Raw genomic sequence first — 277,347 nt, forward strand, 5'->3', positions numbered from 1 at the left:
GGGCAGCTAGATGGGTCTGCGCATGCGCATCTGCAAAACTCTGGATCTGGAAAGTGCTCTCAAAAGTGCCTGTCAGCTTTTCTCGTGGCAAACACAACTCATTTCTATACGTGCATGAGGCAAGGAGCTTCTCTGCAGTGGCAGAGGGGGCTTGGAGAAATGGTCGGGAAAAAAGCTCTGCCTCGTGTGTGGGAAGTAAGAGTCACTGAGGGCTTCATCAAAACCATTTAACTCAGGGTTTCCTTTTTTATCTTCCCTTCGGGTACCCCAGTGGTAACTCTCAGGGGTGCAGGCAGTGTGTGACCTTCAAAACAGCCACCTCACCCCTTGCTAACCAGCTCTGCTGCACTGATGGCCTAACCAAGGCAGTGCAGTGGCGTGGCGGGTGCGTACAGAGGCAGGAGGAGGTGTCTGCGCTACCTGTTGATCACCGCATCCGCTGGTGGCCCAGCACCTCCTCAGGTGCACATTGGTAGGGATGGGCACGTAAGACAGGCTTGAAGCCACATGCTGTCACGTCCTGGCAGTGTCCCCGTGCGGATTTAGTGTCCAGAGCTGACTCAAAGGCCTGAGGAACAAAGCAGATGGCACCGTGTGGCTTTAGTGGCCCCGTGCTGCAGCAGCAAGCAGCAGTGCCAGGAGCTGGGGGCCCTGGGCACTGGCGGGGCAGCATCTGAATGCCGCTCTCGTTTGAATCTCTGGGTTCTGTGCAGGAAAGCAAAAGCTCTGCTCTCAGCTGGACCTTGCGAGCCCTGTGCTTCTCTGGGAGGTGTGCTCGGCGCACTGCTGACCGCCTGCCCAGCGCACGGGGTGGGAGGCTGCAGAAGGATGCTCCCGTGCTCAGCAATGTGACAATGCTTATCTCCTGGACGTTGCTTCACTGAGGTGGACCTCCAGCTGTGTGACCCAGCAGGACACAGCCTGGTTTTGGGCATACAGAGAGGAAGGTGAGGTGGCTTGGCAGCAGAGCAGTGGCACCAGTAGGAATCTGACTTCCCTCCACCATGCACGCATCTTGTTAATACGGTTTTGGCACAGGGAGTGGAAGAAGACTAATTAGTTCTCAACACGTGAAAGCTTAGCAGGTAGCAGAGCCAAGCATTGGTGGACAGCTCTGTCGGAGGCAGGGGTTTTGCGTGCCACCTTCATCGCATCCTTTCTGACCTGCTGAGTGGTATGTGCAAGAGCGTGTGCTCTGCAGTGAAACGCGTAACGAGACCCAACGCCAGGCTGTCATGCATGGAGCAGCAGGGAGGCTTGTCACGAGGGCCAGCCTGCGATGACAGCCTGCCTGCCCTAACCGGGAGGAAGGGCTGGCACTCTCCCCTCTGCCAGCAGCGGCTGCAACTCAAGGTTTCCCAGAGCCGCCACACTGTTGTCTGTTGCAAATTCCAGGACAAGCAAAATAAACGGGGCTGTTGCAGATCAGATCTGCACAGGTTATAACAGATCCACAGAGCAAAGTATTGCTCTGGTTTTAGCCTCTGCTCATCCACTTTCCACCCTTTTCATCTAAAAAATACAAAAGCCAGCCAGGGCTTTAATAGGCTGATTAGGAAATGTCAGGCATGATGGGCTACCCGTGAATTTGATTCTCTTGGCCCAAAAGGGAAGTATACAGGGGTTTTCATCGTGGGGTTTCTTGCCGCTGTTTCATCCATTAAAATCCTGCATTGGTCTCTTGAATGTGGACAAAGACAGGTAATGAACGAGCTTATTCCCATCCCTGCCTTTGCAGACTTAATATTTATCTCAGTAGGATCCTTGCTTCCAGTTGGATGCAACCAGTTTTAGATGTACATCAGCAGCGTCCATCCCCTCACTCCTGTAATGGGCCAGGAGCTGCCGATGCCTTTGGGGATCTCCCTGCTTTAATGGGATTTGCTGCCAGCTGCCAAATTGGTGTCTAGTGAGCAAGCAGGAGAGAGGGGCGAGAACTGCTCCCCTCCTCGCCGATTAATAAATCAGCACCGCGGGGAAGAGTTTTTTGCCAGGAGCTGAGCCTCACCAGCGCATGCTGCTAAGGGAGGGGGTGTTTAGCTGGGGGCACCTGCCCTGCAGGGAGCAGGGCTGGGAGCAAAGGGGTTTGGCCCAAAGCAGCAGAAACACGGTCCATCCAGGAGGGCTCTCTCGTCACTGAGCTGGGGTCCCGCAAGCAGCTCTGCTGGAGCGGCTGGTGCTGCCCTTCATACTGAAAGGCTCTGCTCCGCCGAAGCTTTAAAAAAATAATTGGAGAAAGAAGCAGGAGCTGCGTGCCAGCCAGCTAGTTATTTCGGTGTCTAAAAATCCTTCCTCCTCCTGAAGGGAGCATGTCCAGGACCGCAGCCCACCCAAACAAATGGGCCCCAACAAGCGAAGGCAGCTCCCGCTCAGGCTTGGATTGCGTTCTGCACCCCCTGGCTCTGCAGAGCCCAGCCTGTTGCGGGGACCTCAGCGTCCCATTTGGGGACAGGCCAAAGGGGTCCGGTGTCCCCCTCACAGCCACCTCCTGCACAGGGCTTGTTACCGTGGCTGTTGTTCTCATTGAAGGCTTGGGGTTGCTTTGCTCTTGGAACAAATTCATCTTCATTGCTAGGTGAAGAGGAGATACTTTCTTCAGCTGCCAAGGAGGAGAAAGCCTGGGAGATGTCCAGAAGGAAGGTCTCATAAAACCTCCTCTTCAAATACATACAAACAACGGGTCAGCTCAGGATGATTTCCTACATGGTTCCTTGGCTTGCCACCGTGTTCAGAGCCCAGCGTGCTCAGGCTCATTGCTGTGGGCGGTGTCTGCACCCATGGGAGGACACGGGTGCTTCTGGGGTATGGTTAGTCAGATGGTTCGTGCTCCAGTAGTGCCCGTCCCTCCATTGATAAAACAGGGTTTGAGCTGGCTTAGATATCTGCGTGGACCATCCAGCACCAGGTGAGATGATTCCTGCCCTGCAACAGCTTTCTTGATACGCCAGACCATGCTGACCATGGTTTTATTGTTGGCCGTGTCTTACTCCTGTAAAGTTCCCCTGGGGGACACTGGATATGTCCTGGCTGAGGTGAAGGACCAGCCCTGAGGAACGAAGGTGGCACAGGAGCGTGTGACCACTGGGGCAGCATGCCTTGTGTCCGTGTACAGGGCTCCTTGAGCAGCCTGAGAAGCTTTTGGACCTTCCAGGGAGGCACGGGCAGGTAGGGCAGGGTGGCTGTAGGGCAGCAAGGAGGGCTTGTCCTGGACTGAGTTGAAGGTGCCACCACAGACTGTGGGCTGGCGTGCTGTAGATGCGCCTGGGAGGGCGGGTCTGCTGCCCGGTCCCCCAAAAAGGGGGGTGTCTGTCATCTTTGCCCCCAAGGAGGAAGATGCTGGCTGGACTTTTAGAAACGAGTCCAGCTAGTGGGGAGGTGACTCAGGGAGTGGGGAACCTGCCTGGGAGGTCTCTTGCTGTCAACAGAAGAAAGACAACCTTGTGGTGACAGCCTTGATCAAGCCTTCGGGGCAGTGGAGTCATTTTTTGGCTCTGCGCTGGTTTTCTGCGGCCCAAGGACAAAGAGTGTGACGGGAGGAAGCGTAGCAGGGTCTTACCCAGGCAAGCAGAGCAGGACTCATCCCACAGGCATCCCAAAGGCATCCACCACTGACCTGTCCTCTCCCCACTGCCACCAGAAACCCCATTGCACCTGCGCATCCCCAGCTGGAGCTCCGCACCATCGTGCTAACGTTAAGGGAGGAACTGGGATCATTTTTTAAGCGGGGAGAGGGGAGAAGGCCTTGGAATGGGATCTCCCACATGGCACAGAGCAAACCAGAAAAATTAAGCGTCGGCTTCCAGGGGAGAGAGTTGCACTATCATTTGTAAATGTCAAACCTGTGCCTGAGGAAGGGGCTGCGCACGCAACCAGGCAAGGTGCTGCTGCAGCTGAATTTGAAGAGCAAGCGGAACATCGTGAGATGGACACTAGAGGGAAGAAGAGAGTCTCACAAGTGGAACTTTTGAATAAAAGTAAAAAGACTCAGACCAAAAAAGACCCAAAGGGAGGCGTTGTGCACACAGTTGGCTCAACATTTTCTTTTTCACCTTCTCCAGCACCCGGTGTGCTGGCCTCGTGTGATGCCCAAACGCGCTGCGCTGGTAGTGGTTTGCTGTATCACTTCCTAATTTATTTGTTTGGAAATGTTTCCTCGGGAAACCTGCAGCGCCCACAAAATGTGATGGAGAACATCTCCAGCCCCTGCCTCGGCACTGGAAAGCCGTGGTGCCGTAGGGCATCCGATGATGCTACCTGCAATCCCAGCATGTCTTAAGGAGGTGATCTCTGTCACCGGCTATAGCTGCAGCCTGCAGACAGGTCCTAGAGCACGCATGGCTCCAGTGCCAGCTTCCCCGCACTGCTTGACCAGGGATGTCTTGTCTCCAGAGCCCAGCAGGCAGAGCTTCGCTGGGGCTGTGCGCCTCTGTGCTGCCGGGCCAGTCTGGAACTGGTCCTCTCCCAGCCCGGCTGCGTGACAGCTCTCTGCCGCTTCTTTCCCCTTTATCCCCCCCCTTCACCTCTTCCCTCCTTCTTCCCCTGCCCTGCTCCCTGCTCTCACCCAGCTCAGCCCACTGCCTGCGAGCCCTTTCTGGCATCCTGGGCAGGACCTCGCTGGAAGAGCGGTGCAAGCTGGGCAGGGTTTGCATTTATTGCTGCTCTTCTCTCTTCCATGGCTTTCCACCCGCAGGGATCTCGGCCCTCCTGCTGGGAGACCCTGGCAGGTTGCAAGGGGCTTCACAGCAGCAGCCGTGAGGGCTGATCCTGAAGGCTCTGCCACCACCCAGCCCACATCTCTTCTGCCCCAGCCCTTTCCTCATGTGGAGCTTGGCAAAATCAATACCCAAATTCTTACTGCTGCCCCGTGGGCAGGATCAGACCCTTCTTCTCCAACAGTGAGCACCAGCCGAATCCCTTCCTCATCCCTGGGCCACCTTGCTGCTGCAGGCTGCTGTCACCAGCATCATCCACACCCCAGGGGGCATCTAGAGCTGTGACAGGGGCCTGAAGGTGGGTACCACCGTGCCTACTCTCTCCCGAGCAGCCAAAACACATCAGGCCCAGCCATGCTGCCTGTGGGGATGGTCCTGAGCACGTGCTGTCTCCTGGTCACGCCCTGGGCTGATCAAGCCTGCACAGACCAGGGCTGTGCCAGGGCACGGGCAAACCGAGGGCATGGGTGATCGCGGCTGCACCACCTGCCACGTAAAGGAGCTACATCGTTGTCAGGTTCAGGGAGAGACAAAGCAAAGGTGGAACTGCCATGGGACAAGAGATGGAAACCTTTGGGAGATCTGCACCAAGAGGAAGGCGCTCGGCGAGAAGAGGAAGAAGTGTACCCAGTGGGCAGCACGGGGGAGACGGGCGCGCTGACGGCAGCAGGCAGGGTGGGAAGGGGCTTATCCAGACAAGAGCTGGGTGCTCCGACGCAGCAGGAGCAGGTGGCTGTCAGATCGCCAGCTCAGCAGCCAGCCCGCCCGTCTCAGCTCCCAGGCGCCGGTGCACGATGCTCCGGGAACACTCGGCTGTGCCAGGCCGTGCTGTGCAGTGCCCCCTCCGAGGGCAATGTGTCCGTGAGTCCAGGCTCTGGAGCACGGGCTGCGTGGGATGCCTGCGTGGGAATGCTGCCAGCCCCGGGCGGGAGGGGGCTGCACCCACCGCACCGACGAGCAGCGATGGAAAGGGGCTGTGGTGTCAGGCCCCAAGTGCAAGAGGGGCTCTGTGCGTGCGCGTGTGTGTGTGTGACCACAAGCGTGCGTGTGCCTGCGCCCTGCCAGGCCCTGAGCCCTGATGGGGACAGCTCTGGCATCACTGCCACCCTGCCCTGAGCCAAGGGCGGAGGGCATGGGACATGGGAGATCAAACCAGGGCTGCAGGGGGCTTGGCCAGCGAGACCCTGATCGCTCCGACTCAGCCACTGCCAATCCGGAGCCAACGAGGAACAGAAAGGAGCTGCCAGCGCGCTCCTCCATTTGCAGCTCCTGGCAGGATTTCTGTCTCCCGCTGGATGTTTGAGCCGGCAGTCCCCCGGGGGCTCTGGCAGAAAGGCGGTGGGAATCCTTCCCTTCAAGACGCCCCGAGCTGTGTCCTACCCCGGGGCACAGCCCCCCTCTGCCCTGCCGCAGCCCTTCCCTGCCCACCACGCACGGAGGAGGCTCTGCAAACCTCAGCCTTGCTGCGTCCCTCTCTTCTGAGGTGTCGGAGCAGCGGGGGCACCTCCAGGGCCGGCCGTGCCACCGGGCCACCCCACCGGCAGCGGTCAGCAGCATTGCAGCCTTGCGGGATGGCAGCAGCCGGGTCCTTCGCTCCCCAAGCCCTGTGCCTGTCTCGGCAAGGATCCCGGCATGCTGGCAGGATTTGGCTGCTTTATTTAATGGGCACTGGGGCTGTTGCCTGCGATTTATTCCTGTTCTGGATCATGGAGCTTGAACCGTCTTTCCTATTGCCAGCCCTTCTGCCATGGCTTCGTTTGCAGCGTCGTTGCTGTTCAGCAGCTGCCTGTGCTGTATGTAGAAGCGGGGTACCAGAGCTGAAGGGCATCTCCCAGGCCCCTGTGGGACTGGCAGGTGCTCAGCACCCATCTACATCCGTAGATGCCACCTCTGGGAGGCATTGCTCAACTCCTGGCTTCTGTCTGGGGACGGTGTGCTTTGGTCCTGGCACATTGACCCAGCGGGTCCATGGTTCCCCATCTCCTGCCCAGGCAGACGTTGGTGCTTTTCACCAGAGCCACTGGCTTTTTGTGGCAGGATGAGGTTGGCTTGGGATGGGAGCCCCAGGGAACACACCGATGTGTGGATCTGGGAGACCAGGCAGGTGCCAACGCACCTGCTCTGAGAATATTCATGATACTCATGTCAGGGAGGAGGCAGCAGCAGACAGAAAAATAAATACAGCTCAAAAGCAGGAGAGAGGTGACTGTAAGGGAGCATAAGAATATCTCTGCAGCATAAATCCTAACCTGCTAACCCCAGCCCCCTAAACCCTCACCCCTGGTCCTGCATCATCTCCAACTGTAGCCAGTAGCAGATGCCCACAGAAAAGCCACCAGAGCATAGGAACAGGACAGGTAACGTCTCCTCCTCACCCTGCCCCATCCCTGCAGCTACATGCCTGTGGCACAGGACAAGCAAACATCCAAAGGGGCCCGAAACGCACCCCCAGCCTCCAGCAATCTGTAGCTCAGTGGCTGTGAGTTTAATCAGTGAATTTAAATCTTTGTGTGTAATAGATGGCAGATATGGTTGATTTTTCTCCATCAGGTCTCCCAGGCTTTTTTTTCGCAGGGGGAGCATCCATTGGCCGCTCCTTGTCCCCACGCCGCAGCCCAGTGGGATGCAGCTGGGGCGACTTCCAATGGCCCCACGTTTCCAAAGACTTGTTGTCATATTTTCTCTTTTTTTTAAAAAAATAACAAAAGCCCAAAATAATAACAGTCACGACGGGATACAATGTTTGTTTTCTAAGTGGTGCGGAAACGAAGAGAAGCTGTCATTGTTCCTCACTTGCAGACTGTTCATCACCTCCCAATTCCCATTCTCCCCGCGCTGCCACACGCGCAGCCCCTCTCCTGGCTTCGTGGCTTCCCCGGCGCAGCCTGGCCCAGGCCTGGCCCATGCCCGAGGCTCCCCCCTTCAGCTCCGCTTTGCTGTGCCGGGGCTCCTTGGTGCATCCTGAAGCCAAGGGCAGGTGTTTGCTCCGGCTCTGCAGTCTCCTGCCGTGTCACAGCGATGCCTTGTGCTGCCGGTCCCGTCCCCCTGTGCAGCATCCCTAGGTGAGGGATATGGGTGGTCTCCCTCCAAACCGTGGCATGCCAGCGCTTTGTGCTCCAGCGTTATCACCTGCTGCCCGTGGCCCTGCTGCCTCGCTCATCTGCAGTAGCTGACGGCTCCTGACAAATTGCAGAGCGAGCAGCAGAATCGGGCATGGGAGACGGGAGCGGGGAGAGCGCGCCAGGCTCCGTCCCTCTGTAACATGCTGGCCAGTGTCACCCCCTCCCCGGCACACCCCTGTCCCCAAGCAGGCGGCAGGCACCGTACGGACGGGTGAGCACCTCGTGCTGCGGGTGCAAACACACGCACCCGAACCCCGGCCGGGGCTGCGGAGGGGAAGAGCCGTCCCAGCCGTGTCCCGCCGTGCCCTTGCCACCTGGTGGGGACCTGCCACGATGCCGAGTGCTGCTCTTCCCCACGGCTCAGCCCTGCAGCAGCCCGCCTTTTCCTTGTTTGTTTTGCTCCCCTTGAGAGCTATTCTTTCCCTCCCATATGCTGTAATAATTACAAGCGATAACTTAACAGCTGCTCTGCTATTCCAGGCTCAGCAGAGCCACGCGCCTCCACCTTCCCTCCCTCCCACGGCTCCAGGTCAGCGTCTTGGCTCCGGCAATCAGGGATTCCTGCAATTTCTGCCACTCGGGAGGATCTGGACTCTTTTCCCCTCTGTTGCCATCTGTCTCCCGCCCGCCTGCCCCAGCATCACCGAGGGGGATGGGACTGCGACATCCATCTGTTACCATGGAGAGAGCTGAGCCAGCGAAGGGACGCGCCCGCATCCTGGGTGAAGGCCACCGGAGAAGGGGCAAAAGGGATTTTCTCATATATTTGTTTTAGGACCATGTGTCCAGTGTCACTCGTGGGGTCTGCTGCAGGTGACAACCACCACCCTTGCTCACAACGGCCAGCACCTCCCAAGCCCTCTCACTGGAAGAGATGCTGGCCTTAGACCTGGTGTGGCAGGTGCCACCATCACAGCTGGTGGACCACGTACACATCCCTCAGACAAATGCAACGCTGTCCATCCTCCCGTGCAATGGTGGCACTGCAAAAACGATCACATTAAAAAAAACCTTCTTGGGTTCCTCAGCTTTGGTAGCAGCCCAACACTACAGGCTGAGCTAAAAATGGTGCAGAGCTAGAGAGCGGAGCAGAGCCAAGAGGGCCAAATGTGTCTCTTTGGTGGTGAGCAACAGTAATTGCAAAACTGGACTCACTAATTAAAGGTTGCATCTGGTGTTGGCCTGGGCTGACCCCGGAGAGGCCTTTGCTAAAGATAAGGGAAGAGCAAGGAGGGTGCCGGTGGCCTGGAGGTCTTCACCGTCCTGTGTTGACGCTGCTCCAGCGGTGTTGCCACATGCACACACAGACCATAGCCCCCCAGGCATGTTGTGCCACCCCCGGTGCTGCACCTCACCACATCCCCCCTTGGCAGGCTCCCGAGGAGGTGGTAGCCCCCTGCACAGCATCCCTTGGAGCCAGGGTAGCACCCAGCCCTCCTGCTTTGGGAGTGAAAGGGGTTTTTTCTCTCTTTACAAGAGATTTTTGCCTACAGTTTATCCGATTGCTGAAAGCCCAGCATGAATATACGGTGGGGTGAGGGGTTTCTGCCGGCTCCCCCCTGAGGGACACACTGTGTCCCCGAGCATCCCAGTTTGTCCCCAGCCGGCGAGGCTGCTGAGGCCAGGAGCATGTCTCCAGCACAGATGAAGCCTCCCAGAAATGTGTCGAGACGGCCCGACCCGCAGCGATGGTAGCGAGACGTGAGCGTCTGCTCCATGCTGGCTCATCCAGCCCACGAACGGCTGCGCTTCCCAGGCAAACCCACCTGCGGGCTCCCCTGTGGTCCCATCCTGGCCACTTCCCATCTCCCAAAGGCAGCATTCCCAGCACCGCTGGCTGCAGAGGGCTCGGGAAGGTGACAAACCCCCCCAGCACACCAAGGCAAGCGGCTGTGGCATGGCCAGCACCTGCCCTCCGTTTCGGCAGGCTGGGGTGCACCCAGGCTGCTGCTCTGCCTCCGTCGTGCATGCTTGGCTTTACCGGGGGCGCAAAATGCTGGGGGTGAAGGCAGGGTTTTACCTATGGGATTTGCCAGAGTCACCAGCCCGCAGTGGTCCTTGTCCCCACATGCAGATGTGTACCACAGCAGGTGACACCTTCCCCTGCCACCAGCCAGCCTGTCCCGGCAGGCAGCGGATCCCGTGGGATGCCTGGAGCGGGTCTCCCTCCGCAACAGGGGCGGATGCTCTTTCTCGTGATCCTCCCAAAGTTGTAATTGGGAATCAAAAGGGGGAGCGTGCAAGGAGGAGGGTCTTCCCAGGAATTTTGCTTCCCAGGCTGGGAATGCTGCTGCTGGCACCACTTCAGCGCAGCAGCGGGCAAGGTCAGGGGCTTTTGTGCACACGCTGTGGGCTTCCCATGTCGCAGGGTGACCACAGAAATCCCATTCCTCGGCTTTGGGCTGGCAGCCGCGATGCTCTGCCTCGAGTTACTCTCCACCCAGAGGGCATTTGGAAGAGGTAACACGGTGCTTATCTGAGCTGGCTTTGATGCTGGGTAGCTCTGCAGGACCACCAAACTCAGGCTTTGCTGGTGGCACTGGGACACGCTGGAGGACCGCTCGCTGGGGGAAGCAACACGTGCCTCGCTTACACCTCCCACGCGGGAGTAGGCAGCCCCAGGAAGAGGCGGCTTGAAAAGCCTGTGCCATCTCCACAGGCGAGCTGGCAGCTCCATCTGGCTCCGCTTCGGCGAAGCTCTCCGAGGAGCTGCCGAGGGCGGCCGATGGGGCCTGTGGGTGGTGTGCTGGGAGCGGGCGAGGAGGAGGAGGAGGAGCGGGTGCAATCCATGTGCCCCGCACCGCCAAGTTTCTCTTGAAGGGTGCTAAACCTTCAGGAAAGCAGGCGCTTTGTCCCATGAGAGGGATGGTGGGTGTAGGGGCCATGGAGGGTGTAGGATGGTGCACTGCTGGTGCTCAGCTGGAGGGGAAGGTGCTGAGGGGCTGCAGCGGCCGCACGCAGTGACCCGGGGACGTGCTGGGCTTCGTGCCCAGCAGCTCCAGCCCACAAGTGCTCCGAGCCACCACGCGCGCTTGCCATACGGCAAAGTCTCTTTGCGGCTCTGCTCATTTTCACAGGTCTCGCACTTTTACTCTCCCCAAAGGTGCTGAGATGCTTTTCATCGAAGCTATCAATGTGATAGCAGAGTCCTCGTTGAAACTAGGCAGCTGGGGCATTCGTTAGGATAAAACCACATGGGGTTAGCACTGTATCCCTCTCCTCTCCCAGCTCAGGCTAATTCACAGCAAAATTACAGTCCTTATCTCCACCCGAGTTTTGTAGCAGCGTAACTGCAGCCATTTAGTTATTGGCTTCTTCATTTCAATCTCTTTGATCATGTGCCACAATTAATCTGATCTCTACGAGGTGGGATGAGTAGGAGTCAGAAGCAAAATTGTAATCGTCTGTGCCTTTGGCGTGCAGGAATGGAATAATTTTGTAGTCTCATCTCCGGGCTGGTAGCTCTAGGAAAAGCCTCCATCACTTTAACAGCCAACAACGCCGTGCAGGGCTGAGGGACACTGAGCTAAATGGAAATGCCTGGATCCAGGCACCATCCCTGCTCCTTGCTCGCTTGTGTTTGCAGCATCTCCAGGCTACAAGCCACTGTGGCCAATGCCTGCAAACTGGTGGGCATCAGTGACCTCTGGGCACGAAGGCAAGTCCGCGATAAGCTCCCTGCAACCTCGTCGGTGTGTGCTCTCACCCGCCACACCGTGACACTGGGCAGCTGGTCCCCAACGCTGTTCTGTTGTCTGGGTGAAAGGAAACAAGCTTGTATTGGGCTGGGAGAAAGGGGCGAGCAGAAGGGGCATGGGAAGGTGACACCCTGCTGCCCATGGGGAGGTGACACCCTGCTGCCCAGCCCTGCCCTGGCTCTGCTGGCACATTTTCCTTGCCAGATCCCCCCTGTGCAGCATTGGCACTGGTTTTTGCTATCCTGACAGCTGACACAGGGATGTCTCCCCTCCGTCTAGCCCAGACCACCCTCGCCCCCACCCGCAGAGCGTTGCTTCTCGTTCCACCTGCACACACCCGTGTCCCTTCACAGCCGCTTCTGCATCTAAAACATCTCACCAGCCTTCCCTTCCTTAGACGGAACGATCCTCTATTTGCCCAACTGACCATCCAGTCTCCCCTCACCCCCACTTCTGTTGAATTATGGGGTTTTTTTCCCCAGATTCTCTGATTTCTCCAGACTATGTTGCATGGTGATCCCTGTCTCGGGTGTGCTGGCAATTCCTCCTCTTTGCTGCTGCCTCCAAACAGAACACCTGAATGGGTTAACACTTCAGGGCCCTCCCTGGGCAACCAGTAAACATGCTCTGTGCACTCCCTCTGTGGGGTTTTTCATCTCTCCAATCATTCCCCAGACTCACCTATGAGAATGTTTCATCCATAACAATGCCCAAAGTCTTACTTACACCAAAATATGTTGCCTCCTGCTTTTCCCCCTCTCCCAAAGCCAGTGCCTCCACTGCAGGAGGCGGATGGATGGGTTTGACACAGCTCACCCTCAACAGATCCCAGCTGGTGATGGCAGGGGATCGTTTACACTGGAGCAAAAGCGAGAAGGAGGTGGGAGATGGAAGCGATGGGGGCTGCTCTCCGGCCAGTGTTTCACTGGATGGTCCTGCTTGCTTTGGAGGGAAGCCTAGTGTGCCACTCCTGGTCTGACTGGCCTTGTTAATGGCGCGTGACAATAAGGAGATGTGCTGCGGGTTGCATCTCCCTGCAGTCTCCTGTGCGCTCCCCCGCAACACCAGCACCCCCCCGCCAGGCAGAACTGGTATATGATCTCAAAAATAAGCTTATCCCAGGGGAAGAGTTAAGGCCAAGGCTGTGCTCTGTCTGGCTGCTCTCTGGATTTGTCCCCCAGTTGTGGGGTCCTCCGTGCGGTGCCTCTTGCCAGATGCCAGCCGTCACCGCTGGTCACCCGCGAGCCTGGCATCCCCCCTGCCCCCGGAGGCTGGCTCTGGCAGGGAAAACCCAGCATGTTTAATCCTGCGATGGTTTCCAGGTGCTCAGCCTTAGTCGTCAGCCTCCTCAGAGTTTCCCACCTAGAGCAGACCTGCTTTGCAACAGGGTGTTAGAAGGAAGCCCAGTGAAAAGCATTTTGGGCTGGGAAGCCTAAACGAGGTCTCGTTAAAATGCCCTCGGTGAAGGACTCCAGCACCACCCCGACCCTCAGCTGGGACTCCCATCTGGCACCAGAAGAAGAAGAGATGAGGAGATAAGGAGGTGACTGTGAGCACAGGTTTATGAGCAGAGGAGTGGTTCACACATCCTGGCAGCCCCCTCTGTGGCCCAGGGGGGGCTCAGCCCCTCTCCTGGCTGTCCCCAGCCTGCCCAAGGGCTTGTGTGAGGAGCTGGGGCTGCTGCTGGCTGCTCTGGTGCCCACCCTGCAGCAGAACCACGCTTCCCCCTCTCCAGCACGGTGGGACGTGGGTGCTGGTTGCCCTGTGCTGGTTCTGGCTGGGCTGGGGTGCCCAGACACCCCAAAGAGATGCCAGCTTTGGGAAAGAAGCTTTATTGCCTTATGAGTGATGACGGACGACTAGCTGGTGCTTGGCACAGCACGATTTTGGGGTCCGTATCTTCTGTGTGCAGGGTGAACTACAGCGCTGAGCACCTGCACAGGCTTAATACGTGACTACGCATTTCTGAACGGGCTTTGGCATCTGACCCCTGTGGGTCTGGGTCCCCATGGGGGTGCAGGGTGGGCTCCACACCTGCACACCCTTAGGAAGGGAGTGATTCCCTCCCCAAGCCCCATCAGAGGACAGCAGGAACCAGGGAGGTGGGAAGATGTTGAGACTGGAGAGTCGAGAGCCCCAAGGGGCCATTTCTCTGCTCGAGCAGTCGTGCGTCTGGTCGCAGCACCGGGGCTGAAGAAAAGGCTTGACACGTTATCGTCATCCCCATGTCCCCCCTGCCGTTCTCCAGCTGGCCAGGGAAACTCCCAGCTGGTTCTGGTCTGGTGTAAATATGACAAGCAGCATAAAATCAGCTGAGACCTGTATTGACAGCCTCATTTGGAACATAACGGACTAAGGGTCCCTTCGGTTTAATTAAGGATTTTATTGATGAGTTATAAATTAACCTGAATTTAGAGTGTTTATTTCAAATGAGCATGTATACAAAAAAGCTTCATGTGGTTCCACTACTCTAAATTTGCAGTCTTCATAATTTTGGATTCATTTTTTCAAGTGCACACACGACGTTTTTATTGGTGTAAATATCAGTCAGACGTGTGGCAGGTTTTGAAAGTGAAATATTTTTGTCTTTTAAGGGGTGCAACACTTGATATAAACACGTCTTAAGCATCGTCGGTACCTCCTTCCCTGGCAAAAATAGACTATGCCAAAGAAAAGGATGCCATTTTAATTTTACGGTGATATATATATTCCTGTAAATATATATACATATTTGTGTGGGGGGCAAAAAAAAAAAAACAACAAAACAAAAAAATCTGGGAAAGTTACTCTGCTTTAATTACTCCAATAGCCTTAAATCAATGAACTTGTGAGTGCTAACTAGGTGTGAAGCAGTGGCCAGAAGGTGACAGCAGGAGTATCTGTGGTGGTTTATGATCTGGTTTTTCGTCCCCTCCCCTCTCCCTCCTCTCCAAGATGCTCGCTACTGTCTGGCTGCTTGGGGTTGATGCACCCACACCAGCGGTGGTGGGAAGGGCTGGGGAACCTGTTCTCGTCCTCATAGCGCTCAGCTGGGTGTAGCTGAGGTCCCCCTCCGACGTCGCCCTGCTGCCCAGCTGGGTCCCCCACGAGTCCCCTTTCTGCGCAGGGGAAGCTGCCCCAGAGCCCCCCGTCCAGGGTAGCTGCTGGGTGGCTGCTTCAGAAGGCAGCAATTGTATCCATCAAACCCTGCACTGCAAAAATAATCTTTAAGGTGCCACGCTTTGCTCTGCTGTCCCTAAGGGTGCTGATGAGGCCGGGTGGTTTGGGCACGGGCCATGGCAGCCTGCAGCCCTCTGCGCCGCAGGACCGGGGCAGCAGCCCACCCGTGGTGTTGGAGCTGTGGTACCACCCAGGTTATCAACCAGAACCCACCGGGGATGTCACCGCCCCAGCCCAGGCCACCAGGGCCACGAGAGGAGCGGCAACGACCTCTGCTTTGGAGGAGAGACACCAGAGCGCAGACGTCGGTTACACTCCTGCAGGGGAAGGAAACCTCAGGATGGCTGAGTCAGTCTGTGAGCAGCGCGCCCGGCATCACCCAAGGAATCGGCTGCGGAGTCAGGAGCTGAAGCTGTTCTGTGATGGCTCGGGTACGTGCAGGTGCTTGCAGGTGTGGAGGAGTGAGCTCGTCCTGGGAAAGAGAGACCGGTGGGCTTTAGCTGGGAGAAGAGCAACGGCTCGCCATCGCTCCGCCGTCCCGCAGCTCAGGCGCCCGAGCTGGCCTGCAAACCCGAGGCAGCTCCTCCGCGGGGGAGGGCAAGAGGCCGGGAGGAAAGGAGAGTGCCTTTTACAAATGTCTGCTCTAGGTGACCCTCCCACCTCGGGGTCTCGAGGCTGAAAGGCAGAGAAAAAGGCCTTGTTGACCCGGCGTTAACCCCCAGCTGTCAGCCATTCAGCTCCCTGCTCCTCACATGCCGCTGCTTAATCCGGGAGGAAAAAAAGCCCAAAGCTGCCCAGAGCCTGTGCCGTCTCATTAACATTTGGCTTAAGTGAGGTTTTTACCCTGCGCCGTGAGGCTGCCGCAGTGCTTCCCTCCATCGCCACTGTCCCAGCAGCGCCGGGGCTTGTCACAGCCCCTGCAGCACCCCGCTGGGGGGCTGGGACCCTGCGCCCATCACCGCCGGCCAAAGGGGAGCCAGGCAGAGCCACTGGCATTTTTTGACTTCGTGAGAACTTTGAAAGACCTTTCCGTGAGACTGCGAGGTCCTCCTGGCCAGGTCAAGGTGGTTCCCAGCAGACACAAGGCAGAGACCAAACGGGTCTGGCTGGTGCCTGGCACCTCTTGTTGGTGCTGGCAATCCCACGAGGCCGTAAAAGCCACCCCACGGTGTCTGGCTTGCCACCACGTCGCTCACCGTGGGACCTTCCATCACATCTTCCTTCCAGAGGAAGGGAAGGTCAGAGGGATGGTGGAGGAAGACATGGCATGGGAGGGACAACAAGGACCACATGGTCATCTTGAGCTCCAGCCAGCCCTCGCCTGCCCCCGTGCCTGTGCAGATTCACTTCATTAAACATTAAAGCTCCGCGGCTGCCTGAGCAGCTAGCATTACGTGTGGTTCATCAGACACGAAGTTGTCAGGGGCACCTGCTGCCCTGGGGGCTGGCGTGGGGCTGGCACAGGTTCCCTGCTCCCAGCCGGGAGCCGGAGCTGGCGAGAGCCCGTCCCCGTCCACCGGGCAGGTTGGAGGCGGGAGGTGGGTGGCTTTGTGTTGTCTAACGTGGGCGCGGTGGGTTTGGTAGTGGAGCAACACGGCCGTGGGCTGAATGGGGCCGCGTGGGCTTGAAGACGGAGCTTCAACCCTATAAGAGATGAACGATGCTCTGTGGGCTTGGTGGGGTCCTGCCATGGAAGGACTTCTGTTTCTGCTGGAGCATAATAAAGTGGTAAGTCACCTGAGGCTGCAGCTTGGCTTCTTTGACACAGGCTAGCGGTTGTAGGACACATACTACGGGGAGAAATCACTCGCTGCCAGGCTCTCCTGGTGATAAGCTGTAGGACAGCTCTGATCCTGGGAGACCTGATGGGACGAGACAGGGATCCACGTGGCTGCTTAGCCACGAGTAAGGAGAAACTCCTGTACGAGGTCAGGGTCGGAGTCGCCCAGTGCCCTGGGAGCCATCAGGGAGCAGTAGGTGCTCCCAAGGGCATGTCACTTAGCACTCCCTCCTTCCCCACCCCTTGTCCTCTCCTCCAGGAGTGAGGTCCACCCCGGCGGAGTGTGGCCCCTCACCATTCCCTACTAACACAAGCCAAAAGCCCAGCCCCACAGGCTTCCTCAGCAGCGTGTGTCTGTATTTATTAACCCAGGTGATATTTTTTTTTTTTCCCCCACCCATTTGTCCGGTCCTGTCTTGGACCCGTGTCAGTGCTCACGGCTGACAGCCCCCTCGGGCAAGTTCCCCAGGTCTGTCTCCCACCGCACAAGGACTGTGTGCTTTGAACTCGGCCCGTTTCTGCGCTGGGAAGAAGCAGCGAGGCCGGTCCCTTTCAGCCAGCCTCCTCTGGGCCACGCACCAGCCCGTAGCCCTCAACCACAACCTTCCCAGTCACGTCTTCTCCAGACTGAGGAGCCCTGGCATGCACAAGTCTTTGCTTGCAGGGAAGCTCCTCCAGACCTTTGATCCTCCTTCATGCCCTTCCCTCTGCTGCCCCATCACACCTGGGGCTGGAGGCTGCAGCCAGCGCCTGCTGGGGCACAGGTCAGTGCGGTGGCTTGGCCAGCGCGCCCACCCCGCAGCTCTCGCTCCCTCCAGATGCTGCTGTCTCTTGGCTGCAGGCTGTGCCGGCTCCTCTGATCCCCATTGCTTAAGTAATTGGCACCGCATACCATAGCTAACCAGCTGCTTATTATATTTCTATTTTTTTTTATCCAGGACTCTTTCTCCTCTGAAGAGAAGAGATGACATCTGGGTGTTTCTGTGGGTGCTGGGCCACCTCCTGATGGCAAAGCTGTCCTCCCCGTGTCAAATCCCTGGGGTTTTCCTGCAGAGACCCCACGGTGCATAAGGGACCCTAGGCGAGAGCCTGGTGTTGCCCAAGAGCAGAAAGGAACACGTTTAGTGCTGTACCAGCGCCTTCCCTGGGCTTTTATCCCAGGTAAAACATATTTACAACAGCGTGGAGCAATGCAAGCAAACAAACCTCACTGTGGTCAGTTCTCTCCTGGCTGATTTCATGCCAGTAAGTCAGCGATCGACTCAAACTGGAACTTCAAACTTCTCTGAAGGCATTCAGCCTGTTGCAAAAGCAAGAGCCAGATGCACAGTTTGGGTCCTGAGATGAACTTTGCTGCAGGTGAGGCTGTAATGTGACTCTGCCTGGAGGGCTAATAAGTCTTTTTTTTTTTTTTTTTTTTTTTTTGTCTCCTATTGTTTTCTTGCTACAATTTTTCCTTCCTCTTGGCCCCACCACAACTCTGCTCTCACCACTCAGCCCTAATCTTTTCTTTGGCAGCTAAAACTATTATCTTTATTGTTTCAGGGCTTGGCTTCCTCCTGTTAGATCTCCTGATTGGATTTTTTACTCTCCAATCCATTTAGTCTCTTCTTTGCGTTTAGTAAAACCCTTTAACCCTTCAGCACCCCTCCACCTTGCTAAGCCTTGAAGGTGCTCCCTCCTCACACCGTTCCGATTTGTCTCCTTTCCCCGATTTGGATGGGCACAGCTTTTCGTCGATAGGCAGTGTGCTCCATCCCCATCCCCTTTGCTCTTCACAGGCTGCAAGGACTTGTTGGGCTTTAACCACGAACAGGCAAAACAACCTGCATCACCCTGCAAGAGGAGGTCTGAGGTCACTCCAGGGCCAAAATCATCCAGAAATGGTGGCGGTTTAGCTGCGGGTAGCAAAAGGCTGCTGCTTCATCCAGCTTCGCCTCCCGGCTCGGAGGAGACGCCGGTCCCACCAGGCATGGCGGCACCCGGCTGTGTCTGCTTCTGGCTCTGCCACGGGTGTCTGGGCCAACCATGGACAGGTCGCTCGAGCCTCTACAGGCTCTCTGGAAAATGCAGAGGGTGAAATGTGCTTTCTTCCACCTCCCATCAATCTCGCCCCTTTGGCTTGCAGGCTCTGCAGGCCGGTGCAGTGCCTCACGTAACCAGGTCAGGGTCCGAGCTGGGGGCTCCCAGATTGCCTCGCAGGTGCTTTCTGGACAGCCACGATGAACCCTGTCTTCCATACCAGCAGCGATCTCTGTCCTCTCCATGAGTAAATCGGTGCAAGCCCAGAAAAATCCTGCTTTGATTTAGCCAGCCGGCAGGTGCGCCCGAAGCTGTGCCGTGAGCGCGGGTGAGATGCCATGGGGTCTGGCACGGAGGGGAGGTGGGTGCCCCACGCCCAAAGCAGGGGCTGTTGGGTTCCACAGCCTAAGCCTGCAGCTCAGCCCTCTGGATGGAGGAGGATGGAGCCGAGGTGATGGCAGCGCACCACTGCTCCGGCTTTCCCGTCAGGCCCCGTGGTGATGCGGTGCTGGGATTCCCAGGCAGCCGGGCTCTTCGCTTGTAACGTGTCTGTGCTACAACTTGGGGCACGGCAAAGCGAGCTGTGCTCCAGCTCAGCCAGGCCCAGTGGCAGCAGAGGTGGTGGAAGAAGACATCTGCTTAGCAAGATGCTGAAGACGTCCACTTAGCAAGATGCCGAGATGTAAGTACAAAGGGAGGGAAAAGGGGTGGCAGGGGTACCAACATCCCTACCAGCCCGCTGCCCAACCCGGGTCCAGGTGCCTAGATCTTGGCAGGCCTTGATGGACCTGGTCCCTCTCCTCCTTTCATGCTGTTTTCCAGCCTTCTTTCAACCTCGGTGCCTTTGTGCCTGGAGTGCTGGAGTGCGTTGCCATGGTTAAAGCTGTTATTCACAGCAGGGTTTGTATCTTACCTGTGAGACAGATCGAGATGGAGACGGAGATGCGCATGAATACATGTGTTTACCCTCATTCCAGTTGCCACCAGGCACGTGGAAAACCAAATCTGATGGGGAAGGAAAACCCTTCAGGGGGAATGGGAAGCTCAGGGAAGTGCCACCTTGGAGGAGTTTGTCCAGGCTACAAGTATGGGGAAGAAGAGATGATCACCTAAGAGCAGGTGATGTGGGGAGGGCAGAGGTGGGCGTAGGTTTGTTGGAGGTATTATCAAACCGAGAAAATGCACAACTTCAGGCCAAGGCTGTTCTAAGGGGGCAGTGCCCGTGTGGAAAAGTGGGGATCTCACAGTTCCCTCCCTATGCACTGCTCCTGCGCTGGTGGTGCCAACACAACTTACCTCCTCACCACTGGCATTTTCCTGAGATCTGGTTGCTCCAAGTGCTAAAGGGGTTTGCAGATTTATTTATTTTCTTCTTTTTTAAGATGTGCTTATCAAATATATATATATATATATATGCTTAATTTTACTTTATTCTTTTTCTTTTCTAATATTTTTTATTTGAGGTAAGAGGGAGATGGGGAACTGGGCCTTTGGCTAGTTCCCGTAGGGTATTCTTGTCCAGGGAATAGTGACAGCAAAAACTTTGGCTTTTAGACTTCTAGGGGTTTTGGCTTTGGTGTATCAAGTCAAGATAATTTTATTGTTGTTACTTAGAGACCAAGTCAGAATAATGGATCTGCTAGGAAAGATGGACCAAGTTCCCAAGTTTTGTGGCTAATGTTATTACACAAATACAAATTGATGGGACAGTTCTGAATTGCTTCACCCAAACATGCATTGAATGAAGAAATGAATCAATAACTGTTGGGCCCTCTTTGAGCCCCTCCAGAAACAGCTGATTTCTCTCCTCCTCCCAGCCCACCAGCCCTGGTGGTGCCCAGCTGTGGATTTGGGGCAGCTCCCAAAGGAGCTTGAAGGGAAATGATGCTGTGCTGCTGCATCCAGATACAGCGTAATCCCATCGTGCCACTGCATCGGTGCCTGTGATGTGGCGTGGCTGAGGCTGGGACATCTGCACCGGTAACAGGCAGAGCAGGGTCTTGCTTGGAGAAGCAAGAAGAAGTAAAACTGAGTCACTGGACCCTGGAAGAGGCTACCTACTCGCTGCCTTGGATGGTTAACCTTTTGAGTCCACTCTGCCCCATCACTGAGTTTAGCATGTTGCATTGTTATCTTTTAGCCTTGGTGGCATGATGACACTCATGGTGATGTGGTGGAGGTTTCTGCTGGGACCCTCTTCCAGTATAACCTTTTCAAAGGATCTGTGGTCAGATATCCCATCTGGATGGATGGATGTCCATTGCCCAGCGACCCAACAGCTTTGCTGACAGCTCTGCCACAGGAGAGCTGTACAAAAGGGGATTTTGTGCTCCCTCCACATGCAGGTAGCGGCAGCATCTTCAGCTCTGGAAGGAGCTGGTGAGTCCTGGAGGAGGGAGTCGAGCTCCCTCTCCCAATCCACCGGTGCTGTCCATGCTTGGACACCACCTTAGCAGTGGCCCCTGGCTAAGGAGTGAGGCCCAGGTCCTCTGGAGTATTCTGATATCTCACATCCTTTGATTTTGCCTGGAGGCAGGACTCGTCTCCCATCCAACGTGAGGCACTTGACTGTGCCTGGTTATACCTGGCTCCTGCCAACGCAGAGGAGGGAGACGGCACCTCCGGGGGTGAGTCAGCCACCTAAGAGAGAAGTCACTCTTAAGTGTGGGTTTTTTCCATTGACTGAAAATTTCCAGAGGAGACTGGGACCCAAGATTAGCTGCCCACGCTAAAACTGAGATAAGCAGACGGTGATTCGGGGGACTGGAAGCTGACTCCTGCCTCAGCTGGGGGGGAGATGAGTACAGGATAAAGTGGAACGCTGCTAGATCATGTGCCAAAGTGCAGACATCGCTCTCCCAACCAAAGAACTGCTGGTACAGCCCCAGCTTGGTGTCTCTGACAGACTCCCCACCCCCCAGCCCCACCACTGGCCATTTGCCTTTTGCAGGGGTGCGACACTGCAGCCCACTGCTCTGTGTGGCTGTGCCATGGCGATGCCCAGCCGGCCGGCTCTTGCTGCTCTGCCAGGTTCTCCAGCCCCTGCAACCTCGCAACCCCCACTAACAGCAGTGGTGGGGATGCGCTTCCACATCCACCTGGCTCCATGCTGACATGCACCACGTTGTCTGTCCCCTTTGGGAAGGCTCCCAGAAATGGTGTCGCTCTCACCCTCCTGTGCTGCATGTGCTGCTGGGGCTGCAGCCCTCCCTGACAGCTGCCACCCTCACCAAGCTTTGTAACTGCGATGATGGAGCTAATGAGGAGGTGAAATCCATCCCATTGCTTTCTCTGACTGCCGCTCCCCTTCTCCTCCTGCATTGAGTCAATGGAGAAACCTGGTATTTGAGCCAAATGAGGGACATCTGGAACCGTGGTCCTACCAGAGCTGCTGGAGGTTGATGCCAAGGATAAGCAGAGCAACCTCAGAGCCATAGGGATGCTTTCCTGTGTGTTTGTCTACTCCATAAGGTCACCACAAATTAACTGTGGTGTTAATGAGTAAGTTAAAATCCCATTACAGCCTCACACGGGCCATCTTCTGCAGAAGCGGTGTCCTTGATTCCGTCATACCTCACTCCTAAGGTGCTGCATGGAGCCTGAAGGTGAGGAAGACAGCCTGGGTCCTGGTGCTGGACAATCAGTGTGTGGGTCCACCAGGAAAAGGCTGCTACAGCGCATCCGTGTCCGCCCACGAAGCGGAGCAGGGTGAGGAACCAGCCTGGGTTCAGTAATTCTCACCAGCACCAGGTGGCAAGCAAGCCAGCCCGAGCGCCGGCCGCAGGAATGGATTGCACCCCAGCAGCGTTGCTAATTAATGGAGTGAAGCGACCGTTTGGGAGGTGGTATAATGGAGAGGTGAGTCAGGCATGGCACCACACGTAGCTGATGCTATGGTTCCTCCCTCCAGCGTGCTCAGATCACTCTTCAGGTCTTCTCTTGGGAGCTGGCAATACCTCAGTTGTCTTCTGGGGAGGGTAAATGGCAGGCAGGAGGGTTAGCAGAAACCGGGTATACTTATCCTAGAGGCTCAGCACCTGCTCTGGGTGTGCAGGATGTTATCCTGTCACTGCGTCCCGTGAGCAGGAAGGAGATCCACGTAGATGCCTGGTTAGAGGCTCTAAGGAGCTCAAGGGGAGAAGTTCTACCATGATACCCATACCCGAGTCCCTGTTGTCCATCCACCTCCCACTGCCACCAAGGTGACATGGAGATCTCTCTTCAGTATCTACCCAGGCACCTGGACCTACCCACCTTGGGAAGGTGTGTGGTGGGTCTAACCCTCCCCAGAAATCCAAACACACCGGTTCCCACCGCTGGCACCGGAGGAGCACGGGGGGAGCAGCACAGGAACACTTCTCTCACTCTGGTGGGCACCCTGGTAGCAGCCGCATGTGTGTGAGCAGGGACCCCCACCAGGGATGGTTTGTCTGCACCGAGCATCCCAGCCCCTGTGCTCACGAGGGGCTCGGGGGGTCCCATTCCAGGCTTTGTAGAAAACATCTTGCGGGGCCTGGCTGGGAGGGAATGTGCCCTTGCGACAGCACCTGAGGCAGAGCATCCCTGGAGCGGTGAGCCTCGGGGGTCCGTGCCCGCACGGCGTGGCCTGGGGCAGAGCTGGGCAGGCGGGGGGCACAAGGGGCACGCTGCCTGGGCTCTGGGCTGGAGCTGGGAGGCAGAGCGAGGACACACGGAGAAGCCCAGGCTTTCAAACTGGGTTTTGGCGGTCAGCGAGAAGAGCTCCTTTCCCTCCCCTTCTCCCACGGCTCTTTTGTTTTCCGCAGCCCAACAGAAGAGGTTCCCAGTAGGCGGCCGTGGTGGGGGCAGAGCCCACCGGCACAAAGGCAGCTCCCCACGGGCTCTGTGACTGCTGTCACGCTTTTTCACTCAAATAAGCGCCAGCGGCAGATGACGTGGGGCTGGTGCTCCCCAGCCCTGGGGCTGATTGGTCCCAGCTCAGGTTTGAACGCCAAGGTGTCCTGGCAACGAGGAGCAGAGGAGCCAGACTTCCCCATCCTGCTCCGCTCCGGGAGCACAGCGGGTGCTGGGGCACGGCGGGCGCTGCGGAGCCAGGAGCGGCACGATGAGCCACCAACCCTCCTCCAGGTACCACCGGCGCGACCCCGGTCTGTATCCCGGGTCTGGAGTTGGATTGAGTTTGGCTCGGCGTGGGCGGCGGGTTGCTGCCGTCGGCGTTGACTTTGCACCTTGCTTGGCCGGCACCGGCGCCCCCGCACAGGCATGGCTGCGGGGGAGCCTGGGCCGAGGGGGAGGCGGGCAGGGGAAATCACTGGGGGGTCTGGGGGTCTCGGAAGGGACCGTTCGGAGGGGTTTGCGGGAGGGATGCTCAGCAAGAAGCTGTGAAGGGAGAGGGGAGTCAAGGGGCTTTCAGAGCCGTGTGGCCAGTTGCCCCGCGAGGATGAAGCAAGTGATTTCGGGTGGGCTTGGGTTTGCCTGGTTAATCAAACTCATGAAAGACCCCCAGGGCACCCAGGGATAGGAGCCGTGTTGAAGACGGTGGCTTTAAATTGAAAAGAAAGAGATCTCATGCTGGCAGCTGCTCTGCTTTTGCCTCAGTGTGACCCCCCACCTGCATGACTGTCCCCCTGGAGCGGGGCGGGGGGGAGCAGGGAAGGGTCCCCAGGGCTCAGCTGTGTGCAGGGAAGCGAGGGGCACTGGGGGTGGAGGGGGGGTGCTGTAAAGAAGGGGCTTTTTCCTCCAGCTGTGAGGTGGGAGCAGGGCTGCAAGGAGCTGGCAGGGGGAGGGCGCCTGCCTGCACGGGGAGGCAGCGCTGGGCACAGCGCATCCTGCACCCCTCAAAGCTGGCAGAGCCGCGCATGCGAAGCCACATGCCAGCCGTTGGTGACGGGGCACATCTGAGCTGCACAAGATGAGGAACCCCCTCGACAGCGTGGCATCCACCCCAGAGGAGCCTCCTGGCTCCGTGGCAGGTCGCAAGCTGGCACAAGGGCTGGCGTCCTGCACGGACGCAGCAGCGTGTGCTGAAAAGCAGCGGCATGACTTGGAAAAGTGCCGCAAGTGGGGGACGGAGCGGGCTGGCAATGCCCAGACCTTTAGACTCACGGCTATAATATATTTATTTAATAATATACTCGAATATGATACATTTGTCAAGGCACAGGGCTGGGGGCTGCCCATAGACCTTTCCCATAGACCTGAAGGCAGAAGGAGACTCGGAGATCCCTCCTAGGATCGTGCTTGTAGCAGTTCCTCAGCATCCTGGTGGCAGGGAGAGGCAGAGGGACTCGACAAAATATACAGAAAGGGTTTTGCTGACAGCACGTCAAGCAGAGCTGGAGCAGGAGCGAGGATCCTCGGGCCAAGAGGGCGTGTTTGATTTGCTCCATCCTTGAAACAGCAACTAAAGTCTTTGTCCAGAGATCCCTTGGGAGCACACCTGGCAGAGGGCACGTGCTTTGGCAAAGTGACTGCAGCCATACAGCTGTTTCCCTCCACCCCCACCCAGATCACAGCTGGATCTGTGCCTGGAGCAGGGTGATGGGGCATAGGAGCCCTCGCAGACCATTTTCCGTACAGAGTCACGGGGACTTTGGGAGCAGGACGCAACAAGGGCTCCCCTGCCAGAGGTGTCTCCAGGCCAGTGGTGCCACCACGAAGCAGCCCCGTGATGGGAAGCGATACCCAGGTATTGCTGACCTGGATTTGCACCGGTGACCTGGAGGTGTGAGATTAGCACAGCCAGCCCGTCCCAGGGCTGCGGGAGGATCAGAGAGAGGGAAAGGGTCGTGCCTGTTCCATTGATCATTTTTCGCTGTTAAAATGGGAATATGTAGCACCTGTTGTCATTGGGGGGGGGGGGGGGAGTCCTGCATCATGCGCTGTGGCCGAAGTTTATCATTTTAGTGGGGAGCCTTACAGCAGCCTAGATCAGCCGGGTACGGGAGAACCAGTGATGCTTTTTGTATCTAAATAAAAGGTCAGGAAAAACCTCTGTCCCATGTAGTTAGAGGAGATTTGACCCAGATGAACCTGGAAATTCAGAATCCTAAAGGTGAACGAAATGAATTGGGTATTTTAACGATTGTTTTCAACAATCATGTTTTTAGAGCTGATTTTTAAAGTTCAGCAGCTCGGGACTGGGTGATGGTGCTCCTGCTTGGACCAGCCGCTCTCCCTGCTCCAGTTTGCACGAATGAGCCTGGTGTCTCGGAAGGGTTAAGCCAAGTACATTCTTCAGGCTTTATTAAACCCATGAACAGTAATGTCAGTCTGAAACCCAAGAGAGAGGAAAACATACCCACGCCTTGCAGGCCATAAACAGGAATAAATCCAGTGCTCTCCCTGTCTCCCCAGCGGTTCTGTTGAGGCAGTCTATGACCTGGGAGCGCTAGCCCCAGCGAAGCAGGACTTTCCCAGATAGTCATTAAATAACTTGTCGTTCCTGGTGTTTTATGGAACAAACACTGCCTGTTGCTGGCTAATAGCATCTGCTTTTATTTGAGTGGAATCATATTTTATAACAATCCTTCTGCTCGGTTTGCACGTTTGCAATGACCCCAGCAAGTAATCGCTCCGTGGCTGGTAGTAAATTCGCCCCCAGATGTTTACTGATGATATTTACTGTTGACTGTAGGAGCTACCAGTTTTAGAGCTGTAGTGATGATGCAGTGATTAGGGTGGGTTGATGGGACACAAGGCAGCTGGGTAATTGCTAGCGATGAGCTAATGAGCTCCCAGGTAATTGCACCTTACCTGGAGAGCTGGGCTGTCATGAGCGGTGTTTTAAAGGCAAAGCTGTGAGGTGTAGAAAGGACAGTCATTGACTCCATGTGACAGCGCTGAGTCATGACCAGGAAATTATCTCTTCTCTTTAGCAAGAAAAATAACGCTTGATCTCTTTTCTTTCCTCTTGCTTTCTTAAAGGAGAGACACTCACGGTAAGACTTGTGCACCTGTCAGTCTGTCCCCTTCCTTCTCTTCGTACCCTCTAAACACTGTTGAGAGAGATGCTCTGCTTCAGGGCACATACAAGTGTCCTGAAAATGGGTCTCAAAGGGACGAAGGAGAATGACAGGCTCATGCTGCCCCACAAAGGCTGGGCATAGAGCCAACCCCTGTTAGACACCAGGGAGCCCTCGTAGCAGAGGGACCCTGCCAGAGTTCCCTCACCAAGAGGCTTCAGCAGAAGCCCGGATCTTCCCCATAGACACGAGCCCCAAGTGATCCTGGTTCCTCGGAGAGCAGGCATCATTAATGAGGCTATTAAAGGGAGACATTAATTTTACTTTTAATGAATGTGGGATCTGCAGGAGTTCGCGCGGTCACTCGCTAGAGCCCCATTGGCCCTTGGGCAAGATTTCCCAAGTCCCAGCCATCTCCGCGCGTGTTTGGGCTCCTCGGGATATTACTCAGCCTGAGTGCACGCGGAGATGACAGTCCTGGCCTAGCCCGACCGTCGGGCTGTCTCCAGCTCTGCACCACCCCAGCACCTGCGGTTTCCAGCCTTGGCACTTCGGGTTTGTTCGCTCCGCGTAGCCGTCAGTGGAGAAGCCACAATTGCTTTGCCCTCCCTGCTCATGGAGGAGAAGGCTGGAGGATCGATCCCTGTAATTGCCACCCTCTCCTCCCCTGGGAAGGAGCAATCCCCGAAGCAGCGGTGACACTAGCGTCCTCCAGCGCTTCTGGAGTCTTCATCAGCAGGTCCTGGAGGGTTTGGGGAAGGACGCCGGCTGCATTACGGCTGTTTTACAGCCGGGAGGATGGAGGCAAAGCAGGAAGCGGGGGCAGAGCCCTGACGTGCGCTGCCAGAGCGGGGCAAATGGCAGGCTTAGGTCGGGGCTCTCCCAGCGGAGCCGAGGGGCTGATGGTGGTGCTCACCTCGCCCAGGGAGCAGCTGCTCAGGTGGGTCTGGGACTGGGAACGCTCTGCTCCAGTGGCTCCTTATCTGCTAGAGCCTTTTCGTTTTGCCTTGTGATTAAGAGACAAAGACGGGGAGTGTGTCTCTCCTCTCTGTTTCAACGAGTTTTCCTTTGCCTCCGTAGTACGAGAGAGAAACTGCAGCAAAACCAGCAAAACAATCTTCAGGGCAAGATTGTTCCAGTGATGGGGAGGAAATAAGTAGTTTGTGGGCCCAGGACCACCCAGGAGAGGGGCTGCTCTTGATTCAATCTTCTTGATGCTCTTGGCCCCACAATGAGTGAAGAGGTTTAGCAATGGCACACCGACAGTGACGCTGCGGCACAGTTATCAATTTCTTATAAATCTGGGGCAACCAGAGCAGATATTTCCAGGTACAGGCTGATCCAAGCAGCAGCACTGGCCCAGGTGGCAGCAGCTCCATCGGCGTGGCTGGAGCTGCTCTGCTGCTACAGTTAGCGACGGGCAAGGTGGTTCAAGCCGTTCTCATCTCCCAGCTTGATCCAAGCACTCGCTCCTACACCTTCTGTGGCACAAGCATCCTCCACCTTTGTTGGCACAAGTGTCTCCCTGACTAACTGATGCAGGGGAGAAAAAAATAACCAGCTTCTCCCCTGGGATGTTCCTACAGCTAGACTAGTTCTCGATGCAGTTCTCTGCACTGGGAGGGGTGCTGGGGATGCTGCCCAGGCGGTCGGGCCATCAGCACCCACTTTAACCAGTCCAAAGGATCAGCTGAGATGGGAAGCCATGGACGGATCCTTTCCCTTCTCTTTCCTGTCGTGCTGTTAAGGGAAGCACGAGCTGATCATGGTTTTATAAGCAGCTGCCAGCTGTTTGAAGTTATTGAATCATTGGTCTGGAACCACTCGGTCTGGTGGCTGCGACCACAGGAATGCTGAGCTGGACCAAGTCCTTGGAATCTGCTTTCTGGTACCGAGGTGAGCACCAGGCTTCACACCACCAGCTTTGAAGCAGAAGGCGACGAGGTACAGTCAAAGGTCAGAGCACGAGATTTGAAGGCAGGAGCTGCTAAGTCTTGATCCTGGCTCTGCTACTGACTCTTTTTGTCCTGGGGCAAATTATTTAGCTTTCCTTCACCCTGTTCCACTTCCCTCCCCTTTCCAAAAACCTTTGTCACATGTGGGTGAGGGAGAAGCTTGCCAAACGCCTGCTGAAGCGCTTTGAAGACGGAAAGCAGCATGCACAAATGATAAGTTACGGGATAAATAAACAAACCTGGCTCTGCATCTCCCAGGCTAAACAAGGAAGGAGGAGGGTTCGCTGGTGGGTGGCACCCACCTCCTAATTACAAGGCTTGTCTCCGGATCCCTTCAGTGTGAAGCATCCTCTTGGCTGAAAAACGGCTGACACGGTCACACCTGAGCAGAGGTAGGGGAGGAAAAACTTGTCACACGAGTCAACCGGAGCGGCCAGAAATTTCCTTTGGGGGGAAGGGGGTGAGCGGTGGGGGCCGGCAGTGGGGTGGAGGTGGTCTCCTGGGCCACCTCCAGACCTGCCAGTTCTGCTGTTTCTGCTCTTCTTGTTTGCAGAGTTTTTTCAAGTGATCGTTATATGGTCTGGAGGGTCCTATAGGACCCGGGACAGTCGTTGCTGTAGTCACTGTTAGACTCCATTCATCCTCTTTGATGCCCGATTTTTGAGGGGGGGAACCTCTGGCATTGTAGTGCTCTGCTGGTCCCACACTCGTTTGTCAACTCAAAAAGCAGCACAGCCCTGAAGTGTAAGACTGAAGGAGTAAATGATGGCCATGCTTTGCTTTCTGAACCTTGGCGGCGTTTCTGGGTCACACCTCTAACCCGTCTTCACGACAGCAGCAGTTAAAACCTGACAGTGCATGTGTCCGTGCTAGGAAAAGTGAGATATCCGTGTAATCAGCTCCCGTCAGGGTGACAAGAAACACAGCAGATGTTGTGAGGGCTGATGGCTCTTCGGCGAGCAGCCCCAGCCAGGTGCCTTGGTCCTCTTCCACAGCCCGCGGCTCTGCCCTTGCTGACGCTTCTTGCATTTCACGCGCTGACATCCTTGCCCTGTATCTGGGCTGTTCTTGCAGGGGCAGCACCCTCCGAAGAGCACCTGGGGCAGGTTTGCAAGTCTGGCCCAGGGTTTGGCCGGGTACGGCAGCAGTTTCCTGGGAAGCGCAGGCGTAGCAGCCCGGGACCAGGGAAGCGGTGGTGCTGGGTGCCTCTGCTTGGGATGATTCATGGTGTGGGCAAAAATCAGCCGGGACCAGCTGCATGAAGGCACGTAAGTACTTAAAAATGCAGGTTGATCTCTGCGTGCTGTTTATTTGGCTTTTAAGCTGGATCTGACAATTTTGTTCCTCGTTTGGGAAACAGGAACGAGCATCTTTCCTTTCTCCTTTTATTAGTCTTCTCCAGCCTGAAAGCTTCTGGGGTAGGAGACGTCGCCGTATGTGTGCAAGTGTGTGTTGCAGGCCCTGGTCTCAGCTGGAGACTTGCACTGATGCCCACAAAACCGGCTCTGGAGCCGAGCAGCCCAAGATGCTCTATTCAGCCTTGCAGAGCCGCATGTAGTGGAGGGTATATTCTCCCCGCTGAGCACCCAGTTCCCGCAGCGCTGTGGGGAGAAGGGGGTACCTGCACTCCCTGGGTGTTCCCCCATCGCTCACGGGGGGTCGGCAGCACCCTTTTCTGATGGGTGCTTGCCCTGGGAAGCCCCTGAAGGGTGCCAAATCTACCTGCCCGCCTGGATTCTCTCTTAGTCTGCAGGCAACAGCCTGGGAGATCACTGCCCCCACCCTTCCCGCTGCCAGACAGACGATAGAGCCAGTGACGGATCTATCTGTTTTCAGGTTAAAAAGCTGTTTAAAATGCAGCCGCAGCCAGCTGTGGCCCTCTGCCCCGTGAGCTTCCAAGAGCTCCCTTGTAGAAATCCTCTTTTTTTAACTCAGCCCTACCCTTTCCTAATAGTCTTCTCCTGCTGTTTTCTGCCTGGCAAAGCCCCAGCAGCAGCCCCCGAGCAACACGGCACATGTAGTGGAAACGACTTTGGCTGACTGGGATGCTTTTGCAGGCAGCCCAGGTGCCGTACACAGTACAGTGGGGAGGAGAAGACGCCTCCGGATGGAAGTTAGAGATCTCTTCCTCCTCCCTTTTTTCTCCTGGCTCCAGCAATTCAGCGGTTGTGTCAGCATAACTCGGCAGCGTGAGGATAGGGAGGAGCTGGAGCCTCCGTAGCATCATGCAAAAGCCTCACTTTGCTCTCAGTTGCCTGTTGCAGGCACCTATTTATATCTCCTGGTTATAGAGGGGGAAAAGGAGCTGGACGGGGAGGACACCATAGGCCAAGGCCTCCAGGGGCAGGGTGGACACTTTCTCCTCTGCGCTGGACATTTGTACACCAGCTTGCCCTGCCCTGATGTCTCTGCATGGGCAAGCTCTCCCTTGGCAGGGATTTTCCTGCCTTTCCCCAGGGACCCTGAGAGCTAGTCATCCCCGGGCTGTCTTCCCAGGGCTCCTCGTCCTGCCAGCATGGAACAGCATGGGCTGTGGTGCAGGGCTCCTTCCTTCCCCGCATCAGCAGCAGCGAGGATGTGCTGGGCTGGGAGGCTGGAAATTTTCAGATTACAAAGCTGTTTAAAATGCCTCCAAGCCAGCTGTGGCCCTCTGCCCTGTTAGCTTTGGTAGGTTGAAAAGTCCAAGAGCACCAGTGCTAAAAAAAATATACCTCCTCCCTTGGTAGGAGAGCTGGGTGGGAAATTCCGGCTGGGGGCTGATGTGCTGGGACAGGGATGTTGGGATGGCAGTGTTACTGGGAGATGGCTGTGCCTGCCTTACTGGTGATGGTGGAGGGGAAATCCCTCACCCGGAAAAGGAACAAATAAATTATATGTGTTCAATAGATAGATAAAGCATTGCTTCTACCAGCACTGGAAATCAAGCCATTTCTCCCCACCTACTCCCAGATTTTACTAGCATAAACTGGAATTTTCTGTGCAGTTTTTTTCCCCCCCCCTACTCAGACTTGAAGGAACTCTATCTTCAAGCAGCCGGTGACTTCTTTTTTCTAAAAAGACATTTCTCAATTTTCCCCTGAACTCCGGCTGAGATCACCTGTCTCTCTCGGAAAACCAGGCCCCTTTAAGATGTCTCAGGCTGCTTTGAATCACTAATTGCTTCTGAATAGGCAGGCCAAATGTTTTATCACTTCAAACTCCCATAGCAATGCAAATCTATACAGCTGAGAAGCCTCTTTCCAGGCATGGGGGTGATGGGTATAGATAAGGATTAAAAATGGAAACCAATTCAGCCCGGGGGGTCCTCTTTGTTCCTCCCTGCCCTCGGCGGGGTTGCCAGGGCTACATTTGTTCCCCTACATCTTTCTTTTTGGATGGGATCCAGCTCCCCTTGAATGGGAAGGCGAGAGGTACAGTGGCTGGAGAGGGCTGGATGAGATCCTAGGTACATACATATTTCATTGCCCATGCCAGGCTCTGCATTGTCTTCCCTCCCTGCTTTCACAAAGGTGGTGTTTGCTAAAACTCCCCCTTGTAGAGGGGGATGCAATCCGGGCTTCATCCTGTCTAAAGTTTCTGGCTGTTGGGTTGTTTTCCACTTGCTCTGAATGCCAGACAGGCACGTTTCCCATGCCTGGTGGGAAAGGGGGGCTGGGATGCTCGGTAGGAAAAGCAGGATGGGCCGGAGAGCTCTTTGGAGGTGGCAGCATGTGCCGTGGCGTGTCCTGTGTGGGGCTGCTGCATGCGCTTCAGGGCTGTGCTGCTCGGAGGGTGCGGGGGCTGAGCACCCTGTGCTGAGCCTCATGGGTGCTGGGTCACCCCTGACTTCTATAACTCACCCACAGCCTGAAGGCAAGTCTTGACTTTTCAAAGGTGGAAAATCTCGGCGAGCAAGGGCAGTCAAAATCCTTCGTTTTGCTTAGATCGCCTGTTATTAGAGCTGCCTGCCGGGTGCTGAGCACGGCTGCACTCAGAAACTGCCAAGAGCTCAGCATTAGGGAAGCGAAAGCCAATTTACTGACTTTCCAATCGAAAGGAAGATACACGCTGAATGTGCATCTGTTGGATGATAATTCTATTTCAGGCGTGCTGCTAACATACAAATGGAAAGCAACTTTCTTCGCATCATTGATGTAGTTACTAGAAAACCCCGGGTTAAGAATACAGCGATACTTTGTAGGCACGGTGTACTATTTATTCTTAGCATAGCAGGTAATAAAATCTATTTTCCTCTTTGGCTTTCCAAGTGAATTCCAGTTGACCGAGATACATTACCTAACCTACTCAAGTTTTTTTGGACGTGGAGAGCAAATAAAGGATCCTGACAAATAAGATGTCCATGTAAAATCAATAGCTAGGAAGAAATCGGTCCCTGGAAAATAATAACGATTTACCTTTAAAATTAAAAGAAAAACTGCAAAATTTTGTCAGACAGGAGAGAAAAAAAAATCTCTGCCCTTCTTTATTTAGGTATTATTCTTTCTGTGTTTGAGGTGCACTTAGGACTTGAAACAGCTAAGGATGGCTATTGTTGTCTTCATTGTACAAGAGAGGGCTGCTCGGGTGCTTTCCCACCAGTCTGGGATTTCCAGGGAGGAACAGACAAACTGAGAGTTTGTGCCTCCCCCCTCCCCCTACCTGGGCTGATTTTAGGCCTCGGTTGGTCCCTGTTCACCAAAGAGCTTTGCCTCAACGGGACCGAAACCCAGGCTCAAATCCTGCAGGGGTTTAAGTCTTCAGCGATGGGTTCCAGCTCAGGTGTAATTATCTTGCTGAACTGGGGTCTCCATACATAACCCTGGGCTTCCTAGCTGAGGGGGTGGAGAGGAAAAAAAAAAAAAAAAAAAAAGGAGTGGTTTTGAGTGTGAAAAGGATTTAGGACAATTAGAAACTAGACAACTTGCCTGTCCTTTGCAGGTTTGTTTATAGAGTTGGTCTTGGATGTCCAAGTCGGTACCCAAAGCAAATTGGGCTTGGGACCCTCCGTGTTCCTGCTGAGGTCCCCACTTGGATCCCACCAGGGTACAAAGCTGGGGGGGGGAAAGCTGTGCTCTGGTGCTTGGTACCAGCCCCCGCAGCAGGATGATGCTGTGGGTGAGGACCTGGGGGGTTGGGAGACCTGTGAGGCTGGGGGTGCAGGGTTCCTGCATGTCATGCGCGGGGGTTCCCAGAGCACAGGCTGGCAGGTGGCTTCTGAGGCATGGTGTTGGAAAAGCAATTTGGGACCAACAGGAATGGCACGAGTAGAGAGCAGGAAAAGGTGTCCCGAAGGGTGGAAGCTGTGCTCCTCCCCAGGCTCAGGCGCCCTCCCAGTGTGAAACTGGGAGCCCAGGCAGGGAAGGAAGGGGAAAGGCTGCAGCGAGAACCAGAAAAACCTGCTCGCGCCAGCCGGGGATTCACATTACTCACACTGGTTTAAAACAGGTCAGGTTCGCTTTGGTTTCAAGGCAGAGATGGCCAAACCGCCTGAAGACTCTTAGCCCAGCTCAGAGCAGGTCCAGGCTCCCACGTACCCCTTTGCTGCGCCACTGCCCACCACGCTCTCCTAACCCGCCGCCAGCGCGAGGTCGCACCGGGGATTTACGCCTTCCCAAGCAAAGGCTGGGCTAGGGGCGAGCACACCGGCACGTTCCCAGCCCACCTGAGGGGTGCCAACCACCAGCAGCGAGGTGGCCCCCGGGGGCTCACACCCCCTGACCACGCTGCAGGCTCTGAGGAGGCTCACCCAGCCAGTTTGCTGGCTGAAGCTGGGCGGGAGGCAGCTCCTGGGCTGCTCCCCGGAGCAAAGGGAGAGTGGTCTGCATCCCCCCGATGCTCTCACCGGTGAGAAGCTCACGGCAGCAGTGCAAGCTGCCCACACCACGCTTCTGCCCACCAGGAGACGGGCCAGGTGGCTCAGCCCCATATGACTTACCGGGTCGACTGGGTGTGAGTAGCGGGGGCAAAACCGCTCTTTCGTTGGGAAGAAGGAGGGAAAAAGAAGCTAACAGAGTCAGGAATCAGATCGTCCAAGGCTGATGGCTGTCTCTGCTGATTAGGCAGCAATAACAATAATTTACCTTTGAATCGCAATAGTTCATCACAATGCTTTGTGCCTCCCTCATGAATACTTGCCGCTTATCTTACCTCTCTTGTTCAGGGAATCTGAAAGCACTTCATAAACATTAATTATTCCTCCACACCTCTGCAAGCAAACATTATCCCCATTTTGCAGCTAGAGAAGCTGGCCTCACCTAAGGAGACAGTAACCGAGCAGGGATGCAGGAGCCCAGAGAGCAGGTCCCGACCCCAGCTTCGGCCACAAGCACCTTGCTGCAGGGAGCTCTGCAGCGCGGGCACTGGGGGCATAACCCAGGGTAACTCAGACCCTCACCCACGCACATTTCTGTGTTTGCCACCATTTTCAGGTGGCAGGAAAGGTGCAAAAAAAAGGGTGAGGGCTGCTCCCGCCTTGGAGAGGTCTGCAACGTGGAGCTCATCGCTACCTCACCGCCTTCAAGCCTCCACCATGGGGACCAGGCACCTGCCAGCGTGAAGCACCTGTCATTATTCACAGCAGGACTCTCCCTTTTTTAATGAGGACGTTAATGACCCTAATCTGTTGGTGTGAGTGTGGTTAATCCCACAGCTCTAAGGCCTGGCAGTTCAGAAACTTTTCCTCTCCTGCCTCCTCATGCCTCACTTTGCATCCCAACCAAAGGCCTCGGCACTGGGATGAGTTGGTGGGACTTGTGCAAAGCAGAAGGCAGCGACCCCTGTCCCAGCTTGAAAATTGGGCTGCTGTGCGTAAATCTCCAGGACACAACAGTAAGGAAGCAGGCCATTCATCTCCCACCTCCCACCAGCCAGGGCCGGGTGACATGCCTAGTGCCATGCCGGAGCAAGATGCTTGATGTTAAACCTGTGCTCAAGTGCTTTGATGGATCTTGGTCCTTGCGGGAGTCCGGCACTGTGGATGTGGTGTGTGACAAAGATGTAAATTAAGGGGAGGATGTCCTCTGAAGATAATGAGCAGAGGAGGGGAGGACGAGAGACCGAAGATCCATGTAAGGCCGGTGGTAGCCTGTTGGGAGAGGGTGTATATATGTATATATGTTGTTTCTTTCAGACATCCAAGAGTCGACTTCTGGAAGCCAAATAGATGCCAGCATCAGAGCGGGAGGAGGGTTGTGTTTCATAGACTAGTCATGGTGGATTAAATGTAAATGAATCTGCAGCTTGATGGACAAATGGGATCAGTGCCGGGAACCCCAGCTCCTGGTGGGAGATGGATTAGTAACGGGTACCGGTGCATTGGCACGCAGGGAGGGAATGAATGGCAAAGCAGGGAGGTTTCCAGCGCTGCCCGGCCTGTAGCACCGCAAGAAAGAGACATCTCCAAGCTGAAAGAAGAGAGGTCAAGCCTAGATAAACACCAGCTTGGTCCCCCATCGGAGAATCACTGAGGCATGAAGAAAAACTTTAACAGCTGCAATGCTGCTTTTGAACCTCCCAGTAAAAGGGGGGGTCAGGAGGTCAAAACTTTCAATGCCTCTGGGAAGGAGAGGACTTTTCCCGGCAAGCCTTTGAAAAACCCGAACTAAATTAGCATGACCACACTGCTAAACGCTTGGGAAACCCGGACGGCTCGGGTCACAGGCTCCCCCAGCAGCAGCACGGCAAAGAGCTGTTGCGTTCCCATACTCAACAGCCATAATTAATGGGGCTATTTCCTAGGCGAGAGGCAGATCTTGAGAACCCTTCCCAGCACCTGGATGGGAAATAAAAGCTTGTGGGATGTGCCCTGGACATCCTTTCTCCTCCTGACACTGTTGCCCTTTCCCCTTTCTCTCTCTCCTGCCCGTTTTCTCCCTTCACTTGTACCCAGCGTTGTTTCGGCTGGTTCTCCCTCCCCTGCCCCGGGTGCGCGCGGCTCAGCTCGCTGCCGAAGCGGGGAACAGCGATGAAGCCGCAGTGACCCAGCTGTACTTTTCCCTGCAGATGCTGGACGGGAGCGCAGGAGCTGCAACAGAACCACATCCTTTTTTTTCCTACTTTTTCTTGCAAAAGGGGTGAGAGCCCTGCTCCGCATTTTGAGTTATTCGCTTCCACTTTGAAGGTGGATGTTGCTGGTTTGGACCTTTTGCAGGAGGCGTTCTAGCAAAGAGCAGGCGGCGCAGGTTTCTGGAGGATGTAGGGACCCGAGATTTCTGGCTCTGACCCCATCGTGGGTTTGGGTTTTCACAGTGCTGCCTTCCCATTTGGCTCCCGTCCCCCTGCAACATGAGCCTCCTGGGCACTGCTTCTCTCCAGCCACTTTGCAGGTCACCTTCCCCCGCAGCTCCCACCGCCGGAGGTGTGGGGGGCAGATATGCACACGCAGGCATTGCACTGCTGGTAGCATTGTCAGAAGAGTCCTGTGTGCCCTGCGAGGTGCAATCCGAAGACATCAGAAGACCAATATTGCCGAGAAGTTGGCCGCCTAGGGCTGCCCTGCCGCAGGCTGCTGTCGTGCCCCCCGTTCCTATCGCAGCCGCGGGACACAAGCGCTCCGCAACTTTGGCGGGCTTCCTGGGGAAGCAGGATGGACACTTCATGGAATAAAGCGGGAGGACAGGAAGCACATGGCGTTTCAGAGGCCAGAAGGCCTGCCCTTGGAGGGGAATGGATCGCCTTCCCACCGGACCAAGGTGTCTCCTCCCCGCGAGCCCCAACCCGGGCTGGGGGGGGGGGGAACAGTGGGGCGCTGGCTCTGCGGTGCTGAGCCCCGATTCAGCTTTCCTGTGATGCTGCGGCATCTTTTCTTGCTCGTGTCTCTTGTTGTCCTAGAAACAGAGGAAAAAAATTCTTCCAGACAGGCCCTTTTGTTACATTTGAGGCAGCATCTTCGGTCTCTTAGCAAAACAGTGCATGGTTGCATAATACAGCCCTTGCCGGAAAAAACAACGGTGGGTTCAAAACCTTCCAACGCAACCTGGAAAAACTTCGCACCCTCCAAACTTTCCCAAAGTCCTACGAGTCCTGAAAGGGTCGATAGGCATTTCCCAACCCTGCTACCAGTATGTGCTGAGCAACAGGAGGCTGTGCTCCTGTATACATATTTTACATACATATACAAATATATATATATATAGATTTATATTTGTGGTAATATATATGACACATCATTTATATGTAGGTCCTCACTTCTGGCTTTGAACTACAGCTCTTGTGGTAGGGAGAATTCTGCTGGAAGAGAAAGTCAGCTTGCCGTATGGTACTAGCCACTTACCCCTCCCGGTGCCAGGGCTCCCCTGGAAGTGCTGGGATTTTGGGGGTGGTTGCCTTTATTTGAGAGGGAAGCTCGTTTTCTGGGGGAAATGTGCCCTTCTGTGTGCTGAGCGAGGCAGGGATGCGCTGGGGAATTCCTCTGTGACACATGAGTGTCGTGGCTGTGCCAGGAAAGGATGGTGACTGTTAAATTTCCTGAGGCTCTTGGGGTCCGGAGGCACATTCCCAAGGTCTTGGGATGTCCGCAGCCAGGGGAGAAGGAGGGGAAAACACCATGGGGACCATGCAGCCCTTGTTCGCCCAGAGGGAGGGGGCTGCAGCTCCTGCTTCCAACAGTGCCTGGTAATTGATGCTGGAATATCAGAGGACCTTCAGGCAGGCAAGAAGGCTCCGGAGCCGTGATGCTGACAGCTTCCAGCTCCTGTGGAGACCAGCGGCTGTGGGGCATCTCTGTAAATCTGACTTCTCGCTCTTTCCCTTTGGCGATGGGCCTGAAGAAGAAACTTTCCTCTGCCCTGCCCTCCCAACAACGGTCAGAGGGGTTTGGCCTTCAGCACAGAGCCCCAGCCCAGCCGTCCTGCAGGTCCTGGTGCCTCACACACCAATTTTTGCCTTGTCCCCCAGTCTGATGCGGTGCCACATGGTAGCACAGGCTAACACTGGCGTGCTGGGGCCACCTCAGATGGCCAGCCCCGTGGAGATGCGTGCTGTTAAGAGACGCTATCTGTGATGACCTGCTATGGGCACACGGTACATTTGCGCTCATGAGGGTGGTGGTTTTTTGCCTTTTTTTTTTTTTTTTTTTTTTTGGCAAACATATTCTGTATCTTAAGAAGCCTCAGAACAAAGAGCCTTCTTGTTGTGCTCCTGAGCGCATCAGCCAGCCAGCATCATCTCTGGGGAAGCTCAGATAGGGTTACTGTCTGGCCCGCAATGGGGAGGGTGCTGGAGGGACCAAAAGGGACCAAAGGACCTGCTTGGTTAAAATTCAGCTGCTAAAGATGCTGAGGTCGCTCGGCTCTCCTCCCAAAAGCAGCTTGCCTGCTCAGCTCCAATGAGCGTGTGACTCTTTCAACTTTTAAGCCCCACCTGTAGAGCACCCGGCGAGGAGCCTCTCGGAGCACAGACCCCCGAGATCAGCTCAGTCACTGTTGCTGGGTCAGGCCCTGGAGATGGCCTCGGGGCCACGGGGGCTTGGGGAATAAAACCAGAGGTGGGCTGGGACACTGCAAGGCTTGGAGGAAGTGGTCTGTGAGCAGCCGGGCTGGAAGAAGTCACCAGGATGAAACTGTCCCCTGGATGAAACTGTCCCCTGGACACTTCCATCCCTCTCAGCTGATGGAAGGCACAGACAACTCTGTAGGGCAGTGGACCAAGGGATCACGCAGGCTTGCGAGTGCAGGGTTGGGAGTTTATTTATTTCCCACGGTAATGGCTTGGCTTGGACAAGGGAAAAGAGATTTCCAATCTTTTCTAAAGCTGCTAAAGGTAGAAAGATTTAAAACTCAAAACCTTTTTTTTAAAAGACAGCCGTCCTCGGTAATGGCAAACAAACCTCTGCTCGGTTTGTGTCCGATTAGGATCTCAGCAGAGTATCCAAGCTAATAAATAAGATATGTATCTCCTGAGAACAGCTTTTGTTTTTTTCTTGCATAGATCTTTGTTCCTCCTGCGCCGTAAGGTCTCCGGGGCATGGCCCGTGTTACGGAGTGCCAGGTGTATTATCCAATTTTAGGAGATCATAATTATGAGGAATATGTCAGAACAACAGAAAACTTCATTTAAAAACCCAATTAAAACTGCCGAGTGACAGCTACATACTCGTGTGTTGCATCACCTCCTAGTCCCAGCAGCTCGGATGCGGGGAAGCGGGTAGTTAAGGACGTTGTAAACCTGACGAGGTCGATGTGAGATGGGGATTTGTAAAAACTAACGCCCGTTTCGTGACAGAGCAGCAGCCCTGCCATCAGTTTCAGGGCGCCCACCTGGGTCGCCAAGGTCTGATGGATGGGCTGTCCTTTCTCATGAGCGGGATGATGTTGCACAAGAGTTGCTGGAAAAAGAAATAGCCAGGCAGCGCTGTGCCTGCCCCGCCAGCACGGCCATGGCTGGAGCATCCTCATGATGGGGACCACCAGGCTTGGGATGCTGAGGCTGGTGCCACCGCAGCCGTCCTCATCAGAAGGGTATGGGCGTGTGAGGCGGGGGGAGCTTTCAGAGGGGGCTTTTTTGGGAGCTGGGCTGGGAAAAGCAAGTGAAGGGAGGAGGTGAGGAGTTTCCAAAGCCTCCGGCATGACAGCAAGCACCTGCTTCTTCCCAAACCGGATGAACCTGTCTCCCTCCCGTCGCCTCTCTGCGGTTTTAGGGTGTTCGAAGCCCCCGGCCAGCTGAATGGTGGTGGTGGTGGGGGGTGCTGCCCCCCCCCCAGCACCAGGCCAGGCTCTGTCCCTGCGAGGGGGGGCCGTGCCCCTGTCCCACCATTGACCTGCCACACCAGGCAGCTGGGGGGCTTTCTAAAAAAAGGAGAATATGAGACTTCTCTTAAAAAACATGATAATGATTTAAGGCTTTTTCTTTTTTGGAAGAAAAAGAGAGTTTCAGGCCTTTTTCAAAAATAAAAGGAGAAGTAATACTTTTCAATAGAGTTTTTTTATTTAGAAGGAGATTTTAGGACTTTGGGAGGGGAAAGGAGATTTTAAGAGTTCTGAGTTTTTAAAAAATCAAACGGGAGGATTTAAGACTTTTTTAAAAGGAGAATTCTAAACTTCTTTCTTTAAAAAAGGAGGATTTAAGACTTTTTTTTGAAGGAGAAATCTAAACCTCTTTTTTCAAAAAAGGAGAATTTAAGACTTTTTCTTACAGGAAAATGCTGAACCTCTTGGTTAAAAAGGAGGATTTAAGAATTATTTTTTTTAAAAAAAAAAAGAGAATTTGAGACTTCTAAAAAACCCAAGGGCACCGTGAGCCTTCGGGGCGGGGCTCACCTGCCGGGGAGGCGTGGCCAGAAGGGGGCGTGGCCGGGCGGGGGGGCGTGGTCGGACGGGGGCGGGGCTGCAGGGCTCCGCGGCTCCGCGCTGCGGAGCGGAGCGGCGGGAGCGGAGCGGAGCGGCCGGCGCTGCCGGGGAGCCGGGGCCGGGGCCGGGCCGGCGGCAGGTGAGCGCGCAGCGGGGCCGGGCAGGGCCGGCCCTCCCGCCGAGGGGCAGCCGCCGCCGCCGCCGCTTTGCAGCACCGCGGCGCGGCCCGGCCCGGCCCGGCCCGGCCCTGCCCGGGGAGGGAGGCGGGGACGGAGGCAGGCGGGGAGGGGGCGGCGGCGGCGGCGGCGTGCCCGGGGTGAGCCGTGCCCGGGGTGAGCCGTGCCCGGGGTGAGCCGTGCCCGGGGTGAGCCGTGCCCGGCGCAGCCAGCACCCAGCCCGCTTGCGGGGCCCCCGGCACCGGGGGTAGCCCCGCTGTTTGGAGGTGCGGAGCGGGACAGGTGCCTGCAGGACCCCCAGGGCCCGTACCGAGAGCTGGCAGCGGCTTTCGGCACCCGCAAGCCCCCTGAGCCCAAGCCGTACCGGCCGTGTCCCGCTTGCTCAAGCGCTGGGTGGCTTGGCCCCCCCGCCGGGCCGGGGCACCGGGGGCTGGCACCGGCACCCCCAGCGGCTCCCAGCGCTGGAAGGGGCAGCATCGTGCTCCCACTTGTCCCCCAGGACACCAGCCGGAGCCCCGGGCTCTGCGCTGGCTGCATCCATGGGGCCAAGCTGCCCGTCCTTCCCCCCCTTCGGAGACACCCCAGTTCCCCAAGGAGAGGGGTTAAATTCCTCGAGGCGAGCCTGGCTCCCTGCTGCATACTTCTGATGCCTTCTGTGAACTCTGCCGGCAGGTTGTTTCGTAACTCCACTTCTCGCCCGACTCCGCTTCTGGCCCGATGAGGGTGGGAGAGCAAACTCCTCTCCCTGGTTTTTCCCTGCCCTGCAATAGCACTTTGAAATTGCACGGTTTAAAAAGGGCCAGTTGCGCGGTTAAAAAGGGCCAGTTGCGCGGTTAAAAAGGGCCAGTTGCGCGGTACAAAGCCGAGCGCAGGTTCGGCGATGGCGTTGCACGGGGAAGGGGTCGCGGCCATGCGGCTGCACTCAGGCAGAGCGGCTGCATCCAGCGCAGCCCGTGGCGCTCCCCTCGGGATGGCAGATTTCAGGAGGAATGAGGAAGAGGCAGGTGGAAACGGGTGAGAAATGCTCTGGAGAGGCAAGACGGGAGCTTGGGCCACCGCTGGCGGTAAGGCAGGCCGGCTCCCAGGGATGCCGGTGCTAACGGCGTGCTGGCGGGCCCTGGCTCGGTGCTGTGCCGAGACTTGCCGGGCAGGCGCTGGGCCCGGCAGCGTGTGGCAGCACGAACGGCGGAGCAGGGCTGTCAGATGGCGGGGTGCGGGATCCCGCCAGGCTCCGGCAGCGGCGCCGTGTGCCCACCTTGCCCGCTGCCCGCGCCGGGTGGCCGGGGGTCGCGCTCCCACCGCCGCAGGGATGGCAGCTCTGGGGGAGTGGGAGCGGGAGCCCGCGGGCACATGCTGCGTCCGCAGCGGTTGTGTGCGGGCAGCGTGTGCGAACGCCGCTTGCCTGCCTTGCTGGGCACTGCCAGCCCTGTCTGCTGGGGAAGGGGCTGCGGGGAAGGGAGGATGCTCTTGCCTTCTGCTGGTGCCGCTGGAATGCCAGGAATCCTCCTGCATCCCGGTTATCTGCCTAGAGAGCCTGAGCACGGCGCCTGGCCTCCCTCTCGGCATAGCTCCGCTGCCTTCCCCACACTCTCTTGAAAGGAATAGCATGGAAATTGGGAAGCCCCCCCCATCCAAGTACACGCATCTTCCCAAAGCCTTTCGGCAGTGCCGGCAGGTGCCCGGTGCCCCACAGTGGTGAGCACTGTGGGGCTGGGGGTCCTGCGCTCTGAAATTCCCTTGTGAGGGGATGCCGGTTGCTCTAAAAAATAAAACTCTTTGCAAACGAGTGTGGGAGAGATGATAGTTAGCTCTACCCAGGGCTTGAAGGGGGGTGGCGGCGGTGGACCTGACCAGCAGTCTGACCCTGAGATAATAAAACAAGAACTGAGGATGATTTTTTAATTTATTTTTTTTTTAACTTATGCTTAAGAAAAGTGAGTTACAGCTGCACACAGATGCTCAGTAGCTTGGGGTACCCTCAGGCCCTAGGGAGCATGCTGGGGAGCTTGCCAGGCTTCACTAAACCTTTTGGCAGCCAGGTGGTAGGCAGCCAGAGCGGCGTGGTGATGTCCAGGCTGGATCACCCTGGGGGTGCTCCCTGCCCTGCTCTTTGAAATACAACTTGACCAAAAAAAGGTGGCGGGGGGTAATTACTGGAGATCCAGGGAGTTACTGTGCCTGGGCAAACAGGGGAGCCTCTGTGCCAAAGTGTTTTTGGGGACTGGCTGTGAAATGGGGCTGGGTGGGAGCTGGTGTGCTGCCCACCTCCATCGCGGGGACGTGTGTCACGGTTGCCACCACGTGCTGCAGGGGGACGTTACCCAAGTGCACCTGCCGCTGTCCCCTCTGGTTCTTCTCATCCATGTTTTCCAATGTGTCTCTGTCCTGTCCCATTTGTGTCTTCTGCTATGGGGAAAAACCTCCGGTGGTGGCTTGGAAGTGACCCAAGCCCATGTTCTGTTGTCCCTCAGTGTGCCAGGGAGCAGGATGCTTTGGGACCATGTCCAGGCAAGGGGTTGGTCCTCCCTGGCTGGGAGGCCATCGCGTGCGTGCCAGGGCTTCGGAGCAGAGCGGTTCTTTGAGTGCCACGATGTCAGGCGCGGTGGCGGCCAGGGAGAGGTCCAGGACCTGCCTGACGGTAGGTTGCTCTGTGCCCGGGTTTAACTAAAGGCGTGAGGGACATTTTAAGTATTAGCTCCGTGTCTACGCATTGTTTTCAAGAGCATCTTTTTATGGGATGTTCCTCAATCTGCCCCAACTTGTCTGTGCCCTTGTAAACCGGCGTAGTCAAATTAAGGCATAAGCGTGTCTCCATGGAAGGTTTTTAACAAAATCCTATTATTGCAAATGATTGCTAACAATTTTATGTCCTTCCATTTTTCGGATGCCAAGTTCATGAGCTTCTAAAAGCAGCTGATTATCTGGCTTTTTGTGGACTGGTGTCAGCACTTTCTTGAGGGCTGGGGTGCTTCCAGCTGCCCCGGGCAAGTCATCTACAGTAACTCATTGCTTAAAGAAAGGAAGGAACAAGAAAGGGAACAAAAAACCCCAAAACCCACAACACTTCTTACCTGAAGACATGGGTGGATCAGCCCTGAGCTGGAAACTTTGGGGCAGTTGAGCACTGCCTGAATTTGGGAAGGCTTCCCCTGCTGCTTCGTAGCCCTGCTGCAGCTCATGCTTTGAGGAGCCGCATGCTCAACCCTCCACGTGTGCCCCCAGATGCCTCCAGCGTAACTGGGAGGACTGGTGATGGGATGCTACGGTGCTCTAGACAGAGGTACCCCAAGTGGTTAGACCTAGCACCACGCTCCCGAGCCTGGGGACTTTGGAGGCACCTATAGCATCCTATAGGATGGCAGCTGGGTCAGCAGAAAAGCCGGGCGAGCGGCAGCATCCCTTTGCTCCCTGCTTTTCCTGCCAGCCCGGGGAAGCCGCTGGCTGGTACTGTGAAGCTGCCTGGCTGAGGGATCACGGGAAGAGCATTATTTTTAGGGTTTGTGCTGGTTTAATAATTCCTGCCGGGAATATCACTTTCCCCAGGAGGTGCAGGTGTGTAGCAGGGAGCTGATCTCCACCTCCGGGTGCTCGCCTGAGGCGCCGGTGGTGTGCCGGGGGTCGGATGAACGCCGCAGGCTTCTCTGGACAAGAATAAAGATGGTCGGGCTGGGGTTTTTGGCTGCTTTGCGGTTGCTGTTTTCACTCACTGATTTTTATTTATTTATTTTTTTTCCAAGTTCTAGCAACATTTGGAGGTGGCAGCGCTTCTCTCTGCAAAGCACCAGCACAAAGCGGGGGGGGGGGGGGGGGGGCAGGCGGTGGGCTTCTACCTCTCCGCGTGTCATGATTGGTGCTGGGGGGTTCCTGCAACACAATGCCCAACCAGCTTCTCTGACGGACAGCCTGAGCTTAATTAGTTGGCAGGAAGCAGCTCGTGGTCTCCTTGATCTCTTGACCAGTATGCCCAGGTCTTTGCTTAATGGTTTGTGCTTGTAGGAAGTCAGGTGTTCCCTGGGCTTGCTCCGAGGACGTCTCTCTCTCCTTCCTTCCCTCCCTGCTCACGTTCCTTTGGGATGTGGATTTCTCAGGGCAGCTTGTCAAGTCCTGGGGGTCCCATCCCAAAAGGGTGGGTGGCTCTGCCAGGCTTTCCCAGGGCTAACCCAGCCTGGGCACCAGGTTGTACCACGTCATGCCTGGTCTGAGGTATTCCCACCTGCCCCACCATCGATGAGGGGAAAAACTGTGTGTGCGCAGGGATTTGTGCCACGGAAAGGACTCCTGTAGGCTTTTTTTTTTTTTTTTTTTTTTTTAAAAAAAAAAAAAAGTCCTTTTCTATTGCTCTTTCTAGTCTTTTAAAAATCCTACAAACTCAGCGTCTTACGTTGCGAAAGGACATTTGCTCTCCCGCTCTGGCAGGGAAACGTCCCTGGGACCCAGGAGTGGATGCGCTAGAAACAACATTGCTTTGCAGCTTTGAGATGCTGCACGCCAAGGACTAGCTGTCCCCCAAATCTTCTTTGCCTCAGGTAATTTTTGGAGTGTTTTAACGTGGTTTGAGGATTGCCCAGGCTGTGTTGTTGGGCTTGGTGCTGTCCTCTTTGAATTCGCTTGGCTTTTTCGTGACCTGCTGGGAGTATAAAGAAGTTGAGGCAGGAGGTTCAAAAGGCTGAGCTTCCCCAAAGTGACCCCAGGTGAGCATGAGTTGCATGAGGATTAAGCTCCTAAATGCTTCTGGGGAACAAAAAAAAAAAAAAGATATTTTTATTGCAGGTCCTTCCCTGTGCAGGCAGGGGGGCCGGCACAGACCCTGGCACTGGTTCCCATCCCCTTTTGGTCTTTTGGGTATCACCAAGTGCTGGCAGAGCCCTTGACCTTAGCATGGAGACCTGTGGAGCCCTTTGCCAGCATAGAAACTACTTCAGCCAGAGGTTCCCTGCCTCCTGACAAGGTGGCTTTGGGGATCAGAGTTGGTCACGCAGCCCTGGTCTCCATCGCTCGTTGGAGGACGTGACTGGTACCCACCATGGATGGGAGTTTTAGTGCCAGGGAGGGGACTGAGCTGCCCCTCCAAAGAAGTGTCTCGATTTCAGTGCTTTAAAGAGCTGATTATCTCAGGGTGGGTTCTGGCGGAGATGGGTAGCACCTCCACCTAATTAATCATGTGCCAGGTAGCGTGAAAGCGGAGACTTCTAAAATACCCAAGTGTCTTATCAAAGCTTTCAGCCTGGATTAATTCTAGGTCTCTTGTTTATTTGTCTCTGCATCTATGTATATGTGAGAGAAAGAAAGGAACAAATTCAGCTCTCGGCAAATGGTCATTAAAGGCCTTTTTAATCCTACAAAGTTATAAATAAATATCTGTGGCAGCATGCACCTGCATATTCATCAGTGCGTCCTCTCCTCTGGAGCCCCAGCAGCGCGTCCTTGGTAGCAGGGTAGGAAACTGTGAGTTATTCTGGAAATGGAAAATAAAATCTGGAAGGTTTATCCCTGGTTTTGCATTTGCTAATTTGTTAATTACCCTCTCCCCTAGGATGAGAATTGGAGTGGAAAGAGGGTTGCTGGTGGCTGACGCCAGCTCTTCTGAAGGAGGCTGGAAGGCAGGTTGCGGGGAGAATATTTGTAGGTCATTTGGCTTTTTCATGTCCCTGGTCCTATTTGGAGGAGAGGTGCAGAGCCTGAATTTTCCTGTCATCCTGTGGAAATGAAATCCTTGATCACTTTGAGATGAGCCGGGGAGACATCCCTGCGGGTGGCCAGGGTGCATCTCGTCCTCTGGGCTGGATCACAAGGAAGCTGCACTTTGAGGGTCTTTTCTGGCTCTTCTAGAGACACTGGGAGAAACTGCTCCTTGGTTGGGTTTTCTCCATTTTGGTCTTGCCTTGAGGGAGAGAAAATGGAAATTTGGAGGAAATGGTAACACTTCTCCTCTTTGGCTGGGGAGGAGAAAGCAGGTACTTTGGGTACTTCAGAGTGTTTTCCAGGGCTTGAACAGGCTCTTGCATCTCCAGATTCGCAGCATTCCTCCTGCATCCCACGTGATGAAAAGTGTAAGCTGTTTTCTGACTTGGGGAATGGGCTGTGTAATAACGAGGGAATATTCACAAACTGCAGCATGCATTTGCCAATAGTGGCTGCGGAAGACGAACGTGGCAGAGATGCTGGACCTGCAGCATCGTGCCGGTGTTTGCATGCAGATGGTCTGGCAAATACCCTTCAGAGCTTGGCTTTTTAAGGGCTGGATTGTGAGTTATCCATGAAGGAACGGACATTTGGGCATCCCGGAGCTGCTGCACTGGGGCTCGCAGCTGGGCAGCAACTGCAGGTACAGCGGTGCCTTGACAGCTGAAGAGCGAGCGCCAGATTTTTGGTGTTAAAAAATGAAGGCAGCAGTTCTAGGGAAAAATTGAGGGGCAGACTCGACCCTGAAAGTTTTTCAAGTACAGCCCCTCATCCTTAAGGCTGATCTAGCTCAGCCCGGGGCCCAAAGGCACCCAGACCCAGCCGTGCCCAGAGCTGAACACCGAAATGGCTCCCCAGCTCCTCCTGGGCTCGGCATCCAGGCGGGCTCAATCCCGCATGGAAAAAGGAGCACGGCAGCACAAAGGCTTTCCCTCTTTCCCCTCTGATCTGCCTGTGGCTAATTTTGCTTCGCCTCCTTGAGAAGAAACTATGCATTTACTCTCAGGTGCTTTGTGAAGTGGCTCTTGGCTGGGCTGGGTGGCAGCGGTTACAGCGGGTCCGTGCCCACGGCAGGCTTTGCTAGCCAGCCTTGCCAGCCCTCCTCCCGCCGTGGCCAGTAACCATGGGTGCTGCAAGGGAGAAACACGATGCATGAAGGCGAGGAAGACGATCCTTCCCCTTCCAGGCTGAAACGCTGATACCTGTGCGTGCAGTAGGTGGACGGAGGGGTTTTTTGCTGCTTTTAATTTATAATGAGCTTTCAGGTGGTTGCTCAGCGGCTAGTAAACATCCCCGAAATGTCGTCGCTGCCCACAATCTTTGGTGTTTCAACACGTGGCTTGACGCTGGCCTGCCATGGCCACAAACCTGGGCTTCTGAGGAGGGGGAAAAGAAGTTCTCCAGCTCCTTCCCAGTGCTGTTTCTAAAGCCTTTGTGTGGGTCCGATTCCACAGCAGACCCAAAAGCTTGGGTGAAAAAACCAGTGAGAGAAATCCCTGCAGGTGTGGCTGGGACGGGGTGAGCATCCCCCGCATCCGCCAAGGGGTGAGCCTCCCTCCCTTAAATCCTCGCTGAAGGCCATCACCCCGAGGCCTGTCCCCATCCTGCGTCGCAGCCCTGGGCAGGATTTGTCCCAGGCTCTTCCCACCCTGCTCGGCATCGGCCAGCCTTGCTGGCACACCCCAGGCATGTTAGCGTGGGGCTGTAATTTTGGGGAGGAAGTGGAGCCTCTATTTTGTTCTTAATGGGGTTTGCTGGGGTGGTGTTTATGGCTCTCCAGGAATCCGTCTCTTTGGGCAGTTCCTGCAAGGTCCTAACGTGTGGGACGCGTGCCCCGTGGGGTGCTGGGGGGCTTCAGCGGTGGTCTGTGACTTCAGGCTCAGGTGATGCTTCAGCACTTGAGTGACATAAGTGCCACAGGGCTTAGTTCTCCAGGTCTTGGCCTTTCAATCTGCTTTGGGTGCAAAAAGCCCTTGACATATGGGTGTCCCTTCTGTGGGTGCTGAGTGTGCGTTACACACCGCGAGATGCCCCCACGGAAGCCGCTCGCTCTAGAAGTGCGGCGGAGCCCGGGGACATGTGTGGGCTGGCATCCGTCCATCCATCCGTCCATCCATCCATCCATCTGCACGTCCCAGCAAAGCTGCACCTTCGGGGTGTGTTTGCGGTGTCCCTGTCCCCACCTGGGGCTTCTCCAGCTGGAAGAGGAGAGAAAAGCAGAGCCTGCAAAACCCTCGTGTGGTTTTGAAATTACTAATTTTGGTCGTTTGCTGATTTTTAGGGCTTGCTGTCAGGCATGCTGTGTGGAGCAGGGAGCTGGATGGAGCGCGGTGGGTGGACCAAGGATGTGGGGACTATTATGGCCACCCCTAAATAAGCTGCTTGGGTTTGAATTAGAGCCCTGTGCCTGCTGCTTCCTTGCTCCTGGGTGCTTGTGGCCACCTTGTGTAAGAGCTGGTGGCTTCGATAGGTCTCGGCGGTGAGTAACACTTGCACACCCTCCTTGTGATGGTGGAGGGGTGAAGAGCTGCCTCTCTGGGCTGCCACCACGCTGGTAGGACTTGTTTGTCACCTCTTGAGCTCATTTGACCCTTGTCAGCTCTTTGTGCCAGGATGAATTAACCCATTTGCTGCCTCAGGCTGGAGCCCTGTGCCTGTGTCCTGGTGGCCCTCATGCTGCAGCAGGGGACGATGACCTCTTTGGTAGGTGGCTCTCTTGGCTGCTTTGTACCAGGCCAGGAGATGGTGTCCCTTCAGGATCCCAGGCCAGCATCCTCAGGAGGAGCGTGGCACCGTGGAACTGTCCTGCACCGCATGGCTACAGGCAGGGCTTTGCCTGGCGCTCCCTGCTTGCGGTGGCAGCGACCATCATCGGTGGTCACCAGCCAGGCTCTGCTTTGTGGACAGCTCAATGAGAGCTTTGGTTGATCGTCTCCACCTAGCGTGGGACCTGCCAACTCAGGAGGAGCTGCAGCTCTACCATGGCTGATCATCTGCATCCAGCCCAGGAAGTGCCACAGCACCAGCCCCTGCCGTGGCTGATCTCCCCCGCAGTGTTGGACCTGCTGGTGACATCAACAGCCCTCACCTTTGACCATGGCATCACCTTCTGGCCTGGGATGGACACAGCATGGAAGGGTCAGCAAAGCTCCTCTACCCCTGCAACAGCCCAGCTGAGGGCAGGTGATGCTGCTCCAAAAGAGGGACCCAAGGCAGGAGGACACTACATGGGCTGGAGGGGAGCCTGGACCATGGCCCATCCCCTCCCGCCTGCTGCAGGATGGGCACCATCAGGAGGCTTTGATTCCCCATGGATCTTCTCCACGTTGAGTCATTTCTCGCCCGAGTAACGGGCAGGCTTTAGTCCCACCAGAGGGTTTCAGCACACGGGCAAGCACCACCTCTTCTGTTTGGTGCCCAGGAGCTGGGCCCGGTGCTTGGGGCAGGGAGGGACCTCAGGAAGCATTAAGCATTAAATAGCTGCTGGATGCGTCAGCGTGGCAGCTGATGGGGCGGTGAGTCACGGCCAGCCTGCCAGCGCTCCGGCACGCAGCGTGGTGGCACCCGGCCGCTCCTCCCCGCTCCTCCTCGCCTCTTGCTGTTTACTCCTGTATTGGGTTTATTTTTTTTTTTATTCATGTGTCTGCATGCAGCTGGGATGAGCATCCCTCCTGGCATCAGACAGGAGAGGAATGAAAGGGTCAGGTTCAGAGCAGGAATAAAATGACCAAGAATACCCCAGCACCTGCCCGGAGCACATCCAAAGGGATGCAGAGCCGCTGGTCCCCATGGACACCTTGGTCCTCTTTGGATGGTGGGCTCATCACAGCCTGCTCAAGTACAAATACATCTTTATTTATTAATTATGAGACTTTATAACCCTACCCCAGCTCAAACCCTAGCCCCAAAAGCTCGCCTTCTGGCTTTTGGCAATTTTAATCAGGCTTGCTGGGAAGCTCCCCCCGCGCCGCCGCTCTCCTGCCTGCCCAGCCCCATACCCAGCGCTCTGCTGGGGGTGGGCATAGCTGGGGAGGAGAGTGAGCCCCCAGAAACGGGGCAGACCTTGGCACTGGCGGGATGCTCGGCTCAAAACCTTCATGCTGGTCCCAGACGGTGCTTGTGTGGAGCTCTGGAAGAGGCGTTTGGGATGCTCTGGGATTCTTGTTGCAGCTGATGACCTTGCTGTTGGCTGCAAAATTGGTGGCATTTCCCTAAACAGATATTTTTTTTTTTTTTTCTTGTGTGTGGCAAAATGTTGGAGAGAGGCACTTGCAAAGTGTTTGCAATCCTTGGCTGGAAGGTGCTGTCCCAGCTTCTGAGAGTCCCTGTGGGGGACATGGGGGGAGTCCCTGCAAATGGGGGGCTGTCCTCGCTCCTGGAAGGAGGGCGACTGGCCACTTTTCTTGGCTGGCTGTGTATCATTTCAGGTCCAGGGAGATCACCAAACCCTTGTGAGTCCCAGCAGCCATCAAGATGGTGGTTTGCAGGAGCTGCACAAAACGTGCATCCTCCAGCACGTGCAGAAATGCTCCTTCAGCTCCTCTTCCTTCAGCCCAGCAGCTCTGGGGAGGCTGGGAGACAGCAGCGCCAGGAAACAACATAAAGCTGCAAGAGACGAGATTGTTACTTTTTTAAAAAAATATTATTTTTTTTTCATAGTGTCAGCATTTGAAATTCTAACTCCCAGTTAGGAGATTTGTTGAAGTGGTGGCATGAATCATCCCTACCTTCAATTTTAAGACCTATCTCATGGGGAAAGGAGCAGTAACTTAGTCACTTTGTTAGTTTCCTTCCGATAAAAATGATTTAGAAATCAGTGGAGCAGGGAGGGTGGATAGGAATAGAATGCAGTTCTCCCCCCCAGAAAAAGCCCTTTTTGCTCCCTGTCGCTGTAACGAAGGCACCCACTGATTAAACAGGGGGTTGGCAGCAAAACTGGGGGTGGGGGGTGGGTGTTTATATTTGCAATTGGAGCCCCCCCCCCCCGCTGGTTTTTTAGGAGTGATGGTAAAGAGCTGGGGGGGGGGGGGGGAGGGGCAGCGGAGGTGGTGCTGGGGGTGAGGGGGAGAGTTGGGCGTTTATTGCCCGGTGGGTTTCTTTGAGCCGGGGTGATGCTGGCGTGGTGGGGATGAGGCGCTGCTTGCGGGCTCTGGTGTGTCCCCCCCTCCCCGAGCAGTGACTGGGGGTGCGAGGAGCATCGCTGGTCCCCCCAGATGAGGATGAGCCTTCATCCCATCTGTGAGCCCGGGGCTCTGGGGGGAGAGGGGCAGCCAGGCTGGCTTTGGGTGGGCTGGGGGAGCTGATCCTGCCCTGGGAAGGGGCGAGGAGGGAGCAGCCCCCAGACCTATTTACCCCTGCCTTGCAAGGGGGCAGGTAACATCCTGGTACCAACAGCCAGCCTGGGCCAGTGACCCCCAAAATCCCCGGGGCTCACGGCGAGCGCTTGGCTAACCGGGGCCTCCCCCGTGCTAACCAGGATTAAAGGATAACAATAAATAATAATACACCCAATGGGATTTTGGGGTGCTGGGGGTTGCGGCAGGGCGAAACGCAGCGGAGACGGGTGCACCAGCTGCTTTCTGAGGGGGTTTCCCCCATACTGGGGGTGGGGGGGGAAGGTGGCAACCACCGCTCCCAGCTTTTTGGCAGCAGCACAGGAGCTGCTGGTAAATGATTAAAAAAAAAAAAACCAACACCGGGGCGGCCGGTGGGGCACAGCTGGAGGCGGGTGCCCAGTGTGAGCCCCGAGAGGTGCCCGGGACCGGTGTGCCAGTGGTCATCCTGCCCCTGCGCCCAGCAACCCCCAGCAACTGGGATTTTGGGGCAAGGTGAGGCTGCGCCGCGCGATTCAACCCGCCGCGTTATTTTTCCTTATTTATTTTTAAGTTCCTGGCACTCCCTGTGGGGTCTGGGATAGGGGAAGCTGGGTTCGCTGCCAGCCGGGTCTCCGGCCAGGGTGGGGGGGATGCTCCCTGGGGTGTGTTGTTGCCCCAAATGGGGCGTTAGGGAGCCGTGGCAGGGGGGACGGTGGCTTTGGGGGAGCTGGGTGGTGCTGTGGTGGCCCCTGGACTTTGCTCCGCATGCCGGGGGCCGGTTGCAGCTTCGAACGCGCAGGTAGGGGAGCGGGGCCAAAATCCAGCTTCGAAACGAAATTGGACTAAACCTTGCAAATTTTAGTGGGTTTGGGCTGGCGGGGAGGTCGGCCGAGCCCAAGGTGCACTTTCCCCCCTGCCGGATTTCCCTGGCCACCCAGCCAAGGCAAACATGAGCTCAGTGAAGAGGCATCCGCAGCGGCCGCCCCGTGCCACGTCTCGGCGGTGGGCAGGGGGGTGGCACCCACGGGACCCGGCACCCACGGGGAACGGCCTCGCCGAGCCGTACCTTCCCCGGTTTCTCCTTGCCTTTCTGGAGCCATGGCTAAAATCTCTCGTTGCCGGAGGCGGGACCCTTCAAAGCCTCCCTTTGATTGCTCAAGCAGGCAATAAAAAATAAGGAAGAAGTGGTGTTTCACCTGATCAAGCCTTCTTGCAGCCCGGCTGCGTGCTCGGGAGAGCTGGAACAGAGGGATGGCGAGGCCACGACCAGCCGGGTTAGGTTGGGAAAGTGGTTTGGGACCAACCCCTGGACAAAGGACCTGGAAATTTCCTATATAGGTCCCACCACCCAGGGCTTTCAGGCAAGTCTGATGCTCGAAAAAACAGCGTTATTGGGGGGGGAAGATATCTCTTTGCATGTGTTTGGGAACACTAAGCTCTGATATTTGAATTCTTTACAGTTCGCATTTTTGTTTTATTTTATTTATCATTTTTTTGTAAGTCACTTGCGGTCGTTGAGCTGCTGGAAGAGGCAGGAGTGCAGTGCGCCCGGGCTAACAGATGTTATTTTAACGCAGGAGTAACTGCCGGGTGGGAGTGGGGCTGGGCACTGGTGCTGGGCAGAGCATCCCCCGGGAGCCTGGGTTTCACTGTGGGCGCTCGTCCTGCCCCCCCCTCCCAAACCCCACCTTTGGTCACGTTTTTACGCAGGAAGAGGCTTTATTTTAATTTCTTAATCCCTCTCTGATAAATTGAGATGGCGGTAAGGAGATTAAAATGTGCATTATCTGCATCTTCTCTCGGTATGCTGCTGCAAGGCTGGGCGCCCAGCGGATTCTCTGCCTTTTCCAGTATTGTTTGGAAAATCCACTGGTGCCGTGGTGCCAAATTGTCAGGGGAATCACAGTGAAAGTCCAGCAAACCCATAAAAAGTTGGTGCTCGCAGCAGAAATGACCTGGGCATCTCCCTCTGGGCCCCACGCAGGCACACGAACCCCGTCGTTTCCCACTACAGGAGGGTTTGGACCGGCTGCTCAAGTCCTTTTATTTTTTATTTTATTATTTATTTCTATAGTTATTATAAATAGAATATATTTATTTATTGTTTATTTTAACAATATCAACAAAAAAATGCCACCGGTGCAGGGGGCGAGCCACGGCGGTGGGTGGAGGGGGCAGCGAGCAGCCGCTTGGTCTAGGATGTGCCTTTCGGGGGGCTGGCGTTGAAGGTGATTTAATGACTCCGCTCTCAGTGCCTCGTATTCCTCGTTAGCGGCTTGGGCTGGAAACCTGCTTTCTTTTCTCCGTGCAGGCAGCCCATCCTGTGATGAGCCAGCGCGCCTGAGCCCCGGCAGCCGTGGGGATGGAGCTGAAGGTCTGGGTGGACGGGATCCAGAGGGTCGTCTGCGGTGTCTCGGAGCAAACCACCTGCCAAGAAGTGGTCATCGCCTTGGCACGGGCCATCGGTGAGCCATCTCCGTCTGCCGGGGGGCGCGCCTTCGGGGGTGGAGGCATCTGCCCCGCGGATGCCCCATCTGCCGGTGCTTCTTGGGAAGAGACTTTGGGTGGGTGGGGGTCACGCGTTGGGTGGCAGAGATGTCCCCCACCTCGGCACGCCATTGCTGGCCTTGGCTTTCCCCATCTGACGCGCTTGCTCCTCCCGGCAGGTCAGACGGGCCGCTACGTGCTGGTGCAGAAGCTGCGGGAGAAGGAGCGGCAGCTGCTGCCGCTGGAATGCCCTCTGGAGTCGCTGGCCAAGTGCGGGCAGTATGCCAACGACGTGCAGTTCGTCCTGCGGCGGACGGGCCCCAGCGTGGCCGAGCGGCCCTCCTCGGAGGGTGCTCCCCAAGCCCCCGAGAGGACGTTCATCCGGGCCAGCTTGCCCATCAAACCCAGGCCCGCCGGCACGGATGCACCCCGTTCCCGGGAGCCAAAAAAATCTATGACCTTCAACTTGGGTCCTACAGGCTCGGGAGACCCGTTTGCCATGAGCCGTTGGAGGCACCAAGCGCGGGAGGGGATGGACTTGGAGGGCGGTGGGGTGGTCCAGCCCTCCAAGGAGGAGCTGTTTAGGAGGGTGCTGCGGCAGCAGGAGCAGCTGCATTCCTTGGAGGCCCACGGGGACACCCTGGAGACGGACCTACGGCTCTGGGAGCGCGGCCGGCTCACCGGCCAGGAGGATGAGATCCTCTACCTGGAGCACCTGGTGCGGAGGAACGAGACAGAGCTGTGCGAGGAGGAGTTTTGGCAGAGCGAGCTCCGGCTGGAGAAGGAGTGTGAACGGGAGCGGCAGGAGCGGGTTAGGAGCTTGCGGGCCAGCCTGGAGGAGTACACCCAGAGGATCTACGAGCTGAGCGCCCGGACCGAAGCCCTGCAGGAGGAGATCCAGTGGGAGATGGCCGAGAGGGCCAAGAGGGGGAAGGAGACCCCTGCGCCCAGCCCCACAGAGCTGGAGGACATGGCTGCCAAGATGAAAAGGGACCTGGAGACCAAGGTCAAGCAAGGCACCCAGCTGGAAAGCAACCTGGCCAGCGTGGAGAAGGCCCTGGAGGAAGCCGAACGGAACCTGCAGGTAGATAGGGCCGGCCTGGGCAGCCCCCCGGCGTGGTAGGACCTGCAGCAGGGCACGGGACCGGCTTTCCAGCGGCGTGGGGCTGATGGGTTGGGTGGGGTTGGTCTTGCCCCACGTGGCTGATGCATGTGGGGCTGGGTGCGCAGAGGGGGGCTCAGCAGCGGTGACCGCTGTTGGCGGGGGACACCACCACTGGTACCCAGCCAGCGCGGGGTCCCACACCCGTCACTCTCTGGGCTGGGGCTCCGGCCGGCCGGCATGTGGGGGGTGCAGCATCACCCCGCTCCGGCACGGGTGCGGGTGCTGGTCCATGTGCGGGGTCGGCGGTGCAGGTGCAAGGGTCGGTGTCATCTTGGATAAGGGGGTCGTGCAGGGGGGCAGCATAGGTCCCCGTGGTGCAGCTACACGAAGCCTTTTGACCGCACAAGCTGTGCTGGGGCTCAGGCTCACCCCGGGGGGCTGCACAGCATGGAGGTGGCAGCTGTGGAGCTGAGGGACCCCCCCGGCTCCCCTGGCCGGCACCCCCAGCATCAGGGGGTGCAGGCGCTGCGTGGCACCCCCCCTCCGCGCACCCAGTCCGTTTCGGTGGAGCAAAAGGAAGAAGTTGTGCGCAGCCAGGCGGTGGTAGGCCCCGTCCCCAGGCAGCCATGCTTCCAGCATCTCACGCGTCTGACAGCTGCTCGCACCCTCTTGTGGAGATGCGGCAAAGCAGGACCATTCCCAAAACATGGCCTTCCTCATCCCTAGCTGATCTTTAAGGTCCCTTCCAAAAAGCATTCTGTGACTCTGGGCACCTCCTGGTCCCGTGGGCCCCCGGAGAGGGGCGGCCAAGCCGCGGTACCCCCGAGGTCCCCTCTGCCAGCTCCGGCAGGGTGAGCCCCAGCGGGGGGGTGTGCTAGCTGGCTTTGGGGCATGGGGGGGATGTGGGGCTCACCCTGTCCCTCCCCTTGGTGTATGTTTTGCAGGCCCAGACCCAAGAGCTGGAGGAGTTAAATAAGGAGCTGAGGCAGTGTAATTTGCAGCAGTTTATTCAGCAGACGGGGGCCACGGTGACCGTCCTGCAGGCCAGGTCCGAGGAGGATGCCCAGCCGGAGCCGAGCCCGCACGAGCTGCCAGCCTACCAGAGAAACGGAGGTCAGCATGCCACCGCCGGCTCGGCCACGGGGGCTGCTCCGTGGGACCCCTGCCTGCTCCCTGCCTCCCCTCCGAGGGGGTCAGCACCCCCTCCGAGGGGGTCAGCCCCAAAGCTGCCCGGTTCTGCCCTGGGCACTGAGGTTAGGCAGCAGGAATGGGGGTTTGGCACTGGCACGGCGGTTGCTCACCACCCCGGGGGGGCTCTGAGGTTTGCCAGCCCTGGGGCTCCTTCCTCCTCCCCACTGAGGCCTCGGGGCTGCTTGTAGCCATGCTCAGGGGTCGGATCCTGCACTGCCGCTCTTGGGGCCGGGGTGGCCGCAGGGAGCTTTCCTTTGCAGCGTTGCTGGGTGCAGCGGCAGCAGAAAGCTGGTGGCCGAGGGCCAGCATCAGCCCCCAGGGGCCAGGGGCTGGTGGGGACGGGCTCCGGCTGCTGATGACCTCTTTGTGTTTGGCAAGGGAAGGGTGAGCGTGGTGGCTGGAGCCCCGTCCGTGTCCTTGCAGGGATGAGAGGAGGTGGTGGTGGGCTCTCGTGGAAGGGGATGGGGGGGAACAAGGGACCTGGTTGTGTCTCCTCCAGAGAGGGGGACATGGCTGCCCCACAGCCCTGCAGCGGCCATGGGAGGCACGATCCCTGCTGAGCCAAGCGTTTTTCCCCATCCCTTAGGTTTTCCTCCCAGCACCAGCACTGACTCCCCTCCCCGGACCAGCACCAAGCAGTTCCTCGGCCACCCCAGGACCCTGCCGGAGCCCCTAGTGTCCAGCCTGAGCCCCGAGGGTACGTAACGTACGTTCTGGGGCGAACCCAGGAGGACGTGTGGGAAGGAGGGAGAGGCTTTTGCTGCCCAAAACGGGCTGCAGAGAGCGAGCACGTGCTGGGAGCGGGCGGCTGGAGATATATAAAGATGCCATTAGGAAGAGCAAAGCTTGCATCCTGGCAGCCTCCGCGCGGCTGCCGGGCAATCCGGCACTCTGCCTGGTCAGGAGCTGGGGGGATGCTCCTCACCCCCTCTCCTGCCACCCCGCATCCCCCAGGACTAAGACTTTGCTGGGGTTAAGATGGGAAGGATTTGGCTCCCATCTTTTACAAGAGTAATGATCTGCTCGATGGTGGGGACCAGTTCCCCCCAAAACCCCTTTCACCTCCCGTGACCCTTCCTGCACCGTCTTTTTGGGTGCAGCGAAAGCAAGCTGCGACATCCCTGCCTGCCGTGGCGATGCCACCTGCATCCCAACATCCCATTCCCCACATCACCATCCTCTCCATAAAACCGTACCGCCACTGTCTTCACGGTACAGAACACCCATCCCTATCTCAGTCTGGGTGTCGTGGCGTGCGCACGTCCATCTCCCAGTGTGGGAGTTTCCCATCCCCCTGCTCGCGAGGGCTCGCCTCCCGTGATGGGGTCACTCAGGTTGGTTTCGTCTTGTCTTGCAGTTGTATCAGCCAGGCAGAGCATCTGGAGGTAGAAGGGCCCCGGCCGGCGGAGGATGGATTGCCTTGCAAGTGTAACTGTATAAATAAACCATATTATATATATTTATACATATATATATCTTTTTTTTTTTCTTTTTACTGCTTTATATCGTGAATGGATGTGGACGGCCAGACTATTTTTACAGACTGTAAAATAAAACCAGAGACCGACGAGACAAAGCAACCCTTTTCCCCTGCGGATGGAAGTAACCCACTTTCTTCTATTTTTTTAAAGTGCTTTCTATATTCAACAGAAAATAGCGGCACTCCCACCCCACACAGCCTCCTCAAATGGCCCATGGTGTGTTTGGAAAGGTCCCCGCTCTGCAGAGGAGAGTGAAGCGGGGATGGAGACGTACCTGGAGGTCGCTGGTGTGGAGCACGGGCAAAGGTCTGGCAGGAGCAGCCTGTCCCCCGGCTGCACGGGAGGTGCCGGAGCAGCTCTCCAACACGTTTCTGGCCCCCCTCGGGGTTTTTTTTAATATTGTTTTATTATTATAAGAAACCTGAAGTAGGAACCCCCTTTCCACGGTGCTGCGGACCAGGCTTCGAGGGAGCAGGGAACACACAGTGGGGGCTTGTTTTTCTGAAATCCACCTCATTTTTCAACTTTTTTTTTTTTTTTTTTTAATTAAAAAAATCAGAATGAGCTCTTCCCCAGTGGTGGCATGGGTAGGGAGCAGGACCAAAACACTCTTGGTGACATTTCACTGATTATTTTTTTTTTTTCTTTACTTGATGGCCAGTAGTTGCTCTTGGGTTTTGTTCCTCTGTCTCAGTGGGTCGCCTTGTATTTTAATTGCAAAACCAAAGCGGTGTGGGGTGGGGATGATTTATCCAGGAGGTCCCCAAGCCTGTTTTCAACGCGTCGTATGCAAAAAAAAATGTAACTTGGGCACCGCATTCGCCATAAAAACCCTGCTTTCCCCGTACGAATGTAATCCTGTGTGCTGCGGTTTCAATTTTCAATAAATCTTTGGGAAAGGATTTGAGCAAAGCGAGCGTGAGCGTGCTGTTGTGGCCCAGGGCGAGCCGTCCCCGCCAGCTCCTGGGCCGGTGCCCGACAGGCACGTCCGAGCAGTTTGCACACCCCGCGGCCGCCTCTTTTTGTTTCCGAGCCATCTCTTTCCATTTGCCGAATTAAAGCTGTAAGTATTTTATGACCAAATGCATCTTACAGACACGCTGCATATTTCCTGCCCCCCCCCCCCCCCAAAAAAAAAAAAAAAAAAAAAATCATCACAAAGCGCTTTACAACCCATGGATGAAGCTCGTCTCCGGTGAGAGGGCGTCTGTCTGGGATGAAACATGGCAGCGTTTTTAATAATGCACAGCAGCACCTTGGAGCATTTTAGGACAGCAGGAGAAGGGGACGGCGCTGGGCTGCAGATGGGAGCAGGTAAGGGGGAACCTCACGCTCACCTTCGAGCCCCTCCGTCTGCGCTGGGGTGACCGCAAGCGAGATGGTCGGCTCTTGCTCTCCATCAGCATCTCCCCTGGGCTCTGGTCCCTGGGGACGTGCCCCTCAAAGCTGGTTTTCAGAGGGTGCCACTGCAGCTCAGCGGATTGGTCAAGTGATACCGAACGATTAAAGTTTGCTTCGCTGGAGAGCGGCTGCATCGCCGGTGACGGCTGGAGGGAGCGCGGCTGCCGCGGGGAGAGGCGATTTCTGAGTTGGCTTTTGACTCGGGGGCTTGTGGGGTTCTTTGGTTTGGTGGTTTTGGTTTGGTGTTTTGTTTGTTTGTTTTTTTTTTGTGGGAGGTGTTTTTGGTTTGCTTTGGTTTATTTCCTCCCCTGCCTAAATCCTGGATCTTAGAGAAAATGAGTCAAAATGACGTTTGCTCCATGCAGCTGCATCAAGGCGTTTTTCCCGTTTGCTTGCTTTTAGGGCTCCGTGTGCTTATTTTTTGGACTCTCTTGCTTTTAAAATGAGACTCCCACCTTGCTAAGAAGAGAAGCAGAGGGGGGTGGAGGTTGTAAAGAGTATTGTGGTGCTGCTTGGGGGGAAAACCACCTGAAAAGCGGGTTCAGAAGACCCACCTGCCTTGGACCATAGCCTAATTTTGGGATGTTACATGAAGTCCTCCTCGTGCCCCGAAAAACTGACCTGCGCAGGTTAAAAACGGCACCTTCCTTTTTGGGGGCTACGTTTGTAGCTTTGCCTTCTACAAAATAAATGGGAATGAAGAGAAAAGGGTCATCACTTACAGCATCTCCCGCTGGGAAAAACAGGGCAGAAAATTAATTTGAATCTTTGATTTTGCATGGGATTTTTGCCCTGCGCTTCTGCTTTTTTTTTTTTTTTTTTTTTTTTTTTTTTTTTTTTGTGAGTTACTTCTGTTCAGCCTTGATCTGACAGGCCAAGCCAGCACCAGTCTTTCTTGGAGGGAGGAAAAAAATCAGTTTAAAAATTATGTATCACAGCAGAATTTGGCCCTGTAGGTGACGCCCCTTGGCTGGGATGCAGGATTTGGAACCGCTGCACGGGATGGGCGACAGCATAACTCGGCTGTGTCCCCCCCTGAGGTCTGAGAATCAGGCACAGGGTTAAGGAGAGCATCGTGGCTGGGGCTTTGGGGGGGGCTGTTTTTTCAGCTCAAGGCTGGGGCATTTTGCAGGTTTTCAATTTTTTTTTTTTTTTTTTTCGTTTTGTGCCCTCTAAGCCATCACCCAGCCGCTGCAAAGGCTGCAAGGCGGTGTTTCACAAGGTAATAAATTACTTTGATTAACGCCTCTCCCCCTGCCCTAGTGCTCACCACAGCAGGGGGAGAGGCGTTAATCAAACTCATTTATTACCTTAGGAAACTCCCCACCCACGGGTGACCTATATTGCTGCTGGCACGGGGGGTGTGCAATGGCAGGGCGAGCGTGCAGGTCCCCGCGCCTTATTTAACAGAGTGAGGTTTGATACTGGCTCTGGCTCCCCCGCCTTTCCGCTTTTATCTGCTCTAAAGGCTGTGTCAATAATACATTTCTGCCATTGAATATTTTATTGATGGTTTGACTTTTTTGCTGCTCGCAATTCCCATTTCAAGGCTGCGTGATTGTTCCTAATTAAAATTTTATGCCCTGGGAGAAGCCTTCTTGCTACAGTGGAGATGATGCTGTCCTTTTCTAGGCCACTACAGAGTGGTAGGAAGGAATTACTCATTGTTATGAGATTAAAACAAAGCAAATAAATAAATAGGTTTTTTCCCTTAAAAAACGAACCAAAAGCCCAGCATACGACGCGTACTGGAGAGGGAACAACTGGCTCACGGGCAAGGCAGGGATCCAAGCGTACCGGGTGGCTCGAGGATGCTGTGGCTGGGCGAGCGGGGAGCCGCATCCCTGTGTCCCACTGGCGCCGTGGGGCAGCTGCTTCCTCCCCTGTGGTGGGCAGGAATGGGCTTCACAGCTTCTCCCTCCTCAGATGCTTCTCACCACCAGCTCCAGTGCCACCCAAAAATCATAGAGCAAAGGATATACCCATTTTTCACTGGTGAGCAGTCCCACCATTTTGGGTGTTTCTTGGTGGTGTTTTTTTTTTTAATAAAATAAATCTGCAAGTTACCTGCCAGGCTTTGTCAGCACCAGGCACCATTCAGGAGAGTAATTCAGCACCTCCAGCCTCCCTAGGGCTCTTCTCTCTGCACTACCCGATTCTTTTATTTATTTTTTTTTAATATTGCATCAGAAAAATGGCTCCCAGCTTCTCACCCACCCACCCACCCTGGACTGTGTCAGCTTGTTAGGCCAGGCACCCTCTGCAGATGGTGATCAGTGCATGGACCAGGCCCCAGGCCAGTACAATTTCTCAAGGGCAGCACAGCTGCAGACACTTGAAACATCCCCAATTCACAGTCATGGATCCATACGAGTTCCTCAGTGTTTGGGTTTCTTCCCCCCCTACGTTTCATCTAGAGAGCGAGAAGCATTTGTGCTGCCTTGCAGCCCCTGGATTTGGCAAAGAGCTTTGAAAGCGCAGGCTACAGCACCATTACATAAGGAAAGGTGTGAATGACTAGAGGAGAAAATGCCTGCGGGTTTTGCTCCCCAAGTGGTGTACAGATGCTCTACTGCTTGCTCCTGGGCCCACAGCTCCTGCGAGGGTACTTCGCTGCAGGTGGAGAAGAGAAACTATCTGAACTGGCGTGTGTGTCCGTGCAGGGAGCGGTGTCTGCTCTCCCTGCGATGATTTTCCTTTCTCTGTCTAAGGGTAAAGACCGAGTGTGTTCTACCTTGCCCTGGAAGCAAAAATAATCATAAAGCACTAGAGGAGGCCGGGAAATTTTCTTGTTTATGGATGAGCAAGTTTCTCTCCCAATGGAACCTCCTGCCAGCAGAAATCTTTTTTTTTATAGGATGTATTATATAAGTCCCTGCTTGCATTTAACTAACTGACTTCCTCTTAAACAATTTATGTACTCCTGTTCCTCACAGGCCAGCTTGCTCCTTCGGTGAGGCTCACCACGTAGGACCTGCCACTGGCACGCGTTATAGACAGAACACGACAGGCGCTTCCTAGCGCGGTGCTTGAAGCGTTAGGCCTGCTCACTTCCCTCTGTGAAGCGCTGGAACAAGAGAACAAAATCTTTGAGGAGCACAGAGAGTCCCTTCAGCTTAACGGGCCCAACTTTCAGCCTCTTCCCCTCCTGTAAGGCACACCCCTGTCTCCTCCCAGAAATCTTACAGCATCAGTTCTGAGCGAGGGCTTTTAGTACCTGACTACTCATTACCCGGCTAAGTATCACCTTACAAATCTGTCCATTAACTACTGAAAAGCATGAAGTTAAGGGGTGTCTTCACCCTGGTGTATTTTCTCATTGCTCAGGAGCATGCTGAGGCTTTGGGGCTAGGGCAGGGGCAAAGGCACTGATGCTGGGCTTTCTGCTTCAGGGACAACCAGGTCACAGCATTCCACTCTCCTTTCAAGATACCTTCACTGGCTACAGAGGCAAAATAAGAGATGGGAGGCATGAGGCATGCAACGCGCATCTGACATCGCTGAGAAGGCACAGCCCTCCTCTTCAGATGGTCTGATGCTCTGGATTACAGTAATAAGCACCCAAACGCTGGTTTTGCACTATTTATTGAATACTTCAGGTGACAGCACAGCAGGTTAGTTTTGAATCATGCCACAAGAATGTTAAAAACAGGAATTGAGCTGTATGCTCCCACCCCGCTTACTGGAGAGAGACACAAAAAAAAAAGGCAAAAACAAACAAACTTCACTTCAACCCCTTGCCTTTGCTTACTGGAGCTGGACAGGATGGTTCCATAGGTAGCGGGAAGTCGGAAGCATTCATACCATGGTGCTGCTCATGGGAACTGGGACAAGTCTCGCCGGGTGACCTGCAGAGCTGCTTCTGCCAGTGGCATCTCCAGCGGTTAGTCATCGGGCAGCACAGTCCCAAAGGCAGGGCTACTTCTTCAAAGAAAAACAGAACGCCTTCATTTTCAGGAACAGGTTTGTTACACTAGCGGTCACCTACAAAAGGGGGTGATGGGGGACTGCGGGGCTTCACTTTCAGCACACAGACACATTCACACACAGGTGTATTTTACACCAGGTTTCCCTCTCTCCCCTCTCTTCATGCAGCTACGCCAAGTGCCTGCTTGGGACCAGCAGTGGGAAGATGCTGTAGGTGCAGCTAGGGAGGAGGAAAGCCTTCTAGGGCTAAGAAAGTGCAAACTTGTGTCCCCCTCCAACCCCCACCACCAAAAAAAGGCCCATTTGGTTTCTGAACAAGCATGAAAGCAGCTTTGGTACATTCAGGCATTTCCCCTCTCTTTCCAGCGTGTTTGAGCACCCTGGACTCATCCTGTTGGCGCGGGACACAGGGGAAGGCAACTTTGTGGAAGAGCAGATGCTCCTCCAGGACCCAGAGGGAGAAATGACGTGTGAGAGCAGGCAGAAGAGACAGGGACAGGCAAAAGGACCGGCAGAATTTCTCGGTGAGAGACTTTATCCTGCAGAGGACATTGCTCTGCCTTCCGTGCAATTAACTACTTACTGACCAGAGCACTGCCGATTCATTCGGGTCAAGCCTTTGCAATTGTCTAAGGCTCCACATGGGCAGCCCAAGCAAGAGGGAAAATACCCGAGCCCTTTCAGGGAACCTCAGCAAGCTGCTAGTGGGTTATTATCAGCTTAAGCTGCTGATAAAGCCACACTGCACTTCAAAACCGACGCTTTTCAACTAGACAGCTTCTTGCCCAGCCCCAAAATCACAAGAGAGAACTTTGCAGGAGAAGCAATCTGCTTTGTTACTTCCTCCGTTTCTAGTGACAGCCACCCTGGGCAGCTGGAGCAGTCCCTGCCCGGCTCGCCCTCCTGCTCCTCAAGGCCATGAAGCCGAGTCCCCTGTGTGCCACCATGGCATGACTGCGGGGCAGCTCCACCAGCACCCAGCCAGTGTGGCACCAGCCTGGTGCCAGAAGCAGAAAGCGGTGGGCAAAGGTGAGGGGTGGGATGGGAAACAAAATGGCAATGAAAAAGGAAAGCGAGGCTCATTTCTGCTTTTCATTTAACAGACTAGAGAGTCTTGAAAGGTGACTCATCCAGGGCAATACCAGGCACGGTTTCTTCTGTTAACACACCCTTGGCAATAGCATTCAGTTAGTCACTGACTGGGTATCAAGACGTCACCGGCTGGGATGAAGCGTCTCTTTAACTTGGTACGGAGTCCACTAGCACTTATTCCCTTTGGAGAAGAGCAGGGGAGGCGAGATGGGGGCACGGCATCCCTCCCCTGCAAGTTTACCCCTGGCTCTTGGCGCCGCAGCCCCTTCCCCTCACCTCCACTCCCCCGGGCTGGCTGCGAGCTGCCTCAACTCCTGTCAGGCTCCGCCGGGAAGGCCCCAGGAGCAGAGGAGCGGCGTGTGGGACGGCGGGCTGGCTCCACTGGCTCCTCCGCAGGCCGGAGCCTCTCACCTGGCAGGCGGGGAGGGCACGCGTCGTGGCGGCGAGGCGCGGGTCCCCGGAGGCGAGGCGGCCGCCCAGCGATGTCCGAGGAGCAGGTTAGCCGCTGTCACACGCACAGTGGAGTCGCCGAGAGCACAATGTGCGTTAGTCAGTGGCTCACCTGCTCCTGGAGGGTGACGGGGGGGCGGCGGGGCCCACCTGCAGCACAGGAGACACCGGGCAGCGTGAGGGATGGAGGGGGGGGGGTCGCGCCGTACCCGCGTTCCGCGGCGCGCCCCGGCACGGAGCGCTGCAGCTCGGCGGCACCCACCCCCGGGACAGGCCCCCCCCGCCCCTCCCCGTGCCGCTGCCAGCCGGGGGGGGGGGGTCCCCCGCCGCCGCTCACCTGCGCTCCCGCCGCTCCGCGCTCCCCCCGCCGCCGCCGCCGCCGCCAACTTCTCGCTCTGCCCCGGCCCGGCCCACGCCGCGCGCCGCGGCCCCTCGCCCCGCCCACTCCTCCGCGCCCGCCAATACCAACGCCGCCCGCCCGCCCGCCGGCCCCGCCCCTGCACGGCAGCATCCAATGGCGGCTCCGTCCCCGGCCGGGCGGGCCGGGCGGGGCGGGCCCCCCCCGGCAGTGACAGCGGCGGGCGCGGCGCGTTCGCTTCTGCACGTCGCTGCTGCGGGGAGGAACCATTTGTACCTGTTGAACCGCCGCCCGCCTCCCGCTCACCCCGCCCTGCCGACCCCCTCCTCTCCCCGCCCTCCCCGCTTCGCCTCACACCGGCAGCCGCCAGCAGCACCCCTTTAGCCCGCCGCCACCCGCGGGACCCCCACACGCACCCTACAGAGCCCCGTTGCTCCCCCCCATACACACACGCTTCCCCTCGCCTTTCCCCCCACCCCCCCCGCCCCGCGGCCGCCCCCGCCGCAGCTCGGCCCATGGTACGGTCCGCCGGGGCCGTGCCATCAGGGCAGTGTCGGGGCGCACGTAGGCCGCGCGCGCCGCCCAACCGCCGCCGCGCGCGCCGCGGGCGGGAACGGCGCGTGCCACCGGCCGTGCTCCCTTCCCCCCCAACACCCTCCCTTCCCTCCCTGTGTTCCCCTGCACCCTGCTGCGTTAGGGGCTTTGGGGGGGGCGGTTATCGTTGTTCCCGCCGGGCTGGCCGTGTGGAAAAGCCCTGTGCTCCTCACAGTGCCTTCGGCCATCGCAGGTGGGTCCTCACGGTGAAGAGATCCCCTCACACTAAAGGGGGTCCCTCACAGCAAAGGGGGTCCCCTCATGCTAAACAGGGTCCCTCACAGCGAAGGGGGTCCCCTCAAACCAAATGGGGTCTCTCACACCGAAGGGGGTCCCCTTACGCTAAAGGGGGTCCCTCATGCCAAAATGGGACCCTCACACCAAAGGGGTCCCTCAGCCTGGAAGGCCCCAGCTGTGCCCCAGGGCAGCGGTGCTGGCTTCTGGGTGGGGTGAGGGCCCAGGCACCCCGAGAGTCTTCTTCCAGTAACACCTCTTCCCTCCACAAACAGGCAGCTGAGGGCCTCCTGGATGTTCTCAGGGTAACATACTGGCTCGCTGATGTCCATCTAACTACAAGCCGGCAGCCAAGCGAGTGGTTGAAAAGCTGAAAATTTTAGGGTGCCTGAAGGAGGATTTGCCAAGCACCAAAGACGGTGCTCTGTGGGTGGGCACGGGGCTGTCCCGTGGGGAGGGGAAGAGCCTTGTTTGGGGACACACACAGTCAGGCATCCCATCTGCCCGAAGCCACGCACCTTCCACAAACAGACCAGAAACCAGGGTGCACCAGGGGAGCGGGCACGTTTGGTGGGGAGCCCCGCTTCATCATCTGCTGATGTTCAAGAAAAAACATTTTGGGTGTGAATGTGGCCATGGACCAGAGCAGCCAGACACTGCATCCCTGCAGAACTGACAATGCATGCCATCTAGCAAGACACAAGCTCTGCATCCCTTGTGGAAGCTTCCTTGGCACCAGCTGTCATGGCTCCGACGGGTGTGTTGCAATCTGGTGCTCTTCCTGCAAGGTGTGGTGCAAGACTTAGAAGCAAAACCCAGCGTGGGCTCCGTGAGAGCTGGTGGCAATTCCCCACCAAAAGGATTTCCCTACGTGTTTTGCTGGAGCGCCTATCTATGGCTCTGCTCTCCCACTGCCAGGGGGGAGGGGGGGACAGCCCCTGTTCTGTGTGACAGCCTGCACAATGACAGCCTCTGTTGTCGTTTGTGTGTGTGCTGTGTGTGGTTTTTTGTTTTCACCCAGCAGCCGTAGGGAAAAAGTCACGTATTTTACGTCTTCCCCAGCACAGGGCTCGCACTCAGATTGGAGCAGTCAGCTGCAGTGCACACTGGCCCCTGCGCCCTCCAGGTTGAGCAACACAAAGAGCAAGGCACAGCCATGGAAAATACTCGCTTTGCTTCAAAATAGGTATTTGGTGCAAAGTAACACGGCCAGGTACTGCCCTGACACCTCCGGGCCGGCCCTGCTGCTTCTGCCGGGCTGCTGCACGGGGCACAGGGCACGCGTGCCGTTGGCTGCTGTGCTCCGCCAAGTCCCTTCTCTCTTCTTCCAGGCGGTGCCTTACATTTTGAGCTTTATTTAGAAAACAGGTAAATAAATAAAATCCTTCTTCTCCTGCCTGTAAGTGCACAGGGAAGCAGTGTGTTTGGGAGCGGTGCTTGCACAGCTGGCTGCCTGCACAGCTGAGCCCTGCACGTTGCTGGGACCTCCCTGGGCACCGCATTAAACCGGCCAGCACGGAGCAGGGCTGGAGGGCGGCCAGCTGGGCAGCGGTGGGCCCAGCCCCAGCACGGGGGCTGACGGGCTCTGGGGGTTCCATCTTTGGTGTCTTTAAATGAAGGCTGAGCCCCCTGCCTTGGCTCAGGGAATGCTCTGCCATCGCCCCGGCGAGGCGCCGGGCCGGGGGCTTGGCTGCAGCGCTGGTGGGTGCTGTCTGCCCTCAGCCCCCGCTCCCCCGCCAGCTCCCACCCAGCCCGTGGCTCAGCCCTTAATCTCCAGGATGAAATGTCCTGCTGACACGGCCGGTGCTGCCCCGGGGAGAGCCCCCGCTCACCCCAGCCCCACAGCTCTTCCCTTTGTTCCCAGCCAGCTCCAGGCCTGGCGCTGCCAGAGCCGGGAGAGCCGGGAGAGCGGGGTGCCAGGGGCTGCCCCCCGGCCTCCTCATGCAGCAGGGGCTGTGCCGGCGGAGGGACGTGCCCCCAGCCCCGCGGCCGGTGACTGCCTATCAATTAACCTGCAATTAAAAATGAACAGCAGACCCCCTCTTTCCAAACAGACCCTGTCTTTCCTAGGCAGATCCCGTCTTTTCAAAGCAGATCTCGCCTCTCCAAACAGACCCTGTCTTTCCTAAGCAGATCCCGTCTTTTCAAACAGATCTCGCCTCTCCAAACAGACCATCTTTCCAAGCAGATCCCGTCTTTTCAAAACATCTCATCTTTCCAAACAGATCCTGTCTTTCCAAAACAGATCTCATCTTTTCAAATAGATCTTATCTTTTCAAGCAGATCTTGTCTTTTCAAAACATCTTTCCAAACAGATCCTCTTTTCAAATGGATTTCCTCTTTTCAAACAGATCTCATCAACAGATCCTGTCTTTCCAAACAGATCTCTTTTCCAAACAGATCTCATATTTTCAAACAGATCTCCTCTTTTCAAATAGGTCTCATCTTTATAAATGGATTCTGTCTTTTCAAAACGGATCTTATCCTTTCCAATAGATCCTGTCTTTCCAAACAGATCTCATCTTTCCAAACGGATCCTGCCTTTCCAAACGGATCTCATCTTTTCAAGCGGATCCTCTCTTTCCCCAAACAGATCCCAAACTACCTCCCGAGGAGGCGTGGCGAGGCCGCGGCCCCTCGGCACCCTCAGGGCCCCCTCGGGCCCCGCAGGCCGGCGGCCGCAGCCCCAGGGCCCGGCAGCAGCGGGACGGGCGCCAGGCCTGCCCAGCTCCGGCGTTTCCCGGGAGAGGCCCCGCTGTGCCGCCCGGCCCCGCGGGTGCGGCCAGTGCCCGGGAACCGGCGGAGCGGCAGACGGGGACTGCCAGCCGGCGGCCGGGGGCTGGGGCTGGCGCCCGGTCCAGGCGGGGCGAAGCCGGAGCCGGCCCTCCCACGCCGTGCCCGCGCTGCCGTGCGGCGGGAGCGTTCCCCTGGGCTCCCCGCGGCGGGCGGCAATTAACGAGCGTCGCCCTCTGGGAGTACCGCCCGCCCGCCCGAGCCGCGCTGCGGGACGGCCCGGGGCCGCCGCCCTCCCCCCGCCCCGTCCCCAATGGTTCAGCCCAGCGCCTCGCTCCCGCCCAGTGGTTCAGCCCCGCGGGCGCCTCTGCCGGCGCCGCTGTGACCCGGAAGTTTTCTCGTAGCACTTCCGGAGCGAGGGGGCTTCCGGCCGCGGAAGGCGTTGCGCCGGCCCGGTGATGTGAGCCGTTGGGCCCCTTCCCGTGAGTGCGCCGGGACGAGGCGGCTGCCGGCGCCGGTCGCTGGGGCCGGCTTGGGCGGAGGGTGCCGGGAGCCGGGACCAGCCGAGCCCGGGAGGTTGCCGCCGGCCCGGAGTACCTCTGGAAGGAAGCTTCTCTGCCGCTCTCGGTATTGTTTATATTTATTTAACTTTATTCTTAGCAGTCTCCTTATTTACGATGGCTCACCTGCCGGCCGGCAGTCAGCAAGAAGGGCGGAGAGGCGGGGGCCTCAGCGCCGGGCCGCCTGGGGCAGCGCTCCGCGGGGCCTGGGGCGGGTGGGGGGCGGCCGGCGGCTCCGCGGCTGCTGCGGAGACGGTTTAGTCAATAAACCCCAAATGCTTGTGGCGCCCCCGGCCCCCTCCCCGCGGCGGTGCGGGCCTGGGGGCGCTTGGGGAAGCCGTTCCTGCCTCCTGCTGGGAGGCCGGTGGGGCTCCCGTCTGGAGAGCAGCGATGGGGCTTCAGGCTAACAGCTAGAAACGAGGCCTTCCTGCCAGCTTTTTTTTTTGTTTAGTTTGTAAAAACGTTAAAAACTTTGCCCTGAGGTGGCTGTGCTCACTGACAGGCTTTTAAACTGCGGCTGGTGGCCTGCATTCTGCGCCCCGTGTTCGGCACCAGTGGGGTGGGTGAGGTTTTTGAGTTTTTTGTAGTTTTAGTTACTGGTTTTCCAGCTGGTTGTGGCATGGATGCGTTGCTGAGGTGTTTGCTGTGTTATTTCCTTTCTTGAAGGTCAGTAGGTCTTGGTACCTTTTGTTATGGTGACGCGCATAAAAGTCATAAAAGTGCAGGAGGTGTTTGGGGTGGTTTTGTTTGGAATTTCCCCCTCCCCACTCCCCAGCCATGCCCATAAACAGCGAGGAAAGCTGAAGTTAAAAATGTGAAAGATGTGAAAATCTGATGCTGAAAGGGATCTTGCCAGTAAGGGTGGCTTTTCCTAAGAAAAGAAACCTGTTAAAGAGGAGGATGTGCAGCATGAGAGAGTTGGAGGTTCACAGCTGGAAACGGAGCCAGTGTCTTCAGGGAGTTGGAGGCTGGGAACTGCATAGAGCTTGGCTGCTGCTTTGAATGCAGAGGTACGAAACGCCCGGCTGCTCCTCTGGGTGGGATGCTGCACTTCAAAAGTGCCTTTGCAAAGCCCGTGCATTGCTTTGTCTGCATTTGCAAACTTCCTGAAGAGTGCACTGTCAGCTCCTGGGGAAGCTTTGGTGGACGGTTTTGGTCCTGGAATTTAGGGTGGCTAAATTTAGGGCAGGGCCAGGATGGGGGAAAAGATAAGCGCTTCCTCACCTACCCTGGGATTAAGTTTTGGTGCCTTATCTGTGAGGTCCTTAGACGCTTCCATTGTTTAAACTTTTGCATGGGCAGTTCTGATGCTGGTATTTAAGAGTTAATCTTTTTGTAACTTAAAGCAGGGGAAAGTTGGTTCTAAATTTAGATTTAGAAGACTTTTATAAACCTCCATATGTGTGCTAGATTGGCACCGTGCGGCTCTGGGCTGTAGGAGTCTCTCACTAATCTGAATAATTTGCTTGCCTAGTTCCTCTTATTTACCTTTGGAACGTCGTGATGGCAGACACCACACATCATATCCACATGATTTCCAAGTGGATACAACCATGATTTTTCAGCTCTTACTTTCTTTTCTTTCAATGTAGCATATGAAATTGGAAAGAAAGCTGAATGCTTTCTGATGTGTGATGCTGGTTTTCCAGAGGGAATGGAGTTGTTTGGTCAATTTGGAAAAAAACCCCACCAACAACAAACAAACACACACCACCCCCACCGCCCCAACAAAAAAACCCTAAAACCGAAAAAACAACAGACCAACAAATAACGCAGATGTGCCAACGAGAACTGAAAGCTCATGTGTTTGAATATTTAGTAGACTTAAATTTAGTTGTAAGTGCTCTGTGGAACATGACTGCTCAATAATTGCCCATGAAATTAGATCAGTATTCAAAACCACCCTGTGAGAAAATCCAGCTGACTTGTTTTCTTTGCCTGTGTATAATCCTGAATGTTACCCGAGCAGATTGAAGTAGGTGCCTTGTCTGGTAGCTCTTCTGTTTCTAAAAACTAGAAACTACTGTAGGAAACTGGTGATGGAGGAAATTGTTCTGGGACTGGGAGAATCCAGACTGGGAGAGTCGCTTGCTGTTGTAGGCAGCTCCGTCAGCTTCGTGTCAGACTGAGATGGAGTTTGAGTGTGTCTTGCAGACCGTGGCTCCTCTGGTAGTTAGAAACCTGCACTTGCCTTCTAGCTGGAACATACTCAGAGTACGTTAAAATACTGATTTGTGGTGATGCATAAGGATTTCAGTTCAAAAACCTAAATGCTTACTGAAGTGCTTGTTTGATGAACACTAGTTCTGGAGGAAACGCTTAATCTTCTCTGTAAAAGCAAACAGAAAATCCTATGAAGAAAGTATTTGTCATTCTTACTTGATTGTAGAGTTAAAGTGACTGAAGGCAGTTCGATGTAAAAATGTAATCTGTCTTAATAGCAAAGCCCAGGCTTACAATTTATACCGCAGCAGAAGGCGTGCAGTGCTCGGTGCAAACCGGACTTGGCCGTGGCGAGGTTGTACCTTTGTGAAGGGAACCTGGGGCTGGGGAGAAGTGCTGCTACATGTAAAGTGCTCAAACACCTGTCACACACTTGTTTTGGCAGTTTAATGCTGCATTAAAAGATGAGGTTCTTCTGAATAAGAGCTTGAAAATGGGGATGTTAAGCAAGGATGCAGTGGCTGGCTGCCTTTAGCAGACCTAGTGTGCAGCCTGTCATTCAGGTGCTGGATGTGCTGGGCACAGACTGCGAAGCAAGTGCTGGCCCTTCCCGGGAGTGGAGATGGGTTTGGCTGTACGCGGTGATGCCTCACCTTAGTGGTACTGGGTCCAAAGGCGCGGACAGGGATCTCCAGCCAGGTCACCCTGCCTCTGTTCGTGAGCTGCCAGCTGAGAACGCATCCTGAATAGTGTCTTCAGTGGGATGCAGGAGAGAGGGGACCAGTGGATGAGAGAGGGCTGTACGTGGAGTGCCGTACACCGAGTGAGCCAGCAGCGAGGGGTCGGGTACGGCGGCGGGGGCAGGTCCTTGGCACCCCCAGAACTGAAAGCAGCTGTAGTTGTCTCAGTCCCGTGGCCTTCAGGCATAACTGGTGATTTTTAGCAGTCTGCTTTCATGTTACAGAAGTGTGTAGTTAAGGTTTGCCTCGGAGGAATGACTACAATCTCCTTCTTAACCAGACTTCTGGGTTTACATGATAATAATAATAAAAATGCTTCCTATCTATTTTATATCTGCCAGTTCCAGCTTGGGGAGGGGGTTAGAAAAATTCTGATGTGGTGAGTGCTGGAATGAAATCTGGACTTTCCTTGAGTGTTTCACACAAACATGGGTGTGTTTGTGTTTCACAGTGGTAATGTATTTGTAATGTCTCCTGTAAGAAAAAAAAAGACACCCAAACTTGGAAATGTTGCTTATTGTTCTTAAACAAAAAAAGTAGAACAAGCTCCCATATTAGGTGTGCAGTTGATTTTGCTTTCCTCTTTTTTTTTTTTTTTTTTTTCCTGAAGAGCAGCTGCCCAGTTTGTCATTTGTAAAGTAAGATTTGTGATCTCAAATTCACTTCATCTTGCTTGCTGTCTCCTTGTCTATTCCCAGCTAGCCACAAAACAGACTTTTTTTTTTTTTTTTAACTTGACAGGATTTGAAGACTTGATTTTTTGCTGCAGTACCAGATATTCCTTAACTCCGAGTTTTGCCTCCGAGCAAAGTACAAGCTTGCATTTGCAGCATAAATATGTCAGTTTAGATTGTCAAGTCACAAGTGCTGATTTGTTTGCCTGCATGCTGAAAGGATATCTTTCCGTGGGGTAGCAGGGCGCAGATAACACGGGTAGTTGTTTTATTCCACAGCAGTGAAGAAACGGAGTGAAGTGTGTGTTGGTCAGAACTGTGGTTTGTGGGGAATCACTTTTAAAAATAAAAAGATCCTCTCCTCGCTGTGCTTATTGTTTGCTTTAAGGAGAACTAGGGAGCAGGGGAACGAAGGTCACTGCGCTGACAAAGTGGGGGCTTGTCCACTGTTTTGCCCCTGCGGTGGCTTTGGTTGGCCTCGGTCACCCTCAGCAGCCTGGCAGTGCCAGTGTTCCCCCAGCCTGCCGATGGAGGAGTGATACAGGCTCTGCAGAAAATCTAAATACACTGTGTAAATTCCTGCTACGTACATAATAAATACACCAGCCACTGCCCTGCTGCAGGACTGGTGCTGCCAGTCTCTGCCCTTTTACGCATCCTCGCCTTGAATTTTGCATTGCTGTGGCTAACTTAGCTTTTGCGAGGCTATTATATAATTGAGTTTCAGTTTGAATAATTCATACGTACGCACTGCTGAAACTTAAAAAATTCTTAGTGTTTCTTCCCTTTTTTTTTTTTTTTTTTTCTTCAGTTACATCATGGAGTGACTGGCTTTTGATGAGTCTGCGTGTTTTCGGCCAACATAAATTGTTTTGAAACACGCTGCTGTTTATAGCCACAAATTTAGCTACAAGTTTAAACCTTTATTTGGGAAATATTCTTGCCAACGTTAGGAGAAATCTTTACTGAGAACTTGGTTGTGTTGAAGCTTGATCTTTTTTATCTCTTTTTTTTTTTTTTTTTTTTTTTTTCCCCCTCTGAGCACCAAAGATTCCATTTGCAGTTTAGTCTGGTTTATCAAAGCCTACATTTTTAAGGCTCTTAAGTGCAGAGCTGTGCTACGTGGCTCAAAAAGGGAGTGTGCAAGTAAAGATATGGATCAAGAGCACTTGAATAAAACATCGTGGTTTGTTCCAAAAATTCTTTTAATATGCAAGGTATGTAATGTGGAGCAGGGGGAGTGGGAGAGGAGCACCCGATTGAAACTTCTTTGCCACATTTGTAGAAGAATCTTTTTTTATTATTATTTTTGAGTTATGATATCTCACTTTCTAAGTGTCAATTAATTATATTTTTCCATGAATTGCTTAGAGAAGCTTGCAGGGATCTGTTTTTCTTAATGCTTTGTAGCATTATGTATTAAAAGTTCTGGTTTCATTGTCACTATGAATTTGGATCGTGAGATACCTCTCAGTATCTGTCAGTTTTATTGCCAGTCTGTGCTAATGCACAGCAATTAATGTGATTGCATTAATATGCACTGAATCAAGTCTCCTCCTTTCTGAGGAATAATGGTTATGAGGTCTGAAACCTCTATTTCATGACAGAGCTATGAAAAGGCCTTTTTTTAAAAAGACCTTAAAAATGTAATCTTTCTTCTTGTTACTTTGCAATTGAGCAAGATGCAGTATTTTGATTTGAAACGCATATTGTCGGCTTGTTAGGCCTTGTCCAAAGGGCATCTGGGCCCTTTCAGTTTTGCATTTTATCGCTGGTCCACAGGATGGTGTTTTGGTGTTTGTGGGTTTTCTATTCCTATTTTCAGTGGGGAATTCTGGTTATACCTTTTTCTGTTGTTCAGGAGCCCAAGATAAAGCTGAATCTTTCACCTAAACTGAGTGTCACAAGCAGCTGGTTTCACCTAGCTCAGCAGGGATGTGAAATGTCATGTAATGGTAACTGCTTACCTGTAGCTGCCTCCGACTTGAAACTGGGAAAACTACTCAATGGTGTGAGGAGCCTTTGCTGGAGAGCCATGTCCCTTCTGCTGTTCACGGCTCTGCAGATGCGCTGGATGCTCTTTGCCAGGCTGATGCCTGCTCTGCTTGTCTAGGTGGTGCACTGCCTCACTGACGTCTTGCCTTCTTGCAGGGAGCGGATTTCCAATGTCCTGCCATGGATGATGATGATGACAGCCAGGATGAACTGATAAACAAGAATGCTTCCCTAACCAAGGGCAAAAGACATGGTCTCGTGCTTCTCAGCGATACAGGTAAACACAGCCTCTCTGCATGTGCACGTTTCTGATTCTAGGTTGGAGAACCTATTGGTTTAACCTCCAAAGAGAAGTAAATATATATTTGTGACCTTTTATTTCTTTTTCCCTGAGAAATTTTTTTTTTTTGCTTCCTAAATTCTTTGCATCAAACAGCTGATGTGCCTACCTTGAGTTTCGCAGAGCAGGCAGCTGTGATACCACTGAGGAAATCTAGGGTTTTGCTCCATGTAGAACATCCCGAGCAGGAGTTCTGGTGCATCCTTCACTGTTCTGCCTGTCTGTCTGCATCAAATAGTTATTTCCTTTCCCTTTTTCCAGAAAGCAGTGGTGGAAATAGTGATGATTCAGAAGATGATAACGGAAGTGAGGAAGAAGATGACACTGAGGAAGAGGGAGGTGAGGAGGTCAAGGAAGAAAGTGAAGATGAAGAATTAGAAGGTGGGTCTGTTAATGTGCGTTAAGAGGCATTTTTTTAATAGCTGGAGGAAGAGTGGAATGAAAGTTTTTCCTGCAGAAATTAACCATGAAGTGTAAATCCACAGATGCTGCTGTGTCAGGTTGATGCCCAGATCCTACAGTAATAAACAAACGAGTAATATTCCCCAGTTTCTAAATTTTTAAAGCATTTGTGTGTTTGAAGGCTGTCTACTAGCCAAAGGGGTATTGTTACAGTCAGTAGGAGTGAACTTTGCCCCAGCATGAGTAGAAAAAAGTCAAAACTGCAGCAATGGCTCATGCTGGTTTTTTTCACTTAGAAAAGCACACTGTTCGGTTTGCTTTGGCACAGGGCTCTAAAGTAAATGTTGTGATGGGGAGTTTTGGAAATAAATTATTATTGCTGTTAAGCCTAGGGAGAAGGGAAGAAGGCTCAGCTAATTTTCCTTTGAAAAAGGAATGTGGATGTTACTTGGATTTGTTAATTTTACTGAAAACATGCTGTGTAGGTCCATGTACTGCTGAAACTGCTGCACTGAAATTATTATTTGGATAGACAAAAATAGAGGGGGTTTTATTACATCAGAGCTTGTTGGGAAGGCAAGAGCAGTTTTCCAAGTTACTAGTTAGACTGATTTGAACACAGACTAAAGAATTTACACCAGGTGCCAAAAAGCTTTACTAATCCATCATTTAGAGTATTCTTTGCTATGTCCAGACAGGAGACTGCCATAGAAAAGATAAAAGACAAGGGGCCCCGTTTTCATTATTAGAAAAGTGTCAGCAAAATAACAACAGCTGCCACCCCCCCCTCCCCCCAACCCAACAAACAAAAAACCCCAAACAAATAAAAAAAATTCAAAAAGTGAGAATGTTTTTTAGGTAACATTTCACTGCTTCTTGAAAGTGTTAACTTAATTCACAGGTTTCAGGGAAGGGCTCACACGTATCTCTGTATTTTGTACTAAAAATAAAGTCACCTTTCAACAATGTGGTCTGAGCATTTAAAATTAATTTTACCCAAACCCAAGTTTCTTCAAGTAATCTGCAGCTAGACACCCAGACCTCTTGACTCTCAAAATCATGATTTACTGGTGAAATTTTTAATCTGCTCTTTTGCAGGTGAGCGTATTGCTGCTTCTTGTCCTCTGAAGTGTCTATTTAAAAAAAATAAAGTTGGATACACGATAACTTTATTATAACTTTATTTTTTAACTTCGGTGTTCAGTGGTAGCCTGACACATCCTACTCTTTTGTTGTTTTGATAATCTGTTGTTTTTCTGCTGTCTGTCCTTTTAATCTCTTGCAAGACTAGTGACGTTATCAGGCTTTATTTTTTGCCAGAGTAATCCATTGCTTTTTAGTGAAGGGATTTAGGAAAAAAGAAAACAGCAGAAATTATCGCCTCGAACTGGGGAGGCTGTACTTCGCCCTTGCAGCCCCGTAAAATGTTACTTGGAATTTTCTGTGAACTGGTACCCCATCCTGCCCGCCCCCTCTGCCCTTGCTGCTGAAGCCCTGCAGCACACGAGTTGTTTTTCATCTCTTGCTTTTTAAGGTTGTGAAGACCATGATGTAGAAGAGGATGAAGAAATTGGGGCCGCTGTGGGGAAAATGACCACTTCTCTGAAATTCAAGTCACTTATAAACGGACTGAGCTCTTCCTCTGATGAGGAAGGTGAAAGCTGTCCCATTTGCCTCAACACGTTTCGAGGTCAGATTGTGGGGACTCCTGAGAACTGTTCCCATTACTTCTGCTTGGACTGCATCGTGGAGTGGTCTAAGGTGAGCTGGTTTGTCCCTGATGGCCTGTGGCCTTCTGGTGAGCTCTGCTCTCTTCCCTCTTATCGCGCTGTCCTGCTGTAATGAGAACAAAACACTGTAATATTATATTTGCTTTCTTAAGCTTTTTAACCACGGACTTGTGTTACTGCTGTATTTGGCAGGATTCGTGTTTGTGAAATGTGGATCTGTTTTGCTTGTAGCCAACCTGATCTGTTCTGTTTTCTGAAAGTTGTAGTGTCACAAGCAAGTGTGTTTCTAGGCATCTAAAATTCTTTTTCTCAAGACACCAGTAATACTGGTTTTCTCTCTGTGTGGGGGTATATTTCTCTGTATATCTATCTCTTGTTGAATTCTGTGTTGTGGCCATTAGCTGAGGGTCTGTTGCAGCAGTGAACATTTAAACACGGAAAAGTTTACTGACTACTAAAATCAGCAGTTTTCTCTGAATTCAGTTTTGAATCAGAGTTCCTTGCCACCTAACTGTGTAGTTCCCATAATCATAATCCAGGGTGAGAATTGCAACAAAACTTACTGTGCGTGCAGCAGTACCAGTGGCAATCAAATAAATAATTTTTTTAAAAAATCACTCTTACTGAATATATTTGTAAGCCATTTCCAGTTGCTCATTTGTCCAAAAGAAAGTAAATGCCCTAAAACATGATCACTGTTTCAAGGCAGTGTTTGGAAGAACTTTGATATTGCTTTGGCAATTGAATTATAATTAAATGACTTCAGCGTAATAAATGCTTTTCTAAAGATGCAGTTTTTCTCTGATGCAGTAGGTTGTTTGTAAACCAGGTAAGTCGGCACTTAAATATATAAAGCACTTAAAATATAAAGACCTATAGCTGTTAGAATGACTACCACATTAATTTAATGCTTACTGCATTAATGGTTGTTAAAATTGAATCAAGAGATGTGCTTATTAACTGTATGGGGAATTTTTTTTTTTTCTTTCTAGAATGCAAACTCCTGTCCAGTGGATCGAATCCTCTTTACGGCCATTAACATTTGGACACGTTATGGTGGTCGCATCATGGAACAGGTAAATGTTTTACTGTAGCAAACAACAAGGCCAGTGGCCACGAAATAGCTATTCAGAGGTTTACACTTCCAGCACGTTTATCTGATATTTGGGATCTGGATGAATTATTTCTTTCCTATTTTGCGATTGCCTTTTAAGGAACCGTTAGAATTTCTTTTCCTCCATAACCACGTTTCCTGCAGTATTGTGTGTGGATTGAAGCGTGGCATCGTTTCTGATAGCAAAAAGGGTGTTTTTTATAGCTGCCTCTTTTGCATAATGGACATTTGACTCTAAGCTGTTCTGCATTGATAAGCCTGTCACCATGGGGAAAGTGTCCTGCGTACTGCAAGTGCTGTTGTGAATGGGAATAATCCAGGTTATACATCGTATCTTTATGTCTTGCTACCAGCTGTACTGTGCAGGGGTTGGGTTTTTAAGGGGAGAGGGAGACAAGGCAATAGTAGAGGTCTTAAAGGCACAGGCTGAGTGTGCTAGTGCTCTCACAAAAGAGTATTGAAGAGCTGTCATTGCTCTTTACTAATATCAGAAACACGTTGGTTTTCAGGGGACATTTAGGAGCTTGATGCTCTGCTTTCGTAAACTAATGGTTTATTATTGTGTTTGTATTTTAACGGGAGTGTGAATTAACATTTAAATCATACGCTTGGGGGGGGAAAACTTGAAGCTTGCTCTCTTGTCTTGTTTTTGAGTGAGTTGTTTGACTACTTTTGATCTTATTTGGGAATTTTGATTTTGCGTGTTCTTACAATGCAGTTTTCTATAGTTGTTGGTGTCTGACAGTAGACAAGTTCAGTAGATGTTTTCAAGCATTTCATCATGTCCTAGATGTGTTGAATGAACTAAACAAAGGTTCTGGTATGTATCAGCCATTTTGGTTCATTCATTTTTAGATTTTGTTGCAGGTATTGTTAACGTGACAATAGATTTTAAAAAGTCCCACGTTCTGCATAAAATGTGAATCCCTCTTTTTATTTAGATTATTATTCAGACAAAAACTCAGGGTAGCAATGAAGAGGATGATCCAACCTTCTGTGAGGTGTGTGGCAGAAGTGACCGCGAGGATCGCCTGCTGCTGTGTGATGGCTGTGATGCAGGGTAAGAAAAGCTGAAAGGAACGTAGCACCTGCTAATTTCTGTGCTACTAACACATGTCAAATAGAATTTAACAAATGACAGGACCCAAGTCGGGTAATGTTGAAAGATTTCTCTGGGTAACTTCTCTGTGAGTGGTTGGCAAGACTTTCAGTCTAGCTGCTCAGCCTGTTGGGTGGAGATCATTTCGAAAAGCCTACCTAAGGGAGCATCATTTTCTCTTTCCCTTTAAGATTTGATAAGGACCAGCATCCTTATCCCTTTGAGATTCGATAAGAACCAGCGTGGTTCTCAGTCGGATGGGTTTGGAAGTCAGCAGTGGTCCTGCATGCAGCTCTATGAAGCCAGGGACTGGCCGGTGCTCTCCCAGCCTAGCGTGTGCAGTTAGGCAGAAATGCTTACCACCGCTTCCCTTAATCATGACGTGGGACACAACGCGTGTTTATTCAACGTAACAAGGCATTGCAGCTGACTTGCATCTAGTCCTGCAAAATAATATCACTGGTACTTAGGAACACTTTAATACTGTGTTGGTTTGCAAGAAACTGATGTTGTTCCTGAGTGCCTGTCTCCCCAGCCACCTCAGTGCTTCTCTTTCTCTTTACCGCCATCAGTTTTGGCTCTGCACATTTCTTGCAGCTTGGGTTCAAATGGCAAGCAGTACACCACACAGCGAGGGGAAATCACACACTTTTCTGAGTGTTTTTTTGAGCCGAAAGTGATCAAAACACCATCTAGAATTGAAGATCCTTATATAACTATTAGGTGGCATTGTTTCTCTGGAGATTGGTAGAAGCATCTCCTTCTACCATAGTTTCAAACTTAAGAAAATGTGTCTGCCTTATGTAGCTTGTGGATGGAGGTAAAAGGCTCTCTTTCCTTGGTAAAGCAGCACATTGTCTTGACTTTGATTTTATTGGGTTGTTTTTTTAAGGTATCACATGGAATGCCTTAATCCACCTCTGAGTGAAGTCCCTGTAGATGAATGGTTCTGTCCAGCCTGTGCCCCTCCTGTGGATGTCAGTGCTGCTGCAGGTAAGGGTTTCATGGTATCCAGTCAAAGTAAATATTTTTCTCCTGACTTAGGTGATGTGGAGCATATGCTGTTTTGAAGAAACGTTTAACCCCTGGTTTTATGTTTTAAATAATTGTTTTGATAGGCATTCTCTCTTGAATTTAAAAAGCTGAACTCTTGACTGATAAGAGGATCTTGTTTATTAAGATTTTCATCTGCAGTTACAACCTGTGGAGCTACTGCTTACAAGTGTTCTTTAGCCTTCCTGCAGCAAGCCCAGCACCTTAGTGCAGCTGCATTGTATTATGCTGGAAAGAATTTCTTAGTATCCTGACCTCAGATTGCTAAGGTAGCAGCAATTTCTGTTACCTAGAAAATTGTCTTTGTGTAACAGTCTGAAGTGGTGGTGTCTGCACTCATTTCCCTTTGAGAGGATGATGCCTGCCTTTGGAGGTGATTGCTTTAAGAAAAGGAAGACTGATTTTATATGTTGTCCAAAATTCTTGAAATGCTTTCACCTGTAGAAAGACAAGTGACCTGGGCATCTTTTCTTTCAAGATACAGATCATGTCAGCGAGGAAGAAGAGGTTGCTGCCCCTGTGGCTGACGATACTCCCACCACCAGTAGGCTACGCCCTCAAGTCCGAACCAGAGTTATAGCCAGAACTCGGCAGAGCGAACGAGTTAGGGAAACGGTGAACAGAAACCGGATAACAACAGCGCAGCAAATTCAGGTATGGAGGAGTATTGGCTGATGAGCCTCTGGAAGAACCTTGTGGCAGAGCTGAAGTAAGTCCATGTACCCCTGTTGTCCTCCACAAGTAGCTCAGCTGTCTGTGTTGACTGTATGTAGCACAATGGTTGGTAGCTGTGGAGTTCTTTTAAATTGAGATGTAGAACACGTGCAGCGCTCAACTTGCACATAACCAAAATTCTATTTTGAAATCTGCAGAAGCTTTATCTCTTAGTCCACGTTTTCATCATCTCAGGTGTGAGGAAAATTGTATTTTTATTCTCAGTGGCTGTTAGTGCACAGTTTGCGCACCACTTCTGGTTTTTTAGCATGCTTTTCTGCAGAGACAGGGCATGCTTATTTGACATTTGTATATTTGCTTGTTTGTTCTTCTACCCCTTTCCGCATAGCAGTAGAACCTGTTGGCCACTGTCAGCCAAACTGAAGAGAAAAATTAGTATCTTTAATGTTTCTGTATTTGTGAAAATCAACCTCTTATTGAAGAAAAAAACCTCCAGATGATAGTGTCCTTAGAGATATGGCAGTGTGAGTTCAACCACATCAACAGGTACCGGAGAATCCATGAAGGAAAGTATCCCAGATACCCAAGGCCCCTCAAGTCCTTTGCTCATTGAACTGCTGACTGCAGATGACTGCAGCTGAGATGTTTCTAGATGTTTCTGTTGGTTAGAATGTGATCCTTCAGGTAACAATAAGTTGCAAACTGAGAACTTCCAAACTTGGGGAATGTCCTGCCTGCTTTAGCCAAAGTGGTCTACCCATTACTTGCATAAATATAAAAAGCTTTAAACTGCACAGGAGCCTATGGTGACCTAGTGTGGCAGCAGAGCCTATAAATAACTGCCATTCGACTACTGATATGTTAATTGGCTCTTCGTTAATGCTGCTGTTCAATGTGCTAGAAATGTGTGAAATTCTGCAACTTTGGAGAGGAAGAGGAGGATCTGACTTGACGTAAGGAGAATTGTTTTTCCCTTGGGGATGGTCAACCATGGGACTAAGTTGCTTGGACAGTTTTTGAAATCTCTTATCTATGGCTTTTAGTGCCGGTCTGCTGTTGTCCTCAAAGCATAGAGAGGTGCTGATTTCAGATCCTTGGAAAGCTTTAGTATTTGGGGAGGCAGTTTGTTTTGTATCTCATCTGTTGTTCTCCAAGTGCCTAAACTAATGGTGGTTAGCTAGACACGCTATTTTAGGTCCTTCTAGAAAAGTCAATATGTTTTGGCTAATGTTCAGGGCCTTCCTTACGCCATCGTGTTCTCCTCCAAATCAGAGAACCTTATGTAGTATTTCTTAGCACCCATGACACTTAAAACAATGGCATTCTAATAAAATAGCTCGGTAAAATAGATTGGAGCATTCATTAGTGACGCTAACAGAGAAGCCTAGCAAAAATAATTCTGTAATAAGATGAATTCAAGCATATATTTCTGTTGGCATATTCTGTTCTCAAATATTTTGCAGTTTGAAGCTTCTTTGTGACTGCAAGATACTCTAAAGCCATTCTCCTCTACTGTATGTGCCACACATACATTTCATAAATGTGCAAGAATCCAATGCATGTGCTCTGTTAGGAAGTAAACACAGTGAATAATGTAACATCAGAGGGATCTTTGCATCTGCTATGCTTAAATGAAACTCTATCAATTCTTGCTGCATTGTGGTTGCTTGAAGAAAGGAGAGGGGGCAGGGAAGGTGTCCCTCCCCATGGCAGGGTGGGTGGACTATAGATGAGCTTTAAAGGTCCCTTCCAACCAAACCATTCTGTGACATTTTAGGAATATGGTTGGTGTAGGCATGGCCAACTTAACATAGCTGTTGAGAGAAACCTGCTCAACATCTTCCCAACCAAAGGAAGGAACAAACCCGTGCTGTGTTTGCCCAGCAAGGAGGCTTTGAGTTCGCATTCTGAGGCTGGTCATTCAGAATCCAGATGCATCGAATGTGTTTGTTTAAATGTGGTTGACCCTTGAGTACAGAGAAGAGGAATTTGAACCTTGCAGGAGCAGTCCCTGCTTATAGCAACAAAGTGATGCTCTGGAGGGGGACTCACACGTGCCATTCCAGTGAGTTCCCTGAGGTGTGTGTTTGAAAAGCTGCCTCTGGACATGTTTCACAGCATTAGGTAAATCTGACCTAAAGAATGAGGAGTTTAAAACCAGGGGACCTGTACTTTGTTGGCTTTTCAGTCTTTGCTCATGGCACTTTGCTGCATGATGAGCCAGAGGTCAGTTAGGTGGATTTGGGAAAGTTCTTGGACGAACTTTTTCGTTGAGGGAATGCCAGTCTCGGGGATTGCTCTCATTTAAGGAGTTAGAATTAGGCTGAAGAGTGAGGTCGTGTTCTCCTTAATATGATAGTCAATAGGTGAGAGAGGTGACACAAGTGCTTAACTGGCAGGTTGGTGACATGAGTGCTTCTCATTTGAATTGTAAATGAATTTTTTATCAAGTGCTTTTATAGCTAACTTGTTGCTGACCTTTTAGATACCTGTATCATTTAACTTCTAATTTCCCACACAGCACGTGCCAGGGAACCACACGCCCTCTCTTCTGGATGAAACAATCGAGGCAGTTGTAGCAGGCATAAACACAGCCGTCTACCAGCGTCCTCTTGCACCGAGGGCTCCTACTAGGCAGAAAAGAAAAACAGGTAAGGGCATCAGACACCTTCTGTGGTTCCCATCTGCAAGAATAAAAGCTTTGAGAAGATAAGCCTGAATCATACGAAATACTAGATTGGCTGCATGCTGCCACAGCTGTGCAGCTGCAGAAGTATACCACATGCATTTTCTTCTTTCCCCATACTGTCTTTACCCAGAAGAGTCTTGGAGGTTGCTTCTAAATACATCCTAGTGATTTCACTTTTTCGGCTCTGCCGTTTCATACTGTTGCAGCACGCTGTAGATTTTCTTGAGGTGCTTTGTGTGCCATGGGGGAACAAAAAGGGGAATACAGGGTAAAATGCAGTGCCAGCACTTAGCCAGATACTTGGTTGTCTTTTATCCCATCAGGCAGGAAGAAGAAAGCCGGACGCAAAAGAAGAACTTGGGCAAAATCTGCTGGGAAGAGGAGTTCAGAGAGACAGCTGAAAAGACACAAGGGTTCGATAAAGAAGAGAAGAGGGAAAAAGAGACTAAGATCACATGTGAGTTGCTGCCATTTTTTCAGCCATCTGTAAAAGCACTATAGCTTGGGATTTGGTGGAAAAAATACTGTCTCTTGATAGCAGCCTTTTAATACTGAATGGTAGCAGATGACCTTTTTTTCTGGTGGGTGTATGTGTAGGATGCATCCAGTGTACTCCACAAAGATGCTGTACACAGAAACAAATTGCAACCTCCAGGCAGGTCTGCTAGGTTTGCTGACAAATCTGGTTACTTTAGCTGCAGGGGTCACACTGTAAAGTACCTTGTGCAGGCTTTGTGTTCTGCCCTGCCATTCAGCTGTCGTGTTTTCTTGGTACTGATGCAAGCTCAGTTAAAATTGCCACCACCTATGCTTTTTAATAGGCTACGGATGTTTGTGTCTGTTGTTGCAAACGCAGTTGATGCGCTGTAAGGGCGCTCAGAATCCCTTCCCACGGTGGGTAGTGTTCTCACATGAGCTGTACTGAATACTCTGCACCAGCTTGACTTTTGTCCCCAGCTACCTCAGCCAGTTCACATCCTACAGCCAGAACTAATCCCTCCAGCCTTTAATAAGGAATTGACAGTTTTGAATGATGACATTAAAGATTTTTAGAAATTTATCTGGTCACTTAAATGTGATACGTGCAATCTGTGTACGAAGTGACTTATAGGCCATAGTTAGAAGGTTAATAGGTACTTTGAAACAAATATTGACCATAAACACACACCACTTCTGCTACTGACAGTAGTAATCTGGTGACTGTACTTAAACTAAGTGAAGGATTTGGGGCTTTAAACCCAGGATGCATACCTGCCCTAGCATACAAATAACCCAATCTCTTTATCTCTGCAGGTGAAAAATGAGGTTTCTGCTCGCTTACGTATTGCAAGAGCTCTTGGTCTTAGAAAACCTGAGCATGGGGGCTTGCTTCCTTATGTGTACAAACCAGCAGAGCCCTCGCTTGGTCTGATGAGAGCAGATATTGGTGCAGCTTCTCTGTCTGTGTTTGGAGTTCCACATGAGTTGGAGCCTTATGAAAGGTAAGATCTCTCCGGGTTATGATCAGGGATCTGATCATTTCACAAGCGTTGCGTTTTTTGTACATGTGCCTTTTTGCAGAGCGTAGAGCGCATCTGAAGTCAGCTTTGGGTACACAGCTCATAGTAACACGTTGGCCTGCTCTTTTATTTCCTTGGCTGAGTTGCTGAGCTCATAAAGAATTGGCCTTCTTTAAAGAGGTCTGCTGAAATAATAAGCCTTGTGCAAGCCTGTAATTAAGAGCTTTGGGGTTATTCAGAGGCTAGAATCTGAAGGAGTTGGATCCTGATCAGTCATTTTCTATTGATCTAATTTTAAGTGAAGGTAGCTAGTGTATTTGGTATACAACAAACAGTGACTTCACATGGAATTAAATGGACCTGTGGAATCTTCCGTGTTTCTCCTTTTCCCATCTTCACTTTTCGAGACACTTTAAATTCAGGAGGAATCTTACTATGCCATAGTTTGTGTCACTCTTAAGCTTTGGGTGTCGGGGAGGGGGCATCTGAAATTATTGTTGGTGAAATTTGATTTTTTTTACAGAGTAAGTCTTTTTGATCCTTTCATAAAGGGAAATTATCCATTTAATATTTTAAAAATAAAAACTTACATGTGAATCTCTACTGGCTGAGTTATGCTGTTCTGTTTATGTAGCCACAGAAAATAAGTAAACTGCACAAATCTTTTGTTTAACATATTATAATAAAACAAATGATGCTTTCTAACTGTACCTGTCCTGGTATATTATCTACCTTGTCTATTTGACATGAAAAACTTCCAAGGTTTGTGTGTGTGTTTTACCCACAGTAACGAGGACGTTCCAGCAAATGCAGATTCACCAGTGAGTGCCAAAAGAAGAGTTCTCTCCCAGTCAGCACTGAGGTCTCACCGTCCTGTAGCTAGACCTATTTCTGTGGGACTTCCCAGGTAAAAATCAATCAAGTTATTTTCTTTCTTAATTGTCTAATGACAGTAACATAAGAGCAAACTGAGTGATCCATCCTGGTTTAACTCTTTTCTTACCCTGAATATTTTGAAAGACTGTGTGTATGCATGCCTGCACATGTGTAGATAAATAACTGCAGCATTTTATGCAATAGTTGTTTTTTTAAGTCAAAGGACAGGCACTTAATCTTTCATAACAGCTCTGACTATTGCATTGATAATTCACATTGGTATTTCCACCTTAATCTGGCTCTTCTTGCTGTCTGTTTTGGGATTGTTTAGTAACCCCATTAGTATGTTTTAAATTCCAGTCTCATTAACCTTTAAAAACCCACTTGCTTTTTTGGGAAGGCCAGGGAATCTAATTGCACATCCAGAGGAGACGAGGGATGCACCCACCTCACCCAGTTCCTCTGCCGTTTGTTGGAGCTCAGAAAGTGGAGAGGAAACTCTTGGTTTGATCCTGCAGTTTAACAGTTGCTTTGCAGCCTGACAGATGTCTCTGTGTGTGCAGACCCTGTGCCCCTGTGCCTGCCAGGGCCAAGGGGCATTGCTGGGTGCCTCCCGTTGGCAGTCACTGGGTTTTCAGGGCTGGGGCCTAGGATGCAGTGCAGAGGGGTAGGACACAGGGAGCAAGAGCATGATGAGAAGAAAATGGATGGGGAAAATGACTGAGGGTAGGTACCAACCGAAAACTGCAAGGCTGAGGGGGCTGAAGACTAGGAGAAATGGACGGAGCTCAGCTTGAGTGGTTAAAATGTGCGAGAGGTTTACCTGGCTGTCCTCTAATGCATCTGACTTGTGGCAAAGGTTGGTTTCTCAGGATTAAGATAGTCTCTAATAACTTGGAGTATTTCTCTACCTTTCTCATCTCAGTCCTAAAGGAAGCCTTTCAGGAAGCTTTCCATGTCCTCAGAGTTACGTGAGCAGCACGTTGTTTAGAAGGTAGAACTGTTTAGCTGAAATTAAGCTTTTCTAAAGGCTTCGTTTGCCTGGACTGCAGGTCCTTCCCTGCTCTGGCCTTGGGCAGCCAATTCTTTTAAGATTTTCCGTTTTGTTGTTCTGTTGTTACAGGGGTTTGGTATATATCATCTTTGGAAAGCTTGCTTTGCTGTCATACGGAAATGAAATGTAGCTCCCTCAAAGAGCTGGGTCTCTTGGTCCTTTTTGAAGTTGTTGGTTTGTTGTTTGGTTTTGGGTTTGGGTTTTTTTAAAGCCCAAACAAAGCAAACCCCCAAATGCCACCAGCAGAAAAGCAAAGAAAGGAAACTTCAAAGCCACACCCCAACACCAGAAACACTCAGACCTTTTCAGTCTATATTTCAAGATCGAGGAATGTACAGTTAAATCATTTTCATATGAATGAGTAATGCACAAAGGGGAGTGTTTGTGTTGTCCTCTGTGTGTGCTGCTGTTTTTCAGTGTAATTCCTCCTGTGCCATACTCTTGGCTACCCTACCAGTTGGCACCTGACTGGTGTTCTGACTGGTGCTGAACAGTGGTTCAAGCTGCACCAATTTTTTTATATAGCAGTATAGGCCTGAGGAATACATTTGTGATCATGATTTGGTGGGGGGAAAGAGGCAGCTGGGCTGGACGTATCTCTGAAGTGCTGAACAATGGTTTGCGCTTCAAAAATGCACCTTAAATGCAGTAGAAAGTTAATCTTGATACACAACTCAGTGAACACCACTCTTAAATAAGATTAAAAGCATTTGCTTACCAAAGGTCTTTGGTATGGTTACATGCTTTCCTATCCTCCGATGTTGCTGTGGAAAGTCAGTAAAAGCTTCACCTCCTGTTTGTCAGAGGGAGATGGGGGCTGAATGACTCTAGTGAAGCCAAAACTACAAGTGAACTTCCCTGGCTGACCTCTGTTTATGCCCTTGATTTTGGTTTCTTTTTAATGTAATGTGTGTGTATAGAACAAGTGCTGTAAGAGTAAAGGAAATATAACCCCTCTGAAACATGCAGAAGCAGTGTACCTGCCTTGAGTCCTGATCAAGAAGAAGAAGGTGCCCCTGTGCCTGATCTGTTGGGAAGTATCCTGTCTGGACAGAGCTTTCTCATGATGAGTGGTTCGGATGTGGTCATCAACAGAGACGGTTCACTGACAGCAAAGAAGATAGGTAAGGGTCTGGCACTTCACAGCGCAATTAACTTCTTTGTTTCACCCACGCCTGCCCTGGTCCTGCAGGCTGCGTAGCTTCAAATGTAGGGATACCCTCACTGAGCGTTCGAATGTGTAAGGCAGATTCGGTTTAGCTGCCAGCAGTAACCTATCTAATAGGATTCCTGCGTATGCTCTGAACTAGTGTTACTTGTGTCTGTTCCAGTTGCAGAGCTGAGATGTTACTGGAGGATTTGGGGTTTAATAGGTGGGGTTTTTCTTTCAAAAGTACTTCACTGTAGTTTCATAGGACTGGATAGAGCAGAGATATCTTAGTACCCGATTCTGTCATTTGTCATGCCTCGCTGCCATGCCTGTGCACTGTGCTTCCGTTTGAGGAGCAGCGATGAGGACCTTGGCAAGAAGCTCCTTTGCAGAAGTCAAGCTCTAGAATACGTGTTAGCACCTACAGCTGTGTCTTCCCTTGGCATGGTGTTATTTGGAAAGAATCTCTTCAAATTGAAACGTAGAGCTTTATTCTTAAAACAAGTACCTATAACATCCTCTGTTATAGTAATTTTTATCAATTAGCGACTGCAGGATAATAAACACAGATCTGGTGATATCTACAGAACAGAATAATTTATTTCCTTAACATTAGTGTTTACCTTAAAGGTGCAGTTGTCTGGCATTAGACCTTGAGCATCTGACCGAAAGAACTATTGGGCTGCCTTATTACTGTGTGGTATGCCTGCAAACCAAGGTGGAACTTAAAATAATTAGCTCAGTACTTCTTTTAATGATGGGGAGACACGACCAGATACGTACTGAAAAACTTTATTGTTTGCTTGTATGCCACAGCTCCACTTCATAGGAAATCAGCGAATGACTCAAGAGCGAATGATGGTTCGGGACATAACACCCAACCGAGTACGGCGCACTCAGGGACCACAGCAAGCAGCCCCGTTGCTGGACCTTCATTTTCCTCAGGGCTGAGTACTCGCCCCAGACCCTCCTCCTCAAGCTCGTTTCCATTACCTTCACCCTCACTGAGCAGGACTGAGCCTGCAGCAGACCCTGCACGGAGTACATCAGAAAAGGCAACTGTAAAGTCAGAATATTCGATGACACCCAGGTCTGTTCAGACTCAGAACATAGCTACTCTGAGCAGGCATGGCTACAAGTCAGATGAAATGCCCAGATTTAATGGAAACTCTAAAAATGTTGCACGCACTGACTCATTGTCAAAGCCCCTGAGCTGTTACTTGAATTCTGGCTCAAAAGCTTTAACCGTGAGGCAGCCATTAAAACCACCTACCAAGAGAATTGACATCTTTGAGCTTCCCAGGATACCAAAGATTAAAAAGGAAACCAGCAGCAAGCAGGTGGAGCCCGAACCCTCAGGAAGCCAAAGCTGTGACATCCCCAGCTCCTGTATAACCCAGCTGACTGGCAAAGAGAGCGCTAATCAGCCGGGGAAGGGTAGCAAGGTGGAAAGTCAGAAGTCAAATGCCAAGGAATCTCAGCAACAAATGCATACAAGTGGGCTGTCTTTTTCTACTGATACAGGCACGTGTGGCAGTTCGTCGCTGCTGGGCACTTTGAGGAGCAAAGGCCCAAGCTCTTTTGAGAGTTTTAAAATCAATATTCCTGGAAATGCAGGGCATCCCAGCAGACTGTCTAACCCAGGATTTTGTAACACCTTCCGCCCTGTGGATGACAAAGTGCAACAGAAAGAGACTCCTTCAACTCTTTTCTCAGTTAAGAAAAAGCAGGTCAAAAGTGAGATCTATGATCCCTTTGAGCCAACAGGATCGGACTCGAGTTCAGCAAGCAGCAGTCCTGAAAGGCTTGGCTTGGGGATCCCACTAACTAATATTACCAGGACTATTTCCATTGAAAATCCAAAAGTTCAAACATTTCAAACTGTTCGTCGTTTCACCCCTTACGTGGTAGGAAATGTATTTGGATCTGGAGCAGATGCTGATGTACCATCCAGTAACACAGTGTCTCACGGTGATGTCACGGTAGAAAGCAGGATTGTAGAACAGATCTCTGACACAGAGGAACGAGACAATATGGATGAGGAAGACTCGCTAAGCAGTCCTTGCACTTCGTCTGCCATTAAGCCAGTTTCTAATGCAAAGTGTCTAAAGGAGGAAAGCAGAGGGAGCCCTGATGTGTTCTTTAATGCCGAAGAACTGGTTAGACCTAATATTAATGTGAAACTAGAACCAGATAGTCCCTCAAAGGATGATGGGCAGCAGAAAATCCAAAAGGTAGAAAAAAGAAAGAAGCGATCACGTTCCAGATCCTGTTCAAACTCCAGCTCCCGAAGCAGGAAGAAGATGAAAAGGAAGAAGGCATTTGTCAAAGAGAGTAAGAGACCCCGATCAGAGTCTAGGGATAGAGCACACTCAAGGGACCGAAGCTCCCGATCTACCTCTTGGTCAGGTGGAGAAGAGCGTGGCAAAAGAAGCACATCCAAACCCAAGATCAGGAGAACTTCTACTGACCGTTCCAGCAGTCACGAACGATCTAAAAAAAAGAAAATGAAGGATAAAACCAAGGATAAAAAGGCAAAAACTTCTTGGTCTAGGGAGAGAAGGAAATCTAGGTCACGTTCAGGTAGTCCTGGAAGTACTTCTGAGTTTTATGAAAACAGGAAAAAGAAAAGACGGTCTCGATCAAGGTCAAGACGGAGGGATCGTTCCCGATCAAATAGCATTGAAAGAACTAAAAGGCGGAAACACAGGAGAGAGAAAAGCTATGAGAGGTATGATAAAGATAGTAGCTTGAGGTCAAGGGACAGAAAGAGATCGAGATCCAGGTCTCGGGAGAGGAGGAGGTGGAGGTCTCGGTCTGCATCTCGTTCTCGGGAGCACAAAAGCAGCAAATCAAAGGAAAAAACACCACGATCGAGGTCCCGTTCCAAAGAAAGAAAACACAGATCGAAAGAGAGCTCCCTTCCTCCTCCACCAGAAAAGGATCAAAAGCCTCCAGCTGAAACTACATCCACGCTTGTGGAGCAACCTCATTCCTTCAAACAAGAGCCAAAGGAGGAGCTGGTACTGGAAGAGCTTTCCATAACCATCCAACCAAATGTCAAACTGGAGGAAATGAAGGCTGAGAGCCCGGTTCAGCTGAGCGAGGCCCAAGAAGCTATAAAGGTGGAGCCCAGCTGTCGGGAGGTGACCAGTGAAACTGCGTTCCCTCTGCCAGAGGCCACAAACGCGTGTGTTCCAGTTGGCAATGTGGATCCTTTTGCTGAGACAGAATTCACCAGCAGTAGTGAGCCAGCAGTGCTTGGTAGCTGTAGCAATACAAACCTTGAGATTACAGTGAAAATAGAAAATACCACGTTGTGTTCATCTCTGATGGAAGCACCCCTGGAGAAGCAAGTTACCACGCACGCTCCAGCTGAGGCTGCACCAGTTCAAAGCTTGTCCAAAAGCAAAGTAACAGATTGTGTGAGGGAGGTTAAAGATGAGTGCCTTGTGTCAAACGAGAAAACCAGTGATTTCGGTAGTACTGAACTGGAAGTAGTACCTCAGGGTCCTGTGCTGAAATCGAAAGCACCAGTGAAAAGAGTTACCTGGAACCTTCAAGAGGAAGAAAGTGGCACCTTGTCTGCTGAAAAAGCTTCAAGTAAGTATCTGTTCTTGGAAAACAGTACTTGAAGCACAGGCTGTGTGGGGTTTGGTGCCTGGCTAAACCTGGTGGTAGCGTAACACTTCTGTCATCTGAGCTGGCGCAATCCCCTGGTTTCCAGTCCCGAGAGCCGGCGTTCTACGCTTGTTGACATCCTGAGGTGAGCTGTGTTAATGAATCCGAGAGGACACGCTGTCAGCGCAGCTCAGCTCGCCAGCGGCGGCTTGTTTGGCCGTGAAGCGCAGATTGCAACCCACTCTCTGAGCTGGCAGCCCGCGTTCCACCCTTTCTGCGGCTGACTGGAGTGGGGGTTTTGCCATCAGAATTTATAAAGGTTTCTCGGGGCCAAGGAGCATGACAAATCTCCGGAGCTTGCTACTGGGAGCTCCGCTAAGCCAAAGCTGCTACAAACAGTTTGGCTTGGGACCCTGTGCTATGCGTGTTGACAGAGTTGCTTGTGTTGTTCTCCTTGGTTACTCCTGTGGAAACCCAGGAAGAAGCAATTGCTCAAGGGGATGCCAAGTCCTCTATTATCAGAAGCTTTAAAGTGTTGATGATTGCTGAACAAAATCCAGTTCTAGCTAGCATTGTTGTTAGATCCTTTTTATTTTAATGGTTTAAAAATATAATTGGCTTTGAATTTTTGACCCATTAGGTTTATTTTATTCTTAAATGTTTTCTTTTCCTTCTCTTGGGGACCCTAGGGATGCCGTTTTACAGACTTCAGCGAGTAAAAGAAGGGGCCTGGAAAGCTGAGGACTTGAACCAAACGTTAAATCAGGTGCAGTTAAATGAGCCTCCTCCAACCAATTATATGATTCCTGAGCCTATGTTTCCTGATCTAGATTCCTCTCAGGTTGGTTCCTATTCCAGCACCCTAGTGTCATGGAAGGCATCCCACCTCATCTGTGCCCTCGTTGTGCAACACCCTCCTCTCGTGGCAGAGCTCGCCTTCCGCTGCGTGCGGTACATTTCATACAGCCCATACACCTCAGCAATCCTCTGTAATCATTTAATCTCTCAGGTGCTCCTTCCAGTTGAAGAGGCGCATCTCCTTTTAGCTCTGCTGTATGCACGCAGCTTCTGTTTTCAGCAGTAACTTGGGGAAAGACGGTGCTGGTTGAGAAGCTCTGAGCTTCTCCCTGGCTGGGATCAGGCTGTAAAAATGGGCCTGGTGGCACTGGTCCGTGCCATCAGGCTGTGCTGTCCACCAGTTAAAAGGTGAGCGGGGCTGGTGCTAGCTAGATGCGCAGAGACCTAGCTGAGGGCTGGGACGTTAGCCTCCCTGATTTAAACTAGTAATTGCTTGCCTGTTTGAGTGGGTAAGAGGTGCTCTGAAAATCCTGGTCTGACGCTCTCTCCTGTAAGCACAGGCATTTACAAAATGGTATGTGTTTCACAGGTGTACTGTCAAAACATACTTTTGACACCACCTCTGCCCTCAAGCCTGCCCCCCTATGCCCCAGTCAGCCAGCCCACGGTTCAGTTCATCATGCAGGGTAGTCTTCCAGCGCTTGGCTGCATGGCAGGACAGAGCCTGATCCCGGAGCTGGGCAGCCTGGCTACTGCATCTGAACCAGGAATCCAAGCTGCTTCTGTTGGAAACGCGGAAGAAAAGAGCAAAGCACCCAAACCTGCAGTGGACAAAACGAAAAACGAGGAAGTGAGTGAATGCTATCAAGTAGCAAATGCATAACATCAATGAGCTGTTTATTTGAACTTGTGAAGTTTGGGTGTATCCGACTTGCTGTCTACTGTATTTTCCCAGCCTGGCTGTGGCGGTTGGTTTTGGTGGCTGACTGTGCTAGCCCAGGAGCAGCAGGCAGTCCTTCCTTCGAATTCTTTTGGGATTTTCTCCCATTTGATGGTTCCACTTTCTGCAGCTTCATTGCAATAGGGCAGAGAGGGATTAAAGCATCTAAAAGACGTTCTGAAACTTTCTTGCATGAATGTCTGGAATAGACTTTCCAGAAGCCAGAATGTCCAAATCTCTCTATAAATGCCTGGTTTTCTCCTTTCCCCTCCAGCTTTGAAATTAGCGTCTATTCCCATAGCAGTCCTGTAGAGAGGCTGAACATGCAGAGGGAGTAAAATAGTTTTGAGATTTTGCAGCGATCATCCCTTGCTGCTGAGTTTTGGGGTTGCTGTAAAGACCATTTGCTCTAAGCATCGTGGATGTTAACACAAGAACAAAAACTTCTTAGTTAATTATTTCTCTTTCTACCACAAAACAAAACGCTAAGATACCTTTCCCACTAAACCTCCATTTATATGAGCAGCAGTTTTCATGAACTTATCGTGATAGAATGTGCTCCGATGTCATCTGTAATCCTTAATTTATATGCAAGTTTGCAGTTTTCAGAACGCCTTCAGAGCTACCTGAAGCTTTGTATTCACAGCTACGACTTGGCTGCTTTTAGATCCTTTTGATGGATGGATGTTTATTTCAGAGCTGTTGGAAGGGAAGAAGGAGACCAGAATTAATGGGTGTAACGCCGTAGTCACTTGCTTAAAACATATTCTCTAAGACATAGAATAAATGTTACATAAAATAAGGGTTCCTCCTAGGGCGAGCTGGTATTTGTTTCGAGACTGCCATTTACAGTAAAGGAAATCCCTGTGACGTTGGCTCTTACTCGGGTCGTTGAAACTGTGAAATGAGTATTTTCATTGTTAGGACATTGCTAAGAAAAATAGATTCGGAAACCATTCCCAAGGTAGCAGAAGTTAATGAACTTCTCTTTGCTGGGCAGTACATGAAGAAGCTGCACATGCAGGAAAGGGCTGTGGAAGAAGTGAAACTTGCTATTAAACCCTTTTACCAGAAGAGAGAGATTACAAAGGAGGAGTACAAGAACATCCTTCGAAAAGCAGTGCAAAAGGTAAGGTGAAATGGAGAGGAGGGGCTGTGTCGGTTAAATAAGCGGCAGCTTTGGACTGCGCTCGCCAGCTTCAGCAATTCCCTGCTGTAACTGAGGAGCAGATCTCGGGTACTCTGCAGTCTTGTGGTGCAGCAGTAGTTGCTTCGAGCAGGACGGAGCGGTGCCATCGATGAGAGCTGTCAGACTGTTCCTTTCAGGAGATGGTGTTTTCAGTGGTCCAGAACATTGCAAAGTTCAGCTCAGACAGCTTAAAATGTACCGCGGGACGTGCCTTGGGTGAGAATGGTCAGCTCTATCTCATTAAGAACTTCGGTCAGAATTGTCAAGCTGTTTCTGATAAAGTGAGAAAATACTTTGTGTGTTAATTCCTTCAGCATCAGTGGTGGCCCTGAACTTTGGAAGAGGGCCTTGCAATTTGGCTGATGTTGACTTTTGCCTCAAATCTTAGCGCTGACCAGATCGTGGCTAAAAAAGACCTGATGAGTGGGTAAACGTTGTCTTGTGAGAGCAAGTAATGCTCTTGTGGTCAAGGCAGTTAAGTGATACCCCGGGGGACTGTATTCTCTCCCTGCTCTGCGTTCCGGCTATCATTGAGAAATTCCATCGTAAATCAAAATTCCTGAGATAAGAGGTGCAATTCCATATCTTCTACGTGACCCACGTGAACCTCAGGTGGGGTTTGTAGGAGAGCTGGTCAGCGCCAATTGCAGCTGAAGTCACTGTGAACTGTCCTCTGAATGCTGATAAAATTCTTGGTAGGGTCCACCCTCTTTCCCCTTTTATCTCAAAAATTTATCCCTTAAATTTGCAAGATTCTTTTAATCTGAGCATCGCTTTCTCAAAATCATCAGAAAAATGGGTGATCAACGCTTCTTGGTTACCCTGTGTTGTGCAAAATTGGCTGGATAGAAAAGCCTGTAGTAAAACCGAGTAATTCTGCTTTCAGAGGTGCTTCTGCAGTCAGTTGGTGCTCTAGTAGATAAGCCCTGGGCCGTTTCTGGAATGCTTGAAGTACAATAATACTCCCGTCCTTGTTGAGTTTTCTGCTTTACGTACCCTGCTGCAGGACTCGAGGGGCTATACAGGAACCCGTTCCCCTGGGAAGTTCAGGGCTTCTCTGTCGTTTGTTCGTTGCCTGCCGGAACGGCTGCAATACTGTTAACGGAGCGAATGGCTCTTCTTTTTCCTTGTAGATCTGTCACAGCAAAAGCGGAGAGATCAACCCTATGAAGGTAGCTAACCTGGTGAAGGCGTATGTGGAAAAATACAAACATATGAGGAAACATAAGAAATCTGATGGTGAAGAGACATGCGAAGTGGAAAACAGAGCAAGCCACAGCCGGCATGACTTGGATTGAACTGTGAAACTGGAGCGGAGAGAAGCACGGTTATATCGGACTTACCTACCTGCGGAAACAGTGCCCATTGTTTCCATACAGGAATGAACTTCTTGGGGTTTTGTTTGTTTGTTTCATTTTTGTTTTGTTTTTTATTATTATTACCTGCGGACGCAGAACTAAATAACAATCAAATGCCTCAGACCAGCAGAGTAATTCAAGGGAAAAACACGGAAGAGATGGAATGTTTGGGACTCCCGGATTGCTGCGGTTTTCAGGGCTACTTTTGATAGGCCTGTGCACTTGTCTTGCTAAAAGTTTGCAACTGGACACCACTTTTCATATACAGTATATTGAGAGTTGTATACCGTTTCCCTTGTGTTTATTTATCAAAATATGGGTTGTCTTTAGAAACTTCTGATTTAATACTTGAAATGTTGAAATTTTTAGTCCATGTGATGGTGAGCGAAGCTTTACTCGCTCTGTGACTTTGGGGATTGCAGAAATGACTTTATAAACTGACTTCAGGAACACTGCTCAAGTCGTGGTGTTTATTTACGTTCTGTTGGCAGTATCTTGTTAGAGAAAAGTTTCGTTTTGGGGTGGAGACTGTGTTGCACTTCTGTAAATAATGCACTGATGGCTGGTTTTGTGTCTGCCTTTCAGGAAAAAAACGAAACAAGAAGCAAGCATTGTGAATTTTCAGTAACAAGCTGAAGGGATAAGGTTGAACTGATGTACAAAGCAGAAATGTGACAGAATTTATAAAGTTATTTTGAATGGTTTTAGTCCTATCGCAGGTGTCGTTTGTTTGTCTCACAGCTGCCTTTTGCCCTGGCTGTTCTGTATGAACCTGCGCGCTTGGCTGCTGCGTAAGGAGTGCCGTGTTTTTAGAAGAGGATTGGAGTTGGATGAGTAATGGTTCCTCCTCTGCTCTAGGAGGACTGGGTTTCCTATCAAGAAGCAAAGGAGCCCAGCACACGTACTGACTTCATCTCGCTTTCTTCAAAAGCGCTCCTTGCCCGCCTGTACGGCAGCGCAGCCCATCTTTTAAGCGATCATCTGAAGTACAGTGATTAGAAATATATTCAGCACTCTTGAACCTGACCAAAAGCATCATTCCCCATCTGACCATCTGTTAGCGAGGAGGCATTTAACAGGGAAGCTGAAGAGAAAACCAGTACGTTACAGCTTAGAAACCGCCTTTCCCTGCAAGGGGAACCGAATGTGCGTGGTCTGTTGGACTAGGTGGCAGCACCACCTCTCACAGCAGGGCTTTCCCGACCTCGGGGAAGGTTCCGCTTGGCAACTGCCCTCTGAGGCTGGTCTTGCTGCTTGACTTCAAAGAGAATACAGGTGCTCTGGGATGAGTTTTGTAAAGTAAATAACTGCAGCTTGTGCTGTTTTTCCTGGCGAGCACAGGAAAACTCACAAATATACCAAGACCTTTGATCCCTTGATGGGGCTCCTAAGTTTTCAGTGAACTTTGATTTTGATTTTTTTGGTCTGCATACTATAACTCTGGCTGTAGTTTCAAGTAGCTGGTGTGGGGACTTTTTTCTTTCTCTTTTTTTAATTTAAACAAAAGAAGCTCACGTGTCAGTACATCCGGGCTGGTATAATGCTTCACTCCCATCATTTACTGTCCTGTGGAAGCATTTATGGATGAGCTCCGAGTGTTTTGGAGTTGATCTTCCTTGGCTCTGTTTGCTGCCTGAATGGAATGTAAGGGATTGATAACCTCGGACTCTCTTTGAAAATTTTGGAACAAAGGCTCACTAAGGCTGCAAAAGAATAGCTGGAAGAGAAGCTTTAGTTTTGAAGCTAAGCTTGTAGCTAGAATATATACCTAGCAGATGGGTGTGGGTTTGTGAATACGATCACTGCCGGTAGATTTTGTGGCAAAATAAAATGCAGGAACTTTTATGGCACTCTTGACACACAAGAGTGAGAGAATGTGGTCGAGGTGTGAGTACATTTAGGCTGGAAACTGGACACCTTCGGGTGTATCAGAGGAACAAATCTGGAACAACCTGCCTGCATGAGTGAAAAAGGGCAGGTGGTGTGAATAGCAAAGCTTGACCAAATAACAGAAGCAACGTCACTGTTGGCTGGGAAGACAAGGTCAATCTGTTTTCTTCTTCGGACCGATTCACTGCTTTAAATCCTTCGTGTTAGCCTTGAATTAGCAGTGAAGGTAAGAGCCTGTTGCAAGGTATATTAGGACTGCAGGTACTGTAAAGACTGTTAAATTTCAGTTACCTCTGCACCTGCCACTGCCCGGAGGAGCAATGAAGCTGACAACTACCCGCTGCACATGCTTTCCCTAGAAGTTGTGTGACAAAGAACACTGGTTCTTTCATTCTGAGTCCCATTAAAAAGAAATCCATCGACTTGTAAGCTGCCCCTTGCGAGAGGCAATGAGAAATTTACCTAAACATGCCTCTCCTGGCATGTTCTAGAAAACAGATTTTTCTAGTATCCTGTGTATATTATCTGCGTTTGGGGTTTTTTTGGTGTTTTTTTTTTTTCTTTTCTTTCTGCTTGACCCTTTTGGATCGGATGCTGCCACCTGTTTGAAGGGAGCAGGTCTTATTTATTCACCTCCTGCAGTAGGTCTGTAGTAGCAAAACATCTTGTTAGCATCCTTTCCCTCTGCAGCAGCGGTAACGCCAGAAGCCTCTTCAGCGAAGGTGGGGATGCTACTGTAAGAACCTGACTCGGGAGCTGCTTTGCCACCATCCTGGGCTTGTAGGTGACCTCCAGAGCTGCTTCCAGAACATGCCTGCGGCCCTGGTGTCTGGCCAGAGGTGCCCTGATTGCCTGGAGCCGCTCTGAGGGTGGATGGAGCAAGAGGGTGGGGAGCTCGGGGAGGCGGGGAGCGGAGCCAGAGGAGGAAGCGAAAGGGGGAGGCTGAGAGACCTGGAGGACCCAGCTGGTGGCACGCTGCAGGGCCATGGCCCAGCCCGGAGCCTGTGAGTAGCTGCTCCAGGTCAGGGCGGTGGTGGGAGCCCTTGGCCTTGTCTCTGATGGCGCTGGAGGAGAGGCCAGGCGTTTGGGAGAGGGTGAAGGTTGGCTTTGCTGCGAGCTCGTTGCATGTCCCAGCTTTAGGTGGTGATGGGGAGAACTGGTGGTAAGTCTGCCCCGAGCAGGGCGCCTTGTGCAAGGGCTGCCATGCGCTGCGTCATCTGCTGAGGAAGTGAAACGAGGGAGAAGAAAGCAAATCCGACCGTGTTTTGTCCTGTATGGTGTGATCCACAACCCACTGGTGCTCTTCTCGTCTGCAGACCTCTGCTCTAAACAACCTCCTCTGGGGATGTCCTGGGCCATCACGGAGTCTGGTCTCGTGTGCCCTGTCCTGTGTCGGATGCCACCGTCCCGGCATTGTCCCGGTGTGCCGGGGCCGGGAGCATCCCTGCAGGAGTCGCGGCTGGAGCGGGGGGGGGGGCTGCGGGAGAGGAAGTGTCTGAACGCACCAGCCCTGGCCTCGGCATTAGGAACTGCCAGTCGGGGGGCAGGCACACCTGCAGCCGAAGCTCTTTTTTTCCAGTTTTTTCGCATTTTTGCGATGCGAGCAAAGCTGTTAGTGGGATGCACGGGCTACAGGTCAGCGTCTGCTGGGCACCGTGTCTTCAGGCCCAGCCAAGTCCTCGTGCTTCGGCTTTGCTTCCCCTCCAGTGACCGCAGGAGCTGCTCAGCCAGCTCCTCTGCTTTGCCTTTGCTTCTCCTTGGTGGCCGAAATGATCCCAAAGGCGTGCAGAGCTCGAGAGAAAAATGTGGTCTGCAACCCAAAGGGTGAAATTCTCTTTTAACCCCCTTCCCTGTCCCACACGCCCAGGTCCGGGGCAGGAGGACGGCGTGCGCCAGGTGACCCTCTCCATGCAGCGGCTGCGGGTGCTGCCACCAGCGGTCCTGGGCGACCCCGCGCTGGAGAGCCTTGACCTCGACAGGAACAAGCTCAGGAGCATCGCCGGCATCTCTAAGCTTTGCAACTTGAAGAAGTTGATCCTGTCCAAGAACGAGATTGTGGACTTTCCCGATGAAATCCAGAGCCTGGTCCGTTTGGAGAAGCTCGAGCTGAATCAGAACCAAATCCGGGTCATCCCTGAGGGGGTTTTCTGCCATCTCCCCAGGCTGAAACACCTGCGGCTGAACAACAACCGTCTCAGTGCCCTCCCCAGGGACCTGGCAGCTTGTCGAGGCAGTCTCCAGTACCTCAACATCTCCAACAACCTGTTCCGGACCTTCCCCCAGCCCGTCCTGCAGCTGGCATGCTTACAGGAGCTCCACGTGCAGAACAATGCCCTCCGGCAGCTCCCCAGGGAGCTCTTCCAGGGGCAATCCCTGAAAATGGTCAAGGCCAGTGGGAACCCGCTCCGGGAGCCACCCAGTGAAGTGTGCGCCGGTGGCATCCAGCAAATCCAGAATTACTTCAACCAGCTTCAACACAGTTCAGGGCAGGAGGACAAGAGGGTCAAGACCATGTTCCTGGGGGCCTCACTGGCAGGGAAGTCCACCATCTGCCAAAGCCTGAAGCAAGGGCAAACCAAACTGGTGCCCAAGGAAGAGCGAACGGTTGGGATAGAGATCAGTGAGTTCCAGATCGAGGACTTCACGTTTCTCTTCTGGGACTTTGCCGGCCAGCTGGAGTACTACATGACTCACCACGTGTTCATCACGCCACAGGCGCTTGTCATCCTCGTCATCAACCTCCACATGTAAGTGCTGAGCTGGTCTGGATTCACAGTGGAGTGGGAGAACAAAAAAAGGGTTCACACCATTTCCATCCATGCCTGCTCTTCTCACCGCCGGAGGAGCTAGCTCTCCCTCTCCCCCTTGTTGCACATCACTCTTTTAATTAAGCAACTGGATCTGCCATGACCTTGCCAAAGCCCTCTGTTTTGAGGGGTTAGATGAGCACTGACTCCTTATGTGACAATTGATCCCTGATCCCTCTGCTTCCTGCCTTGGAGATACCTTGGCGAGCCCTCCTGTATCTTGTGCTGCTCCCTGAACATGGAGAGAGCGTCAGGCTTTGCGGTACAGAGGGGTGCTCCCACCCAAGCAGGGATGGACTCTGCTAGACCCCATAGCTATCACTGGCTTAGCTTAAGGATGGGCAACCGAAGGATGAGAGTGGATATGGCCCACGCCAGCTTAGGAGATCTGAGCTCTTCCCCAGTAAGCCCCTGCACCAGGGTGAGTGGTCAGGCCTGTGCTGGTGCAAGTTGGCTGGAGGCCCACAGGGTTAGACGTGAATTTGGCACTTCTCTTCCTCCCCAGGTACCAAATTACTGACCAGTCTTTCAAGGAGCTCGTTGGTTTCTGGATCAACAACTTGTTCATGCGAGTCCCCAACTCGGTGGTGCTTCCCGTGGGCACCCACGTGGACTGCTGCCGGGAGGAGGAGGTGGAGGAGAAGAGGCGTGATATCATGGCCAAGATCACGGCCATGCTGGTGGAGCGAAAAAGCAACCTCGCTCACTTCATCGACAACCTGGAGGGCAGCGAGGAGCCCAAGTTTTATGTGGACCAGTGGGAGAGGCTGAAGGAGATGGAGAGCCACACGTTAACTGTAGGGCTGAGATGCTCGTGGTTCCTTGCTGTCTGTGGCCATTCCGTTGGCACTGGCAGCCCAACATGCTACTGGCAACGGTGACCTGGTGCTAATGCATCAGATCGCTGCTTGCAGCTGCTCCCTAGGGCTGGGGTGGGCACAGTAACCCCTGGCTGTGACCTGCTGGGTCCTTGTCCCTGCGCGGTGATGGGCATCTCCCCCTGTGGCTTGTAGCAAGTGCCTGGGGAGGGGTGTGAGGGGGCACTTACCATCCCCAGGTGATTTCCCAGACACTGCCGCAGAGCAAAGGCGTGACGGAAGGGCTGCCTGAAGCGGTGCCAGTGGTGTGTCCCAGCCTTGGTGACCTCCTTGGCATCGGGTCCCTCCTTTCCCTCTCAGGCTATGGCCGTGCTTTTGCAGGTGTGTCCTTCCTCTCTTCCAGATCTTACACTTAGTTGCTGTCAACTGCACAGATCACAGTGACATCAAAAAGCTTGAGGCCACTATCCTGGAGCATGTGAAGAAGGAGGAGCTCTTCCCTGAGGTTGTCCGAGTGCTACCGCCCGTCTACCGGCAGGTGGAAGCTGCCATCGTCGCTATCGCGCAGAGCGAGGAGATGGCGGGCCATGGTGAGTGGTCCATCACCCCCACATCCATCACCTTCCTGGGAGGACCCCCTGCCCTGCAGCTGGGACGGGCTCCCAGTGCTTGCTTGTACCTCCTAGCCCTGCTCACGGGGTCGGGGGTCACTGCTGAAGACCTTGGGCTGTCATCACTGGAGCATTAATTACTGCAACCCGGCTCCGTCGTTAGAAGCAGCTGCTCCTGGGGCAGGTGCCTCGGGAAAAGCGTGGGGAAAGGCCGTGTGCCCTCGCCAGGAGGTTCTGCCAGCACCTCCCAGCCTGGGGCTGGGGCACCCGGCGCCGGCCACCTCGGCTGGTTTGTTTCTTTCCAGTAACATCTTTTCTCCCCTCCGCCCCGTGCAAGCAGCTACAAGGTGTTGCAGGAAGGAGCTCCGCTGCTTTAACGCTTCTCTGTGGGTTTCCAAACCTACTTCCTCACCACACGTAATGGTCCCTCCCCCTCCCTAGCACCTGGCATCCTCTCTGGCTCCCCTGGCTGGTGTAGGGTGAGAGGGTGAGGAGCAAATGCTTTTGTCCTGTGGAGATAAGCCAGGTGGTGTTGCCTGTCGTGCTGCACCACTAAATGACAATCTGAGGTGTAACTGGCAATCGGAGGTTTTCTGGCTGGGATCAGCCCTGCTGTCTCAAACAAGGCTAAAAACCCTTATTAGCCACCTTTCTCAGATGCTCCGCTGAGGTCCTGGCAGGCTGCTGGTGCTGCTGAGGCGAGGCAGGACCGTGGGAGCTCCAGGGTGGTAGCGAGACAGCTGGGGATGGGTAAAGCCACTGAGCATCGTGCTGGTCCCAGCTGCTTCCCCAGGGATGGCACGGGTGGCACTGGGTGCTGCTGGTGCGTGTTGGCCCTCTAAAGCATCTGCCTTGGAAGGTCGGTGCTGAGCTCCCGCGTCTCCCTCTAGGCATGATGGACTTCCAGTACCTGCTCAGCAAACTCTCCCAGCATGAGAGCCTGGCCAGCCTGGGCAGGGAGCTGCTCCAGGACATTTTGCGGTACCTCCACCGCATCGGGCTTCTTGTGTGGTATGAGGAAATCAAGCACCTGGAAAGCACCGTTTTTCTCCAGCCTACCTTCCTAATAACGATGTTCAAGGTGAGCTCGAGGATCAGGACCCACCTTCTCTGCAGCTTTGCTGGGCTCCTCTCACTGCTGCCTCTTCCCTCCTCCTCCCAAGCAGCTCCTGGTGCGGTACCGCCTGGTCCAGCAGCTGGAGAGCATCTCTGTGGACACGCTGATTGGGGAGCACGCCACCATCAGAGACAGGTCCAACTGGGTGTGGACCTTCAAGTCAAAGGCAATGTTGTGCCACCGAGCCGTGCGTGCCTTGGTGAAGCACCAGCTCTTTTCCGAAGGGATGCAGGATGTCTTTGAGGAAATTATGGGACACGGGCCTCACAGAGGGAGAGGGAAGCTCTTCAGCCTCCTGGAGCACTTTGAGCTCTGCCTGGAGGTGAGGCACACCAAAGCACTCAACCCCCAGGCCAGTGAGTTTGTGCCCGGGAAGCCATGGGAGACAACGCAGGGCTGCGACGAGTCCTGGTACTTATTCCCAACCTACCTGAACCAGACCCAAGAGGTCTCTGAGGTGTGGGGAGGAGACCACCCCGAGGACCTCCACATCCGTGCCTACTTCTCGCCTGAGATACCGGAGGGTTTCTTCCAGAGGTGAGCAGTGGTTCCAGCCCGTGGTTAGGTCGCAGGGCTCAGGGTTGGCGCGGTGCCCGTATGGCTCTCGGCAAGCCTGTGGCTGCGGAGACCGCATCAGCTGAGGGTGAGCCTGGGACTCAGGGGACCGAGGTGGCTTCTCAGCTCCGCCAGAGACGTGTGGAGCCCTGGATGAACCATTCCGATGGTGGCAGCCTGGAGGTGAGCAAGGACTGTGCTCCTCCTGGTTCACCTGTCATCTGGGGCGGGTTTGGGCTGTAGCCTGTGCCCACCCAGGCACTCAGAGGTCTCCCAGTCCCACCTGAGCATGGTCTGGTTTCTACAGGCACTGGGACTGTCCCAGTTCCTGGAGAGTCTCCTGTCCTTGGCGGGTTCTTGATGTGTGTCCAGAGTTTTATCTGATGCTGTCATGGTTTAACCCCAGCCCCACGCAGCTGCTTGCTCATTTCCCCCTAGTGGGACGGGGGAAGAGAATTGGAAGGGTGAAAGTGAGAAAACTCATGGGCTGAGATAAGAACAGTTTAATAATTGAAATGAAATAGTAATAGTAGTAATAACGGTAATAGTAGTAATAACGGTAATAGTAGTAATAACGGTAATAGTAACGAAAAGGAGACTAACAAAGAGAGAGAGAAGTAGAACCCCAGACAAACAAGTGATGCAAATGAAAAACAACAGCTCAGCGCCCAGCGGCCAGCCCGTTCCTGAGCAGTGGCCCCCCGCCCCCCCGCCAGCTTTCCCCTCGTTTACATGCCGAGCACGATGGCATACGGCACGGAAAATCCCTTGGGCCAGCTGGGGTCAGCTGTCCTGGCCATGTCCCCTCCCAGCTCCTTGTGCCCCCAGCCTCCTCACTGGCGGGGCAGCGTGAGAAGCTGAAAAGCCCTTGACTTAGGGTAAGCGCTGCTCAGCGACAACAAAAACCATCAGGGTGTCAGCAACATTACCCTCACCCCAAACCCACAGCACTGCGCCAGCCAGGGAGAAAACTAACCCAGCCCAGCCCAAAGCCGGGACAGATGGCCAGCTCGGGAACAGCTGGTGGCTTAAGGGGCTGCTCCTGCTGCCTGAGCTTTCCGCAGGGCAGGGTCCTCCTTCGGCTGCCCCTGATCCCGCTGAAATTGGCTTTATGTCCCTCAAGCCCACCCGGTGCCAAGCTTCCTCTGTCCCAGTGTTAGAGATAAGCGGGGAGGAGGGTGTGAAGGCCGTGGGCGCTCTCCTTGCAGGTTCCTGGTGAAGGCTTGCTCCTTCTACTCCACACACTGGGTGGCCAAAGTGACTTGCCTGCTCGTATGCAACGGCAGAGCTCTGCTCATCAAAGAGAACAACCAGAGGGCCTACAGCTACCTGGAGCTCCGGTGCAGAAAGCCGGCAGGAAGGACAGGTGAGGGTCCCTGGTTCTTATTTCATGACTCCAGAACACACGTTGCTCCTCGGGTCCCCCTGCCACCTCCACCCCTCTTGGCGGAGCTCCCCAGAAGCCTCTGCCACGTGTCCTACTCTGGCCAGGGTCCGCCAGCAATTCTGTTAAAGATCTCCTCGTTCTCCGTGCAACCCAGTCAGGGTTCCTCTCAAGGTATCACATCAAAGCGGGAAGTCAAGTTTTCAGTCTTCTCATGGAGCAAATGGGCCACCCTCCCCCATCCAGCCTCCCGCGGGGGCTCCAAGCCATAAGCAGAAGGGCCCCGCGAGCTGGGCAGCTCTGCCAACGCACCTCTGAATTCCCCTTGAAGGCTGATGGGCCTCGGTTACCTGGAGAAACTGAGCTGCTCCCACCATCGCCTGGGCTGCCCTGGCTGGGCGGCTGTGAGCAAGCACCATGTTCTCCTTTTGCCTGGAAGGTTTCCAGTTTGCCTGGGACTTCCTGGTGGCCGCCGTGTTCATCGTCCAGAAGCTGGCTGAGGCATGGCCGGGGCTGCACGTGTGTGTGAAGACCCCTTGCCGAACAGCCGGCTGCCCCGCGGAGCTCATCTGGCCAGACATGGATGGCACAAACACCACGTACGTACGCGCCGTGCCCCGCCGAGCCGGGGGCTGGTGGGTACCGCGCTGCTGCTGGGGATGCTCGGCTGCCAAAAGCCACGTGCAATGAGTTGCAAAACTCACCAGGCACCGCGCTGGCCTTCTCCTGACCGTAGCAGCCCGTGTCCCGCGTGGGGTCAGCCTCTACTTGTGTGGGAAAGTACTTTTGAGTGTGGGAAGAGAGGTGAAAAAGGGGGGATTCTGGGCCTGGGCACGGTGCTGACGGTGCTGGCCAGGTGCCCCCACATCCTCTGTTCCCCGAAGAGCTGGAGGTGCTCAGCTGGCACCTGGGAGGGCAGCAGCCATCCCACCAACGGCAGGACCCCAGGTCAGGGGGGAGAGATGGAGCCTTTTCCATCACGTTGGCATCGTCTTCCACGAGGGGTGCTGAGGGCAGCTCCTGCTCCTCCTTCTTGGGGCTTTCTCCTCCACAGGACCAAGGAAGATGTTAAAACCTGCGGGACATGTGGGCACCGCTTCGGCGCGGAGCTGCTCCTGCCCAAAGGTGAGCCCGCAGCTCCTGGGCTGGCGCTGGAGGAGGGCTGGGGGTTCGTGGAGCTGAGGTGCTGATGGTGCCGCCCCCCCCCCCCCCCCCGCCCAGTGCCCAGGCCACCAGAGCAGCCCCCAGCACAGCCCTCTGCTCACTACTACGTGACAAGCTACGGGACCACCACCTTCGGGTCCAGCAGCATCCACGTCAGTCAGCAGGTAAGGAGGCTGCCACCTCCCTGGGGGAGACCCCAGGGTCCCATGCTGGTGGCCAAGCTTGTCCTCTCCCCTCGCTTCTGAAAGGAGGAGAATTCCAGCCCGGGGAGGGGACACCCCCTCCCCCCATGGTGACCATGCTCCTCCCCACGATCCCACCACCTCTGCCCCTTGGAGCTGAGCGCTGGGTGCTTTGTGTTGGAGTTACTGCCTTATTTTTCCAGAACATCTCAAGCGAGTAGCTCGGGGCCAGCGGGGAGGCACTCGCCAAAGTTATTTTTGTTTAGCCGAAGCCCAGCTGACCTCAACATGCTTTGCTTCCAAGTCGTGTTTGCAGCCTTAAAGCATGGAAATAAATGCATCCATAAACGCATCCCTGCACGCGTGGGAAGCCACCTCATTTACACGGAGATAATGGGGAGAAGGCGCTGACGGGCACTCCAGTATGACCCACTGCCAGCAGTGGCTTTACTGGGACAAGGCTGGCCACGGACCCCTATGGGTTTGGGGGATGGTGGGGGGTGAAGGTCTCAGACTGCCAGCAGGGCCAGACCTCTAAGCAACATAAACAAGCAGGAAGCACCTTTCCATACATAATATATTTAAGCTTAGAGAACTTAAGAAAATAAATCTGTAAATGACCACGCTCCACCAAAAACACACGTTAGCAGCTGATGGAGGGGAAAAGCAAGGTGTTGGCTCTGGGATCAGCCACCGAAGCTGTCCTTGGAAAATCCCCACCGTAGGCATCCCCCCACAGTGCTCCTGGGGGGACGCAGGTTTGCACGGCCCGTGGTGCCTGGTGGTCCCCCACCAGCTGATGCCTGTCCTGGGGGGGGCCCGGGGAGCAGGGGGGGTGGGGGTCAGTCTATCTGCATGTTGCACTGCTCGATGAGCTCGAAGAGGCTGAAGGAGTCGGAGAGCTGCAGGCTGATGGTGCCGCTGTCGAGGGAGGAGGCTCCCTCCCGCAGCACCTGCTCGTACCAGTGCTCGCAGAACTTGGGCACCAGCTGCAGCAGCAACGCAGCAGGGTTAGGGGCAGGGGTAGGGGCAGCTGTAGTGTCCTGCACGGCCCCGTCCTCCTGGAGTGGAGGAAGGAGGTGTGCAGGGCACCCTGCCTCTCCCCCAGCCCCTAGGGTCCCCACCCCGGGGCAGCTGCCTCCCCCATTTCCCCTGCTCCCCATGGGTCTCCCTCCCTGGACTCCTCCATCTCCCCTGGTCTCCAAGGGCGTCCCTCCCCCCGTCACTCAGTTCCTCCATCTCTCCCAGCCCCCAAGGTATTCCCTGCTTGGTCACTCAGACCCCCATCTCCCCTGGATGCTGATGGTCCCTGTCCCAGGAGCCTGAGGGACCCCCCCATCCCCTAGACCCCGAGGGTCCCCCTCCTTGGGCTCCCAGGCCCCCCGTTCCCCTGGTCCCCAAGGGTCCCCCTCCTTGGGTACCCAGCCCCCTACCTCCCCTGGACACCGAGGGCCCCCTCCCAGCAGCCTGAAGAACCCCCCTGTCCCTTAGACACCCAGGGTCCCCCTCCCCAGCCCCCCCACCTCCCCCGGGCCCCAAGAGTCTCTCTCTCCCAGGGTGGGGGGTGGGGGTGTTGCCCCCCACACCTTGACCAGGATGAGCCTGGACTCCTTGGGCCTGGCCCTGGAGAAGGACTGCCCAAAGCAGAGGTAGATGGTGAAGTCAGGGGAGCGCTTCCTTTGGCCGTTGCGGAAGTCCCTTAGCTCTGCGAGGGGACACGGGGCTCAGTTTTGGGGTGAGCCCAGGGGAGACAGGGTTCAGCTGCTTGTATCATCCTGGACTTGGCGCCCAAGAGCCCCAACAACCGGGACGGGGGGAGCGGAGACCCCTACCCACCTGTGCAAAACTTATTGAAGTCAAAGATGGGGATTTCCTGGTCTCGGCAGAGCAGGTTGGAGGGGGGATCCTCGGGACCCTCCAGCTGCTGGGACAGCGCCCAGAAGATCTTGCACTTCTTCAGGCGGGTGGCGAAGAGCTTGCGGGCGCGTTGCTCCAGCTGCAGCCCCACGCAGCCCAGCAGCTCCTCGGTGAAGCGCCGCTGCTTGTCATCGGCCAGCTTGGAGGGGCTGGGGAAGCCCACCCGGTGGCCGGGGCGCAGGACCAGCGCCGGGTCGGAGGGCTGGTACAGCAGCAGGCACTGCCGGCCCCTCACCTCCTCCTGGTGGAAGAGCTTCCCCCGGTAGTAGATGCTGACATCCAGGATGGGGACGTTGCCGTCTGCACAGGGCAGCCATCAGCAGCCACATCCCCCGAACCCAAGCGCTCCCCCTCCCCCAAATACCCCCTGAGCGTTAATAACTATTAACAATAATTATTTATAGCTATTAAGAATTAAGAGCCCTCACCTGTGCTATCCTCCAGCGGCGCTGGCACTGGGTTGGTGGCAGGGATGAAGGGCACTGCCTCTCCTGGGGGTGGCTCAGGGACTGTGGCCTCCGGCGGGTGCGCTGGCATCGCCATTTGGGGTGCAGCGGGGTGCCGGTCGCTTTGGTTGGGAGAGGCCTCTTCCCACCCCATTAGGGCACTCTCATACCTGGGGCTGCATCCTGCCCCACAGCACCCACCTTGCTCCCCTAGCAGCATGGGGTCCGGGGGGCTGCAGGCACCCAAGAGGGGCTGCTCCATGGACACCCAGTCCTGAACTGCCGGTGGGGTGAGTGAGTCGTCCTGGCCAGGGCCTGGGAGAGGCTGGAGCAGGGTGTCCTGGTGGGGGGCGTCCCCTGCGGAGAAATCACCGGTGGGAAGGGGCTGGGGTCACCCACCCCCTGGGGTCACCCACCCTGCACACCAGGAGTGGGGCTGGTCTCACCTGCAGGTGGCCAGGACGAGGTCAGCGTGCCGAAGTCGTGGGGGGAGATGTTGCAATTCTTCAGCACCCACTGCAGCACCTCCATGTCCTCCAGCAGCGGGGACGGGGTGGGAGCAGCAGTGCCTGGGGGGCACAGCAGGCGGGAGGGCTCACAACCCCCAAACCAGCCCTGGCTGAGCCTACTGGGATGTGCCCCCCCCCCCAACAAATATTGGGGGGCCAGCACTTACCTGGGGGAGTGATTTCTGGGGCCACGTCTAGGGGGGCGAGCACCAGCTGCGAAGGGAAGTGGGGTGAGGTCTTACCGCGTGGGTGGGGGGCACGCCGCCCCCCCGTTGCCCCATGTTTTGGCAAGGTGCTGGGCTCCAGCTCAGCAGCCCCCCCAGGCCCGGGGGGCACAGCGGCTGAGCAGCGGCCGTGGGGACCCCCCAGCCCACCCCGTTACCCGCGACTGCTGCTCCGCTGCAGGATCGGGGCTGCCGAAGTCTCCCTCCTCGCTGGGGCAGAGGGCGGCTGGAAGGAGAGCGGGGTCAGGGGGTGCCTCGAGGTGGCCCCCACCACCCCAACCACAGCCCCCCCCAAGTCACCTCACCTGGGGTGATGGCGAAGACCTTGTGCGGGTCATCGCCGCTCTTGGAATTGTCCTCCAGCAGCTCGAACATGTGGGTGCTCCGCAGGGCGCAGCGGAAGTTGGTCTTCCATTTGGCGGGGTCCTCGGGGGACCCCTCGTACCTCCCGCTCACCTGCGCCCAGGCCTGGGGGGTGCGGGCGTGCGTGAGCACAGGGACCCTGGCTCCGTGAGCGTGGAGGTGTCAGGGATGCGCGGTCTGCTGCCCAAGTCCCACGTCCCACCCATCTCGATGACCTCAAGCTGCTGCTGGTCACCCCCTGTCCCACCCACCTTGAAGACCTCAAGCTCACCCCTAGTGACCCCTTTCCCACCCACCCTGAAGACCTCCAGGTCACCACTGGTGACCTCCTTCCCACCCACCTTGAAGAGCTCAAGCTTGCCCCTGCTCACCCCTCATCCTACCCACCTTGAACGCCTTCAGGTCACCACTGGTGACACCCATCACACCCACTTTGATACATCTTCACATAAACGCTGGTGACACCCATCGCACCCACCTTGATACATCTTCACATCACCACTGGTGACACCCATCCCACCCACCTTGAACACCTCCAGGTCACCACTCGTGACACCCATCCCACCCATCTTGAACACCTTGAGCTTGCCCTGGTGACCCCTACCCCACCCACCTTGATACGTCTTCACATCACCACTGGTGACCTCTCATCCCACCCACCTTGAAGCCCTTGAGCTTGCCCCAGGTGATCCCCTTCCCACCTACCCTGAAGACCTCCAGGTCACCACTGGTGACCTCCTTCCCACCCACCTTGAAGAGCTCAAGCTTGCCCCTGCTCACCCCTCATCCTACCCACCTTGAACACCTCCAGGTCGCCGCTGGTGACATCCATCCCACCCACCCTGAACACCTCCAGGTCGCTGCTGGTGACCCCTACCCCACCCACCCTGAACACCTCCAGGTCGCCGCTGGTGACATCCATCCCACCCACCCTGCACACCTCCAGGTCTCTGCTGGTGACCCCTACCCCACCCACCCTGAACACCTCCAGGTCGCTGCTGGTGACATCCCTCCTGGCGTTGTGCTTCCAGGGGACGCGGAAGGCCCTGCGCTCCGCGTTGATCCAGCGCAGCCCGCGGTAGCTGCCGCTGTCGATGGCTCGCACCAGCCAGGGCCCGAACCGCAGCTTCTGGGCCTCCCTGGGGACACGGGGCCGTCACGGGGGGGGCCACCGGGGCCGCTTGGGGACGGCGACCCTTAGGGGGGTGCCAGGGTGCTGCTTACCCCTCGCTGTTGAGTGCTGCCATGGCGCCACGGCCGCTCCTGCCGCCACTCGCTTTTATCTGCCAGCTCCCGGGTTCCTGGAAACTACGTCACCCTTCCGAAAGTGAAAGTGTCTCTGAGGCCACCCCTTCCCATCCCATCGCGAGGGGAGTGACGCGGGCTGGACCCCAGTGCTGCGCCGGGGAGGGGATGCTGTGTCCCCGGTGTCCGCTGCCTGGCCCACCCCGGGGGGCTGGCGGCGGTGCTGCCCCCTCCCCAGATCCATCCGAATTACAAAACCCAAACAACCAAACAAACAAAACGAAACCCCAGGTTTAAATGCTGCCCGGTGCTGCGCCCCGCTGGGCAACCCACAGGATCGGGCCCCCAGCTGGGGGCGAAGCGCTGGTGACCCCACACTGGGGATGCTGCCAGGGATGCTGCCCGGGGGGATGCTGCAGCCCCAGAGATGCTGGTGCGGGGTGGCTGCACCCCCCCAGCTCAACCCCACACGTCTGCAAAGAGCAAGCAGGAGCACCCCAACCCCCTCGGGCTCACCCCAAAAGGCAGCTGCACCCACGGGCTGTCGGGGCTTTCCAGGGTGCGTGGGTGGCACAGCGTGGGCACGCAGGGCTCAGCCTCCGGGCTGGAAACTCCCTTTTTTATCCTATTGATTTTAATTCTCCTTCTTTCAGGCTGCCTGGTGTCAGTGCTGTAAGGGCACAGCTGTAAAAAAAAAATTAAAAATTAAAAGGAGAAGCCAGGAGGGCAGTGGGCGCTGGCTGCGCGCCCCGGGCCCAGGAGCCGGTTTTCCCGGCGCTCCCTTTTCCCGTCGAGCCGTGGGCTGGCACCGACCAGCTCCTGCCTTTGCTGGTGGAACCAGGTGGTGCTGGGGCTGGTGCTGGGGCTGGTGCTGGGGCACCCAGCCACCCTCAGCCTGCACAGGACTGGGGCCGGGAGCTGCTGGCACAAGGAGGCTGCTGGGGATGCTCAGTGGGTACCACGAGCATCTCCGGCATCTCTGGCACTGTGCCCGGCACGGCGGCGTGAGGGGCTTATGCCACTAAAGATGGGGGAGGGGAGGAAGGAAATCAAGTTGCGCATCACCCCGCCCTGCGTGCATCAGGGCTGGCACCACCTTTGCCAAGGGGGGAGCCCGGGGGGGGCCCCACGGGTCATGCCAGGCCCCAAAAGCGAGGGGGGAGTGGGGTCCCGGTGGCCAGCGCACGCGGCAGCACGTCCCCCCCACCCCAGAAAGGGGAAGCAGCGCCCAGCCGGGGCTACAGCTGGTTTCCAGTAACAGGGGAATGGAAAGTCGCTGGGCGCCTGGGACCCCTGCGGTGCCCGTTACGCGATTTCTGCCCCAAATTAAGAGGAAAAATCAGCAAATAACCGCAGGAGGCAGGTCACGCCCCCCAGGCGCTCGCCCCCGCCGCTCTTCCCTGGGGCTGCGGGAAGCAAAGTCAGCGCCGAGACCCGCGGGGCTCTCACCCGCCGGTGTCACCCGAGGAGCAGAGGGGGGGGCGGCAGGGCTGAAGCAGGGGGGTCCTGCCTCTTCCCGCCGGCACTTCTTGCTTTCGAGGATATTTCCCCTTCTCCCCCGGAACAACTTCTGGCTATGTGGTTTTCCAAGTGCCTTTTCTCCCCCCAGGAAATTTCCTCCCTCTTTCCTACAAAATGCCCCTGTTGCTTTCCAGGAAATTTCCCCATTGATTTGCAGGGTATTATTTCCCACCCATTGCTTTCCAGGAAGTTCTTCCCTTGCTTCCTCAGAAATTTGTTGCTTTCTAGAGCCCTCCATTTCTTTCTAGGAATTTTCTCTCTGCTTAGAGGATTTCCATTGCTTTCTAGGAAGTTTCCCTAAGGCTGTTGCTCCTTAGGAAGCAAGACATTATTTCCCAAAACTCATTCTCCCTGTCTAGGAAATTTCCCTTTTGGTTTCCAACAGAAATTTCCACCAGAGGGGAAATTTCCCCTCTAGAAAATCATCACCGTTGCTTGCCTAAGAAACATCACTTTTGCTTTTTACAAATTTCCCTGGCATTTGAGGAAATTTCCTCCTTGCTTTCTAGAAATTCCCCTTTGATTTCTAGACTATCCCCTCTGTGTCCTTCTAGGAAGTTCCTGGTGCTTTCTATAAATTTCCAGAATACTCTCCCTTTGCTTTTGAGGAATTCCACTTAGTGCTCCCAAGGAAATTCCTACACTGTCTTGCAGTAAAATTCCCCTTTATTTTCCAGGATATTTTACTGTAGCTTTCTAGGATGGTTTCCCTTGGCTTTCCAAGAATTCCTCTATTAGTTTCTGGGAAATTTCCCTTTACTTTGTAGGAACTTCCTCCCAGGGCTTTAGGAAATTTCCTCATTGCATTCCAGGAAATTCCACCAGCGCAAACGGACCCAACCCAGCCAAACCCATGACAAGGGCATACGAAGCCCAAACTGGAGCCCCAGGAGCTGCGGCCAGGGCAGGAGCAAGGGGACCTGGGGCGGGGGAGGACCCTGTGCCAGGACCAGGCAGGACGCACAAGGAGTTGACCCCACGCTGGCCACTGTCCCCTGCCCCAGGGACAAGCGGCACCTGCCAGGAGAGGAGCAGAGGTGTGTTTCCCCAAGTGTATTTACTGACTTTCAGCTCTCGATATCGCAATCAATGCTTAGAGGTTTCTGTTAATTAATCACAAATTAAGTCCCATTTTGCACCTTTTTGGTTGTGGGTTTGTTTGTTTGTTTTTTTCCCCCTGGCCAGCAGCACCCTGCCTACCTTGGGGGGTCCTGTGAGGCCACAGTCACTATCCCCTGCCACCCCCCATGTTGTCCTGTCTCAGGGACATGTCCCAGCAGCTAAAAGCCCCGTGCAGGTCACCGGCTCCAGCAGCCTGCAAGAAGAGCTGGGGATTCCAGTAGGCAGTCAGTGTTACAAAGAGGTTTTTAAAAGCATCCAGAAGGACACGGAGAGCTTTCCCCAAACCTCAGCCCTTCGCCGCACCGACTTTTCTGCCACAGGTAACCCCACAACACAAACCTGCACCCCCCTGCAGCCACAAGTCACCCAGCAGGCAGAAGGGCAAGCAGAGCCCCCCCCCACTTTTACTGGCAAGGTTTCTTTTGTGATCCTTGTAGATCACGAAGCAGCAAGGAACAGGGCACCTTAAAAAATAAAATAACGATAAAAAAAAAAAAGAATCTTTCTCTTTTAATCCACCCAAGGGAAATCCAGAGCAAGAGCAGCATCACAGCACTACACACAGCACAGACATCTATCATCATCTTTGCACAGATTCCTTCCCAGATACACGGAGAAGTCATAAAGAGAAAAATAAAGAAAATTATTCACGTAGGCCAAGTGACAAGTAACAAACCAGCCAATGAACAACTTTTCCAAAGAGAGAAATGATGCATCAGAAAGGCCCTCAACATACAGGTTTTGCAAAAACTGAACCCAAGACCATTGAAACAGAGGCAGTTTTCTTTTAAACATTAAAAACAGGGATTTTTTTTTTAAATTAATTTAAATATACATTTGAAACACAAACACCAAGCAAGCGCCTGGAGAAGAAAGTGAAAAGAAGGAATGAAAAGTTAACTCGACCAGTTTAATTTAAACACCAAAGTTGGATGGATTGCACCAAATGGAATAAATAATGGAGAAGATCACGCTGGGTGGGTAGATCTGACGCTTACGATCATTAAACTAGGATTAATTACACAGCTCCAGAGCGCACTGAACGAGGAAGTCCTCTGACAAGTGACATGAGCTGGGGCAGCGTCCCTTTGACAGAGCAGGCTGTAGGTGTGGATGTGCCACCCAGCGACGATCACCCACCCAAGGAGCAAACAGGATGACGAGCTTTCGTGAGCCAGGGGACCCAACCCCATCGTCACGTGCACGCAACCAGCTCCTCGCTCAGGGTGCGGCAGCCCTCCGCCTCTTCGAGGCTGGCTGGCACCAAACATGCCCAAGTCAAACAGCAAAGCACAACCAGACCTCGTGTTTTCACCTTGCACGGTGAGCACACAGGTGCAGCATTTCTAGCATGGCTCTCCACGGTTGGGCACCGCAGACGCGGAGCAGGTACTTCCTTTAACGCACCTGGGGCCAGGCTGGGAAAAAAATAATAATAAAATCAGCTAATCTACACCTGCAGCCACCGCTTTATCACCCCCAGGGTGGGCAGGCTGAAGGAATGTAAGTGGTTTCTTGTTGTTTGGTTTTCCCTCCCCGCATCCCCTACATAAAAGAAAAACCAAAACCAGCCCCCCTCCCCCCCAACCAAAAATAACTTGATCCCAAGTTCTTCTCCCTCCCCTGCCTGCAGCCAAGCAGGGAAGCACCTTCGGACATTTGTGTGATCCCACAGACATGTTCCCTACAGAGCAGACTCGCGTCTCTGCGCCTCACCTGGATGTGCCTGTGACATCTCGTTAGGAGGGACATCCCTTTGCTTTAAAACAAAAATTATTACAAAAATCAATAGTAACCATCCCTTTCCCTTCCTCCGATCTCCAAGAACTTCATCTAAGTCCAACTCCTTTTTGAGAAAGGGAGAAGGGAGGGGTGAAGGTTTCTGGGCCAAGGGACTTGCCGGATTCCAGCATCCCCCCTCACCACCCCCCCTGGCAGCGAGGAGACGAGCCCCCTTTGCGCAGCGCCCGCTCTCGACCTGGGGCCAGCAGAGCCAAGGAGGGGCTGAGGGGACACAGCGGCCCCTCCAGCTCCTCCTCAGATAGCTGGCAGCTCCAGGAAGGAAGAGGGGGACTGGGGCGGGTGAGGGTTCAGGTTAGTTCTTTCCCATCCCTCTTCCTCCCCAAGGCTCAGAGGAGACTTCTGGGTCTGCAAGCCCAGTCTGTGCTTACCAGTGTCCTTAAGAATGACAATTTAAAAAAAAAAAAAAAAAAAAAAAAAGGAAAAAAAAAAAAAAGATATGCATAATTAGGTATTGTCCGTGGAAGGAGCGGGAGGGGGCAGGTTCCAGACCAAGACAGAAAAGGGACATTCTCCCTTCCCGCATTTGCTCGCCTGGAGACCACATCCCCTCGGATTCCCTGCACGAACCCTTTGTGCTGTTGCTCTGACATCAATCGACATGGATGATGGACACGGGGATGAATTCAGCGCTGCGGAGGGCGGGAGGGCACACGCAGGCACGCCAGGGCTAGGCCCGGTGCTTGGGGAGCATGTCCAGCAGAAACTCTGCGATGCCGAGGAAGTAGACGACTTGTGCGATGCCGAAGAGAGGAGCAATGACCAGGGCTCGGCAGTACGCCCCTTTCAGGAAGGCTGTGGGCCCTTCCTTCTGCCAGATCTTCCTGGGGAGAAATGGCACAGCCAGGTAAGTGTCCATCCCACCGCTCCACCACGCCAGCACAGCCTCTGGCCATGCCCCGGCTTTCTGCCTCCCTCCAGAAACTAAACCCCAGGGCTGGCACTGCCTCCACAGATCATCCTCCCTACGCTCTGCGAACGGCCGTGCGGGAACAGGTCCCATCCTGACGTCTGGCCAGGGGCAGGAGCATCTCTCTGGGTCTGGAGGTGCAGCTCAGGCAACCCTGTGCTTGCATCCAGAGGTCCCCCAGTTCCAAAGGTGGGGCCAAGCCCACCCTCAGCATGGGACACAGCCAGACGGCGAGAGGCTGGCTACAACAGCGATACAGGGGCAGAGCGCTGGCGTTTCGAAATTCCCTTCGTGATCTGAAGCAGCCAGACCACAGTTTAGCAAAAGGTCAGAGCGCGTGGCGGGGGACGGCTGAGGTTCACAGCGGTCCAAGAAGGGTACGGGATTTAACGCCGTGGGGTCCTCGGACAACAGGGCCTTGGGAGAGACAACCACAGCACTGCCTCCCCTTGCGGGAATAAAATCTCGGCGCTCTGACTGTTGGGATTTGGACAGAAGCATTTAAATATTCCCCTTGCTCAAAATAGGAACTTCTCTGTTATATACCTATATACATATGAACAGTATATATCTGGGCATATATCTATCCATACAGAGACAGGTGACAGCACAGGTTCAGAGGGAACCTGAAGCACCGAAGCTGCTGGCTGGCTCCAGAAGCTGCACTGCCTGCCTGGCGGCAGCTGCCGTATGTCTGATGCTTCATGAGGAGTCTTACTTGGTGCAGTCCAGGATCCCTGAGTAGGTGTCCTCATTCACCCCTCTCTGCAACGACTGCAGCCGCGTCTTGATCACTGGGGAAAAAAAAGAGAACAGAGGCAGCGGTGAGCGCTGGGAACGCAGCACACTTCAGCGGGCAAGAGCCATCCTGAGAGCAATGTCTTTGAAACACAGTCAAAAATCACCAAGAACACAGACCGTTCTCATGTTTTTATCAGCAAAACAGGGGAAGCCAAACCCACTCGTTTACAAATGGATAAAAGAAAAACATAGCCACCCCAAACCAACGCCGTCCCCTCACTGTGACCGAAGTTTCCAGAGCCGGCTTAAAGCTTTAAACGCTTCCAAATTCAGATCTTTCGGCAAAGTGAGAGATGATTTTCAAATACTCAGCTCCTTCTGGAGGAAATAGCTAAAATATACAATGTTGCTTTTATATTTCTTCACACCTCGGAGCGTGTGCAATGCTGGGGAGAGAGGAGTCACTTTCTGGTGGTTTTCATAGCAGAGAAACCAAGGTGGCGTTTAAGGCAGATGCTGTAGAGCAGGAGAGGTGGCCACAGATGTGGGGCTCCCCCTGGTCATCCATGACCACATGCATGTAAATGGTCTGCGTACTATCACTCCACACAGCAAGGTGCCTTTTCAGGGGCACTCTCACAGCCATTCCTGCAAAGAACGACTGAAATGAATGGCACCCTCCTTCCTGACCCACCTAGCGAGTACTGCAAACCTCCGTGTAAGCCGTGGCCGACGGTATAGCTCAGCCAAAGCAGCTCAGCCAACAGAGCTCCCCTCCTGCACCACCCCATGCGCTGGCACGGTCGCTGTCCTCCTCACCTAGCCCACTCGTGTCACTTGGCCTGTCACTGGGCACCAGGCCACCAGCACAAGCTACTCGGGACTCACCATCGCAAGGGTTGACAGCCACTGCAGCTGTGCTGCCCGCCACGCAGCCGGAGAGGAAGGACACGTAGAACGGAGCCTTGACATTGGGATCTTTCTGGCCCAGCTTGTTCAGGTTTGCAAAGAGCGGGAAGTAAACAATGGAGAACGGGACGTCCCTGCAGTGGGGAGGGAGGCAGAGGAAGAAAGAACAAGGATGAGCAACTCGGAGCAGGACACCAACAAACTGAGCATCAAAGGATGGGCTGCAGGCATCACACGGCAGCACAGCCACGAGTGAAACAGACACCCCAGCTCCACAACTGCAACGTGGACAGGAGCCGGAGCCCAGCAGGGGCAAAACTGGCTGCACAAAGGCCCCCGGGAGGCACGCAGCCCAGCAGAGCTAACAGCCTCCCCTGGTTTTTCAGCACTCAAACAGAAGACCCCAGCACATCCAGAGGTCAATCATTTGATCCACTTTCGCTAATTGCAGGCAGTTTGCAGCCTACCCACCCCCCCACCCCTCACTGGGCATTGCTTTAGCTCTGCCTTTGTTAAAGCTAGAGGAGTTATTCTGTCAGTGCCCAGGCAAAGTGTCAGAGCAGGTGCTGGTCCCTGCATCCAGCACGCCCCATGGCCCAGGGCCCGTTTCACGCTCTGGAGACTCAGGCTGACAGTTTTGCTTTGCTAACTCATGAGGACTTCACTGCAGTGTTAAAATACAGACCACGGGGGAGACAGAAACCATCCACAGAAAGCAGCAGAATTAAGTCTTCCAGGAACAAAAAGGCAGCCTATCTCACCTTCCCTTCTTTAATTTGCAAAACCGGCGCACGGAAACCAACCAAACCCAACCCAACACCCCCTTTGCAGGCTCATCTCCATGGCTGGCGCTTTAGGTTGGAGACTGGGAACTCCTGCGCGTGTGCCCACAGCACCCTACCTTAGCAGTGTGGCTCCCAGGCCCTTGTAGAGCCCGGTGATCCCTTTGCTCCGCAGCAGCTCCCTTGTGATCTGCGTCGCTGTGGTGCGCGTTTCCACCACGGGCTCCGCCGCCCCCGCCGCGGAGGAAGAGGAGAGCTGGGCCTGCGCTGCCATCAGCTTCTTCTGCGCCGCTGGGGAGAAGCGGAGAGAGTGCTAGTCCGCAAGGTGCCCAACCGCAGCCTCTTGCTGCCCGGTGCCACGGGACGAGGAAGAAGCAGATCTCCAAGAGCACCAAAACACGCAGGCTAAGGCCAGCCCGGTGCACTGCAGGCTGCTGCTCCCAGTCTGCCCATCTCCCTCGGGCTGAGACAACCCAGCTCGTCCCGGTCTTGGAGCTGGCTGCTGCCACACCACACGGCTGTCGCCCGCACTCTCCCACCGACCTAAGCAGGAGCAGCCTGGCACACGCAGCCTCCACAGCGCAGAGAAAAGGGGCTGCCGTGAGCAGCGGGTGATGGTACCTGCTTCCAGGTATGTCCCCGAGCCCCCAGTAGGGCAAACTAAAGATATTCATAACTGAGAGAGGTTCAGTAGTTCTGGCCTTCGCTTCCTTCATTTGAAAGCAATCGGTAACCTGGGGAATTCCTCAGCCACATCCATGAACACACCCTGGTTTCCCCCAGCCTTTTTTAAACTGCTGCGTTCCTGCTCTCTGGCCAGAAGATGGAGAGCACGTCAACCTGCAGGCTGCCGCTGGCACACCACCGGGCTGGCCCCACACGGAGGGCGGGCAGGCTGCTCCCAGCAGCGAAAAACCTCTTCCCAACCCTCAAACCACGGCTTAATTCCTTCAAACATTTTAAAATAATACGCGCAAAGAGGATAAGGTCTGCATTAAAAACAACGGAGAGAGGAAAAAGTAAATCCGTGATTATTCAGGAATACCAACCACATCGAAGGAGAGATTAGACAATTTGTCCCGTTTTCCAGGAAAGGCCCCAAACGTGCTATCTAACAGTGTCACGCAGGGCTCCTGGGGAACAGGGCCATACCCTGGGCTGACCTCTGGAAGAGATTAAAGCGATAGCAAACAGCTCCAGAGGAAAGGGTCTCCGTGCCAGAGTCTGATCTCCGCTCTCACCAGAAACACCCCACAGCGTTGCAGCCAAAAGGCTCACACTCCCGGCCGCCTCTGCCTGCTCCTGCCCCCAGCCCCTGACCCCAACCCTCTTCCGAATGCAGCGCGCCGAGAGATTTTTATTTACTGTTTCAGCCGAGAGAGCTGCTGCTTTTGTCAGGAAGAAGAAAAGACCGCAAGAGGGGAGGCAAGTCATTGGGAAAGGGCACATCCCCTTGGGAAGCTGTTAGGAGGTGCTACGGGGGGTGGAAGAGAGAGGACAGACATCAGATAGACACGGAGATGGAGGAAGCACCCCAGGAAAAGCACTGGAGGATGCTAATCCCTCCTTGGGTGCACAGTAACAAGCTTCAATCACTCACAAGCTGAGCACCCGGTCATCTCTCCTGTCTCTCTCTATCCACCAGCAGCTTTTGCTGCTCCACTTGCCCAGCCTGCCACTTTAAGCAACAAAATCATCACCTTCTGTATCTGCAGGGACCTCTGCAAAGCCAGGTGAGCAGAGTGGGGGGAAGTGAAGTGGGAAGAGAAGAAACTTCTGCTACAGCCCCAGATACCTCAGACTTGGGAAAGCAGGGGGAAAGAAAAGGGTTTTCTCTGCTCATTCCCTCCCTCCCTGCCTTGACAGCCCAGACCCAGCCCTCTCCCCCGTGCCTGCTCAGCATGTAGGGAAGAGAAGCCCACGTACCGATCCGCCCTGCATCCTGCAGCTGGATTTTGAGCATCTCCATGGGAGTGGTGACGATCACCTGGCAGGTACCTGCGCCACAGCCTGCCAGCATCTCCCTCAGCAGTGTCAGCTTTTTCCTGCCCGCAGGAAAAAAAAAAAAAGAAAAAAAAAAAGAGAGAAAGAGTCAGTTAGAGGAGGAGGCCTGGAGTAACACTGGGGCAGCTGGGTGCAAGGGCTCGGGGCACACCTGACCCTGTGGGTTACAGGACAGGCAGCCTGGGTGTGGAGAAACAACTGAAGTTATAACAAAGAAAATTTTAGGGTAAAACTGAAGCTGCTACTTCTAAGGTGGAAAGCGGTCGGTATGTACAGAATCTGCACCCCAGCAGTTCCCCAGGCGACACAACCTGCAACCTTAGCACATGCTGAGAGGAACTGAACGGAGAGTGGAGCAGAGCAGAGTCTCATCTTGAGTTGAACACAGAGGGCTGGGGGAAAAGCTCCCCCTTAGCACGACACTGGGGGACAGGGGAACCTGCTAGGCTTGGCAGTTCAGCATAGCCCAGGCTTGGCATCTCTGCCAGCATCACCTGAACTGCTCCCAGAAACAGAACATTCAGAAAAAGCCACAAGCCCAGCCAGAACAACCCCAGAGCGGAGCACACAACCCTCCCCATCCCCAGGCAGAGCTGCAGCTCTCTTCCATCCCAGCGTTACCCCTGGCCAGGGCACAGCCTTCAGAAAAGGTATCGCTTCAGAGGGCAGCAGAGGACCTGAGCGTTAAGGGGGATAAGCAGCTTTCCCTCTGCCAGCCTAGTCCCTTAAACACCGTCAGCACCCCACACACAAACAGAGACCACAGGGCAAGAAACAAGGAGGGAAAATATTCAAGTTGCTGCTCTGGACTTCTCCACAAAAGCGAAATAAACAAACAGTAGAGTGAAGGAGGCATCTCCCCTGTAATTAGAGGCTTCTTCACCTCACCAGCCTTTCCAAACCTGAAGAATAACCTTTGCATTAAACTGGTCCTGCCTGAGGGACAAGGGACGGGATGGATCCCTGGCACTGCAGCTTCGGGCATCCTCTGCACTAGAGAGCAGGGACCACCAGTGACATGTTCTTGACTAACAAAATGCAGCATTTCAAAGCTTCCTCCCCCCTAAAGCCATGAAACAGCCCAGCTAAGACTAAAAAGATGAACTCAGGATGCAAATGCTCAGAAGGCCTCAATTTTCACAAACTGGTGAGTTTTTGCCCTGTAAAATGTCTCACCCCTTGTCAGCAGAAAACACTGACTTGATTAAAAAAACCACAAAGTGCCTCTGACCTGCTCTTTTCTAAAAGGGGGGGGGAGGGGGAAGCAGCATATACAAGTCACACAGTCAGAGGGAAACAGCCTCCTCTTTTTTTTTTTTTTTTTCTCCTGTTTTAAATACAAGTACTAATTTTACTCCCCCCAGCCCTGCTCCTATAGCAATACCTCACGTTAACTTATTCGAGGCAAGTTCCCAGACCATGGCAAAGGCAGTCCCACAATGACATCCCTGGCAACACCAGGATACTCCCTTCCCGGGGGTTTCACACGCACACAACACAGCACAGCTGTGGCACTGCAAGCCAGCAAAGAAGTTTCAATGCCAATCCTATAGGAAAGGGAGGGGAGATGTGCCAAGGGAGGGGAGATGTGCCGTAATCCTGCTGGCCCACCACATCAGTCAGGCCGATTGCTCCACCTTTCATCTTCTCCAGGGTGGAATCCGGAGCAGGGGATTAGAGGCACAGAGCCACAACGGAGATTATCAGTGACTAAATATAGATCTTTTCTGGGAGGCTGAAGGGAAGAACATTTCACAGCCTCCCCTTCCCTATTATGAGAAGCTGCACAGAACGATCCCTCCTGCAGTTACACACACAGGTGCTGAAGCATGCACAGCAAGCTTTCCTGGAGGTAAGCAGGTATCAGGGTGTGCAGCTCCCGAGGTTCCCCCTGGCACCAACACCTGGAGGTGGCCAACTTGTGCCTCCTGGGCAGCCTGCAGCACCAGGCCAGTCTCTGCAGCTGGACACTGTCAGCAGCAAGCCTGCACAACCCCTAGCCCAGCCGTGGGAGGAAGCAAACCACCCAAAGCAGCTGGCTGCCGGTTCCTCTCTATGGCACAGCAGAGCATCTCCCGCTTTAGCAAGAGCCCTGGAGCATCCCTGGAGCGCACGTCTCCTGACTTTCATCCAGGGCAACCGCTCTGACAGCCAGTTCAAAAGATGTTCATCTATGGACCATTATCCCAGCCAACAAAAGTCAGGCTGGCTTGATTGAACTCCACGGAGCTATGCCAGCGTGACCCAGGGAAGGATTTATGCGCATGGGCGTATTTTGGAGATGTCAAACAGGTACATCAAAAGCACCTAGAGTAAGGGCTTTCAGCTTTTGGTTTGCATATCCTGGGAACTGGGGGGGGAGTCCAAGAAAAAAAAAAAAGATAGCCTATGATAAGCAAATCTTTTGTCAGGAGATGGAAAGTTTGCCATACAGGGGTCAAAATCCCTTTGCAAAACAGCAGTCTGCACATAAAAGGAGTTGGAAAACAGTTCATCTCTAGATGACAAAGGTGTTTAAATATTTAAGGCGCCACAGGCCTTATCATCCGTGGTTTAAAAACTGGCACATCTCAATTAACTTCAAAAGCTGCAACACCAGCAAGGATCTGGTCCTGCAAACGCGGAAACCACCTTTTATCACAGCAAGAGGGTGTTAAATATAACATACTCACAATAGCCCCAAATTCTGCTCTGGCAGAAATCAGTTGTTCCACTCTCAACTGACATGCAATTAATTGTGACAAAACAACAATGTCAAATGGGAAGGGGAGAAGATTCATGCTTGATCTAAATCAGAGTTTCAAACTAGAGCTGGAAAAAAAAAGTCAAGAAGCAGGCACTAGAGGTTTGGGGGGGCTTTTCAAGAGCAACGCACCAGTTCACAGGCGCTCTGAAAGCATTGGTATAGTGATGTCACATGGGAGCAGAGCAGGATTTTTTCCAAGTTTCTGAAATATCTTGACTGTGTAGGAGCTGACTGAGCTTGGGCAGGGACCAAAGCCAGCTGTTCTGGAATAAGGGTGACAACGTTTCCAATGATAGGAAATCTTTGACCTAAGGGAACATCCACGCAAAGCCATATGTTTCTATTTGCTACCCAAGAAGCTACTGTCTCCAGCTTGGACATCACCCTCCTCACTCATAAAATAACCTCTGCCTCTGGTCTGTCAACCCCACAGATCGTAGAAAGCTCCCCCAAGAGTTAAAATCGGAGAGAATTAGCCACTGCCAAATGATTTAACTAGCGGGCCTTTGCTACGGATTGGAGGCCCAACACACCTCCAAAGGGAGGGCAACCCATCTGCCACAGCCACGTGGGGACACGCGCACACACTGCCAGCCAGTCCCCCTAACCCAACCCCGACCTTCCAAGAGGGAACAACAAGCTATTGCAACCACACTTCATAAAAGCCGGAGCTACGATGCTGGGAAATTTTAAAAGGAAGAAAGTTCCCGTGACAAGCTCCCTCTCAGTGCTAGCGCCAGCTCAAAAACCACCTCAGACACGCAGAGCAAAGCGCTGATGTGGGACAAATCCACCTCAAAGTAACGCCACCAGATTGAGTGTTGCTCTGGCAGATGTTACTCCAGGTATGGTACAACCTGCCTCATGGTTGCATGTTTGGACTAAGTCAAGAGGAAGGAAGGTGACTGCGCCTGCACCCATTACATCAGGCTTGTCCTGGCAGGAGATTCCAAGTGTTTTGTTCCAATACAAATGTCTGTGGAAGCGAACAATGGACAGGGGAACATGTCTGGGCACATTGAACACGGACACAACCTGCGTTTTGTCACAAGACGCATGCCTGGAATGGAGACAAGGGCAATGCTCCCTCTCACGGGTGTTATCCTGTGATTAAACAGCCCACCTCTATCTCCCTCTAGATGTACAACTGGAAGGGCATTTACCTTCTGGCCGACCTTTGATGTCCACAACTTCAGCCCACTGTAATTCCCTGAGCCTCTATGTGCTAAATAAAAGAGCACCCCCCTGCCCCCAAACAGCTATCCCTGAATAGGCACAGAGAGATTATCAGCTCTTAACTGATTCCCCCCCCCCCCCCCCCCCCCCAAGTGCCAGTGGGTCGGATGAAGGTTATCTGCATTAAAGTGGGTAACTACAGGAGAGGTTGCCTTGGCCCACAAGGGCTCCTGCCCAGAGAAAGACCAAAGCACGGCATGTGTGACGTGGCACAGCAGCTCAGCACCAGGAACAGCAGCAGCATCCCTCCTTCCTAAAGCAAAAGCCTCGCATTATACCCTGCGAACGCTCTGCAGCTCAAGGATCAACCAGGCTGGGCAACAGCTACTTGAACAGATGCCACAGAAGAGATGGTCTGGGTATTTTAGGAGAGCCTGAAAGAGGAGCAGATGAAAGAAGGAGCCCTGGGGAGACCTATCAGCCGGGAAGGCAATGGAGAACAAGCTCCAGTCTCCCCGCCTGCATGGGAAAGAAGGAAAAGTGCCTTGCTTGTCTCAGGATAACAGTTGGCTGTTCTCTGAGCAAAGCCACAAGGCAGGGGGGAAGCGGAAAGCAAGACAATTTGCTGGCATCAGCAAAGACACAATTAACACGACCGTGCTAGTCGTCCTAGGAATCCAAGCTGCAAAATCAGCAGATTGCCAGCCTTTGCTCCAGAACAGCAAACAAAATGAAGGTCAAGATTAAAGAGGTCAAAAGATGGAAAGGAATAACACACCTTGGAGAAGACCAGCAGGAAACTCATCCAGGGACACTGGAGAGTTTTTATGAGCAAGTTATGAGCAAGAAATTGCTTTTATAAGAAGCCGTGGGACACTTTTCACAGCAGCCAAGGCAAAGTATTTAAGCAAGAACCTAAAAAAACCCAACAAAATCTGGCAAACACACGCCAAACACAACAGCTGTCTGGCACTTTACACTTTGGAGATTAAAAAGTCCTATAAGGTTTCGTGTTTAATGGACTGGGTTTTATGAAGTGTTTAACACCCAAATTCAAAAAAGACATAAAAAGCAGGCAATACTACCACTTGTCAAAGAGGCCTCACACACTGAGCACCCAAAAATCAACAATGTACTTTAAATGCATGCTGGTGTCCTACCAATTTAAATTGCTTTTGTAGCTTCGTAGCCAAGTGTTTCACACTCAAGTGCTTCACTTAGCCCTAGCGACTCCTCTTCTCACATCCTCTGCTCTGGACAACGAAGCTGCTGCTTTTTTAACAGATTATGGGTGTCTCAACACATCCAGCTTCAGAAATACAGAAGAAATAAAAAAATCCCATCTGCTTCCAGCAGCCTGAAGGTTGGAAGTTTCCCCTCTGTCTCGTGTCCTGCCTTCCCCAGCCACGTGGTCCAGCCAGCAGAGTGCCACAGGGACAAGGACCTGCCTGAAGACTCTTCTGTGGGTCACCTCTTCTACTTCTCCTGGGAACTGCAGAAACCCTCGGGCCAAAATGGTCACAGGACAATATCTGACCCTTATTGCCCTTCTCAACCAGGGTCACCGGGTACCATTCAGGTTTTTCGTTATCTTGGTTTTCCTCCTTTCCAATCAGCTTGGGAGGACCAACGCAGTTTTGTCTCCTCACGAAAGAAGCAGCTGCAAGCAGTAGGCTATCGTAACGGTCACAACATCAATAGAAACAGGCAAAGAAGCAGAAATCAAGTCTCCTAGCCTGTCAGCACACATCCTGCACCAAAAGGAGGGGGAAAATCATTTTATGGGAAGGAATGCACCCCCAAGCTACTTCCAGGGTAGAGGGGGCTGCGGGAACAGACATCTCTAGCCTCAGGGAGATGGGCGCACCAGCAAGGACACAAGGTCCCAAGCGAGGTCCTGCTGCCCCAGTATTCCACCTCCAGCAGCATCCAAGAGCACGGCCAGGGAAAAAGGAGCCTAGCACAAACCTGCAGTGATACATCCCCAAAATACTCTTCCAGCCATTTGCAGCCAGCAGCTTCCTACACGACAGGCGTTGTTTTCAGTCTGGCCTTTTGAAAATGGGCTTTATGCCACTTTTTTTCTTAGCAGTTTAAAAGGAAGTTCGTTTCAACACTAAATTTTTCAAAGGATTCAAAATAATAATAAAAATTAATGCACACTAAAAGTTGTTGTGTAACTTGAGGCTGGTTCGGGTCACGCTGGATTTGCCAAACTCTCTGGTCCACACATGCTTCTTCCCCTTGCACGTGGAGGACCCACTCAGCACATTTGGATCAGCAAACACTGATGGAACACGCACATTCTAACGGACAAGGATCTCCAATTCATGCAACGCATTTCAAGCAAGTGCTAGAAGCTTAGCAACAAAGGCATTCAATGTCAAACAGGACTAGAAGACTTTTGCAGCTCTGAGTCAGAACAGCACCAGAGCATCCTTTGGGATGCTGGCCTAAGCATCTGTATAGCAGCAGATAGTCGGGCTTGTGCAAAAAGCACTTTGGTGGGGCTGAAGCAAGCTCTTGGTGGCTTACCATGAAAAAACAGCCCCCAGCCTTACGCTGAGCTTAACTCCCTCAGCTGCACTTCACACCATGTAACATCTTGACTGTTGCAATTCCATATCCAGAAATGAAACCACACTGACATGCCAGGCAGCTTGAATCTTCACCTTTCTAACCCCGGGCTATTTTGTTGTTTGTATCTAGGCTCTGACTGGAGTTGTGAAATAGGTGGCCCAGCCTTGCGATGTGCTAGCAGCTACACAACCCTGTTTTGCTCCAAGTAGGAGAGGCATTTGGATTCCAGCACAGGAATCCTGCCCTGTCTTACAAAGACAGCTGGGTAGGAAGGGACAGAAGAATCTCAAGGGAAAAACCTGCAGACTACAAACAGCTTGGAAAGAGGGAGCGAGGGCAAGGCAAACCCTTGGGGACACAGAGCTTCAGGACTCCATGAAAGAGCCCCTCGCCATCACTCCTACTTGCCTGTGAACTGCCAAAGGCAGGGCACCATGCAACGACTGCAGCACAGCCAGGCACAACCCCTCCAGCAGTCACATCCTCCATCCCCAGGCCTGGGATTTCCCTAGCATGAAGGAAAAGGATCCCGTGACACGCAGCTGCCCCGCAGTTTCTAAGGGTCCTTTATCCCAACTGGTAACGTCACGGCCTTTTCCATCACCCCCTGCTTCTCACGCAGCACAGCACGCACCAGACCTTCCAGCCAGGTCCCAGGTTCAGAGCCTGTACCAGCCACAGCCAACCCGCACGGCGTTTTCTTTCACATCACATCTTGGAGTGACATTTCTAGTTCAAAACACCTTAAACCATCTACCACAGCAGTATCAAGGCTCTGCCCCTCTGTTCAGGTCACACTGGCTAGCCTCACAAGCAGAGCTGACACGATTTCACGCATCCAAGCCCTGCCCGGTGGTTGCATGAGATGAGTGACCCCAACGCCACATGCTGCCTAGCTCTTGTCACCTAACTGTGGCCCAACCTTTCTTTTCTCTAAAGAAGTTGAAAATGCGTTGTGATGAGACACAAAGGCTCCCTACTACCCGAGTGGTATCACACTCCTGCTCCAGGTCCCTGTAGTGCCAGTTCCATCGGTACGTATGTTTTAGGAGAACAGGGTGTCTTTTATTCTTGGCAAAATTCCCTCGCTCCTTTATTCTGAATCAAGCAGAGCACGTCATCCACATCATGCGTGGATCAGCCAGGAACCCAGAAGCCAAACTGGAGGAGGTCTGGGTGAAGACCCCTGCTGCACCCCACGTACCCAGACACCTGCTCATAGCCTGCCTCAGCACCAAGAGGACACACGCATTTGTCCCGTGAGGAAGCCTTCACCTCTCACGGTGCAGGACACCTAGTGACAGGCATGTCATGGTTGAAACATCACAGCAGCGACTGCGCTCACAGAACACCAAATACGTTGCAACGCTGCTCTGATTTCTTCCATGGGCTGCTCTCTCGGTGGTGGTACAAGGTGTGACAGGCTTGGCCCTCCCTGTGCAACCTACTAGGTCCTCACTTGGTAGGCGGTGGCAAAGAGCTAGCTGGGCTCCTGTCCACTGCGGCACGCCAAGGCCTGTCACGTTGGCTGCTGCTGGGATCAGGATCAGACCCACCACTTCGTAGGAGCAAGGAGCAATGAGGACATCATTGCCTCCCACCGTCTGAGCAGAGCACAGGAGACAGCATTTGAAGAGACAGAAAATCATGAACAGCTGCGAGCCGATGAGTCACACAGGCGTATGTTAGCTGCTACTTTTTTTGAAAGGCTCCAGAACAGAAAAAATTAGGTACGTGAAAAAACTAGATCCTAAACCTGTGTCAGTCCACAGCCTCCACCGAAGTTGTTGGGCCACCGATCTCCAGCAGCCGAGACTGATGTGGTGTGTTACGTTACGGGAAGTTGTTAAATCAAGTAATTATGGCAGAGCTTTGCATTTTCCGTGAGGCTCCACCCCATCACTGCTGATGGGAAGAGTCAGGATCATGTCCCAAGCAGGCTGTTTTCTAACTACTGTCACTGAGGGCTGGAGAGAGCGTCCTTCACCGGCTGGCTCTGGAGAAAGGTCTCTGTCTGAAGGGAAACACAAGCGTTCTCCAAATTGCAAGGGAAATATCTTTGTGAAAACAGCATTAAATATTAAGGGTCCAGTCCCTCTCAGCTGCTTAGCTAGCATCTTTTACTCACATTTAATTCACATGAACCAACCTCCACTCGCAAGCTAAACAAGATAATTTTGTTCCTTCAGCGTTTATTTGCAGGTCAGCTGCTGGGCAATGCTGCAAGTGCCCTCTGTCAATTCAGATCCACCATGTCTCTGCCAGGTCCTTTTCAAGGACAAGAGGGATGCTAAGTTTGGGGTCTACAGAACTCGACTTGCCATCTGTTCAAGCCAGAAAGAGCGTAACAGCACCCAATAGGATGCTGGGACAAGGGTCCTCCCATCAGCTGTTTCAGCAGCGACCAGTGCCATTGGGTTCCTCTCAAATATTTTGCCTACAAATTCTGGATCTGCTAACCTTGGCTTCGATCTGGGGCTATTTTTAGAAGCTTGAATAAAAAGCAGTCATTCAGTGGAGTGCTTTTCACTTCCCGTTTTAGACATTACATCCTTAGCCCAAATGTAATCACCGGCTGAGCCGTTGAAGGGCAACTTGTACTTCAGTCGTCACATCACCCCATTCCACCTTTGCCCCGATGTCACCCCAGACTTCTCCAAGGAGCTGTTGTCTTGTAAGTTGAACGTGAAAAGTCTGCGCCCCTCCTGCACCCCCTACTCACCCATCTTTGGAGAGATGATGCCGGAAGAAGTCGTTGGCTGCCAGTTTGATAGCCTTTTCTGGTGTCACTAGAGTCAGGTTCACCGCAGCCCCTGGGCAAGGAAAAGAGGAAAGGGCCATTGGAGAATGAGAACAAAGGCGCTGTTGACCGGATCTTTCAGGAATGTGCTGTAAATCCTGCTCAAAACCAAGGACTGATGAAGGAGAGCTCCCAATGCACCAAAAGGATTTAGAAACGTGAAACACCACCCAGCACCGTGGGGGTTTTCACCACCCCCCCGATGTGTTTCTACTCCATTTGCAATGCTTTTTATAATTTCTTTAGCTTTGCTACTACTCCCACCACGTATACACGCATCCTCTTCTCTCATCCAAGGACGCATTCCTATGAATCCAGAAAGATGCAGACCAGACCTTCAAGAAAGGAGTACAAGTTGGATTAATAACCAGTCCCAACTCCTTTGCAAATATTTCGTGATGCTGAGAAGCAAAAGACCCCTGCCCCGCCTTCTTGCCAGTGTCCCTGTCCCCCCCACCCCCAAAGAGAGCAGCTTGCTTCCCAGGCAGCCCAGAAAAGGCAGAGCCCTTGGAAGACCTGGAGGCTGCCTGAAGGCAACTGGCTCACCCTCGCAGAAGTCACCCAGCTCGAGGCCACCCCTGGGAGTCAAGTGGCTTCCCTCGTGTGTCACCACTGGGTGTCACCCTCAGAGCAGCCAGCTGAAGTGGCTTTTTGTCCCCCACAAGCTGCAGCGCGCAGAGATCCCCCTCCCAGCACCATGACAAGGCTTGCTGGGGGACCTGGGGTGTAAACAAGCCTTGGCTCCCCCACCACGCGCCGGAGAGGCCTTTTGTCAGGGGCAACAACCAGCAAATCCCTGCATTGTGCCTGCAACAATGAAAGGTCTGCACGGCCTGGCCAGCTGCTGGGGGGCACCGACGCCGCATTAGTGCAACGCATTAGTGCAACGCAGCAGCGGCTGGGAAGCAGCTTTCAAGCTGCCCTGGGGGACACGGGGTGAGGGGAAGGCCAGTCCCTTCTGAGCATACTGGGGTTTGCACCATTAGATTAGCGCTCCAGAATGTTCTCCTCCCTTTAAATCTTACGGCTCAAAGTCCTCTGGTGGATGACCACAAGCTCTGCCTGCCTGCACTGAAGCATACCCAGCTCCAAGCCCTCCAGAGGACCTTTGCTTGAGACTCGCTAACGGCCTGTGAACACCTTTGCAAGGACAAACACAAATACTAGGGTATACCTTTTGCATTTATGCTTGCTGTAGAGATTTAAACAACTTGTTCCAACGCTCCATTTTCCAAAGAGAAGCAGACAGAGAAGCCTGCACGCCCACTAGGCTCTCAAGACCTGGCAGGGTTCATTTTTCAGGAGGTTTGAACACAAGCTGACAGGAGCTATAAGGGCTCAACACACCAAAGAAAAGCAATTCAGTTCTCTGTTCCTCAGGACGGACTCTGCTCTCTCTAAAAATTAACAAAGAACTCCTAAATTAGACATGGAAAGACATAGGTTTAGCAGGACTTTCCTCAGACTAGGAAGTAAAGTTGAAACTGGGACCAGGGCACAGGAGTCCTTGGCTCCACATCCTCTGCTCAGAGGACACATCTCCATCGTGCAGGAAATCACAGCAAGGAGACAGAAACAGACAGCCTTTGCTGGGCAGGGCTGGGAAGCCCAGCACTTTTTCCCCCCTTCTGACTGTCACGTTCAGAGATTTTGCAGAAAATACAGAGGAACACCACCTCGTAGCAAGCTAAGCCAATGCATTCATTCCACACTGGCCATGACACGCAACAAATGTCATCCCCATCTGCAGGAGCCACATTGACTAGCATGGAGCAGGGCAGCTCTCTCACACTCCTGGCTTTTTGCAAACTTTGAAGCATACCAGTGATTGCGCTGCTTCAGCCCGATGTTCCTGCACATCACGTCCCCCTGCCACAGCTCTTCCACGTGATGAGAAGCCACACAGACACGACCCTCATGCTCTGCCTCCACCTTTTAGCATCAATCATATCAGGATCTACAAAGCAAATCCACCCAGCCTGATTTTTAAGTGGAAGTGGCTACTTGTAAAGTGTTTCCTTGAATGCCAGCTTGAAGACAATTTCAACCTCACTCCTAATGCCTAGAAAGTAAAACAACTGTACATTACTGACACGCAGCATGAATAACCATTTCATTGGAAAAACAGAGAGAGAAAGAAAAAAAAAGGATAAACCCACTACTCTAACACCAGTGCAAAGGGTTAATTGAAAGAAAGAAAAAAAATATTTCCAAACCATCAAGCAAGAAAGGTAAGCAAAAAAGTACGCTTCCACATGCTCCAGGAACCAAGAGGCTTTCACAGCAATTTCTCCTTCAACTGCAAATAAAGTAGAGGGCAAAACCACACAATATACAGAGAAAAGTTAATGAACCTGGGTTTTCTCCTCCATCTTTGGATATTTTCAGTAAAGCTGCTTAGCAGAGAGTGGATAATCCCTGTCCTCAATAATCCATAACAGCTTCAATTCACTGGAGGAGGAGAAATCAGATACTTCAGCTGCTGGCTGTATGCTTTCCACGGCGTTTTCTACCTTTTTACAAAATCTCATAGCTCTTCAGTTCTAGCTATGCCAATGACTATCTCCGTAATTAAAGCTAACCTTGGCCTACAGGCAACACTACATGTACCAAAAGCAGTGACAGACAAAGTGCAAAAATAAATTGCAATCATTAACAAATAGAAATTATTTTGAAAAGAAGTATAGAAGCACTATGAAGAACGAAATCGAGTAGAGGCAAAACCAGTTGTTTGCCAACTGAACTTACAAATGCCCTCTTCTCACCAAGCCTTGGGGTTTGTTATTAAGACACATTTCTCATAGAAGACCTTATATACCATCAGCAACCTACATAACGGGGATCGAGCTATTCCCAGTGCAGCACTGGTGCACGTGGGAGGTATTATTAGCAGAGGCCAGGGAAAGCTGCCACGCTAGTGTAGCTCAGCTGCGGCTATCCTCCAAATGTCACCCACAGCAGAGGGCATTTCCCTGAATTATCAAGGCCTTCAGCTTTTGCCAGCTGGGCTGAACAGCTGGCCTACAAACAGCAGCGGCACCTCCCAGGACACATGCTGAGAGCTGTAGGTGGCTTCTGGATGGACTGCAGCAGGGAGCAGAGAGAGCCCCTCTCCAAGGTCCGCTTTCACTGGCACCCGTGTGGTCCAGGAGCCCACGGGCACCGTGGATTCATCCCCTTGGCATCACATCTGAAGGCAGAACAGTCATCCCTTGAGCACAGGCAGCACTAGACACCACCACACAGCTTTGAGGTTACCTAACGTTCCAGAAAAAAACAGGAGAAAAAAACTCCCATTCTTCCCCCCCCAAACAAGCCTCAGAATCCCCGTAACGCTGGGGGAAGAACTTGAGAGAAATGTTGGGATTGCCTCATGCATCACACGACTCGCTACGGGCTGCTCATACAGAGCAAGGACTGTCTGCCCACACGCAGCCCTTAAGAGATGATTTGCAGAAAAGCATCCTACAAGCTCAGGCCTCTCTCCTGTCCGCACCGAGGAGCTTCGAGTCCCATGTGAAGGAGCCCTGAAGTCGCACAGTGGGAACGGCTGTGCCCAAGCAGACCCGTCCTGTCCTCTGACAGAAGCCAAGTGCCCTGCAGGGACCACTGCTGCGCTTGTGACTCCTCCATGGGGCACAGCAGCTGCCACTTCAGCTCATTTACATATAATCCTCCCCATTTCGGTTTAAAGGTTGAAAATAAGAACTTGTGAGTCATACAGCAACTTCTGCTGGGAAACTGGGACAGATGGAGGGAGCAGGAACCAATCCCATCATCTGATTTTCATCCTCCCCTATCTGCAGGGCTAAGCAGTCTTTTTACCTTCTTCCCATAGAAGTACCCACATTCTTCACAAATCCTGGATTTTTTTTACGTGCTCAAGCTCTCCCCAAGAGAGAGATAGAAGGGGGGCTAACATCATCTCACAGAACTGAGGCACACAGACCAGGACTGCCGTACTTGGAGGACCCACCTTTGCACCCTGGCCACGCTGAAATATCTATGAATTTCTGGAAGGAGATGGAGCTATTCACAAAAGCCCTCCCAAACCCAGCTCCCCATGTAACAGTCAGCAGTGACAAATAAATTCAAGCCTCTATCAGCTCCCTGAACAGAGTGGGTACAAAGTTAGTGGGACATGGACAATGCCGACCAGATTCATTATGGCAGGGAAAAGCAAGAGCTATGCAAAACCCTCTGCACCCTTTGAGATTTCTGCTTAGGAGTGAAAAGTGGCCTGAAGATGCACATCCCCTCTATCACCCTACACCTTACAGGACTGAGCCGTCTCTCCCAAAAGTCCTGATGGGTCCTACAGTCTTCCCTCTAAGTTTCCAGGAACAGCTTCTTCCTTCCACTCCCCAGCGAGCAGCCTGCCACTGCATATTTATAGCCAAAGTTAATGCAGGCTCCACTCCTGGCTAGGAACACAGAAGCAGCCAGCTTCTGGGAAAAATCAAGGGGGAACATGCCACCGCTAGCAACGAAGATGGAGCTTGCCTCGGGGTTATTTGTCTTGCTGCCTGCTCCCAGGAAAGCTGCTGCAAAGCAGCCAATCCATCCCCGGCATCCACCACACTCCCCCGAAACGCCCACCAGGGAGTTGGGCAAGAGGCACTGCCCCAACAGCCAGCACCGCGCCCAGGGCTGGCCGAAGCCCCTGGCTTCCTTGGGAGCTCTGGGACCAGCGGCAAGAGACGCTCCCGCTTGCCAACAGCAAGGCACCAGCATCTCCGGACTCTGGCTTGAAAAAACAAAGAGCAAGGACTCACTTAATCACAGCAGTACTTTAATCCGGCTTTATCAGTAAAGAGTGCCACAAAGAATGCTATCTGAACACCTCAGAGATAAAACCTGCGTATTCAGGCAATTGAATACCAGTATATAAAATGAACCAGGGTTCACTGCCAACTAAGCCGGCCAGACTGTGTTGAAAGCCAAGAAGGTATTCCACATTTTCCTCTCCTATCAGTCAAGCCAGAGTTCGGCCCGCTGTTCTTCTCTCCTCAAAATCTTTAAAAAAATTCAAGGATACTGCATTTAAACTAGAAAAGGTAAAATATCAACTGAGGAATTCACTGCTGCAACAGACAGCCTCAGCCAAGGAGCCAGGAGATTTCTAGCAGGTTAGCACACAAGACCAAACAGCTGAAGCTCCAACATGAACCAACCTCTGATTTTCTTACTACCACAAGAGAATTTTTTCTGGAATCATGTTATTCTGAATATTTTTTTTTTTTAATTGCAGCTTGCCTTAATTCCTGAACAAAGTACTCGGGTGTGCTTGAGAGGCAGCTAGTTTTGGAGACAAGCTACCAACTAGATGGGACAGCTGGCTTGACCGCATTGATGGTGGGCTTTGACATAAATTCAATCATCAAGCACAAAGTAAGACACTTCAAGAGGTTTGCTGCTGCCCGTCTGACAACAGTTACCATGCCCAAGCTGGGAAACACATACGCACAGTCCTGAAACAAAGTCCAGCAGCTTCGCTTAAACTGCTAGTAAAGATGAACTTCAGTAAACGATGAGGTTTTACAGCAAAACAGCCAAGGGGAGGACTCAAGCCCTCAGTGGTAGATAGCTGAGCAGATACTTGGCGTGGAGTTTATTTTCAGAAACAGCTGCACCTTTCAACATCTAAGGATATTGCTAGGCTACTGCTCTTTAAGCCAGAGAATACGGGCTTTTCCTCCCACTTACGCACCAGTGCTTCCAACGCAAAAGCTGTGCCGTGCCTGACTCAGCATTACTTACCTCTGTACATGCCAAAGTAGCCTTCCGACCGAATCGTTTTAATGAGGCAGTCAGACCTGCAAACAAAAGAGAGAGAGAGAGAGAGAGAGAGAGAGAGAAACCACAGGAGCTCAAAAGGTGGATGAGAGCAGAGAAAACCAAAACAAATCTCTTGGAGTGGTTTTCATTTACGATCTGTCAGCAAAACCCTGAGCCGAGAAGGGAACCTGGTCAGGCACCGAATGCACCATTGTTCAGGCCTGAGTCCAGTTCCAGCCCCTAACTCACAGGGGCTTTGAAACCCACCCCCCGGCTCACCCCGCACGAGCTGGCTGCTTTCCAGAAACACAAAAGGGAAAAGCGTCACCCCGAGGGCTGTTTATCCAGGGTCCCCTGTGGCACACGCACACCAGAAGCTCCGACAAGCCGATCCCCGTGCACATGTTTTTAAATCCGGCTGCGGAAGGGAAATAAGGGGGGCCAAAACCCCCAGCGCTGACTTGCTTGACTCACTCCGTGAAATTTAACACAAGGCACACCAAGGCTAGATGACCTTAACTCTCAGTCATCTGTGACCTCCCACGCAGATTAAAGCACTTGCTTTTAACACACGGGGTCCCACGGCAGGCCTGGAGCACGCAGGCTCTCGCCTGGGGAGAGCGCAGCAGGGTGCTGGGGGGGGATGCCGCTCGGAGGGGAAAACTGTCGGTTTCTTTGTTTCAGCTACATTTACCACAAATGGGAAAAGTGTGCAGAGCACTGGAATGGCTCAAAGCCTTCTGAAGGCCCAGGCACACACCTAACAAATTCAGAGGTGCAGTTCAGGAAGGCAGAGCAGGTCCCCGGCAGCTTCCCGCTCCGGACCACGGCTGCCTGGAGCAGGGGCGACGGCTGAAGGTTGCTTTGGGGTCTTTGGGAAGGGACAGGTATTTGCTGTGCCATAGGGGAAGGGGCACGCCTGTGTGCACAATTAAGGAACAAAAAGCCCTTTTATGTAGCGGTAAGGGAAGTGTAGCTGATGAAAACAAGAATACATTTCCAAAGACATTTGGCAACACAAGGAGTAAACTTCATCTCCACTCTGCAGTAGTGCTGAGGTGGGAGAGATGGAAATACAGAGTTCCCTCGAGGGCTTTATTGCTCTACTTGGGTCAAGGCTGTTCCAGAGTGCCCTGCATTATTTGTGAAGAGCCCATCTTGCATTGCTGCCCGTCATGGCAATGAGTTTCCCCTCTCTGCTGGGGCTCCCCACATCCTTTGGGACCTCATCTTTCACAGTCCCCACCCCAGCTCCCACAGTTTACACACACCCACGGCATTCTTGGCAGCAGCCCCGGCAACTCATTCGCAAGCCTCAGGAATCTCAGGGTACCTTTGCCCTATCCCCCCCATCAAGCCTTTCCACCCCAATACTGGGGAAAATGCCTTTCCTCTGAGCCAGCGGTGCTGCTTCGAAGGAGCCACGGCAGAGGGGAGCGGGAAGAGCTGCCCCCCCCCCCCCCCCGCTCTCACAGCCCCGCTGCCTCACCGTAAATCGCACATCGGCCCCTCAAGCTGCAGCAGAGCCAGGCGGAGCTAAGGCCAAGCCCAGCTCCCTTCTCTCCCTGGAAAAGGGAAGCCAACAGCCAACTAAAATCATACACAGTACGCCCAAAAGCCCAGCTCTCTCCAGCCCTCAGGGCTGTCTTTCACCCTTTCAAGGGAAAGGCTCCCCTGATGCCAAAGATCTCTCGAGCTAAGTAGAGGCAAGGCATGATGCCTTAAAAGCAAGACAGCCAACGTTTTAAGTGAACTTGCTGCCTTCCTGGGTGCGCAGCAGACATCTTCAAGATCTGGTATCAATGGGTATACAGTATTTCTCGAAAAATAAGCCCCTGTAACTGGGGAGCCCAGACAAGCGCTCCCAAACCCCTAGCTAACATAAGGCTGTCTCTGAAGACATGCTCCATAGTAACAGCATCCTCTTAGTGCTTCTTCCCTTGCTTGCTTAGACAGGACACAGGATGGCCTGATATTATCTACAGGAAGTGTTATTCCATTACTTCCTTGTCTCTGCTGCTTTCTTGACCATCAAAAGACCCTTTCGCTTATCCCCACCAGCCCAAGCTCACTTTTCCCACAGCTGCTGCCAATGCCAGAGGAACACCTCCAGGCATTACTCATCCACGTCCAGGCTGTGCCGCAGACTCTTAGGAGGAGCCAGCTCAAATATACAAGGTATATCCTGTGCATTCCTTAACGGCACCTCATCCCACACCAACTTCTGGCTACAGAGCCGATCTGCACTCGACTGCTGGAGGTTAAAAATCTCTCTCCTGCTGAGCTCCCCTCCAGAGAAGAGCCATCCTGGCAGGCACTCCCAAGGGGAGCCTACAAATCCTCCATCCTGCCTGAACTCCTGTTGCTGTCACATATCAGTTTGGGGGAGAAGTGATCCTTAGGGAGGAAAAGCAATCTGCAGCAGCGGCAGAAGCAGGACACAACAAAAAGGAGAGGCAAGGCAAGACTGCAGGCCGTGTCCTGCCAGTGTGCCTGGGTGCACAAACAGTGCAGGGAGCAGAGGACGATGTAACTGTCAAGGGAAGCACCAGTCTGCTGTGGCACGCCAGCGCCTACAGCCTGAGCTCAACACATAATTACACATCACAGCTAGAGCAAGGAGGCCTGGCGACTAAAACCATCAACATCCAAAGCATTTCCTTCCTGTTCCCGCTCTGCCTCAAATTCTCCTGGGCAAGAAAGAGGAAAATATTGGTGTAGAGGAGCAAGTAACACTACTCCTGAACAAAGTGGCAGGACAGGACACCTATCATCAGTCCTACTCCCCTCAATGTCACCACTGCTTACAGAAAACTGAGACCTGACTCTGGTTCCTAGGATAAAGCATCTTGTGCCGAGTGTGGTGCACGTTCCCATAGCAGGTACACAGCATCCCACACAAATCCCAGGTGAATTTGGTAGGCTGGATATATTCATGCCTTCTTTTCCTACAGTCTGCAGCACCTGTTTTTGGACACAGGACTGCTGGGTTAACTACAGCGTGTGTCAGCCTGTGATCCTTCAAAAGGTCTGCACGGGAACATGCGACTGCTCCCTCTTTTTAAAGCTGACCCAGCAAAGGAAGGACCTCCAATATGAGGGTGATGGAAACAGAAGAGAGGCAGAAATTCCCTCAGGCACCTGATCGTGGCCCAGCAGAGAACCAAACAGGGCACCTTGTGTTTTGGTCCTGAGCCCTGACAGCAGCAAACGTGCTGCTCCCAAGCAAGCGATGCAAACAGACGTGCCCTCTGCAGAGATGTCACCTGTGGGGCTCAGCAGCCTGAATAGCTGCTTTATTTGCTCGATCCACTCTCGCACAGCTTGGTTTAAGACTGTCCCATGGCTCTCCTGGGGACAGCCCAGCTCCTAGAAATTCGGTAACAAAGCAGAAGGACTCCCTGCCAGAAGCCCCAGGGGATGCTGCCCGTGCAGGCAGTACTCACATGCTGGTGTACATCCGCTGGCCATTCTGCTGGTTCTGCAGGCGAGTTTTTGCCAGGTCAATGGGAAATACACAGGTGACCCCGATCAGCCCAGCTATCCCTCCATTGATCAGCTTGGCAGGTAAACTGCAAGAGGACGAGATGCAGAGAAACAGACATCTTAGCACTGGGATAACGTCAGGGGAGAGAAAGAGGAAAGAATGGAGCTTTTTTACATGACCAGAGTTAACACATCGCTGTGTGACAAGGCTATCCGCCCACTGGCACGAAGGGAGCTCTGCCTCAAGGCAAAGCTTGGCCCTTGCTCTACATGCAGAGTAGGAGGGGAAAGCAGCACACAGCCTTAGCACAAACTGCTGATGAGTGGAGTGGAGCCAAACAGCTAAGCCACAACTCACTAAGAGCAAGGAAAAACCCTGTTCCCCAGGACCCAAGGGTTTCTGTTGTCCCTAGAGGAGAGAAGACGGAGTGCTGGACCATCTACCGCATGGACGGACATCAGTCAGGACCTGATGGCGTCCAGGCCAACAGGTTTACTGGCAAATGCTTCCCAGCACCACAGTCAGGTACACATCTAAGGAGATGCTCCGAGACGTTCCGACATGTCAGCTGCTACCGTCATGTGGGAAGGAGCCCAGCAGAAGCACCCAGCTAACGGGCAAAGAGCAGATGGCTGTAGCCTCATGAAACAAACCATTTCCAGACACACCCCCCTCAGGGCGAGGGGAACACACACAAACCAACAGCCTGGTAAAACCACTAGACTGGCAGCCTGCATGGCTGCAGCTGTAAAGACGTGAGCTCACACCTCTTGGGGAAATTAAAACCTGACTGGCTGCACGTGTTTCCAAAATGCAGGGCTTTTTCAGCTCGCTTTTGTGTTCCCACAGGGAATTCTTGCAAGTGGCACCGAGTGAAAGCTAGATCAGCTAAACACGGATTCCCAGCAAACTCTATTATGAAAAGTGTCCAGCACTTACATGCTTGATAAACCACTATATACAGAGACAAAGGAAGCCTGTTTGAGTCAGCTGCCTCCAATAACGCATAGGACATGGCTCCCTGAACACAAGATGTGTCGGATATTAAACTGACAGCAGTCCTAGATTGCAGCTGGGTGAGCTGGCGAGGCAGTCTTCCCGCAAGGGAATGGGCATGCTGCCTCAGGAGGTGACATGATGCTCTGGACGGGGACACAGACTGCATCACCCACTGGAAACAGCAGTGGCAAGGCTGGCCACGGCATGGTGGGGTGAAGCTCTGCAAACACGGTCCCCCCCCAGAAGCACCGCAGAGTGCTCTGCATCAAGGGGCAACTGCAGAGAGGATCAGTAAGTGGCCATGCAAAGAGCTGCCTCTCAGCTTCGGGCAGGATACGGAGGCTCAGGGTTTCAATTTCAGGTTTCCCTGGGGGAAGCAGACAAAAGAGGCATGAGGAAAAAAAATAAAAGCCTTTGCCCACAAATGCTAAGCATAACCTTGACACTCCAGGAGAGTCCTTTCAGCCTCCACTCTCCTGCAGCCACAGCTCTTTCCTCCACAGTACCCACACCAATACGACACACACATGCAGCCCCAGGGGTGGCACAGCTGGAAGAAGAGGTGCCAAGGATAGGCAGGCAGACCTGAGCTCAGCCCACAGCCCCAAACCAGACGGTGCTGATGAGATTAAATCAAGTACAGTACATTAGGAAGTCAGGCTCAAATCAGCGTGTGAGCTCAGCACATGGCCAGACTGCAAGATCTCACCAACTCAAGACTCTGTTGCCTCGGGGATCTTTGCACCAGCCTAAGAAGGGAATAGATTTGCCTGCAAACTCCTACACTCAACTTGTTCTCAGGAAATGGGAAAATTTCAAACAGTAAACCTCATAGCATGGCTCTCTCCTTATTTAACCCATAGTCACATGGAACGAGGAGGTTAGAGACCAGATAAAAGTATGCCAAGACGGAGGCCCCACCAGGAAGGAGAGTGTTTCAAGTCAGGACCACATCAGCCTCCCCAGATTCAGCTCTGAAGTCACTGCTGGCCTGGCACAGACTGCGAGGCACAGGCAGTGCCCCTTTCCAGCCTCAGCGCTGTCATTGCTTCTCTAAGTGTCCCTGAAACACCCAGGGCAGCCAGACACTTGCTTCTCTCAACCTGTTCCAACAGTGAAATCACCACAGGGTTTCTATCAGGTGGGAGTGAGACACAGACACAGGGCAAACATCTTGCCTGACAGCACAGTCAGTGCAAAAGATCCCCCAACTTCAGCACAGATCCCAGCCATGAAGGAGAACAGTCTGATGTGCCTGGGCAAACCAAAATCTGGGTAACGTGGGGTGCAGAGAGCCTCTCACGCTGTTTGCCAGTGAGAAACCCTTGCTCAACACCCCCACGGCACCCGAACCAACAATCCAGGTCCCCCCGTGTGCACTGCAGAGGGAGACTAGTACAGACTATGTGGCAGTATCTGGCAAGACACTGAGATCAAGTTCCATGTGCACTATAGAAATATAGAAATGCAATACCCTTGATCTCACCTTGCAGCAAACCATGGCTGGGGATTTTAGTCCTTTGGTATCAATCTCATTTTGCTAAGGGATGACAGATGCACACTGCAGGGGAAAAGGGGTTTGGTAGATCCTCCAAGCTCAGACAGATCTCCTTGGCTTGGCTGCCTGTGACCACTGCAGACTTGTGGTTGCACAGAAGGGAGAGATGACCTAAGTGGGAGAGGTGAGCGACCTGGGGCACAAAGAAGAACCCAAGACAGAGGGCACTGCACCTGAATCAAAAGCTCTTTCCCTTGTGACTAAGTCATCCAACTTTTCACCTCAAGTGCTCTCGGCTCTCTCATGGGATGAGAATCCACTGTGCCTGGTCTCTCTGTCCTATTTAGCTTCTGCACAGCTACCGCCTCTCGCTACCTAGTTGCACAGGGCTTAGTGAAACAGGGACAACACAGGCTAGCGTACAAATAAAGCCATTTGCTCAGTTTAACGTGTGAGGGGATAGAAAGGCATCCCAGTTCTTCTAGTGCTCCTCCTCAGCCCTTTTAACTAGTCCCCATAGCCACCAAGCTCCTGTTCACGCTGCCAAGAGCGCATTAGAGGGGGTGGAGGAGATCTTCAAAATACCAAGCTTCAAATGGCCACTGATATCTGCTCCTTTTGCTCTGCTGAGGCTATCAGGGACATAGACTTGTCAGGCTCCATGGAGGTGAATCTCAGCGTGTCCTTCAGGGGTATAAGAGAAGAACGCCAAGTGTTCTCCAAATTGGGTAACTGATGACGGGCAAATCTAGGCACATAAACACTCCACAACGCTGTCTTGTTATCAGCGCAGCTCAGGATTGTTTTCATTTGCAGAAGGCAAGCACACAAGAAGATACCCTAATCACGGCAAACACCAAGAAGGGACAGCCCTCTTGCCTGTAGCATTCAGGCATTGCCAAGTTCTGGAATCCCACAGCATGTAGGAGTCATTTATCTGGGGCAACTTCACAAGCAGCAGAAAGTTAAACCCACGTGCAGGACCATCTGACACAGCTCTTAAGAAGCTACTGGTAGAACTCGGAATACACATCCCAGTTAATTTCCAGTGAGGACTCATATCCAGCCTTTGCATAGGCCAGGACCAATGTTATTAAGTTCCAGCCGTGCACTTAAGTGTCACTAATTATTGTTGGTATTTCAAGTTCTTGGAGTCACTCAAGCACTGACTGACTTTAGAAGAAGGGTACAAGGTTGCAACTCTGTGGACTTTGTAATTACAAGCATTGCATCCTGGGCTGGCCAAGGAGATGGCTTTGCTCCCTTGATGTCAGCAAGCTGAAGTCAGCAGGTCAAGCTGACCTTTGAAAGAAAAAGCAAAAAGGAACAGATGCATGCAGGGTAAAAAGCAGAGGGTGGACAGAAAAAGGCAGTGAGAAAAAAAGAACTGAAGAAGGCTGAGATGTGACAACATGGTAAAGACAGAAAATAAGAGAAGGTTGAAAAAATGCAGGTAAGAAAGGAGCAGAGAAGGAATCGGAACTGTTTAAGGCCAGAAGATATGTTCAGGTAATTTCCTCCAACCTCCTGTATCGCCAAAAGGGATTATGTTCAAAAGACTTTAAAAGAAAAATCCAAAGCACAACCAACATCTCAAAAATTTTTGAAAAAAAAAAAAAAAAGAAAAGTTACCTGATCTGTTTATCAGCCATTTAATTCAAACTTGATCTTGTTAAGAAATGGATCTGTTCCTTCAAATCGTTCCTTAATTTCTTTTTCAGTCACTTCTTTTTCACTTTAGTTTCTTCCTGGGAAAGGAGAGAAAGACACCAAGGAGACAAAGCTGAGACACTTACGCTGTTCCTGAAGCTCAGGTCCTACTGGGCAGGCTGCAGGGGGAGGCTAGCTGAGCAACAAGTGATTTAAGGGAGCACCTGGTCTCCCCAGAGGAGACTGAGCTCCAGAGGGAGCCTTATAAATGTGAGTGTGTATATAAATATACACGCACACAAGGAGAGAAGAGCTGCTAGTCTTCAGGCTCCAGCAGCACGTAGGAAGGGCAACAGCCAGACAGCACAGGAGCTCTGCGCAGCATCCAAGACAGCAGCATCCAGGACAGCAGCACCCATCACAGCGCTCCCAGACTCCGGGGAACATTTCACACCGCACCATGTGAAGCTCCAACCCTCTGCAGGTCCACCCAGCCACCCCAAGAAAATCACGTGCCATCACAGGACCTGTTCAGCCCTTCCCTCCAACACATACCTGCTGTTTCTAAAGGACAGTCTTAAAAAAAAGTTCTCCCAGTGGTTACAATCCTTCCTCTATTTCCCAGCCCAAAAAGACAGGCCACAGTCAGCCTTGTGCCAACGTTGACTTTCAAGTAGTGCTTCTCCCTCCCCAAGCTATTGGTGTGACTTTACCTTTTGGACCACTCATTTCAGCTCAGCACCTACTGGCACAGCGCTGAAGCTCCGATTCTGCAGGAATGTCTCCCTCCAAGACCCTTAACTGCTACCAGTTGACAAGAGCTGGTAGAACTTACCACACAAAGTAATCTGGATGCCAGAGAAAATTTCAGAAGCCAACCTTCAGCTTTCTGGAGGTGTCCTTGTCTCCTCCTCACCTCCAACCTGGGGACCAGGTTCCCCATACTTTCATCAGTCTCATACTGACCATCTCAGGACATCTCAGCAGCACTCAGCCACTCTCCTCCATCTCCCCCTTCTAGTCACCACCCGGGCAGTGAGCCAGAAGCAGAGGAAATATCTTTGCCCTTTGCCTCTGGAATGAAATTTGCCCCTAAATTACAGATTTCCTAAGCCACACCATCTCCCATCCAACAAAGTGGCTTTCAGGCTGACACTTCTGCTCTGGAGATACAACCTGAGGGCCAGAGGCATTCCTGAGAGTAAAATGCCCCTGAAAGAGCTGGCGATGGTACAAGCAGGTACGGGAAGAGGTTACACACAGTTCAGCACTGACCTGCTCCCCTCCCTGTTACATCAAGGGCCAAGCACAGGGCAGTATGAAAGCATTTGCAGTCCCACGCTTGGATGACAAGAGACTAAAAACTGCCTTTTCTGGAGTCCCACATTCAGCCAAAGCCACGAGAGACCAGCACCCGCAGCTCGCCAGGGAAAGGGGCTCCTCTCCAAACCACTGCACGCAAACTTCACCCACCACGCCACGCTACTACACACTTCTGTAACCCTTTTGCTTTCATATGCATGTCCACAAGAACAGTTTGTTTCAGGTTAATCTAATTCTCTATCAATTTAACCAGGATAAGACCAAATCTAAAAATACAGGGAGACCGGTTGCTGAAAGCCTGTAACCCTGGCATAATATCTATACCCTCAATAGAACATTTGTATTTATTGAGGCAGCAGCTCTGACCAAGTATATGCGCCAAGCGGTTCCAACATCCCACTCCAAGCTCTGGCAAACTCCCCCCCTTGTTGTCCCTGCTGCACACTTCCCTGCAGAAGGACATCCAAGAGGCCAGGCAGCCACCGCAAAGAGCCACGCCAAGAGAAGACAGCAAGGCTGCTAGCATCCACCACCACCACCCAGCTGGAAAGTGAGACGCTGAAACGGACACACAAAGATATCAGAGGGCTGCTTCTTACCTGCTGGCACAAGTCGGGTGATGCGGGTGGGAGAAGATGCTACCACACCAAGAGGGACTCAGGACAGCTGGGTTTAGCTCTCTCCTCCCTCTTTTTTTTTCCCCCCCCTTGACTTTTGGGTTCAGCTCTCCACCTGCCCAGTAACTACGGAGCCCAGCTGTCTGACCCGGCTGGAAAACTGCTGCTTCTCACCAGGGAACCGATGCTCCTACTGCAGCTACACAGCAAGAAGGGGTCAAAATCTTCCTGGGTTTAAAATTGGGCAAAGTTACAGGTTTCCTTGGTGCTGGCTGTATGGCCAGCAAATGCCAGGACTAGTATCATCTCCCCTAACAAAAGCTACTCAACTCGCGGACGAGCGAGGGGAAGCGAATGATGTGATCATTTTACAGCAGACACCAGCACTTGATAACTGTTTATACAGCACCTGGCACAGCAGAGCCTGAATGTCCACGGCCAGGGGATTTTAATGCATTAAGGGATTTTAATGCACTGAAGTGGAAAGCTTATTTGAGCTCTGTTTGTTCAAACAGAGCTCCAGCGAATGACTATTTGCAAAACAAACCCAAAGTCACTGCAAACTCTCAGCATTTTGCTGTAATCTACAGAACTCCCCAAGTCCCGTAAAAGATGATGGATGGATGATGAAGCCTCCAGCACCCTGGCCAGGGAGTTCCTGGGGAGAGCTGGTCTCCCATCCCTCCCAGGGCAGGAGAACTGCTGCAGTCCTGCAGCCTGAGAGGAGGAAAAACAGAGGCTGGGAAGAGGATGCCGGTAATTTCATAGAGTATTTAAAAAACAAGTCCAGACCATTACACACTTAACCTAGAAAGGAAAGAGATTTAAGTGAAAACCTGAGCGTATCTCCCCAGGAACACAGTGCTTTCAGGAGCGAAAAAATGCAAACAAAAGCAGGCAAGCAAAGCTTCTGCAGCCAAGCAGGGGTGTAGCTGGAGGGCTTCCCATGGCAGCAGGGCTTGCATCTTCCTAGGAAACCTTCCATCAGCATCTGCATTGGGGCAGCAGACAAGCCAGCAGCATCAAAAAGGTGCTGATGCCTCAGAAGGTCTTGGTATGGTTAAATTCCATGGCCCAGTGGACAACTGCGCCACTGGAACTGGGAACCTGCATGGCACAAGGAACAGAGGAGCAGGGAGGAAACTGGTAGTGAACAGACAAGGGAAGTAAGAACTGCCAGAGACCCAACTCAAAGCCAAAGAGGCTGAGTAGCCCTCACGGAATGGGCTCCCTAAATTGAACATCCCATAATTAAGAGAGCGAGAGCTGCATGGGCAATGAATTATGTGGCATTAATTCCTTCCTAGAGTGCTGTTAACACAGCTAGCATGGATTAGTGCCCCATTACTCGCACACTGGGATGTCCCTTCTACATTTATTAAAATGATCAAGTAAATTAGTTTCAGGGTGACGCGCACGCTGCAGCACAGGGCATCGCCTCTGTGCTAGGCAGAGAGGTGGTGCAAAGGGCCTGAAGCTCACATTGCCACACACAGACAGCCCAGGAGCCTCCTCAGCCCAGCCTCTCCCGTTTCCCAGCTCCCAAAATACAGCTCCAGAGAGCAACGGCAGCCAGACTGTGGGAAGCACAATGCCAGCCTAGCCAGCTTTAGATGTAGCTGGTCCTCACAGCCTCAGCCATGGGCAAAATGGTGCTATTTTGCTCCCCTGCCTTGCCACGTACCACACAGGCTCATCCACCCACACTACCCAAACATAAGCTTTTCTCCAGGATGGCCAACCTTTGCCTGCTGCAGACCTGCTGCACTCCTGATCAGTCTGGGGCACAGGGCTGGACTCTTAACCTTCGACTCTTGCCTTATCACCAGAAGGAAAAGTGCTTACCAGAGAATCACAGCCCAGCCTGGGGCATGGAGGGGAGCACACAGTCTCACCACATGCCGTGTGTGCTGCTGGCAAGCTGGGATGGAGACAGAGGCACTCAACATCTCCACAAGCCGAGACACCGTGGGGAAAGAACAGGTTAAGTTTACCCACACCTCTTTGACCACACTCATCACACTTATTGCCACCACACTGCCTTGTGGCAGTGGGTTGCCACCTCTACCTGCAGACGCTACTGCTCTGCCCGCAGTCTGACCCTGGGGGTCCCCACAGCTCAGCATCCTCCCTCTTGTCCTGCTCTCCCTCTGCTAGGCTGCCAGAGCCACCATGCAGCACCCTCCAAGCCAGCTGCAGGCTCCCAGTCCACCAGCTTCCCCAGTCCCGCCAGCAGCTCCCTCCCAGAGGCTGGCTCTTCGCTTCTGCCCTCCGCCAGCCCTCCCACTCCCCGGCTCCCCCCTCCCCAGCAGCCCCACACCGCAGCTGAGCGCTGAGCACAGCCTTTTGGGCGCATACTGTTGGACATGCTGATTTACCCGAGTGCATGCAGGCTGCAATTTTGACAGAAGACCTTTAGCCAACGTCAGCGGGTGCTGCGGCTGAAGGAAGCAATCCCATCCTCTCCCTACACCCAAACATGTGTTCCCATCCCTGCTTCTGTGCCAGCGCTAACAGCTGTGCAGAGCGGTCAGGCAAGGATGAGAGAGAACTGAAGGCCAGCACGTGCTGGAGCTGTCACTGAAAGCAAATATTCAAACTACAACCTTGACTTGAAAATAAAGAGCCAAAGGGGAAGACAGGATTCCCTTCCACATATTCCCATTTGCCTCGAGAGCAGACAAACTCAGTGCCCCAGCCAGACAAGCTGACATCAAGATGCAGGGCTCAGAGGGTAAGAGGACAGAGCAAAACTGTGCCAGCATCCACCGTGTCAAGAGGACACGGCCATGCAACCGCTCACAGCCACAGAAGTCCGGGGGAAGCAATCAGCAACTAGTACCTGCTGGGAGAGGAGAAACCCTCTGGGATCAGCAGACCCCTTTCCCTTCACGGTGCAAACACATTTGAAGGTGCAGACACCCTGCCAAGTTTTGCTAATGACTGCAGCCAAGCTGCAATCGCAACGCTAAGGTTTAAGGAGTGCAAACTGAACCGCAAATATTTCCTGAGAGAAGCTCTTTCCAGATGCATGCTGGCACAAAGCACACACGGGAGGTGGTATCAGAAAATCTCACCTGGGGAGAGGCTGCCAACTTGGCTTTTGCCTGCTTAAGACATTTCGGGATAGAGGGGATGAAAGGAATTGGTGGCAGCTTCACCCCTGCTGCTCACTTGCCCTTAGGCTTTCAAAAGCAGGGACTGCCATGAATTTCCTTGCAGCACCAGGCAGGGCATTAGTCCTCAATAAAACAAAGCTCAAACACACTGGCAGACGCTCCCCCACTGTCACAGACTGTCACCTCTCCATCTGCACAGTGGGACAGCACAGTCCCTTCATCCCATTCTGCCACCAGCCCCAGAAGCCCCGGGGCTGCAGATGCAAACTCACCTGCCACGCAGTCAGCGGCTGACTGTCCCCGTACCACGCTGGGCTTTGAAAGCACTGAGCCCAGGGCAGGTCACCTCCTCACCTCAGGTGAAAAAAGGCCAAAGTCCCAGCGGGGAGGTGGCACACCACCTGCCTGCACCATTGGTTGCTCGCACCCCCACGGGGACAGGCTCAGTGGCACAGTGCCCACTCAGCTTGCAAGGCGGTGGGTATGCTGAGCCCCAGCACGCAGGGCGCTCGCTCCTCCTTCTCAACAGTCTCCAGCAAGAGCCCTCAGCTCCTGCGGTCCCTTCTGTCCTCCACGACTTACCTCTGCCCTGTGCGGCTTCCCTCCTGCTGGCTGCTCAAGACAGGAGTCCCCTGACACCCTCCTATCTACAGCCAAAAATGCCAGAGCACGTTCACAGTGAAAGCAGTCAGGTTGGCACCCTTGCAAAACAGCGGGCAAACTTTGCCCCTGCAACTGGCGTCTGCCCTCTGTGCAAACTGGGCTCAGACCGGGGAGTCTCAACTTCTCCATGCTGCCAGACCTCAACGATGATAAACCACCTCAAAACATCTCCCTCATGCCACAAAGAAACAGGCAAGTTCTCTGGCAGCGCAGGACAGCCCCTGGACTGAGGGCATGTTCCAGAGGTGTTTGGCTTTGCGAACAGAGGCGGTGGCGGTACAGATTTACCTGGATGCACCTGGAGGTTCAAGAGAGGACCAAAACTCCTGATTAGCAGCAAAGGCTCCAGTGCTCTCGTCACGGCTCTGCTGCTGACTTGCCCTTCAGACAGGACTTCCAACCACAACTGGCAGCCTGAGGAGCACCCTGCTCCCATGACAACGTTCCAGCTTAGGAAGAAACAAGGCACGAACAAAAAGAGTCCAACACCTTAGCAGAGGCATTTGCCCGCAACATCCTTCACCCACCTGGACCTGTGCAGTTACCCGTAATGTTGCAATGGGAAAAGAGCCACAAAAGGGCCATGCTGGAAGTGTCACAGGGGACAACGCTGCAAGCTCCCAGGACTACAGCAACGTCCTATATTCTGACACTGCACGCACAGTGCTGTGACTATCCTCTCCCTTGGGCCTTATTTGAGATTACAGGAAATTCAGAGACTTCATTTACCTTCACACAGTGGCAGCCAAGATGACAAAACTGGCCTCAGAAACACAGCCATTTCCACCACTCCCCAAGGAAGGAGAGGGCTCAGCACTCAAGAGCTTCTTTTGAGTTGGTCCAACCAACCCCCCTTTCTCAGGGACAAAAGTCCCACCACATGCTAGAGGCAGCTTGTGCTCTCTCTCCATTTGCCTGCTGGCCTCAGTCACTGGCACCACCTCTATGCAAAGCCAAAGGTGACTTTTTTTTTTTCAAAATAATACAAAAAATCAATTTTTTTTTCAAATTTCAAATTTAAAAATTTCAAAAAAAATTTTGATTTTTTCAAATAATAAAAAAAAGACATTGGACAGACACTTTACTGCGCGTAGCAACAGCCCCTCTGTCTGCTTGGCCTCTGATGCACAGAAAAGCCAACTCAGCTGCTGATTCCAAAGCAAGGATCACAGTGAGTGGAACAGCATGCACTGGAAAGGAAAGGGACGAAAGAGCAGGGAAGGACATGGTGATCCTCCTCCCTTCAGGCAGTAGGAGCAGGAGGAACACACTCAGTTTTCCCACGTGCTCCCCTCCGGGCTCTCCATCCTGTTGGAAGCAACAGGCTGGCCCCCCATTCCCTGTACAGCATCATGCAACTCTGCCTGTTTTACTGAGAAGCCTTAAGCAGTAACTCAAGTCAACAGGCATCTTCCACCACCTCTGTGAGAGCTAAGGCTTGCAGAAAGGCCTCCAAAAGGCACTGTGAGCAGCCAGAGAAGCACCTTCCCAGCCTGGAGACCTTCTCCAGGCCAACCACCCAGCAGCTTGCTCAGATCGGTGTAGCAGCTGTTTGCCCTATTGCTCAACAGAAGGAATCCCGCGGAGGCCTCTCCTTGCATCACTGTGGTCTCTCTCCCAGACAAGTCTCCTAGCCCTCAGCTCTACTCCAGGCCAGCTCAAGAAAACAGTCCAGTTGACAGGTCCTAACACTGGATCACACCCCAGTTCCTAGAGCACATCCCACTCCAGCCAGGCAGAAAGGTTTGCAAAGGGCAACTGCTCAGGGCCAAGCCATCTGCATTCAAGTCAGACAGAAAGACTTGAGGAGCAGGCCTGTGCAGATCTGGAGCAGACGTCAGATACGCCCTTCAACTTTGCATGTCTTGGGAAACTGCCCCAGATTGAGAGCCAGAAAGTCAACGTTCATCTTGAAGCCGGGCTTGGGTATCGGCACTGCAGCACACCAAGAGGCCCCAGCGCAGACCCGGGACCAGTTATTTTAGGGGTTGCACAGACCTTCAGTCAAGGACAGCCCTTGTCCTGGAGGTTTTGCAGCTGCATTGCAAGATGGGATGAGTGAGGACAGCCGAAGGAGAAGTGACTCACCCAGGGCTCACACGGTCTTGCTGTCCAAGTCATCGGCGCTGCCAAGCTGAAGGAACCAGAGGGAAGGTTTCAAGAGGACAAACGAGCTTGCAGCCATCTCACTGAGAACACATAGCAGAGTCCCGCTCCGTAAGACAGCGACACATTAAAACATTCTCGTAAGGCAGTAACTGCAGTGCCTTCTCTCAGAGAGAGAGACAACAGGCCTAAAAGTGCTCACAGCACCGCAGGCAAGACTAAGGGGGGCAAAGGAAGCTCACGGGAGATGTTAGTGCCCTTCCCATCTCAAGCTGACTCCTCTCCGAGTTCTTAAAAAGGCAAGTGGGTCTAGTGGAGGAGTCTCCAGAGACCTGGCTCCTCTGCTCTGCACAAATGCCACATCAAGCTCTGCACCCCTCTCATTCCTCTCAACACTTACAACACAACAAGTCTCCAAATTATGGCCAACTACATGTGCCCAAAGGCAAATACAGTCTTGGCTCTCCATGGCTTCCTTCTACAGAAACACAGTCCAATAGGTGGAGGAGCCAGAGGGCCAAAAAACCTTTCCATGCATCTCATAAAATATTCAGTGATGCGGTGATATGAGGTCAGAGCACAGCCACAGCAGAAAATCGGGCCCAGCATTTTATTTGAAAATTGTGGTGAGCTCCAGCCTTTGGTCCGTAGAGACCTGCACCAATTCAAAGGGATCTCTAAAAAGTAGCTACAGAACAACTAAACCATATGCAAACACAATGAACTATATACAATGTGGCAACCTCTAGGGATAAAGATGATTTACATTAAGTTTATAATGGCCTACGTTATTTTGCAACTGAAAAGCCAACAGTGGAAGCACAAGCTAACTGACAGACAGTAAAACTGCCCACACGTGATCATGCTGGTGTACAACCGAGTCTGCAGCGTGGACATCTTTGGATGACATAAGTGGGTGCTTATTACCAGTGATGCCCCTTTCCAAGTGCCACTTGAGAAATCATGTAGTCACACGTTGAACTGGTGCGACTGACTATTTTTAAACCCATCTTCCCCTGGATCAGTTCCCCATACCAGTTTTTAAGAAATTACGGTTTCAGAGACATGCAGCATTAGCTGGAGAAAGAGGACAGCTTTGCTGAGAAGCTGGAGTCTGGCAGACGGGAGACAGAGCTGGCAGAACAAACAATAACTTGTATACAGCGTTTCCTCCTCAATAATTTGTGGTGGTCGAGAAAAGGCAGAGCAACAGACAGACCAACACTTTGATCTGGAAGGACATACCACCGAGAAACTAAATGATGCAAATTCCTCACTCAGGTGCTCTGCCAAGAGACTGGCAGAGTAGGATAAAGGTTTCCCCCTCCCAATTTAAAATAATCACCATGTAAAAAGCAGTAATTAAAAACAATCAACCGAGAAGCCCAAGGGAAAGTGAGGGTTGGAATCTAGCCCATTCAGCAGGAACTAGGCAGAGCACAGAGCTGAGGTCCTGGGCCATGAAAGGGACCATTCATTCCCCTCCAGCAACAAAACCAGGGCTCCCAGCTCTCAGCAGACCGGTCTCTGATAGAAAGGGGTGCCCGTGGCCCGGCTGGGAGGAGTAAGCATCTTTCCAGGCCAAGCTGCAGCAGTACCCCATCAGAGCAACACCAAACACCCACAGAGCTGTTCCTGTTAGATGCCTTGAAGCGTGTCCTCCTGGGATGGTGCCGGCTCACCGCTGCCGGATCCCAGACCGCAGAGGGGAAGGACTGACAGCACTGGTCAGCGTTGTGTCTGCTGCGAGCCCCCCTTCTGAGAGCTGGTGGTCCTGCCTCGGGGCTAGCATGGGGCACGCAGGATGGACGTGATGCAATACAAGCCCTCCAGGACTCTGGTGGTGGCCCACAAGTTGGAGAGCTTGGTGGCAGCTGTCTCAAGGATGGACTGTTACGATGACCACCACCTTCATGTCACAAGATGAGTACAGTTTTTCTCAGAATGCTGTATGCAGCCCTAGAAAAGGGGGGGGGGGGGGGAACCCCTCTTCTTTTGAGAAGAAAGAACAAACCACTAATCCAAGTTGTTTCCCCTACACTGTGTTCCTTCAGGCAGACGTTGAACAAGATACGTGCCAGAAATAGCCCCAACTTCAGCTACTCCAGAGCTATAAGTTAGGGTCCATCCCTTCCAGCCCAGCAGCCAGCAAGGGGGCTGCTGAGCTGGCTCTGACACACGGCTGCTCCCACACAGCAACGCAAGGGAAGACCAAAAACCTGTTGGGTTAAACTCCACCACATCAAGGCTACTCCTTCCTTCTCCAAACCACTGAGCACAGAGAGAAGGGAACAGAAGTCCTCACTGGCTGAAAATGGTGGCCTGGAAAACACCCTCTGTTTCAGTGCGCACAAAGCTGCCCACAGCTCTGAGCCAGTGGGCTGCTCTGGCCCTGTACAGAAAGGCCCATCAAGCCAAGCAGTGCCCGTGAAACACAGAAAAGAAAAATAAAATCTACTTTTTAAAAAAATCACCACCTCCAGCCAGCATCTGAAGTACCTCAACAACCATTTCTCTTCCCACACGCTTTTTAATTTTCTTTTTTCCTTTTTCTCCTGCAATGCACCTGTTAGAAGCTGCAAATGGGTACCTCCGTATCACCAGTACATATACCATCACAGCTCCTCACCCCACTAACCACTCACAGGGTCTTCATCCAAGCATTGGGCTGTCCCAAGGAACAGGCTCTAAGGAAGGAGAAATAAGTTTATCTGCCCCAACCTGCTGCAGACAAACTCGTGTGCATCCCCTGTCCCTCCACAGGGATCTCAGACTTTTATTTTCCCACTGTGCCTCCCAGGAGGGCCAGGTCCTCAGCAGAAGCAAGCCAGAGGAGCTTGTCGTCTCTGCTGGAGCCTGGGGACTTGGTCCCCTGCCAGCTGCAGTGAGAGGGCACGTTATCACAGGCACATGTACACTCTGGTCCAATTTCATGGGATTCCTTGCCTGTCTGCCTGTAATAGCCTTATCTTCTCAGCGATGCTCCTGCACAAGCCCACGACGACCAGGAGTAGTTCAGGCTTTGACAGCCCAAGCCTACTTGGCAAGGGACAGAAACAGCAAATGAGAGGAGTAAAAAGAGGGAGGGGGAGCAGGCAGGATACCTGCAGCTCACCCCAAGAGCTTCTTGCAGAAAACCTGACCAAAGCTGTGCAAGCATGTCAGCTGCTTTCTAGCACCACTTTTCCAGCTCCTCCTCCCAGCTCACGATCATCACGAAGAGCACGGCCTTTGATTATTTTGAGAAGTGGGAGAAGAAACGCAGGAAGCCTCCTTTGCATGGGTAGTGATCTTGGCTGAAGAGAGCCCCCAAAATGCTTAATCCACTAGTTTTAGAAGCGGTGCAGGACCTTAGTAGCCCACATGCAAGGCTACAGGAGCAGAGACACACGCCACCATCCTGGCCTTGCAGGTTGCATCATTCCAGCGTGGTAGGGCACAAACTGGCACTCACCTGCAAAACCTTCATCTTCCACGGGTGAGATGAGGGGAACCACTAAAAAAACACCTGGTAGCAAGCATCCTGGAAGCATCCCACAGGACCTGGCTAAGCTCTGTGTGTGGCAAGACTCAGACCAGCAAAAGAGACTGAGGACCACGGCACTGCAGAGAATGAAATTGCTTGCAACTATTTTTTGTTCTTTCCTGAAAACCTTGTTCTTCCGCAGTCTCCCTCAATTATGACCAGCAGCAGAACACACCAGCCACCTCCTCTGCCCCAGGATTCACTGAGGGGAAACAGCGAAGCAAAATTACTATCAGTACCTAGTTCATAACCCTATTGAAGCAGAGTTCAAGCAAGGGTTACTAAAGTTTATTTCTGTGTATTTCCACCTCCCAGCCTGTGTTGTATCACACTGATTCATTCTATAGATCCTCTTCTCCATACAGCATAGGAAATATCCAGGGCTGGCTGCTTATCAAACCTGCACTGAAAGCCTCCTTCCGTCTACTGCGCCTGCTGCTAATTCCCTTCACAGCTCTGCTCGTTAATAAAAAAATAACACAATAAAAGAGAACCGCACGCATATACACCTTGCCCAAATTCCCTCCGTACTGGCTGATCCTGAGTCACCAGCAGTGATTAACTGTTGCCATGCACTGAGGACATGGTTCTTAAATTAATAGGGGCTGCTTAACCTGGCTACAAATATACATGAGTTCTTTGTGCCTTAGTGAGCTAATAAGGCATGTGCTAATTACATTAATTCTAACAAGCCCAGCATGCCCTGAGGGCAAAGGGAGAGAGGGGTGCAGCAAACCCAGGCTCTTTCATAATAGCTGTGCGAGAGCGGAAATTACTTGCCTTGACACAGCTTTCGGAGGAGAAGCATGGGAGCACTGCAGCTCGCACCCCACGGCTCGCTCAGCCCAGCTGCCTGCGAACGTGCAAAAAGCCTTGCTCGCTCGCCCAGCCCTCGGTGCAATCGATAGACACAGGATCCCCTCTCCGAAGGGCCAGCCAGCTTGTCCCTTCCTACCACCGTGGCCCAGAGGACATCCCAGAGGACCCCGCTGCTTGGGGTCTGTGAGCCTGGGATCCTGCAGGCAGCCCCTTTCCCACCGGGACCACGTGGCACCGGCACCTCCAGCCACAGAACAGCACGGCAAGTCACTCAGCATCCTGCCACACACCACTCCTCACCCAGACCTGTCTGCTCCACGTCCCCGGGGACAGCTCGGCCGGACAGGCAGCACATGGAAGCTGCAGGGTGAGCTCGACCAGGTTAGGCAATCCAACCAGCTCCTAAACCTACCCAGGGCAGGCAGGCGGGACCACGTGCATCTCCCGTGTCAAAATAGGAACAGTCTTCAGAAACAGCAAGGGGAAAGCTGTGGCAGGGAGAAGCAAAAGGACAGCAGGAGACAGACACACAATCCCAGCAAGGTTCAGATAAGCTCAGAGAGGAGCCCCCCATCCCTCCAGCCCAAAGGTAATCAGATCCCTCACCTCTGCCACCCCTGGCAAGGAGCTCCCTGGGCATCAGCTGTGCTCCTGCTAAGGGTGTCTGCTAGGCACCGCCACCAGCTCCTCGCATGCAAGGGAGGGAGAGGAAGAGGAGAGGAAGTCGGTTGTATTTCTTTGCATCCCCACAGAACACGTGCTCACAGAGCACTTTCTGAAACACACGCTTGTTCCTGTGAACACTAGGGGACCGTGCCAGCGCAAAGCAAAGCCATGGGGCTTTTTTTCCCCTGTCTGTTCCCACTTCTTCCTATACCGTGTGCATCTGGCAGCACACATGGCCACCCCCAGGAGGCCTGAAAGCACCCACCTTCCTCTGGCAGCAAGGACTGCGCCACGTGAATTGCAGGGTGGTTTAAAAGACATGATGCGGACTCTCCCCCTCAAAGACAGAATCTACGACAGGGCACCAAGCGAGACCCAGGGCCACAGCAGTAGTATAACAGTTTGTCCTGCACAAAGAGGTACTGGCTCGATGCAGTCTTGACAGTGGGTTGGCAGAGAAGATGCAAGTGTTTTTATGAAGGAAACCATACCAGGGATTTTTAGCCCCGGAAAGCGTATCTCTCAAGCCACATGATTCTCTTTCCCAGCAGAGGCTGTGGTTACTCAAGCATTAGCCCAGCATAACTTCAGGCTACTGCCAAAAAGGAGGGAGCTTTTCCTTCCCCCAGCAACTAGAGGAACACATTTCAGACCAGGCCTATTCCCAGGTCAGCGTGTTGCTGTGAACACACAAATGCTTGTGCCAGCACAAAAAAACCAACCCAAAACCAAAACGAAACAAAGAGAGGCAGGAGTGAGAAGCAGGGCTGTCTTCCTCTCAGCAGAAGCCTGACTGCTGTGGGCAATGGAAAAAAAAAATAATGAACCAATAAGCAACACTAAAACCAAACAAGAGTCCCTTCCAGGGAAACCTGGAAGATAAAGGCTTCTGGTCCCTGAACAAAATGATTTAAAAGACCTAGAAGTCCAGAGGGCTGTGGGGCTATACGTCAACTGACAGCTGTCACTCAGGGTCCCACAGAGGGACCACACAAGCCTGGCTGGAAGAAGCAATGCATCCAGCAAAGCCCACACCCTGCCCCTCTAGCAGGAGCCACGGTGCCCCAAGAGGGCCAGCCAACGATGTGGCTGCAATGCTAAAATCTTGCAGCCTAATGAAACAGAACCCCTGGGTCTGAAAGGATGTAAACCCTCCTGTGTCACCCGCTGGAGTTAAGAACTGGGTGGGGGTGACAGAGAAGCACTGAGCAGGAGTCACCACGTAAGCATGCAAACACTGGCATATACGCTGCAAGCTCAGCTGCTTGCTAGAGCCAAGACTGTATTTCAGGTGCTTTTTGTACAAGAAACCAGACACGGAGAGTAGACAGGATAACAAAGGGACATCTCCCAGCCTCCCAAACACTTTGCAGCAACAGGTAGAGACCTTTCTGAGGAAGGAAGCCTGTCTCATTACTTCTAGCCACTGAAGGCAGTATTTGACTAATGCTCCCAGTACACTAGAAGAAATGCCAGTTAAATGTCATGTTAATCAATATTCATTCCTTGCCCCTCAGCCACAGGAATGGAGATAAAGGACACTGCTGCTGCCAGTCCCCCTTTGCTGTGGGGGGGGTATATGAACATACCTGCTCTGCTCCTGCATCGCAGAGAGCATTTCTCTCCTCCCACCTCAGCTTTGTTATGCCAAAGCCGTTCAGATCACAGCAAAATGGTTCCTTGCTAAACACAGTCAGCAGCTCCACATGGGTCATGCTGCTCCTAAGGAGGTTAGCAGCTCCTCCAGGGAAACAAGCGGAGGAATTGTCAAGGGGACTGCAACCACCACCTCACAGCTCGATAGTCTGCAGCAAAATCCATTCACCAGCTCCCTGCTCACCCGGAGTGCTGTGAATCAGCAGACCGCAAGGCAGGCAAGGCGTTCCCAGCAGGAAGACAATATATTTAGGAGGCTACAAGCAAATGAAAACACATAAGAGTCCTGCTCACCTAGACAGAGCAGGACATGGGTAACACAGGAAAGGAAAAAGAGAGGAAAAAAGTAAAATAAGTCAAACTTGGAAAGTCATTCTCTGGACATTTAATGTCTTACCTGGCTACTCCACATGCGCAGTGCAATGCTGCTACCTGCCAGATGTATCCACAAGAACTTACCTAACACATTAGGCATCCTCAGTAAAGCAATTAATCTTGCATTGCTTCAGAATTAGACCTGTTTTCAGAAAGTTAAAAAAAAAAAATTCACCCCTGAAGCACACCTCACATCCCTGCTCTAATTAGCAACCAACACTGTCTCGCCAAAAAGCACATGGCAGGAACGGCAAAAAGCATTAGACAAAAACAAATTGTTGCACCAGTGAGCAGTGTAAAAGGCACCTTGCACTGGGAGACTAACAACGGTTTGGCAATACAGGAACCAGGCACGCTGCTCTACTCCACAGGTCCTCAGACAAGAACTTCTGGACTCCAATCCACGATCCCCATTGGAGCCAGCTGTGGCTACCGACGTGGGAACCTGCTTGCCCCATGGCAGAGCTCACACAAGAGGCGGTGCAGCACTCTGCTGCTGCCACGGTTGATGCCAGGACCCCAGGTCTGGTACCAGCTGGGGAAACCATGTTGTTCTTCCCCTGCAAGAGCAGTAACCTCACCAGAGGAGGAGCGGGGAGGCTGGCCCCATCAGCCAGCTCTGCCAGAGTTCATCAGGGTCCTGGACCATGCCATGTAAACATTCTCCCATCCCACGTCCTTTCAGGCTACCAGCAAGTTCTCACATATCCACACAGGTGTGTCCAAACAGCACATGCCCTTTGCCACCGCTGATCTGTTTGCTTCCAGCTCCAGAGCACCTCAATTTGCAGTGCCACAGGTCCAGGTAACCTTGCCAGTGCAAGAGACAACGCAGTGTCAGATCACACCGTGGCCTTCCTGCAGTCTCACCTGCATGCCAAGCAATGTCTCACAAGCCACACAGCGGCTCCACCGCCTCCCTGCCACGAGCTGACCCCACGCCTCCAAAACTGGCCGCAGCTCCCTCCACTAGAACAGCCCACCGAACAGGCACAGCCGAAACTCCCCACGGGGGAAGCTCGCTCCACGCCAGGGACCTGGCAGAGCCGCAGGGACCGAGTCAGCAGTGCACGGATGCTGAGCACGTAGCGGCTGCGGGAGCAGCCAGCTCAGCCTTCCCAGGAGCGTGCTGGCAGGCAGCACACCACACAGCGCGCTCGGGCACGCGCCCACACGCAGCTCAGCACCAGCCTGGCATTTCTGCCCCCCTTTCCAAAGTCAAATTCAGACCATCTGTTGAAGTATTTCTGCAAATCATCCCTCTTTCAGGCAGGGCCGGGGGCTGAGTTTAGTTGTTTATATAGCGTCTGGCATTTCTGTAGCACTTAACACTTCAGTATCCAAGCTATTTCCTTCAAGCTCTCCATGGGTTTTGAAGAACCGGAGTGGGGCACCAATGAATCTAGATTGCAAGTTTCTGGAAAAAGAAAAAAAAAAGCGGGGGGGGGGGGGCATCAAAAAGACAACAGCTGCTCAGGTTATGAGGTCATGCACACATTTAGCTGCTAACAAAATGAGCAGGACAGTTCAGGGGAAGGGGGTCAGGCCAACACAGTATGGTTTAGGTCCTTTAAAAGAACTACTACCCTTAGAAAATAGCCTTCATAAACAACAGTTGCTCCGAAGGATGAGATGAACCAACAAGTGCTCCTGTTGCCTTACAGGGAAGAGTTCAGCTTACCCAGCGGATGGAAGCTACCCTTACCCTTGAGAAAGCCAACAAAAAATGGAAAAGGAAAAGGAAGCATCCAGAAGGAGAGACCACTTATTACACCAGATCGTATCTGCTGCAACAGCTGCCACCACTATTGTGTGCAAGTGGCAAAACCCTGGCAGCACTGCTGTCCCTATTTGATTGTAGGGGACAGGGTCAGAGAGATATTTTACTGCTTATCCAAGGCCATGTATTCAAGCAGAAAGCAGTACCCAAGTTGACTGCTTGCCCCTAACATATCCTGTCCCTAAACCACGCTTCCTTCTTTTTTCTTTTTTATAAATCCCTAACTACCACAGAGCAAAGCACACAGCACTGAACAGGGCACCAAACAAGCTCCCAGTCTGCACGTGGCCTTGGAGAAGGTGTTTCCATCCACCCTACCCGGCAGGCAACAGGGAACTGCCCCCACCTCCCCAGCCAAGGCGTGCAGGCAGCACACACCCGTTAAAGGCAGTAAGGGGGCAGACACCGCAGTGACAAGGGCAGAATACTCAGCAGCAACAGAAATGACAGATGTGCTGGTCCAGACTAAGCACACCACATGCTACCGCTTCCTTCCATGCAGCAACCCACTCAAAGCCAGCGCTCACCCTGGCTAGGAGCTTTCGCACCACAGAGCCCAGCCCCTTGCCAAAGCAAAAAAGGATTCATGGAAGCTGCAGCTGAATTCAGAAATGAAGGATCACAGCTCCTGGACAGCCTTCTGCCTTGGGCCAGACTAAGAGCTCACTCACACAGCATCTCTCTCCCACTAAAATGGCTTGCTGGAAGTCCCATATCTTTGTGCTCCAATTAAAAAAGAAAAGCACACACCTCTGTTCCCGAAGGCCTCTTCCAAGCCAAACACTCAGTGCAGCAGCACTGCTGTTGCGTGTAAGAGGGGAAGTCTTCCTTCTCCTTCACTCTCCCCACTTTGTTCACAAAGCTCCTCACAGCTGGGACAGCCTTTAAATCGAGAGCATGAGCCCCAACCATGGAGACAGACTCCAGGTGGGGCAGGCACAGTCTTTGATGTGACTTCAGTCATCCCTAGCTGCTTGAATTCATGCCATTCTGGGCAACTCAGCCTCTCTCCTCCTGGCCTCTGGATAAATGCCACAGACCCAGGAAAGGGAAAAAAAAAAAAAAATCCAGACAAGTCTCCTGACACTTCACACACCAGCAGCATCAGCAAAGGAAGGAGAAGGGCACAGGGAGGTTTGACAACGTGTAGCCACCCACCCACAACAGCACCACCAAAAAAAGAACAAGAACCAGTTATGAAAAAGTTTAAAATAAACCTAAGACTGCATTCCTGTGAGCAGCTCACCACAGTCAGCATTACATCAAGATCAACAGAGACCCTACAAATTAAATAAACGGTGTCCCATCACATTTCTCCTGACACAGAACAAGTATTGCTGCCCGAGTGCCCTTCCCTTCCCCAAGCAAATAATCTCCATCTGGGCAGCCCTCCTAAGACAGCAAGTATTCAACGCTTTTATATTTGCAGACATGTAAGAGGAAACTGCCAGACAGAAATCCAAACCGCCCAGACTGACAAGGTCTTTTCATTGGGTTTGTCTGGGATTTTACCTTGTTTATTGTACCCCCTGCTATTTTATCTTCACAACAACTGGAACTACCTGGCAGTCAATACTGCAAGGTTAAAGCAACATCCAGTTTCACACTGGACAGTTCAATCCACTGCCTCCTTCCCACTATCTTTGCACTGGAAGGCAAACAGAAGAGCACAGGAAAAAATTATTTATCTGCTGTTAGGATCAGCTGGGAGCAACACAGCGTTAGTTCTAGCAGCCCACCGTGCTGTCAGCTGGATATGGCCGAACGATGGTCCCCACTCCGATCAGTCAGGCACGGCCCAGAGGACTCAGCCTTGAAGAAGGAGGAAGGCTTCATCAAATCATGGCACTGGGGAAGCCAAACCACACTGCCCTCTCAGACCTCAGGCACCTCTTCAGCAGAGAGGAGCCCACTGCAGCCATGTCCTGCTCACTGCAGACAGACCAGGCTGGAGTCTACACAGCCATTTATGAGCAACGCACAATGAGATACATGTACTGTGTACAACATGTTCAAGAACAAAAAATAAAAACAACGCATCGGCTTGCATTAGGCAGCATCCGTAGCTCGTTTGCCGTAAGTAACTGATAATTCCAACTCTCCCAAATTCCCGGTAGTGCAGGTGTTTGGGTACTTCTAAGAGAGAAAAACATGCAAACACAGGCATGAGAGCAGGCCTTTGCATTTCCTGAAAACACGGTTAAGGGCTTAGGTGAACACATACATGGATGTAAAAGGAATGCTAACCAGCCCTTTTGTACCTGCAGTAGCAGAAGGCAGGATGCTGTGGCCAGGCAGATTCTCCCCCACCTTGCACTGCCGCTGTTGAAGAAGAGGCACAGGTACTTGTCCTCACACAGTACTGCAGATTTAAACAGGGGAGCGGAGGGAGCTGGGAGACTAGTGTGTCCAACCGACAGCCCAACAGGACGTTAACAAACTTTGAAGTGACAGGCTAAACAGGCTGCACGTCCACGCTCTTCCTGTAGCTCGAGGGCTCCCACCTGATGGCCCAATCCTCAGCTGGTGCAAGCCAAATTTGCTCCACTGCCTCTGCCAGAGCTACATCAACCTACTCCAGGCAAGGATGAAGTTGCACAGCTCTGGGACACTGCTGACCTGCCAACGGCTGTGCAGAGACTTCATTCTGGGGAAAAACAAAGAAAAAAAAAACAACAGAGAAAAAAAACCCCAAACCACTCTGAAAAAGGACAGCTAGGAAGAAGGCAGGCTTAGAGAGCCTCTGTTCTCAAACAGCCTAGAAAAGGGGAAACTGCAGAAATGCCCTTCACAGGACATCGGCATCCTACTGTAATACACACAAACCGCAGCGCTCAGGATCACAAGGAAACATGTTTGTCCCAGCCATTCCAAATCTGGTTCGGTTACACATCATCTCCCCAGCGCGCGATCTCCTGACAACAGAACAAAAATATTTTGCTTTTTTCCACCCCTTTTCCTTCCCCCTTGGGGCGTAGTTCAAAGCTCTTTCATGTCATTCTGGCAGCACAATATGATTTTAGGCAGATAGAAACAGCCCTAAGAGATACACCCTGAGCAGGGCATCTTGCAGGCACTGGAAATTTGGCAGTGCAAAAGATTTGCACTTTCTTGCCCCCAGGTGAGCCCAGGGATCAAGTGACAAAAGAAAGCATCACCCTGGAACAAGGCAGACCTGCTGCCAGCTGGCACCAAGGGACACAATTCCCTCCATGGCTACATTCAACACTTCCAAACTTCTCTTCTCACCACACAAGCCTTTTAACCCCCAAATTTCACAAGGACATGCCACCTTACAGCAGCTACCATGAATACGGCAATTGCCCTCCAAGAGTGTTTTACCTCCACAGAAGGGTGAAAGACAGTCCAGAGGTTTGCCAACATCTATAAAACAAAGTAACCCCCAGCCTAGCAGAAAACCCAAAGCCTGGCCTTTTGGAAGACCAGAGACGGAGACCACACAGTCCTACACCACACCTAGGTGCTCCTTGCTGAGGGAGGAGGAGCAGCTCATCGGTCACTCCTCTTACAGCCTCCTGGCTGCAGATAATTCAGATAAAACCCAGAGTACCAGAGATAATGAACTATTTTCACAGTGTTGCATGGTCATCACACATCCTGCAATGAGGGTGTTCCCTAGATCGGGCTTTACCGCTCATGGAAAAGCTGTTCTTAGGGGAATCTGCAAAACTGGCCCCTGTGTCAGGGATACTGGCTCTAGATGTGCTTTACTGTAGCTGAACACAGCACATGTTCCCACCTAAAAAAGCTGCTGCCCTACTCCTGAAAATCTCTGCCTCCTACTATTTCACAATTTCCAGCAAGACAACAATTAAGCAAGAACAAATGCATAGGTACATGAAATGCTTACAGCTCCTAAGCAAGACTTTCTGTATTATAACACCTTAATCAGAGCACAGCTCCAAATTGTCATGGCCTCCAGGCTTCAAGGCATACCAAACACCAGCCGCTGTGTCTCAGTCCCTTCTCTCCATCCCAGCTTTGCCCCGTCAGAGACCTACAACACAAAATGTGACACAGAAGCCAGTGGAGGGGGGCTACTTCCACATGTACATACTGCGGTAACCTTGGCCACTGAGGTAGATAATCCCCCATCTTGCCCACTAATTTAAATCTTGGCAGGAAAAGGGGACCAAACGGCCCTGACAGGCTGTTAGTGATTTCTACCTTCTAGTAACTTAATACAGCACACTACCCCTTCTTAAAATGGCAGCAGAAGGATCTTCTAGGGCCCTGGCATCTTAGTAAGACATTAACAAGATTGCTGGGCATCAAGCGAGACTGCAGACTCTCCTTCGGAGCAATGCCAGGCTCCAATTTATGACACAAACTTGCTCCCTATTCCAACTCGGCCATCCACCTCTGGCACCGATCACCATCGCCCTCAGAACATAATGCTCCTCACTACAACAGGGACTCAGTGAGCAAACGAGCCCAAGGGCACGGCACCAGGAGGAAAACTGTACCTGTGTGAATGACAAGGAGGAGTGGTAGCGCATAGTTAAAAATTCTACAGGCAAGGCATTCAAAGGGGTAAATCCTTATTAAATACTGGTGTTTATTTTCTGGTGAAGAGATTAGAGTAACGCCTCCTATTAGACCTCATCTATACCTTTGTAACAGCCTGGAAAGCGAAACACAAGCAGAGAACAAGACATCGACCGCCATCCCAGTCGCACACGATACATCGTTATCAGCCAAGCACCACTCTAGTTCAATTGCCTTTCGCTTACCATTGCCAAGAAGCAAGTTCTGGAGAGGCAGAGCCACAGTGACTTGCAGTGATCAAAATCACTGCAGACACCATCCCGACAGCAGCAGCCATGCCACGAAAGGTCAGATCCTAACAGCAGTGAGACTCTTAGAGATGAACGTGCTATGGTAAAAACATCATCCTTAACTGTAAACACCTACTGTCTGAAAGACATTAGGTCAAATACAGCTGGGATCCTGCTCTGATGTCTGTCACTGTATCAGCCCGGCAAAGCGCAGAATCTAAAAGCTGAGAAGCTCTGCAGGAGAGAGGTCTGGGGCACTGGAAAATCCGATTTCCACAACTGTGCCCTCGCCCAGCGGGAGCCCAGTGACTCCGGAGGGTGCAGCAAGAGATGAGGGGATGCTCGGGGTCCAACGCCCAGAGTGACCTTGAGGAAATCCCGCAGCCTACCCCCGTTCACAATAACCTTGACCTACCTCAAAGAGACACAGATCTGGCTTAGGAGAGCCTGCAAGGAGCTCGGCAGGGCTTAAGATGCAGGACCCTGCCCTGCAACCAGAGGCTACGACCCTACAAACCGCCCCAGAAATCAGAAGCCCCGGAAAACCGCGCAATTCGCTTTCAGTATGAAAAGCGGCAGCTCCGGGGCACCGAAGAGCGCAGCTGAAACCGCACACGTGTCACCCGCAGTGTCCCCGGCGTGGGCAGGGAGAGGGAGGGCGATGCTGCTGCAGCCCCCAGCCCCACAGGGTGACGGCCCCGGGCTCGGCTCGGGCACACCGGCACCCGTGCCCCCGGCCCCACGTTCGGGCAGAGGGACCCCCACCCCTGGGTGAGGGGGTGGTTGGGGGGACAGGCACTTCCCAGGGTGAGGGGAGCAGGGCGGCGTACATCCCCTGGAGTGAGGTGGGGAACTGGGGGCCCAGGGGAGCCCGCAGCCCCCCGGGCCGAGGGGGGCACATGGCACGGCCAGAGCCCACAGCCCCCGGGGCACAGGGGGTACCTGGAGGGGCCATGGGGAGCCCGCAGGCCCTGAGGAGACGGGGGCACACGGGGGGACCGCGGAAACCCGCAGCCCCCGGAGTGAGTGGGGTATACGGGGGACCAGGGGAGCACGTAGGGAGCCCGGGGCGAGGAGGGCACATGGGGGGACAGGGGAGCCCGCAGCCCCTGAGGCAAGGGGGGGTCCACGGGGGGCCAGAGGAGCCCGGGGCGAGGGGGGCACATGGCGGGGCCAGGGGAGCCCGCAGCCCCGGGGAGAGGGGGCCCAGGAGAGCCCACAGCCCGCGGGGCGAGGGGCGGCCCCTCGGGCCCCGGGGCGCGGGAGGGGGCCCGGCACAGCGCTGAGGCGAGGGGCCGGCGCGGCGGGGCCCAGGCCGGGCGAGGGGCGCCGCGGCCCGAGGAGCCGTGCCGGAGCGCCGGGGAGGGGCCGCGCCCGCACTTACCGCTCCGGGGCGGCGGCGGGCTCCGCCGGGGCCGGTGACCGGTGCGGCGCGGGGTGCGGAGCAGCGCGGCCCGGCCCGGCTCGGCTCAGCTCTGCCCCCGCCGGCCGCGCTCGGTGCAGGAAAAGCCGCCGCCGGGCCCTCCCCGCCGGGGCGGTCACCACGGCAACGCGCGCCGGGGCTGCCGGGCCTGGGCGCCGTCCCCCTCGGCCGGCGCCGTCCCCGGGCCGCCGCGACCCCCGCGGGGAGCCCCGGGCGTGAGGGAGGTGCCTCGCCGTGCCCGGCCCCGGCCGCACGCAGCCCGCGCCCCGCCGCAGGGGCTCGCCCGCAGCCCACCCGGCAGCCATCTTGCAGCTACCTGGCCGGGCGGGGGCGGCGGGAAGCGGCCTGAGGTGGGCAGTAAATCCCGCTTCCCTTCAAAATGAAGACCCTTTACAATAACGACCCTTCAAAATAAACCAAGACCGGTCGTGGCCGGCTGGGCCCCGCTGGAGGCCCGCAGGCAGACATGGCCCTTGGGCCGCACAGGCCTCGCCGTGGTTCCAGCAGCGGGACAGGGCCCAAGGCCACACGCAAACACCCCAGTGCCTGGCTCTGTGGGGCCCGCAGGCGGAGGGTGAGGGCAAGGGGATGGCAGCAGCCCCCTGGGCCCCCACGCCTCGCAGCAGCACGCCCGCGGGTGCCAGACATGCCTACACTCCTGAATTGTCGCTCTGATTTAGCGCTTGGCTATACATCAGACAAACCTGCGCGCAAAGTTTAGATCAAGCTGACCCTCTGGAGTCATCAAAATGAATGAAGGAAAGGACTTCTAATCAAGGGAGTCAACAAGGATGGGGACAAGAGCACCGTTACCTAAATCGTGCAGAAGTAAGCCTCCAAGTGAGGAAGTTCTGGCCGCAAAAGGAGACAAGCTGGTGAGGTGCTGCAACCCACAGAAAATTAGTTGAAAGAAGGACAAAGGTAATTGTAGTCATGGGAGATCACAACCTCCGACTCAGGTAGCCCCCGAGAGCAGGCAAACCCCACTGGGGAGCGTGCGGAGTTAGTAGAAGCTTCAGTGGTGCTGTCTGAAGGTGCGTGCTGGTTTGCATTGGAAGCGAGTGACGTGCAACCAGTCCTGTGTGCGACTGAAAATGAATATGTAATGTACTATGAATATGCAAGTACTCTAGTGTGTATAATGTATACCCTCAAGTAACTTGGTGTGCATGTTAGGAGGAAGAATCCCAGCCCTGCAATAAGCCAACCTCGGCTTTCTAAACAATCATTTAATTTGGAGAATTTTCCTGGTTACGATTTTCGGTAACAAGACCACCAAGGAAAGGGGGAAAGATCGCCAGGGGAATACATCTCCAAAGCATCCCTGCCTGCTCAGGTGCGCAGGCACTGCACCATAGCAGATGCAGTGAGCCTGGCATTACCAGCTCTGTGCTGAAGGCTCACAGGAGCCAGCAGAGCACGAATACACAGTTAGCCTGTGCAGCGAATCGGAGATGATCAGAGAAGAGTGGCTACAAGGATGGTGGAGCGTGTCAGGCTAATGAGGTGTCGTGGTTTAACCCCAGCCGGTAATTAAGTACCACACAGCCACTCACTCACTCCCCTCTCACCCAGAGGGATGGGGAGGACAATCGGAAAGGAATGTAAATCTCAAGGGTTGAGGTAAGAACAACTTTATAATTGAAATAAAATGAAACCAAAAGAACAATAATAATAATAACAGTTATAATGAAAAGGAGGGAGAAGGGGAGAGGAATGAAATCCAAAGGGGAGGGAGAAAACAAGTCATGCACAATAAAATTGCTCACCCTGTGCTGACCGATGCTCAGCCAGTCCCCAGTCAGCGATCCACAGGCCCCAGCCAACAGCCCCCCCAGTTTACATACCGAGCATGACATCCCATAGTATGGAATACCTCTTTGGCTAGTTCAGGTCAGCTGTCTGGCTGTGTCCCCTCCCAGTTTCTTGTGCCCATTAAGCCTTGCTGGCAAAGCCTGAGAAACTAAAAAGTCCTTGAGTCAGTATAAACATTACCTAGCAACAACTAAAAACATCAGTGTGTTATCAACATTATTCTCACACCACATCCAAAACAGCACTGCACCAGCTACTAAGAAGAAAATTAACTCTGTCACAGCCAAAACCAGGGCATGAGGACATCTCATACATGGGAGAAAGGACAATTATATGGCGCTGCAAAGAACAGCCCAGAAACATCGGAGTTGTGCACACACCTGAAAGTGAGAGGAGCTTTTTTATCACAGTCAGGGAGCTGTAACCGAGGTGAGAAGAAGATGTAAGCCAGAGGCCAGTGAAGCATCAGAAGCCAATGCTAATGAGTTGGATGCAGGTGAAAAAGGGAGCAGCTCGTGCGCTTTTCAACTTATGCTGGGCAAAGCATGCAAAGATACAGCACAGGAGGTGGAAAGCATCCTCCAGAAAGGTGGTGCCTCATCAAGGAGAGAGACCTGTGCACCGTGCCATTTTTCAGATGCTCCATCACAGGAGCAAAGTGCAAGTGCTGTGGATAAGGAGTTGCCGGCATAGTCTGTCCAACCCCACAGCCTTGTGTCTACCATGTCCTTGGGAAAGTGGGCACGGGTTGTGGGCAGGCTGCTGCGTCAGGGACTGATGCAGGCCTGCTCCAGTTTGGGGAACAAGCAATGGTGGTGGCAGGTCGTCACCCTGCCCTGTTTTGCAAAAGCATTGGTGGGTTTCACTGTGCTATACCAACTCGGACAAAAGCTGAACTGAACTCAGCATGGATTGAAGCAGATAGATTTTACCGTTTATCATAACGTGCTGTCCCATAGATGTGCTGGTAGGACAGTACCGTCCCCTGGCAAAGAAGAGGTTAATGCTGGCCGGCTTTGCACTGAATTTTAAGAGGGCTGCAATCACCCTTTTTTTTTTTTTTTTTTTTTTTTGTTCTGCTGCATAATACAACTGCTCTTTGTAACCTTCTTGGTGCAAAGGACCCATTTCTTCCAGCAGCCTTTAAGAGACGGAACAAAAAAAAAAGCAGAGGAAGAAAGTAAGAAAGTTTGCTTTCAGCGAGTGCCAGGTTGTCAAGGTTTCCTCTGCTCTCAGACATAAATTTTTTCTTCTGACAGACACAAGAGAGACTTCATACCATTTGGTACAAAGTGAAGTTTCAAAAGCAGTGATGTCTGCATCTGATACAAGGTGAAGAGCAGACCTCAGGACCTCCTGTACGAGGCAACATTGTCATCATCACGGCACACACAGCATTATACCAGGTTTGTGCTTGTCAGAAAGCTCCTCCTGCACGAGTCTCAAAATCCTGCGCTGCTTTCAGCCCAGCTGCCAGAGAGGCCGTGGGCTGAAAGCAGCCCTGCCGAGGACATGGGTCAAGTGCAGTCTGCTGGCCAAAGAAAGAGGCTTTCATGAAGTCGTATTTTTCAGCTTCCTTCCCCATTTGCATTGCTTTCTGCTTTAATAAATTGTAGAGTGCCGGTGAAATCCCCAAGCACCTGATGAGTGCGGATATTAAACCAACGCTTAAAAAAGCCAAATTGGGCAAGCTTGATCACTGCTCCCTTGGCCTGGTGGCCATTCTGGACGTGATTTGATAATGATGAGCGCTGTTAGACTATTTAAGTAATAAAGATTGAAGAGGCAGTAACATATATAATTAGCACCGGTCAACATCGTTTTCTGGAAAAATCAATCTCAACCGAGCCTGATCTCATTCCCCATTAGGACCACAGGGTGAGTTGCCAAAGGTAACGGCACAGAGGAAATAGGGGAGGCCTCCAGCATCCGGCTGCTGAGAGTACAGCCAAACTATGAATGAAATGAACAGGTTCACAGCTGGCTGTCGGCTTGGATGCCGGGAATCACCCAGTAACCACTGACCCAGCAGGTCTGGTTTCATTTTCTGACATTAAGAAGTGAGAGGGGATGTGGATGCAGCCAGAGAGTGAAGGGGGTGCGGGAAGGGGACAGCTTTACCCCAACCCCGGCTCTGTTGTCCCCAAGAGCTCAGAGCTGTGAGACCACACAAGGTGAACCAGCATACATGGTCTGTGTGGTCCCCTCTGGCCATCGCTCCTCAGGAGGAGGCTGCAGGCATCTTCTTAGTAGCTGTTTGATTCAAATGCCTAACAAATAGCAGGAGGAAAGAAAGTCCTTGATGCTGAAGGCACACAAGTGTTCCTCAGTTCCCACCAGCAAACTCTCCAGCCACTTTTCTCCAGCAAAAGCAGGGAAATCAAGGCTTGGCAATGCTAGCCTGGAAAAAAAACAAGCAAAAAGGTTTTTGATTTCCATCATTAATCATTGAGAAGCCAAAAAGACTCCTTTTAGAGCCACAAAATTGACCCCGGAGTGCTAATGGGTAATGTGTCATGAGCTGGCTCGCAAAATAGTCCAGCTCCCAACACATCCCACAGGGCTGGCAGCTTCCAGTAAGCACCAGCATCTCACCATGCCTAGCACCCGTGGGTCTCTGGCCTCGGGGTTACCTGACAGCCAGCAGCCCCCATTCCTGCGTGCCTGTCCGCAGCACGTCCCACAGCAGCAGCAACCCAGCAACCCGGCTCCTTTGGCAGCTGATGCAGGCTCCTGCTCAGCACAGAGAGTGCAAGGGAAAGAAATTTCATGCCCTGCATGATTATCTCCCAGATAAAACAGCAGGGCACTTTTGTTTATTGAGTGCCGACGAATGGCTGTGTCTTGGCTGCGAGACTGGCCTCCAGAACCCACTCTGGGCACAGCTGCTGGCAGGGAGCCTGCAGCTGCAGCCAGCTATTCCACAGGAGCCTTTCAGCAGGGCTTACCCCTCATCCCAGAGAGAAATTGTCCCACAGCATCACCCCATCTGCATCTGCCCCCACGCAGAGGTGGCACTGGATTTATGGGACAGTGCAGGACAGGGATCTTTCCCTGGGGTGTGTGGCCAAGCAATGCCAAACAGTGATGTTTGCTCCAGGATTTTATGGTGCTCCCCATGCTCCACAAGCCCATTTGTTCATCTGTCCTTCCAGCACCAGCAAGCAACTAAGGGAAATCTGTGGCCTCATTAACCTGCTTTGCTGTTTCTCGAAGGCAGAAAGGGAGATGGCTCCATGCCACCAGGCTGGAGGGTGAAGTGGTCACCGAGAACACTGCCGTCCTGCTGTGGGTGAAAATGAAATGGCCTGACCTGCAGGAAGAGTCACAGTTCCCCGGGCTCGCTGCCTTGCCAAGAGCTGCTGCCAGGTCCAGGGCCATGTTATTTTGGGACCCCAAAAAGCTGATGGATCCATTTGTGACTGCCTCTGCCCTCCGGCCATCATGGATGCACAGCAGTTGTCACAAAATAGCCTGTTTAAGCAGCAGGATCTTCTTTTCCCTGGCCAGTCTGCAACTAAATCATCTGTTGTAAGGGATTTTTTGAGGGGGAGATGCTGTATTTTCTTGCTGCTCTCTGTGCACCAGGATGAAAATGCACTGGGATTGTCACTCAGCCTGATGCTCCTGCAGCACATGGAAGGTGTGCCAGGCCCCAGGAGCCAGTAACCTGTAGTTTTGGGAGGGAGCAGCTACAACCAGCATCACAACCCATGCTTGTCCTCAGCTCAGGGCTTGGGGAGAAGCTAAGAATCACAATGATTTCCTTTTTCACCACCCTGGAGTGAAGAAAACCAAAGAAACATTTGTCCCGAGCCATTGCTGCTTCCAGAGGGAGTGAGATCCCCTGAGAACTGGGCTGAAGAAGCAGCAGATTAGATACCTAAACTCGTGTCCTCCCCCAGCTATCCTGTTACCACCTCCCTCGGCCAGCTGTCCTGTTCTACTTCTCACTGTAATCTAAAGCTTCTCTTCATCAGCACAACAAAGCATAATTAGAAGCCTAACTACCCAGGTTCATCAGCCAGGTCCCTTCTTCACACAGTGGGGAGAGGTGGACACCTCCGTAGGGGCTGCAGCCACCCTCTGCCTGAGCCCCACTCTCTCCTGGACATGCAGATTTTGTTTCTGAACCTGGTGATGCTAAACACCTCCAGAAGACCAGGCCTGGCCCTGGCAGAGCCCACGTGGCTGGGTGATCCTCCCCCTCTGCTCTGCCCTGGTGAGGCCACATCTGGGGTGCTGTGCCCAGTGCTGGGCTCCCCAGTTCCAGAGGGACAGGGAGCTGCTGGAGAGGGGCTGGCAGGGGCTGGAAGAGGCTGCAGAGGTGATGAGGGCATGGAGCATCTCCCGTATGGGGACAGGCTGGGAGAGCTGGGCCTGCCCAGCCTGGGGAAGGGAAGGCTGAGAGGGGATCTCATCGATGCACACAAATCTCTCCAGGGCGAGTGCCGACAGGACGGGCCAGGCTCTTCGCAGCGGTGCCCAGTGACAGGACAAGGGGCAACGGGCACAGACTGCAGCACAGGAGGTTCCTTCTGAATGTGAGGAAGCACTTCTTCACCTTGAGGGTGACAGAGCGCTGGGCCAGGCTGCCCAGAGAGGCTGTGGGGTCTCCTTCCCTGGAGACATTCAAACCCCACCTGAACACACCCTGCTCTAGGTGACCCTGCCTTGGGAGGGGGTGGACTAGAGGATCCCCAGAGGTCCCTTCCCACCCCGACCCGTCTGTGACTCTGTGATTATTTCATTTGGTGCCACCTAGTTGAAAAAGTGGGTGGCAACCATCTGTTACCCGTCTCCATCCTTTCCTGGGACATGTAATACTCTGCTGCAGAAAGAATTGAAAATACCTTGTAGTACTTTTCTCTGAACATCCTTCCTATCCCTTGCACATTTTCCAGTTCCACTGCCTCCTGTCTGGAAAAGACACGAACTGCACTGGTGCTCAATGAGCAAACCAAGCAGAAGGATCTTGGTCCCAGCCTCCCAAAGCAACCTTCTGCTTGGGTTCAACCTACAGACCTACTGCGAGGCAGGAAGGGCAGAGGCTAAATTGTCCTTTGTCATGGTGCCTACCTGGTTTCTGCGTTTCCCAGTCACCAAGTTCCTTCAAGGTAGCTGAGAACTGGAACAAGCATCAAACTTTCCCTGTGGATTTTCAGGCCACAGAGTTACAGAAAAATAGTGCTTTAAGAACGTACAGTTTATTTCTGCAGAGTTCAGGAATTGGACACAGACTTCACTGTACCAAAAGCTTTTTTCTTCATTTTAACGACTACACGACAGGTAAATATGGTGGGCTCACTTCGCGCCAGCCCTGGGCTGGGGCTCTGATGCACCAGTGCCTGAAAACCAGCCCCACACCTTTCCCAGGGAAAGCTACTCTTGGCTTTAAAGGCTGAAAACACGCTGTGATCCTCCCTTTGGGGGAAAACCAGCAAATTTAAGAACCATCAGATTTCCTTTCCTTTTTCAAAGCAACAGCAGCATGACACTGTCGAGTATGGCCACTGTAGGGTACCAAAGAGCAGGAAATCTTACCAGTTGGCAGGGTACCTTCTGATGCTCCCTCCGTTTTGTATCAAGCTCGGTAGGTTCATGGCGGAACCACCCAGTCCTCAACGCACAGCAGGTATCTCCTTTCACTCACCAGAGCAATCCTATGGATGTGCTGAATTTCACAGTACTGTTGTCTGGCCACAGAAAACGGACAAACTGAACACAGCCCCTGCGGGCTCCCTCCCACCTTCATATTTCCTTCAGGTCTTTTACTGGGAATTATACAGCATTTTACTGCCAGCAGCATGTAAACAGTTTAACCCCCTGCAGGATATAGTCAGGCTTTCCCTTACGTTTTTTATAGAACTAATAAACTGATCTGAGTTTTGCCTGGGCTTTAATTTCTCAGCAGTTTCTTTTATTAACCTTTGCAGGGGCTGGAAGCATCTTACCCGAATCTGGCTCCTGGCAGCTACAGGACTATCATGGTAAGCAGAACCTAGAAGTGGAGAGTGGTATGTGCAAAACACACTTCACCTCCGAGGGCCACTTGGTCGTTCTGCTGGAGATCCACAAGTTTATGAAGTAGAAAAGGGTTTAATTATGAGAGTTAAAGAGGTATAGATGTTGCAGTCAAAAAAAAGAGGAGAAAAAATGTTTCCACCCCCAAACAATTCCTCCCTTTACTTTTAGATTTTTTTTGTAAGGAGGCTTTTCCTTGTTGAACTTTATTTGGGAGAATTTTGGACACATCAGGATCGTGCACAGTAAAAACCACAAAATCTGCCAGATTGTCAGTAGGACACTGTAAGGTGCCTAATAGGAACCAGGAAAAGCCAGGTAGCTGGAAAGGGAAAGAGACTACTCTGGCATGTGAGTAATTATTAAAAGAAGAGCAAACTTCTAATTCAAAAACTAAATGCCACGTTGGGGTTTTTTTGCTGCTTCAACCACACACTGCAACTGTAACCCCTGTTTCCTGGCCATAGCAACTACAGGCTTATGAAGGAGTTACCGTGCCTCAAAGAAATTATTGAATAAAGATAACACACCTGAAAATAACATGCTTTCTGTTGACTCTCATCCAGCTCAAATATTTGCTGCTGAGTCAGCTAAGGAAAGAGCAGCCGGACGGTTGCTCTGATTTCCCGTCAGCACCCTCATACCCCCAGCTGGGTGCTCACTTCAGTGTCAGTGCAAGGAGAAAACCAAATGCAGTGAGGTGACCCAGTCCAGCGGCTGCTGCTCAGCAGTGAGAGGATGGAGATAACGGTACTTCTCTGGGGTAGTTACTTAACTTTCCTTATCAGCCCAAACCCTGAAGAGCTGTTCTACTGATGATATTGTCTAGGGTTTGTTATCTCCTGTTGCTTGGCCTGGCTGTAGCCCATACCTAGAGTAACCTAAACACCTAGCACTAACCTCCCTCTCTCCTAGCCTGATCTATCTGTTATCTGGAAAAGCTGTAGCTCTGCCGACATCTGGATGAGACCTCCACGGAGTCCAGCCTACACAGCCCTTGTTTCAGCATTCCCAACTCAGTTGTTGCCTGGCCATCACAAACAGAAAGCTAAGTGCAGCCTAGCTTCATCCTGTTGTAGCTGTGGGTGCTACCTTATGCTACCCGTAGACCCGTAGTAAGGAATTAACCGGCTTTGCCCAGCCAGAAGCCTCCTGCAGCCTCACCAGAGGCCAGGCTAAGCCTGCGCACTGGGCCCTCTAGACTAGCCTTGATGCTGCCTCGACCTGCGCCACCTGAGCTCTACTCCTACGCTTGGCGAGCCAAACCCATGCCCCCAGTGCTGCGTTTCCCAGCTCAGCCCCACGGCAGCAAAGCCAAGCTATGGGCTAGCATTCACGCAGCTGCAGCCTGCCCTGCGCTTTGCAGCCAGCAGTGCCCAAACAAGAGCTCTTCTGTTTCTGTGCAGCATGGCCAAGCTCACCTGTGTCTTTCCGCCAGCAAGTTCAAAGGGACCTGGCTCTGTTTAACACCTCGAGGCATTTATGAATTAGCAGACCATGCTTTGAAACAGTTAAGCACTTATTTTATTCCCAGTGAGAGCAATATGCCCAAATGCATCTCTCCAAAACTGGAGGAAAGAACAAATACCTTGTTGGTACACATCAAAATTACAGACAAGAACAGATGACACAGACTACCAGAGAAACTGTACATTCCAATGAGAACTGCTGACTTTAATCCAACGTGAGACTTGAGGGGCAGCACGGCGTAAGAAATCAGATCTGAGGAAGTCCCTACGCCCAAGACGGTAACTCAAGCCTGCAAATCCTTGTCCAGTGCTCTGGACTGGACACTGATCACTCCACAGCCTGAGATGTTAGAATACCCTTAAAATAAATAAATAATTTTTAAAAAGCAGAACAATTTTATGCTTCTCTTTCAACAGTACTGATGGCAGGTCTGAAACACAGCATCAGGGAAACCACCAATGATTCCTCACAGGAGGAAGAAAGCACCAGGATTTCTCAGACCTGCAGCAGCAGGTTGAATCTGGGTGTTGCAACCTGGCATTTTTCTACAGACTTTTGGTTTTCAGACTGAGAACAGCCCTTTAAGTATCGCTTAGAGAGTTATGCTGAATCCAACCTGTCTTGAAAGAGTTGAATTTACGCAGATGACAGTAGTCTTTCAAAAAGCTTGCATGAAATTTCCCACTGTCATTAGTGGGTCACTAGCTGAGGCCCATTATGAGATGGGGAGCAGGAAGAGAAGGGCACCTCAGTAGTCAATGACAGAGTAGTTAAAAAGCAATAAACACTTTCAGCCTTATACAAGATGTTCAGACTGCAAAACCGGGAGATTAGCTCAGCATAGTTCATGCCAATCCCACATGGTGCCTATTTCACAGCTGGTCAGACCAGTTTTTAAAATGCAAATTTAAGTCATGCTTTTTACCGAACTTCAGGAGGGGTCACACCTTCACTATTGCACAGGCATATTTCACTGGGAGGATGTGAGGAATATCCCTTTGCAACTGCAAGGGATATTCCTTAAAGCAGAGTCTCTCCCAGAACATCGGGGTTACACATTTTTACTTGTTTCTAAAATAAAACTGGAACTCTGTCAAAGACCAGCAGTGCATAGGTCTCATCTAAAAAGCCTGGCAGGTGCAGCAGCCTAGGGACAATGTGAAATTTTTTTTGTTCCAAAATGGTTTTTGGAGGAAAACCAAAATACAAGAGCAATTTTCCTAGAAATTAGTTTCTTCTCTTTTCCCCACAAATACTTAGGTTTTGGTTTGGGCTTGAGGAAACTGGAAGAGATTTGGCAGAAAACAGAAAACATTTCATGGGCAATACAATTCATATTCTCATGCGAGCAAAACACATCATTAACTGAAATGGCTGAGGAGTCCCCACCGCACCACAGGCCTTCATGACACAACTGCACCTCCACTTTCCCATCAAGCACTGGAGCACAAACAGACCCAAATGCTCACACCCAGTGGCTCCAGCAGAACATGGTTTCTGGAATAAGTTATAAATAAATAAACATGACATGATTATTAATTCATTAAAGGCTACTTTAGCCACTACTCAACTGACAGATGCTTCAACCTCAGAATTTCTCCGTGTTTCTGAAATCTAAAGCTCAAGGGCGAGAAGTGGAAGTACAGAAAAGGCTTGTAAATGCACTCTAAACTGCCTGGGATTGGCAGAAGTGGCATGTGAGTACAGACCTGAGAGCGCTCAGTAGTCTGCTCACAAGTGAATCAGTGTCCAGATCCTCGGGAAGACACTGGCCCTTGAGGCAGAAACAGCTCCAAGACATTGTCACTCTGGGTACGCAGAGGGACCCAATATGAAACCCCATTCTTTCTGCCAGGTGCTACATCATAGCTATCGCAGAGTCCTCAGTGCTGCTCTCCTGCTCCAAGCCCACCCGGCGGATGGACTCCCTGTATTTCTGCCGTCCCAGCTCAACAATGGTTTCGACCTCATCAGCAATGTCCTGGCGGCCACTCTCTTTCATGGCTGTAATCAGCTTACCCACGCAGTCAGGATCCTCCAAGTTTTGCTGAGCCCATGAGAACAGCATGTCCAGGATCTGCTTATCAAGGTCCTCTCTGAAGAAAGGGGGAAGCGCAGATGTAACCAGCACACTCTCCTGACTGACAACCCGAAGAGGCCTTACTGGAGTCCTAGCCCATGCCTGGAGCCCCAGAGAAGCCATCCAGACACACAAAGCACCCGGTGGGCCTGCCTTTTCCCCACCCACCATACAGGAGTTGCAGTTCCTACACTAGAATCTCTCTAGATTTTTTTTTTCTAATGGAAATATCAAATTAAATGATTCTGCTTTTGAATGTAAATTCCCCACAGGAATAGTAGGTTAGTCATAGCAAGTCTAATTCTCTCCTACCGCTCTGGCTTTTTGGTCAGACTGCATGTCCCGTGACGTACCACAAGCTCTTTTTGAATAAAGATGATATTCACAATCAATGCCATAGGCCATTGCTCATTGTCAGAGATGGAGTCTGGCCAGGAATCCAGATCACAGAACAAAACAGGAATGCGACTCATCAGAACTACAAAGGTCATCAGGTTTGTTATTTCCCCGATTGTGTTTTTCAAACTTAAAGCTTTGTTTTATAACGGCAAGAGAAAATAATCAGTTTTCTATAAAAGAGGTAATGTTTTGAGAAGAACCATTAGTCAACCCATCTTTTATCTGGTGAAACAATTCCAGTGGGAAAACTTTCAACCAGCCAAGCATTAATTTATACTATTACACTGCAGATAGATATAATGCATCACTCTTGATCAGTGCTGTATCTTACCTGTTATTGTATCCTATGCGCTCAATCTGCTGATAGGTCAAGCCCAGGTTCAGGCCGATGGTCTGCCAGTCAGCTCCCATGCGCCTGGCAATGCTCAGCAGGTTTGCCTGGGTCAGGTAGCCAGTCTCAGCACTGCCCAGGTTCAAGGGAGGGAAGGAGAAGCCATTCAGGGGGTGGGGATTCTCACCCCAGCGGGGTTTCAATCGCTGTGTCACAGAGGAAAGAGAGAGAGAACATGCTAAACAAATTGGTTTTATACAGGACAATATCTGGCCATTCAGATTGCACACTGAAATATCTTTCCTCCTACCAAGGAGGAAGGAAGATCTTGGGGCTGAACAGTCAGGCTGTAAAAAGCAAGGAGTGCTCACACTGGCAATGACCAGCAATGCTCACTGCCTCTGAAAATATCAAATCATAAAGTACACAGTCATATCTCACACTGGAAATTTCCTTTCTTTATGGAGTATTTTTCAATGAACTATCTCCCCAGAATGTATTTGCCTCAGCAGTAAGAGAGCACTTAGTCTAGATGTGTAGTTGAGGTTGCATGTGTCAGAAAGGGATGTGAGATCCTGGCACGTGATCTGAACAGAAGCATTCAGCCTACAAAGGTATTTATTGTTTTAAGCTTCTCAAATATCAATTAAATTTTATAAGCAAAAGTTGCATTTCTCACTGTAACATACAGAGCAGCCTTAAAAGGCCAGTGGCTCACACCAGAGTACTTACACTCAACACTTGTATTAAAATCCAGTCTACCTACCTCATCCTAGATCTTCCTTTTTTCCTGCTGCATGAGCTGTGTGACTAAGAAATTTATAAACAAAACAGACACTTCCTTTAATTACAGTGAGCTTCCTCCTGTTCTACATCATTCATTCAATGGATCCACCCTCTCTGACCACCCATCCAACAAGCCTGTGCTTGACAGAGAAGATGAGTAGGAGAGATGGAGACCACTCCCAGCTGTTTGTGTTCCTCTTTTCAGAAGAGCTCATGGAGAGTGGGAAATCTCCATGGTTGGGCAGCCGTTTCTTGCAGTCATTCATTGCATCCGTTCTCATGGAGGAAGACAAAACTAGCTGAGCAGCAAGGCCGTGCTTTTACCCACCTAAGTTTTTTTCTTTTTTTTAGGAGACAAAAAAAACTCACAGGCAGTTTAATAGGCAGAGTAGCGAGCCAGAAGGAGTCTGGTCCTTTCCTCCTCCTGCTGGCATCTTCAGGGATGCTCTTGGGAACTGCCCCTCGGTAGAAAGAGACCTTTGCAAACAAAAAGCATGCAGTGAGGCTCAGATTCAAGAACACTGGCCAAGCCTGATTGCTTTGTCTTTCCTGTCTGGAACAGAATGAATCCAGCATTTCTCACCTATCCTCTGTTCACAAACATGGCCTCCCAATGAAGTGCAACTGGGAGGAGCACAGAGGTTCTGCCATAAGGTCTGGACTGACTGTGAAGACACCAAGAGTTAATGACAGGAATGTAAGTCAGAGAGCTAAGTGATGAGTGATCCTTTAAGACTACTCTGTGATTATTCAGGGTTTAGTCAGTGAAATGCAAAGCCAAGGAAAAGAGGGGAGGAAAAGAGTCATGCCTGGCACTCAGAAATTATTATTGGGAACATCGTAAAAGCAATGATGATGATGGCCATGGAGGAAACAAATAGTCAGCGTAACCGGTTGCTCACCTGGCCTTTGACAGCTTGGTCTTTCCTGTCTACAGGGGAGGTCACATAGATTTCCTTCATGTTCTTCAAGTGAGAGTAAAAAATAAACGAGAGTCGTCCATCCACGCAGTCGGGGCGATCTGCGCAGAGAAGCAGCAAATGCTCAACTTGTGCAGAAAAGCGTGCAGATTTTCGAGCCTGGCCAACAGCCACTAGCAGCCTCCATGCTACTGCCTACTCCTACTCATGCCTGAAAGGATTCTAACACCCTGCTTCCTCACCGGGTGAGACGGGAAAGCAGAAAACCCTGGCTGTGGAGAAAGCAGGTCCCACAAGTGAAAAAAGGTAATGGCCACAAGGTGGAGATCAAGTTCAAGAATGGAAGGCAAGGCAGGGCAAAGCATTCAGGGGGAGCCTAGTCCATCCTTGGCCCATTCCTCTGTCCTTGGTCCATTCTACCCCTCGGAGGGCAGAATCAGCTGCAATAGCATCCTGTCATGCATAAAAATAGGCCCCCTATCCCTCCACCATTTCTGCAGTGGGTGCTGGAATATGAATATAGCTAAATGGAAAAAACTATAATCAGGTACAACACTCATATGTAATTATCTAGAAATTAATTTAAGAGTCCAGCCTAAATCAGGACAGAGCAACAGACCCTGGCCTCACAAACTCCACTGAAAGACCAACGCACTTCAGTATTCTTGGCAGTGCTGGGTTAAAGGTTGGACTTTATGATCTTAAAGGTCTATTCCAACATAAACAATTCTATGATTCTGTGATTCATAGAGTTAAGCTTAATTTACACCAATGAAACTGAGCTGTACGCCCAGGTTTTGAAGAACATGGCTCAGTTTGCAGCTGTAACAGGTCCAGACACATTGGGGCATAAAATATCGTCTTGAGTTTTGGTCTTGCTCCCTCTTTTCTTCTCTTCCAGTGGCTCCATTTGAGGGAATTTTTTTTTTTGCTCTGGATTATTTCAGAAATACCTTCTCTAATCAAATACCATTATATGTGTTCTCTCAGAAATGGGCAACATTAATTAGATCACCATGGGCATTCCAGAGTTGTGTCTAAGATGCCAGGAAAAGGGCATAGATGGCTGCAGTAGCAGATCAGTCATAAAATAAACACATTTGGCTATTGCCCTCTGCAGACTACAACAGCATGAGAGGAAATGAAAGCCTACAAAGAGGACTTTCCTTCAGAAAAGTAGACACAAAAGTTGGGTGACCAGAGAATATGACAAGTTCAATGTCCAAGGGCTAGCTGCTGTGCGTAGTGGGCAAACTGGAGGCAGAGAGGAATGCCATGGAGTACAGCCCCCAGCAGATACACACCTAGGGCTAGAGAAGCACAGGAGTTAGAAGCAGAAAGGAGCCCAGTGCTGCCATACCCATATCGATGCTGATGCCTCGCTCAAAAGCTGCAAAAAATTGCTCTCCCTCAAACATCTCCACCATGTCAGATGGCTCAGGTCCTCGATAGCGGTCCTGCAGCTTCTTCAGCACTGGATCGACCTGACAAGGATGAAGACACAGGACTCCATGTTTGATCTGAAGCACATCTGTCCCCTGACCCATGTCCCTACACCCATGATGTTCCCCACACCTTCAACAGGGGAAGTCCATTTTACATGGGAAGGATGTAAACAAATGAACACACACCCACCCTCCTATCCCAGGTACATTTACTACAGGCAAGGAAGTGTCTGTGGTTACCCTATTTCTCCCCTCCAGTAAAAAGCAGAAAAGCCTATGTGGACTAACAAAGATAGGCCATCCCAAAGCTGTCACTAAAAAAGCATTTTCAGCAGTATCTCTACATTGGAACAGGTCAGTAACCTTCAAAGACAGGGAAGGATTTCCTTGCTACCTTATCTCCCTCACAGTATGCCATTAAAAGACATTTTTTCTGCAAAAAGCCACATGCTGCAATAGCACACAGCTGAGGACACCAGAAAGCTCATTTTTGCTTTGCAGCCTGCAATCACACTGGCAGACCTGGGGTCTCAGAGGCAATGCAAGAGTTAGCCCAGAGCTGAGGTGTCTATTCTTCTTCCTATTTGTAACAGTAAACCTTCTCTTTCACCCCACCAGCACCCCTAGCAGGAGTACAGACACCACTGAACCTGTCTCACTGTGGGTGCCATTGCTGCCTCCTCTGGAAACAATTTGAGCCCTGAACCCAAGATATAAAGAATCCTTATAGCTGTTTATGCCTACAGGTCATTTCAATACAGGAGAACAAATAAAGAAAAAAAGGAGCAAGCAGACCAGAGGATTGTGCAGAGAGTTGGATACGCAGCCCAGTTCTGGCAGCCTGATAAAACTCTCACGTCACTGAGCTGCGCTGTCTGTCAAGGTACACGCTCTACAAATGCAGATGCACACTTGCTTTGCTGCTGAGGGCTGGTACCCCTAGGGCAGAGGCAGCAGCAGAGTGTGAGCCCTTCCTATCTCCTGACAGACCATCAAGCCAGGTTAGCTCAGGCTAACAGCACAAACTAACCTGATGCTGCACTGAAGCAGATTAAGGAAAGCTCGTATGTTCTGTTCCACTGCTTGAACGGTAAACAGCAAGGAACATCGGGAAGAGTGAATACCATTTCTAGCCTCTCCAGCTGAAACCAAAGCAGTGCTTCTGCCCACACTACTAGCCCACGTCAGACAAGTGACTTATTAACCTTAATATCTTTGACTGAAATTTAAACCATGTTTTGCCTTATGTTTGCTGGACACTTACAGCACACAAATGGCCAGTTACTGTGTCTAGCTGATTTTAGCAGCCCAGTCTACAGAATGTATATCCAGCCACTGCTGCACAGAGTGAGTTTTCCTTCTACCCCAGCTCACAGTGAGTTGGTATCACACTACCAACACAGTGTGGTGACAGCATACCCCGGCCACGACCTTGGGGCAGCAAACAGGACCATTTGGTGCACTGCTGCCCTGATGTCCTACAAAGGGAGGCGCAGGAAGCTCATGAGCAAAGCAATGGAAGCCAGTCAAACCTTGTGCTTGGGGACACACTGTAGCAGGACCTGCTCGGGGTCCTTCTTCCTCTGCAGAGCAATGAAGTTCACCTGGTACATACGCAGCCGCTCATAGACTTTCTTGGCAATGCCTCCAATGTAGGTCTTGGTGGTGTACCACAGCCAATACCTGGCAGACAAGGAATTAAGAAAAAGGAGGGATCCTGCCTAGTAAAAGAAGCCAGTGTCACACCCACAAGACTGTAAAAAGTGATGGGTAGAGATGAAGTGCTAAGCTTGGCCTGATTTGCAAAGGGAGAAGGTAGGGTTAACGGCATGAGCCCTGATCAGAGTGTGGGAAAAGCAAGGCAGAGGAACATCCCATCTTTTCCTCAGGACTAATCCTGCACTTACCAGGAGAAGTGGGTGACTTCAAACACCACATAGAGATGGGTGAATTCCAGCACCACCTGACTAGTAATGTCATCCCAGGTTTGGCCCTCCAGGTCACCGTGGAGAAGATGCAGCCTTGACCGATCCAAATTTAGCCCTTAAAGACAACAAGGATCAAGAGATGCTATATGCAGCAGAAGCCTTTGTTCATGGCTTTACAAACCTAGCCACAGTCTGGGGGGATTCACTATTAAAAAGCACCAAATTAAGGCTCATAGCCTTCTCTTCAGCACCCAGAACTGAATTTTGGTCAAAGAAGAGCAAAAATAAAAGGATGATGCTGCTTCAGCGTTTCCAGGATAGTCTGGCAGAATATGCAGGCTTAAACTGATAGTGTGCTGATTGCCACCAACAGATTAATTAGACAATTCCTATCACCAATATCTAGGGTTATTAATTAAGTTCCATCTCTTTCTAAAGGTACATCCTACAGGCTTTTCTATCCTGATGCACTTCAGACATAAAAATGCCAGGTGGTGTTACAATGAGGGCCAAGCCATACCCAAACATATTTTACTTCTTCACAAGAAAGCCAGGAAAGGTCAAAGAAAATAGGAATTAGGAAACACAGGATACTCAGCATGCAAACAGAGGAAACCCTGGCGAGGCTGAGGCTGTTTCTAGCAATATTCAGGGTGGGAGATGGCTTATTGTATGATCATACATTTTTAACTGCAGTGGCTCAGCATCAGATTCATGAGCTGGACCTGAACTACCTTCCGCACCACCACACTGCACCACCACTCACTCAGCATATGCACCTTGCTGCTCCTGCAGGATAAGCAGCAAGCTTTATTATTACAGGAGAGGCAAACAAAAATCCCAGCTTGCCATTCATGGCTTTCCACATACGATGTTTCTCTTTGCCAGTTTTGGGAATAAACTCACCTGTGAGCCCAGGTGGGAGGGGCAGCTGAATTCTCACTGGCCTGAGAAAATCCACCAGGGAATCCTGGGAGAGGCAGAGCAGGGGACTGGCTCTGCACCCTGCATCGGCTGTGATTTCCTCTATCTCTTCTGCAGAGACCGGCAGCACCTGGACGTGGAAAACAATATGGAGAGCAGGGCAGTCAGGCACCCAAATTCCCAAATCACTTGCTCAGTTCCCCCAGCACCCAGCAGGCAGATGCTGCTCCTGGCTCAGGGGCCCATGAGAAATGGAAGCACAGTGAGTGAACTTTGGCTGAAGTCTGCTCTAATACTGGTGTCAATGTGGCAAGCTGGGACAGCCCAGGGTATTACAATAGCATTTACCACTATCTAGCAGCTCTACAAAACAATTATTTTTAGTGGGGTGGCTTTAGAATTACATCCACAGAAATGATTTCCCCCTAGTCTCAGTCACTAAGCTGCTGCAGCAAGAGCTGCACTAAGGCTTACTAAAGCTTGTGTTTTTTAAAGCATGCATACCTGCAGCTTGACGTTGCGAGTCTCTTCAGTGACTCCAGGAGGAAAAGTCACTTTGATGTTTGGATCCACACTGGAAAAGAGCAATGTCCCCTCTGTTGGCACTTTGCATTGATTTTGCACAAGTCGAGACACAACAAGGAACCAAGAGAAGTGGAGGACACTACAGTGAGCCACATGCTTCTGTAACAGAAGACAGGGAAGAAAACATCTAGGCATATAATGCAGTACAATAAAGGCAGGAAGCAGCCGGGCAGGTGAAAGCACTAGAACAGGGATGAAGCACAGCAGGCTGCAAGTTGTCACCTTCAGGAGACACACCTCCACAAGAGAGGAAACCTGGAGCTGGAATCCACTATGTTTTATAGCAGCTGGTCAAAACACAGCTTGGGAGGTGTTTCAAATGGACTCACTCTTGGCTGGGCAAAATGGAAGAGGGGAAGGGTAATAATGTGTGTCACCAGTCATTCCAATCTGCTTACCTTTGACTTTTTCTTCTGCTCCACTCTTGTACTCAGATCACTCCAGCTCTGCCCACTGAAGGTCCGAACTACCACCTCACGCTGACGAAGGCTTTGAGGGGAGGTGTACGGCATCCAAATCTGTACCTCCTGGCAAAAAAAGCATTCCTGTGAGACACCAATAGAAAAGATAAAACCAAGCCTAGCTCTGCTCTGTGGCTTCCTGTGCAGACAAGAAGGGGAAAGGCAAAGCACGGCCTGTACGCAGGGAGTGGAAGAGGAGATAGGAACCTGCTCTGTCCTGCAGCCTCCAGGGAGGTGACAAGAGATGTCAGGTTTGCTACACAGTGTGGCGGCAGGAAAAGTTCCGCAGCTTGGGGGCAGAAAGGGCCAAGCAACTTTTGCGGTGAGCTGCTGTCAGCCACGACAGGGCTGGTGGCATAAGTACTCACCAGCCTGAATGAAAACCACACAATCAGGCTTTTGGGGAAGGATGTGAACCATTCCCCTTGCAGGCTAAGGCCAAATGCTGGAACAGCACTTATCCTCTGGCACAGGAGGAAGCTTGTGAGTGAGGAAGGTTATAGCTCAGCTCAAGTGGGAGCAGTGGGGCAGGCAAAGAAGCCAGACCAGCACAGTGCCAGGAAAGCTTGTCCTTTCTGAATCTTTGTGGCTGGGCTTCTTTGAAAGGCAGTCCTGCAGTTACTTAAAAGCAGCAGTGATGGGCATAGCTGTCTCAAAAGTCCCAAGAGACTTTCTCAGAAGACTCCGCCAAGCTACTGCAGAGGCAGATTGATCAGGAAGAGGCCTGGATGTGTCCTCACCTGCTGGAATTTGACCCCATGGGGCTGCAGCTCCAGGACTCTACTTAGCAGGACATCATGGTGTCTCAGCTTTACCCACTGAGGGTCCGGTGCAAGGGTTCGGAAGTAGATCCGCAGAGGGTCAGAAGCAGCCCCCGGTGGAAAGCAGAAATGGATGCCACAGGCCAGGACCACTTTGCAGCCTTCAGAGGTGACAGTAAAGCTTCCAGAAGAAATGCATGAATGTATGACACCGTGCAATGACGCCAGCCCTCCGAAAATCAACAGAAGGATCTCCTACCTTGTGTTTGACTGGCCTACTGAGGCCATAAGCTTCTATACATATGTGCAATACCCACCACGCACCGATCTTGACTTGGAGCTTGTTACACCACTGTAATATAAGTACTTAATAACAGAGGCTTACCTGTCCTCTCCTGATGCAAGGAAGAATCTTCGTAGCCCTCTGGCACTGGATTGATCTGTGGCAATAAGGTTTGGGTAGGAGAAGAAGACAGGTTACTTAAATCAGGATAGAAAAGGAAGGCTGAATTTGCATTTTAATTTTGGCTTAATCCTAATCTGACAGTCACTAACAGAACCCTGTTCACACTGCAGTAGGCTTCAGATCAAGCAGCAGCAGGAGGACAGGAAGGAACCTAGAGGTCCCAGGACACACTACAAATACTGACTCTCCCCCAGGAAAACTCAGAAGCAGGGAGAATTAGAAAATATTTCAATTTACCACCCCTGCAACTCTCAGGGCCTTGTTTGATTGCCTGGGGCCAACCCTGGGAATCAGCACTTGCTCTTGTGAATGTAAACACTATTGGGAAACCCCGCTCATATTCCTGCTCATTCATCACCTTCATCTTGCACAAAGAGCTGCTCCTCTGCAGCCTGGGACCCACAGGAAAGCAGGAGGTAACTGCATGGCAAAATGAGTTCTTATTGCTCTCAGCACCTCTAGCATGAGCTACCACAGCCTTAGGGCCATGCAGCAAGTCCAAGAACTGGTGCTCACCTCTGCTAAAAAGGCTGGACCCCTTTAAGGGCCTCTCCTGATCCACTTCCTGTGAATCCCATTTTCGCTTTCACTGTAAAACCTCTCCTAGCAAGCCAAATTCCAGGGACCACTGAGCCCTTCGGACTAGGCTTGGGCTCATAAAAACAGAACTAGTACTGTCTGTATCCTTACAAGATCATAATTGTTCCAGACAAAAAAATACCGATCTGATTCCCCCCTTCTTGCCTTCTCTAATCCAAACCCATTCACGCCATGCTGGGCTGAGGGAGGGAACAGCTGGGCAGAACCCACAGCAGCAGAAGCCTTACAATTACCATCCTGCAGGGATGGCTCAGTTTCTCCTAAGGGATTGCCTCGGAGATGAACGAATGGTGAGGTCTGGATCTCGGGGGGGACAGCACGGAGGCAATTGTTCTGCAGATCAAGTCTGGACAAGTTGGGAAGGCTGGCAAGCGAGGCAGGGACCGTCACCAGGAGATTGCTGTGGAGATGCAGCCGCCGCAGAGACTTCAGATTGGCTGCAGGTTAGAACAAGAAGTGACCCCCCATCCATGCTGTTAATTGCATTGCACATCAGCTCTAACGCCCCCATCGCTCTCCTCATCACGCACACACGCACAAAATAAGGGAAAAGCACAAGATCCCAGCATCCCTTCAGCTCACAAAACAAAGGGGTCCAGGGAACTAGCCGAGAGGCAACGCAGCCTCCTCTCTCCTCTGCTTTTCAGCACCCAACTACCAGTATCGATATAAGATGCTTCTGTAACAGCATCAATGACAACCCCAGGCACAAAATAATACAGGACCCAAGAGCCAGGAAGCTGGGCAGAAGTCAGAGCCCGGTTCAGTGGACTGATCCACACTGGACAGCACGATTTGACACCCAGATTTGCATCCCACTAAACCACAGCTCTTCTGTTTCCAGTTCCAGGTGCCACCCAAAACCAGCCAGGCCAGATCCTCGGCTATTATTGTAAATTGTATTGAAATGTTAGCAGTCTCGCTGACCCACAGAAGCAGAAAGCACGGTCCAGAAAGTCATTAATACTCAAGGGGACTGACTGAACCAAGCATCTTTCTTCTGGGTATCCCTTCCATTTGGCTCTAACATAACAGATGGTTTGTGCTAACAGCTCTGGGGACAGAGCCCAAGGGCCCCAGGGGTCCTAGACTGTATCAAAAACTCAGTAAGTCTATGTCCTTCTTTTCCTCTAGAAAATACATACCAAAGGAGTCTGGGACGCTCGATAAGCAATTCCCAGAGAGATCCAGCTCTGTGCAGTTACGCAAATTCCCGACTTCTTCGGGGAGGAATTCCAAAGCATTTTCAGAGAGATCCAGGTCCTGTAGCACTGTCAGCTCCCCAATGCTACGAGGTAAGTTCTTCAGCTGATTTTTCATAGCAGAGAAGAAAGTCAGTTTGCTCAGACAGCCAAAGTCCTCAGGGAGCGCCACCAGGCTGTTGTGGCTCACCAGGAGCACGCGGAGGCTAGGGAGGTGGAGGATGCAGCTGGGCAAGGTGGAGAGGCTGTTGAAGCTGAGATCCAGGTGGGTGAGACACCTCAGGTTCCCAGCGTCTGGTGGTAAGCTTGTCAGGGAGCCATGCCGACACGAGCCAAACTCATCCCTGACATGGCCACCTGGGTGTGGAGGGAAGGGGAAAAAGAGGTCAGTATGCTACAGGGATACCTCACCGGCCCCACGTAAGACTCACAGGGACCCAGAAGATGGGGATTTACTGATCACATTGAGCAGCACCGATTACAAAGCACTCATAGAGAAATGGCGTTTCTCCCTGCCTCGTTTTCCTGATCAGTGAAAGCAATATAACGGTGAAGACCTTTTATGAAATCAAGAGATGCTACAGTCAACCAGTAAAACTCTGCTGAACACATCTGGAGTCATAGGTCAGGAAGCACCAGGCCACTCCACATATCTACCCCCCTTCAGCAGGGTGGCCGATACCCCTCCAAGCCTCCCACTCTCCTTCCCCACCAGCACCAGTGGCCAACACACAACACTTTTTGGACTAAGGAGACATTCCTTACCCTCCAGGCTTTGCCCATGCTGTTGAGGGATGAACAGCCCTGAGGACTGAGATCTGCCCCTGCAAGCCTGGAGAGCAGATGTGAGGAAAGCAGTGAAAATGTGGGGAAAAAAGCAGGTAGTTCAGTATTGTGTAGGCCAGATGGCGCAGTGAGGAAAGGATACGTGTTCCCCACCCCAGCTTGTGACAAACTGAAGAAGGTCTGCACCCATGGAAAATAAGTCAAACAAACAAAAGGAACCTTCCAAAACTCTCCATTCCTTCATCACTTCCCACTCTCCCTCCACTGTTGCCTGTTTGTATACACGTACAGCAGATGGCACCAAACATTTTTTATGCTGCATAATGGTGAAAAATGAGAACAATCAAACTAACAGACACACATTGCACTAAGAAAATCTTAGCAAACTATTTTATTGCATTTCAGGATGCTCAGGGTGTACATCTCACAAAACAAGCTTGATAAAAGCTATACCATTATCCTCACCTTACTAAAGGGGGAAAAGACAAATGAAATTATTCACATGAGAAATCTGTGGCAGATATAGAAGCAAACTTCAGTCTTTTCAGTTTTCAGCTAGAATCCTGAATTCTGGCCACAAACTCCCCCTTTTTTTCTCTCGTTTCTTTTTTAAAATCCACCTCCCAAAGAGCAAATGATTCAGTCTAAGAAATTATACCATTTGCATTGAGATCCTCCTACAATAAAGAGACAAGAAAGTCAAAGAATGATCTAATATTTATAGGTCTAACAGTTACTACAGCTTGCCAAATTATGCGCACACCTGAGTCATGCTTTTAATAAATGTTGAGCAGTGTCTTCCGGTCTTAAACTCTGCTAAACCTACATTCACTGACACTAAGAAGGATTAAGCTAGGATTGATTGAGATGGAAACACAGCAAAGACAGCTCATTATACTCCCAAAAATGAAAGAGGGGCTGAATATCTACCAAAAAATTAAACACCTTTCAACCCCTGCATTGTTTGCATGCATAACCACGCAAAAAAAAAATCTCTTCTTCTAGAGGATGGCTAAAGAAAATATTGCAGCATCAACCCAACCGGACTCCAAAACCTGTTCCCCAGGCAGCTGTAGAAACAAAGGAAGGAAATTAGAGTTTAGGACCTGTATCTTATTGAAATCTGCATGCAGCGCTGAGCAACACTAAGAGCTAAAGCTGTAGCAAGGGGCACCAGAACAAAAAAATTCCAAGGGCAGTTTGTCCTGCAGATGTGGAGAAAAGGGTAAAAAAAATTAAGCTGAGCTTAAAAGAGTTGGATGGTGATGGGCCCAGGAATTTACCTTTGAGCACCAGGGACTTCAGGTGCTTCAGATGAGGAAGGATGCCCAGCGTGGTGTCAAGGAGGCGATCGTTGCTGCTGAGCCGGAGGAACTCCACCTGGACCACCTCTCCCTGTCGCCCCTCGAACAGCTGGAGGAACCGGTGGCAGCCGTCAGGATAAACATCCAAGTTCAGCCTGTTGTCGGCAAGGCACAAGCCAGCAAGTGCAGGAGCCCCCGAAGCCCCCTCCCCACACTTGTCCCCAAGCCCCAGAAGCTCTGCCATCTTCTGCGTTTAGTCCACAGGGTCCGGACATGCTCTGACTTGCCAGGCAGGCAGGCACCAGCAGCACTACGAGGCAGCTGGGACAAGGAGGAGGAGGAGGAAAGATGGCTCTGAAAGAGAACACAAGTGCACAATGAAGTCTTCCTGCCCCAGCCCAGAGCAGCTGGAAAGTTTATAATCACAGCAAGAGGGCAGGATGGATTACACACTCGTTACCAAAAGCTTTGTGGGCAGAGAGCACAGAAATTCAGGGTGATGGATGCTACACAGGCTTCTCCTCCTAGGGAAAACCTCTGAGTTTCCCTAGCCAACATCTCAGCAGAGAACAGAGTAATTACCCACTATCAAAATAAATAACAATATTAACTTTTAAAGACATGAATGTAAATGCCTATGCCTTATGCAGATTTCAAAGTGCCTTAGCGGGAAGCTTTACAAGCGGAGGGGAAAACCGGGGCAGGGAGCACCAAGCCAGGAGCAGAGCCCAGAGGCTGCTCACAGGCTGCAACATCAAACCCAGCTGTGAAACTGGGTGCCAATGGGATAAAAGTGAGTGTAGATGAAAATGGACAAAGGGCAGCAGAGCCAACGTGGCAGGGCCAGGGAGAGCGTTAGAAAAGGCGTGTCCATGATACAGGAGCACTGGACTGTGCATTGGGATGGGGGCTCTTGCAGATTTGCCTCCACAGAGATGCTCTAACACAGCCACAGCCAGCTAGTCCTTGTTTCCTCCCCGCACAGCACCCTCCACAGATAAAGAGAAAGGGGAAAAGCAGGTATCACATAATGCATGCTAGGAAGGATTTAAACCTAAAGGAGCAGAGGTATGAAATTTGAAGAAACTAACTATTCTTCTGCCACCTTAGTGTGAAGAAGCCTTCATCCACCTAGGACTCTCAAAATCACCTACTATCATCACAGCACACTGGTAGTCCAAAGATGAGCAAAGGCACCACACTTGGTTTTATACCAGTAGTCACATACTTCCAAGTCCCCCACTTCCTGTTTTTTCCACTTCCTTTATCTTCTGCAGCTCCTCCTGAGCATGGCAATTAAACTAGCTTATGGTGTGAATATCAGGAGTTCTTTTCAAACCCTGTCATGGATCAAATAGGTGAACAGAAGTTTCTTTTAAGTAAGTGATGCAGAACTACAAAACGCTTGTAACAGCTTTAATATCCGAGGCCAGCAGAAACAAGCTAATGCCCCTGCAACACCCTGAGGAGCAGTGCTTTTTACTGTTAACCTCTGGGACATGGCAGCACTGGTGTTCCCGAGGCACAGTCTGGGGGAGGCATCACACCTGGCTCCCTGAAAGAGGAGAAATCTTTCGGGCACATAAGGACAGCAAGAACAGGTAAACGGGAACTTTAGTAAAAAAGTATTCCTTACAAAAAGGCTGTACACAACACAAACACAGCTCTCTTCCAGATACACGTAAGCAAAAAGAGCATCTGCTACAGCTTTGTAAAGCTATTGATGGTGAAGGAACCATAGGGCAGCTCTGAACTGGCCAGGCTGGAGGACATGGGCAGGCACCCTTGTGCACAGGCATGCACATGTGCACATACACACACATGTGCACGTACACACACACACTCACCCCAGGCAGTCTTCACCTGCCCTGCCACCAGCTCCGGCAGCCCCAGGCCCCGTTACCCCACAGGGCTCCTGAGCAGAGGCTCAGCCCCCTGGGGACACCCCCCCCCCCCAGCAGGACTTACAGCCGAGCAGCAGGGCCACACGCGCCGTGCCCCGCTGAGCACTGCCTCGCTTGTCTCACCCCCTCCGCACCCGGTCCCTGGGTCACAGACCCTGGGTCCCGAAAGGCCCGGCCGCGCTCGGTTGGGCTCAGCCCGGCACAGCACTTCCTGCAAAGTTCGCCGGCAAGCTGCGCTGCCGGGGCGGGACGAGCCGGAGGAGGTGCCAGATGCAGCGGGACAAGGCGCAGGCAGCTCTGGGAGACGAGACCCAGGCGTCCCACTGTCACAAAATGCCATTTTCCTAACGCCGGCCCAGCCTCGGCACCCCAGCTGGTCCCAGCGTGAGCTCAGCCTGCAGGGAGCAGGAGGCACGGGCAGCCTATGGTGTTATGCTCATTCACTGCAAATCCAGGGAGAGCAATGCAGCAGGGGCTGCAGGCCTGGCAGGGCGCAGGGCTGAGGGCGCAGGGCTGAGCACTGCCGAGCCAGCCCTCGGGCCACCCAGGGCCACCCGCCTGCCCCAGGAGCCTGTAGTCCACTGCCTTGCTGCGAGGGATGCCACGTGGTCCTAACACCGCATCCCAGCGTGGCCCCATGGCCTGTGCGCTACTCTCCATTTCGCTCCCAGGGGCAAAGCCAGGTTTTCCATGACAGCGAGTTTCTGGCTGGTGCCTGGCTGCTCTGGCATGGTGGTGCTGCTGCATTAGTGCCCTGAGAGGAGCACTCCTTGCTTACAGCCAAACACAAGCTGCACAGTGCCCCGAGGAAATGTCTCTTCCCAGGGGGAGTCAACAGAAACCACCGGCTGTTTCTCTCAGGCCCTTCCTCAGTTAGAAACCGGGAGCCTGCGTGTTCCCTGATGGCACCAAAGTTACCAGAGAAGCAGGAAACGCTCTCACCCGCATGGGGGGTTTGTGGGGAGACCCCAAGGCGGCAAGGCAGGGCTAGCCAGGACCTCCTCACGGCCCTACTGCAGCGCTTCTGGTGCATTTAGCCCCTGGGGATTTTGGCACAATATTAACTTTTTGCTATTCTTAATTTCCATAACCCAGGGAGGCCTCAACGGAACCGAACCAGGCGGTAACTCCCGCAACCCCGCGGCGAGGCCTTGCCACAGGGCCACCTGCTGCCGGCCTCCACGGGCCGGGGCAGGAGGGCTGCTCCTCGGCGGAAGGGAGGACCTGTGCTTCCCGGGGGACCCCGCCAGGGCAGGGCCCTGCACTGCCACCGCCCGGCCCGCAGGAAAGCCGCGGTTTGGGGGGAAAAAAAGGCCCTAAAGTGGGAAAACGGGCCGCTGAGGCGGCACCGCCCGCCGGCCGCCCCTCACAGCGCCGCGCCGCGCCTCGCAGCCCCGCGCGTGGGCCCTGGCCGGGCCCGCCCTGCGGCGCCCACAGCACGGCCCGCGCCTCCCCATTGGCCTGCAGCTCCCCGCCGGCCAGGCCCAATGGCAGCCTCCGTTGTTGAGGTGTGACGGGAAGAAGGTGTTGCAGAGGCACCACCCCTTCCCTTTGGCCGCCGGGCTGCCATTGCGAACGCACGTCCCGGGTCTGTCTCCCGCGCCGCCTCCTCCCAAGTAAGCGCTCGCCGGTACCTTATCCCCCCTCCCCCGCGGGAATGGTCGCTCCCGGTCCAGCCCGCGGCCCCCAGCGCGGCTTGGGCGAGACTACTTAGCGCGGGAGGGCGGGGGTGGGAAATGGCGGCCATGTGCTCTCCTGGCCTGGGCCTGGGCCTGGGCCTGCGCAGGGCCGGGGCTGGCGGGGATGCCGCGGTGCCGGGGATACCGGGGTGCCGACAGCCTTGGGCCGGGCCGGCTGCTCGGGCTTGGGGCCCACAGCGGCTTTGCGGTGTGAGGGGCTGGCAGGGGCGGTGCGCGGCCTGGCGCGCCGTGGGCTTCCATCTATAAGCCGAGCCAGGCGCCGGGCCGGCGGGGAGCTTTGCCTGGCTCCGCCTTCCCAGCGAGCGGGTGAGGGTGCTCCGGGCGTGGGCCCGGGTCCCTGGCACCAAGGGCCGGCTCTCTTGTTTTCCAGGATGCGTTACGTCGCAGCTTACCTCCTAGCGGTTCTCGGTGGCAACGAGTCTCCCACCTCAAAGGACTTGAAAAAGATCCTCGACAGCGTCGGCATTGAGACGGACGATGAACGCATGAACAAGGTGGTTTTTGCCTCTTAATTCCAGATGGCCACGGCCTGGGCAGCTGCAGACATTGGAGCTGTTTCCTTGGTTCGGTGTTTCTTTGGTTGCCTCTGTGTTGACTAGTCTTATTTTGTTTAGGCGCTTGCAGACATTACCTGTGTGATTTCCAAAGCACTGCTTAACCAGTCAGAACTATTTTTACAACACTTTTGTAGAAGTCGGGCTTCCTTATTTAACACCTGCCCCCCACAAAGATCTCTGTCAGTTGTTGCTGACTTCTGGCTGTTCAGTTTAATAATTTTCGGTGGTGGCCACAGATAAGTATGTATTGAAAATAATTTATGTTCTGACATAATGTATAGTTTGCACTTCATGTTGCATTTTGGCTTTTGGTCAGTATCAGTTCAAAGTTAGTACTTTTGAAGGCCTGATATTCAGTAATAAAGTGTCATTTAGTGTACTGCAAAGAAGCATTTGTTCCTTCACCAAGAAACATAGACAAGTTATAACGTGGACATTAAAGGTATTCAATAATAATATGTAGGAAAAATTTGGAAATTAATGTTGAAATGGTTGTGTTGAAAAACAGTTTTTTTAAGAAGAGAGTGTCTTAATTAGAACGTTTCTTGGGATGTGATACTTTTCAGCCTTATGGATTTAAATGGTCATGGGGGAAAAAAAACCTAAAGAAACTATCTTATCACCTGCCCCATAGTTGTATCAGAATGTTTCCAGGGAGGTGGGAGAAAAACTGAGTTACTTTCCCAGTTGGAGACAGTGTTTTACCACAGGCCCGACCAAACAGTGGGTTGACTGAGCTGACAGCGCCCTTATTATGGTTTGAGATGTTGATTGGAACTTGTGGTACTCCTGTTTAAGCACCAGGTCTTTGGGCTTTGGCTTGTTTACATTCGTTTAATACCTTTATAAATTAATTGTTTTCTCTGGTCCTCCAATATCCAGAAAGCTGCTCTGGAATGTGTTTTGCTTGTGATTAATTATCCTTTTCTGTTTGCATTGGCTGTATCTTATGCCAGTGTAAATCTAGTGAAGTCTTAAATAAAACACCTTCCCTCCAGACGAAGCAAGCACACAGGCGTGACGTTTTGCAGATTGCACACTAAGCAGGAGGTGCCTCCTGCTGAAAAGCCCTTGTTTGAAGTCCTTTGGCTTTGGCAGTTCAGCAGTGTTCAGCACTGACTGCTGGTAGCAGGGACTCACCGGTGAGGTCTATGGCATTATTTTTTTTTTAAGTGCTTGGTTGCTTTAGCAATTTTTGGTTTTTTTGCTTTCCTCGTCCCTGGCTATAGGATGGTAGTAAAATTGAAGTTGGAACTCTGTGTTCCAGTGCAAGGATACAATAGCCAGCTTGGCTGTAACATTTGGTAACCCTAGGAACAGGACCCTGTGGTTTTTGGTCTAGGGCCCAGTGCTTCAGAGCCTCCCAGTGGGTATTAAGCAAGATATGTTAACAGTCCCTCAGTGACTAACAGACCATTAGTGGGGTTTCCTACTTGGCTCCACAACATCTGTGTAGCTTGCCTTCTGCAGGGTCCTTGGGTTCATTATGAATTTAGTGTAACAGATTTCATGAAAAACCTTTCACAGAAAAGTATAAAAGCCTTAGCTAAGTTTTCGTTGCCATGTCCTCTTCCTTCCATTGAGAAACCAGCAATGCTGGGGCTGTGTAAGCAGCAGGATGGAGGCATTGCGCATGACAGTTAATCAGTGCTTGTTTAAATCTAGCTTACACTCATGCTGTTTTAAAACTATTAACATTCTAAACTTAATTTACACAGGTTATTAGTGAGTTGAATGGAAAAAACATCGAGGATGTCATTGCTCAGGGTAAGTACAGTCTCTGAGCATCACAGATAATTGTCTCTGCTACTTTGGTAACTTAGACCCAAGAGCATAAATTGGTGCAAACTCCATGATTATTCATCAGTGTAGCTTTGTGGTTGAGGACTTCCATGTTGGATCTTAGCTGAAGTGACCAAAATCCAGGTCCATTCTCATTCCCTGCAGGTTGTTGCCAGTACCTGCTGGGTTTTGCTTGTGGACAACATTAAACTGGAGAACTTCAGCATGTATGAGCTTACTGGTAGTCTGCTCATGATGTGGTTTTCTGGACATGTTGATTGGAGAAAGAATTGGCGGTCCTTCAGGTTCTCTGGGAGATTTTTTTCTTTGTGTTTACCTACTTGTATGGGCTGATTATGTAAAACAGGAAGAACAGACTGTTAAATGTAAATTAAGTGTCATTAAGGGTACAGCTACACCCTCTGCAATTAATACAAGTCTCTCCAGTACATATCTCCTGGAGCTCCCCAAGTCTGGCTTTTCCTTTTCTCCAAGATAGGACTCTTTTGAGTGCTGACTTCTGCAGGAACTTGTGCTCTTACCCGCTGGCTCTTAACTAAAGTTGGAACTTTTAACATTAATTGACTGGGTCATAGGGCTGAAATAAAGCAGAGCTGAGGTAGTGCAAAGGTTTCTGATTAATTTCTATATTTTTTGCAAGTGTGTAAGCACAAGGGAACTTTTAGGCATATGTTTGCTTAAAGGTTGCTGGGACTTTGCCGGGCGTTGATGTTAGGAGAGCAGTAACTGGACATTTCTATCCATGGGGTCTGAAGGCCTAAGAGAGCTGTTATACATGTGCTTACAACACACTTAGGCTATCTCATCCTGTAATACTTTTTCTTTAAATAAATTGTTTCCTAGAACATACTGACATGCATATGAAACACGTTTGTTTACTTGGCTAGTTTATTAGAGCTTGAAGTAACAGGGAATTATTTAGAAACTGATTCCCAGAAACTGAAATACAGGCAAACGTACTGTGTACGTGACCTCTGAATGCCCAGGGAGCCTTGGTATGTGAAAGGCAGATGCCAGAGAACTAGCTAGCCTTCCAAAGATGAGCATAAATCAGTTTGCTAACCTCAAAGGAGATGCAATAGGGTTCATAGGGTGCTGGAGAGTTGGTTTAAAATACTGTGCTCTTTGCCATAAGTACATCTCTCCCCTCACCCCCTTCTGTCCTGTGTGATACAGTCATGCCCTCACAGTTCTCTATGCCATTAAAAAAAAAGGTGAGGGAGGGGGGAAAGCCAGTGCTGCTTATGTGTTATTTTTGAGGTATATTGAAATCATCGATTTCTGGGCTCTTAATGCTGCATTCAGAAAACACCATTTTTCTGTATATGTAAAACTGGATATGTTTGCCATATTTTTATATGACAGTTTTGGAAAAAAAATGTTGAATTCGTGTACAGAAGAAAACTTACTAACAATGTGCTGCTAACGTTCTTAGCATAAGCCTTAAACTTCAGGGTTTTTTCCAAATAATAGTTTATACTTTCTTAATCATGAGCACAGCCTCTTGTTCCTTTCAGCTAATAGAGACAAGTTCAGTCCATGAGACATAGTACCCGTTCTTCTGCACTCTTAGTTTCTCTTCTTTTTCACCATACCTCTGTGCTTGCGATGAACACTTAAATACTTCCTCTTCTGTCCCATTCAGGCAACGGAAAGCTTGCCAGCATGCCGGCCGGGGGAGCTGTAGCAGTGTCTGCTGGAGGCGGCTCTGCTGCTCCTGCTGCAGCTGCTGCCCCTGCTGCTGGTGAGTATGAGTGGAGAGGCACCCTTACAGGGCAGCACTGGTTTTCTGTGTTAAACTGAGTCCAAATTTCACGGCCTTTCCGCTTCAGCACTTCACTATATAACTGAAGTGTAAAATGGAACAGTTGCTTTTCCTTTGGGAAATCAGAAACATTTGCTCTTTTATCTACCTTATGATTGTGCTGGCTTAGAACTGAGAATCAGATGGACTTCACTGTGTAAAGCACATCCCTTCAGCAGTAGTGTGTGCATCCCTTCAGTGTTTGTAGCTAGGTATTGAAAGGGAATGAGATGAACCGTGGAGGGTGAAATACCAATAATATGGGAGCTGAGGGCACCAAAACCTGCATCTCAAAAATCTGTCATGCAGAAAGTATAAATACTGACCATTGGCTTGGTCTTTCTTTTCCCTGCAGCTGAGGAGAAGAAAGAAGAGAAGAAGGAGGAATCTGAAGAATCCGACGATGACATGGGATTCGGCCTATTTGATTAATTATTTGTTATAGAAAAATTATTAAAATCCTTTGTTTAAATTTTTTTTTGTTGCTTTTATTATATACATACAAATGCTGTTGGATTCAGACAGCTGTTCTTAAAATAGCTCTGACAAAGCTTTGATTTTTGTCTCTGTTTGAACCAGGTACGTGAATTTTAGGACAAGCCGTGGGTCTGTGCTCTCTCTAAGTGCTTAGGAAATGGCTAAGCTGGTGTGACCTGGCTGCTTGTTTGGACACTGCTGTTTCTTAAACAGTATGTGGAAGCTGAATCTACCTGATGTTAACTGTACTTTGCCTTCTCTGTACTGTTTTGCCATCCTGATTACTCAGAGCCCCATCAGTTCAGCAATAAAAGGAATTTTATTTTTCAGGATCGGTTTAATCAATTCCAAAACAAGTCAAACTGAACAGACAGCAGGCCTGAATTTGTCCAGAAACATTCTAATTTCAGAGCTAGTTATAAGTCATTTTTAAATACCTAAAAGCACAGATTTCATTGTTATGTCAGATTCCCAAGGTCTAGGGACAACACCAACAATAAAATGCTTGATTATGCTTGGATTTCATGTGACATTGATATGCACAACATAGAATCTAACAAAAAAGCCAATAGTGCATCCTGCTCCTCATGGGACACTGAGAACCTTGTAAAGGTGCTCTTCATACTGAACAGCTGTTCTGGGTGTAGCTGAATTATCAGGACACAAATCGCCTTGATCTGAACAAAAAGAAACTATTTTGTGAGGGGAATGGTATGTTTTGAGTACTGAAATTGATCCCCAGTGTGCTGAGGAATTACCAGCTTGGGAAGACTAAATTTTGCTTGATTGTTTTCTGCTAGAAGATGGTTCTGGCAGGCACCTTACCCTGACGTCTACCGTGGTCTTTGGCTGTCACCATAAGTAGGTACATGTGATGTACAAGCAGCACATGATGATCTTCCCATGCCAAGTTTCCATAGGTAGTGTTGGAAAGAGGTCTAGGTGTGCTGGGGCAGTCTATACTGTGAAGCTTTTCTAACATCGTTGGGTTTTTTTTTTTGGGGGGGGGGGGGGAAAAAAGCATTAGCTGATACAGCTGTGTTGGTTATGAATCATTGGACAAAGCATGGCAAGTACTTCTGAGAGGAGAGGAGAGGGTGAAATCCAAGTAGGAAAAACTTTTATCTCCCTGTGGTGTACTCAGAGAAAATGCCCATTACTTGATAGCAGCCGAGGGAGAGGGTTGTTGAAATTCAGGTCTTCAGACCCCAAAATGGCTGGGATTTTAAGCAACTACCCCTTGCTGCCCTTCTGTGCCTGCTGCAAGGAAGGGTTACAGGGGGTAACAGTGCCAATACCTTTCATCTACTTCGGCTCGAGTCCTAGCAGGGTGACCTTTGTGGCAGTGAGGAAAACTGCTTGGGTTTGCTCTAGTTCTCCGTCAGCCTGGTGATGGCCGTGGTTCGGCACTGGGAGGGGTGTGGGTATACCTGTGGTTTTTTCCTTGCCAATTTCTTCATTTCAGATCAGTGGAGAAGAGTTGTTGGGTGTGTTTTTTTCTGAGAGGTTGCCCCCCCTACGCCCTGTAATACTGCCTTGCTTTGGGGCTGCCAAGCAAAGTCAGTGTTTTCACAGGAAGGAACTGCCCTGTCACGCCACTCGGCAGGGTTTTCTATGCACAGAGGAATTCGTTTCAGTGGCGCTGAGCTATTTGTGTTCTGCTGTGCCCAGACCTGTGGGCTGAGACTGAAACCTGCGGCGCCGGCTGCTGCGATGAGGGGAGGGCTATAGCTACATCTAGAGTAACTTCTTTCTCCCCCCTACTTTTCTCTTTCTTCCCTATGACCTGTTTAACCTTGAGTTACAGACTCGATCCTGCGCTGGGTGTGCTCTTATCACCTTTAAATTCCTTCCTGAAAGCTCATAATGTTGATGAAAACTCCCATCACTCAATCTGCTTTGAAAAAGGGGACAGCTCATTTGGTGAACTGTTTGAAGAAGAAACTTTGGGGGTCAGCTCTTGGAGAAAGCACTGAAACTGCAGCACTCCTTACACTGCCACAGGGAGCCAATGCATTCTGCATAACCACCCCATAGATATTCCTATGAAGGTCAGGGCACAGATCTCCAAGATTTCACACACATTTTACAGACTTTGCTAAAACCTCTGCATGGTGAACATTTCTTCTGAATGCAAAATTGAGGTATTTTAAGATTTTGTCCCCCGCACCTGTTTACAAAACAGTTGTCACCTGATGGTTTTGTGCATGAGCAGTTGTGCCTGGAAGTCTTGCAGATCTGTTTGGTGCTCTGGATGGACTTCACAACTCTGTTCCGATCTCAGTGAGCTTCAGCTAGGAAGGAGTTGGGATCCCTGCTCTGTGGACACTCCTCTGAATTTTCAAGTGTCACCAATGCCTTTTCAGACTTAGCAATGATTTCCAAAGGCAAGGGCAGCGGTGGGGTGGATGCATTGTATTCCATGATGCTCTCAAAGAAAATGAGTGCCTGCAAACACTTGGAGTGGTGGCCAAGTTGGTCCCCTTGCAGAATCAATTTTAGCTAGATTTTTCTGGGCTTCTTAAAGAAAGGCTCAAAGGCATTGAAGAGAAAGGAAAGGATGGCCTTGTGCCTGGAGGTTACACTGGTAACTGATCATTACTAAATTGACAGTAGGGGAGAGTGATTTAGTCATAGGCTTGACATTGAAACATGCAGGCTTTCCTTGCTGGGACACAAACACTGTGCCACCTCAAATCACCTCTGACTGAAAATCTTACAAATACCATGAGGCAGGGAGAGTGACATGGCATCTTCACTACTTGGAAAGCAGGGAGAACGTCCTGGACACTGCTGGAAAGTAGTAAGTCAATGGCTCCCTGGGGCCACTGTCAAATTAACTGGTTTCACTCTGACTACTAAGGCCCAGTTTTGCAAGCTGCTACATTCAGGCAGCCCCGCTGAACGCAGTGGGTTTGACTTCACACAGGGCAGAGCTATCTGTAGTAGCTCACCTAGAAGGAAAAATCAGTCCCAAGAGAGCAGGACAAGGTGACTGCTCCATTGCCTCAGGAGATGCTCCTACAAAGCAAGTCCAGCTGTTTGCCATGGAATTGTCTGATATATGCAAACATCACAGGTAAGAAAAAGCCATCGAAGTCAGCTTTCCAGTGATGTAAAGAGCACTGGATTTGGGCTTCGTGACCAGTGCCCCAGCCTTGCTGACTACAGGCAACAATACCAAAGTAACATGCTGAAGATGACAGTGTGCAGGCTGCCTCTCAGCTGCCCTTCAAAATTAATTCCCAGTGGCTGCCAACAGCCAAGGTCTTACCTGAAAAAAACAGTCAGGGATTGTTTGTTGGTACCTTATTATCTGATACATACTAACTGCTTAGTTAGATTCCTTAGACTGGAAGACAAATGCAGCGAAGAGATTGCATGAGCAGCTGTCTCAGTGGCATCACAACATGTAAGGAAGGGCATGAGTGAACTTGCAGCATTCTGATAGGAGTTTGATACGCATGAAAAGCTGCAGTGTAAATCTTGCTGACATGGCTTATTGCAGGATTATGAGCGATTGCAGGATTATGTCAGTACTTTCTTATTGAGGAGAAAAAGATTAGTTTGGGGGGATAATTTTTTTGAGAAAAACACAGTCCTCTGCCAGCCTGCTAAGTGCCAGTACCCAGGCAGCACTCTGCAAGAGATTACTGTTCACATGGGTTATTTCATTAACTGGTTTCAACAGGGCAGCATTAACATCCTCAAATAAGTAACCTTGAGAGCCAAGGCAGACTGGTGTAAACAACTCAGAATAAGATTGTTGTTGAGAAATCAATTGAAACTAGCCCCAGCATTGTTGCAGCATTGTTATTTTTGTTACAAACCTTAAGGTTTCTGAAACACTGGAAAAAAGAGGAAGCAGCGTTGGCTCAAGAATGAAGCTGTTCTTGTGGTCAAGTGTTAGGGAGGTATCTGCAAACAAGGTTCAGTATTCAGATTTGTCACAGATTTCCACTCAAGTCACAACCCATTGACTAGTTCTTTTGCAGCGCAATTCCTGCCCCTGAAAATGCAAAACACTTTTTCTTTGGATTTGACTACATGGAAATACCTTTCCATGTGGTCAGAAGCACGGGATGAAAGCACTCTGCTTCTCTTGGTATTAAGGGCCTTTAAAGAGGGTCAAGGCTCAGGTGTGCCAAAGCTTACCTCTTCAGGTGGATGAGATGAGGGCTGACGAGGGTCATGTAACCACACCAAACTCAAGGGAGGAAGAAAACTACAACAGCAAGTAGAGGTGTGGGGGGAAAGAGAAAGAAGGGTGGGTATAGGACGCAAGTAGAGGATTTGAGATAAGTGGGATCAATCCTTTAGATGCTCCAGGATGGAGCCAATATGTGTCAAGGGTAGTTCGTGGCAGCTAGGTGAGGTGGTGGGCCCCAGGGTAGGACATGAAGAAAGATAAGGCTGGAGTCCTGCCTGTCTGATGGAAGGCAAGTGCAAATATTTAATGAAAAGGCCGTCTGTCTGTAGAGGCTGGAGTACGAGGCCTAACTGGAGCTCAAATATTGGATTTACACAAGGGTTACCTGCTGAGTTTGGTTGCTTCAGCTGACTGTGAGGTGGTACACAGCTGTTCTTCCAGCCTGGATGACCCCCTCTGTGGGGAGGGTACCAGCCTCCCCTGTATCCTTTGAAATGATGTTTGGAGTGGAAGGAACAGGAGAGGGGCTGCTTGAGTGACCTCCGCTAACACAAATATTGAAAATCCCGTGGGGAGGAAGGCCTGGCTTTAATTAGTCTGAGAGCTGTTACAGACAAGTACAACCGGTGTCCTAAATCAGAAGCTTCCGACCAGTTACAGGAAAACTAATGCAAATAGATTTATGCCAAGATTAATTAAGTGTTTTTTTTTTTTAACTTTGGTAGAAAGTACTCTTACCCTATATTGATTACATTGAAAAAACTACTTATGTTTTTTGTTTTGTACCCACCAAACCTCCCTCCCGCTGATCTGGCTTCCTTGCTTTTGAGTTAAGCAGCTGCTTTTCTTGCCATGCTGATCCTTTTGCCACCCCTGTAAACTTTCTCGCGTATCTAACTGTTTGAGTGACTATAGCTTGTATTGTTTATGAGGAGGGGATCTTCTCAGCTTCTGAAGCCTGTGTTGATCTCCGGGCAGTACCAGCCCCTCACCCAGCTGACACACCATGGGCTTGCTCCTGCAGGAACACTGCTGAAAACTGCAGTCACCCTGACCAAAGGTAAGCTTAGAGGCACAGGGAAAGCTGTTGAGAGAAGGCTGGCAAAGGTAAGCAGCCACATGTGTTGTGCTTTGGTGAGTTCAGAGGCAGAGAAAGGTGTTAAGAGAGGGGTCGCCTTCCTCTGTGCGCTGAGTCTTGCCTCTGGCCCCTCAGCTTTTTAGGGAAGGGGAAAGCTTTTTCCTTCCTCTGTTATTTCTCCCCTCATCTCCCAAAAACCAAAACGCCCTACTTGCGGGAAGCTCTGGGAGCTTGGAGCAGAGGAAAAGCATGTTTTGTGAGGGGAAGCACCAGCCACCCTGGCATGCGGTGAGGCTGGGGATGCTGCGAGGGCTGCCATGTCCTCCTGCCCCCCAGTACATGGCGAGGCTGGGGGTGCTGCGAGGGGCCACCACCCCTGCCTGCCCCCGGCACACAGCAAGGCTGGGGGTGCTGCGAGGGGCCGCGGCCCCCTCCTGCCCCGCTGCCCCGGTTTAGCCCCCGGTGCGGGGCCCGGTGCTCGCGGGGTCACCGGAGGAAGGGTGGGGGGGCGGGGCGGCGCTTCCCGCCCAAGGCCGGGGCCGGCCCGCGGGGCGGTGGCGGGGCCTCCGGGGCGGGCCTGGGCCGCCCCATATAAGCGCGGCGGCCGGTACCGGCAGCCCAGAGGCAGGCCCTGAGTGCCCGCCGCTTCCAGCCCCGTTCCGGCCCTCGCCTGCGTCCCGCCCGCCCCGGGGCGGTGTGGTGTGAGCGGATCCCGCTGCTCCCCCTTCGCGTCGCGGCTGCCGCTTCCCTCGCCCTCAGCGGGGCGCGGAGGCCATGTTCCCCACTGACTCCACCTGGAATATCTCCTTCGCCGGCTGCGGCTTCCTGGGGGTCTACCACGTCGGGGTAGCCAGCTGCCTGCAGGAGCATGCCCCCTTCCTCGTCGCCAACGCCAGGAAAGTCTACGGTGCCTCAGCCGGGGCGCTCACCGCCACCGCCCTGGTCAGCGGCGCCTGCCTAGGTAAGCGCGGCCTGCCGCCGCTCCGGCTCCTCTTCCCGGCCTTCTTACTAATTATTTAATTACAGCAGCAGCGGGAGGGTGGGGAGGCAGCGCTCCGCCCTCCTCATCCTTCCTCGATGCGTGCGGCCTTTTGTTGTTAAGGCCTTTACCTCAGCATCCCCCCGCCTCGGGCCGGGGCGCTCAGCCCCCTCGGGAGCGGGGAGCGCCTCCAGCATGGCCCCGGCCCCCAGGGCGGGAGGGTCCCGCCGTGCCCACAGGCCCCTGGTGGCTGGGGGTCCTGGGGCTGACCCCACCCGTGGTACCCGGGGCTTGCGGGGGCTGGGTTCTGGCGTTGGGCTGGAGTGTGAGTCTGGAGGCTGCTGGTGGGCAAGAGAGCTGCCCGCGGCCGGGGATGGAGATGTCCAGCAGCGTGTTTTGTGTGCGAATTGTAGTTGACGGGCGCCTCCGAGTAATTAGGAAATCGCCCTTTATTCGTTGTTAGCATCTTTATTTCTGGAAGAAGGTTATTTCTTGGGGTGTAGGGCACTTGGGAATTTTGTTGCCCTCTGCAAGAGCTAGGTCTCAGAGTTTAGCTAGATGTTACCTCGGTCTTTGAGTTGCAGAAGAAACCTTAAAAAGTTCTCTCCAAAGCAGCCACGTGACATAGTCTGTCCCTGCTTGGGGCATGTCTGGGGAACAGCTGAAGAGAATGGTGTGTGGTGTCTCCTGGTTTTTTGCTGTTTTGATTTTCAGCTGTTTTGCATATGGGAGGAAAAGCCAATGAGCATGCCAGAGTCTGTACTTGACAGCTTTTCTTTTGAGAATAACGAATGTAGAAAAGTGTCTTAAACTTGAAAGGAGAATGTGGTGTGAGAGAATCAGGTTTATCTGTTTAGTCTTGGAGGATGATGAGCCTTTCCTAGACCCAATGAAACCACAGTTGTTTACTGTTTGAACTCCTCTCACCTTGATCACAGGTGTCTTTCCATGGCACTCCCTGCTCTTTGGGGACAAGCAGAGTTTTGAGATGTAACCTTCACACAGCAAAAGTTAGCTTTCTTTTCTGTGTAGTTTCCTGCTCCATTGGGCATTTCTGTAAACAAAATGCTAAGGATTCCTAAGTGTTGCTTCTGGAGCTTGATGGGAAGCTCTTAACAGCTGTTCAAACCCCAGTCTGGGATCTCTGTAGTCATGCCATGGTGCCAGCTTTTATGATGGACAAGGGAAGAGATCTCTTCTAATCTCTTCTCCTGCAGGGATCCATTTGCTGCCAGCTGCCAGGGATTTGGTTGCTTTACCTGCTGTTGCTTCTGTTGAAGAGGTGGCTGCCCAGTTAGTTCCTTGACTGGGTGGCCGGTGTGCTGGTCTGAGGTGTGACACAAACATGAGGCAGGTTGGTGGTAGAGCCTTTGCCTTGCTCAGGTGTCGTTATAGTGCTGAGCAAGTCTGTTATCATGTCTACCTTGTTCCTGCTGATCATATAACATCCGTGGCGCACTAGGCATTGCCCTCGGAGAGCTGCCCAGCCTGGTAGGGAGCTTTCTGTGGGTCAGGGTTAGAACAATAGGTTTTCTCCCTCCCTATGAGGTACGAGGGCAGGCACGATAAAGAGGACTGAGTTAGGGGCCACCTTCTTGGCAGCATTCGCCTCCCTCCTGAAAGAGGGCAAGCCATGCTGTTTAAAGCTAGCCAAGGCTTGGATTTGGGGTGTTCAAATTCTGTCTTAAGTTTGACTTTGCTGGAATAATTTTCTTTTAACTCTGTGTGACTGGCATATATATCTTTGGTAGAGAGCAGCTCTAAGGCAATAGAGCTGAATTCTGAAAGTAAAAGCTAATGGGGTGCTTGGTTGGGGCATAGTATTGCTGCACTTTGTCCCTGTCGTTAACTCTCCTGACAACGCAGATTCCAAGCTGAGGTCCAGAGGTTAGCATGAAATCATAGGGAAGAAGGGGACAGGGCAGAAGGTATAGCTGCAGCCTGTGTAAGGAGAGCAGTTCATCCTAGTACAGGCTCTTGTAGGATCCCGAGTATCTGTGTTTGCCATGCAACTGGCTTCTGTCTGAGAGTAGGTGTTATAGCCTGTGGGCTTTGAAGCTTATGGCAGCAGCTACCTTGCACTCTGTTGCCCTCTCCGTCAAATTGGAATGTTATATAGTGTCTCTTGATAGATGACAAGCAGAGGGGAATTTTGCAGAAGCCTTGCTTACCTGGCTGTGTGTAGATAAGGCTAGTGCCTTCGTGCATCTGTATTTGGCTCTGAGCACAATGAGAGTCTACTGTGCAAAGGTAAATACTTCCTGGGGAGGAGTGGAAAAAACCTCTTCCTTTGGTGGTTTGTCTTTTTTTTTTTTGTTCTGATCCTCTGGACTTTAGAGTGTAAGATCTTTACATCTGTTCAGCTTGCCTCTGAGCTGATCCTGCCTTTTCCCTGAATTAATACCTCACTGTCATCATTTGCATGTGGCAGTGGAGCTTTGCTGTGGGCTAATGCTGAACTGAAAGCCCAGACCAAGTAATCTGCAGCCTTGAGAGCTCACTGTGGGCTTCAAAGGTACATTTGAGAATACCAAATAAAACAATGTTGGGCATACCTATTAGCTAGATAGAGACCCTTATTCCTAAATAAGGGGCTAGGAGGTATTTGTGGTCTGATACGACCTTGCCTGGCTCTTGTTAAGCACTTTACCATTAAGTTGTAGGGATCTTGGGTTTATTCTCCAGGGCTACAACAGTGGTATTGTCCTGCATCTGAAATGCTGTCTCCCACCTTGAGGTTCTTCTGTTCACTGGCATGAAAAAGCATTGCTGTTTTTCCACTAGAATGATCTGTGTGGCTATCAAGATGCATTGGGCAAAGTCTTGCATTCTTAGGAGTTACTTGGTTGTGCATACTGCAGTGTTGTAGCATGAATCACTTCTTGTCCTGAGGGTTTTCTGGGAGATGGCCTTCTGTCATACCTGTGTCTTCTCTTGGGACTGCTGGAATCCAGCACACTGGGAAAGGCACCTTTATATGCCAAACAAGTGAAAAGTCCTTTTATGCAGGCTTTGCAGTCTCCTCCTTATGGGTACCTCAAATTCTGCGGTTTTTCACAAACTCTAGGCCTGGAGCTCTTTGGATGTTTGAATCTGGTTGAATAAATCCAGTCATTGTCCTGGATGCGATAAGGCTGTCCCTTTTTCAGTCAGGAGTAATGCTAAAATGCAGCCACTGTTGGACCCTTAAATCTTTAATACAGGGTAGGGTATATATTCCTGTTAAGGGTCTTGAATCACCTCACTGTGGTGAGCTATATGGGATTTGGTGTGCCTGCTTTGGAAATGTAGCAGCTTGGAGGAATGATGGGATTTGAACCTGTAATCACTGAAAAGCCATTTTTGGCTGATGCAAAGGTCCCAAACTGTGCTTCTGACTCATACTTAACTGACAGCACTCAAATGTCTGTGTAGCGTGTGAGTATTGTTCTATACAGCTTTCATCTGGTGGTGGGTTGGAACTGCTGACCTGCTTTTTTTTTTTGGGGGGGGGGGGGGGAAGAGGCGGGCTCTGCTGTCAGAGGCAAAGCTGGCTATCAAACCCCCATCTGTGGGAGTTAGCTGTCCTCCTAAAGCACAACAGTATCAGCAGAAAATGATAAATCAAGCTGAGGGGATGCTTCTAGTACTAATAATAGAGAAAGGAGGCCATATGTTTGCTAGGTTGAGCAGTGTTGTTTGGAGAGCTCTTCCTGACTTGTCTACAGGTGTGTGTTTTTTAACTAGTATCTTAGCCAGGACACTTTCAGGCTTGACCTAAGATGAAGTAACAGTTATTTGACATCCAGGTTGGTTTGTCAGCTGTCATCATGTGACCACCAGGAAATACACTGCTGAACTGTAGCGACTTTTTCCATTGAGTAACAGGAAGAAAAAAAAACCACCAAAACCAAACCCAACTGTCTTTTACCTTTTGAAATTGAGATAACGAACAATAGCAGCATCTTAAATCTTGTGCTCCTGAAATATAACTATGTGCGTGCAAAGGCTTAAAGACAGCAATTTTCTGTGTGTGGTGTCTCTTAACACCAAATCCCAGACTGAGAGCAGGGAAATAAATCAGCTTAATTTCTATGGAGTCCTTAGAGCAATGCCAGTTTCTGCTGGCCCAAGTATCCTAGGGGACAGTGTATGCAATGGTGTTGTGTGGTTGCGTGAATCGATTCATAGATCTCCCCAGCTACATGAAGGAAAACTATGTAGCATCTGTGGCGTCCCAAAACTTGAGTCCCTCTCTGCACAGGAGATTGTCAGTTGTTATCTCCTGCAGAGGCCCTGGCTGGGGAAAAAGTTGTTGAGCTCAGCAGCCCCAGCCCAGTCAATGGCAGGAGAGGGACCCTTATGTACATTCATGGAGACATGGATGTATTTCATGGGGAGGCTCCTGGTGTTCTGGAAGCAGTAAAGCTGCTGCTGCTTTCACTGGTGGACAATGTGGGGGTTGGGGGTGCGGTAGGGCATGGGGGAATGCTCTGTGCTGACATAGTTGGAAAGGCTCGCTGGCTTGGTGAAGAAGCTGCTGTGCTTGGATCAGAGCCATCAGTGGTCACAGGGCTGCAGGCTCAGGTGTCCCAGATAAGTAATCTGGCAGCCAAGCAGCTGGAGCACTGCAGTCAGTACCTTTTACTGGGAAGGAAGAAGCTTGTTCCTGCTGTCTGCCTGGCTCTAACAAGGAATTTCCCGAGAGGAAAGGTGCTCTTGCAGGAATTTTGTTGGATGAGTGCAAGGGAAGCCAAGCAGCCACTTCTAGTGAAAAACATAGTCATAGCAATGATGTGTCTTTATTCTTTTGTCATCCCACGTAGGCAGTAGGTGTGCAGAGCACTGTGGTGCCCTGCCTTGCTCAGTCAGCCGCAGCAGCAGCCGTGCCGTGCCAGTGCCAATGGCACAAGTGGTCCTTGCATGGTTGTTCTGACCCATAATTTCAGCATCTCTCTTGAACTTGTAGTGTGCCTACGCTGTTCTGCCTTCTGCCTCTTATCTCCCAAAACTCTTCAAGGCATCCACAAGTCAGCCCTATAAAATATGAGAAGCTGTTGTGTGTTCTTCAGGAACCTATATCTGGTTATTGATTGTGTTTGGAAGTTTAGTCCTGATAAATCAAAAACCTTCCTCAGATTCCTTACTTTGTCTTCCAGTCCCAAACGCCCGCTGCTGTAGTGGTTACAGCATCTCTGCCTGAATGTCCAGTAGCTGATGGTGGGTTTTTGGTCTGTCAGAGGCCCATGCTGCTTTCCAGCATGGTGGGCTTGGGAATGACTGTACTCTGATGCTAGGCCCCTGCTCACTCGAGGCTTCTCAGTGTTTCCCTCTGTGTCCTCCATGAAGCAGGGATGAAATGTTTGCTGTCCTGGCTGGAGAGGATTTTCAGCTCTGCTGTACTTGCTTTGTAATGTACTTGAAAAGGCCAAGCAAGGGCTGGAGAAATGATAATTTGGTTAGCATTCCTTCTCTCCAGAGCTGGAAAGGATAAGCCTTCTAATTCCAGGGCCTTTGCAAAAGCTCAGAAATCTCCTGCTCCAGGGAGCAGTGTGAGCAGGTGACTCCTGTCCACCTTGCTCTCCATGAAGCAAACCCTGTTGATGGTTGGATTCCAAACTGGCCACCACTTTCCCATCGAATCCTCTGCACTTCGACAGCTCTGTTGCTCAGCCATAATACTTGGCCTCTTTCTTTCTGCTAAGCGTTCCTGGGACTTGAGGTGAAAGTCAGGATGTGACTTCAAGAATCTAGGAGTTGAGGGAGCCCATGTATGTGTATTTGCCTTGGGCTGTCTTCCTTGTCAAGTAGGCCTATGGCACCAAGAGAGTGTAAGAGCTGGTGAAAAGAGGGGCTGGAGGAAATGACGCCGTGTAGAAAGCCATAAATAGGTCTGTCCTTGGGAAAAGGCAGAATGTGTCCTGGAAGTGATAGGGTCTGAGGCAGTGGAAAATCCTTTCCACGGAGCATCTAGAAGGGAGGGAACTGGTGAGCCCAGGAGTATAGAGAAGATGTTGGAGGTTGTTGTAGCTACAAAAGTTGGAGCAAGGGAGGAGTGTTCAGCACTTGCGATACAATAGCTGCTTTTGACAGGCCTAATCCTGTCCCTGCGGTTGAGCTGATCTGCAACGTGGTGTGTCTGGGAGAGCAGCCCTCGGTCTTCCTGGTGAAGGGGACTCTTCCCAGCTGAAAGGCTCAGAACAAGTCAAGCTCCATGTAATCCCAGCAGTGATGAGGCCAGGCAGGTGGGTGGGTGGCGTGCACTTTTTGTCTTGGTGCTTGGGATGTGTCAGTTGTGGCATTTTAGTAGAATCCAGGGCTTTGTGTTGCCCTCTGGCACTTGCCCACACCACACCTCTGGTGCTTTCTGGTACAGGCAAAGGACAAATCTACAGTGATGGCTTATGTCTGACAAGTTCTCTGGAATCGGCAAGCTTCATGAAGCATCTTCTGCAGCTCTTTCCCAGGCTTTTGGCTGTTCTGTGCCTGGAGGATTTCTGAGTGAGCCATTCTCTCCCTCTTCATACACTGCAGTTTGTTTGGTTTTGGAAGCCTTTTGGATTAGGATTTAAAGGATTGTGTACCATTTTAGTGTCAGAGGCTTTGGCAGTGTCTCTGAGCTGCCACTGCTGTGGATTATCTAATTTAGCATCCTGAAGCAGAGGAGGTGGCATCTGAGGGCGTAAATGAATGGGAGCGCTTTACATACGTTAATTACAAGAGCTGCTCTTGCCGGCTTTATTGAAGCTGCTGATCCAGGGCTGGGCCTGCAACAAAGTTATTCCAGTGTGTCATGGAGGCAGGGTGTGGATTTATGCTGCCACAGTTATGTCATGCGTGGAGAAAGTTAGAGCTCTGTTTCGGGGAGGGGGGCTGTCAACGCAGGGGGCGTTATGTTGGTTTATTGAGCCCACTGCTCTTTAGTAGGGTTGGTAAAAACTTCTTTATGGGAACAAAGTAACCATTTTACTACTAGCCATGCTTTTGCACACAAGAGTTAATTCTGTGTGTGCAAGCTTCAGGTGGAGGTTGCTACATCTGCCTTGCTGATGTCCTTGCTTGTGCACTGCTCAGCCTTGCAGGAAGGGTTGAGCAGAAGCTCTTTCTTTGCAGGGGTCTGTGCAACCCCCCTGAGTAGCTCCTGTCCTGCTCTCATGGCTGCTCTCAGAACAGTCATCTTGATGACTGGGGATTATGGCTGGGGGACCAACTGTTTACATCCGTGGAAGAAAGACAACGTCAGGCTCCAGATATCCTTGTGTTGTGGCTCCCAAGGAATGCAGCCTGCCTTGTGGTCTGCCTGAAGATGCTTCCCAGATGAGCAGCTTCACCAAAATCACATTCCTTCTAGAGCAGAATGCCTACACCTCTCTGAGGACTGCTTTGGAATGAAGCTTCTCATTCTCCCTTCCTTGCTGGAGACTGCTCTGCTCATGCTGTGGCTTGTGGGGAAGAGTTCAGGGGTGTAAGGTGATACTTAATGTGCCTGTTGGGATGGAAGGGCAAAGCGGGCACAGCAAGCAGTGTGCTCACAGGTGCATGGTGAGGTGCTTGGCATGGATCGGAGCAGCTGGCTAGCTGTGCAAGCATGAGGGAGCTGGGTATGATGCAGGCTGAGGGCCAGTGGAGGACTTCAGGGATATTCCTTTCATTCTGTGCCAGGGCTTTAGTGCAAATGTACAGCAGGAAAGGATGGGGACAAGTACTAGCTGCCTCTTTTTCTGAGGGTCTTCAGCAAAGGCTCTAGTAACATCTCTGGTGGGCACAAAACAATTGCCACCTGAAAGCATGCAGGAGAGCATTTGGCAGGGGTTAGACTGAAAGCCACCAAAAGTGGTGTGTGAGCCTTGCTTTGGTGTTGGTGAGCCAGCTGAGGGTAGTGTCGTGTAAAGCTAGAAGTGTGTGGTAAAGCTAGAAGGGCTGCTGGAGTGGCAGCTATTTCTTCAGGCTCTGAAAACAGAAAGGACAACTCACTTCTTGGTTTTGTGGATCTGTGGTGCAGGTGCCTGGCAAAGGTACCTACTGTCCTTTAGGACTGATCTCTTTTTTTTTCCAAACATCTTGCCTCTGGTGATAGCTCCCCTGTGAAGTGGAAACAGGGCACTCCTTCTCTAGGTGTGTGGTGCCGTCCTGCAAACTGACCCTGAGAAGTGAGTGTGGAGTGTGTTTGTAACATTGTGCATGTGGATGAGACCTGGTCCTTCTGCACTGGTTCCTGTTCAGAATAACCACCACTGGAGGCTTTGTGTTAGTAGCTTTCACTGGGCTGAATAAGGTGCGTCAGATGTAGTTCCACTTCTGCCTCTGTGCAGGCAGAGGAGAAAGGCAATTTCACATTATTAAGTGTTTCTCAGTCTGTTTCTCCCCTCTGCTAGCTCTATCTTGCTGAGTACTTACTTTTTTAAAAGTACCCCAAACCCAGCATTGCTCTGGCTAGTAAGCAGCAGGGATCTGAGCTGTACCTTCTCTTACTCTGTGAGTCCCCTTTTCTTGTCATCCCATGCACTTTGAGTTGCTCGGTAGCATTGACAGGAATTGATGGATGGTGGAGGACAGCACATGGCTTTCAGTACGGCTTGCTTGGGATCCTGAGCAACCTTTCCTTTTCATGTGCTGGTATACCGTTTAATTTCTCTCTAATGCAATGAACATAAATGCAGCATTAAGACTTATATTAGGCAATTACAGTGGAGAAAAATCAGACTAGTGGGGATTGCTGTTGTGGTTGTGACAGAATGATCCTGGCTGTCTGCCTGAACTGAGCTGCCTCTTGGCCTTCCTATTGACTGTTTCGCAGTAGCAGCTGCACTGTTTTGTGATTTGTGTTGCAAAAACAAACACTCCCGTCCTGGCCACAGAAACAAAGTGGGCCTCAGCTTGCAGAACATCACTTGCCTGGTATGGCTTTGGTGTGCCAACACTACATTAAAGGTTTAGCTTAGAGATGTAATCAAGCCTGGAAGCTCTTGTGCCTGTTCTCCCAATGCCTTTTTGCTTCTGTACGAAGCAGAGCAACCTACCTTATAAGAGGTGAGATGAGGTACAAGTTGTGCATCTGTACTTTGGCTTGCGTGAGGGTCCTGCCCTGTGGGTACCAGTGGGTGGACAGGCAGGCAGCAGTCACTGTGGGCTGCCTAGTGAGCTGCTCTGTGCAAGAGGAAGAAATTCAGGCAGCTTAAATGCAGGTATTCTCTTATGCTCCTCATATTCAGGATTTGGCAATAGTTCCGGTTCATCTGTTAACTGGTACACAAAACAAGGACCGCTTTTGGCTGAAAGAGGAAGAATGGCTCTTGGTTTGGCTTTATTTAAACAGGTAAAGTGACAAACAGCTTTTTGCTTTTTTTCCCCAGATTTAACTTGAAATAGAAAAGCAAACATCTTGGGGACAACCACATTAATGAGGTAGGCTTCTGGCTCTGAAACAGTTGCAGGTGATCTGGGTTTACTTAGTCTTCCTGCTGCAGGCTGTGCCTCAGCACTGTTTGTGTCCAGACTCTGCAATGCTGAGCACTGAGAATCTGAGCCAGAAAGTGTTGTGGGCTGAGCATTCAGCATCTGCCTCTGGCTGTGAGAGCTGGCACTACTTGAAAAGCTGTCTCTTCCTCTCAGTGTTTCCACCTGCTCCACCTGTAAGGTCAAAACAGGTGTTGCTTACCACTGTTTGGTAGGGATCCCTAGGAGTTACTCTGATAGGGTATGAGTTGGTGCCCCTTACTCTTGAAGCAAAGGGGAGAAAAAACATTATTTACAGACAGTGGCCAGGCTTTCCTAAGAAAAATCCTTTGCAAAATCATTTGCTTGTTGCTCTGGGGTTAATTCCCTGCATAGAGCCCCTGTTGGGGAGGGTTACCTGTCACATGGAACAGTCAGTGAAGCAGTAGGGGCTGTCTGTAGACTGAGTGGGTGTGTGCTGTAAGAAGAGTTGTGTTTGCTACCTATGTCTCACAAAAAAAAAAAAAAGATACAGGAAGGAAGCTTTTCTTATCTTGACCCAAGTCAGCTGAGCTGTTTCTTATCTGATGGCAAAGTAGTAGGTGAGGAGGTTTGAATGAAAAACTTAAAAATAAACATACCTCAGAACAACAAAAATTAGGGAAGTCCCAGAAGAACAGCTTGTTCTGGTACATGGTATTTCTCAATATTGCTGGCTTACAGGAAGGCGTGCACAGATGAGAAGAGAATTGGTTCCTTTAAAGGCTTCACTGCTAGCTGCCATTCCCCTAGCCTCAAGTGTGTAAAAATGGGTGATTTTTCTTCGTGTTAAATAGTGGGAGTTATACTACTTCTGGCAAGTGAGGGATAGGTATTGTTTCCACACCCAATGCTTTTAGGCATCTGTCCAGGATTTCACACTGAAATTAAAGAGCTGACACCAGCTGTGGGGTACACATGTCACCTGAAAATATCTTGTAAGGGAAGATTGTAAGAAGTTTTGCACATTTATTTCCTGCTGGCATGAATTTCTTTGCCCACCTCCCCTTTGCCATCCACCCAGCCTTGCTGATAGGTACCAAGAGAACATCTTGGGTCAGGTTCCCATTCAGGACACGTTGGCCTTTGTTTTGCGTAGCTCAGCTGAAGGTCTGTCTGATTCTTGCTGTTAGAGGACAGTGAGTGGAAACCAGGTCGCTTCAGCTGAGTGTGGGAAGAGAAACAGAAGTCTAGCCAAGCAGTGGGATCTTTCACAAACTGAGGTCGCTGCCCACAAGGCTTGGGGTTGGCTTTTGGTCATCGGCACGTTGCGATGTGCTGCTCCTTGGGGTGAACAAATGGGCACTTCCTGGGGCTTTGAGCTACCTGTAAGGAAACATCCAGTAAAGTTTTCTGTTAATGATTTGCCTGATGTCAGCTTGCAGACTCTGTTTTCATCACCTCTTGTTTACAGCTTTACGTTTTTGGGCTGGTGACAGGATTGTTATAATTAGGACCATATCATCTCCTGGGAGAGGCCAGGCTGGAAAAGCATGTGAATTGCTGCTCTCGGTACTTGGGGAAGAGGCAGGTGCAGGAGCTGAGTGTGCGGTGCTGGCGCAGCTTGGGGATTTGTAGCCAGGTCAAGAACATGGGACAGCTGTCCTCATACTCCTGCTCATCTTTAGAGACTGGCTTTTAGCTCTTCCATGGATAACGTACAGGAACAGCTGAATTAGCAAGGGACAGGCAAACAAGCTAAATTAACCTTGAGGGAGATCATGCTAGTAAATTCCTTCTCATTCCTAAATTCAGGTCTGGACTGCGATCTACCAATAGGAAACACAAGAACTCCCGTGAAGCTCAGCAACCATTTGAATTGAAAGCAAAGTGTGAAGATTGTAGGTGGGGACTCTTGCAGGGAGCATCTGTGCTGAGTATTGTACAAACATCACTCAAACAGATAACTGAGCAGAACTTGGAATGCTCCAGAATGAGGTTCCTGGTTAGGGTGTGCAGGAGCTGGCTCCTGTCCTGAAAAATCTTGTAGCTAAAATAACTTGGTCATGCCATCCCAAACTAACGAGGCATTGGGTGCTCGGGGTGCTGGAGGAATGTCAAAAGCACCCACACTTCCTTTTGCTAGCTGGCTTCCTTTGAAAGCTATTGGTATTGGTATGTCTGGCCAGTCTAGAGCCTTAGCTGGGTAATGGGAATGAGGAGAGCGGGGTGGTGCCTCCTGCGTTGCCAATGTGTAGGAAGGAGTCCCTGTGAATTCCTGTTGATGTTGAATGAGAAGCAGGTTTAGTGAGGATCTGCACAGTTCTCTGCCTGCCACAGTGGTCCAGGTGATGTGTGGTGTTTGCAGTCTGGGGTGTGACTTCTGTCTGTGCCTGTTATCAGCAGGGATGGGAGGGATGCTGTCTCTACATCCATCAGCTGTGCTGTCCTCTGTTCTCCATCCCTGTTGGACAGCTTTCCCTTTAAGCTTGTGTTCTGTGGACTGCTGCACTACCCAGGGAGCAGAAATGTTCCTGGCACAGAGGGTGATCTTTGTGCTCCTGTGGAGCTCTTCCAGAGGGAGCTGCAGCGTCATGGGTGAGCCATGGTCACAGGAGCTGTGGGGTGGAATGTCCAGAATGCCCCCTCCCTCGTCAGCCTGCTCTGCTCCTATTTTTGTTTGTGTCTTAGGCTTTTTTTTCCACTCTAAATACTTTACGGGTCAACTGTCCTTTTGCTAGCTGGCAAACTGATATCTATGTGGTCTAACGTCAACAGGAGAGCATCACGGTGCCCTTAGCGCAAAAGTCTTGCTGCTGAAGATGTGCTCATCACCCCTTCTGCCATGGGGTGGCTAACCTTTGCAAGATCCTCATCCTTATGCATTGCACAGGCTTGAAAGTAGCCTTTCTCTTTCATCTCGGAGCTCTTAGCTGCAGTTAAATGTCTTCCCAGCAGCCCAGCTAACATCAGGTTTAGGTGATTGATCTTCAACTCTTCTCCTTTTCCAGAGACAGAGCAGCAGCAGGCTGCGATAAAGGTGTTTGTGTACCATTATAAATAGCGCATGCTGCCTGAATGCTTTTCAGATTAGAGAAGGGTAGCGTAGGGGGTTGCGAGGCAGTAGAGTCTTAGGTACTGGGTTATTATTTTGGAGTCGAGCATGGCAGCCAGTTCTCTAAGGGAACGATCTTGCTATGTCAGTAAGCTAATGTGAAGCTGGCTTGATAGCTTAAAAATGAAATGTGAACCAGCAACTGCCTTCAGGTCTTTTCCCACCGGTAACAGTAACCTGCCCCTTGTAGCTACTGCAGTATGAGCACAGCATGAGCCAGCAGAGGTGGAGCAGCTGGTCTCCCCTGTCTGACGAGGGACACGTTGGGGTGTTTCAGGACGCAACTGTCTGAATTTCAGTGGTGATGACGCAAAGGAGCATCAGATAAGGACGATGGATGGCCCTGCAGTACTCGGGTTCATGTATAACAACACCTGCTGGGGCAGTGGTGGGGGCGGGGAAGAAGAAGGATATGACTTTTCTGATAAAAACAGAATATTCCACGTATATGAATATATAACTTTTAGAGGAATGTTGGCTTAACAAATATGTATAGGGAAAAGTGTTGAACTAATTAGTTGATAGAAGAATGAAATGTTTTCACAGCAAGCAATACTAAATGCTAAGAATTGCCTCTGCCCCTCGGTATGTACCTCGATAAGGGAAGAGGAACTTAATTTAGCTTTTTCACATGACCCTGTATCCTGAATTGCCAGGTCCATCAAAAGCCATAGGAAACTTTCCTGTGGATTGGAATTGGCATTGGACTAGCCCTAGTAATTGACAGCTTGTGAGCTGATTTTCCTGGAATAGCACTTCTGGTAGTAATGAGATTAAACCACTCTCACCTCTTCTTTCCTCCCAAGTATATTTCTAAGAGGGCTTGTCATGTGTCATGGATCTAGCTACGTGAACCGGACTCCTTTGGCTGAACCCTCAGCTAGCCTTATTTCCAGGAAAGCTGGTGGTGCTGCAGATCACCCTGTGCCTGTCTCTTCCCACAGAGCTGTTCTGTGCTCAGCTTTGGTGCAAGTGAGCCAGCAAGTCCAACAGAATCACAGGTGCCCTTAAATTAAAACATCTCAGAAGTTCCTGTGTGTATACCTGTATTTTGCACATGTATTAAAAAAAAAACCAACCAAAAAAAACCCCAAAAACCGAACACCCAGAAAGCAGTTAAAGAATAAAATTGCTAATTAGCAATAATTCTTACTTTGTCCTCTTGGCTGTGAAACTGATAGAGCAGGCAGCTGCAACTGAATTCTCCCCTCAAATGCTGAGACAGTCTGTTTCCTGGCATAGCTGGGACTTGGCCATTTTGTTTTTCTTAAACTTCCAGCTCACATTTTAGGTCAAATAGTCATAATTTCAATTTAATTGCAGTTGTCTTTAGTGCTCAATATCAAATCTTTCTGCACACTGAGATGCCAAGTCGGAAAGCTTCATTCTCTAAGCACCACCTCTGGGGTGACACCCTACCCGCAAACTCCCCCCCCACCACCATGGCCTTTGAACATGGGGTGTATCCCCACATCTGCACACTCAATACCCACCCTCCCGCTGGGTTTTTCAGCTAAGCCAGCAACTCCCTGCAATGCACTTGGTGCAGTGGAGTTCCCTGGGGTCGTGCAGCCAAGGTGCTGGGCTGGGATTCATTTGGGTTTTGGCCCTGCTGCAGTTTGTGTGTCTTTCCTTCCCTTGTCAGATGTGAAGGTGTCTTAGGGAGCGTTATGAGTGCTGATGGCATGGTGCTGGGAAAACGTAGTTTCTGCGAGGCTGGCTGACTTCACTTTGGGAAGTTGTTGAACCATGTGGCTACTGTCTGGGACAGGTTGGGCTCAATGGCTTACTGCTAATTGAGGAAGATCAGTAGTAGACTGCTAAACATTGCCCTAGGACAGAGCAAAAGGCTGGGATTATAGTGTTAAACATTGCTTCAGAGGGGGGAATTTTGGATTTTCTGCCAAGATGCTACCTCACAGTGCCTGACCCCAGAATCTCTGGTCATGTTCAAGGGTCTGGTTCTGTGCGTGGCTGAGCTGCTGGTGTTGATGGGTTTCCAAAGCACACAATTATATTCCCAGGCTGTGTTAATGGAAAACATGTTGCTGGCACACATGTATTGCAAAAGAGTGGGATGTGTCAACATAGCATTAAGGGTGGTGGTGTTTTTATCTCCGTTATATTTATCAACCTGGATCTAACTCAGGTTCTTTCATTCTGCTGCCTCCTTTCTGCAGTTGCAGGACTGCGCGAGAGAACAAAATGGAGGGTTTTCCCGTTGGCTTGAACGGGTGGTCTTTCATCTTTCTCCAGAAACTGAACTTCAGTTCCATTGGAGAGAAGTCTTAATTTGCAAAAGCATTTTTTTATTTTTATTTTTTTTTCTTTCTTCTGGTTTCTTTAGATCTTCCCCTCACATTCTTCTCACATGTATATTCCCAATGCCCCTGGGAGTGCAGTGGTTGGCTGCTACTTAAAGGAACTGTTGTCTTGTATCTTGCTGTGTCTAGGAGATGCATGTGGAAATAGCAGTCAGTGTGTGAAAGGGCAGCATGCTGGGCACTGAGGGTTTGGCTTGAGTTGATGTTTTTGCTTTGTTTTCTCCTTTCCCACTGGAGAGCTCCAATACTCTTGCCAGATTAGGCTCCTAGTCACCGTGAGAGAGTGGACTTAGCAGATGCCTTCCTTTTTGTGCAGATGAGATGTCTCCTTTCTTCCAAAAACAGCCGGGTCACCGTGTGAAAGGGAAGGCAGGCATGGCTTTGTGTGACTTCTGCTTGTCATCAGGGCCCAGTTTTGTGCTGTGGAATTGAGCATGGGGCACCAAAGGAGGCATTAAGTTGCTGATTCCCTAATGGAACATAGTGTCCATCTTGCCCACCTGAGATGTAGCTGACGTTCACAGCAGAGCTGGAATCACTTTGATTGATGGAAAGCATTGATGTTTCTGTTTACTGGCACTTTTGCTTACATGCATGAATTTCATGGTGTGGGTTTTTTTTTTTTTTCCTCTTGTTGCAGGTGAGGCTGGTGCCAGCATTATTAGAGTGTCAAAAGAAGCCCGGAAGAGGTTCTTGGGCCCACTCCATCCCTCTTTCAACTTGGTGAAGATCATTCGGCTCTGCCTGTCCAAGACTGTGCCGGAGAATGGGCATGAAGTTGCAGCGGGACGTTTGGGTATTTCCCTGACACGAGTCTCTGATGGAGAAAATGTGATACTGTCAGACTTCCATTCCAAGGAGGAGCTCATCCAGGTGAATGGAAATTACTGCAGAGGGCTAGGCAGGAACTGCATGCAGTTTTGTTTTGCCTTAGTGCTGGAGTATAATTGTCGGCCAGGTGGTGTTCTGAGAAGAGTAATAGGTTCAGAAGGCTTTAATCTGCTTCTTACATTCTGGATCTCTTTCTCCTTCAGGCCTGTGTCTGCAGCACCTTTATCCCTGTGTACTGTGGGCTGATACCTCCAACCTTGCGTGGAGTGGTAAGTAAGACTCTTAAGATGCTCCTTCATTAAATCATGTACTAACAAATAAGAAGGCAGAAATCCTGGTACTCAGTGTTGTCAGTCTTATTGCCTGTCTGCTGGCAGCAATTAACCTGAAGAGGCACGAGAAATTCCCAAATAAACAATTTCCAACAGTGGCTGTGCCTTCTTTTCACTGCTGCCTGCAGTTGGCTACAAATATCCTGAAGACTAGAGGATTTAATGGGATAGTAATATACAGCACAGTCAGGGTAGGTGCTGGCTGACTTAGCAACACTGTCCATCACTGAGGCTTCAGCCCTCTGCGTGTGGAAAGAATTTGGGTCCAGGATAGAAATCACAAGTGTGTAGTCCCTCTCCTATATGCCTGACACTTTCTGCAGGGTTTTCACTAGTGGTGCTGATACCAGACCTCTTTTCCATGGAGTTCTTCCTGTCCTTCCTCTCGGAATAATGGTCTGCTGCCTGCTAGAGCTTTTTTTAATATCATGTCTAAGGCTGTCCAGAGCAATTTCTCCCTTCTGTGTTTGCATGTTAGAAATGTAACCATCTGAAAGCTCTGCAGAATTGGAGCATCTCTGATATTGCAGTCATGCTTAAGGACCTCCCTTGGACTCCCTTTGTGCTACATAGGTTAATACAGGTGTTAAAAGGCAGTATGTTGGCAAAGTAAATAATCAAAAGGGAGAGGGAGAACTGCTATTAAGGTATGTGTGCCCTGGTTTCCTGTAAACTGACCTGACCAAGACACCTCAGTCTGTCAGAGTGCAGCATCAAATCTGCTTCCTGCTGCTGTCTGTGTCCTAAAAGTGGGGTCAGTTTTGCTCCCGTGGGATATACAGCTTGGCTGTTTTGTCTTGTGCAAGCAGGTTGGGCAGGGAAATGAACTAGAAGAAATGTCCAATGTCCAGCCCTTTAGAGAAGTGGCAGATTCAGTAATGGTTTGATATTTTCTCAGCAGCAGCAGCCAGGGCTTTTGTCCCACAGCTGGTGGGAGCATAACAGTGGCTCTTGCCTGACACCTCTTTGGGGCTAGTTGAGGTCAGTGTGGATCAGGCAAAATCGCAGAATTCCAAAACTGTACATCAGGGTTTCTGGAATGTGCAGCTGCCCTGGCACACTGAAGGATGATTTCTTGTGTCAGAATTCCTCATGGGAAAAGGTGGAGATGGAATACAGAGATGAGGAAATAATTCCTACCTCTTCCCTAGAAAACCATGGCTCTTTGTCTCTTGGAAGGCACCACTGGCGAGGGTAAATGTTGAATTAGGCTGGGTATGAGCCTGAGAAAAGGTTTTGAAACAGTTCCTAGTATGCCTGTGATGACTGTGTTTGCCACAGGACGAACTGACAGGCCTGGCATGAGGACCAGTATTCCAAGCGGTATGATTGTGTGTAAGGTGTAAAGTCTATATTCTGCCTTCTTAATCTATTTGTAGTGTCTACTTCTCTGAGCTTTGATAGCCCCATGGAGTAGATGATGAAGATGAGGGAGGGGGGAAACCACCTAACTCTCAAAGAACCAAGAAATGGAAGGGTTAATAACTGAAGTGTCAACACACACTCTAGTCATGAAGTGTTTTCTGCAAGTGGGTGAGATGAACCCCTAACAAGGGTCAGAAAGCTAATTGTCAGCTCATGTGAGTGAGGGGCCCTCTGCATGGGAGGACACAATAAGGGAATAGAACTGGGGTGATTTCTGCAGTGCCCAGCCCATGAACCACCCCCAAAAGCTGCTGGTGCTCACACCTGCAGGCAGCTGGTGGCTCCAGCCTGTGGCTCTGCTGCTAGGGGCTTTGCAGGAGGTGGGAGAGTGGGTTATGTTTGGGTTGCTAGAGATTCAGGCAAATCCAAAGAAGCGGCAGCTGATCTTCAGTGAGGAATGGTAATCGGCGTTGCTCGGGGAACGGTGGACCCGAGGGCCGGGTCTGCACGTGTGTTCCTGGCTTTCCATATGTGAGAAGGCTTTGCTGGTCGCCTTTCTGTAGCTAAGCCTTCTTTCTAATGGCATCCGTGCACTCATGCTGCCACCCGCAGGGAAACGTTTGTTTCTGCATCCTTGCTGCATAACTATTGTCTTTCTTAAGTGACCAAAAGGCTTACCACCATCTTTTTTGAACAAAGCAGGTGGTGCCTGCTTCTGTCCCCTTCCCACTCGGCCTGTCGTCATCTTGTCCTTGCAGAGGGAGTCAGCCAGATGTCTCCAGCTCTAGCTGCACGTAGTCTGGCTTCCAGTGGAGCGGCTTTGGGGAGATGATGACAGACAATTTGCTATGGTTACTTTCGGCTTAGGGGAAACTGATGCCTGCTTTAAAAGGGGGCAAGGGTTCAACTGATTTTTGGCACCTCTGTTGTCTAGAGAGCATCCTGTAAGCCAGCTGAGTGTCACCGTTTCTGAGACGGCGTACTTCTCTTTGAGTTTAATGTATCCCATCCTTCCACTTTCTTCACTGTCCAAATCCAGGTGGTGCAGAGATCTCTGTCTGCCTTGATACTGTGTTTGGTGACCAAGGCCTGACATGAGGATAAAATGCCCTGTGCTATGAGTTCGTGCTGCTGTAGCCTACAACTGTAATTGCAAGCCAGCTCTTGAACCTGTAGGCTGTATGCAGTGGTAGCCCCAAGGTTTAGTTTGCCCCTGAGAAACTAAGGGCAGTCCATCTTGACCCTGTTGCCTTGATAGGAGAGGAATTTGATTGCTTTCAGCCCAAGAACCTGTGAACCTTTCCCCAGGCTCACAGAAGCTGCCTGAAGAGGTCTCTGCCTGTCTGCTATCCAGAGCAGGAGAGAGCAAAGTGCAAAGCGTCTGCATTTTCCTGGGCATTGTGCAGCAAAGGACCAGTGTCAGTGGTCAGTCTGCCTGTGAGACACGGCAGAGCATGATGGAGAGTGGGGCGCCTCCTCTTCCAACCAGCATTTCCATGTTCTGCCTGGGTTCACCTTCTACCAGCGCAGCTCCTCACCCAGCAGAGCTGAAAGATGTTACAGCTACTGCTTATGGGGCTATGTAGCTTCTGTATGATGATTTGCATTTGAGCCTGTCCAAAGGGAAAGGTTCCAAGCAGCAAATGGCAGGATCAACCCTGATACAAAATCAGCAGGACTCTTCTGTAACTGGAGGCTCACAAGAGCTTGCGTTGTTGCTCTGCAAAGGTCTCAAACCTCCTGTTCTTTTGGCTTGACCAACATCCCCTTCCTTTTATCTTCAGCATGTTGCTTACTCTGCCAAAGGCCTGTGATGGGGATTGTCTTGCTCAGCTCCTTGTGCAATTACGGTACTCCCTTGTGCAATTACGGTACTCCTAACAAATATTTTGAAGTGGTTACATGCTACTGGGGTTGCCCTTCCTGCAAGGGCAATACAAATGTGTTTATGGTACATAAGTACAGAACGTTCTCTGATAAGAAGGTGCCTGTTAAGAGCAAAACCCAAGTCCCCTGTGCTCTTTTATCACACTGCAGCAAGTAGATTCCAAATGTGTATGCATGTGTTGGGATTTCTGCTCGATAAGCCTGCTGGTAACAAATCAGCTGGTTTTACTCTTAGGTAACAAACTTTCTGCCAGTGGGGACTTGTGTCTGAGCTTAGTAATTTTGAACATGAGTGAAAAATGTCACAGTGTGCGTTGCAGGTGGTTGTCGGTGTGTCATATTGTTTAACTGGATGACAGTCAAACCCCATAAGAGATGTAAGTCAGCATCACACAAGTGACTATGCCTTTCATTGAACACTTGTGACCAACACACTTGACCGTAGGAAGAAAGGCATGTAGCAAGAGGAGATTATAGACAACACAGCTGCGCTGTCACTGGTTATGACTCCTCCAGCACTGGTGGATGTATTCCATTCTCTTCCCAACTTGTTGGCACAAATAGAAAATGGGAACACATAGTAAAAAAAGTCACTTCATCAGTTATGGGAATGAACAGTGCTTCATTTGTCTTGTTTTCAGAGATATGTTGATGGAGGGATTTCTGACAACTTGCCACGATATGAGCTGAAGAACACCATTACGGTGTCTCCATTCTCAGGAGAGAGTGATATCTGTCCACGGGACGGTTCCACAAACATGCATGAGCTGAGAGTCACCAATACAAGCATCCAGTTCAACCTTCGCAACCTCTACCGCCTCTCAAAGGCCCTGTTTCCTCCAGAGCCACAGGTGAGTTTCCTGGCAGCACTAGAACTTGGGGACAGTAGATGGGCACTGGCCATACTGTGTACTTTAGCAGATTCCAGACACTTAGTTTTGTCTCATGTTTGTCTGTTTTTTAACCTTGACATTATCAACCCAGTGACTTGGCAAACCTTGACCATCTGCACAAGGTTGTGTAGGGGGCTTAGTTTTCTTTTGCTGCTGTGAGAGCTGGAATTTAGGTGGTAGCAGTTGCTTGCGCCATGGGAATGTGTTCCAGTCTCTAGAGCAGCGTTTGCCAGGAAGTCAGGCGCGCTTGTAAGCAAAGATGTATCAGCCATTGGAACAACGTGCTCTTGAGTGTTTTAAGGTCAGGATGGAGCTTGCCAGCTTGCAGCCAGTGACTGTCTCCTAAATAGTGCCAGTGGAGTAGGTGGCACTGCAGTCAGCTTTGCCTGCTTCTGAGCAAATGCAGCCTCGGATAGCCCTGGCATTTGGGCATAATAAGCGTGCATTCATGTGCTGAATTACTTGGACAGGTTTTTGCCTGTCCCCTTGCTACTCTTAGTTGGCTTTATCTGCAAATGCAGTGGCCCTTCCTGGCATCTGCTGGGAAGTATTCTGGGCTGCTTGTCGGAGTGACTTGCTGAAGGCTGCTCACAGCAGCATCAGCTCTACAAGGGGAAATGAGGTGGCTGCAACTCTAACCCCGTATTTAGGCAGGATTGCAGGTGTCCCTTCCAATCTGAATTATCCTGTGATTCCAATATCCAACATATTCACATTGTACCTCCCATTCCTGCTCAAAGCCTGGAAAGGGCTGGCAAGGATGAGGCTTGGGATAGCTCAGGAGTCAGCAGAATTCCTCTAAACCCTCATTGAGCTGGATGTTTGTGCTGCTTAGCCAGACAGTTTCCAGGTGACATACTCTTGCCTTCCTCTGTCCACAGGTGCTGCGGGATATGTGCAAGCAGGGCTATCGGGATGCACTGCACTTCCTGAAGAAAAATGGTAAGGCACTGGGTGTTTGTAGAGTGCGCTGACTGGCCTCTTCTGTGCCAAGCTTTGAGGGTTGTGAGTGGTGTATATGAAAGGTGAAAAGGCAGAATTGAGCTGTGCCTCAAATATCAGATTATGGAATTTCTGTTAATAAGTCTTACTCTAGCATTTCAGGAAGCAGAGGTGGAGTAGACACCTTTCCAGTGCAATGCAGGACTGTAAGCACTCTGATACCAAAGTGGTGGTTTTGGCACGTGCTCAGTGCTACACCAACACAGTTGTTGGGTACCGGTGCCGTTTGTACCTCCTGCAGCTACCTCGCTCTTTTTGTACGTGCAGCTAGGGTACCTCTAACGTGGCACAGCAGTGCGGCATGCAGGCATGCCCTCAGCAGCCCTGAGTGCCTGGCAGCTTGACACAGTTGCACACCCTTCTACAGGCAAGCCCTCGACTTTCTTGCCTCCAACTGTTGTAGCAGGTTGAGTGAGTTTTTGATGCCACCTGGTGTCAATGTACAGCAGATCAAGCACGTTTGTTTGCCCTTTGTTGCACACACGTTACTGGGGTAAGAGCAGGCAGGCAGCTGTGTTTGTGGATTAAGCTGCGGGAGGGAAATCTTGCCTGCAAGACTGGTGACTGGCAGATTATAGCAACAAAATGCTGCCGAGCAGCACCCTGTGGTACTTAAAGGGGAAAAGCTAGAATTTCTGGCGGGGGAAGAGAGGATGGTCTTAAAGCAGCAAGGTTTCTAACTCATGGTAATTGTTACAATAGATGTAAGTCAGAATTGACACTCTAAAGGCAAGGAAGGGCAGCTAGTTTGTATCATCCTTATGGTATGACTTCTCTTAGGACTCCTTCATCGTCCAAGTCCTGCCCGTCCTCTCCTCGCCATAGAAGCCCCTCCAGGCGAGAAGAAAGAGGAAGAGACAGAAGGCGAGGATGAACTTGAGGACAATACTGCCCTTGCTGTTGTTGAAGAACACATCTTTGAACACCTGCCTCCCAAACTGAACCAAGGTATGATCCAAAGGGAGCCATTCCAGGCAATCGTTCTGTGCTGACTAGTCCACTTCAGAGGATTACTGGGATGTGTGGGTGCTGCTTGTGGCTGGGCTTGGCCATATCCAGGGGTTAGGTGGACTTGAGGCCTCTTAAAGTTGTGATTTGCCCTGTGGAGGCTGAACAGGGAGAGGCTGACTCATTTGACAGTGTTCTGCATGGTAAATAGAGGAGGGGATCTTGTTGCTCACTCCTTTGGGAGTCTGATAAAGCTAAAAGCTGCTGTTCTCATCTGCACCGACCCTGAGCAAGACTTCCTTAAAAAGTGGAAGGTGGAGAGGGGAGACCTCCAACTTCTGCGGTATGGCAAGGAAATGGGATAGCCCCATTGTGGGGATTCAGCCATGTTCTCTTCTGTCTTCAGCTCTTCTGGAGGCTTGTGCTGAAAGAAGAAGTTTCTTGACTGGCATTACCAACATGCTGCCTATACGTGTGGCCACAGCAATGATGGTCCCTTACATGCTGCCTCTGGAGTCTGCGGTTTCCTTCACTGTCAGGTAGGCCTTCGGCTGGTTCCCTCAGTGGTGGTCTTCCCAGTGCAGCAAAATGTTTTGTGTAGCTGGTGGAGCACGAATGGACAGAGAGTAGGTTCCTCTCTAACTCCACAGTGTCAGAGCTCCTGGGGAAAGAGTTCCTGCCACTTAACCAGACGTACGAAAAAAAACCCCAAAAACAAACCACCAAAAACCCACAGAACTTTTCCTGCCTTCATGTGTCATTTAGCTACGGCAAATACTTCCAGCTTGAAGGAAGATGGCTGTGTCCTGGGACTTACCCTAGGAAATGGTGATAAAATTTGGAGCCTGGAAAGAGACTTCTGAACTGGGAGTGCAGGGGTGAAAGTAGGAATCGCACAAGAGGTGGTTCCCCGCTGGAGTAAGGGGTAGAGTATTCCCAGCCATTTCCAGCTCTACACTTACATGGCTGGAAAGACAGCTCTGTCAGGCTTGCTCTTAGTACAGAGCACCCTAGGAAAAGTTTCTGGAAGGGAGATAGTTTGGAATAGAAAGGCTTAGGCAAAAACACTTTCCAAATCTGAAAATGGGTGAAAACTATGGGAAGTGCAGACATAAAATGTAATGACAAGTTCCTGGGCTCTTCTCAACCTCCATAGCTTCTCTGCCTTAGTCCATAAATGGTAGTGTAAATGGCTCTTAAGCATTTGTCACTAATATTAACGTAAACATTGATAGGAGGCAACGCTGGCATTCTTTTCATCCTATCCTTTGTGTGTCCCAACTAATGGTTGTCCCCTGTTTCTTCCCAGGTTGCTGGAATGGCTCCCAGATATCCCAGAGGATATTAGATGGATGAGGCAGCAAATGACTGAAATTTGCAACTATCTTGTGAAGAAAGCCAAGAAGAAACTGGGCAGCCACCTTTCAGCCAGGTACGGCTGCTTTCCTCCGCAGCACTGTTCTGGAGGATCCTTCCATTTCCCCTTTCCCCTTTGACTTCTACAGACTCTGCTCCATTGGAGCAGAGAAAGTAAGACCCAAATTGACTGGAGGGCTTTACTGCTTAACCTAAAATGTAAATCTGGTCCACGGTCTCTTGGCTTCCTTAGCTGTTGAATAGAGTCGGCGCGTGGTCTCCTTCCTTCTTCCTATTACAGGGCAGACCCTGTGATGGAGCTGTTACCATACCAATAGGGCAGGAGATGTAGGTCTGATTAAAACAATATGCTAGCTAATTGCATGCTCCCTGTAGAAGACTGAGGTGCTTGTCTGTGTGGCATTTGCTGACCCAGGGTCCCCTAAAAGTTCCTTCCAAGAGGTACTCGTGTTCAAGTTACCTTTTCTGCCTTGAGATCTAGGCTCGGCTTAACTGGGTGGGGAGGCACTAGGGTGACCAGGGAACACCGGAGTGTTTCCGAGGGAGCCGGTGCTTTGGGTCTGTGTGCCATGTGCCTGTGCTGCTGAACTGAACTCCCTGTAGTAGGCCATGGCTTGAGGCTGAGGCAAGACAGTGTTGCGTGGATGAGCACAGGAAATCGTGAGTTACAGTAGGAGGCAGAGGGTCCCAGCTCTGATTTGGATCGTAGTGCAAGGGGGTGAAGTACAAGGACACACGGTCCTGAATAATGAAGCGATGAGGGGGAAAACGGGCACACACAGAGACTTGTGACTAAGATCATGCAGTCAGTAGTAGAACAAAATAGCTTTGCGGTTCTGGAGCTCTGGTCTGGCGACCGGCTAAGTCTGCCCATGTACTGATTCTTGACATGTTTGCCTTTCAGGCTTTACTATCACCTCGAGCTTGGAGGGCTCCAGACCCTGCCAATTTCTTCCACACCACCTTGTGGTGAAGCCCTGCCTATGTGGATGAGAAACAACCGTTCCCTGTCTGATGTCATGATGAAGTGGGAGGAGTACCAGCGCCAGCTCATGCTGGGCTTACTCTGCATCAACATGGACATGCAGGCCTCCTTCTTCCCTCGGGAAGGGTTTCCTATAAAGCTTCCACCTCTAGACTGTGCGAAAGAGTGCCTGCCGCTCTTCTGAGCCTGCTGCTGGGAGGGGATGAGGGTGGGTGGGAAGGGGAGCGGGCATAGGGTGAGACCAGTCTCATCCCTCAGCAGCAGGCTGCCCTGTGCTCCTGAGTATGCTGCAAAGGGGATTTCCCTGGGACGGAGACTGGTGGAATTGACTGTAGCCATTTGTTGCCCACTGGGCCAGGCAAGGGATCTCCGTGTTCAAGGACACACGCGAGCTGGTACCTTGCTCTAGACCTGTGTTGACACCTGGCCGTTGCCTGTGGCCAGGCTGATGCTGACCCAGCTGAGCTTTCCCAAATAATGCACTTTAAATTGCTATTGGCTTTTTACCGCCAAATAATTGGGACGTAGATGACGCTCTCAAGTTCATACAGCTTTTAGCTTCCTTTGTTTTTTAGAGCATTAGTCTTGGGTTTTTTCTTAAATCATCTGTCATCCCTTGGCTCTTTGTGCTATGGGAAGGTGAAGTAGCTTCTTGCCAAACCAATTTTTCTCATGCTTCCAAATCTGCTCCTGACTTTCTTTGCTGAAGCCACGTGCTTTCCTCTGTTCCTTAACTGCATCCCCACTGGAAGCCAGAGCTGGCCCTGCTGCAGACTGTGCTGGAACTGCAAAAATGTAAAAAGATCCATGTATTTACCCAGATTCATGTTGTCATGGTCTCTCCCTTTTTTATTTTTGTCCTCTTGGAACTGCTGCAGCTTGAACCCTTGAGTGTTAAGTCATTGAACTTAATTTAAAAAGTAATTTAGACAGAACTTTTCTAGGGAAACACGTTGAGGTTGAGGCCCCGTGTTCCTAGCACTGAATGGAATTCTTGTGGGGTTGCCCTGGAAAAGCTCAGCCTATCTCTTGGGATCAGCTTAGCAGCTGAAACAATGCGAAGGGCTCGTAGGAAGGTGAGATTGTGCAGGGTACGTTACTGTTGAGTGGCTTGTGGTGGGAGTGTCACAGCAAGTGCTGGGGCAGTGGCTGCCTCTGACAGGGGTCAGGCTTTGCTCCTTAAGGGACCGTACAGCTGAAGGAAACTCTCAAATGAGTGATGCAAAAGGGATCTCCTGCCGAACTGGGACTTGGCTTAGTCTTTTGCTCAGAGTTTGGACATCGAGGCTTTGGAGTGAGAGAGATTTGGGCTTTGTAGCTGTACCAGCCTCACAGCTTGCCTGTCTCACATTGTGGCTCATAGGTAGAGCTCTGCAGCTGGCAATAGCAGGAGCATGAGAAGCGGAAGCGACGTTAGGACTGTTGGTGCACATGCAGCCTGCTTGGAACTGGCTACTTTTATCTTGTCCCTTAAAAGACCAGAACTGGTAGGTCTGTAGCAGGGCAGGACTGTGCCTTCTAAGGTACTGCCTTCTTGGTGGTCTGGTTGTGACTTCCTTTGCAGAGGCATGAACTCTGTTCTTCGCAGGGCAAGACACGGCTTCCTGTGGGGATTGCATGTACTTAAGCTTAAGTCCTTGCACTATGTCACAAAATCATCTTCTGGTATTATCTTTTTCTGCAGCGTGTCTAGCTGCATGAGGCGTCATCTACCTCTCCTAGCACAAACAGTATGCAAGTGGCCAAAGCAAACACACGCTGTCTTTGCTGGGGAGCTGGATAGGATAGCTGAAGCTGATTACATAGCCTATACATTGAATAGTGATTTATAATAGACTCTTTTGCACCTTTGATTTAGAAAGGGAAAATAACCCCAGTTCTACTAATAGCTGGAGAAAGTAGTGAATCTGCTCAATCACATCTGTATGAGCAGTGTGGGTGAGGTGGTGGGTGCTGTTTCCTACCAGCACGATCCTGCACTGGGCATGGGTTGGTTGGTTTGTGGTAGAGACCGATAAGCATCGGGACTTTTCTGCAGTGGCTGTTGCAAGCTGGGAGGCAATAGACAGGGCAGCTGTGGTGCTAACCAACTGTCTGGGAGATGCCAGTGCAAATACAAACCTGTGACTTAAAAATCACCCCACTGCCCTTCCTGGATAGTAACCTACCCATGTAACACAAGGGCCTGCATATAGCTTACAAAGCAGGCCTGCACTTAGGCAGTCAGATTTAGTCTTAAGCTTCACATAGTTAGGGCAATCAGGGAACAGGGAAGTCACTACAGGAAGAGAAAAAAATTGGAGGATTCTGACACCAGAATAGGAATAGTGGATTATAAAACAAGTCAATCTTGTGATTGTCTAAAGCCTGCAGAAAAAGCTTACTGCTAGATGGATGTAACTAACTGAAGTGAACCAGCAACAAGCTACTGGCAATTAGTGGGAACAGGATGACTTTGATAAAAAATGGAATTGAGAAAAGGTGTTTACTTTGTGGTTTTGTGTGGGATTTCTTTTTTTCCACTGCTTTGGGCTGCTTTCTTTGGGGGAATGGCACAGGCACAGTGCTTAGTTTGCCGAATGCATATCTCGCGTCCCCAAAGCACACGGAGCAAGTGGCAAGAACATATAGATATTTAGTGGCAAGAAATGAAGGCATTTCATCCAGTAGCAAAACATCTATGATGGGCAAAGCTATATAAAGAAAATCTCGTGCTGCCCTTTTGACTCTGCCTTGTTTGTGCTAATATAAGGGTGGAGAAAATGATGCAACTGTTTGTTGGGTTTTTTTTATCCCTTCTTCCTGGACTGGTAAAACCACTGAGTGATTATGTAAACCACTAAACTATGAAACAAAATTCTCTTGGCAACAGAGTGCGCTAAGAAATTGCAGCTTGGCACCCTTATCCCCTGGATCTCCTCTGTTCTCCTTTTGCATTAGAACTGACTGGGCTGGTGCCACTGTCTTCCAGTGCTCTGATCCAGAAGGCTTGCTGGTTCTGGTCCATGCATTTCAAGAGACTAACAGTTTTATTTTGTGTCTCACCTCACCTGTCATTTATTTTATTGCATTAACCTCTCAAATAGAAGCTTTTGTACACTTCAAACTATAACCACAAACCAAAGCCTGGCTTTAAATATAAGGCCTAACTCTTCAGGGAGGAAACTCCTGTTTTCCCTATGCTAATTTGCAGGGTGTGAACGGATACTGGGAAAACACCACTCAGTATTAACCCTTTTTCTGCCTGTGTTTATTCCCCAAGTGGTGCAGTGGCTGTTGTGTGATAGCTTGTTGGCTTTATAGATTTAAGCTCTGATAAAGGAACTGCAGATCAAAAATACCTCAAATGACCTTCTGCTTCCTTAAAAGAAGTTTCAGACATCCACTTGAAATTCTTGCAATCTGTGATGAATGAGCAGCAAAGGGTGAAGAAAATGGGGAAGACCTTCTTGCCCGCTAATGCAGAAGAAGGGCTGTGGCTGCTTTTGAAGAGCAGCTTTTTTGTTTTGCAGTGCTGCCTTGTCTAGGTCAGACCCCACTCCTTTGAAATACCTGGAAACCTCATGATAGGCTCTGGATTGGATGTGGAGGGGTTTATTGTGATAGTTGTAACAGGAATTCCTCAAGCCTTTGTTCTGCATGTACCTTATGGCATGTGTTCTCTTCTGGGCCGCAGCTGATTAACCTACCCTTGCGCAGTTCATAGGAACAAGGTAGCCATCTGGAGCAGTCGGTCCCTTCTTCAGCAAAACGTGTGGCTGGGCAGCCCAGTGGGCGGTTGCCAGGGCTTGTCTGCTCTCCAGTATGCAGCGGTTGGGAGGTCAGGTTCCTGGACCAAAAGCTCATCTTGCAGTCCATGTCCAACTCTCCTTATAGCATTCACATGAACTCTGCAAGCAGAGTCCCAACCCTTGCCGTTTCTACCGTTTCACAGAAAGGGTCTGTGCGTTCAGGAATCCACTTTTTCTTTCCCCCTCCTTCCTGTGGTACTAGTTGCTGCTTTTAATAAGGCTAATGGCAAACTTCTGGTGCATCTAACCAGCCCCTAACCTGTACAACGCTGTAGTTTTGTGTTGTGTACAACGGTCCGTATCTATGGCATGGTCTGTAGGCTGCAATTTGTGTGTGTTATGTTTGGTTTGCTGCCTGCCCTACTGCTAATACTGTTGCAAGGTGATTTTTTTTCAAGGGGTACAAGGAAAACACTTCTGACCACTATCTATAGGACCTAGGAGCTGTTTTCTTGTGACTTCTTGGAGGGCTGTATACCTGCAGCACTCAGACCAGAGAATAAAAGAGAATCTGCTGTCTGGCAGCACTAGGGTGTCCCTAGTACTTGTTGTATGTTTCCCAGTGGTTTTGTCAGTTTTAAAAAATGAATCTAGTAATTCACTCCTTCCTCTGAGAGAAGAGCTCTCATGTTTGCCTCAGTGGTTGTGGGAGAAATACCTGAAACTCCGTGCATATCCCTTAGGGGTCCATTTCTGCTAAGCACATGCTAGATGTGGTGGGTGGCAGGGCTGAGCATTGCCAAAGTCAGAGGGTCTCACCGACTGTTTTCTCAAGCTTTGTTTCAGTCTTCCTCTTAAATCCGTGAGAGAATGGACCACTTCACCTGGCTGCCACATCAGCCGGTTGGTTTGTGCCAAACACACCGTGTGCCTTTACGGTGGGCTCCGGCCTGCCTGCCTTCGGTGTCCCTGTGGTGTCTGAATGCAGCAGTACTTGCTCCCCTCTCCCCTCCCTTCCTCCTCTTGCCTACTGGTGGGATGTTGCTGTCTTTCCATTCTGCCAGCAGCTCCACTCCTACAGTCTCTTAACTGCATCCATGGGATGGATCCACATCGGCTCTCCTGAACGGGGAGAGGGGGGAAGGAAACCTCTAGTTCCAGAAGATTTAGAAATGTAACTGAAATAAATACCATATTCTTCTGGGGGTTTCTCTTGCTCTTGAAAACAGCACCTAAAGCAGCTCTTTGAGCTAAATGCGTCCTGGGACTCCACCGTTGTCACTGAGTTGAAGACGACCCTTAGGCACGCAATGCAGGCGGAGATCCTGTGGAAATCCCTGGTGTCAGAGCAGCAACTAGCCCAGCAATAGCATACGCAAGTCACGTATTTACACAGCAATGTCACTAAGTAGTGTTCACAGTCACTTTAAGAGTTCAGTATTAAATTGTTGATCCTTTTTTTTTTCCCCTCCTGTTTCTTTTTTCTAAAGTTTTGCTGAAGAATATGTAACTATTTATTTTGGCAGAAATATACCTTCTAATAAAAACATTCTCGATATATTTACCTGGCTGTGGTAGGTTACTTGCCATTTAAAGGTTTATTACCTATCTTTCAATGCACTGCACGACTTGGGTTTGTTTTGCTGAGCCCTATCCTGTTCCAAATGATCTCGGGGTAAACATGCATCAGCACGCAATGAATGAGGCATTGACCTGGAGGTGAAAAATGGTGCATTTTGGCTCAATTCTGACTTCTTCAAGCCAAAATGCCTCAAATGATATTAGCCTCTGGGTCAACCCTGGTTTCCAAGAGGAATTAAGCACCATCTTGCGGGAATAACAGGAGCTTGGCACCTGTGAAAGGGTTACTAAGAAGTTATTCAGGGATCCGAGACTTTTCCAGTTTGGGGGCATCACTTGGGGAAACCAAACCCTGTCCCTCCCCGTTCTGTTTCCCAGCTGGGCGATGCAGATGACGCTGCCTGTTGGGTACCTGGCTCCTTCAGCCAGACCCCGGGCTCTGCCCTGGCTGGGCACATGGCAGCCTCGGCGTTTGCTGCTGCAGCGCGGGGCCCTCGCGTTTCGCTTCCTCCGGTCCCGACGGCAGTAAACTGTAGAAGGATACTTTGTTACGTGCTGTCGCAGGACAAGCACAAGCGGTGTAATTAATACAGCACGCGGCTGAGAAAACAAACAGCTTTTTCACAGCGAAAAGCAAACGTCCCCCCCTCGGTGCCGCGCACCGCTGAAGTTGATCTGGCTTCCATGGATCAGCCGGGGCGATGCCGGCGGCGGCTGCGAGCGGCGCCGGGCTGCGGGGTCCCGCGGGGGGGCTCGGGGCGGGGAGCCGGCCCTGGCCCCGGGGAGCCCCGTCGGCCCCGGGGAGCCCCGTCCGCCCCGGGAGCGGGGAGCCGGCCCCGGCCGCCCGCCCGCCCGCGGCCCCGCTCATTTCCGGGTCGGGGCCGCCTCCGGCGCTACCGGCGGCTCCGCTCCCGCGGGCCGGGCGGCCGCAGGTGCCCGCTGCGCCGCTGCCCTTTGCCGGCTCAGGTAAGCGGTGCGAGGGGCTCCCGGGGCGGGCGGAGGGCGCGTTGCCCCTGGGGACGGGGCTCCTCGGCGGGGCGGCTGTCCCCCCCGCCATTTTGTGCGGCTGTCGGCGCCCGGGTGGCCCGGGCAGGACCCCCGCAGGGCCCGAGCCGGGCGGGAGAGGTGCCGGGGGCGGCCGCCCCAGCGAGGGGCCCCGGCGGCGCCTGCACCCTCCCCCGCCAGCCTCCCGGCCCTCGGCCCTCACCTCGGTGGCCTCCCTGCCCGGCATGTCACCCTCCCCGTCCCTCGCCTCAGTCTCCTTGTCCCTCGCCACCTCGGCCCCCCCCGCAGCAGTGGAGCGAGGGGCGCGGGGTGCTGGGGGGCTCTGTGTGCTGCGGGGGTCCTTGCCGGTCCAGAGCAACACGCCTGCCCTGTCCCCAGCTGGGGGGGGGCCCTTGCCGAGGAAGGACAGGCGTGGAGGATCCACGTTCCTGTTGCGAAGCCACCTGCCCTGCCAAGCTCCTGAGGCGCAGCTGTGGCCATGGGCCGGGGGCACTGCCCTGGTGGGGTCCGGGCCGGGGGCTGCCGGCTGTTCCACCTTCTCCCCTCTCCTGCTGCTCTGAAGCCTGCAGGCTCCTTTGCGATGCTGTCCGGGGGCTTTGGTCTTCTGTGCTGGACCTGAATGGAGTTCTTATATTTTCTCTTTTTTTTTTTTTTTTTGCCATGACCCAGGTGCAGATGACACTGCACAGAAAAGTAGTGCAGGTCCCTACAGCAGCTGCGTTAGTGCTGCTTCTCCTTCTCTTCTGAAGGAAAAAACACCAGAGCTTTCCCCCTCCTAAGACTGCAGCGTTTTTCTCTTTGACATCCCGTGCACATGGGATGCACTTCAGTGAACTCGTGTGTCGAGCCTCAAGTCCTTCCTGTAGGACTTCCTGGAAACAGCCAAGGGGAAAAGAGGCCAGCGATGGCCAGCCTCGGACACAGGGCGATGGCTGTGCTCGGGGAAGTCCTGAGGAGGCAGGATAATCCAAACACCGCTTGCTTGTTTAGACATGACCCACTGAGTCCTTGCTCATTCCGGTGGCGATGAAGGCTGTTGTGCATCAAGGGGCTCTCAGAAAACTGGTAACTTCTAGCCTTGCCTTAACCAGGTTCAGGAGCAATTGCATCTTATTTTTCATGCTCTTGAGCTATTCCCTACCTATTTCGGAGGATAGCATAAGCAGGTATATACAGATGAATGTATATATACATCTCCTGAGGGCTATGGAAATTGCTTTTCTAGATGAAAGAGATAATCAGTCTACTCTGTCCTTTCACTGTCCAGTTTGGGGGTTCCAGAGGAGGTTCTGAGGATGCAACGGGCTGGAGTGGAATAATGCTGTCTTTGCCAGGGCATCCTGTTGCACAGAGACGGATGTGAGGCCCAAGGCATAAAATTTTAGGATCCTTCATAAGGTGGTATAAAATCTCTCCAAAGCGATCTTGCTGGGCAAACAACATTGTTCTGATTCTCCAGAGCATCGCTCTTCTCTTGGTCTGCCTGCTGTGGCAAGCTAAGCTGGGTAGTATAACCAGTCCAGTTGGAAGGTCTGCTTGGCTGTTTTGTCACCATCAAATAGGAAGATTTGGTGCATGTAACGAATCAAGAGCCTACCATCTACTCACCTGAGAACTGTGTTGCAAAGGAGGACTCCATTTGGGGCTGTCTTTAGAGCACGTGCTGGGGGATGCTGTTACTCATGACTTTGCCAGGCAGCCTCAGAGAATAAAGTAATGGGATGAGGACAGTTGGCAATAACAAAAATCATATGGGCACAGCTCCATGCACAATGTTCTTCATGGTCAGAGAGCTTTGCAGATATTGATCCTTATGTACAATAAACTAGGTTTGGCTTCCGTAATATAGCCCACATGTTACTGACTGAATCTTTTGGATTTGACAAGGCTGCTCTGGGGACCAGATCTTCCCACCTCTCCTCACCTGCTCGCAGGAGCTCATCTGGGATTTAAAGACAGTGACTAGAAACTTCAGCTGTAGCAAATGTGTCGTCTTCCACCGAGCGGAGCAGCATCTTCCCTGTTCCTGCCAGATGCCTTTGCTTGCTGTCCGTATAAAGTCTGAGGTTGGTTTTCTCTGAATGTCTGAATCTTGAACGATCCATTTTGTTGTCGCATCAAAAGAGCAGAATTGTAACAATTAGCAAGGCTTTCTGTCCTTTGTCAACGTGTATCCTTTGAGGTACGGATAGCCCGGCAGCTCGGAAGGGAGATGCTGCTGATGTTCTGATTACCCCTCTTAATATTTTTCTAGCAGTGTTCTCTTTTCCCCATCCTGCATCGTAAAGCTTTATTTTCTTGGCTGATGCCGAGAAGGATTGCCCTATGCATGGACCTAATTGCACATTTTACTAAGCAAACCTGACCGCTGCAGCTATGCAGCACTGGGGTGGATCCACTAAGTATTCGTTGCGTGCTTCTGCAGCGGCAAGGAACGCAATGTGCTCTCCTGATGCTGTGTGTTCAAAAGATTTGCCAGCTCTAAGCTTTTAAAAAATATCAGCCAGCCATTAAAAAAATAATTAAAAAGGTGCCATGGGATGACGTGTTTTTTTTTTTTAAAAAAATTATTTCTTTATTTGCTTTCTCATGCTGATTTCTGATTGTCTTGGAGATTTCTGCATGTCTGTATAAGCTGCCAGAAACGCTTGAATCTCGGTATTTTACTTGACTGTAGGACCTAAGGGCTTCAAGTACAATAACAAATATTGTGAGCTGTGGGATAAAATGATGCCAAACCTCAGGTTAATAGCTGTCGTGAGTTGTGTGTAGATTGTTGTACCGTGAACTTTCAAATCAAGTCTGGAGCCACGGTGGGCTTTCCTGTGCTTCGTTCGGGTTGGGGTAAAGTGACTGGGAAGCTCTGTGGACTTCTTAACCGAGTGTTTTTCTCTTAACCATGTATCACAGAGCACTAAAGCAGGAGCAAATACTGCCTTGTGCTCTTAGAGGCTGTGGCTTTAATCCTAGGTTTGCTTTGGAGGAAATGGGGTGTGGTACGACACTCTGGAAGGGTCCAGTGCTCTCATCCAGTTGGCATAATTGGAGGAAAATCTGTCGAGTAATGAGATGGAGAGCGGAGAGGCTTGTAAGATCCCTGCTTTCTATCTGGTGAAGCGTGTGATTGCAGTTAATTCAGCAGAGATGTCATCTGAAGGAGGAGCTGTTGTTCCTGCTTCTGTAGTTTTAATATCTGTGCTGGTACAAGACCTTGTATTGCTTTTCTGCACCAGTTAATGGCCCCATCTATGCGGAAGGGACTGCCTGGTTCAGAAAGACATTTGAGGATTACATACACCTGAAAGCCTTGCAGGAAAGGTTTGTGTTGTTCTGACGATGGCAGGAGACCTCTAAAAATGTGACTGGGAGCTGTGAACCTCCTGACATCTGCTGCGGGGGTCCAGCGCTGTCTGGGCATGGGGCTGGCCTGAGCTTGTGATGCTGATAAGATCCTGGCAGATGCAAAGATGTCGCTGTTTGCAGCAGATGGTGTATCATGGGCTGAGGCAACCTGCATTTCTGAAGATGAGATGAGAGTATGAGTAAGGGGAGAGCTCTTAAGACCTCTTCTACGTTTTTTTGAAAGAATTAGCCTTTAGCACGTGTGCTGGATGGAGGCTAAAGCAATACAGTCAGGGCCTGAAAAATGCCAAGTCCAGTTGTTGTAGCCGTGCAATCAAGGTAATGAGTATCTAGCTGCTTATTGCTTCCGATTTCAAGCTGTTCAGAAGAATAACAAGCAGGATATCTGCAGACCTTCAGACAAGTAGAACTGGTAGCAGTGTGGTGTTAAAAATAAAATTGTGGAATGCCTAAACATGTCATTTAGGCTATGGAAAGCAAATCTTTTGGGAAGAATCCAGCTATGTCTGGGCATAGCTAAGTGAGTCCAGCCTCTGGAAAAGGAGGGTTAGAAGCAGAGTGTAAGCCCTTGGCTGGGTGTGGAGGGAGAGGTGCAGGTGCAGGGAGGCAGATCTAATACGTGAAACAGGAAAACGTGGTGGCCCTCACTGTTACAGTAGCTGAACGCCTCTTCATCTCATTCAGCAAAACATGGCTGAGTAAGAGCGGTGCTTTTATCTGCCTCAGTTTTCCCTCTGCAAAATGAAGCGCAGGAAACCGAGCTCATCTCCAGCTGGGAATTTAAGCTGTAGGTGACCTGTTGGTTGACAGCATGAAGGACGTTGGAGTCTTCTCTCCGGACAAATGGTCTGACTCCCTGTAAAATAAAATGTACTGGCTTATCAATGGGCAAGGACTAGCGTGGCTGTATTGTGTCTAGGGAAGGTGAGCTGCATGCCCGTGCTAGCAGCTCAGGTGAAGGTCCGATGAGGTATGTTGAGCCGAGTGTTATTTTCCTCAGAAAAGTATTGCTGAGCCTTATTTCCCCCGTAAGTTTGCTTGTGGACTAAATGCCTGCCTGTTTGTGGGGTGGGACAGGCTGGCCAGCAGAGCTGTCCTGCTCTGCTGTGAACTGCTGCAGGCTGAAGCTCCTGGCCTCTGCCCAGCTCCCCTCCTCGGCAGGTGCAGAGCTGCTGAGCTTTGCGCAAGGAGGAAGACGAGCGTCATCATCACTTAGATAAGATAAAGCATGACCAAATCCTTGTTACCTTTGGCAGGTGTGGCTAGATGCTGGCTGGGATTTGTGTAGCTCCAAGGAATAGCCAGGCATTGCAGCTGTGGGGAGGGTTGCAAAGCCTCTCTAAAATGTGGAGACTCGATGCTGGAGCCCAGAAGGGATGACAGGTGCACCCCCATGGGACAGTGACAGCAAGGGCCTGAGGTATGTGAGTGAAGGAACAGCCGCCCAGCAACCCTGAGGGCAGAAGGACTTCTGCTGGGTGTTCCTGTGCCTGTGACCTGCTGCGGACTCCGGGGTTGGTGTCGCTGCATGAGCCACTCCGTCAGCTTGACGTCCTCTGAGCAGGGCTGTGCGGGTGCCCTGGTATCTAGCAGGGCTGAGGACTACTTCAGCAGCAGCACTGCTAGAGCCTCTCTCTTCACCTATTAGGTTTTTGAAGTCCAGAGATGTCTGTTGTCCTGAACTGTGCCCATCTGTCTGAGATCACGGGAAATAGGAAAAAAAAACAGATTTTTTGAAGGAAAGAAGGACACATGTGGTCGCCCCCACAAATGTTCATGTTTAATCCCATTGCACCCATTTCTCCTGTGCTTGAAAGCTGCCTTCTCTCTTCCTCTTTGACCTCTAAAGGAGTTTGCAAGATCTCTGCTTTAGCTTTCTTTCCTCCCAGAAACATAACCAGAGCAATAATCCTCAGCTCCGGTACGGATGCACAAACCCCTTTGATTTAATGCATTTCCTATGACACAAAAAGAGACTTTTGCTTCCTATGCAAATCTGGTCGCTCAGTCAAAGCTGCTAAATGCAAATGAACCACTTGTAGCTGTTCCTTCTGGGAAGAGTGGTGTGGGTTTTATGTAAAGCATGACGGTAAGACCTCAGGAGCTCAGAGAGCAGAGCAAGACACAGATTTGTGCTGAGAGATGTCAGCATGGCTGTAGTTCATTCACAACCTGTTTCCAGGCTCTTGAGGTGGGATACTAGGCAGGGGGCTATTTCAAGCCATCAGTATCAAATAAATGAGCATTTACAGAAACGGATTAACATTTACTAGGTGGGGGGCGGGGGTTGGGGCAGGGGGTTGGTCAGTTATTCTCTCCCCTCTTTCTTACCACCTCCCTGCTGCATCCAAGTGCAGAATCAACAGCGACCGTGATTTGGTGACTCAACCCCTTCTGACGCCTGGATCCCTCTCCTCTGTTCAGGTTGGGCAAACAACATTCAGCCTGTAATCATGCTTGAGAGCTCTTGCCATTGCCCTAGGTGTGGGGAGCTGTAACGATGCTTAGATTGGCTTAATCCAATTCCATCTGAAAATTCACTTCTCTACACAATAAATATTGCATGTAGGGGGTGGTATTCAAGTGTCTTTACTAAATCAAAAACCTTTTTGGCATTGGTGGATGAAGCCTTTTTCTTTTCAACATGTACCACTAAATACACAGGATGTGCAGTATGGTTGAATTAGCATTACTATGGGAACGGTAACTTTTTGTATTTCCTGACCTTTATCCATGTAATGCTAAGGATTCATTAATGTGGCTCCAAAATGCTATTTATTTTTTGGTGTTTGATAAGCTTTTTTGTTCTGGTCAGTACCAAGAGAAGCTTTATAAAGGACCCCGGGAGGAGGTTAGAGACAGAACAGGCTGTGAGGTGGAGAAGAGCGGTTTGCTCCCTTTTTTTGTGCTGTTCTAGCAACATCCCAGCTGAGACCATGGTTCAACCTTAAGCATCTCTGCAGCAACAGTAGAAAAAATGGTGAGTAAAGACAGGTACCTCATTTGACGGAGATTTGTTTGGGTTTTTTTGTCTCAGCTACACTGCTAGAGCCTGCCACAAAGGATGTGTGGTCCTGCGGCTGAAGCAAAGCTGAGCCTGTGAGGAGCGTAGAGGTGATTGTCCCACCAGAAGGCAGAGCTCTTCTCAGACCAGGATGATCACCTCTACGCTCCTCACGGGCAGCGCTGAGCCTTCCCAGCTGGTTAGGGGGGAGCTCGCTGGCCCTCTTAAACCTGTATTAAAGACAAATGTGATGATTTGTAGTTGTATTTCCATGCATTTTTTTAGTCGGGGTTTTTGAAATAACAGTCTTATAAGTGGGAGGAACCCACCTTTCCCTTTGCTTTCTGCTGGTCCCACTGTCCCTTGCTACTGGGAGGATGGAGCTATACGGAGCTCCTCTGTTTGCAGGGTGATGAGGTCTGGGCTGCTGAGATACCAGCTGGAGCGTTCTCAACGGGAATTGGTAGATGAGCAGGTTTTGCTCTCTATAGAGGCTGGGCTTGCCCCGCTCATGACTTGGATGACAAAGCTTGTTTGCTGGGCAAATATTATCCTTGAGGGCTGACACAAAGAGGCATTTGGGGCAGGGTGAGCAAAGGGGAGAAAAACCATACCAGGTGATGCAGAACCAGCCTGCCAGGGGCTCAACATGCTCTTTTTTCCTTTTCTTTGTCACCTTCCAAGAAATCCTCCAGCTTAACTAGCAGGAGCTAACACAGCTGAGGGCAACTTCATGCTGCCTGGAGGCTCTGGAGCTGCCAGTGAGTGACAAATCCCCATCAGCATGTCCAGCTGTCAGTGGGAGTGGGGGAGCTTTGCTTCCTTTTGGTGATGCTGTGGGATAAAGGGGTGCTTTGGTCAGTGGCAGGATAGAGGGTGGCATCCCAGGCTGCTTTAGGGAGAACATGCTGGGGTGCACACCCCACCCCTGGGATGTGTTTTATGGTGCTTTGCAAAAACGTTCCTTGCGCTATCATCTTGTGCTTTGCTTTCTTTATTCCTAAGATCTCTGTGCTTCTTTTTGTGAAACAGGTTGCCAGCTATATAAAAGTGGAATTAAACTTGAGACAGGGTTCATAGGGATAGTGTCCAGCCCTGCTTATGTTGAAATGGTATGGGAGGTCGGCAGCGAGCTACCTACAGGCACAGGCAGTGTTTCTCAGGGAAGCTAAGGTCAACGTGAGACGAGGGATCATCTGCTCTCTTACCTCTTCTTCCTTTCTTGCCTAAGGCAGCTCAGAGACAAGCCCTTCTCCTTCACAGCTGTGCGTGGGGCAGGATTACAAGGAATTTACCTTGGGAGCTTCACAGCAGGTTTTCTTCTGCTGCTTTCTGAACTGATGGCTGCTAGCCTGTGTTGGAAAGGGGATGAGATGCGTAGGGAGCATTGCAAACCACACCTCCTGGCTTGGACCGGCTCTGATACTCTATTTACAGTGGTGGTGTTCGTTCTCTGCTAGCTTTCTGCTGTGGGATACGCTGCTGGCTGCAGGGAAGGGGAGCGATACTGTCCTGCCTCTCGAGGTATTTGGGGATACCTGCAGAGAGAGAAAACGAGGTTGTGTGATGGGGTGGAGGGGAAGGGAGAAAGTCTCTCTCATTTGGGCAAGGAATTATTTGAGAAGGAAGTCTGAACGAGTTTGCAAGTTGCCGTGTCTCCATAGAGTTTCTTCCTAGGAACTTTCTGTTCTGACTTCCTGCTTTTGCTTTAAAGCAGCAGAGTAGAACTCGCCGAGTGCCGTGGCGTTGTATATCGCTGCAGAAAATGGTCGTTACTCCCCTGCTGGAGCAAGGCAAATTTATTGATTGGGTTTCAAGAGCTGGAGGTGCTTAATTAACACATGGTTAATGCTTCAGTCTGGATCACCCAAGGTCTTTGCAAATGTTGAGCTGAAGAAGCTTGCTCTCGGTTCTGATGTGGTTCTGCAGGTTGCCTAACTAATGCTAGTGACTCATTGATTTGGGAAACTGCTGATTTGGGAAGCGGTTACATTTTTAAAAGTAAAGGGGGAAAAGTACATGCTTAGAATATGTGGGATTGTGATGTTTTCTGATGAAGTGGATATCTTGAGCTGGTTAGATTAAAACCTAAGGATCTTCTGCTGCATACTTTGTGAAAACTTAGAAATTTTTATTTAAAAATATTTGTCAGGAAATTTTCCACTGAGCATACCTACACCCCCCTGTCGTCATCGTCCCCCCCCTCCCCTTTTCTTTAATCCTACCTCAGTGTTGCTGCTGTGGGCTTGTTTCTCAGTGACAGCTTTTGCCAGAGGGGAGTATTTCCCCTCCCTCCCCAGTCATTTCACCTTAGAATAACTTTGTACAAGTTGAACAAAACCGCCTCTGAGATATCATCTGCCTGTGAGTTTGCTTCAAATGCTGTTCCTTGCTGGCACACAGGGGACACGTGCCCTTCCGTTGCATGTTTTATCCCACTATGCAGAGGGGCAGTTCAGGGCTTGTGGGCTTTAGTTTTCTGCCTGTAGAAATCTGAAGCTTTTAGTGTTTTGCTGTGATTGTCGTCGTCCCACCCCCCACCCCCCCCCACCCCCCCCCGAATGAGAAAGGGAGAGGATATTTCTGATATCTTGTATAAGGTCCTGGAGTTACTGGATATTCAGAGTGTTCCTCTCTTCTTTTGGGAGGCGTGGGGGTGTCAGCTCCCTGGATCCAAGACTTCACCTGTGCCCCCCTCAATGGTCTGAGAGCCAAGAGGTGTCTCTACTCGGGGCATGGATCGCATCCCTCTGCAGTGCACAGGTTGCACTGGCATTTCAGGAAAGGTGTTTTGCATAGCACAGCCAACACCTCCTCAGCTCGCAGGAAGGGGTGAACCTTTACCTTTATACCCACTGTTATCGGGGTAAATCCTTAGCTGATAGGTAACCAAGTGTCATGCACCTGTGCCTATGGCCATTTTCATCTCTGTGAAGCTATGAATGGGTTAACTGTCATCTTGGAAATTGGCTTCACCCAGCTGCCTCTGCTCTGTTTGTTGTTTTAATAGCATCTGCAGAAAGGTCAAACTGTCCATGAGTCCCATACATTGCTCCTGGGCAAAACCAATACAGCACCAGCCACAGAGAGGCTTCCCAGCAGGGAGTTGTGGTGCCTGGAAATCCTCTCTATACTCATTCCTGCTCGTTAATCTTTGCAAACCATTTTTGTCCTCTAAGTGCATCTTGCAGATTCAGAGTAGTGAGGTGAAGCTTCTCCCCCTGGTCCCATTGCTAACATGCAGCCCAGCAAAGATCATGGGAGTGAGATCACTGTGTCCGCTTCTCAAGATATGGGAGATGAATTACTTGGGATGAGGAAAAGATGCTTGAACTTCATGCATCCCCCCTGCAGTTGCAGCCCTCTGGATAAGGAGCTTTCAAGGGCTGTGGAGAACTTGCCGGCACAGCCGCAGAAGGAGTCACTGTCTGCCACATGTATTCAGTAAGCAGTGTGGGTGGATGCTTTACCGAACAGAAGTTTCTGCTTCGAAAGGGGATTGGGTGGTCTGCTGTTCTGGTTTGATGTCTTATGTGTGTGTGGTGGGGGAACTATTTGAGGACAACATAAGGCTACGTATTTTTGTTTGTATAAGGCTGATTTCAAGCTTAAGGATCTTGATCGACAAAGGTAAGGCTCATGATCTCTTCTATGAGTTTACACCCGTGGTACTCCAGGTGAGATTGGATTGTCCCAGGATTTTTAGCCTTTATGTGAAGAAGGCACTGAAACAGCTGAGGGGAAACTTGCAGCTGGCCAGGAGGGCTTGAGCTCAGGACAGCGGGTGGCTGTTGGGAAATTTAATGAAGAAATGACAGAATAAGATTGGAAGCCAGAGGGATTCAGCTTCTTGTTGGAAAGGAAAATCTTTGTTCTGCTATTACATAGACAGCTAGAATCTGAGGACTCGCAGGGAGGTCTGGGGTGAGCTCAGCAGCCAGGTGATGGGTCTGACGGCAGTGATGGTTACGGGGAGAAGCCTGACTTTTGGCTATTGGAGTACCAAGCCCAGTTTATAGGATGGCCCTTGGTGAAAATGAAGCAAATGCTGTCGGCCTTTTGGTAGAAGACTCCATGTGCTTCGGGGGTTGTTCCTGCTGATGGGAAAGCAGCCTCTGTTCATGCTGAGGAGCAGCCAGGCTGAGTCTCCAACAGCAGCTAACGGTAGATACCCTTGTCTTCCCAGCATAAATGTGTAACAGTACTTTCCTAGTACACTCTTCTGTTGTTTGTGGCTCAGAAAGTTTTCATCAGAAACAGAATTTTTGTGTAATAGTCCTTTATGGACAAACTCAGGCAAGAAAAAACCAGCCACTTCTGCAGCCCGTGATTGCCTGTGATATCCTCAGCATCCCATGTCAGCAAGTCCCACACTTTAATGATTTGCAGAGAAGTTCTTCCTCCTGTTTGATGTGCAGCTGCCACCACCCAGTTTTATCTGAGGCTCATGGATTCTTTTTTTCAAGACGATGGTGACTGGGGACAATCCTTCACCATCTCTGCCATTCAGGAATTGGTTACACAGGCAACTGCACAAACCCCAAAATTTTTGCATTTGAAGCTTTGTTCCATTAGAACCTTTTATCCAGTTATTCAATAAAAGGCTGTTTCTGCATAATAGAATTTTGCCCCTGAGGTACTTCAGGGACACTGAAGGAGTGTGTGTAGCTCTCCACCAGCATAGGACTGCATGTGCCTCCTTTCAGCCTGAATTTTCTCTGCAAGACACCAAGTGTGGGTGCATTCCTGAGGGCTGGGGAAAAACCTCGTTTAGCGGTGCCTCTGCTGCTCGCAGGGTGTGAGAGAAATCTCCCCAGCAGCATTTCTGCTGATGTGTCCTTGCTGAGCTGCAGCAGCCAAGGTGGTGCTCATCATGTGTCGAGTTTTCCTGGATGACATCTTAGCTGTTCCATAACTAGTGGCACGAGCCCAGCAGAAGTGCACTGCCTTCTGGTTGTTGTCTCTGGTACAACCTGCTCTGCATGCAAGTCCTCCCTTTGCTAAAGGGGCAGGTAAGGCAGGAAGAAATTGCCAGTGATGTTCAATTAAACAAGCTGAGGAGTTGCCCTGCATTTATGCAATTTCCTGTAAAGGCTATTTGTAGAGCTTTAAATACCAGCTTAGATCCGGAGCTTGTCTACCGTATGGGGTGTCCTTGCATGCCACACCAACCCTTGGAAAAAAGTAGAAGAGAGCGGGGATCTCCTTTGCCTGGGCTCCCAGTGCTCATTTTTTACTTGGAATCAAAAACGATCCAGTGTGTCTGATATCAAGCGCCAAGTCCTCTTTCTTCTCTCCTCTTTTTCCCACATCTGGGCCGGCAAAGAAAGTTTGTTTGCCTCCTGCCTACCTGCCTGGCCCATAGGTATCACCAGCAGAGCAGAACGCTTACTCTGTGGTCAACATGCTTGGTGTTAAGCAGGTGTAATCTCCCTACCGGTTGCCGAACTCAAAGCAGCATCTAGCTCCGACTCCACAACATTGTTAGCAGTGTTCAGCTAACACAAATAAGGGCTGTAGGATCTCTTCACAGCTAAAATAGCCTGTCTCTCTCAATTATGTTCTTGAGTTGATTGTCTCTGTCCTCTAACAACCACATATTTGTGGTAGAACATTAACAGCAGTGGCATCAGGGGGAAGCTTAATGTTGCTTTTCTACTTGACTAAGTGAACAATGTTTACTTACTGCTGGCTAACGATGTCCTTTGTGGATGTGCAGCATGATCTCCAGCCTATGAAAGTACAGTGAATTCTTCGTGAAGCCAAAAGGTACAATACTGCTGGGTTTTCCATTCCTCTGCCAGCGTGGTATATAAGATGAATCTTTATGTTGCGTTGTATGAGATGTTGCAGTGTTCTGTTCTGTCTCTTTTAAGGAAAAAAGAAAAAAAGGTTTCAGGAAAGCTGTAAACCTTTACAAAGAGAAGGAATTTGTAAAAATTAGTTGTTTTGAAACTAGCTGTTGCTATTTATCATATCTTATGGCAGGCATGTTCTTTGTTTTCTGAAAAATCAGCTGTGTGCTAGTTATATTGACAGATCCAAGGCCATTAGCTGTTTATGGAAAAAATGTGGATTGGATTTTGGTTTTAATTGCTGAGAATTAACTCTTGGCCCAAATATTATTAGAGGAAAAACTGATGCTTTCTCTCCTCGCTCCCCAAGCAAAACAACCCATCAAAGCCAAAACCCCAATTAGTAGGAGTGGTTCCAGTGCAAACACACGCACTCGGTGTTTGCCGTGCCAATGCTGTGACACTGTGCCAGTGTGCGAGAGCTGTGGAGTGTCACTGCCTTGCGATGGGCACAGCTGGGGAGCGGCGTGGGGCTGTGCCAGAGGATTTGTGGCAATTTCTGGGGGAAAGAATATCAGTGTGGTATGTTGCGGATACCCATCTGTGTTGAAGTTATTGTATTGATGGTGCTTGGCACACGTTGGTGCTTTCTGTTGTGCTGTTGAATTGGGAAGTATCGGTGAGTGCCGTTGTTCACCTCTTGAAATAAAAAAGAGAGAACTGTTACCAGTCTCCAATTGCTTGCAGATAGGAGCATAGTAGAGTCTGCATCGAACAAGTTTCTGGGTGGCAAGTTTTTTTAACAAAGATCAAGAAGCTGGTGTGATAAGTCATAAAGAAGCATTCCCCTTTGATGAACTTGGGCGAGGGAAACGGCGAATTGTTTTTAAAGATGCTCTTCAGAATGATGGAGCCTTGAAGCTGTCTGTGGCTCAGGGCTATACCTCCGTGTTGTCCTGGCATATCCCAGGATGAAGTCATCCATCCATAGTGCAGCAGGGGTTAGCTCAGGGCTATCAAGCCAGGCTAATCTCCTGCTGAGTAAACACCACAAAAGTTCCTGGATTCGTTCCTGTTTCCTTAAAGGGATACAATCAAGTGCAAGCAATTAAAAGAGAGAGAGAGAGTGAATGAAGTGTAGCTCTAAATATTACACCTGATTTCAGGCTTTCTGCCCAGGGTGTGTATGGGTTTCTTTGGGTTTTTTAAAGAACCCCCCCTTACAAAACAATTGATGTTTTCCTAATTTTTCAGTGTATTTCTTTTCCTGCTGTTCCCTTTGGGAAGGGAGAACCCAACAACCACCCAAACAAATTCCAAACAATGGAAACATTTCCTTGAGAAGGGAAAGAGCAAAATTAATTTTGCACAAAGTATATCAAGAAATAATTCTGTTCTTTCTGCTCTTCTCCCAGCCTTTTCAGGCACCATGGCAGAGCCTTTTAAAACCATTTCTACCAAATGGGTGCCCAGGTCCTTTGAGCAGCTTTTGGAAATTCAGCCTGTGTGGAAGCCAGTTTGACACGGGGGTCAGTGTTGTTCCTCTGCTCTACCTTCACCTGGTCAGATTTGTATGGCTATAATTTTGTCCTTGCATTTAGAGTATATGCTTTTTGCATGCAACTAGGATAATAATTGTAAATGTGTATTTGATCACTGAATCTCACAGTACTATAAAATCTGGGACGTGTAGATGTGACTGTGTCCTACAATGAACGCTTGTTATAGTCATTATTTGCTTTCAAAACATTGGGGAGGGAAAGGAAGGTAGAACAAACAGAGCAAGTGGCATATGTTTGATGTAAAATGGTAGAAGGAGCTGTGAAGCTTTTATTGTCCTTTTTTTCTTAAGTGTACCAGTTCCTCAGCTGTTCCCATGTGACGCTCCCATTCCATGAGCAAGTAACAAATGCTTTGTACTACTGCGCCTTGGCGTGCTTTTGCTGTGCATTTGTAATTGGCTGAAGCGACAGGCTTCTGCTGCAGGACTCCCTTGCCCCTTCATCTCTTTGTGTAGTATCTTCTCACGCATGAGATCAAACCCATCTCATCCAACCTATGCACTGAGAATGTGATCACTGCATACCTGAACGCCTTGTGAATTCCTTCCTTTAAAGTTGTAGGACACTTTTTCTGCACTGGGACTAGAAAGGGTGGGTGTTTTTCTGATGTGTTTAAATAAATGGCTTAAATACTTAGTTTTAGTAGGAGGGTGGGTTTGTTGCTTCTTATAATATTGTCTTAGGCAGAGGTACAGGAGGATGTCTTTTGGGAAAATGCCCAGCAAGTATCTGTGCACCACAGTTTGTGGTACACCTTGGACACCTGCTATGTACCTATAACGATTCTTCTTTAATATTCCCTTCAACCATCACCTCACCAAGAATTCAGCAGTACAGGAAAGCAAAAACCTGCTTTCCCCTGTAGTTCCACAGGACCAAGCGCTGGACTTGCTTTGAAATCCTGGGTAAGCCACTTAGCCGGTTGTGCTTGGTTTTTTCCTTTTTCATTAACTGTTGATTCCTGTCTTGCACTGGGGCTGGACCCCTCAAATCCTGTGTTCAGTTTTGGGTCCCTCACTTCACTGTAGATGCAGAGATGCTGGTGGGTGTCCAGATAAGGGCAGTGGAGCTGGGGAAGGGGCTGGAGCACAAGTCTTATGAGGAGCAGCTGAGGAAACCGGCGTGTTTAGGGGGCTGAGGGGAGACATTCTCGCTCTCTACAACTACCTGACAGGAGGTTGTAGGCAGGTGTGGGTTGGTCTCTTCTCCCATGTAACAAGCAGCAGGACAAGAGGAAGCAGCAGCCTCTTGCACCAGGGCAGGTTTAGGTTGGATATTAGGAAAAATTTCGTCACTGAGAGGGTGGTCAAGCCCTGGAACAGGCTGCCCAGGGAGGTGGTAAAGTCACTGTCCCTGGAGGTATTTAACAACATGCAGACATAGCAGGTAGGGACATGGTTTAGTGGTGGGCTTGGTAGTGTTGGACTCTATGACCTTAAAGGTCTTTTCCAACCAGAACGGTTTTATGATTCTGTGACTGCTAGGCATGCTCTGTATGCAGTGCGTGTGCAATGCCCTGTGGTGACTGGGGTCATCTGAGGACCAGCTGTGGAAAATTTGGCTGCACTCCTCACTTTCCTCCATGTCATTGGGCTGTGGAAAAAGAAAAACAACCAAAGCTGTCATGTGCACATGCTGGTCACGGTCACATATAGATAAGGGCTTGGCTGTTGATAGCATTTTAGCCATGACTTTTCTTTACCTCTTTAATACTGCTTACTGCTACAACAAGAAGTTTCTGAGACAATAAATTGGGAATCATGACCTTGTGACGCTGCCTTGAAAGTAGTATCTCCCCTCTCCAGGGAAAGTATGTCAGATCTGTTCTTTTGTTTGTTGAAACTTGCAGTTTCTTCAAGTTCTGTGTCCAACTTTTTCATTCTTCAGCTTCGAGGCTTTGTAACTATTTTGATGCTTGAGTTTCACATGTAATTATCAGTCTCCAGGAACTGAGTCTTAAAATAAAATGCCAGCTGTCACAAGCATCAGAACCAAATTGGAGGAGCTGACAATCTATAAGCATAGGCAGGTGACGTGACTTACCCAGGGCCATATGGCAAGCAGAGTCAGGATTAAAAATCAGGTCTTATGATTTCCCCAAAGAATGCCATGCCCATGGGATCCAGCTGACTTTCTGGCACAGCTTTGCACAGGACAAACTAGAGTTTATGCCTCAGGTGGATAAACTGCACTTGTAAGACTGGTCTGAGTTACCTCTGTGTAGAAACACAAGACCTGGTGTTAGCTGTCTTTACTGGCCATTGAAGTTCCCATTCTGTGCTGTGTCTGAGAAGATCTGTGTTTGCTTTCCAGGCTCGGGGAAAGTTGTCTTGCAGGAGCAGGTGAATTTTTGCTTGCTGGGCCCCAGCATGCTCTGTGACAGGAGATACCTGGTATAATCCATGGATCCTGAAGACTGGCTTTCTCTCAAGCTCTATATTGGGTTGTTCAGACGCTGGACACTGCCCCAATCTGGACTGTGTAATATCGGAGCTGACCTCGAGCACAGGCAGCCAAACCCCTGGGGCTGGGGAAGAGGGGGCTGCAGAAGAACATTACACACTGAAGCTGTCCAGGGCAATTGGAGCCCGTTGGTGCCTCCGTGTCCCTGGCACTTCCATCTTCCTTGTAGATCTCCTGGGCCCTGGGAGAAGAATTTTTGGTCTCTGCCATGGTTCTCAGATGTGAAGTTGGCAGGAAAAACTTGTTTGAACTGAAGCTGAGACTCCATGGAGCGGGTGCTGGTCAAACCGTGTACCCAGAAAACTGGAATAGTGCTGTGAGGCTTTGTCAGCACCCACTGATTGCAGCAGGCACCCCGTTTCTATCAACATGATCGTGTGACCAGTGAATGTTTTCATACGGATTCAAAGGGAGACTGGACAAGTGTCTTGGAAGATAAGGGAGGAATCAAGTGTCTCAGGAATTGCCCCAGGCTGACAGTGGCTAGAAGCTGGCAGATCTTTTCAGGGAAGCCTTGGCTGTGCTTGGCCTCCTGTTACTCTTCTCTCACCAGCCATTCATGGCCACTGTTGAGGGCAAGATGCTGGGCTAGATGAACCCTGCAGTGACCCGTTGCGGATGTTCTTATGATCTTATGAAATCAGCAGCCCAAGATACAGAGATTGTCCTGACTCTAGGCTAGGTCTGGAAATTAATTCTTAATTGATACTGACTCAAATGACTACCTTGTGCTGCCAGAAGAGATCTGGAAAATTTAATCCTGTTAGGAAGTTGTGGTAGCAACCCCAGGCTTTGTCACTGGAGGTGGCCTGGCTATGTCTCCTTGGGGGAGCCTGGCAGGTTTGCCTGACCAAAAGCATTAGCTGCTCTTACCTGTCTTCTCTGCCTTCTCCACTTGCATCAGGCAAGTGTGGCTTTTCCCAAGCTGATCTTTCTGTCCCCAGGCTGGCTCTGCCGGCCTCACTGTTGGGTACCAGTTGCAGTACTCTAGTGATCTCAGCCTCTTTCAAAGTTGTCCTTCAGTGATGTCCCGTGTCTTGCTGATAAAGCTGCTTCCCCAGCAGTTTGCAGTCATGATCTGTGAGCAGGGAAGGTGTGACAGCACTTGTTAGACAGAGATCTATTTTGTGTTTCATCTGCGTTTATACTATGCAATGCCCTTACCAACAGGGATGGAGATGAAGAGCTTCTCAGTCAGAGAAGCTTCTAGGAGAGAAGTCCATCAGAGCTGCAGTGTATTTTGCTTTCTGGGGCTCTCTCTTATTTGCCACTCTGGTCCTCTACGAGTCTGCATTGCCACTGAAAGAGCCACACCTGGCTTGAAGCCACTTGAAGCAGCTCGAACAAGAGACTCTCCGCTCCAAGCATTGAATAAATGGGCTTGGTCTTTTACATGTGACTGAAATCCTTTCAGAACCTTGTCTGTGTCAGGCTCCCAGCCCTTCTAATTCAGAGACTTTTAGCTTAGCCAGTGTTTGGGAGCTACAGTACAGCTGGGCTTTTGGTAAAACGAGGAGATGCTAGAGGTAGGGATGTAATGGGTCTGACTTCAGCTTGCAAATATCTTGGAGAACAGAACATCCTCCTCGTACAACCTTGTTTGCTGCAGCAGAGCTGGGGAGACGGCGTCTGCGTGGGTTGCTCTGGCTTTTGAAATAGAAATGATGAATCTGATAATAAGAAAGTAAGATCATCTTCTGGGGACCTCGGTGTCTCTTAGGCAGCTAGAGGGATGTTGCAGAGAACGTGTTTCTTATTTGTGCTTTTTCTCATTCTGGCTGTTCTCTGCAATCCTGTTGTGGCTCTTGCTTTGAACTCCCATTTCGTTTCCTCCCCTGCTGCCGCCTGCGCTCGCCATCTGGTACAGGGTGCTGCTTGTGCTGGGGACTGTCTTTGCAGAAGGAATGGGTCTGGCAAAAAGCTTCAGCCAACAGTTATCATTCTTCAGTGTGGCTATGTGATTCCTTACCATAATCACCTGTAAAATCTATGCAGCGTAAGATATTTGGGTCATTTTATTTTTTTTTTCTTTCAAGACCAGCTGTGCAACTTTTACTTGAATGTGAAAAGTAAGCTGGGGTCTTTCCAGCTTCTTTACTACTAATTCATACAGAGTTGCCATCAGAAGCAATCTGACTGTCCAGCTAATGGATAGAATCAATCTTTAGTATCCAAATTTTGCTGTGTTGGCTCCATAAGAAAAAAAAAAGAAAAAAAAAAAGCTTGGTAGGAGGGTTTGTTTCAAAAAGAGAGAGAAAGACATTCCCTGCCTTCCTGCTTGTCATGCTTTCTTACCTTTTTTTCCTCTGCAATATTCCCCAAATCTTGGGTGCAGTTATGTGTCCATTGGTTGGCAGGGATGTCTATTTGATAAAAACATAGAATAGTACCCATTTATAGGTAGTTTTCTGCAGAGTTTCAAATAAGTATCTTCAAGTGACACGAAACAGAGGTGCCTTGAAAAAACATGGATTTGAAAGGGGGAGTGAGGCGTTCTGCTTGTTCTTTGAAGCAGAACCACCCTCTGGCTCACGAACCAGCAGTAATAAATGGAGTCAAATAGCGTGGTACACAATTGCCTTCTCCTTTTGTGTCAGCTTCATATAGTTCTCGCACGTGACATTCTTCCTGGCCATCGTGCTCTTTATCCTCCCATTGTACTAAGAGTGCAAACAGAATTAACTTGTTTGTTATCACAGCATCTATACGTGGCTTTAATTTCTTGGAGATTAAAAAAAACTCCAACAAACCAACCCTCAAGCCCTCTTTGTCTTAGCACTGTTTAAATCTGCTCTCAGCCTGCTTGCACAGCTCAGTTCTGCTTGGCAATGCAGAACACAGATCTGTAGAAGCAAGAGTCTAAAGCAATCAGTGCAACAAGGCTTAAAAAATGTGGTGGTGTTGCTGAAGAAAAAGCTCTCTGGAGGGTGTTGCGTGGCCTCAGTAAGTCGGAAGATGGGTTGGGGTAGGGAGGTGTTGTATGCATCTTTACAGTGCTTAAAGGGGTGCTTTCATTCCTAGCCTTTTTGGTTTAGGTACTTGCAAGTAACGTGAATTATTTTCTTTGGCCTCCGAAATGTCTCCATAGTCATGTGGTTTCCTTCCTATAAAGGTGAACATTTCAGATTAAAATTCTGTTTGGCAGCTTATGAGGTCTCAAAACAGAGGCTGAGCAGAAAGAAGGCAGAACGGAAGGCAAGGGGGGCAGGAGTGCCCAGCTTAATACATTTTTCCCAGTGTAGGAATTGTCTGACCTTTCTTTGTGCCATAATAATGTGAAAGGAGATGGAGTTACTCTTTGGGAAGCGTTAACAAGAAAAAGAGGTGGAGGTCCAGCTGGGGAACCTGGGCGGGAGAGGGCTGGGAGGGACACGTTCCTTCTTCTCTTTGTCACTTGCACAGATCTTCCTCCTATCTGCCTTCATCTTGCTCTGGGCTCTTGCAGTTGTGATGCTGGTTCGGTGTTCGAGGATGGCAAAGAAAAGCAACAGGAGAAGGAAAAGCACATGTTATTACTGAAGGAGCCAAGACCAGAGAGAAGCATCCTGGTCAGGACACGCAGGGAGCTGCACGAGAGCTGGGAGCTGGTCCTGCTCTCCTGGTCAAGCCCCCTGTCTCAGCTAATGTGGGACTATCACCGCACTCCCATGCAGATTTAATTGCGTGCTTTAATATTCCCTTCCCATCCTCTTGTCTGCTGAAAGCTGCCTTTGTCACCTGGCTTTCACCAACAGAGAGTTCTGACTGCCCCACAGGTCTTCTCCTCTGGCTCAGAGGTGGCAAAAGAGCATCTTTGGTGGGTGCAGGGACTGGAGCCCATCACAGTGTGGAGGGTTACGGCTGTGTGGTAGGCTTGGTTACACCCATGTTGTGTACACTGTGTACCTCTGACAGAAACTCCCTCCCTTCCCCCCTCAGTAAGAGATCATGGAATATTTTGGGTTAGGAGGGATCTTTAAGGGTCATGTAGTCCAGATACGGATGCTGAATATTTTTCTTTCAAACTAACAAGGCATGTAACTAGGTGATGTGTGGGGAGGAAATGTAGGGCCGTGTTTGACTGGGGTTTCTCTGTTTCCTGCCCCACAGCTCTTCCATTTGCTCCTGCCCTGGGGGAAAAGACTTTGAGAAGATGGAGAACCAGAGGGGAGCACTCTTGGGATCCGTCCGCTGGGAAGGAGAAGAGGAAGGGGATGAAGAGGATGGGGTAGCTTCTGGTGTTTCTCCTTCCAGCCAAATGAGCAAACTGAAAGATGTGCAAGTGGAGATGCTCGAGAAGGCAAGGGAACTCTTCCAGCTGTGTGACAAGGATGAGAAGGGTTTTATCACCAAGGTGGATATGCAGGTGAGGGAAAAAATCCTCCCCTATCCTGGGAGGAGTTGTCAAGTCATGCGTGGCAGAAGGGGGGAGAATGTGTTAAGCCTTTACTTTTGACAGGTGTGTGTGTGTGTGTGAGCATTATCTCATTGAGATTTCTGGGAGTCAAACACTGACACAGCCGGTTGCTAGGAACTGAAAATCCCAGGAGGGCCTTGGACCTCCAGGGAATTCCAGGGACAAGTGGGACTGCAATTCAAAATTTTTAAGGAATGCATAAAATGAAATAAATTTGCAACAGTTCCTACAAACATTAAGCACGCAGTGGATGGGAAATCTGGGGAAAAAAAATCTTTGGTTTGATTTAAAAAAAACAACTAACGAACACCCCCCTCCCAATCAACAGCAACCAAAAAATCCACCAACCTCTTAACAAAAAAAAGCTGTATAATCTTTTTGTCTCAGTTATAGCTAAAGCCTGATCTCAAAAACTCCTGTTAGGCCTGAACTAAAACTTTGCTCTAGAATAATGTGTTGTGCTGCTTTCTGTTAAAAATAGTATTTGTTAAGAGAATCTCTATAGTTTTTTGTGAGTGTTGTTTTAATGGTTTATCAGAGATGGTTACATGTGGATGGTTTTTTTCCTGTCCCATCTCTCCCTCCATCTGTAATTAGCACTTGGCAAGTCCATGCTGGTCTAATTATTGACTCACTTTGTTTTGGGTTGTATGATGTCTAATTTTGTGTAGTTACATTAGTAAGTCTTTATTAAACTTTTATGTAAAGCTGCAGGTTTAATGGAAAGTAATGAGATTTTAACCTACGCGTTTTGTTATTTGGAAGCTCCTTTGGGTGCCTCTCCGCACTAAGTGCTCTGTACGTGTATTATGAAGGGAAATCTCTGCTCCTTGTCTCTGTTGTGGGAACAATGATATGGTCCTCTTGTGGTTTAACCCCAACCAGCAACTAAGCACCACGCAGCCGCTCACTCGCTTTCCCCTGGTGGGATGGAGGAGGGAATTGAAAGAGTAAAAGTGAGAAAACTCATGGGCTGAGATAAAGACAGTTCAACAGGTAAAGCCAAAGCCACGTGCGCAAGCAAAGCTAAACAAGGGGTTCATTCATCGCTTCCCATCGGCAGGCAGCAGCCATCCCCAGGAAAGCAGGGCTCTGTCACGCCTAACAGTTGCTTGGGAGGACAAACACCATCACTCCGAATGTCCCCCTCTTTCTTCTTCCTCCCCCAGCTTTAGATGCTGAGCACAGTGCCATACGGTATGGAATATCCCTTGGGTCAGCTGGGGCCAGCCGTTCCCGCTGTGTCCCCTCTTGACTCCTTGTGCCCCCCAGCCTGCTCGCTGGTGGGGTGGGGTGAGGAGCAGAAAAGGCTTTGGCTCTGAGCAAGCGCTGCTCAGCAATAACGAAAACATCCCTGTATTATCAACACTGTTTTCGGCACAAATCCAAAACACAGCCCCATACTAGCTGCTAGGTAGAAAATTAACTCTATACCAGCCAAAACCAGAAGGCAGAAGATGACAGAAGAAAGCTAACTCTCTGTTAAGGACTGAACATTTTGTTTCTGATCTGCAAGATTTCCTGCAAGGGCTGGGAACTGAATCCAGACACCTACAAGTCTGTCCTCCCTCTCTGGCCAGAGAGATGGAGCTGGTGCCTGATGTGCCTGTGGAGAGCTCTTGGGAGCAGCAGTGGTCACAGGAGGCTGGCAGTGCCCCAGCCACCTTTGGGCAGGGCTGGAGGGAGGCAGGCAGTGGTTCTGAAGTGGGGAAGGAAAAGGGTTTTGAGCTCCCTCCAAACAAAATAACCCAAAGTTCCCTCTCTGCAGTCCTGGTTAAATCATCCAGTAATGGAGAGTGTCGCTGTATCAGCGGCTCCAAACAGGTATTTGTGTCATCACTCGGAGGCACAGGCAGACTGTTGCATCCTGGCCAGGATGCAGTGCTGGAAGGGCACATCGCTGTGGGCTGAGGGTGGCAGGGACAGTAGCTAGTCACAGGGAAGACTTGAGTCCTGCCTTAATTTTGTTTGTTCTTTTCTCTTTGCAGCGGCTCCAGAGTGAACTGCCCCTAACCCTGGAACAGCTGGAGACTGTTTTCGACAGTTTGGAGCAGAACAATAAGGGATACCTGACGCCTGTGGAGTTCAGTTTGGGACTAGGTAAGGACTGCACAGAGGCAGAGGAAGGAAAAAGCCCACCTGAGACATGATGTTTTATGTTGGTAAGAAACAAAGCGCAGTGGTTCTGCTGGAGCTGTGCCAGCTGCGCAGAGCAATGCCCCACGCTTATGTAAATGTCGTTGGGGAAAAAGGTGTGTGCAATACTGCTGTCCCCCGTCCTGAGGCTTTGTTTTGCCACCTTCTACAACTGTTACCTGCCTACCTGGTAGAGCCAGCTTCTGAACATCTACTGGAGGTGGTACGTACTGCAGCCTGTATTTGGCTATGTGATCCACAGTTGTTCATCTGGATAAGGACCCTCGTTGGATGAGGGGACAGAAATATGCCTCTTGGCAACTGTCTCCAGCTGGTGCTGTTCAAGGTTACTAGTAGGAGCCCTGTTAGTAGGCTAGCACATTGGCAAATGAGCTTGTGTTTTCCTCTTACCGCTGTCTTTTCCAAACACGAGGAGAATGCTAATCCTATACCAGAGTCATCATCCAGCAGCAGAAGCAGTGCAGGAGATGTTAAGGCAGAGGAAAGACTATAGCGCTAATAACCTTTGCAATAGGTGCTTAGTTGCCTTAGCTGGTCGTAAGGTCTCAGAAAATCTGCACCTTCCTTGGACGTGTAGAGCTGTTAACTGGGTCAGGTCAAAGCAAGTGGATACAAGTGGTCTATGATTTTCCAAAGCGATTGAGGAGGCTCCTGAATTGCAGTGTCCTGATATCTCAGATTGTGGCTGCTTATGGCTTTCTCACAGCTTGGAGAAGGGTGGCCTTTTTGGTGCTCCAATTTGGACTGGCCAGAAACAGCCACCCCTGGAAGGTGAAGCTGTAGAGATTTCCTTGGAATAAACATGGAAAGCTGTGTCTTGGGCCAGCCTGTTCAGGGAATGTGTTAACCCACTGAGTGCCTGCTGACGATGCCTTTTTCCTTACTTCCTTGCCTGCGGGGGTGAAGCCTTGGTGACTGGTTCTGCTGCCTTTGCCAGAAACAAGAGACTTCCCAGGAGTGTAGGCTTTCCTGCCCGGCACTCTGTAGAAGGTGAACAGGCACCATTTGGGCACCTTGGCATCCACAGCGCCCTCCGTGTTACTTGGCTATTCCTAAATCTCGCTGTTCGAGGCATTTGTCCCAGCCACAGGCGTAGATGGACATCATGAGGGTACCTGTCTCAGTGCTGTTTGCATCAGCCTGGCTCAGTGGGATTTGCTCTAGTCCAGGCAAAACACTTAATTTCTGCGTTTCTTTTCTTTATGCCCATTCTTTGTGTCTGGCTTCACTGAAATCCTTTTCAGATTTTGCCCCAAACTCAAGTTTGGCCCAGCATGTTGCTATCTTCCCTCTGGAGTGTGCAGGGGGAAAATCAAGGGCAGTGGTTCAAACTGCAATCAGGTCTGCTTCTTGAGAGGGCTCCTTGCGTGGCCTCTGAGAGGCTACAGGGTGCATCTGCACAACTGACAAAAGAGCACACATTTAAATTGTTCAATGTAAAGCAATCGGAGATCCTTCTAGGGTGTCAAAACAATCTTCAGACCATCCTCTACCTCAGTTTTCCCAACTGTAAAAAAAAGATAATGAGACATAATGACTCTTTCTTTAAAGCAGACATCCAAAGTGCCTAATCTAAGCCCATCTCCTTAATTAACTGTCTGAGCCTCAGGCTTTAAGCTGAGTAGGGCCTGTATCTCCACACCGCTGGTTTTTTTACAGCACGTTTTAAGAGTGGGAGAGAAGCGGCTAGATTCTGGACATGCAAAACTAAGAAGTGGTGGAGTTAAGTCACTTGAGGCACACAAATAGTGGATCTATTTCCCCTTAGAGCAGCTTCGTGTTCTCATCTGTGCTCTGAACATGTAGCTGAGATGTCATTTCTGCCTTTTGAACCAAGCAGGTATATTTTGGAAAGGAAGAGCAAGCTGCTGATGGAGGTCTGACCTCTGTATACAGGATGAGGGCTTGTGTTTTGGGTAGGATTGTTTGATTTGTTTCTTTGAGAAGAATTTGTTCCCGGCACCAGTATTTGTCACATTCTTTGCATAGCATGAAATTCTCATGGCGTTAGTATCTCAGCGTGAAACAGGATCCAGATAGCTGGAAGCCGTCCGTATGTGGGATGGGGCAGAAGGCGGTTCATTTTGTTCACTGTACACAATCCTAGCGAGAGGCAGTCCTTGTCCTGTAGCCCTTGAACTGGATCAGTTGTAGCACATGAGAAGGGAGGGGTAATGATCTCCTCTTTGCTCTTTTTAAGCTGGGGAGCTGAGGCACAGTACTATTCAGTGCCGGGCTTGCGGTCCCAGGAGGAGCTTGTGGGATCACGGGCAGCTGAACCCACAGCCACAGCTCCGTGGGAGTGAGGTGACCTAATGCTGCGCGCTTTATACACCGAGAATCCAAGGCCGTGGGTGGTAGATCATCTTCACGCAGATGTGAGCAGAGCCCTAACAGCCTGTTGTTGGGCTGGGAGCCAGTATCAGTCCCAGCATCGCAAACTGGACGCTGACATCACTCAGGATGTCAGGACGGAGGCTCTTTACTGACCAGGAGCTGTATTCTACACCAACAGCGTGCAGGCAGCTTCTCGTGGAGCTCTGTTGGGCTCCCATTTATATAGCAGCTTACTAAATGATATCCAATTTTACTTTATTCTCCTTCTTCCCTTCTCGTTCCACCAGGAAAATTACTAGGGATTGAATTGTGTCAGGGGGCTGGGAGAATGGATCACTCCAGGCACGAGGAGACCTTTGAGTCAGGCTGGTCAGATGAGTTAGACGCTGCAGACGATGAAGAGAGACGATTCTGTTCCATGATGGAGCAGCTTGGAGCAGCTCAGATGTTTGAAGAGTAAGTAGGGGAGTTGCATGGCATTACTTCTACCCTGTTTTGATCTTGCAATATACCAAAACTTCAAAGGACCAGCAAAGACCAAAGAGGTGAACGGAGCTGCTTGCTTTCTGAAGGGCTGCTTGGGCTTTCTGGTACTGCTGTCTGGGGGTTTCATATGCTTGGTAACCAATGCAGTGAATTCTGGATTTTTTCATCAGTTATCTATTACTTTTAGCGCAGTGCTTTTTGTAGAGAGTTTCCCAAACTAGAATTCATACCGCAGCTGTAGAATGTAACAGTTGGCGGCGTGGAAGCCCATTTACACACACCAAATGAAGTGTGGAGGGTTAGACTGGGTGAGGATGAGTGTGCTGTCTGTTGCAGAATGGTGTGTGACTGTTCAAGTACATTCAGACAATCTTAGTTCTAAGAGTCTCTGAAAGACCTGTGCTCAACAGGCTGCTTGGGACTGGGCTGATCTTGAAGAGAGCGAAAGGCTAAACTGGGCAAGGGATGCTCACCTGAGCCTTGAAATTTGGTGTTAATGCCCTTGCATGTGGCCCCAGTAGAGTCTGCTGGCACCAGTGTCATCCAGCCTTTTTTTAGGGTCTTCCCAAGTGAAGCATGATGCATAACTGGTTCTTACTGATGCACGTCTGCTGCGGCTGGGGTGCCCAACCGCATCTGTGGCAGCGTTTTTTTTCTGGCATCGTAGTCCAACAGTGTTGCTGCTTTCCAGGGAGCAGCCCAGATAGGGGCAGGAGGCAGACAGGATTGAAGACAGAAGCTGAGAGTGAAGGAGCTTGCTGCTTTGAGCTGCATCTGTCATTAAACAGATATTTTTTTTTTTTGTCTCATTTGCATTGTAATGCAAAGCACCTGCATGCTTCTTTTAATGCTAAACAACTTCTCCTGTCCTGAAAAATTCTGGAAAGCTGTTATGCCTCAACTAATGGGATGACGCTGTGACAGGCCATATTGCTGTTCTGGAAAAACAGTCTCGGGTGTTTAAAACTCTGCTTTCAGAAGCATCAGGTCTTAAAGTGAACTATCCTGTTTTTGTTTTGACCGCTTACTCGCAGTTTTAGGCAATGAGTTCAGTAGCTACTTCATGTCATGCCTTTGTGCCAAGCCAGCTGTTGTAAAGAAGTAATACAAAACAGAAGCTGATTGGGGTTGGAGCAGGAATCTGAACTATCTTCACTGTTTTTGCTAGAAATAAATGGGTTTGTTTGTTAAGGGGACTCAATATGTTCTTTTATCTAAAACACAAAGTTTTAATGAAGTGCTAGTAACTTTTTCAACTTGAGACAGAAAAAGGAGGCTATCATGCAACAGTGTCAGGGGTAATCAAGAGCTTTTTGGTTGTCTTGTTTGTTTTTTCACAAAGAATATTAAGGGAGACAAATACATAGACAAAGAAAAACAGACATTTGGTAATGTCTGTATGTATAATTATTCTGTATATTCCTCCAAAGTACATCATGGATTTTAAAAAAAAAATATTATTAATAAGTTCTTCCCTAAGAAGAAGCGTGAAGTAATGTCTGCATGCTTATAAGACTTTTTGGGAAAGAGTAAGTTTATAGGTGCTGTGTTCAAGCTGCGATAAATTAAATGCCAAAACAGTGTAATCATTATTGCAGGTTTAGAAAAAGATTTTGGGGTTTTTGGGCTTCCTCCGTTATTATCCTGATATGACACCTGGGCAAATTTGCTTCTTTTTTTGTGTGCCTCAGTTTCCAAACCTGTAAAATAAGTAAGGAGGGCTGTAGCAGCTACCACTACAGTCCCGGTGTGTGAAAAACACCTGTGTGATGTGTGCTAAAATCCCTGGGCTATAACAGTTTGCTGCTTGACCATAGCGACAGCAAATTTGCTGAATGTTCATCTTTTCGGGTCTTGGTTTAGACACCAAATGTGTTACTGCTGAATACTTGGAATAGTGATCATTCCAGGTTTGCTTCCTAGATGGCTTTCCTTTCCCTCTTTCGGGTGGCTTCCTTTATTTTAACCTCACAGTAGATCTCACCCCACATGCACGCTCCGTCACTGTCCAGCTTCGCCCTTTGCTATGCTGGTATAATGGAGGTTGTCACAGGAGAAGGGCAGTTTGTCTGTCCCGAGTGCATGTTGGAATTGGAATAACAGTCCATAAGATGACACAGAAGCTCATTTGCTTTCCCTCTCTTTTGTATGCTTGCTCCAGTCCACGTGAGATTCGGGAGCTCTGGGCTCGGCTACGAAAGGAGCGTCCTGAACTCTTATCCAATTTTGAAGAGTTTCTGTTGCGTGTTTCATCATACATAAGGGAGGTGAATCACGAGAAGGAGTCCATGGAACAAGCATTGAAGCGGTAAGGAGAACATCATGGCTGTTTGCGGTCAGGAACCAGCTGATGCTTGGATGCTGCCTCAAATGCAAGGAAAGGCTGGGTTACAGGATGCAGAGATTTTTCTTGCTGTAATAAAGTGATTCTCTATCTTGATCTGATCCCCATGGGTTTGTTTTGGATCAGTGCCCACCATAACGTTTGGTCTGGTTAGAATTCCACTCAGTCTTACACTGGTATTAGTAGGGATCTGTTTCCATCCTCCTCTCCTGTTTTCTGTCTATTTTCTTTCTCTGTCCCGACCTGTGTGCACCCTGCTTTTTGTAGGAAGGAGACAGACCATGACCGGGAAGTCAGGTGCCTTTACGAAGAAATGGAACAACAGATCAAAGCAGAAAGGGAGAGGCTGATCTGCCAGGTACCTCATCTCTCTTGGCCGAAATCAAACTTCCTCTGGCCTGAAGCAGAGGTGGTGGCTCATCTGTCCAAGGAACAGCTCTTACTGTGCTGGGTGTTGTATGCACAGCGTATGTACTCTGCGATACAATATGTATATCTTTACCTCTCTAGGAAGCACTGAGACATGACAGGAGTAACCTGCTCCAGAAGGAACTGCGCAGCAAAGAGCAGGAGCTGGAGAAAATCCTTTACCACCAGAAGAAGGTAACAGGACCCAAATCCTTTCTAAAGAAGTACATCCCTTTCTACCGTCTTTCTGCTAAGGCCTTTTCTGGCTGAGAATGGGTTTTGTGTGTGGAGGGTTGGTACTAATCTGGTATTACCTAGTCTGGTTCCCTCCTACCTCTGAAGGTGTTAAAGTGATTGGTTTGTCTCCTGTGAATGTTCTGTCCAAGCATTTTCTTATCAGGTTTGTTTTCTCGTCACAGTCTATCGGTTGTACAACAACTATTTGGCAAGAAAGAGGGTAAAAATCTGGAAGTTGTGAGTTTGGAGCCGTTTGAGGTGTGTAAGAAAGCTGTGTGCGGATACACAAGAGCCAGATTTCTCTAGTTTGTTTTCTGGCTGCTCCAAAATAACCCAGAGTGAACAGTTCCATGACACTTAGAACTGTACGTACTGTATATTTGCATTTTAGCACCTAATGACGTACTGATTAATCAGTCACAGAAAAGATGAAAGCAGAAACTTTCCTTTAGCCTGTAGTCCCTGGTACGGACATTTGTATGGGATAGTCCATTCTGGATGTCTTTTTCCTTTCTGTCTGAAGAACTGAGACATGACCCCCACAGAAACAAGTCATGGGAGGTACTTGTAAGAGGCTGGCAACTGGGAGTATCCAGGTTGGATACCTAGCTGTGATGTGGATGAAACAGCACTCCTCTGAAATCACCAGCTCATTGTGCAGCAGCTGGAAAAGTTAGCAAAACGTAGGTGCCATCAGGAAGGGTATTGAGAATAAGATAGAGGACGTAATTTTCCTGCTGCCCACACCCTTGATGTGCCTCAGTTGGCATGTGCAGTTCTTGGTTTCTCTAACTCCACCGTGTCCTTCTGAGTATGAAGGTGCAGAAAACTAATGGGATTCAGGAAGTGGAGCATCTGCCTTAGGAAGAGAAACCAGGAAAGTTTAGACTTGATTTTGGAGAGGAGGAGACTGAGGCAAGATCTAGGTGAGCTTCCTATGGACTCAGGAAGGCGGTGGATAAAGGCCCACATACAACTGTTACTCCCTAAATCCTGCAACAGCGGAGGTGAGGGACTGGCTGGAATGGTGGTTTCTGGCTGTACTAAGCTACGTGGATAATCGGGTCCCTCTTGTGGCGTAAAACCAGTATTCTAGGGTATCGCTTCCCAGCGCAGGCAACGTAAACGGGAGAGCTGTGTGTGACGGAGGGGTCTTCGGGAGAGGCAGATTTGCTTTACTTAAAGCCTGTCCTCTGGCTCATTGAAAGCTCTGCGGAAGACCTTTCTGATCACCTGAAAGAACAGGCTGTGCGCAGGGGTTGCTGGTTCTTGGTCTCAACTCCACTGCTCAGCATATGTGGTCATGCTCAACTTTGCCCTGATGTCCAAAGGACTGGAATTCTCCCGACAAAGCCGGGTGTGACTTGTGCTTGTAGCCTCAGAGGTGGGAGATGTTGTGTTTCAAGGAACCTAGGAGCGGTCCGCTCTGCTCACGACTGTTGTATGTGTGTGCTGGTAGAGAGCAGGGTAGCAAGAAAAGAGTGCCACGGTGTGCTGCTTTACTTTGCCTTTGAGAGAGAGAGGAGGTAGACTGAGAGAGATGACAAGCTGAAGGTGTAAATGCGGAGGCTGACTGCTACCTACTACGCTGGTCAGAACTGGTTCCTTGTGCTCCTTTCTGGTTGCAGGCACAGGTTGTATAATTCTATTTTGGGGCTGTAAGTTGTCAGGTGGATACTGCAGTTTCTGCATAGCACCAGCTTCAGCAGAGGGCCCTGGTTAGCTGGTATCGCTGGCTAGATACTGAAATGTCAGTATGATCCTTCTTGCAATGCCCCGCTTATCATCTGAGATGGGTGGGTTTGACGGCTGCATCTGTCTTTTGACTCTTCCCCATCTACGCCAGCTGTTTGTGAGGAATCGCATCGCTGGTTGAGTACGTGCCTGATTTTGGGAAGTTCAGAGCCTGCTGTCTTGTTAGTTGTGTGGGGGTCTCGTGCTACCTCGAGTTCAGCTGTGCCCCAGTGGCATTTAAACAGCATCTCTAGCCTGAGGTCCTGTCTCCAACAGTTGTAAAGGCCACCTAATTGCTCGACTTCCCAGGTGTAGCGTGAGACACCCCTAGCACCTCGATATATCCCCCTTTCAGCTGCCGTGGGCTCAGGAAGCTCCCAGACTGGAGCATGCATTTCAACAACTGTGCTTGATAAGTCCCGACAGACACACCCTTGCTTCTGCCCAAATTTTTCCAGTCCTCCTTTGACCCTCACTTGCACTCTGATTTCTACTATGCCTGCCTGACAGCAGCAGGTTCCTCACGCTGCCCGAAGCGCTTCCTCAGCTATGCCTCACTAATTGCATCACTTGCTCCCCGGCGCTGGCACGGATGGTGAGAAATAATTGCTTCCAATTCACCTTCTCGATGCCACTGGTGGTCAAGTGGTGTTTATCTCCCTTCTGCTTCGTTGCTTACGTCTGCTTTTCCAGCCTGTTTTTACAGGCATGTTTGTAGCACAAACCCTTCCTCTCTGTGTTTTAACCTCTCCTTTTCCTTGCCCACTGCAGCTGGAACATCAGCTGCAGTCACTGAACTCGGAGCAGCTGGAGACCCGCGTGCAGAATGAAAGGCTCCGGCACCTGAATGAAAACCTGCTGGAAGAGGTGGAGAAAAGCAAATGGGAGCTGGAGACGGTGAAGGGGCAGTTACAGAAGCTCCAGAAAGAGGCTCAGCTTGAGCAAGAGCAGAAGGACAGGTGGGAATGGGCAGGGAAGGGGGTGTCAAGGCAGGAACCTAGGCAGAGAAGGCAGAGTGGGCAAGTAATTAAAGGATAAGGATAATTAGAAGCCTTGGTCTCATCAGAGGATCGCCTGTCCCTTCTTGAGGAAAAGTATTAACATCCCAGTGATCTTACAGGCCTAACTAAACAGGGAGTGATAATGCTGCCTCCAGCCTGCCTTTAGTGGGAAATGAATGTGTTAATGGATATCTGTTTAGAAAAGCAGTGTAAAAATACCAATGTTCCTCAGTCTAAAGGAAGCTTCTCCATTTATTTTCCAGTTCACCATCACCTCTATAAGGTTCCTACAGAGCCTCTTCTAATCACTTGTTTTCCTGCTTCTGGGCTTCATCTAATAATATGTAGCTAAAACACTGGGATGTTTCAGACCCAGATGGCGGTGAGCATCCTTCCCATCTCTAGCAGCTGAGGAAAGTGGAGTGTGAAAGGAGAAAATGGGTTGCCTGTCTTCATACTGGAGGAGAGCAGGAGAGCTGGGGTACAACCCAGCCATCCCAGCTCCTGCGGCAGTGCTGCTTCCCCTGAATCCTCCCAGCTTAGGGCAGGCCCTTATCTTGGAGAAGACTCTGAGTGTCCCTGAGAAAGGGATCCTTGTATTTCCTCTCCTGTTAACTTATTTCTCCTTTTAAAATCGCCTTTGCCCAGGGATGTGTTTAGAGTCTCCAAGAACATGCAGAAAGAGAAACAAAGCCTTCTTCGGCAGCTGGAACTCCTCAGGTAAGAACTGGCTGTGGGGAGATGCTGAGCAGGGCTGGGGGAAATGCCGAGCTCTTGTGCACATAAAGGGCTGAGGTTGCAGCACTGGGTTCGTTTCTCCCACAGAAAGCTACGGGACTGTATTCGAGCAGTGCACAGACACTGCTTGTTTCTCTAGGTCCAGAGAGAGCTGTGCCACCTGGCCAGCTCTGCCAGAGAACAGGCTGCGGTGTTTCACCGAGTATTCCCACCACTGGAGGAATTTAGTCTTCGCTGCTGGTTAAGGGGACCATGCGGACCCCATTACGTGAGCTGGGATACTTGGAAATCCCAACATGTCCAGCAATAACTAACATCTTTATCTGTGTCCCAAGCTCCCTTTCTGTTCTAGCTTTCAAATGTTGGGCTTTGCTCCATTTTTGATGAGTGCTTTATTGTGTCTCTCCTGTGTCTTCCTTTGGAGCAGAGAGATGAACAAGAAACTTCGAGATGAGCGAGATGCTTTTGAAGCCAAGAAGCTGGTTAGTCTCAGAAAGAAAATCCTAACTCCCAAACACCCTCCTTTCATCTGCTGCTGTTGTTGTCACCACTTGGGGGCCTGTCACTTCCACGGGGGACAATGACCTGAGCTCACCAGGCCTGGTGTGGTGCTTAATACAGACTTCACAGCACCTCTCTGCCCGTGCTGGAGACAAGCTCTGCTGGTTGCAGTTGCCAGTCCCTGGGTTTAAGCCTTGTGACTGTTGCGCAGCCCCGTGCAGGGCTGCGGTGGGTGCTGCCTGCTGCACATGTGGGGTCTGCGCGTTGTGACAGGCACGGGGCACACGCCAGGAAGGGAGTGAAGCTGGATACATCCCTGGAGCTGGGTGGGGAGGAAGACGATGGATTCCCAGATGTGCTGCCAGCTGACTGGGGGTGGAGAGGCACAGGAAGGTTTTGGAGTTTCTCTGACCCCTTGAGTTTGTAGCAGATGTTTTCAGATGTTCCTCTGGGGCAGCTCCCCATTCCTGTGAACTCTGCCGGGGTGGAGGTGCAGCAGTGAGCCTTGTGTCAGAGGGCTAGGAGGAGGCAGGGGGAACCCTCTGGAGCAATCAACTCCATCTCTGACCTTTCCCAGTCTCCAAGATAAGTATGAATATGTGATCTATTTTTAATTCTTATTATTTATTAATGAAAAAGTCTTTGTATTCCCAAATGTCATTGTCAAGGCTGCTCTGTGCTCTTCTTGGACCCATCCCTGCCATCATGTGTCTGTCTTTGCCTGCTCTGCCACCATGCCCCATTTGAAGATCTGGAAGTGGCTGCCTTGCGGTGAAGACAGGCAGTGGTAGGCTGCAAGAGACTGGCTGGCTGGTGTGTAAGGGAACGTGGAATGAAGCACAGGGATCATGCCCAGATAGGGGACGAGATCTCCTGCTGCGGGAGAGGCTGCAGTTCTTCTCCAAGTGGAGCAGCAGCTGTATAAAATAACTTCAGTAACTTTTGGATGGAGGCAAGGTGTGTTTGTGTGTGCCTTTTTGTGTGTGTGTGTTTCTGAAATCTGAAAGATCTTGCTTTTATTCCCCCCTTCACTCCATTTTCAAAGCTGCAAGGTATGTGTATGTGCACCAGAGCGTCCTGCTCCCTCTCGGAGAAGTAATCAGCACTGTCACTCTGTAGCAGAGTCCAGTGCAAGCAGGCAAAGAAAATGGTTCATTTTCCTCTTTCCATGTGTAGTGCTTCATCAGCTTCTGGGTTCCTGTGGGTGGGGTGGGTGGCCCATGGAGACCATGGTTCAGGTATGTACCTCTGCGTGTGTAAAGCTTGTCTGCTTCTGTTCTCCTCTCCTTTTCCCTTGCTAGGACTCAGGGCTTCTCTGAAACATGACAGTTGCAGGTGGATGTAAGAGAGAGCCTAGCAGAGACGGTCCTAGTACAGAGGAGCCGCTTTCTCCTTTCTCCCAGTGCTGGCAGTAGGGATGGGGCAGCAGGGTGAACTCCTACCACCATTGCTTATCTGGTAGGGCTGTGTCATGCCGGGCAGATGAAGCCTGTGCTGAAGTAAGGGTTTTTTGCTTTGTCAGCCAGGACATCTTGTTGGCCACTCTTGTTTCAGTCCTCAGGAAAGCAGGGCTCCAACGGATTGCAGGGATGCTGCTGTCATCACACACCTGCAGAAGATCTGCTGTCCAGCCTGTCCCACTGTAAGGGGCAGAGAAAACAGCTATACTTCCCTGCAGCAGCAAAAACGAGAATCCAGCCTTCTGATGAGGATCCCTAATCACTCTTACCAGAGACTATCAATATTTTTACAGCCTAAAAAGAAACCCAAGGCCTTAATACCATCTGTTAGTGCTGGGGAGAGCTGTGTTATTTCTGTGAAATGAAGGTGTGGTGAACAGCGGTTCTCTCTTAGCAAAGATCTTGAAGTGGTTGGGAGGAGGAGCTGGGCTGTACGTGGCTGACAGCAGCCCAGTGCTGTTCCTTTGCACTTCTCAGTACTCAGCTTAATACCTTGCTCTTCATAAGAGTTTCTGGCCTTGCCAGGGTGCACCGACCCTGGCCCCACGGTGCTGTGGGGCACTGTTTTGCCCCGGTGGTTAGATCACAGATAGCCACCGCTGCTGGGTGCTTTAAAGACCTATGGGCTGTGGGTTCAGTATCACAGCCATGACTTACCTTAAAAGGCTATAGAGTTATGCTTGCATGCTGCATATTGACAGTAAATTTCATGTCTGCTGATCATGAAGAGTGTTCTGGGACTTTGACTACATTGGACATGTGTTTGTATTTCACCGATAAATCAGAATCTTTTTTCTGTCCCTCTGATGAACCAGAATCTTTTCCATCCAAAATGCTTGTACGTGTGCTGTTGTTGCTGTGGAATCCTTGCCATCGTGTGTTGTATAGCTGTGATGTCACATCTGTCCCTTTACCATCCTGGTGAAAAGCCAAATGTCACACAAACCTGGCAGGCCAATAAAGCACGACAGAACCGATGGCAAAGCATCCCGTTGTTTCTCCTTTCTTACCCAGGTAGGTGCTCTGCAGGCTGTTTCCTCTCCAGGTAGGGGATGCCATAGCAGATTGCCTGGGAGGCCCTTTGCTCCACAGGTGACGTGAGGGTTGTGGTTCGGCTCCGGTGGGCTGTAACATGATTTCCTTGTTTCTGTGTGTCTAGAAGAGTGCCCTTGAGCGAACCTGCTCAAACCCTGAAAATGTCCTCCTGCATCCCTGCTGGAGAACCACTGGCTGGCTGAACCACAGCCTAATATCGGTGTTGACTGAAGGGTCACTATGTGCCTGGGGGTCCTTTGCCTTGGAAGATATGTGCTCCACAGTTGTGAGCCTCTCCCTGCTGGGTTGTTTCTGTGCCTGGAGCTTCTCTTGAACACCAGGTTTATATGTAAAAAAAGTTCTTGGGGTGTTTTTTTCCCCTTCGAAGTTCCTAGTTGGGTGAGGCCCCTGCAGAGCCCAGAGTGTCTCCTTTAGTCGGACTGCATGGCGGCAAAGGTGTTCTGGGAATTCTGGCCAACAGAGCAGCTTCTTATTTTTTGCCTTTTAAAATAAGCCAGGGGTTACTGAGGAAATTGTCTTTGTAGCCCTCCCCTGGGCTGCGGGCAGCATGAAGGCAGGCCTGTCCAGAGCTGCCTGCAGGTGTGTGGTCAGGTCACAACTGCTGCCGGAGGTGGATCTGGCAAGCTGGGAATTCTTCTTTCCCCACCCTCACCCCCAGAAGTAACTTGTGAGGGCGCGTCAGAAATCTCCGGCCTTGGAGAGCAAGTACCTCTCCCTTTCCCCCGGCGCTGGGCGGTGGGCACCTTGCCACGCCGTCTCTCCCTCTGTCTGTTTTGTGCCTGTAGCCAGAGCAGCCAGCCGGTCCGTTTGGGGGTGCGGGGGGGGCTAGGCTGTAGCACAGCCCTTGGAGGAGCTGGCAGGGCAATCCTCTCTGCCACAGGCTCTCCTGTGCGATCTCAGGCACGTTGTTCATCTTCGACTCTGTGGGGAATGACAAAGCTGCCATATGGGGGAAAGAGGGTTGCGAGAGGAGTTGTCCTGCTTCCTCCTTCTCTTCCTACCGGCTGTAGGAAGGGTGTAGTGAGAGGTAAGTAGGAGGAAAGCATGGAGAGGGACGTTTGTGTAAGGCAGAGCACACACACTACCCTTTGCAGAGCGGTCTCCTGCCTTTCTTGTGGTGCGTGTGCAGCCGTGGGTGAGTACTGGTGGAGGGGGGCTAGCGCCTTCTGAGGAAGGGGCAATGGGTCTGTCCCACAGAACATCAGCCTAATAAAAAGGCAGGTGGGGAAAGAGAGATTCAGCTGTGAGACCATGTGGAGAACAAGCCACAGAAATAAAAGCTCTGGCTGGCTAGAGGAAGAGTTCAGTTTGGGGCACCACCATTACTGATGGATTTTGTTGCAAAGGGGAAAGCAGCAACAGCGATGCCTTCTTGCCCGAGTTAAATGAACGGCGAGAAGCTGACCCCTGTGAGCCTGTGCTCACCTCCATCCAAGCCTGCCGGCAGGGTGCTATGCTGCAAGGTGCAGGGGTGCAAGGGGACCAGCCTTGCCTCCCTGAAGCGGTCTGCAGGGGTGGTGAGTGGTTGAACTGGGGCTGGTCAGGTTCCTGGGTGCTAATGACGTTCTTCACCCCTTCTCTTTTCAACTTCCAGGCACCTGAGAACAAAAAACCCCTGTTGAAGAAAGGGTCAGTGCTAGGCAGTTACCTGCTGGATGACAAGCCGGTCAAACGGTTAGATGGGTGTCTGTGTTGTGTTTGTGGTGTCGGTCCGTGCCCGCTGGAGTACCCTGTCAGTCCAGCTGCGTCCCGTGTCTAGTTCTCCCACCTTGGTGCTGGCTGGTTTGGGGAGCGTGGCAGGGGGGTGACCGTGGCTCTAGCTGCCTCTCGGCATCAGGTGGTGCTGGCTCAGCATGAAGCTGAGGATGCTGTTAGCTGATTCCCACAGGCTGTGCCCCCCTCTGGGCCGCTCCTACGTGCGGGGAGCAAACCTAAACGCCGTCAGAAGCTGTGAGAGTGTTCGTGGGACAGGAGTCACGAAGGCTGCCTCTGACCGAGTCAGGCAGCTCCGTTAGAATGACTGGGTCATATCCCAAGTGTGCCAGCTCCTCCTCAGGCAGAAACCCTGTCCGCTGGCAACTCATGCCAGAGCTCATATCCCTGGGACATGGGAGAGGGCAGGAGTTGCACAAGGCTGGTGTTCTCTCTGGCAGCTGAAAGCCCCAAGGAGAGGGCCTAGCTCCAGGTGGGTTCGGGGTTTATCCTGCCCATCTCTCCACAGCTATGCAGATGCTCACCTGGCATACAGGCCTCCCCTTCAGCCAGGGCAGGTGAAAACATCTGTAAATGTCTGTGTGGTTAAGACCTTATGTTTTTTTCTGCTCCCCCCACCCCTGACATGCAGACTGTACAGTGGCTTCCATACCCACAGGTGCCTGCTTGCCTGACCAGTGCTGGCATGAAGCACCAGCCCTTCTGAACTGGTTGTGTGACCAGCACACCAGTTCTGGCCAAAAGCCTGGTTCCTCTGGGAGGCATGGGAGGCCAGCCTAGAGCTGGATCTCTTGCAGCTGCTGGCTCCAAACAACTTTTAAAGGCAGCGTGCTTCCCTGTTTCCTACCAGGTCTCTGCAGAAGGTTCCACTGTTTCGCAGTTACTCCTGGTGCCAACCAGAGACATGTGTCTAGGCTCAGAGTTTCTTCCAGCTTAGGCTCACCAGTAATGCTTGCAATTCTGGTAGTGGCATTTAAGAATTGAGCTTCAGACTCCTGGGCTCATGGACTGATGGAAAATGGGGTGAACTGTGGAGCAGGGCTGATTCTTCAGCCCAGGCTGAGGTTGCTTGAATAGGTCTGAGGCAGGGGCGTTTTGTGGCTGTGTGACTGGTAGATGTACCGTGGGATCAGACAACAGAGTTCTCCCATCCTCCTCCCCAGCTATTTCTTGCAAAGATCCTGCTGGCTGCTGCTGGCATAAACCCACCAGAAGGGCTTAACAGGTGGAGAAGTCTGGCAGTGAGGGTGATGTGAGAAGGGGAGAAGTATTTGTTGGTCCTGTCTCTGTCCCAGTGCTGTGTCACACCTCAGTGCTTGAGAAACATGAATAAAATCCATTACATCTGGAGTCACTGTCAGAAAGTTCTGTGTTTGTCCCTTTTTTCCCCCCACTGAAGAGGCCTTTGAGACTCAGCCCCTCGTTGCCGTGACTCCTGGCTGTGGCAGATGGGGGCTGAGCCTGGAAGGATGTGTCTGGTTCCAATGGGGAGAGGTTCCAGCTGGCCTGACTCTGGGCTGGCGTTTGGGGCAGAGGCAGGGAGGCCAGCCAGAAATGTGAGGTCCCTTCTACGGAAAAAGTGTAGGCATGGCAGCAGGTGAATTTTGCAGCCCTGACAAAGTGTACTTGCAGATGTGAGAGGGGAGAGTTGTTGCTTTGATTCCCACACTAGTAGCAAGAGAAGAACATTGCAGAGAGAAGTGGGATGTGCTGCCTCTGAAGAGAGTGACTGAAGCAAGCCTCTGGTCGCTCTAATTTGCTTCCAAAAGCGATCTGTTGGCCAGTGAGGGCAGTGGAGATACCTGAGGTGGATAAAGCCCTTCAGCTGAGTTCTAATCCTTCTCACTCCATTTGTCTAGTTCTTTAACCAAGAAAGCCAAGGCAGAGCTATGATGCTGCCTTGCTCCTCAGCAAGGGTTCCAGTACTTTACATCGGTTATTCTAGCTGTTCTTTTGGAGATTGTTCCTCCACTTGCCGTACCAGTCTACTCCCAGTGAACAAAGTGCATCGGCCTGTTCTTGTACAGGTGCCGTCAGTGCAACACCCGTTCCCCACTGCCACGGCTTGGGCAGAGGTCCTGGGGATTTTTTTGCTGTTGAGAGCGCAGTGTGGCTGGTTGGAGGCTTTAAAAAATAAACCCCTTCCAGGTCCTGGCTCCCTTACCTTGGGCCAGGCATGAGGCACACCAGAGCAGAGCCAACACCAGCCAAAGCAACCCTGGTGTGAGCATTTTCTCTGCAGTTTGCACACCTGTGGCAGGTTGCTGCTGCCTGAGCTCAGTAAGACTCTGCTTCAGCAGTGGTTGGAAGTGATGGGGGCTGGTTTCCTGGACCGCAGCTTGTGCCCTCAACAGAGCACAGCGACACATGTGTGTACTGCATGCAGCCCTTTGTGTGCTTTGCCTCGTTTTTCAGCGCTGGGGGAAGTGGGTGGCAAAGAATCCTTGAAAAATCCGGAAGGGGGGATTTTTAATTAAAATTAGTGAAATATATGTCAGCACATGTGAGTACAGCATAGCTCAGGTGAGCTGTCTCTTTCCCTAGGGATGCTACTGATGCCTTAGTCACAGGGCGTATGGGGAGTGAATGTATAGAGTGCCTGCAAGTGCTGCATATGCACTAATTGGATCACATTGGTTGTTTTGGGAATCTGCAACCTTCTCCTTTTCCCCTCACCCCCTACCCTCCCACCCTATTTGTGGTGCCTGTGGGCTTTAATACAGACAGCTGGCCTCTGCAGACCTTCCCTTCACCTTCCCGGAGGATGTGGCAGTGGAAGAACCCAACAGAAAGAACTGTAGATACATCCCAGGCAACAGGACGTGCCTGAAGACAGGAGAAGGAGGCAGCACAAACGTCAGAGAGAATAGTGGAGACACGGAGAGGTGGTCATTGGTAGCAGATGCTGAGTGGTTGAAGATGACTTTGAAGGGTGATGCTGGCTGTAGAAAAAATGCAGATGGATTAGATGATGCTCCGTTGCCTCCTAGAGGACAGCCTGTTGGCACCGAAACCAGGGTGAGTCTAATTACTTGGGGGTTCTTCCTCAAACAGCTGCTACCAGGGACTTGAAGGTTTCTGATTCTGTTCCCGTCTAACTCCAGCTGCCTAGGTTTATAGTGCAGGGGTTCAATGCCTCAATCAAAGCACAGTCTGCAGCTGGGCTGTTCAAAACTGCGTCCCTTTTTTCCATTGTAGCTCCAGGCACTGGAACCAGCTGGCTGTTCCCCAGACCGCATCTTTAAAGTGGTGTTCGTAGGAAACTCTGGTGTTGGGAAGAGTTCCTTCATCCACCGCTTCTGCTATGACAGGTTCTTGGCTGAGCTCAATGCAACCATTGGTAAGTAGTAGGGTTCCTGACTTATCTGGCTATGAAGGGTGGGAGCTTTTTGCCCATATTTTAGCCCAACTAAAGGTAAAGATGGTCCCTTTTGCAGTTTTGAATTGATCTTGCAATTTCCCTGAATTAAATAGTGTTGATCTTGCCCATTGCAATGGCAAGCTGCGCTCTCCCCATTCTATCTTATGATCATTGTTACCTTCCTGACAGGTATCGATTACCAAGTGAAGAGTCTGATGGTGGATAACACCCAGGTTGCCTTACAGCTGTGGGATACAGCTGGACAAGAAAGGTAAGCAATGTATGTCAGGATGTCCTACTGCCAGGCTCAGTTTAGGAAGCAGGAGGAAAGTGCACGCGCCTGGTTTCTGGCTTTGGACCAAAGAGGTTGCAGCAGCTATCCCAGAGTTGCATCTGCAGCAAAGGTCTGTGTCAGAATTTCTAGAAGCTGTGGCTGTGAAGCAGAGCCCAGGGAGATAACTCTGAGGACTGGGGAAAAGTAGTTATCCGTATGTCTGACCTGCATGCTTGTGGCTTC

General features: G+C 51.3%; 10 protein-coding genes and 1 long non-coding RNA gene across 39 annotated transcripts in view; 7 read left to right on the forward strand and 4 right to left on the reverse strand.

Annotated features, from left to right (window-relative positions):
• Window positions 1-33,440: 33,440 nt before the first annotated feature.
• Window positions 33,441-58,632, forward strand: RASSF7 (Ras association domain family member 7). Of its 2 annotated transcripts, none has more exons than XM_080405625.1 (6): window positions 33,441-40,793; window positions 54,139-54,292; window positions 54,494-55,398; window positions 56,364-56,532; window positions 57,197-57,307; window positions 57,968-58,632. In XM_080405625.1, the coding sequence occupies exons 2-6, from the start codon at window positions 54,190-54,192 to the stop codon at window positions 57,997-57,999; spliced, it is 1,320 nt and encodes a 439-aa protein (XP_080261751.1). In that variant the 5' UTR covers window positions 33,441-40,793; window positions 54,139-54,189; the 3' UTR covers window positions 58,000-58,632. The 2 variants fall into 2 exon arrangements, with proteins under 2 accessions (XP_080261751.1, XP_080261752.1); XM_080405626.1 differs by having other exon boundaries at window positions 33,441-39,826.
• A 4,428-nt stretch (window positions 58,633-63,060) lies between these two features.
• LOC308070916 lies at window positions 63,061-66,189 on the reverse strand. The gene is made up of 3 exons (XR_013930923.1): window positions 65,299-66,189; window positions 64,788-65,111; window positions 63,061-63,416 (listed from the first exon to the last, which is right to left on the reverse strand). It is a non-coding gene; the product is annotated as an uncharacterized lncRNA (long non-coding RNA).
• A 3,128-nt stretch (window positions 66,190-69,317) lies between these two features.
• Window positions 69,318-97,312, forward strand: PHRF1 (PHD and ring finger domains 1). Its single transcript, XM_080405579.1, has 18 exons — window positions 69,318-69,507; window positions 75,169-75,289; window positions 75,614-75,733; window positions 77,289-77,515; window positions 78,477-78,560; window positions 79,540-79,658; window positions 80,590-80,690; window positions 81,229-81,404; window positions 83,947-84,076; window positions 84,438-84,571; window positions 85,408-85,595; window positions 86,401-86,520; window positions 88,513-88,667; window positions 89,510-92,296; window positions 93,004-93,080; window positions 93,702-93,962; window positions 95,053-95,181; window positions 96,375-97,312. The coding sequence occupies exons 2-18, from the start codon at window positions 75,193-75,195 to the stop codon at window positions 96,537-96,539; spliced, it is 5,070 nt and encodes a 1,689-aa protein (XP_080261705.1). The 5' UTR covers window positions 69,318-69,507; window positions 75,169-75,192; the 3' UTR covers window positions 96,540-97,312.
• A 132-nt stretch (window positions 97,313-97,444) lies between these two features.
• LOC308070899 (malignant fibrous histiocytoma-amplified sequence 1 homolog) lies at window positions 97,445-107,456 on the forward strand. 11 transcript variants are annotated; one of them, XM_080405588.1, is made up of 10 exons: window positions 97,445-101,236; window positions 101,802-102,093; window positions 102,518-102,704; window positions 103,616-103,806; window positions 103,892-104,379; window positions 105,606-105,955; window positions 106,221-106,380; window positions 106,836-106,906; window positions 107,003-107,109; window positions 107,331-107,456. In XM_080405588.1, the coding sequence occupies exons 1-10, from the start codon at window positions 100,293-100,295 to the stop codon at window positions 107,346-107,348; spliced, it is 2,808 nt and encodes a 935-aa protein (XP_080261714.1). In that variant the 5' UTR covers window positions 97,445-100,292; the 3' UTR covers window positions 107,349-107,456. The 11 variants fall into 11 exon arrangements, 9 of the variants coding, with proteins under 9 accessions (XP_080261714.1, XP_080261716.1, XP_080261713.1 ...); XM_080405590.1 differs by lacking the exon at window positions 107,331-107,456 and having other exon boundaries at window positions 103,892-104,164; window positions 104,282-104,379; window positions 107,003-107,191; XM_080405587.1 differs by lacking the exon at window positions 107,331-107,456 and having other exon boundaries at window positions 97,445-99,651; window positions 100,357-101,236; window positions 107,003-107,191.
• Window positions 107,457-107,659: 203 nt separating this feature from the next.
• On the reverse strand, window positions 107,660-113,224 carry IRF7 (interferon regulatory factor 7). Of its 4 annotated transcripts, XM_080405606.1 has the most exons (10): window positions 111,811-112,754; window positions 111,563-111,725; window positions 110,529-110,691; window positions 110,382-110,449; window positions 110,167-110,212; window positions 109,937-110,059; window positions 109,473-109,847; window positions 108,964-109,344; window positions 108,714-108,832; window positions 107,825-108,116 (listed from the first exon to the last, which is right to left on the reverse strand). In XM_080405606.1, exons 1-10 carry the CDS (start codon window positions 111,831-111,833, stop codon window positions 107,970-107,972), a joined length of 1,608 nt encoding a protein of 535 aa, XP_080261732.1. In that variant the 5' UTR covers window positions 111,834-112,754; the 3' UTR covers window positions 107,825-107,969. The 4 variants fall into 4 exon arrangements, with proteins under 4 accessions (XP_080261729.1, XP_080261730.1, XP_080261731.1 ...); XM_080405603.1 differs by lacking the exon at window positions 108,714-108,832 and having other exon boundaries at window positions 107,660-108,116; window positions 111,811-112,763; XM_080405604.1 differs by lacking the exon at window positions 108,714-108,832 and having other exon boundaries at window positions 107,660-108,116; window positions 110,529-110,725; window positions 111,563-113,224.
• Window positions 113,225-114,963: 1,739 nt separating this feature from the next.
• Window positions 114,964-168,133, reverse strand: SLC25A22 (solute carrier family 25 member 22). Of its 7 annotated transcripts, none has more exons than XM_080405649.1 (10): window positions 168,020-168,133; window positions 144,317-144,432; window positions 140,147-140,272; window positions 136,683-136,738; window positions 130,845-130,935; window positions 121,543-121,661; window positions 119,736-119,907; window positions 118,814-118,968; window positions 117,903-117,978; window positions 114,964-117,098 (listed from the first exon to the last, which is right to left on the reverse strand). In XM_080405649.1, exons 2-10 carry the CDS (start codon window positions 144,334-144,336, stop codon window positions 116,945-116,947), a joined length of 969 nt encoding a protein of 322 aa, XP_080261775.1. In that variant the 5' UTR covers window positions 144,337-144,432; window positions 168,020-168,133; the 3' UTR covers window positions 114,964-116,944. The 7 variants fall into 7 exon arrangements, with proteins under 7 accessions (XP_080261775.1, XP_080261771.1, XP_080261773.1 ...); XM_080405645.1 differs by lacking the exon at window positions 168,020-168,133 and adding an exon at window positions 167,168-167,296; XM_080405647.1 differs by lacking the exon at window positions 168,020-168,133 and adding an exon at window positions 163,232-163,604.
• An 8,413-nt stretch (window positions 168,134-176,546) lies between these two features.
• On the reverse strand, window positions 176,547-194,767 carry PIDD1 (p53-induced death domain protein 1). 3 transcript variants are annotated; one of them, XM_080405601.1, is made up of 16 exons: window positions 194,340-194,767; window positions 191,473-191,847; window positions 189,347-189,760; window positions 188,429-188,638; window positions 187,521-187,575; window positions 187,115-187,316; window positions 186,312-186,440; window positions 185,833-186,012; window positions 185,311-185,458; window positions 184,384-184,519; window positions 184,009-184,159; window positions 182,392-182,515; window positions 181,014-181,132; window positions 180,481-180,588; window positions 179,326-179,531; window positions 176,547-178,611 (listed from the first exon to the last, which is right to left on the reverse strand). In XM_080405601.1, the coding sequence occupies exons 2-16, from the start codon at window positions 191,735-191,737 to the stop codon at window positions 178,374-178,376; spliced, it is 2,685 nt and encodes an 894-aa protein (XP_080261727.1). In that variant the 5' UTR covers window positions 191,738-191,847; window positions 194,340-194,767; the 3' UTR covers window positions 176,547-178,373. The 3 variants fall into 3 exon arrangements, with proteins under 3 accessions (XP_080261727.1, XP_080261728.1, XP_080261726.1); XM_080405602.1 differs by lacking the exon at window positions 194,340-194,767 and adding an exon at window positions 193,462-193,948 and having other exon boundaries at window positions 188,435-188,638; XM_080405600.1 differs by lacking the exon at window positions 194,340-194,767 and adding an exon at window positions 193,462-193,948.
• An 88-nt stretch (window positions 194,768-194,855) lies between these two features.
• On the forward strand, window positions 194,856-200,067 carry RPLP2 (ribosomal protein lateral stalk subunit P2). The gene is made up of 5 exons (XM_080405660.1): window positions 194,856-195,013; window positions 195,468-195,591; window positions 197,373-197,421; window positions 199,103-199,201; window positions 199,617-200,067. The coding sequence occupies exons 2-5, from the start codon at window positions 195,469-195,471 to the stop codon at window positions 199,691-199,693; spliced, it is 348 nt and encodes a 115-aa protein (XP_080261786.1). The 5' UTR covers window positions 194,856-195,013; window position 195,468; the 3' UTR covers window positions 199,694-200,067.
• Window positions 200,068-205,569: 5,502 nt separating this feature from the next.
• PNPLA2 (patatin like domain 2, triacylglycerol lipase) lies at window positions 205,570-235,688 on the forward strand. The gene is made up of 9 exons (XM_080405624.1): window positions 205,570-205,927; window positions 221,418-221,650; window positions 221,812-221,877; window positions 225,834-226,043; window positions 226,967-227,027; window positions 227,868-228,035; window positions 228,442-228,574; window positions 229,345-229,467; window positions 230,317-235,688. Exons 1-9 carry the CDS (start codon window positions 205,741-205,743, stop codon window positions 230,579-230,581), a joined length of 1,446 nt encoding a protein of 481 aa, XP_080261750.1. The 5' UTR covers window positions 205,570-205,740; the 3' UTR covers window positions 230,582-235,688.
• A 678-nt stretch (window positions 235,689-236,366) lies between these two features.
• On the forward strand, window positions 236,367-271,677 carry CRACR2B (calcium release activated channel regulator 2B). Of its 7 annotated transcripts, XM_080405610.1 has the most exons (12): window positions 236,700-238,780; window positions 241,334-241,497; window positions 242,893-243,057; window positions 256,991-257,246; window positions 259,286-259,397; window positions 262,079-262,247; window positions 264,439-264,585; window positions 264,889-264,979; window positions 265,132-265,224; window positions 267,772-267,959; window positions 268,650-268,721; window positions 269,167-271,677. In XM_080405610.1, exons 4-12 carry the CDS (start codon window positions 257,034-257,036, stop codon window positions 269,321-269,323), a joined length of 1,242 nt encoding a protein of 413 aa, XP_080261736.1. In that variant the 5' UTR covers window positions 236,700-238,780; window positions 241,334-241,497; window positions 242,893-243,057; window positions 256,991-257,033; the 3' UTR covers window positions 269,324-271,677. The 7 variants fall into 7 exon arrangements, with proteins under 7 accessions (XP_080261739.1, XP_080261734.1, XP_080261736.1 ...); XM_080405608.1 differs by lacking the exons at window positions 236,700-238,780; window positions 242,893-243,057 and adding an exon at window positions 236,610-236,675; XM_080405613.1 differs by lacking the exons at window positions 236,700-238,780; window positions 241,334-241,497; window positions 242,893-243,057 and adding an exon at window positions 236,367-236,675.
• A 146-nt stretch (window positions 271,678-271,823) lies between these two features.
• The window catches only part of LOC308070912 (EF-hand calcium-binding domain-containing protein 4B-like), a 10,304-nt gene continuing 4,780 nt past the window's right edge, over window positions 271,824-277,347 (forward strand). The window contains exons 1-4 of the mRNA XM_080405652.1: window positions 271,824-273,430; window positions 276,193-276,487; window positions 276,668-276,809; window positions 277,020-277,101. Of these exons, the coding sequence (XP_080261778.1) occupies window positions 273,210-273,430; window positions 276,193-276,487; window positions 276,668-276,809; window positions 277,020-277,101 (740 nt within the window). The 5' untranslated portion in view covers window positions 271,824-273,209. The remainder of the gene's footprint in view (window positions 273,431-276,192; window positions 276,488-276,667; window positions 276,810-277,019; window positions 277,102-277,347) is intronic.

This window comes from Falco punctatus (assembly GCF_963210335.1).
Source record: "Falco punctatus genome assembly, chromosome: 10".
Classification (NCBI taxonomy): domain Eukaryota; kingdom Metazoa; phylum Chordata; class Aves; order Falconiformes; family Falconidae; genus Falco; species Falco punctatus.

Coding starts and splice junctions, on each gene's coding strand:
- RASSF7 (XM_080405625.1), top strand. CDS start 54,190: ATGGAGCTGAAGGTCTGGGTGGACGGGATCCAGAGGGTCGTCTGCGGT. Junction 54,293..54,493: donor CGCCTTGGCACGGGCCATCG/GTGAGCCATCTC, acceptor TCCTCCCGGCAG/GTCAGACGGGCCGCTACGTG. Junction 55,399..56,363: donor AAGCCGAACGGAACCTGCAG/GTAGATAGGGCC, acceptor TATGTTTTGCAG/GCCCAGACCCAAGAGCTGGA.
- PHRF1 (XM_080405579.1), top strand. CDS start 75,193: ATGGATGATGATGATGACAGCCAGGATGAACTGATAAACAAGAATGCT. Junction 79,659..80,589: donor TGTGATGGCTGTGATGCAGG/GTAAGAAAAGCT, acceptor TGTTTTTTTAAG/GTATCACATGGAATGCCTTA. Junction 93,963..95,052: donor ACAAAACGAAAAACGAGGAA/GTGAGTGAATGC, acceptor TTTGCTGGGCAG/TACATGAAGAAGCTGCACAT.
- LOC308070899 (XM_080405584.1), top strand. CDS start 100,293: ATGTGGTCTGCAACCCAAAGGGTGAAATTCTCTTTTAACCCCCTTCCC. Junction 103,807..103,891: donor TCCTAATAACGATGTTCAAG/GTGAGCTCGAGG, acceptor CCTCCCAAGCAG/CTCCTGGTGCGGTACCGCCT. Junction 106,381..106,835: donor ATGGATGGCACAAACACCAC/GTACGTACGCGC, acceptor TCTCCTCCACAG/GACCAAGGAAGATGTTAAAA.
- IRF7 (XM_080405603.1), bottom strand. CDS start 111,833: ATGGCAGCACTCAACAGCGAGGG. Junction 111,726..111,810: donor GCAGCACTCAACAGCGAGGG/GTAAGCAGCACC, acceptor CCGTGTCCCCAG/GGAGGCCCAGAAGCTGCGGT. Junction 110,692..111,562: donor GCGACCTGGAGGTGTTCAGG/GTGGGTGGGGTA, acceptor CGCACCCCCCAG/GCCTGGGCGCAGGTGAGCGG.
- SLC25A22 (XM_080405649.1), bottom strand. CDS start 144,336: ATGGCTGATAAACAGATCAG. Junction 119,908..121,542: donor GCAGGATGCAGGGCGGATCG/GTACGTGGGCTT, acceptor GCTTCTCCCCAG/CGGCGCAGAAGAAGCTGATG. Junction 118,969..119,735: donor CTGGGAGCCACACTGCTAAG/GTAGGGTGCTGT, acceptor TCCCCACTGCAG/GGACGTCCCGTTCTCCATTG.
- PIDD1 (XM_080405601.1), bottom strand. CDS start 191,737: ATGGCAGAGCTTCTGGGGCTTGGGGACAAGTGTGGGGAGGGGGCTTCG. Junction 188,639..189,346: donor GAGCGTCCCAGACTCCTTTG/GTATGTATTTTC, acceptor TCTAACCTGCAG/CCAATCTGAAGTCTCTGCGG. Junction 185,459..185,832: donor CTCGCAACGTCAAGCTGCAG/GTATGCATGCTT, acceptor TTCCACGTCCAG/GTGCTGCCGGTCTCTGCAGA.
- RPLP2 (XM_080405660.1), top strand. CDS start 195,469: ATGCGTTACGTCGCAGCTTACCTCCTAGCGGTTCTCGGTGGCAACGAG. Junction 195,592..197,372: donor ACGATGAACGCATGAACAAG/GTGGTTTTTGCC, acceptor TAATTTACACAG/GTTATTAGTGAGTTGAATGG. Junction 197,422..199,102: donor CGAGGATGTCATTGCTCAGG/GTAAGTACAGTC, acceptor TGTCCCATTCAG/GCAACGGAAAGCTTGCCAGC.
- PNPLA2 (XM_080405624.1), top strand. CDS start 205,741: ATGTTCCCCACTGACTCCACCTGGAATATCTCCTTCGCCGGCTGCGGC. Junction 227,028..227,867: donor GCACTTCCTGAAGAAAAATG/GTAAGGCACTGG, acceptor GACTTCTCTTAG/GACTCCTTCATCGTCCAAGT. Junction 228,575..229,344: donor GCGGTTTCCTTCACTGTCAG/GTAGGCCTTCGG, acceptor GTTTCTTCCCAG/GTTGCTGGAATGGCTCCCAG.
- CRACR2B (XM_080405607.1), top strand. CDS start 246,320: ATGCAGCCCAGCAAAGATCATGGGAGTGAGATCACTGTGTCCGCTTCT. Junction 257,247..259,285: donor TCACCAAGGTGGATATGCAG/GTGAGGGAAAAA, acceptor TTCTCTTTGCAG/CGGCTCCAGAGTGAACTGCC. Junction 268,722..269,166: donor CGGCAGCTGGAACTCCTCAG/GTAAGAACTGGC, acceptor CCTTTGGAGCAG/AGAGATGAACAAGAAACTTC.